The sequence below is a fragment of the Pseudopodoces humilis genome, chromosome 22 (assembly GCF_049639895.1).
Source record: "Pseudopodoces humilis isolate 2021_Gansu_Grassland_sample_001 chromosome 22, ASM4963989v1, whole genome shotgun sequence".
In the NCBI taxonomy this organism is placed as follows: Eukaryota; Metazoa; Chordata; class Aves; order Passeriformes; family Paridae; genus Pseudopodoces; species Pseudopodoces humilis.
Window position 1 is genome coordinate 3,018,968 of NC_142221.1, and position 219,010 is coordinate 3,237,977.

Sequence of the window (219,010 nt, forward strand, 5' to 3'; positions counted from 1 at the left end):
GTAGGAAATGTGGGATTGGGGGTGCTTGGCGACCTCTCCCTGCACCCCAACATCCCCAAAAGAGCCTGACCCAAATGAAACTCTGCATCCTGGAAGGAAATCCATGGATCTGATCCTCATCCCGTGCAGGGGTTGCACATCCAGCTGGGGAGGAGTCCAGGTCTTGCTCCATGGATTGCAGTCAAAAAGCATCTTCCTCCAATCCCCTATAAATCAGCTGCCCAGCCCCTGTAAATCTCAGCAGTCAATGGCAGCGATGCTCAATGATTTATTTTTACAGCCAGCTGAAAAATTTCCCTCAGAGCGTCTCTTTCAGGAGTAAATGGCTTTTTAGCAATAAGGACACCTGGCAAAGTTTCTCATTGGGAAAAGTTTCTCAACCAGAAAAATTTATGAAGATTTCTGGGATTTTGGGTGATGACAGAAACATTGATTTTTATTTTTTTTTCATAGGTTTTCTCCCTGGAGTAAAGGGACAAATGTATTTTAACACCATTTAGCTCCTCAGTGTTAGTTATGTTCAGGTTTTTCCCAGTTAGGGATGTGTTACAGGGCATTCCCAGCATTAACTGGCAGAGAAAAATCTCTGCCCCAACAAGCCAGGCTTGAAATAATAAATTAATTATGGGAAAAGAGAACAGGACTTGGAGAGGGTGACAGGTTGGGACCCAGTCATGCCTTTGGTCCCTTTATCCACCTAAAACTCCTCATGCCTTTGATTGGATCACTCAAAATTCCTTCCAGGAGCTGTTCCAGGCTCCTTCCTGTTCCTGGAGCTCCCGGCTCCCTCTCCCTGCCCCAATTTCCAGCCCAAAGCTGCTGCAATAAATGACCACAGTCACTCCATAACGAGATTCCCACTTCCCCTTGCTCTTCATTTGATTTTTCAGCCTCGATTCCTGAGCTCCTCTTTCCTCCAGCCCATTTACACCAACTCAGCTGCAACAAATGGACACTTTATTATCTGCAATTGGCCCTGCCAGAGGACTGGGGTCGTTCTTCTGCTGGCTCTGAGCTCTGGTGGGCTTTTTTTTTCCTCTGAATGATATTTCCAAGCCCTTCCCAGGGTGAGGAGAGAGAGAACATTTGTTATTGATAGAATTTCCATTTAAATTGAGGATGTTGCTCAGTGCAACACGTGTTCAACCAAACTCTTTCCCCCACAGCAAAAAGCAGTGAATTATATGACAGGGGGAAAAAAAAAAAAATGTTAGGAAGGGGAGGGGGTGAAAGGGAGAAATTACAAAAGCTGCTGTGAAATCCAGCTGGAAATACGCCTGTAATGAGACATCTCGATCTTAATAAGGCTGTGGGTAAAGCTTGGATTACACACCCAGCTTTGTGCTGCTCGGCAGCTGCTTCCCCTGACAGCTCCTTTCTGTGCTTGCCAATCCGATTAACTCTGCAAAATGAGAGACAAAACAACGTGAAATCTTGGGCTTTTAAAAAATAAACGGGAATTCAGCCGTGTGGAGGGTGCTGGATCGGCCCCAGCAAAGCCTTTTCAAGTGGGGAGAGTGGCACAGGCACTTCCAGGTGGGTTTCCTTTGAGCCACAAAGGGATGCTCGTACTGGAAATTCAAGGTAGGGATCCCCCAAACAATTGGAAATTCCATCCTGATGGAGCCTGGGAGTTCTCCCCAGCCCTGGGCAGCAGGAAGAAAGCTCTGGAGCAGGGAGAGATGAATTGAGTCTCCTCCATGATCTCACTCCAGCAGCTCTGGAGTGATGCTGGGGCTGATTTAGGGGGTCCTGCCCCCCTCACTCAGCTGGGGCCACCTGGGATCTGTCCCCAAGCTCCAAAGCAGTGCCACAAACCAGCCCCTGCCCCTGGGACCTGCAGTGTCCCCTCACTGCAGCCCCAGGATGGGTTTGGGCTAATCCAGGAATCACAGGATCATTAAGGCTGGGAAAATCCTCAAAATTCATCACATCCAGCCCTGAAGACAGCACTGCCGAGGCCACCGCTTCACCGTGTCCCCATGTGCCACACCTGCATCTTTTAAACCCTTCCAGCACCTCCCTGGGCAGCTTCTTCCAGCACTGACCAGCCCTTTCAGTGAAGAAACCTTTCCTGATTTCCAGTCTAACCCTCTCCTGGCATGACTCAAGGCCGTTTCCTCTCCCTGAGACACTTCATCTCAGCAAAGCCAGGAGGAACTGATGTCCCTGGAGAGCAGGGAGAGATTCTCCAGGTCATGGAGAGGGGAATCAAGAGGTGCAAGGATCTGGTGGGATGGTTCATCTCCAGCTGCTTTCAGATGTTTTTTCTATTTCTAATCAGACAAAAATAAATGTTTGCAGCGAGCCAGCCTTGCTGTCACATCTTCTGTGCTCCAGGAGGCTGGGGCAGGATCCAGAGGGCACATCCATGCCAGCCCAAATCCCATCATCCCATCAGGGAGGAATATCCATGGAAAACACGTTAATCTCTAAAAAAACCAGCTTTCATCTTCATCTGCTCCAGCAATGCCCCCAGCATGGACCAAGCTGTCCCCAGCTGGGGACAACAGAGGGACACCGGGCCCCTCTGCTGCTTTCTAGGATTACAGTGCTGAGCCATCCTCTGTTCCAGACTGGTTTCTTTCTCCCAGGAAGCCCAGGATCCATGGAAAAGGATTTTTTTTTTGCTGCTTACAGGGTCACCCCCGAGTGTAAATCCCAGGTGTGAAGGAATGGGCTCCATATTGCACGTTGGCGGTTGCTACGGGGGAAGAAATGATGAATTTATCACCCCTTGCAAGAGCTGGAGAAAGAAAGATAGAAAGGGAAAGAGAGAAGGAAAAGGAATAAGAAAAGGGGGGGGGGAAAAAACCAACCTCAGAATGATTCTGCCTGAGCTGCACAGGAACATTATTTATGGTCCAAAAAACCCCACAAGCATCTGAATGTAAAGCAGAATCACATCATCGATAATGCCCTGCCCTGATCAGAGGGAAAAGACATCTGAGGAGGGGAGGCAGGGAAATGGCACATTTTCAGCCAGCTGGAGAGATTGCAAAGAGGTTTTAATTCTGAGGATGCTGAAGAAAATTTAAATGAGGTTCTATGAGAATAAATAGTGTCTGGTCATAGATCAGCACAACTTGATTTTCTCCCCTTTAAGTGCCATGATATCAATCTTGGGAGGGGAGGGAAGGGAAAAATCAAGGTGGCAAATGAATTATTCCTCAAACCTTCCTTCTCATCCAGGAGGAAAAACAAACACTTGCACTCTTGCTGGACAAACTGGCTTTGCTGGAAGGAGCCCGAAATACAGATCAGGAGAGGAAATGGGGGAGGTGGGAAAGAAAATATTTATATACAATAAATATTTAATCCTGCTCAGTGTTTCCTCCTGAAGAAACTCATAGCAGGGATTAATTTGTACATTCCTCCCCGCTCTGCTGGCGCCCTTCAGCAAGGTTAATCTTTGCTTGATGCAAGTTGGGAAATCAAATCCATGGTGGTGGACAAACTTCCTGTGGGGTTGGATTTAATTTCTTGCTTTCCCCCCCCCCAAAAAATGATGGATGTGTGTGGAGCCACAAACGCTGCCTCGTGGAGCAGAGAATTCCTGAATGGATGCTCGCCTCTTTCCTTCTCCCCCTCTCTCCCTTGTGTGTCTTAATTAATGTTTCAAGTCTGGCAGGCTTTTGAATTCTGTTTCAACAGGGTCTTGGATCAACCTGCTTGAAGGGAAAATCCTAAAAAGGGACAATTTGGGGTTTTTTTTCAGTGGCTGCTGCTGTCTCCTGAAATTCAGCATGGTGCTGGTGGCAGTGAGGAGCAGCTGGGGTCCAACCTTCAGCTCCGGGGGAGATGGGGCTGAAGGGAGGCGCTTCCCCAGCCCAGTTTTCCATCTGGGAGCCCCCAGGAAACTTCTGGGTGTAAATTTGTGCCACAATCCTGAAGAGATCGGACTCTTCATCACACCTGGGATGTGTGAGCACCTTTGGCAGACCCCCAGCAGCTTCTGGTCCCTGCTCAGCTGAACAGGTGAAGTTTTAAACTTCATCAGGGCATTCTTTCCCTCTGGATCCCCAGGCAGCGGCACAACCACGGCCGTGGGGCAGCATCCACCTTCTGGAGGGCTTGGTCGTGGCATATTCCCAAATAATCAGCCCCCAGCATGATGCTCTCCTGACTTGCTACCCTCTTGGCACCTTGGAATGCTCAGGGAATCAGAGAATCCTGGAATGGTTTGGGTTGGAGGGACCTTAGAGCTCATCCAGTGCCCCCAAGGGACACCTGGACTATCCCAGCTCGCTCCAAACCCCTTCCAACCTGGCCTTGGACACTTCCAGGGATGTGGCAAAAAGATTCCTCAGGCTCTGCTCTGCCCCGAGCCAAGGAAACAGAGAAAACAAAACAAAAAAAAAAAAAAATCCAAGAGCGGCGCAGGAAATTTTCCACAAAGAACAACATCTCATTGTCAAATTAACATATTAATAATTAGGCAGGATGAGAACACGGAGTCCCAGGGCTGCCAGGCTGGCTGTGGCTGTTGAGCTGTGCAGCAGCAGTTCCAGGGGTGCCTGTGAGCGTGACAGCCGGAGCCTTACAAGATGTAATTTCAGCGCTTCACAGCTCCCCTCCTTCTGCATCTCTGAAGGAACAAGCTCCTTGGATCCTCTCTGAAGGAGGGGAACAGCTGCTTTCTGCAGGGTTTTGGTGTGTTTGATTTCTTTGGGGTATTTGTTTTTGCTCGGGGCTGTTTGAGGAAAGCCATTAGTACCAGCGGGAATTGGGAGGGTTTTGTTTGCTGCCGAGGTAGGAGCAGGCAGGGGCTGTGGGAAGAACCGGGTTTGTGCCTCTGGAGAAAATCACTTTGCTGCCACGATGCCCCAGGATGGGAAAAATCTGCAAGCAGAGAAGTTACAAGGAATAAATGAAGTGGCAGTAAGTGCCATTAATAAAAGTGCAGCGTGCTAAACTCCTCCTGCTCTCAGATCAAAAGCAAAATGGGTTTTCAGTGCAAGAGCCCCAAATCCAGCACTTCCAGAGAAGATGCTGAAGGTTCCCTTGATGTGGAAAGGGACTGGATTCCCCAGAGCTGGAAGTGCTGAGGGAAGGATGAATTAAAAGCCAATTATTTCCAAGGCTGTTTTTGGGTCACTGCACAATGGCAGGAGAGCAGCCCTGCCTGAACAGCCCCTGACAGATGTTGGGAACATCAGCCCAGCTTGGCCTCAAAGGTTGCTCCTGCCTTAAAGGAAAAACACGTGGGAAGAAAATAAAAATGAAGGGAAATCCAGATTATGCAGGGATACAATAATTGATGGATAATTATGATAAATCCTTGCTTCCCACCTGCTCATGGCAGAGGGACACCGGGCTCGTGGTGCCAAGTGACACACGCAGCACCGAGCAGTCCTGATAAAAAAATATAATAAAAAAACCATGGGAATTGTCTGGATGGAAAGCCAGAGCAGGGAATTTGCAGAGGCACAGCTCCTGGGCAAGGTGTGAAGAGAGGGGACACATTTGACTTGCACTGCATCAGCTTTTCTGGGCACTCTGGAGATTAATTTACAGGTGGTGCTGAACTGCCAGAGGCACCTCCAGCTCACTTGTTTTTTCTCACAGGAAGACATGAGAGAGATTTTGTGGGTTTTTGGGTTTTATTTTTGGGTTTTTTTTTTGTTTTTTGTTTTTTTTTTTCCCAGAGCTGTGGGTCAGATCAATTCTACTTTTTGCTTGAGACATTAATAAAAATAAACCCAAGTCAAATCCAGCCTGGCTGAGAGAAGACGCAGGACAAAAAGCAGCTGAAGGACAAGAATAGCTCCAGCTCCTTTGAATGCCATGAGAGCCTCACTCTACCCAACAATTTGCATATTTTCTCCATGCTAATTCATGCACAATCCTCTCCCCTCCTCATTCCAGCCTCCCACTTGCTCCTGCTGTTTCTGTCTCTCCAGGGGAGCTCTGTGGCACTACGGATGCTCAACCCTTTGTATAAAACACCCATTCACAGCTTCTCTTGTTTGCCAAAACTCACCTAGACACCGAGGGGACGCCCAGGATCTGCTCTCTAAATTTTATCAGTGCCAACGCTCCTTTTTTGGCTATTTTTCTTTTTACCAGTCTGTTGTAAACACAGGATTAAAGGAGATGGGGGAGGAACATCTCTTGGAGAGGCTACAGCAGCAAGAGCATCCCAATCCCACGTGACATCTTGTGGAGAGCAAAAGCTGTGACCCCAGAGTGGCTCAGGGAGTGGGACATGGCAGGGCTGTGATCCTGGTCCCTTTTCCCAGCTCCCAGGAGGAACTGGGGTGTGCTGGTCCCTGCTGGTGCAGCTCCAGGTCAAAGAGGGCTGGGGGAGCTGTGTTTGGTAAGAGCCCCTATCCCACTCTAACTAATCATGTAGGATGGGCTTTTTTAGGGACAGCCAGCTCTCCACCAGTTAGATCACAAAATTCTTTAGGCTGAAAAAGACCTTAAGATGATGGAGTGCAGCTGAAGCAAGCCAAGGGAATCCAAAAACCAGGGAGTCACGAGTCACAGAGCAGCACGAGGGGCTGGGCCTCTTCCTCCAGAGCAGGGCTGAAAACCAAACCGAAGAACAATTCCCATTTTACAGCAAATCCCACAGCAGCTCCTGTTTTACCCCTGGAAGCAGTGGGAAGCACACAGACACATCCTTGTGCCTGGGTCAGCTCAGGCAGCTGTGTGGGGAAAACGCTGCAGGTTTCACCTGCTTTCCTCACCTGCAGGGCAGGAATCCCAGCCCAGGCATTTCAAATAAAACCTCACACGCAGGGCACAGCAGAGCAGCAGCCCCAAGCTCTGCAGCCTCCCCTTCCCTGCTTTAAAAGCACTTTTTAACCCCACTGGGATCAGCTGGATAATTCCCACTCCCTGGGCTGGGTTCTGCTCTGCTCCCCCTGGGTGCTGAGCTTGGTGGTTTTCATCCTCTCTTTGCTGCATGCTGAGCTTTGGGCTCCTGGCCCTGCCCTTGTGGGATCCCTGAGGCAGCTGCTGCTGGAATTTGGGGTGAGCAGCCCCATCCTCACCCCATAACTGAGCAGGTTTGGGTGCTCACACTGTCTCAATAATCTGCTGCTCCTTCTGTGGCTCTTCTAAAAATTCCCCTCAGTATTTCACCTGCTGGAGTTACAGCTTTGGAGCTGGAGCACTAAATCATGGCCATGTTCTACAAAAAGAGGTGAAAGATGTGCCAGGGCTCCCGTGTCTGGCAGTGCCAGAAAGAGTCAGATCCCTCCTCAGATCTCTGTTTTTCCCTAATAGCAGATCAAAGCTTCCCTCAGCACAGAGGCGTTTGCTGCAAGCAGCAGCGATGGAGTGCAAATCACAGCTGGTGAGACGGGCTGGGGTCACCTTGAAGGATGAGCAAGGTCCAAGTGAGGTATTTCCAGCCGGGTTTAAGTAAATAAAGTTATTTTGCCCTCACTTCTCCCTGCAGCTGTGGTGCCTCCGCATTCCTGGGGTCCATCTGGATGAAGATTTGGCCATAATACCCCAAGATTTCCCAAAACTGCTCTTAGAAGTCAATGACAGACCCAATGACTAAAGATTGAATGATTTCAGGTCCAGGTTGGATGGGGTTTGCAGCTCCCTGGGCTGTGGAAGGTCCCTGCCCATGGAACTGGCCCAATCTGTGACTCTGGCCCCTTCTCTGGACACCTTTCAGCAAAGAGTGAAAATCTTCAAAGACCTGCAGCCAAAGAATGAAGGACACAAACTTTTGGGACACAGAGCTTGGCTTGGTCACCTCAGAGCCCCGTGCAGGGCTGAGCTTGCTGCACCTGACCCACCTGCAGTGCTCCAAACATCTCCTCCTGAGGGTCCAACATCTGCTGGAACTGCAGCACCAACCAGGGGCTGTTTGAAGAAGCCCCTGAGAACCAGAGTGACACGGATCCGGTGGCAGCCACTGGTGCAGGGAATTCCAGAGGATCCTGGAGTGAAACCTGCAGGAGAGGAGGAGGAGAGGATGAGCAAAGTGTCCCCCGTGGTGCTCCCCTCCACACAGCAGAGCCCTGGGGCCAAGAACGGGAATCCGGGGGTTGAGGAGCTCACCAAGAAGCTGGAAAAATGGGGATTTTTCCTGAATTTGTCTTGGGATGGGAAGATCAGGAAGAGAAAAACTCCTCTGGTGATGTTTCTGCTGCTGTGGAGAAGGTGAAGAGCTGGTGGCCACACAATCTTCTCCGTGTCCCAGCCACCAAAACCAGGTTGGATTTTTGCACTGGAATTTCTCACTGGGAAAGAAAAAAACCAAAAAAAACCAAAAAAAAAACAAAAAACAAACCCAAAGAAAAGATTCCAGGCATGGAATTTCTCCCCGTGATGGGTTTGGATTGTATTTTACAGTATTTCTTTACCTTTTAACCACTTCCACTGCTCCTCTGATGAACTTTCCAGGCTCCACAGGGCAGGGGGCTCCTGGGGAAATCCCGCTGCAATCAACTCCAACAAGAGATTCACATCACGGGGGTTTAGGTGGAAACAGTAAACTTGATTTATTGAAAAAAAAAAATCTATTACATTTATTCCTTTATTACACAGGTTTAAAATATTTTAAAATAGCTCTTATGGGCATTACACTTAAATTTTATGACATGTTTATTGGACTTTGAAGAAATGTACAATATGGCATTTGACACTATATTTTAAAAAGGGCCTTTATGTACTAAAAGTTGTTGTTTTTGTTTTTTTTTTTTTATAGGTTTTATTTTTCTTATCAACATTTGTTCAAGTCAATATATATTAAGGGGAGGAGGGAAATAAAATTACACAAAAAGAAGGTCTGCAAATACAAGTAGTAATTTTATTGCAATATACCGTAGCTAAGTGGTCTGGGGGGGATTGGAACAGTTTGGAGCTCAGTACAATTACAACACTGTGGAATTCAACACAGGAAATTTTTATTCTTTTTCTCTTTTTTTTTTTTTCTTCTTCTTCAAGCAGAGAAATCAAAGGAAAAAAAAAAAAAAAAAAAGCTCTCTTGATGAGAAAATTGAGAGCAGAATCCCATGACCTGGGCAGACACACAGGTGTGGACAAATATCAGGATATGGCTTTGCTGGGATGTGCAACCTTTCCCTCCCTTCCCGCTGTTGCCAAGGTGACTGGGAAGCTGAATTCCTTATTTATTATCCTAAATTCCTTTTCACTGCTCTGCTGCCGGAGTCTGCAGTTTTTAGGGTAGCACCTTTTGGGTTTTTTTGAATTCCCTTAAGTGGGAGAGAGCACAGGAGAAGAAGGGAGAGGGATGGACACGGCTCCTCCAGGACTCCAAAAGCACCGCTGGCACTGCCGCTCCTTCCAGCACGCCTTTGCCTCCCTTCCTCGGATGCTGCTGCTCTCAATTTGGGCAGGAGGGGAGAAAAGACATCATATATAGGCTTTTTTCACAGTAAATGTGATGTCTTTTCCTTCGTGGTGAAAAATCCCCCTTGAGCTGAGCGTTCCAGGCCAAAGAATAATAATTAAAAAAAATACAAAACCCACCTTGCAACAACTATTTTCCAGCTGAGAGACCTAAAGAAGGAAAACGGGCAAGGAGGAAAAATAAATGGTAAAAGAAGAGGGTGTCAGCACGTTGTGAGCCGTGGAAGGAATAAAAAAAAGTGAGAAGAGCAGGAAAATTGCAAATTCCCGGGATTGCTGGGCGGGCAGCACCCCCACGGCTTCAGGACACCCAACATAAATTAGCACCACAAACGTTCAGCCACTGAGGACAATCTGCTCTGCTTCCCACTGGGAAAAGACATGGATATCCTTGGGAAAACCAAATAATAACAACAACAATAATAATAATAATAATAAAAATAAAATAATAATAATTGTAAGAACATTTAATGCTTCTTACTACACGGGCCCATCCAAGGAAGGAGAGGAGCAGGATTTGGACAGAAGAGATAAGAAGGTGCCATGCATTTATCAGCAGCCAAAATCTGCCTGAAAGTGCCTAAAAATCCAAGTGGGAGATTGCCCAGTGGCAGGGTATCCCCAGTGTTGTGTTAAAGTTATCAGCACCACAGAGATATGTAAAAATAACTATAAAAAGCACCTTTTTTTTTTTTCTTCTTCATTTTTTTTTCCCCTGTTTTTTTTATTCTTGGTATTCAGAGAGGACAAATGGATTTCCCCTGCCACTGGAATCTGCCACTGGGAATGGATTCAGGTTTAATTCTTATTATTTTAAAGGAATGCTGAAATGGAAAAAAAAAAGGAAGAATGAATTTAAAATGCAGGTGTTAAGCAAGCGGATGAAAAGGCAGAGACTCAATGCAGATCCTGCTTTTAGATCAGGGAATTTGTAGGAAATTTGTTAAAAAGTGAATTTAATTTCCTCATTTTGAAAGGAATCATTGCAAAAGGCATCTGTGGCTCAGGGGGCTGGTTTCACCTCATCCTGGGGCTAATTCCAAGGCTCCAGATCCCAGTTTGGGGCAGGGAAGAGGCAGAAGTGGGGACAGGAGCTGCTGTCTTCATTCCCAGCTGGAAGCTTGGCTGGGATGGGGTGGCTTTAATACAGACAAGGTCACTTGCATGGTTTGAAGGCGGAAACATTCCAACATTTCAAATAAAATACGATACAAATATTTACTCACAAACATACAAAAATAGAAGCACCTTTAAGACACGGCAAAGAGATGCCCAGTGTGACCTTGAGTCAGCACTTTGGAAAATGTGGAATGAGGCAAACTCAGTGGAGGAAACATGGAAAATTCTGGAATTAGCCATGGCATCTCCTTGCTGGAGCTGATCCAAACAGAAGTGGAAGGCAACAAAACCCTTCCAAGAAGCTTCAGATCCAGGACTGCTGGGACTTCAACATCAAGCTGGACATGAGGAATTTCAAGTTTCTTCCTTTTTTTTTTTCCTTAGGAACAAACAAACGCTTCCTGGCAAGAAGGAGAAGAGGAGGAAGGAGGAGTTTGCTGGAGGTGGGCTCAGCTCGGTGGCCGCGGGGCAGCAGCGGTGGCAGCAGGGACAGGGCCAGGTCTCCGTGTGTGGCTGGTGGTCATGAGATTCCATATCCATCCTGGGAATGGCTGAGGGGGCACAGAGGGGCTGGGGCAAAACCAGGGACGCAACAAAATAGGTGGGGAGGGAAAAAAAAAAAATAATAACCCATCGCTGTCCAGTTTCAGACCGTGCACGTGACGAGGAATTCTTTTTTTTCTCCTTTTTTTTTTCTTTTTTCTCTTTTTTTGTTTTTAATTAAATGGCGCAATGAGGTTACGAGGTTGCTCATTTGGAGACTAGGTTCAGGTGGCTCTTTTAGCCCAGGAAGCAAGCTGGTCCCACCTCGAATCCAAATTTCTGTGCCGCTTCTCCGAAGTCATTGAACATGATGTCGACTATGGGGACCTGCTCCACTTTGGGCGTGTTGATTTCCAGGATGGTTTTCTGGTAGCCCTTCCTTGCCTGGAATGAGGGAAAGAGGAGCTCTGAGGATGTCTCCAAGCCAACACCAGCACATCTGAATAATCACTGGGATTAATTCACATCTGAATAACTCTGCTGGGAATACCGTGTTGATTTTTCACGGGAATTTTTGGACCCAAATCGGGGTCACCACCACCCAAACAAATTTATTTGTGCTTTTAACACATGTGCCCCAGATGACCGCTGCAAAACCCTTGAGAGATGCCCAGACCTTGGGGAAGAAGCAGATCATGACACTCTAACTCTGCTCCAGCACATTTCCAAGCTGGAATGGGAGCCTGGAAAAATTGTGGCTGTGGAAAGGTTGTTTCCTCTCCCCCAGGACATGCCTGGCTTGTTGAGCAAATGGGAGCGATTTAATTCGAATATATTAGTGAAAAGATCACATTTAAAGTTTGATGGAATTCACAAGGTGCTGCTGTCTTTTTATCATGCCTGGTGGCCACAGAGTTCTTTCCAAAATATAAATAATTATTAGAGAAGCAGAAGTGGCCCCCGAGGGCGTACAAAGCTGCACAAACAAGAGAATTTATGGAGCAGCTTTGGGCTCTACCTTTCCCTGTGATTTGTGTGGCTCAGAAGAACAGGCTGGAGCACAGCTATGAGAAAGGGCTGGAAGTTCAGGAAAAACAAATTATGGGAAGAACATCAGCCCTGGAGCTCCTTTGGATTCAGCAGCCTCCCCACTACAGCAGGACCTCTGTGGCAGCACCGTGCAGGGGAGCCCAACCCAGGGTAGGGCTCAATCCTGGCATCACTTAGGATGGAAAAGACTTTTGGGATGATTGAGGCCGACCATTAACCCAGCAGAGCCAAGCCCAGCAATTGGATGGGCTGTAGCACTCACTCCCAAAAAAGAAGCAAAAGCACCTCTAAACTCCTGGTGGAGTTCTCGAAGTTCCTAATGGCTTTTTTATGGGTCTAAGAGCCAGACTAAAATAATCTTTAATGTAGAGAATCTACTGTAAACCCCAAACTCCTTTAAGCAAATAGATAAATCTCAAATATCCTGCCCGCGCTTTGGGCAGCACCATCTGCCAGGGTAGCAGATTAATCCAATTTATCTGCACAAAAGGTAGAGGTTTTCAGGAGGCTGATGATCCACTTGAAAATGTGCAACACGTGATCCTCCAGCAGCTCTGAGATTCAGAAGGGGAAGGGACGAGAAGGCCCTTTTTCCCAAGGATGTTATGTCAGCAGGAAACATGAAAAACTTGAGGATAAACTTCTCCTGAGCGTTTCCAGAAAGGGGCTGGATGCCCTTTCCCTCTCCAGGAATGTGTTAAAAGTTCTAATCTGATTTTCCTCATTGCTCCATCAGTACAAAATCTGTTTGTGCCAGAACAGAAGCATTTCAATCTCAAATTACGTGAGGAGCTTTTTCTGTCAAACATCTCAATCTTTCTGTCCCGTGGGCTCCAAGTGCTGCAGTTCCAGAGGGTGGGAATTATGAATGTTTTTACACCAGCAAGCTGGGGCTCAAAATAAATGCAGGCAGCACCTGCTTTGCCAAATTTTTATCTCCTGAGGGCAGAATTTTCAGAGTTTAAACCCAAATCAAGTATCCAAGAGGAGTTAGAAGAAAAGGGAGGATGTGAGGCACCTTTGGAAATTGTGGCTCTGCTTGTGCACCCCATGAGCAGCACAGCCCAGAGCCTTCCTGGGGCTGCAAGAACTAAAAATTCCAACCAAACCCTGCCTGCTGTGCCTCCAAGAATTTCTGGAAGCAGTTAAAAAGATTCTTATCAAGCCCTGGAAATTTCCTGCTCAACTGGGTGCCATCTCTCTCCTCTCCCCGTGCGAGGAACCGGCTAAGAACGAAAACACAGGGGGGCTTTTGAAAGCAAGCAGCATTTTTAGGCAGATAAATTGGATTAATCAGATTAATTTGATTCCTGGAGGTGCTGCAGCTTCCCCTGACTTCGAGCAGGATCACGGATTCCCATGGAATCGTTTATTTCCAACGCAGGGAAGAGCAAGTTGATGTCTGCCATGTTAAAACCCTGAAGCACATTTGGGGGTGATCTGCTGTGGCCAAGATGGTGCTGGCCAAGCAGGGGAGGGGACAGAGGTGTCCCCAGGGTGTCCCCAAGGTGTCCCCAAGGTGTCCCCAAGGTGTCCCCAAGGCCAGGAGCACCCACGTACCGCGCAGCCGTCGAGGGCAGCCCGGATGTAGGGGTTGTTGTCGTAGGACATCTCCTCGTCGTTGGAGCCCAGGAAGCGGATGGCCTTGTCATAGCTGTTGGTGGTGGCATCGTGCCAGGCCACCGACTGGTAGCAGTTGTAGGTGATGTTCTGGCGGGCAGAGGCGCTCAGGAGACGCAGGAAGGTCATCTGCACCACCCCGATGGGGTTCCCGTCAGAGTCCACGTAGGAGAGCTGGGAGAGGTGGAGAAGGGACAACACTGGGCAGTGAGGGACAGGAAACACAGCTGGGGGCTCTGGGGGACACCAGTGCCACCAGTGTCACTGCTCCTGGTCTGGGGCTCTGGGGGACACCAGTGTCACTGCTTCTGGTCTGGGGGCTCTGAGGGACACCAGTGTCACTGCTTCTGGTCTGGGGGCTCTGAGGGACACCAGTGTCACTGCTCCTGGCCCGGGGCTCTGGGGGACACCAGTGTCACCACACACACTGCTCCTGCCACGCTGTGGCCATGGGGCTGCTCTGCTCACCCAGGAATTTTTCATTCTCCTGCTGGATGGGGTGAGGGTGTGAGCAAAAAAATTGAATCTAAAAGGAGGGCAGGAAAATAAAAGAGACCAAGCCCTGGTAGCAAGAGGGTGGAAATTTGGGGATGTGTCTCAAGTTTAAACCAATATTGAGTGTATTTCTCCAGATTTTGAAGAGGAGAGAAGGTGAATTTCTGTGAGGGCTCAGGGCTTTATTTTCCTGTCCTGTCTGACACAAATTTCTGACTGCTGGGGGTGTTTTGTTCTGCACACTCTGGGGTATTCCCCACTTGTTTTTCCTGGGCACCAGAGCCTGGGCTTTGAAGCGATCTTTGCACTCATCTGCAGCTATCCTGGCCCTGCTGGTGAGGACTGGGGGCTGCCCTGGTTGGAAAAGCTCTGCTCAGGGAAAGGAAAATGGATTTGCTGCCCTGTCGTGAACACAGATTGTGATTCCCAGTCTTGCACACTGGGGTTTGCTCCATTCTTCCCACCAGGCTCCTTTCTCTCCCTTGCAGGAGAATATATTCCTACAAAAAAGAAATTATTGAAAGCCAATCCCAGCACTTGGGGGATTCAGAACTTTGTGGGATTTTCACGGCCCACAGAATGAGTTTTTGCAGGTATGAACTGACTGGGCTTCAGGTGGCATCTCCAAACTACTGCCCTGGATGGGCTGTGGGTTTCTTTAGAAACAACCAGGAGAAAAAACACAGGCACCCAACCAGCGTGGATTTCCTCCAGGTACCACGAACCTTTGAGCCGTGGTGCAGGCTGCAAACAGTAGAAGAGATTTGTAACCACAATAAAACACTGAATTAAAAGAGAAAATCCAAATAAATCAAGATACCAACCGGTTTGTCAGGATGCTGCTGCACTGTCCTCCTGAGAGTTAAATGTGACTGACCAGGAGAGAGCCACGCATGCCAGGAGGAGCTACCAGAAAACCACCAGCACGTGGAAGGAAGGGGACAAAAAATGCCAAGAGCTTGTCACACAGCCAGTGTGGCAGTGCTGCTCTGCAGGACCTTCTCTTATTTGGTTTTATTTCAAACCAGTGCTTGCTTTGCAGCCTGGCTGCCTTTTAAGGGGTCTTTTGTTGTTCAGCCTGTGCAGATTTTGTGAAGCCCCGTCCCAGCTTTGCAACTGGAGCCACTTGGAGATGGTTTCATGCACAATGTTTGCTCAGTTTTGGAAAATCCAGTCCTTTCCTCTTTTCTCTGTGCTGGCAGGTGCTGGGAGGGACAACGGGATGGGATGGGATGGGATAGGATGGGATGGGATGCAGGCCTCATTAGAGCTGCTGGGAATTGTGTGCAACACACACAGAAGGGAAGCAGAGGAAACATCTGCAAGCCTCTTATCCCTCCAAACACAGCTCGGCTGCATCCTGAAGAAAGGTAAGGAATTGGCTCCAAGTGCTCTGTAGCACTGATGAATGATGGTGTGGGAGCATCAAACCCAGCTGGTTTGGTTGTATTTCATATTTACTGCATCCCTCTTACTCCAGGTGTCTCCAGAAGAAAGGCAGCATCTGCCCAGCTGTGCAATCCCAGGATTTATATGCAGCCCCTGGCAGCACTGGAAATCTTCCCCTCAGCTTTGGGGTTCCCCAAGGGTTCAGCCCCTCAAGACACCGGGACCTTCTCCATGGAGTAACAGGAGCAGAGTAGCACCCAGAGGGGAACTCAAACTCCTTTTGGTTCTGCCCATCCACACACAAATTTCAGCTGATTTTGGATCCACCAGGCAAATGTGGATTGGTTCCAAGTACTGACTGAGGCAAAGTCAGAGCTAATATTAAAATAAATAAAGAAATAAACCTTTTATGGTCTGTGTGTTGGACTGTTTTGTGGTTTGCTTAGGGAGGCCTTCCACATACTGGTGGCTTTTTTATTTTTCCAAATAGAAAAAAGCAGGACAGGTAAAAAAAAATAAATAAAAAAGAAGAAGCAAGAAAATGACAACACAAAAAGATGGAAAAAAGAGCTCCAAGTAGCACCAGAAATGTTTTTATCTAAAAAAGAATAAGCCCTAAGCTCTAGGCTGACAACTGAGCCTCTAACAGAGCTGGGAAAGAGAGAAGCAGGGGAGATGGAGAAGTGGAGGTATTTGGAACATTAACTGATGAAGTGCTCTGTAATTAAGCTATGAGTAGCTGCCTTCCAAGGAGCCACGAGGCTGAAGCCTTGGCTTTGCAGCCTGATTTGATGATGCAGAGAAGCCCCAGAAGCCGTGTCCTCCTCGAGGGCAGAATCAGAGCAAAACGTGTTTTAGTGGCGATGGAATGCGGCAAATGTGGGAAACAACGCAGGGGGTTGGGTTGTTTGCCCTTTAAGGTGGAAGTTGGGGCACTGCAGGAACCCCCTGCCCTGGGGAGGGGACGACTCAGTGGGACACAGCAGAACATCTCCTGCCCCTGGGCAGGTTGGTTTTATCCATGGAATATTTGCCTGTTCCCAAATCCTCCTGGTTTGGCTGAGCTCGTTATGTGCATCCCGCTAATTCCACAGGAATTGATGTACCAGGGGGACTTTTCTGTGGTTTAAGACACAAATCTGACATCCCTGCCCAGGCCTGGCTCTCTGCGGGACTGATCTCCCCACAATGTGGATGTCCTGTTACAAGACAAGAAACAGAGCTTTTCCTGGTTTATGCCTTGCTGACATCAAATGCTGTTTGACCTTAAACCAGCTCTTCCCTTGTGAAAAAAATCCTTAATTGTGACTCACTCAAATTCCTTTCCACTGGGCTTGGGCTGGAAATTTTCCTTTAAATAAATGACTTTGGTTCTCCCAAGCTCTGGGGTCAGCATGGGAGTCCCCAGTGTGGTTCATCTCCACGTGGGGAACAAAATCCATCCTCTGGGACAGAGCTGTCCTGGAGAGGCCGGAGATGTGCAGCTCCAGCCCCGGGGTGGCAGCACCTCGTCCTGCTCATGGCTCCAGCATCATTTCATGGAGCTCCCAGCTCTTGGGGTAAGGCTGCACTGCTGGGGGACAGCAACGAGGGGACAGCAACACGGGGACACCCAAAATAGGGTGAGACAGAAACAGCTCAGCCTGTGGGATGGAGCATTCCCTGTGGGATGCAGCACTCCCTGTGGGATGAGAGCATTCCCTGTGGGATGAGAGCATTCCCTGTGGGATGAGAGCATTCCCTGTGGGATGAGAGCATTCCCTGTGGGATGAGAGAATTCCCTGTGGGATGCAGCACTCCCTGTGGGATGAGAGCACTCCCTGTGGGATGAGAGCACTCCCTGTGGGATGAGAGCACTCCCTGTGGGATGAGAGCACTCCCTGTGGGATGCAGCACTCCCTGTGGGATGAGAGCACTCCCTGTGGGATTGCAGCACTCCCTGTGGGATTGCAGCACTCCCTGTGGGATTGCAGCACTCCCTGTGGGATGAGAGAATTCCCTGTGGGATTGCAGCACTCCCTGTGGGATTGCAGCACTCCCTGTGGGATGAGAGCACTCCCTGTGGGATGAGAGCACTCCCTGTGGGATTGCAGCACTCCCTGTGGGATGAGAGCACTCCCTGTGGGATGAGAGCACTCCCTGTGGGATGAGAGCACTCCCTGTGGGATGAGAGCACTCCCTGTGGGATGAGAGCACTCCCTGTGGGATGAGAGCACTCCCTGTGGGATTGCAGCACTCCCTGTGGGATGCAGCACTCCTGCAGGGCTCTATGAAGACAAACCTGCCCCAGGGTCCCCCAGGACACCCCCGTGTCCCATTCTAACCCCGGGCAAAGCTCAGTTCCCAAGGTCCCAGGGAGGCAGACTGGAAGAAAGCACCTGCAGTGAGTTTGGGGTCTCTCTCAGGATTCCACCTTAAACATTTCCATGTGCCTGGGAGGGGGGTTAGTCGGGCATGCAGAGGGCAGCAGTGTGGCCATACCAAAGCAGGTGACAAGCTCTGATCCAGGGCCAGGGTTAGCCACTTACCAAGGACCCCCGCTTGTATTGACTATACCATGTGGAAGGCTGTTCTTTGGGCCAACGAGCCATTTTACTCTGTAAAATATGACAGGGGGTTAAAGGAAACAGCAAGCACCAGGATGCATCTTACCAGTTTACCGCGCTTGAATTCACTGAACCACGAGCCTGGGTTTTCCTTGGGCCAGGAAGTAATTCTAGCCTAGTTTGTGGATGGCAAGGAGGGAAGAGAGAAAGAAAGAAAAAAAAAAATCAATCAAAATTAAAAAGGTTACTTTCATTCCAGAGTCTGCATGTCTTATTGAAACTGTCCAACTTGCTTTAAAATGTTTTGTTTTTTAAATCTTTATACATCAGTAATGAGAGCAGAAGGTGGCTCTGAAGCAGAGGAGATGGAGTGGTGCTGCTCTGGCAGCAGCCCCCTTTGCTAAGGGCTGTCTCTGCCTTCTAGGAACTTGGGATGCAATTCCAGCAGCGGCAGGAAAATTAAAAGGAAAGACAGAGAGGGAAAAAGGAAGCATGGCTGGGAAAAGGTGCATTGATCTTCATGTGGAGGGCAGCGCTGGTGCTGGAGAAGCCTGGTGCCTCTCTAATGCCAAATCCAGTGCTGTGGGGCTGGGAAAGGCAAAGGATGGATTAAGGAAAAGCCTCTGCCTGCCTGCCTGCTGTGTTTGAGGTGCTGGACACACAGGATGGAGCCCCAGGTACCCAGGGGTGACCTGGACAAGGAATCAGTCATCAGAGCGTCCTTAAGACAGCCCCAGCTCAGCAGCTGAAGCTTTTTTGAGTCAAAGCCCAAGGAAGGAGCGTGGCTGTTCCCTCAGCCTCCCACAATGCCCTCATTTGTGCTGGAAATCTCTCCAAAAACAACAGCCCAGCTCCAGGTGTGGGGATTGTCCTCCCCTTTGCAGGAGGTGATCTGCAGAGCAAATCTCAGTGTTTGTGCTGGGGGAGGGATGAGCTGAGAGGAGCCAGGGCTGAAACTCTGCTGTGGCTCATCACAAACCCACTCAGACACTGCCCAGGCCTGGGGTGGTGGCTGTCTGCATCCCTCTGGATGGGAGAAGCTTTTTCCTGTGGATCCCAGCATGGAATTTTTATCTGAGGAGTGCTGCAGCTCCACAGAGCCCCTCACTGAACCAGCACAGCAGGAGCTCAAGCCCCTGCAAGATCATGGCCAGACTCTGCTTTTTGAGCTGTCAAATTTTGAGGAAAAACACAGCACACTGATGCTAAGGAAGAGGAAATCCATCTCCTCTTTAAACAGCCCCAAGAAAAACTCAGGGAGGATTTATGTCGCGTGTGATTTGTCCTGTGCTGACACACATTTCTGGTGGATGAAATGCAGCAGGAGAACAGCTCAGCTTTGTCACAGCTGGAGCACAACTGTGACACTGGCACAGCTCCCCCAGGCTGAATTGTTGTGTTTCTGCTTGGCCAGTGCCACAGCTGGTCCCCGGGCAGCGGGAAGAGCAGCTCTGGAAAATAGAGTGCAGGGATACAGGACAAAAATGATGGGTATGGCTGAGCTAAGAGCATCATTACACAAATAACTTCATCAACCTTGTGCAGCAGTGCCAGGGAGAGCTCTGAGCCTGCCTGCAATCATTTAGGATCATTTACCCACAAGGAACAGCAGGAAAAATGACAGGAGGTAAACATTTATCTGCTGTGCCTGGAGACACAGGGAAGGGAGGGCAATCAGTGGTGCTTGGGCATGCAGGCAGTGGAGCAGGGCTGTGGGAAGGAAGGAGTTAAACAGAGCTCCCAATTCCTGCACCAACACACACCCCTGCCTTGGACAGCAAAGTTAAAAAAATGAAGGTTTTAGCTTTTATTGTGCCTGGGAAATCATCAGAGGTTTGTCCCAAATCACAGTTTAAGTCCGATTTTCTCTTTGTCAACATATTCCATAGTATTTTAGAAGGTAATGTTGTGCAACAAAAGAACATGCTGGATCTTTGATATTCCTTGCTGCTGCTCAATCCTCCTGAAATTTGCTGTCTATGAATATTCATATCAGGAAACCATCTATCACCAGGACAGAGGGGAAAGCAAAGGTGCTGTGGACTTACTCCTTCAGATTTCTTGTCAGGGAAGATGCAGGTCTCTCCACCAGCTGTGAAATTACAGTAAACTTTGAAAGAGTCCCTGGAGCACCCTTGGTTGGGATCAACCCAGTATTCACCTGGATGAGGGAAGGGAAGAAAGGATCAGGTCAGAGGGCACTTCAGCAACCTCCTACCCTGGGATGTTTCACCTCTCATGGGTTATTATTTATATGTAGTTTTTGAAAAGTGGTCATGTTCTGGTGCCAGCTGAAGACTTTTCAGCCCATATCCCCATTTTTAGATCAGACCATTTCAGCTGGAAGGGCTTTCCAATGATATCCATCCCAGCTCTACATATTCCTTCTCCACCACCCACATCCCCCATGGACTCCCCAAATCCCTCCTCTTCCAGCCCTCACTTCTGTGTGGAGCTGGAAAACCCCAGAGTTCCCTCCACTGCCTCTATCCCGGGACACACCATCTGGGAAATCAGGGTGGCAGAGCTGCAGGTCCTTGCAGGTGCGTGCTGGGTTGTGCTGGGTGCCCAAGGGATGCTTCATCTGCTCGATTTCCAGTTTCAAGGAATTCAGGGAGCCGAAGATCTCCTCCATGCCGTCGGCATAGTCCATGTAGTTGTCGGCGTTGCCGTCGTCCAGCAGCTGGCTGGCATCAATGTTCCTCCTGGTCCTCTTGGCAGCCTGGATGGGCAGGGGCTGGATGACTTCTCCAGGAGGACCCTGATTTTTGGGGGAAAAAAAAAGACACAACTTCTCATTCCACTGGGAAAAGGACACGAGAGATGGACAAAGCAGCAACATCGCCAAATACACACTGGACGTGGAAAACACCCATGGATGGTGCTGGTAAAACCTCTGGATTCAACATCTTCCACCTCCTTGTCCTCTTCCACCTTCCCACTAATAACTCCTCCCTTCCCACCCTGCTTTCTCCCCCAGTGTCTCCAGAAGATTCCAACCCTTTGCTAGGATTGGCAAGGAATCTTTGTCCAGAGATTTTTCTGCTCCCCAAATTCCAGCACCCATGAAGTCTGAACCTCATTTCATGCTTCACCTTATGGCTTCTACTTACAGGAGGCCCTGGGGGCCCAGGAAGACCTGATTCACCCTTTGGACCTGTGGGACCCTGAATGGAAAAACAAGGAAAAATCAGGAGTCACTCAGGAGAATTCACCTGGTATTTTTATCACATCATTTTAACAGTGCCTGAAACTTCATTTTTGTCCCTTCAGGCACACAAGAGGAGTCTCCCTGGACCCACATCCCAAGAAAATGGTATTTTTTGGTTATTTTTGGTGTTTAGGTAAAAGAAAAGATCAAACACCTGGAGTTCCAGTCAGATTTTTCTTATGCTTCCTACGGAATGCATAAAATGCATAAAATCTTTAACTCTCCGAACCAATCCAACAGTTTTGCAAGTCAAATAAAATCTTCAAATTAATAAAACATTGAATTCTGGATGGCGAGAAGACACTAAGAAGTTGCCCAAAAAGAGGAATTTTTAGCTGCTTGCACAGTGGGTCTGCACCACAAAGTTCCAGAGTTTCATTTCTCACAGAGTTCTTCACTTTCCAGCTTCCCACCTCCCGCTTTTCATGGAGTATTTTTAATCCCCTGCACTCTCCAGCAGCAGCTTTTCTCCTCAGGACTAATCTCTGGATTGCTCCTTGTGATCTCTGCTGCTCTGCTCTTCAGGAAAGTGCAGTTGTGGCACAGAAACCTTCCCCAGTTACCATTCTTGGGCTTAAGCAGCCTGGAACAGCCGAGTTTGATCAGTCCTGGCTGCTAATTGCAGTAATTTTACTGATGAGGGGAGTCCCAGTGTGTCCCACACTCAATAAAACCCCTCAGCCTCTTCCTTGAGCTGTGTCCATACTCACTGATGAGCCTTTAGCACCTTTGGGACCAGGTGGACCCTGAGGAGAGACAAATACAGAAAGGAGTCAGTTCATTTCCACGCAGAGAATTCAGAAAGGAAATTAAAAAAAAAAATTACTCCTTTTATATTTCCATTTTCCCCATCCACTTGAGCTGGGTGTTGCTTTTATTTGCCAACTGACAAAAAAGCTTTTGTGGCAGAGCTCCACACTCCTCCAGTGGGGACTGGGAAAACAGCTGGGTGATTCCTGGAATGTGGGGCTGATCCCAGCTCTGTGCTCAGGACACTCAGCTGGGCACCCCAGGGTGCAGCACGAGGCCTTTGGGCATCCAAAAAAGTGATAAAAATCAGCAAAAAGGGCAAGAAATCCCCATGGGATTGTGGCTATTCCAAAAGAAGGGGGCAGAGAAACAGGGTGGGACAATTTCCCGGCGCCTATCTCCCACATCACTTCCAGAGCTCCTGGCACTCATCCAAGTGTTTTTAAAGGGCTCAGCTGAAAAAACCAATTGTGACCAACACCCTCCTACAGTCAGGGCCGTGCTGGGCATTTCTGAGAGCACCAAAGTGGCTCCTGAGGGCCTGTGCAGCTCCCAAGGAATTCCAAGGCCATTGATTGTCACCTACCGGTAATCCTGGGGGCCCTGGAGGTCCGATGGGTCCAGAAGGACCTGTGATACCCTAAAAAACAACAGCAAAATAATACTGGTTTACAGTTCTGACCTAAAATTGCACATCCAACCCCTGCTCACAGGTGACCACCCAGTTTTGGAGGATCCCAGTCCAATCTGGAGCTTTTCCTGGTGTTTAGAGCATGGAAAAGGAAGCTCCTATCTCATTTAGGCTCACACTTTTTAAGAACCAGCCCTTTAGATGAATATTTAATGGCACCATCCCTTCAAGTCTATTCAACTCTTTCATACGACCCTTGAGAATCTGCTTCCCACTAAAATGGGTCATTTTGGAGCAGATCCATATTTCACACATTGAATAAACCACATTAATATCCCTCAAAAAATGCCAAGGATCTCCTGCCAGGGTTGCCCATCTCTGCTGTGCTGCACCTCCTCGAGGGTGCAATACTCCCTTGCACTTTCCATGAAGGTTTTATGGAATATTTACCTGCTCTCCTTTGGGTCCTGCTGAGCCCTGGGGGCCTGGGAGACCTCTGTCACCCTTTTCTCCCTGCTCTCCTGGAGGTCCAATAAGACCAATTAAACCTGGGTGACCCTGGGGGAAAATGGCAGATGTTAATTAGGATTTCTGACTGGAGACAGCAGAGACATTTCTAGACCCAATCCCAAATATCTGAGCGAGCTGAGAGGAGTTTGTAGCAATCCCTGACACGTGGAAGTAGCAGAGTGGAGCAAAATAGGAGATTTTTATAGCAGAAAATGCTACAAATATCAAAAGAACCTCTGCACTGGAGCAGCTGCTTATTCCCTGGGGTTATATAAATACATACATGTGCCAGAAATGTTTGTAGAGTGCAGAATCACCCCAGAAATGGGCCAGGGCTCTGCACCTCCACACTCACCCACAGCTCAGCTCCTGGGGGCACACTCAGAGTGCTCCAGCTCTCCTCTAAAGCTGTCACTGGGGCTGGTGACACTCCCCAGCCTCGTCCTGCCAGCTACAGGACCCCCCTGCAGTGCCATTTGTGTCCCCACACCCCAGCAGGGATCAGGCAATGGGATCCTGTGTGGATTCTCACCTTCTCCCCTTTAGGACCAGAGTCTCCTTTCAGACCAGGCAAGCCCGGAGGGCCCTTTGGGACACGGGGAAAACAAAAGAGGGAATGAATTCATGTCACACTCATTCATCCAGTTCAAAAACTCTTGGAATTGGATGCTCTGGACGTACCATTGGGCCTGGAGGACCATCTGGGCCAGGGGATCCTGGGAGACCTTGTTCACCCTGTAAAAAAGTGCAATTCCCTCATTCCCAGTGACAGCAGTGCTCCCAGCTGGGAATATTCTGATTATTCACCTGTGCCAGGGAACGTTTGTCCTGGCTTTTCACAGATGGCAAAAGCAAAAGGATTTATGTTCCTTCCATGCTCAAATCTCTGCTGGAAAAGGGACTTTGTAGGTCAAGGAAAATCACTCCTGCAGAGCGGCTGAAGACCCAAGACTCAAATGACACATGTGGGAGATGATATTCACCATCCCATTATCCCCATGAAATATGCTTTATCTGCTGTCAGGCATTCCAGCATGGACAGAACACTGGGAAGAGGCATCTCCCAAGCAGGTGGGATACAGGAACAAACCTGAGCTTTCTCCAAGTGGGAATACTCACAACTGGACCAGGAATCCCACGAAGGCCATCGGGGCCAGGCTTCCCTGGAGCACCTTGGGGACCAATGGGCCCAGTCTTCCCAGGAGGTCCTTCCAAACCAGCTTCCCCCTGGATGGGGAGGCAGGGTGTTGAATTTGTGTTGGGACATCAGCTGGTTTTGTGAGATGGTGCCAGGAGGGCACGGAGTGGATGCAGATCCATGCAAAGCACATGAAACTTTCTGCTCTTTGAGTTTCCTGCTGCTCCCTCCAGCTCAGGCACTCTCCAAACTCCTTCAGTTTCCAGCCTTGCCTGAGTTCCAGCAGGAGCTGTTCTTTGGCTCTGGGACACCCATCCATGAATCCTCCCTCCCCTGTGCTGCCACAACGGGATCTGTAATTTCCAATCCCATCTCCATTTCCCCAGCACTCCCACCCAAACAATCCCAGCCCATTAATGCCGTGTTCGCCCTGGGAAAGGACACGGGGCTGTGCACACCCCATTATTTACAACACATTAAATTGCCAAATATAGCACTTGGATGTTTCAAACGAAAGAAAACATTCCCATGACCTTACCAAGCCCTAATTATCTCCACAGAGCTTGTTAAGGGCTGAAACATAAGCTCAGATTTGAGGCCAGTGGCCCCAAATTCAGGCTAATTTGCTGTAACACGCAGCAAAATCAACTCCCTGCTTTGGCAGAGGGAGCTCCTCTTGGAGTATCAAGGACACAGCACAAATGGAATCCCATTCAGCTCTTACCTTGGCTCCTTTCTCTCCTTGCCTTCCTTCAGGACCAGCTGGACCAGGAGGGCCCTAAAGAAAGCCCAGAATAGATGGGAAACACAATCAGATCCTGCTGATCTGCAACGGTCCAGTGGAATTAGCAAAATGATGCTCCGGCCCGAGGGAAGGAGACAAAATGGAGACAAATATCCCTGAAAAGCTTTTTAAATTATCTCCTTGCTAAATGAATCCCTGGGTTCTGCCACAAGGCAGGAAGAACAGAGTACCTCATCCTTGGATTTTCTTTGGGCTGTTAATACCCTTAAAAAAAAAAATCCATGGGATTTGCCTGGCAGCTTCCCATCAATTTCCAACGGCTGTGGATGGCGCATCATTTTATTTTTTTTTTAATTATCACATATTTTACATGGTATTTACACAACATTTATTGTAGACTTAGTAACAACATGAGTTTTAAAAAATTAATAGAAATGCATTTGGGAAAATGTCCCTAAACAACCAACTCACCCTTTTTCCAGGGGGTCCGGAGGGGCCTGGCTCTCCTGTGGGCCCAGGGGAGCCCTGCAGGGAGAGAGGGGAGGGGAACAAGCTGTGAGTGCCCCATGGGATGTGGGAAAGAGCAGCCAGAGCTCAGCCAGGTTGTGCCGAGCCTGGGTGTGGGAGGTCAGAACTCCCAGCCAGCACCTCCTCAGGTGCAGGTGGGATCCTGGTTTAACCCTTCCCACCATGGAATGCCAGAAGGCTGGGAAAAAGGTACAATCAAAGGCTTGGATACTGTTTTTACAGGAGACAGTTTATACTTTCAGGATGTAGAGCTAAGACTGGATGGATGGATGGATGGATGATGGCTGGATGGATGATGGATGGATGGATGGATGATGGATGGATGATGGATGGATGGATAATGGATGGATGGATGGATGGATGATGGATGGATGGATGATGGATGGATGGATGATGGATGGATGGATGATGGATGGATGATGGATGGATGGATGGATGATGGATGGATGATGGATGGATGGATGATGGATGGATGATGGATGATGGATGGATGGATGATGGATGGATGGATGGATGATGGATGGATGGATGGATGGATGGATGATGGATGGATGATGGATGGATGATGGATGATGGATGGATGGATGATAGATGGATGGATGGATGATGGGTGGATGGATGGATGGATGATGGATGGATGATGGATGGATGGATGGATGATGGATGATGGATGAGGGATGGATGGATGATGGATGATGGATGATGGATGGATGGATGGATGATGGATGATGGATGGATGATGGATGATGGATGGATGGATGATGGATGGATGGATGGATAAGGGATGGATGGATGGACCATGGATGGACCATGGATGGACCATGGATGGATGACACAGCAGAGAATGAGATTTTCAGTACACAATTCCCAGTGGGAAATTCTGGTGGGAATGAGAGGCTCAGTGTCCCTGGAGCTGATACAGAGCCATGGGCACTGTGGGGAACAGCTCTCCTCTCTCCAGGTACTCACAGTCTGTCCAGGTTCACCATCATCACCTTTGTCACCGGGGGGACCATCTTGACCCTAAAGAGGGAGGGAAAAAGAAACAAGGAGGTTTTTTTAGGGTGTGAATGGAGCTGAGCAGAGGAAATGCCAGGGGAGCTGCTGGGAATGAGCAGCACAGTTGAGTTTCACCACACCAGGAGGAGAAAGCTCAGTGAGACCAACACTTACAGCTGGGCCAGGCTCTCCAGGAGGACCAGGGTCACCAGGGAAACCAACTGGACCCTGCAAAGAGAGAAGAATATTCCCAAGTCAGAGACGTTGCACCTGGAGAGCTCCAGTGACATGGGGAGCACCCAATGGAGTAAAACCCCAATCTCTGCAATCACGACCCATCTCAGCAGCTGCAGTGATTTCACCCTGTCCCAGCCAGTCCAGAGCTGCATCCTGACTACCAGAGCTCCAAAGGCAACACAGGGGCTTCCATCCCAGTTTTTCAGAAATCCTTTGGCTGGGTGACAGCAGAATCCTCCCAACTTTGGCAACGTGCAGATTGGAAGGTTTTGCTTCTGCAAATGTGTGACATTTTGCACAGGAGGAGCCTCTCAGAGCATTTATTGACTGAAACACTTCACCATTCTTCCCCATACAATGTCTGTCGGGTGCTTCACATGACTCCAGGAGCAGCCTGCTTCCCATCACAGATATCCCAAATCCCATCTGTTAGGAGGGATGACTAAACTCCCCTGCCTCCTCTGCTTCTTTGTGCCATCCTGCCTTATCTCATCAGAACTTTCAAGCATCAGAGAAGCCTGTAAGATAAACCCTGTACCATTGTCCCCTGGTAAAATCAGCAGAGCTCCACTGGCTTCACCAGAGCTGTGGAAATTAGCAGCAGCAGGGAGCTGGATGTGCAGGTAGTTCCCAAATCCAATAAATCTCCTTGATCCTATTTTGGAAGTTCTGCTCTGGTGCAGCAGACCTTGGAAAGCTAAAAACACAAAGTGATCCTACTGCAGCTCCTCTCCGTGGGGTGAGATTCCTGATAGCCTGCAAAAAGCAGTGATGATTCCAGTATTTCTGGGAAATATGGGGTCTTTCCCTCATCAGGACCCTAAAGAAAGGGGCTGAGATCATGGATCAGCAGAGGAACAATTCCATGGTTAGGAAACAATTTTAAATTTCCACAGATATCTCTGGGAACATCTTTTCATGCAGAAATCTCTGCTGGCAAGGCAAGGCAAGACTGAGGGGGTACTTACAGGGCTGCCTTTGGGGCCATCATCACCTGGAGGGCCTTTGGGGCCAGGTGGACCAGCAGCACCAGAGGGACCTGCTTCCCCCTTTTCACCTCTTTCACCTTTAGGACCCTTTAAAGAAAAAAACCAAAACTTTTATTATCCAGGAGAAAAAATCCCCTACTGATCTCTAATTATCCTTTAATCAGTTCTGAGCAAGAAGCTCTATTTGTGTCTCCAAACACAAGGACATGATTTAACAGTCCCTTCCCACAAGGACTGAGTGGTGTTCATGGTGTTCAGTCGTGGGTAGCCCAGATTTGGTGACTAAACGTGATCCTATAAATACCCAGGAACGTGGCAATGTGTCATCAATACCCAAATCCAGGACAGGCCTGGTTCAGTCCCTGCTGTCCCATCCACATCCACACTTCTCCAGCACATCCATGCCTCTCCCAGGGTGCACTTACCGGCAGGCCAACCTCTCCAGGGAGACCAGGCTCACCAGATTCCCCAGGTTCACCCTGCACAGGGAAAAAGAGGATGGAAATATTCACATTTCTGCAGGGGGATGAGCTTTCTGCTGGCACAGCAAGCTCCTGCCTCAGGCTCGTCTGGGTGCTTTACCTTCTCTCCTACTGCACCAGGATTTCCTATTCCTCCAGGAGGACCCTGTGGACCATCTGCTCCTGGTGGCCCAGATGGACCTCTGGGTCCTGGTGGGCCTGGTGGACCCTGAGAGAAAAGGAGGACCAAATTTCAGATGTGTTTCTCAGAGCATTGCCAGTGAGGAAAAAAGAAATATGGAAGACCCTTACCATCTGCCCAACGTCACCCGTTTCTCCCTTCTCCCCAGGTGGTCCAGGCAGGCCCTGTGGAGGTGCAGAGGATGAATTTTAGCTGTGAACATCTCAGGTGAGCCCCAGCTCTCACCACCCTAAACCCTCCCTGGATGCTGCAAATCACCTGCAAGCCCACGGGGCCGGGGGGACCGGGGAAACCTCGGGGTCCTTCGTCACCTTTCTGCCCAAAGAGGCCTTGCTGTCCTCGGGGCCCGGGCTCTCCATCAGCTCCCTACAAGGAAAGGCTCTGATCAGCCCAGGACACACGTGGGGCCACAAAAACCCCATCCCACCACCCCCTGCTCCTGTTGGCAGCAGCAGTGCCAGGCAGGAATCATTCCAGTGATTCCCAGGAAGCTTTTTGGGGAAAAAAAAGGGGACTTCTGCTAATAAGGAGCAATACTCACAGCTGGGCCAGGCTGACCAATTGGACCCTGAGGACCGGTGGGGCCTGGGGGACCCTGTCACACAAAATGAAATGTCAGTGTTAGGAGCAGAGTGACAAATTCACCTGGAAAAAGGTGAATTCCTTCAACACAATCTCCATTAAAACTGCATTAATTCCCAAAAGAGAGATGGAGAACAGGGTCAGGTCTCCCTGGACACCCCAGCACTCCTCAGCCCTGGTGCCAGTGGAGAGCAGACACATCCAAACACATTTTTGCTGCAGCGAAGCAATGTCAGCACTCAGCCCTAACTCCTGGGTAACTCATGTTCCTCAGGCTCTGGGCAGCACATACAGGGTGTGGAACTGGAATTACCACAGAATTACAGGATGGTTTGGGTTGGAAGAGACCTTTAAAAATCTCCTGGTCCACCCGTCTGTCAAAAGCAGAGACATCTTCAACTAAATCAGAAAGGGAACTTCAGCCAAAGACTCAACTTTGATGGCAGCACTGCCCATATTTCACAGATATTTCCATGCTAAGTGGGTGATGTGGAAATATCTCAGTGTTCCTGGGAGCTGGAGGCTCCCACTTGAGGCTCTCACTCTTTTTTTACATCATGTGGGTATTTGATGAAGCAGAGAAGATGAATCAACATTAGAAAATGATGTAAATTTAATTTCTATTTCCAGCAAGTCACACAACGAACCACAGTCAAGAGAAGCAGCTACAGCAGAGTCCCCTCCACTCACCTGCTCACCCTTGTCACCTTTGCTGCCCTTCTGCCCAGGCTCCCCGATCTCACCCTGCCAGGAACAAAGGGACAACATTAATCCCCCACCACTCAACGTCCCAACATCCCAGCCACAGCCCTGTGTGTCTGCATCCTCACCACAAATCCCACAGAGACACACCACAGTGGGCTGAATCATTCCAGAGATTTGGCCACCCCAGGTGCAACCAAACCCTTTTCCATCCCTCAATCCCTCGGCTGCCACGCGATGCAAGAAGCTGAACCTTGCAGAGCCTGTGAGCAGCCACGAGGGATTTATCCCAGCTGATGTTTCCTGGGAATTCTCCACTCCAGAGGGGCTTAATGACAGAGGGGGCAAAGGGAATAAATTTGGAGAGGCTGGGCATCTGTGGGCAGGCACCTGCTACAGGTTTGGGGGAGGCAAACTGGATTTCAGGGAATTTTGTGGGAATGTGTGAATCATCCCATGGGACTGCGAGTTCCATAAAAATCCTCCAGCAGCACATCCCACCCAACTGTGGGATGCACCACGGTGGAAACGTTGCCCAGTTCCTTGCCAGAGTGACCCCACGCAGCAGGAGCTGTCCCCACCTTGTCTCCATCCTCTCCAGGAGGTCCAACAGGACCTGCTGGGCCCGGCAGTCCCACGGGGCCCTGGATGCCATCCCGGCCAGCCGGTCCTTGGGGACCCTTCTCCCCCTGGAAGCAGAAAAACAGGCAGGTCACACCCAGAGCTCTCCAACCGAGCCATTACAGCTCATTCTGGTTTTATTCAGCTGCTAATGACTCCTGGCTGGATTGGAACAGAAAAGTCGGTTCCAGCTGATATTTCATCTGTGCTCCTTGTCTGAAACGAGACAAAACTTCTGTCTTGAGGGATAATGAAAAGAACAAACAAATGTAAGCAGTGAATACCCAGATCACAGCTGCAATTTCACTGCTACAGCAACATAATCTGATTTAATCTGAACCCTCTGCCATCTCTGTCTGGATGACAAACAAGACCCCAGGTAATTTTTACTCCCACAAGCCAATTTTTGCTGATTCTGGTCCTGGCTGCCCCAGCATTCACTGCTGCTCCCTCCCTGGCTGACCCCCAACTAAGGGGGGCTCTCAGGAGGCCCATCCTGAGATTCAGGACAAATAAAACCACCTGAAGTGAATAAAACAATCTTTGTGTCAACATCTACTTGTACTCCTTTGAGCAGGAGCCTTCAATCAAATTTGTTTGTTTACAGGAACTGAACAGTGAATATTTTCCAGTTTCTGCACCCATAATTGAATTGCATCTGAATCCTGGGTGCTCTCCTCTAAATAAATTAGATGCCATATAAATTGCCTATTCATCCCTGCCCTGACTGACACATCCTGTAGGTACTCAGCAGGACAGATGTTCCTCAGACTGATCCATCACGAAATTCTCACCTCTGGATTTGCTGCTGGAGTTCCTAACAAACCAGCAAGCGTGGCTGATAAACACTTCTGATATCAACCCACCAATATCAGTGCACCACCAGAGCAGCCTGACATCCCTCTGGCTCATTTTGCTGCTGGGGCTGGCTCAGTTCTCTGCCCACAGGCCTGGCCTCTGGCTGTTTGTCAGCAGGAGGTGACACAGGCTGTGTGTCACCTTTTCAGCCCCCAGGCCTTCTCGTTGCCCGAGGACAGTGGGTCCCAGGGGTCACAGCCAGGGGTGTCACCAACGGGGCACTTGAGCAGCTGGCATTCAGTGGTTTGATGTGCTCCAGATCAGAAAATTCCTCTCTAACTGAATTCCTTCCTAATTGAATTCCTTATTTTTTATGATTTAAATCTCCACAAGGACTTGTTCCACGCCCAGCTCCCCACTGTACACATCTCCAGCTGTCCCACAACTGGACATCTCCATACTGGTACTTACTGGAGCTCCCTTTTCACCTGCAGGTCCTGGAGGTCCCTGAGGGCCAGGTCTCCCTGGCAATCCTATGGGGCCAGCTGATCCTGCAGGGCCACGCTCCCCTGGAGAGCCCTGGTGGGAGGAGGAGGAGGAAAGGAGCATTAATTGCAGTATCAAGCTTCACCCATGCCCAGACAGAGAGAAATCCAAGCTCTTCATCCATGTTTGTGCACATTTGATGGGATAACTGCCACATGAAGAGTTGGTACCACCAGCCTAAGGGGCCCTGCAGATCGGTTTTTTGAATTAAAATGTCTGGAAGGGCTGGATTCTCCTCTGGATTGTGCAGACAGCTCAGTTCCTGGGGACACATAAACAGCCTGGAACAAGAGCATGAGCCACTTCACAGCCAGCAGGGAGGGTTGGATGATGAATGTTTCCTTGCAGGAGGGTGGCCCTGAGCAGGGATCTCAAGTGGAGACAACTTCCAGAGGGAAAGCAGGTGGATTAGAAACAAAATCCTGGATGTCCTGAACCCCTGCAGTTCCCTCAGCCTGTCACGTACGCCCACAGCTGACCCCACAAAATTACTGAGCTGTTACATGTAGGGCTTGTAAAGTAAAGGAACATCCAGGGAGTCGTCAGGAAAATGGGGATAAAGCCTGGAGCTGTGACTAACCCCGGCCTGGCCCTGCCAAGCTTGTAAATGGTGGTGCCTTGCAAGGACAGGGATACTCACGGCTGGGCCTGGAGGGCCTGGGGGACCTTCGTTGCCTTTCAGCCCTGGAGAACCCTGGAGGAAGGAAAACAAAGTTATTTGGGGAGGGGGACAACTGGGACAACTGGGAATTCTCCAGCTGGAGGGAGCCAGCATCCTCTACTCACAATGGGGCCGGGGAGGCCTCGTTCTCCAGGGAATCCTCTCAATCCTGGGGGACCATCCTTCCCTGGGAGGCCAGCAGGACCAGGATCCCCCTGCAAGGACAGGGATAAAGAGCTGAGCACCTGCACATTCCATGGAGGCCCAGCTCCTCTCCTCAGCCTCCAGCTGGGATGAGGCAGAAGCTCCATTTCTTTTCTGAATCATCCTCTCCATCTCCAGGGAGGGCAGCAAGGAGGGTGAATTCCAGTCCCTACCTTGGTCCCTTCTTTTCCAGTGAGGCCAGGAAGGCCTTGTTCACCCGGGGGGCCTGGAGGGCCTGGATGGCCCCGCTCACCCATGGGTCCAGTCTCACCAGTCGGACCCTGGAAAAAACCAGTCGGAGAAAATGGGGTGGGTATTGGCAGAACAACTGAGGAAGGAAAAAGTGCAGGGTATTAGTTTAGTCCTTTGGGCTGTAATGGCATGGAAAAGCTGCCTTTCAGTGCCACCAGCAATCCCGGGAGAGATTCCCCCTCTGGCATCGACAGGCACCACGTTCTGGAAGTGGCCAACATCACCCTCGGCAGACTGGGAACCTCTGGAGGAGAGCAAATTTCGCCCAAATGAGATGTTAACACTACAACTATTATGCTTAGCTTTTCCTTTTTAATTGAAAACTTCCTAAGCACTCTCCAACTCTGCTGATTCCTGCTCGGAAGGGGCATAAATAATGCATGAGGCTCGCAGTCCCTGGCAATTAGCGGCTGCCTCTGTGCCCTCCGAGGGCACTCAAGGTGACAAGTGTCACCCAGGGCTCCCCAAAGGCCAGCTTTTAGGATGACAAAAGCCACGTGCACAAAACCACCATGTCCCTGCCCTTGGGTGGCTTTGGGGACAGGGCTATAACTCATGTCCTGCTGCAGGGGGGCACTTGGGGCACGCAGGGCTCACTCAGCAGCCACAGATCACAGACACTACGCCCAGCAGAGCCCCAAGAAATTGCCACCGAACCTCATTTGCACTTGAGAAGACAGACAGAGCCGTCGGGGAATTGCCCCTAATCAGGGAATTTACAAATCAGGGACTTTACGCTGTCGTTAAAGAGGACAAATTAATTACTTTCTAATTAAAGAGCTGCTCCCCAGCAGTTCAGGGAAGAAGGCTCCAGCCGAAGCCCAGTCCAGCTCGGTGTCGGCTCACTGGAAGTTGTGCTTGTTCTCATTGCACAGAGCTCGTGATGACTGAGAGCAGAGCAGCCCAGCTCTGGCAGAGCCTGGCTCAGGTGTGAGCGGGATGATTTTCCTCACAGTGACATGGAAGAGTTTGTTACAAACTCTGTAAGCGAAGTTACCATGGAAGAGCACTCCGGCATCACGTTTGCTCTGCCCTGACCACCAGCAGCTGCACAGCCCATGGACATCTCATTTAACTCCCTGTCAGCTTCAGGTCTTTGAGCTGGGTTTGTGTTTTTGAGCTGGGTTTGTGTTTTTGAGCTGGGTTTGTGTTTTTGAGCTGGGTTTGTGTTCTTGAGCTGGGTTCCCACCCTACACCGGTTTTACAGCAGGGTGCTTGTGCTGAGTTCACAGGAACCACCTCATTCACCGTTGTCTAAACCCCATCCCAGCCGCTGAGCAAGGTGAGCTGGGGATGGGGGTGGATTTCACACCTGCCTCAGGAATTCCAAAGCCACCCGACAAGGCTTTGCCTTCCCTGGAAAAGGAGTCCCTGCTGCACAAGCAGCTCCAGTTGAACCAGTGAAGACCAGTTGCAGGGACGAGCATTTGCTTCTTACCTGAGGTCCTACAACACCAGGGGGGCCTGGAGGGCCAGTCTTGCCTTGGAAACCCTGTTGGAGAAAGGGAAAAGACAAAGAGGTGACACTTCTGCCAAGGACTCCTCCTGTGAGGGTCACACTGCCACCAGCTGTTCCTCCCCCAGTGAAACCGCTGACCAGGGTTGGCACCCGAAGGAAAAAGAAATAAGAAATCAAACAGAAAGTGGGAAAAATGTCTTTGTACATTTATAAAGGGTGAAGCAGAGGAAGAAGAAGGGATTCTCAAAGCTCAGCTCTGCTGTTTGGATGGAGCTGTTGTGGTTTGGCCATATATATTTTATATATATATAAAAATCTGTTATGCTTGTAAAACTATAGAGGAAATGGCAATTAAAAATGCCATTAATGACTATTAAATGGCTCTTAAAAATCAGTGTGAATTTCTTCATGCTGAGCAATTCTTAAAAGCTATTTCCTTTATCGTGCTCCCCATTCTGGTGCTGATTCAGGCTCAGTTCTGTCTCAGCTCAGCTCCCAGAAGCTCAGGGGCAGCACCACAACCCGTGGGGGCTGAGTGAAGCTTTATCTCCTCCATCAACATTTGCTGAAAGGAACCACAGCCGTGTTTGTCTCCAAAGGCTGATGAGCAGGGAAGCCTCCATGACAGCTCCTTCCAATGGCATTTTGAAGAGTGACAACGAGGAACTCTCACCACTGCAACTGTTTGGCTCTCCCAGGCTACTCCTTAAAAAGTACATTAATTATGGTTGTTACTCCAGCCTGCTGACAAGCTTGAGGAATGGCATTTAGGGCACAAGGGCTATTTTCTCATTGCCACAAAAGAGGATCAGATAAATCCCATGCCAACACTAGCCTGTCGTGCTTAAATAACTCCTCCATTCTATTCTGGCTGCCTGCAGATCAGAAAATATCCTGTCACTGATGGGAAAACAGCAAAATATCCTTGGGAAATGAAAGTGCAATTTAAACTCTTATCACAGACAAGTATTTAGAGCATTTCTGTGCAGGACTTTCCTTATTAACCTGAAGAAAGGGGTTTCCTTTTGTACTCTTTGAGCCTTGGGCACAGAGGTTTTAGAATCTGTCACGATTTTTTAAGAGCCAATCTTTGCAAATCTAATATGGCCAAATATCTCAGCGTGCCTGTTTGCTGCTGAGTGGGAACTTAAACAAGGGGAAGTGTTTGACACAGAGATTCCAATCTTGCACGAAGGTACACTGCACTCATCAGGCTACTGATGTAGAAAGAGCATTTCATTCATTTTTATGTTTCTTTCCTTGCTTTATTTGCACTGTGAGGGGAAAAGGGGGACAGAAAAGGGACTTCTGCTGCCTGGGTCTGCAGGGGAAAGTGATCTCTGCAAGGCTGATGGCACAGGTTAACAGAGATTCTGTTTCCTCAGAGAGGCAAATTGAGGAAAGCTATTAGGGAGAACTTTCAGACCTCATGATAATTAAAAGACCATTCTCCATTCCTTCCTGCAGACTTGGAGGTTGATGCTTTTGATTCCAGTCTCAGAGGCTGATGACAGCAGATGCTGTCAAACTTCTCATTTCAAAATTTCACCTTGGCTGGAGATGTCCTTGGATGTCTTGGAAAACTCAAGGAAGACTCAATGTCAGTCAGGCTCTGGCAGGTGAAAACCCTTCACCTTTAAGTTAATCCTGGCCTGAGGACTTGGCTCAAAAATACCTCAAACCCCTTGTTTTAAAATCAGTCTTATAGCGTGTAAATAAACATCTGCTGCTGGGTTGAGCAGTGTTTGCACTGCATTGCTTAGCAAATGCCAGGCAAGTTAATTAAATTGTGTGATAAGTTGAGGGGGAAAAATGCATAATGTGCAAAACCTTTTTAATGCTCATTTGCTGGGAAGTGAGGAGAAGTGGGCTGCCTCCCACAGACCACCCTGAGCAGCTGGAGAGACACAGACCCTCAGGGAATGCAAACAGTCCAAACGTGGGGCTGCATCTCCCCAGCAGCACAGGAGGGTTTAGAGGAACCAAAAGGAAGCTCTGGAGTAATGTCCAGTCCAAGATTATTTGGCTACTTACAGTTTCTCCTCTCTGTCCAGGGTGCCCAGGCAATCCATCCTTCCCAGGAGGACCCTGTGGCAGAAAAGCAGGGGGAGAAGCAGCATCACCAAGTGCTCGGTAACAAAACTGTGACAAACATTGAATCAGCCCTGCTCACCTCAGTTCCCAGCTTTTCACAGGGAACTGGAGGTGCAGAACCCTAAAAGCTGCACCCTTTTCCTTCCCACACATCTCCCAAAGGATTTATCTTACAGGAGCTGCTCACCACACTCAGGAAATCACTCCCAAACTATTTCTGAGGTCCCCCCCTCAGTGTACAACAACTGCAGAGACAGCAGTGCTGTGCTGTCCTCCGTGTCCACAGAGGGAAAATAAAGCACAGAACAACCATGAAAGATCCCAGAAATCCTGAGTCAGAAGGAAATGAACATTTATAATCAGCAGCAATTTACTTGGCTATTTAAAATTTGAAACCATCAGGTTGTTATAAGCGTGTCTCAGAAATGCCTTTCATTGGGAATGTCATCACTTGTCAGGAAATCAGCTCAGGCTGGGTGGGAAAGACTGGATTATTCCTTAGGATGTCCCAGGAATTGAGTTACTTACAGGGGGGCCTTTTGGTCCAGGAAATCCAGTTGGTCCCTGAGGCCCTGGTGGTCCCTGGGATGAAAGACAAGCCAGAGAACTTGGTTAAGGAACCTGGAACACTTGATATGAAATATTACCTCTGTGTGAGCAGCAGGTAAGCACAAAGATCTGGAAAGCCAAATGCTGGGTGATTGTGTAGAAAAAATTACAAAGAGAACAAAACCCAGTGGGAGGAAAAAAAAAAAAAAAAGAAAGCAGAAATTGAGGCTAAAATCATGAAAGTCCCATTGTTTCAGGATTTCCCACCTGACTGTGATCTGGGGAAAGCAGCAGGAGGTCCTGGAGAACCACATCCTCCAGAAAGTGCCTGAAATTCTGGCTGCCTGCAGTCACCCAGGGGTGACTTCTCCCTTCTCCCACGAGTGATGCTTCCACCAAACACTGACCTGGGCCTTCCCTGGAGAGCTCAGGCAGGACCTAAGGGCTGTAGGTGGCTTGGGGGCCCTCTCTCCACACCAGCACGTTTCACCTTGGAAACCTCTCAGCCCTGCAACCCCACCTGCTCTGCCACAGCACGGGACTGAGCACTGCTTAACCCTCAGCTCATCTTACCCTTTCTCCAGGAGGACCAGGGGGGCCATCACCACCAGAGTTGCCCTTTTAGGAAGAAATAAAACAAGAGAACATTTCAAAAACACCCAAATCAGAATCACAGCTTCTGTGTGCAAAGGCTTCAGATGGCACCAAGCCCATGGTGACACCCAGCCCAGCAACTCCCCCAGCCCTCTCTAATAATAATTCTGTGACAGGAGCAGCAGTCAGTGACAAATGAGCAGCTGCTTGTTCCCCCCACATCCCTTCATAAAAATCCTGGGGAGATTGGGATATTTCCACCACACAGTGACCTCCCTTGGAGAGATGAATGCCACCCCAAAGAGGAGGGATTTAACAAAAATTCATGCCAACACAAACAGATGTTTGTTTTCAGATCTGGCAGCACGGTGGTGACAATGTCTCACAGCAAAAGCTTTGCTTCCACCAGGCCTGGTGATCAATGCTCAGGTAATCTGTCAGTGCCTCTGGGCTGGCTGGGAGAAAAATCCCACATTTTTGCCTGGCTCAGCAGTGGGCTCGCTCTGGAGACCAACAGCACCACATCCCCTGACCCACAACACAGCCTAAGGACTCTGAGGGGGTTTAAACTCTGTTTAAATCCCAAAAATGAGGGGTTAGGGGAGGTTTAGGGGCTGTAGGGTTCCGCTGATGTCGGAGTTGTGATGGTCTGGGCATGCACTCGATGTCCTGTTGGCTCCTGGGCCATCTCCAGAACCTGGGCACGTGTTTTGCCTTTGGGAATGAACCTCAGGAGGGCTCAGCTTTCCAAATCCAATGGAAAAGGAAAGGAGGGTGATGAACAGATGCTCTCTACACCAACACTGGCTGGGACATGACCCCAAAGGCTGCCCCAAGCCTTACCTTTGGGCCAGGTTTTCCAGTGCTTCCCCTGGGGCCTCTTTCCCCACGTGGACCCTTGAAAAGACACAAAAGGTGACATTTGAGGCCGTTCTGCTGCCCCAAGCACCTGGGGTCAACAGATCATCCCAGCAGCAGCAAGGGGTGACAGGAAAGCCTTCAGAAAGATTTAAACCCCATTCACTGGTGAGACCCAGCCCCAAATCTGTGTCCCCGTGGCTGCAGCTGCTGAAGGTCAGATCCTCCCCAGTGAGGACAACAAAGCACATCCCAGTTTCCCTTTGGCCAGGACAAGGTTTGGAAAGGCACAAAGATGAAGGACTGGCTCATTACCGTCGGACCACGCTGTCCCCTCGGACCTGGTTTGCCAGGAGTGCCCTGGAATGGAAAAGGAGAAGGGATTAGGAAGCAGCACCACAGCAGAGGAACCCACGGCAGGGGAACCCACGGCAGAGCCTGCCACGCACAAACTGCCTCAGAACCTCTCTGTTTCTCATCTGCCATGAACAAGTCAGCAGCAGGTTCACTTCCATCTCCTGATTCTTGTACTTATTTGAATTTATAGCACTTGGGCAGGTCTGGACAGTGATCCCAACGCCCAGAGAACCAATGAGGGAATGAATCTCTTCAGGAGAAACATCCAAAGTCCTTTAAAACCCCAAAACGCTTTCAAAGATGAGGCCACCCCCTCAGACCATGCAGTATCCCAAAAACCCAGCCAAAAATGCTTCAGCTCCCCCACCCCAACACCTGTAATCCTTTTATCCCCACTGATCCCTGCTCCTGAGGCGGGGCAGGGTCCTCACCCCGCTGCTCCCACGTGTTGCTGTGGGATTTGGAAGGTGTGACAGCAGATTCCTGCTCGGAGCAGGTACACAGGCCAATCCAGCTGCCCCACACATTTCCACATCTTCCCTAACTCGGAGCTAAACAAGGAATTCCAGGCGTCATTTCTCAGTGAGATCTGACAGCTGCACTCAGCTCCCTGGGACTGGGATTAATCCTGCCATGGAAAAAGCACGGGCTGCTCTACCGAAATCTGGCAGCAGATTAAGCTGTGCCTAAAAGCAAAGGGATAGCCTAAAAGCCCAGCCTTGTGTCAAGTGGCCAAAAACCCCCAGAGAAGTTTGACTCTGCCCATGTGGACCTGCAGCCCGTTCATGGCACCAATCACCTGTGAAAGGGAAGGAGAGGAAGCCTCGATTCCCATGGAAGAAACACTGGGTGCTTAAAATATCCCTTTTCCGTTTTCTGCCCCAAATCCATCACCTTGCTGCGCTGCCTGCTTGGCTCTGACACTCATTAACCAGCAGAACATAAAACAGGAGCTGGAAAACTTTACCATCAACTTTCTTCCAGCTGCTAAAATTAGTCCTGCTGAATCTTCCTTGTTCTGCAGCTCCATTTATTAAAGCCTGCTGGCATTTTTTTTTTGTTAATTAATTACAAAATTCACTTTAAAGTACTCCAGCTGGTTTTCTTGGAGCTCTGGGAAGTTAAATTGGGAGCAGGTGGGGAGGAAGGGGTGCTGCCTCCCCTCAGGTAGCCCCACACTGCTCTTCTTCTCCCACAATTCTATTTTTAAGCTAAATTTCCCCCTGCTTATTGCTGTCATTAATCATGCATTCAGCCCCATGTACAGTTGCAAAGAATTTATATTCCCTGCAAATGTACACAGACCTATATTTTTCAAACAAGGATTTTGACGTGAAGGCAGCTAAATTCAGATTATTTTCGGGGCACACCAAGAAGTAGTTGGATTTAGGGACCTCCACGCTATTGCCCCCTGCAAATGGCAGAAAATAGCCCTTAAAATAAGATTTATTATTCATGTTAATTATTGATTTCATGAGCAAGGCTTGAAATGATCCTGAGCCCACCTGGAGCTGAGGTGATGGGCAGCTCTTAGGGGATTCAATGGGTCAGAATTCTCCAAAAGCACCAAACAGAGAATCAAAGGTTGCTCTGGCTTGGAAGGGACCCTAAAGCTCAGCTCATTCCAAACGTTCCCATGGGCAGAGACACCTTCCACGATCCCAGGTTGCTCCAAGCCCCATCCAAAATCACTCCAGGCTCCTTTAAATAGTTTTATTCCATCTTTCCTGCAGGTTCTCTTCAGGTTCTGGAAGGCCACAATCAGCTCACCCCAAAGTTTCTCTTCTCCACCAATCCCAATTCTCCCAATCTTTTCCCAGACTCATCCTTTAATCATCTTCATCCCTTTTTTCCTTCCCTATTTTTACCTTTCCAGCCCTTTTTTGTACAACTGAGCAGCCACGAGCTGAACTTTTGTGTTTGGGGATGTTCAGCACATCAGCACTAAAATTCAGCTGCCTGTGCAGGTCCTGCCCTTCCACCTTTGATTTTCACCTTTTGTTTTTTAATTATTTAAGACCTTGTGAAGACTCTTAGTGCTGCTGAAACAACAAGCTGGAAAGCTGAGTTCCATTTTGGGAGAGAAATGTGGAATTTACGCGATTTTGGCCACATAAACCGGGGAATTGAAGAGCAAAATGGGAATTTGTGATAAAGAAAAGACAAACAAATGATTTGGGGTTGTTGCAGCTGCAAATTGAGTTATTCCACAATGAACTGAAGGAGGAAATCTTGGAAATTCTCTTTCTTGACTCCATGTGAACACACTCACAAACCCAGCAAATTGAGTGGTCTTAGGAGAAGCAGAGGGGGATTTATCAAGTTGGACTCAACGAGGCTTAAATTAAGATGAGGACTGGAGCAGAGTGACCCCAGGTCAGACTATAATCCTGTACATAATTGCTTTTCTCTTCTTTCAAATGGGATACTTGGGAGAAAATAAAAAAAAAATAAAAATTGAGATGGATCACAAAGCTGTGACTGAAAATCAGTATTGCTGCTACTCTTAAATTTCCAAGCTGAGCTCCTGTTGCTAATGGAAAGATTTGTCCATGAAAATCTCTCTCTACACTGATAAAGTGAATGCAGGTTGATGAATTGTGTATTAAATGGTAGAAATGGTCTAATCACCCATTGAAAATTAAAAAAAAAAAAAAAATTAGAAATTGGAATTACCATGAAATAAATCAATGTTTGAAAGGTTAAAAAACTGTTTTTAAATTCCTGAACTGAAGAAATGTGTAGCATGCCAGGGTGTAACTAAATATCCTCACAACCTCTGTTAAAGGCACAAAGCTCACTTGGAATAAAAATGAGGAAAACGCTGAATTTTTGTCTTCTCATGGCTTGGTTCTGAAGCTGGGTCCTTTCCCATGGGGTCTGCTCCCTCCCCAGTCTCTTTCAGGCTGGATAATGCCAAAATTCAAGCCTAAACCCCCTCAGGGTTCATTCCAGCCTCAGAAATGCCCAGCTCCTGGTACCTTCTCCACTCCCTGGAAGGTTTCCCGTCCCAGATGGATTTGATTCCATCCCAGAATAAAATCATTCATGGATGCTCAGGGATTCAAAGCAGCACATCCCTCCCCTGCCGTTCTACACTCCCCAAAAATCCAGCCCAGGGGTTTTATTGCTGGATATTTGAGAAGGAGAAGAGTAATTCCAGGGAATTCCAGGCTGAATTTCCTGGCCTTCCTCCTCCTGCCCAGCCAGAGCAGAAGGAAGGATGAGGATGAGCATTTGTAGTTCCAAATGAAATGAAATAATAAAAAAGGGGGGTGGATAGAACCCAAATTGCAGTGGCAGGATATTAATGCAGTGCAAAGTGATTTATGTTTGCTGGGCTCCTCTCAAAGCCGTCTGTTAGAAGTCATTTCTATTTAAATGAGAGTAAAAAGGAAACTAATTCCACTTGCTGTCCTCACTCCCCCTTCTTGTCAGTGTGACCGGAGCTGGTGCAGAAAATGACTTTGTTTGTACTCTGAATCCTTTAATTTGAGCATGTTCTGCAGCAGATAAAAAATAAATCAGTATATTTAGACAATTCCTATTCTGAGAGAAGGCTGTGGAGGTGGGGTGAGAGGCAGAGACAAGGCTGGGGGATGAAACCCCCTGATTTTCAGGGTGTCTCTGAATTTTGAGCAGCTTATTAAAAGCACTGAGAGTGTTCTCAGCCATGCATTTAGAATTTCAAGTTAGGTGAAAGATGGTTTTGGCTGCTTCTGAACAGACTCAGCCATCTCTAATAATTACTGTTAATTAAAGAGCTCTTTGTGCCCTGAGCAAAGTCTGACAGCACGGGGAGGATTCAGGTTCAGAGGAGCCTCTTAAAATATCCTGAGGGGAAAATTTCCAGGGTTTAATTGGGAAGCTGCTGGCTGTGCTACCACCACCATCCTCCTGTCCTGCAGCAGGAACCTCGTCCTGGGATGAGCCTTTTTGGGCAATTCCTAAATGGAAAAGCCTCTGGAGCAGCAGCCCAGCAATGGAATGCTCCCCACATCTCTTTGGAGAGAAACCAATCAGTGAAGCAGCGGAAAAAGGAGCTCTTACCCGTGTGCCCTTCTCTCCGTTGGCTCCTGGAAATCCTGGGAAGCCGATGGAGCCCTTGGGAAGAGCAGACAGAGAGGGAGAGGCTCAGGACACAGCAGGGACAGCTCTGCCACCCCCAGCAGCCCCTGCCGGCCTGGAGTGACCCCAGAGCTCCCGGCCCTTGTCCCTTGAACCTCCCTCCAATAACAGCAAAACCACCAGCCCTGGGGTGACCTCAGAAACTCAATGTGCTCCAAAAACACCACCAAAAAATAAATAACCATGGCTCATTAGCAGTCACTGCAAAGACCCAAGCCCAGGGTTGTGATGGGAGCCCAGGAAGGATTCGGGATTTTAGCTCCTAAGTCACTCTGGTGCGCATGAAAATTTAACTCTGGTTTGTTCCTTTCTGATGTCAGTGCCTGGAGAATTGCTGCTGCTGCTTTTAAAATATGGATTAGTCCAAGAAAATGCAAAAAGACACCCCTCCAACCCTACTCCAGATATAAAATGCAAATGAAAAAATAAACCAGCCCCACCACGAGCAGGAAACAATCTCTTGCAGATAATTATGTCTCCAGAATTAAACAAGCCTGGGTTGGTTGTTTTTGGTTTTTTTTAAGCAGTGAACGTGAATAATAAAATACAATTCTTACAAAAAAGTTAACGAAGACAGAAGTTCCCAAAGCCTCCAGGGCATGCAAAAACTGGGCTGGAGCCTAAGTCTATGGAGTGGAATTCACAGTTTTAATTTAAAAAAATGCCTTGAAAACGGCCCAAACAGAGGTGGGCGTGGAGAGAATCTACAAAGGATGTTTGCAAATATGCAAATGGAAGCTTTATTTTCATTTCAGGGAGACCCTGAGTCATTAGCAATTCTCCTTAATTAATTAGATAGCGCTATCTTGGAGGATAAAAACCCTAATCCAAGGAGAAGGACTGTAATGCCTTTTAGCAGCAGGAAAGCTCCCAGGGAGCCTGCTTGGATCCGTCCCTGCACGTCCCAGCCCTTCTCCAGCTCTTCCCACCATTTTGGGACTGAAGCCATGAACAGCCAGCCCCTGAATTCCACCAGCTCAAACCCTATTTTTGTCCATCCCTATTTTTGTCCTGCACGAGTGGGAAGGAAGGAGCTCATCCCACAAGTGGGGGCTGAGCTGGGCTGTGTCCCTGGGCTTCCCATCCCATCCCATCCCATCCCATCCCATCCCATCCCATCCCATCCCATCCCATCCCATCCCATCCCATCCCATCCCATCCCATCCCATTCCAAATCCCATCCCATCCCAAATCCCATCCCATCCCATCCCATTCCAAATCCCATCCCATCCCAAATCCCATCCCAAATCCCATCCCAAATCCCAAATCCCATCCCAAATCCCATCCCATCCCAAATCCCATCCTATCCCAAATCCCATCCCAAATCCCATCCCATCCCATCCCAAATCCCATCCCATCCCAAATCCCATCCCAAATCCCATCCCAAATCCCATCCCATTCCAAATTCCATCCCATTCCAAATCCCATCCCATCCCAAATCCCATCCCATCCCATCCCAAATCCCATCCCATCCCAAATCCCATCCCAAATCCCATCCCATCCCATCCCATCCCATCCCAAATCCCATCCCAAATCCCATCCCATCCCATCCCAAATCCCATCCCATCCCAAATCCCATCCCATCCCAAATCCCACCCCATCCCATCCCAAATCCCATCCCATCCCATCCCAAATCCCATCCCATCCCATCCCATCCCATCCCATCCCAAATCCCACCCCATCCCATCCCAAATCCCATCCCATCCCAAATCCCAAATCCCATCCCATCCCATCCCGTTACCTTCGGGCCCTGCCTGCCCGGGTACCCAGGCAGTCCTGGCACGCCGAGTTTTCCCTGGAACACAAGGAACAGTGTGTTAGACCTTTGGAGCCTGCAGGAAGGGGGATGCCAAGCACAGGGAGGAGCAGATGGGACCGGGATTAACCTTTGGGGCACTGAGGGAATCCCAGTGGGAGATGCAGAGTGAGGGCTGTAACTGTGCTGGGAACCAGCTGGGAATGGTTGGGGTTTTATTTAAATTAGACTGGGGTTTTATTTAAATTCATTTAAGTTAAACTTTTCAATTTCTCCATTTATTCCCCTCTGATCTTTTTATCTGATCTTTTTTAGCTGTACCCAAACAAACCCCAAAAAGACCAAAACGTCGACATGGCTGCCCTAAACTCACCTCTCTCAGGCCTCCCTTCACACAAATCTCCCACAGCTCCTCTTCACCCCAAAACACCCCTGAGACAGCCAAAAATGGTGGGGTTTAGTGTAAAACATGGAATTCCCATCCTGGGCTCACCTTCTCTCCAGCAGGCCCAAGAGGACCTGGATCTCCATTGGGGCCGGAGCGACCTTTGGGACCTTCGGGCCCATCCTCACCCCGAGGGCCGGGGGGGCCAATTTCCCCCTGTTAATTACAAGAGAAATGTTAATTAGACAGGCAGGTCCCAGATCCTGTGTTTGCTGCCAGAGAGATTCCATGGAGCTGCTCTGGGAGAAAGCTGGCCTTCAGCAGGAGGCTCAGGGGAGATCAAACTGTGCAGCGTGACCAAAGCACCGGGGCTTCATTCCCACAAAATCCAGGTGTTATCCCACCCACACCCGGAATATCTCCACAAAACCAGGCTTCATTAGCTGGGACTGCAGCCCTTTTGCTCCCTCCCACTTCCCAAACTGCGGCTGGATGTGCAGAGCAAGCCCTGGGAAGTGTTGGGTTGAGGGCTGAGCTGGCAGCTGCAGGATAATGATGGGAATTACTGGGAAATCTGAGCTGCTGACATGGGCTGTGGCACTGCCAGCTCCAGCACAGGGGACAGCAGTGTCACTTTGTCACACAGGGGAGCAGGAGATGGTGCTGGGAACAGCCTTCTCTGAGCTGCTGGATTGATCCCAAGGGTCCCAGACTCTCACCCGATCTCCTTTGATGCCCATGTCACCTTTGAAGCCAGGGAAACCATCTTCACCCTGAAAATGGAGAAGGGAAAAAATCACCCAAGGTGTAGAGATGGGGGAGAAATGGGAAGTTAAAGTTTCTCAAGCCTCATTTGTCCAGGGAGGACAAGCTGAGGTCCACACATTGCCTTCTCCAGGTCCTTGGGGTGCACAAACAGGAATGGAAACCCACCCCAAGCCCCAAAGAACCCCCACAGTGTCCTCAAATGTGCCCTGCATCCCATCCTGGCTGCAAGCCTGCATCACAAACGGGCCCAACGTGAACAACAAGACCTTGGCAGCACCGGGAACCAATTATTTCTGAAGTAGAACTGGTTTTATTTTCACAGAGGAGGTTTTACACCCGGCTCCCAGGCAGCCTCCAGGACACTGCAATATTTCCTTCAGCCAAGAAGGTTTAATTGCAGATTAATCAATAATGCATCTCATCCCACAGCCAACCCCTGACAGGCAGTGAAAACACTTGCCAGAAAGTTTTAAAGTTTGGGAGATCCCAAGCAAAAACTGCTGCATTTGCTGCTGAATTGCTGGGAAGGGGCAGGAATGAAGGAAAGGTGCTCAATCCCAGTTTTTTCCCCCCCAAGAAAAACCCCTTGCACAGGAGAAAACTTCCCAGGGAAGATCCTGTGGGATCCACCTGCAAAAATGCTCAGAAACTGCAGAAACACAACCCAAACTGAACTCACCTTTTCCCCCTTGGTGCCTTTCAACCCACGAACTCCATCTGCTCCCTTGAGAGAGAAACCAAGATGTTACCAGGGTATGGGTAAAGTTTGGAGTGAATTGTGGTGATTTCTGCTTTCTTTGATGTTTAATTGTATCTCTGCAAACTGTGATGCTCCTAAACATGTTTTAATTAAATATCAGCTGCTGCCCTCTGGCTTTTGGCTCATCAGGGAGCATCTTATGGTCCCAAATCTCTGTTCTCTTGATTTGGTAGGTGGGGTTGGTGGTTTCTATCCAAAAGCTCTGTTTTCAGGGATAAAATTCACTATGAATTTTTTTTCTGTCTGTATTTTCCATAAGAACTGGGGAAAAAAAATCAGATATCCACACCAGCACAATAAAAACCACCACTTATTTTTTTTTAAAAGAAAGAGGAATAATACTTTGCATGGGTATTTTAATTCTTTTTTCCTTTTAGCATGTCAAGGAAAAGTATAATTAAAAATCCATCAAGATTTGTGCAGCAGAACAGGGCTCTGGTAAGGGAGGAAACATCTAAAAGTTATTTATGGCTAGAAACCCAACCAGACACTTTTTTTTTTCCCAAGCTGGGGGCTCGTGCAGTTCAAGTTCATTTGCTTGTGGGAAGCAAAACCTTGACTGTGGAGTTTGGTGCAAGACACAATTTCTTTAACTCCCTCTAATGTGGAGCAGTTCCACTTTAATGGGAAATCCAACATTCCCTAATGGATCACCCTGTCCTCTTCTGCAGCCTTGCAGGAAATGAGCTGGGATTGTGCTCTGGTGAAACACATCCCATGTCAAAGTTTGAAGGTGGAACAGCAAATGGGTTTGAGAGGGTTTAACCTCACCTGTCCCCCTCCCCAAGCTGTGTTTGTATTTGCCAGTGCAAATCCCTGTGGATTCATGGGATTTTTGGGATGCAGGATGCATCTGCAGCTGAATGAATACATCCTGATGGGTGTAAAACCAGAGGAAAATGGGGAAAAAATCCCCCTCTGCTTCATCAGCAGCCGGAATGAGGCAGGAGCTGGAATTGAATGCATGGAAAAGAACAGGGCTGAGACGGGCTCGGCCTGGCAAGGTTTGGGATCAGGAGTGTGAAAAGCCGGCTTTGTGCTGGGAAGAGGCTGCTCTGGTTTTTTATTAACCTTGTTAAACTGGGGCTGAGATTTCCTCTGCTTGTAAACTGGGAAGAATGGGGGAATTAGGAGGGAAATCCCTGCAAAGTGCTGAGCTGGGCTTATTGAGGAGCAGGGAATTCGTGATCCCCATGGATAAAACGCTGGAGCAAGAGTCGCTGGAGCAATAAGCACAGGTGGTCACTGAGGTGGCCCTGAGTGGACATCTGTGCCCCCAGCAGTGTCCAGCACAGGCTGGAGAATTCCAGTGACGTGGACAATCCTCCTGCATGTCCTTACCTTGACTCCACGTGGTCCTGGATAACCAATGGGGCCCTGGGGACCTGGGGGACCCTGAGGGGACGAGATGCAAACAAGAAAAACGCGTCAAGAACCAACCCAAAGGTGCAGTGATGAGGAGAGGGGATGGAAAACAAAACTCCTGTTTCCCACATGGGATAGGAGTAGCAGCAGCCACCTGAAAATAGCCCAAAATAGCCCCAAATAACCCAAAGTAGCCCAAAACAGCCCAGGGAGCTGCAGGAGCATCACCTCCAGCAGGTGTAGTGGGCTGAGCTGGTGGCAAAGATCCATCCAACAGGAAAGGGAGGATGAGGAGGGTCAGGATGGCAAAAACTTGTTAGAAAGGGGATTAATACACCTGCTATGATTTGTGTTTTGGGTTGAAGAAAACCATGGAGGAGGAGTGTGTTCTGCTGCCTCCCTGCTTCCAAACCACCCTGGTGATGATCACAGGGATCAGCCCCAAACCGTTTTGATTTCTCTAGAAGAAAGGTCGGAATTTTCAGCCTCCTGTGACACCAGTGGGACAAATCTGCCCGTGGGTTGTGTCCAGCAGCACCCAGCGCTCCTGGGTGTCCACCCAGCTGGGCTGAACTCTGAGCAGAGACTTCTGACAAGTGCAATGTTTTCTGAGAGCCTGGGCTGCAGCAGGAATGCAGCTGGCAAATCTCCTGGACAGACAGACCGGTGCATAATTCAAGGGTTTTGGCCTCTGGCAATAATCTCAAATATATCATTAAAGAGGGACTTGGAGGGGGAAGGGGGGGAAAAAAAATCTATTTTCTATGTTCCCTGTGCCACAAAGGATATTTATTTGTGTCTGTCAAGAGCAAGCTTCCCTTCCCAGGTTCAGTCTTGGCGTGGTCTGTGGAGCACTAGTGGCCAGGAGAGCTGGGAGGAGCTCAGAAGAGACACCCAGAGATCAAATCTGGGCTCAGCTTCCAAATTTCTGCTGGGTTTGCTTCTCAGCACCTGCCCTGGCCCACATCCCTGACCCCCTGGCCATCCCTCTGGAGATCCATCCCAGCTGCCCTGGTGCTGCTCTTGGCAGAGCTGAGGGTTTTGTGGGCACCTACCTGACTCCCTTTCTCCCCAGGAGGACCCTCCTTGCCAGGATGACCCTGTGGATAAAAGAGACAAAGAAAAGAGCATTTTGGAGTTTAGGGTGCATTTAATGCTTTGGTAGCTGGGATTTATTTGTCAGAGGGAGCTGCTCCCCAGGAAGCTCCTACTGACACAAGAGGCCCCCCTGAAGCCACCTTGTTTTTCCCGAAGGGAAGAGAGCAGCATTTGGATCCTTGGTGCTTTTCTACCTCATTATTTCTAATTTTCCCCTTCAGCACCTCCCAGCAGAGCAGCAGGAAGCATTCTGGAATATTCTCTGCCCTGCAGAGCACCTGGATGAGTTCAGCAGGAAAGCAGCACAGGGATTTTGCAGGTAGGAGAACAGATAAAACCCTGGTGGCAGGAACCTTGTGAAGGTCACAAGATTCCCAGCCTGGTCAGAGCTCCTCATTAAGTTCCTAATTCCTGGAGTCCAGCACCAGATCCCATGACAAGTGCTCAGCTCCCCTGCATCACTGCTAGACAGAGGCTGGCTGGAGGCTGGCCAGCATTCCTCTTGGGATTTGATGCTGAATAATTCAGCATCCCAGAGTTTCCAACATGTTCTCATCACCAGCCTTTAGAGCCTTTTGCAGGGGTAAAAAATCAAAGTGTGATTTGCCTCAGGTAGAGTTGGGAGGGTCAGTGAAAAATCCAGGAAAGTGGTTTTGAGTGGTTTCCCTACAGCTGGAGCCAAAACGGAGCTGGGATGGAAAATAAGTTTTGATTTGGCAATATCTACAATATCAATGACCCCTAAAGGGCACTCACTGCACATCCAGGCACCTTCGGTTTTTAAGGATGATGGAAGCACATCCAGCTGCTCTAAAGCCATCCTGACCTCACTGGTGTCTTCACTGAACTCTGTCCTTTAAATACACAGATTTCTACCAATACAGCAAAGAAAATGATGAGTGTTCTCCGTCATCAGTTTCAGAAGGGAACGTCAGACAAACCAGACTCCCTAAACCAGGATGGTTTAATAAAGGAACAAAATGACAGCTGCCATTCCTCCATCAGCAAATCATGGCAGAAAGCTCCAATCTCAGCTTGTCCTGTGATTTTAATGGCACAAAGGATCCATAAAACCACTCCTGCCTTCAGCTCCAGGATGAACCTGCAGCAGGATTTCAAAAGCTTTGGTCCATTTTGCACTAAATCATCCCCATTTTCACTGTGCCCGTCTCCCTGGCTGCTCCCGAGATCACAAATTGATGAGCAGCTCTCACAGCGAGGCCCTCAGGGATTTTCAGGGATTTTCCAAGACAGATTTCTATAAATAGAAATTGTCCTTAGAAAGAGCAACCCAAACCCTCAAACGCTGCCCACCTGTGGGGAAGGTCCCTGTGCATGCACAGACACACGTCCTGTCCTCTGCAGCTCCTCCACAGCCTCCAGGCTGCTCAAAAATAAGAGTTTCTGCAGCAGAACCTCCCAGGAGGCTGCTGCAGGAATTTCACATCAAAACCTACAGATTTAGAGATGTTCTGGGCTTTGCTGGAGCTGCTCTGTTGACTCAGCTAACAATTGTACGGATGTTCCAAGTGCCCTCTGTAGGAATGGTGATCCCAGGCTGGGAAATGTCATTTTTATTTTTTTCTTTCTTTCTTTCTCTTTTTTTTTTTCTCTCGGGCCATGCTCTGCATTTGCAGAATGAAACAATTTTGCTGGGTTTTTATTTCATTCTTAAATGAATGTCTCTCTGAGATGGGTAACAATGAGATGGGGTTGAAAGGCCGGGGATTTTTTTTGAGGCTGATTTCTGCAGCGAGGAGTAAATGATGTTTAAAGTGGGATTAGAGAGGGGGAAGGTTCTGGAATGGAACACTGACAGGTAATCTCCACCTGCTCCTATCACCTGTGTGCAGGGGTAGAGACAGGAGCGCCCCAGGCAGTGCTGGGATGGGAATAAACACACACAGGATCCAGCCCTGCCTCGGGAGCTGCCGGCATCCAGAGCACAGAGGAGGAGGAAGAGGAGGGGAAAGAGAGCCTGAAGAGATGCTGAGAAGCAGTCAGGGTGAGCAAAGCTGTGGTGGGGCTCCCCAAACCAATCCCAGCCTCCAAGGAGGCTGAGCTGACCTTGCAGCATGTTGGTTTTTCCATATTAAACTTTCCCCCCCCCCCACCCCCATGTTAAACTGTCTTTTCTTCCATATTAAACTCTCTTTATTTCCATCCTAAACTCTCTTTATTTCCATATTAAACCACCTTTATCCCAACCCGTGGCTTTTCTTGCTTTTACCCTTCCCATTCCCTCCTTTTGAGCTGTGAGGGGCTCAGATCACGACCTGGGCTCCCATTTCCAAGCCCAGGGGCCATTCCAGGGTGGGAGGATGCAGGAAAAGCCCCCCAGGGAATCAGGAGAGGAGCACTTACCGGAGGCCCATCAGCACCAGGCATGCCAGGGAGACCAGGTTTGCCCAGCGGGCCCTAAAACCAAACAGAAAATCAATCAGAGCCTCCAGAGCATCAGAAGATGGGGATTCCTGCTTTTCCCAGCTGTGAGAGGCTGCAGAGATGGAAAAGCTGGCACAGGTTGTAGGGAATCCATTTATTTCTGTGTTCTGGGGTGCTGGGTGAGGGCAGGGTGAGGATATCAAACTGTGGGGTCACAGAGCCAAGAAATGTCTGGTTTTTGGTGAAAAACGGCAAAAGAGAGGAGCTACCCCAGGTGAATGAGCTGGCTGCTGTAAGGCTTTTAACTAACTTTTAATTAACTGCTGATTTCCCACACATTGGGAGGTGCCACCTGTGTGACAGAGCTGTCAGTGTGCCCCTTCCCAGGGGGATTATTGATAATCCCACTCCAAACAAGCAGGAGGGGACACACAGGGACACACTCACAGGGTCCCTGCTCTGTGGGAGCTGAGAAAACCCTGAGTGACCCCTCAGAAGGGAAAAACTTCTCCTCTAAATCCTGCTGGTTCCAGAGCTCTTGGGGGAAGATTTTCCCCCTTTGAATCCTGCTGGTTCCAGAGCTCTTGGGAGGAACTTCTCCTCCTTTAATTCCTGCTGGTTCCAGAGCTCTTGGGAGGAATTCCTCCTCCTTTAATTCCTGCTGGTTCCAGAGCTCTTGGGAGGAACTTCTCCTCCTTTAATTCCTGCTGGTTCCAGAGCTCTTGGGAGAAACTTCTCCTCCTTTAATTCCTGCTGGATCCAGAGCTTTTGGGGGAAGCTTCTCCCCCTTTGAATCCTGCTGGTGCAAGGCCAGCACCAACCCCACATCGACAGCCAGGAAATCAGAGGCAGAGGGAAGGGGTCCACGGGCTCTTCCCATTATCATCCCACTCAGACTCTCAAAACCCACAGAAAAAGATGATTTTAAATCCTCTCCTCATGTTTTACCATAGGCTGCCTTCAAAATGTTTCTCCTCAGAGGGGAAATGAATGCAAATATGATGAATTAGAGGTAAATCGAGCTGGCTTGATCTCTCCTCTGTCTGGAATGAGAGGCATTAGACTTTCATGGCCACGGCTGCAAACAGATGTTGCATATGGGGCAAAGGAGCAGAATGCAAATCCATGGCTGAGGGAGGCCAGAGCTGAATTTCAACTCACTTTCTCTCCTGGGGGACCGATGGCACCTTGTGGACCTGGAAGACCCTGTGAAAAGCCAAAATAAAAATAAAAATCAAGGTTGTTAAGGAGCAGGTTATTCCTTCCAAACGTATCTTGGCTGTGCATTATTTTAGTGCCTGTGAGGGCTGGGGATTTCCCCAGCTCCATTCATTCCCAAAATATCTTGTGAGGGGCAGTAAGGTGTCTGGAGAGCTGCACGGGCTGTGGGCAGCCAGGCTGAGCCCAGGAGGGGAACAGGGATGCTCTGAGGAGCAGGATTCCCTGAGAGCCATGGGAAAAGCCTGGCTAGCTCTGTTGTCCACCTGGCTCTGGAGGAACTGGACAGAGAGGTGTTAAACATCTCAAGATGGGACTTGGCCAAAGAGACTTCCTGGAGCTGTTCTGGCTGTGCCTCAGCCAGGTGAGAGCTGGGGGATCACACAGTGGGGGCATTTCCAAGAAGATTTTGGACCAGAAATGTTTCCTGGAGCCTCAAGCTGGATCTCTCAAAATGCTGCTCCCATTTCTGGTGCTGAATTCTGTCCTCTTTTCCCAGCTGTGGAGAAGGAGATTTGTTCTTACCTGAGCCCCTGGGTTCCCCTGCTGTCCTGGGGGCCCTGGCTCGCCCTGGGGACCCTGTGAGGAGACAAGGGCAGGGGTGAAGGGAGGAAAGGTGAGAGGGAGCTGGAATTCCTGAGTCCCCCCAGCCATATCCCTGTACTCCCACTGCCTGGATACCCCTGAGCTGGAGCCACACCCTCCCACAGCTCCCTGAACCTGCTCCCAGTCACCAAGAGCTCCTGCAAACAGCTCTTCCCACTGGGAAAAGGAAGGGAGAAGTGACTTCAAGGTACACTGACTCCTCTCCAAGGATTTCCAGCCCAAAGGAGCTGAGCAGGGCTCTGACACCACCTGGCTCTGCATTTATTCTCCAGGGAATGCATCCCATCCCATCCCATCCCATCCCAAATCCCATCCCATCCCATCCCATCCCATCCCATCCCATCCCATCCCAAATCCCATCCCATCCCAGGCACAGAAAGGTTTTTTCCCTCTCAGTTAAATGTCTCTGTTTTGATATTCACTAGCCCAGCATGCATCTCGAGGTAAACGTTTCATCTTTCGTGTTTAATGTTTCATTATTTCGAAATAATGTGTAATTCCATCAGAAATCACAATAAATGAACATCCATTTGCTGCAGGAAGATATTCCTGGTGTTTTCCACAGGCTTTGATAGGAATCTAGACCAGGCTAAAAAGCAATTAGAAAATGTATTCTAACAGAATTTTGCATTTTGCCCTATAGAAAATCTGAACTGCCTGTAAAAAAATTGCAGGGAGAACTTACCACATTCCCTTTGGGACCTGTTTGTCCATCCATGCCAGCCACACCCTTTGAAAGGATTTAAAAACACAGCAGTAAGAAAATATCACATTATTTCACACCACAAAAGCAGGGAAATTGCCATAAAAATAATAAAAAATCAAGAAGCCCTTTGGACCACGTGGAAAGGAAATAATTTCCTAAAGGTGTTTGGTAAAGCAGCCAATTCCATGAACCCAGATGAATTTTTAGAAGACATTTCAGCGCTTTCCCCTTTGGTTTAACCTGCCTGGGAGGCACAATCAGCACCAGGCTGAGGAAATCCAGGCTGGATTGTATCCCACAGGGAGCAGGCAAAGGAAAAACAGGGGAAAATACCTGGCTGGTGAAGGTGCCAGAGCTGTGCTACTTGTGCAAAACAAAAATCAGCTGGGGTCAAACACTCCCTGAGCGCCTTCACGGAGAGGGGAACACGGAGATGTTCCCCTGCCACCATTTCAGGCTCATGGAATTGCTCAGGGTGGAAAATCCCTCTAAAATCATCAAATCCAGCATTAACCCGGCACTGTGTTCACCACTCAACCACATCCAGGTGGGTTTTGAACACTTCCAGGGATGGTGGCTCCCTGGACACTGCCTGACAACTCTTTCCAAGGAGAAATTTTTCCTAATACCCACCCTAAACCTCCCCTGAGGCCTTTTCCTTCTCGTCCTCTCGCTTGTTACTTGGGAAAAGAGACTGATCCCCCTCCCCACAACCTCCTGCCAGGGACTTGTAGAGAATGAGATTTCCCTGAGCCTCCTTTTCTCCAGGATAATCTTTTGCTGTGGGGTGGAACATCCCATCCGTGGGAGGTGGGACAGTTTGGGAGCAAATCCTGAATTCAATCCCTCCTCATTAAATTCCAGCAGCACCAGGAGCTCACAGCAAAGTTGTCTTTACATCCCAGGAGGGGTGAAAGGCCACAAAGTGCTCCCCATTAAACACTGACCCCTTTAGCTTTGGGGTTGGGCTTTAAGGTCTGGGATTCCAGGGAGCAGCAGTGATTCAGGGAGAGCCCCTGCATCAGCACTTCCAGGGATGAGCTCTCCTGAACAAAATCCCACATGCTCCAGCCTCAGCCCTGGCCTGGAATATGAAGGAGCTGCTTCAGAGCCCTGAGGCAGGAGTTAATAGCAAAGGCACTGTGTTAATAACTCTCATTCCTCCCTTCCAGCCTGAGCAAGGCATTAATATTTACTCAGGTGGGGCAAATCTGCCGCTGCCGTGCATGGACGTGACACCACTGAAAATGGGGGAGAGGCAGGCTCGGAGCCACGGCTCCTTTTTGGGATTCCACTGCTTTTCATTGCCCAGATGTGGCAAATTATGCAGCTGGATGGTCTGCTGGGCTGGCTGAGGGGCTTTTTGTCTGGCAGGCTCTGGGGAGGGCAGCAGGGAACTCACCGGTGGGCCTGGGGGTCCTGGGGGTCCCTTGGGGCCCAGCAGTCCTCGGGGTCCCTGTGGGGGGAGAAAACAGGGTGAGAATTCCCATCTGAGGATGAGCAGCACGCTGGACATGGACACAGCAGGATTTGGAAGGAGCTTGCAGGCGCTGCAGCAGCTTCCCTGAGTTACAAACTGAGAGAGAAATCCTGTGGGCACAGACCCATCAGTTATAAACCTAAATAATACAGTCACAGACATTTATTCCTTGGATTGGAACAAATTCCCCTGGAACCAACTTCTTTTAAAAATTGATTTAATCCTATTCCTGGATTACCCTGTAATCCACACTCTTTGCAGCCAAGTCATTCCAGCTGGGAAGTTATGAAGGATGACCTGATAACACCAAGGGAACATCCCAAAAATCCCTCCAGACTGAGGTTTTATCATGGACAATCCACACAACTCATCAAGGCTGGGAAAGGTTTCCATAAATGCACATTTTTAAAGGTATTGGGTCTCCAGCATTAACAGGTCAGGACTTCTGCTCTCCTGGTGTTTTCCTTCCATTCCTGCTTTTCTCACCAGATTTAACCTGGAATTGTCTTCAGGGAAATTGCTGGGGTTGGAGCATCACATCCAATAAGGGAAATATGGCAGGAGAATTTTTATTCCTGCAAAGGGAAGTTTTAGAAATCCCAGCCCAGCCCCTCCTGGAGCCTTCAGAGGGGTTTGGAGTGGAAGGAAAGGAATGGGGTCTGTGAGCTGAGAGCTCAGCTTGTAATCACAGCCCCTTCCTGAAATGAAAGGAACACTGGGAATTTGTATGGATGGAGCTCCTTCCCTGCCATGGAGAAAAGAAAATCCTTCTTGATTGATGGGCAGTTTTATCTGTCTGCCCAAATATTCCACAGCCTCCTCTTGACGACGCAGAGAAGGCTGAGGAATTAAAATGAAATGTTTCAGGGTGGAATAGGAGACATTAAGGAAATGTCTTGGAGGTCATGGGGATTCAGAAATACAAAAAAATTCCAGTTTCCAGCAAAAACTGGATGAATCCAAGGGTCTGTCCCAGCCACTGGAGACTTTCTGGGCTAAAGCCCTGGATGAATCCAGAGCAGAAACTCCACTGGTGGGGGCAACTGGAAAGAAATGGAGCAGGATGAAGGGAAACCCATTTTGAAGTCCCACCACTGGTTTCAGCCACATTTGGAATGACTTTCTTCTGGCTGAGGGCAGAGAAGACAAACCCCCAGCTTTAGAGTGGGTGTATTTATGATAAAATTCCCTGTAATGCAACTGAATCCTTTATCCTGACCATCTCAGAGATTTTTACTCGTGGTGCTGAAATAAAAATAAACTTCCCTGCTGTGTTACCCTCATTTAAGCTCCTCTTTTGTTGCTGTGTTACCTGAGCACATAAAGGCTTTTAAGAAGTTAATAAGCCATAAGTTATTGCTTGGACATGTGCTAAGGAGATAGCTGAGTTGATTAATCTTTCCCAGAAGTTAATCAGACATCTTGTCTATAATTTAGTTCCAGCGAGTCTGTAAATGCCAACCCTTCCCTCTCTCCCATGAACTGTGTCCAGCAGTTCCCATCAATTAATCTCAGGCCACCAGGCTGGGCCTTAGCACAAGAGAATCGGAGATTTTGAAAGAAATGATAGATAATGTTCATTTCATAACAAAGGAAATGCATTCAGGGTGAAATCAGCAGCCGACAACTGCACCACACAGAAATCTACAGCCGGCCACAGCAGAGTTTGCATTGCCAAGGAAGTGAGAAAAACTCAGTGTTAGGGGGAAAATGCTTTTTCAGAGTATTTAATTGACAGCCCACCTGTCTGGTTGTTGTTGTTTTCTTTTGTTTTTTTAGTGGGATTTTCCTTGAAAGCATTTCTTTGGCTTGGTCCAAGGAATTTGTCCAACATCCCTGAGATCTCCTCCACCCTTACTGACCCCAGGAGCTCCCAGCTCCTCCTTCAGCACGTGGGGTCCAAACATTGACAAAGTGCAGGTTTAGGGAGTTCTGTGGGCTGGGAGCAGGATACTGACCCCACTGGAGCCAGATAGAAAAGTGTCCTTGAGTTCAATCCTGCCAGGATCTCATCCCGAGCTTTACAAGGAGTCACTGACACTGCACAGGACAAAGTGTGTGGGAGCTGTGTGGTGAAGATGTCACTGCCCTGAGATAAAACCCTTTTCTCACTGGGATTTGCTATGAACACTCACAAAAACTGTATTTTGTATCTATTTACCACACCTACTTTATCCCAGCCCAATTACCTCAATCCCAAAGCAGAGAGAAGGATACAGGCAGGAAAAATATGACATTAATCTAAGTTTTAAGGATTTTTTTTATGAGCAAACAAAATAAATGATAATTTTTTTTTTCATTAAAAAAGAACCACAAAAACCCCAATCAAAGAAACAAACAAAAGAATTTTCACTTTTGTGGGAGTGAAAATAAGTGAAAATTATTAATGAAGATGAGCAAAGCAGAATTGTTCCAGCACAGCCACTCTCAAATTGTTCATGTGGAGCTTCAAGCTGGGTTCAATCCCTGCAGGATCTCAGGGCAAAGCTGCCCCATGAGAGCCCTAAAAATGCCTTTTCCATCCCAAATCCATGCCCCAAGCAGTGCTTCTGGCTGAGAAGCAGAGGAAGGGGATACTCACAGGTTCTCCAGGGAGACCTCTGGGTCCAACTTCTCCATCATCTCCCTGGGCAGAAGCAGAGGCATGGAGAGAAGCAGCAAGAGACAGAAAAAAAACACAACAGTTTTCATTCAGTTACCTCACAGGGGTTTTGTTCTTTTTTAATAATATTCACACAGAAAAGCAGCTTCCCTGGAAGACTGACAGGGTTTCCTTGCCTAAGGAAGACCTTGGAAGCCTGAGGACTGGAAGTGAATTTACCAGGCACTAGAAAGGCCTGAGGATAGTTCAGAATTCCTGCTGATGTTTAGAAAGATGGATTTTGCCACCAGACAAGGGGCTGTGGACACAACCCAGGGCAGGGGAGACAACAGCCACAAGATTTAACAGCAAACTGAACGGCAAGGCAGGGTGGGAAGGTGATTGAGCCAAATTAGAACTCCTCAGATAAAGCAGAAGCAGTAAAAGGATGATTCTTTATCCCTCCTCTCTCATATCCTGCTGGATACCCCCAAACCCCCAAAATTATCAAATGCTGCTTCCCCTGAGTTGCTTTGGAATCACCCCAGTCCTGAGGCTCCCTCCCAGGAAATCAAACCCAGCAGCCAGCCCTTGTGAATCTTCCTCCTGGGCTGGAACCTCCTCGCTCTTCTCCCAGTCCTGCCTTCCCAGCTCCCTGCACTCCTGGAATTGTTTCTTTTTTTCCCTTTGGGATTCCAGTTCTGACTCTCCTCCTTGCCCCTCCAGCCACTTTGCTCTGTTCAGCCTCAGGGCACTTCACAGCCACAATGAATTAACCCTCCCCAGGCTGTGGTGAGGAAGATGTGATTTTCTGAGCTTTACAGGGAAACAAACAGCCCAAAGTGGGAAGAAAACACCGTGGAAGGAGCCTGGGAAATCCTCAGTGGAACCACACACCCGTGGCTTCAGCACTTTCAAGCTCTGCCCTTAAACCAGAGCTGTGATCACTTAGTCTGGGCTTTGCTGAACACCTCCCAGTTCTGACTGAAAGAGAAGTGAACAATTTATTCCTTGATTCCCACCTCTGTCTGGAATTCCTGCTCCCCAAATCCTCTGGATTTCAGAAAATCAGAAGTGATAATTCGCTCACCGAGAGGAGGAACTTTTTATTGTGCTATTATTTTTGATTTTTTTTTTTTCTTTTAACCAAACCTGAGTTTCCTGACCAGATCTCTAAAGCCAAATTCTTCTTTCCACTTCAGCTCCCATCTCCTTTCCCTGCTTCCCTCTCAGGGGAGGCTCAGGGACTGGGAGCTCCCGCCATGCCTATGCCTGATTCTGCATCTGCTTCTTGTTTCCAGGGGTTCCTTAGGAATTCCGAATCCCCAGGCAGACTTACCCTCTCCCCATCCTCTCCAGGAGCCCCTGGGGGGCCGTGGGGGCCTGGCTCACCCTGCAAAAACAAGCCAGAAAATGCTTCAGAGAAGGTGCAAGCACCCTGGCAATGGAAACCACCAGGGAATGGTGCCGAAGCAAGGCATGGGTTTGTTTTTTCTGCCTGTGCTGGAGGTCCCTGTGCCCTCAGAGCTGCCTCTCCCTCTGCTCCAGGGAGGGGAGGGACACCCAGCCTGCCCAAATAACCACCTGCCCTCATTCTCCCCCCTCATTTTTAAATTATAAAGCAAAGAGTTTGGACTCACTGTAATTTCAAGCAATTTCCACCCCCAACTGCACCACCCAACAGCAGGTTTTGCCTCTTGCTGGGTTTTTTTAGGCTGCATTGTATTAAGTTAATTTTTTCCTGCCCGTTCTGATTTGGAGCAGCCCCAGAAGGATCTTGTGAGGGATTTTGCTGCTCCCTGGGATGATGGGAGGGTGCTGTGACATCCCACAGGCTCTCAGGGACACTCAGGCTTTGCTGTGCCTCATCCCAGTCCCTCCCAGCGCTTCTTCCTCCCGAGGTTTCATGCCAGGCAGGAGTGGGAGATAACTTACCCTGTTTCCCTTCTCACCAGGCAAACCAGCCAAGCCATCAAAGCCTCGGTCACCCTGAAAGCAAAACCAGTTCAAAACACATTTCCAGCTGTATTTGAGTACCCCTTCCTGCTTGTTTCCCTTCTGTGTCGAGCAGGGATCGATTTTCTCCCTCAGACATTCAGCCTTCCATCAGGCCAGGGATGATCTCAAAGTTAGGGATTAAAACAAGGAAAAGAAATAAAAACCACCCCCAGGTCATTTGGAGTGAAATTCTTCTCTTTCCCCAGTTTGAAATGCTTTTTCATGTGGATTTCAGAGTTTCTCTGAGTGATTTTTTCATCTCCCTTCCAGGAAGCTTCTCCCAATCCAATGATTTCTTCCTTTGTATTTCTGTGGAATTACGGACAGCATTGAGCAAACTGTGGTAACCCCACACCTGAGCTTCCCCACCATCCCATACATCCTTTGTAACCCTCCAAGGAATGAAATACAGATAAATAAATTCTGGGCATGAAGCTAGGGCAGGAAGGAGCTGTTTCCTAAATGCCACAGCTCCTTGGAGAAGGGAGAGGACATGGAGGGGGCTGCAAATCCTGGGTGACTCCCAATGCCCAGAGAGGGGCAGGGAGAAACACCCAGGAGAGAGAAAAGCCCCTTTTTCCCTGGAAAGGGGTGAACCTCGCGTATTTTCACATATTCATGGCAGGTGAATCACTAAAACAGCAGCAGCTCCTCCCTTTCCCAGCTCCCTTCTGTCTCAGTGAGCAGAGCAGCGAGGTTTAACCCCAGCCCTGTCCTTCTGGCAGATCCCAGAGCATCCCCTGCCTGATCTCACAGCCAATTCCCTTCTCCTTCCCAGCACTGCTCGTTTCTCCATCCCCTCCCTCCTCGGAGGGCACAGGCTCATTAAAGCACTTTGCTGGGTAAATGATTCCTGGTCTCCTGTCTCTGTCTCAAACTCCCCATCACTTCCAGCCTTAAGTATCTCCATAATAAAGTGCTTCAGCCTTCTAAAGCGTCATTCCCTGGGCAAACTTTCCCTGCATTCCATTTCCAGCAGAGCAGCTTCTTTCCTGCTTGATAATTCCAGCAGATCGCAGCAAAACGAAGGGATTTTGTGTCCAATGAAAAAAAATTACGGGGGATTAAAATTCCTCACCACGCCTCCATTTCCTCACCCGGTTAAGAGGTGTTTTTTTGGTGGTTCTGCTCTAGAGGCTTTCCAGGCACTCATTCCTGTTTGTTTTTTGTAATTGGGATTCTGAAGTATTTGTTCTACAACTGCAGCATATTTCATCCAGCAGTTTAAAAAAGTGGCATTAAAAAAAAACCAAAAAACCAAAAACAGGAAAAGAAAAGAAAAAATTGCTATTCTGCCTTCCAGGAGTGTGTTTAACTTCCCTCTCTTAACTTCCATGGCTTCACAGGAGCCTCTGGATCACCTCACAACCTCCTCTCAGCAAGCTGGGCTCCTTCTCCATGGGTCCCTCAGCTCCTTCCTGCTAAAAAGAAGGTGCAGATTCCCAAAATCCACAAAAACGTGACGCTACCTTTGGTCCTGTCTGGCCTGGCATTCCCCGGGCACCGTCACTGCCAGCTCGTCCCTGCAACAGAGAACACCAAAGTCAAATCCAAAGGGTAAGGCAGGAAGAGACAGGGTTTAGTTAAGCCAGAGTGAGGGTCTATTTAAGTCAGGCAGCTTCTCCTGGCGAGGGAAAAATCCCTGCTCTGTGTTTGAAGGAACATCCTGGGGCTAATGAGAGGTGGGAGACGAAGGGCAGCGGAGCCACTTCTCTGCAGGGGCCACGCTCGTTGGTTTTTATGTGGAAGAATGATCTCCCAGCACATTTTAAGTGATGCTAATGATGCTGGCCACAAATTGAAGTGAGAGTTTCTGTTTCAAGGCAGGCAGAAGAGGGTCACACACAAGACTTGCTCGTTCCTTCCTCTGGCATGAATCGTGGTGAGACAGAGGGTGGTGTGAAATAAAAATCAGAATTAGGGATGGAAACGGAGCAGGATTTACACCTGATCCATTCTAGGGACTGGATTCTCCTCACACACTTGCCTCACACACTTGGGGACTCCAAGCTAATTCAAAGCATTTGTGCAGCTACAACACCAGGGAGCCAAAAAAACCCAGGATAAAAGAGTGGGATGTGCAGCCTTGAATTCCCCCCACACTGTTCAGATTTTAACTCCCATCCTTCTTTGTGTCCTCCCAGATTTTAACTCCCACCCTGGTTTCTGTCCTCCCAGATTTTAGCTCTCCTCCTCATTTCTGTTCTCCCAGTTTTTAACTCCCATCCTCGTTTGTGTCCCAAATTTTATCTCCCATCCTTATGTCCTCCCAAATTTGAACTCCTATCCTTGTTTGTTTCCTCTCAGTTTTCAACTCTCATCCTCATTTTTGGCTTCCCAAATTTTAACTCCCCTCCTCATTTGTGTCCTCTCAGATTTCAACTCCCATCCTCATTTGTACCCTAAATTTTAACTCCCATTCTTGTGTCCTCCCAAATTTTATCTCCCAATTTTATGTCCTCCCAAATTTTAACTCCCAATTTTGTGTGCTCCCAGATCTTAACTCCCATCCTGATTTTGTCCTCCTGGATGGCCGGAGAGGGCCTGGCCAAGCCCAGCCTGGCTGCCAGCCAGCTCTTGTGCAACGCCCTCGGTGCTGAGGAATTGTTTGGCAGCAGGAGCAGTTTCCAGCAGGAATTGCAGCTCCTGCCTGGTCAGCACAGCTGCCAGGACACTCACCCTGCGGCCTGGCTTTCCTGCAGGACCGGGAGGACCTTGGATGCCTCGTGGACCCTGCGAGGAATCAAGGAGAGAGGAAGAAATGTCACCTCAAGGGAGCATGAGCAGGCCCAAAGATCAGTGCCCACATCAGGCACTGCTGGGACTCTCAGGGCCACCAGGGCTTCAAAATGAATCCCTGGAGCAGAGCCCGTGGTTCCAAACACACAGGGAAGGCTCAGGACTGAGCATCTCGAGCAGGAATTGTAGGTGTTTATCTGTGAGGAAGCTTTTGTAAGCACATGGTGGAGATGCATCCCATAAATCACTTCCCTTGCCATCAGAAAATGGGAACTTGTCCTTGATGCAGGATTTAAGGCTTGGAAGAACAATATCCTGAACATTAGGGAATTCTCCACACTTCAAATTATCTTTTATGTACAGGACTCCTCCATGGGTGATTTTCCAGGGAGGGACCTGCTGAGTGTTACACTGCTGGTTTAAAACCGTGCCCAGAGCCTGCATTCGGACACTTGGGGGGACATTTCCATGCCAAACACGTGTTCTCACACCTTCCTGCTTCCAGCTGGCCCAGGGTGACTGAATCCCTGCTTCCCAGCAGCCTCTCAGGCAGGACTGGCTGCTCCACCCTTGGTTTCTCCAGCTCCCCCAGTTCCACACTCACCTGAGGTCCCATTTCTCCAGCTTCTCCCTTCAGCCCTCCACTGCCCGGGGGTCCCTTTGGGCAGAGAAGAGGATTTATTGCATTTTTCCTCAAGAGGGAAGATTGATACCATGTTAAGGAAAAGCCTTTCATGGATCCAGAGCCCACAGGGAGCTGGATCTGCTGAGTTGGCTCCATCCTCACCATCTCCATCCCTCCCAAGTTCCATCCCCTCCAATTCCATCCCCCAGCTCCATCCCCTCCAATTCCATCCCCCAGTTCCATCCCCTCCAATTCCATCACTCCCCAGCTCCATCCCCTCCAATTCCATCACTCCCCAGCTCCATCCCCTCCAATTCCATCACTCCCCAGCTCCATCCCCTCCAATTCCATCACTCCCCAGCTCCATCCCCTCCAATTCCATCACTCCCCAGCTCCATCCCCTCCAATTCCATCACTCCCCAGCTCCATCCCCTCCAATTCCATCCCCCAGTTCCATCCCCTCCAATTCCATCCCCCAGCTCCATCCCCTCCAATTCCATCACTCCCCAGCTCCATCCCCTCCAATTCCATCACTCCCCAGCTCCATCCCCTCCAATTCCATCACTCCCCAGTTCCATCCCCCGTTCCACCACTCACCATCGGTCCCGGCCGCCCCGTCAGGCCCATGGGCCCCGCTGGTCCCCTCAGTGCCAGCTGCAACAGAAGGACAAACACGACTCACTGGGTGTCTCTTGGTGGCTGCAGTGGGACAAAGCCACTGCTGTGCCACCACCTCAGTTCTCTGCACACCCCGAGCCCACAAAGCCCTGGAGCAATGCCCATATCCCCAGGGAACTCCAGATCCTGTCCCACCCACAATGGGCAAACGGCTTCTCCATGCCCAAATTTTCCCTGGCTGCCCCTGGATCCCTGGAAATGTCCAAGGCCAGGCTGGACAGAGCTTGGAGCAAGCTGGGGTCATGGGAGGTGTCCCTGCCCATGGAAGTGCTTGGAATGAGGTGGGATTTAAGCTCCCTCCCAGCCCAAACCATTCCATGAAAGCCCCTGCACTGTCCATGAATCTGCTGAGAGGACAGAAATAATTATGACCCCACTTCAGATCAGGAGAAGATTTTTTTCTTTATTGTCCTGGTGGTTCAGTTTTAGAGGAATTCTTCCCTTTTATATTTTTGGTTCCTATTTAACATCCTCCCAACTGAACTCCAATTCAAACTGAACACAGGGGGCTTTTAGCTCCATAATTAAGGAGTCGTGTTAACCATGCATCAACCCAGTAATTTCCATGGTGGGAAATGGAGCCAGGCCATGCTTTAAAACATCCCTCAGACAATTTGTTCCCTCGTGACAATCCAACACTTCCAAAGAGTTGTAATTATCTGTGTACTCCAGTAATTAAAATCTACCCAGTGATTGCGCTTGGAATGGCAGAAATATTGCACAAATGCTGGGTTCTGTGGCATCTTTTTACAACACCCCATTAAAAAGGAGATGCTCAGAACCACTGCTGGCTGCAGCAACATTCGGTGCCTAATGAAAGCCAAATTTTAAGGGGATAAATCAACCTAATAATGCAATTAACAGCAGTGATAATGAGAAAAACAAAGCCAAAAAGGAAAAGGTTATCCTTGCTGCAGGATCCTGTTTTCCAATCCTGTCATATCCTGTAGTTCCTCACAAAAATGACATTTATTTCCCTTTCTGCATTGTGGTTTTCAGCCAAAATAATGAAGTTCACAAAAAAAAAATAAATTGATTTTTGTCCTTTCTAGAAATATTCAGCTTTTCATCCACAGTCCAACAGTTACCCAGGATTTATTTTGGTTTAAAATATTTTTCCCCAAACTTGAAAATTTAAATAAAAAGGAGACTTTGAATGAGGGGAAAGAGGTTTTTTGTTTTTTGGTAAATCACAATTTTCAGCAGGCAGAAGAAAAAAAGAACAAAAGCAGAGAGCTGGAAAAAGCAGATGCTTTTCATGAAATGTTTATCAGGTCAAACCCCCCATTTCCCAGGAAAATAAAATGCTGATGGGAAAATGCTGGGCAAGCTGGAAATTAAGACTGACAAGGTAACACCAGGAGCATAATCTAGGAAATTATTGGCAGCACAAGGTTAATGGACAGGAAAATTCAGTGGCTGGGGGGATCAGGAGTCTGCCTGAATCTGTAAAAAATCCAATTCCTTTGGAAAAGGGGAGCTGGGTGGAAAGCAGAAAATTCCCAGCTAAGGCAAAAACCTCATTAAAAACCCAACAGGGGCAGGTGCCACCCTGGGAGGAGATGGGGGGAGATCCCAGTGGTTTTTATCCCATCTAAGGGTGAAATAAATTGGGTTTTTAGCTTATTTGAGGCCCAAAAAAATCTCTGTGTTAAAGTCTGCAGACAGCTCTGAGTGACCAAGCAGCTCCCTCCACACATCCCAGCTGCAGCCAGATGTGGGCTCTGGACCTGTCCCCAGATAAAAAACTCTGTCCTTTTGGGAATTCCCACCCTAAAAAAATGTCTCCTTCATGGCAAGGGTGTGTTTGCAGCAGAATTTGGTCCCTTTGGGGTGAGATGGGAGCAAAGAGAGAGGTTTGGGAATTGTGGGGTTCCCCCAGCTCCTTCTGCAGCTCTGATTTTAACATCAGCTCAGGAAAGCTCCCACGAGCACCCAGGGAAGAACAATTTCAGAGCTCCACTGGCTGAAGACGAGGTTTTATTTTGAACAGATGAGTGCAAAGCCTTTTCCACTGAGGTGTCCATCCAGGCAGGAAACAGGAGTTGTACTGGGAATGTGCCAATCTTGTTTCACCAGTGAGCCAGGGATGATTTGGACATCAATCAATAAGGTCACCCGAGGAAAGAAATGTTCCAGGGGTAGTCACCGTGTATTCCCAAACAAATACACTAAATTACAAATCTGCCTGCTGAGTTTCTGGGAACAGCTTCCATCTGTGACACAGGTTTCGTTATTAGGATTCACTGTGGGGAAAACCATACTAAAATAGGAAAATGCTTTGAGCGCAGCCCCCGGCTGTTCATAGGGACCCTCAAAATACAAATATACTGAAGCCAGCGGGTCTGTGTGGCCACTGCCAGAGGAAAATTCAGGAAATTCAAACCAGCTTTCATCAGCTGGAGCCTTGCTGGTTGTCAATAAAAACCCAAATCACGCAGGTGCAAACCATGGCAGGTGAGAGGTTCCACCAGCAGCAGCAGGGAGGAGTGTGCAGAGATGTGAGAGGTTCATTCTGCTGTTGCAGGCACCTGCTGAGAGCCATCCCAGGCACTCCTGAGAGCTGCCAGCACTCACCCTGGCCTGCTGCAGGATGGCCTGGGCTTGTGCCTCCTGGGCTGACACCATGGGTCCTTTGGAGCCAGCGTCGCCTCCTCCGCTGAAGCGGAACTGGTGGGAACAAGGCAGACAAAGCGGGTCAGGGCTTCTGTCCCTCACCCTCAGCAGCCTGAGCCTGAACAGCTCCGTTCAGCACGGCTGCCCCAAAGCCACCCCAGCCCTCCCAGCCCACCCCATGAACCCCAGAGCCCTCGGCTCACCCAGCTCGGGGCCACCAAGCCAGCGCCTCCCAGGCGCTGCCAGCTCGGGGTGGCACACAATGAGGGGACTGTGGGCTCGGGGACCTCACACACCACGCTCAGCACCCACAGGGGCTCTCCCAGGCTGCCATTCCCTGGGCACCGGGGTTGCCTCAGGTTATTTGTGCAGCTCCAGACAAAGCTGAGCTGCTGGAGCGTGGCAGTTTGTCCAAACACCAGAGTTTGGGCTGCTGTTCAAGCCCGGAGCTTTCAGCATTCAAACCCCCCCCCAGAAATATTAATGTTTTATTTCCCCAAATTTGAAATAGAAGGAGTTTAAAATTTCCTTCCACCCTCAAAAGCCCCGCTTTCCTTGGCCTGCTCCTGCCTCAGCTGGGAGGTTTTACAAGAGGGACACTCCTGGTTGCAGAAACTCCTTGGACAGCCCTGTCACCTCTGTGTCACCTCTGTGTCACCTCAGCCAGCTTCAGGTGTGTGACCACACGAGCCTGGCAGGGAAATGGGAAGAAATGCAATTTCCAGGCCCATGGCTGGCTCCTGGAGTGGCCACCAAGGGTGGTGTGGTGGCCAGCAAAGCTCCACGTGAAGCTCCTGGCCCAGGCTCCACTGTTGGAGCTTGGACAATGTGCTGAGGTTTTTCCCTAAAAACTCCTTCCCTCTGGTACCCAAGTGCTCATTTACAGCAGCTGGTTGCCTCACACCAAAAAAGACATTTCTTTTGTGTCCCAGGACCAACAAGGCTGATTTGGGATTTGCTGGCTTTGTGGAGGAGGAGAACAACACAAAATCACCACTGGTCATTAAAAGAGGTGGATTAGTTCAGGTGATTGAAATTTTGGCACTTTGAAGAGGTGTTAGAGGTTCCTGAGCATGGGACAGAGGGTTCTGCCTGGAAATTTGGCTCTTGGAGGTGTCTTCAGTTGTTTCTTCATGGTTTTGTCTCTCTGTGTCCAGTCAGAAGCACTGCAGCTTATTCAGAATCCAGGAAATGTTTGGACAATGCTCTCAGGCACAGGCTGGGATTCTGGGCTTGTCCTGTGCAGTGCCAGGAGCTGGAATCAATAATCCCTGTGGGTCCCTTCCACCTTGGGATATTCCATGATTTTTATCATTATCCATCACTTCTGGAAATTTTAACCTGTCTGTGCTTTTGCCTAGTGAAGGAGCTCCAGTGCTTTACAAAAAGTCAATTTACAAGGGGAACCATCCAGATGCATCTTTTATCTCAAGGAAAATGTGTCCTTGGGGTAAAGAAGATGGGAGATTTCCACAAGAAGGGCCATTTAGCAGTAGCAAAACCAAGAAATCCGGTTTTTAATCCTCTTTTAGTTCTGTTTGTACTCACAGGCAACATAAGCATCGTCCCTGGTGGTCCTGGCAATCCATCTGCTCCTGGGAGACCTGGGCGCCCAGGAGGGCCCTGAAAGAAGACAAAATTAAAATAAACTTCTAAAATATCCTTTTGGTTCTGTCCATACATCAACAGCTGTGGTTATGTCACGATATTGTCACGACAGGGACTGAGCTTGTGGCCATCCCAATTTTTCTTAAATTTTCTGAATTCCCTCCTCTTCCATCCTGCCCCCTGTTTCCAGGGTCTGCCTGGTGCAGTTTTGGAGTGAGCAATCCAAGTCTCTGCAATGCTCCAAGTCCATGGAATCAATGTTTACTTGGATCTGCTAAAACCTATTAAAAAAAACTCCAAAAAAGAGATAAAACTTCCTAACTCAGGGTCAGCGAGAGGGAAATGGAGGAAGATAAATTCATTCCCACACGTGTTCAATCAGCTGGGTCATTTCACTTTTCTCTCTTCTGTCTTTTTTTTTTTTTTTTTTTTTAATTTTATTTCAGTCCTTTGAGGCTCCTTCCACCTGTAAATCAGCCCAAATCCATGGATCTCCACGGAGCTGTGCTGATTAACAGCAGTGGAGGAACTTTAGCTGGCACTAAAGCAACGAGTGGGCAGTAAAAGATCTATTGATGAAGCCATAAAGAATCAAATATAGCCAATTTTCCCTGGCATAAAGCTGAGGTTAACCCAGATTTCCTCCTCATTCCAGTGCTCCCATATGCAAATGAGGGTGACATCAATGTGTGTGGCTAATTGCAATTTTCACAGCAGTTCAAGGCAACAGGGATTTGACTACATCCCAGCAAGGTCAAGAAAAGCCCCAGTGCTCATTTTGTGGCCAATGGCTCGGGATTGAGGACTTGGCTACTCCTTTAGTTAGGAAACACCACTAATAAATCAATTTATAGAGAACTGACTCTCTTGGAAGGGAAAGCAATGAACATTTTTGTAGTTCTTGCTCTCCTCAACCTGCCTGCAGCCTGTTCAGACCCCAGAAAAAAATGTAAATACGAAATTCTGCCACAAATCTCTGGCACGGTGACACCAAAAAGCCAGGAAGTCATAAAGTCACCCTGCAAGGGAGGTGGGTAAAGGTGGGAAAGGCAGGAGGAAAAGACAAAGAGGTAACAAAGTGCCTAAAAATCAGAATATTTTAGTAAAACAACAGACCAAAATAGATTTGGTGCATTACCCTTGCCCCACACCCTTCCAGTGAGATCTTTCCACCCCACACCTCTCTGTTCCCTCTTCTTCCACATCCAACTTCACAATTCCCTCATTCCCTCCCCTTAAAAAAACAAACCCAAACTCTTCAGGGCGAAGTTTCCAGAGCTACATCAGGGCCCTGGAGGGGGTGAGGAGCTGTCCCTGCCCCAGCCTGGCCAGGGCTGTGGTGTCCCCAGCTGGGCTGTCCCTGTCCCCAGCCCCACAAGGACAGGGCACCACGACCAGCCTGGAATAACAGCGCTGTTCCCAGGGATGGAGCAGCAGAAAAACACCGGGAAAAATCCCAGCAGTGCCCAGGGAAGACTGCAGAATTCCAGCACATCCATTTTTCCAGGCAGGCTGGACATCCCCAGCTTGCTCAGCCTGGCTCAAACCAGAGCCACTCCACCGAGATCCCATCCCAGACCCATCTCTTGGAGAAGAAATGGCACAAATAATTTAGGCCAGGCTTGTTTTATATGATAAACTTTCTTTTCTCTCCCTCCTTTAACTCCAGCCCTGCCTATGGTGGAGCAGGGCTGAGCTTGTTTATCTCTCCTGACAAAGTGTTGATGCAGTGCTTTTATCCATAAATGCCTCTTTTTGTTTCAGGCTGGGTGTGGGAGGTCTTTTCCTGGTGGAATGGACCAGCAGGGGGTGGGGGAGCAGTGGAACGGAGGAAAATCAAACCCATAAAGCACTTTGGAAATTTAAATTCATGAATGCCTGGAAGAAATGCAGCCTGCCAGGGTCTGGGTGTAAATCTGTGTGGCTCTCGTTATGGAAATGGGGATTTGCTGATATACAGCAGCCAGGGACGGGGACTTCAGCTTGCATTTGGTGCAGTGCTCTGAAATGCCACGCTGAGAGCAAATCCTGGGGTAATATTTCCATGGAATGGTTAAACTGAAACCTGGGGGTGTTTGTGTGGGGGTTCCTTCAGTCACAGGCAGTGAGAGTGGGACCAGCAGCCCACGGTGCTGAGCCTTAAAATTCACCAAGTGTCTCTCTCTTCCTGGTTATCTTTCAGTCCTGGTCAGAAAATTACATAATAGGGGATGTTTCTTGCAGTTTTGGGGGTTTCCTAGTTAAGGCAGCACTTGGGAAAAGCAGCACCCTGGAAGTACTCAGAAGGCAAAAAAGGATTTTTAGGGATCCTGTTGCACTTCTGAGGTGCAAAACTGTCCTCAGGGCAGTAATTCCTTTGGGATTCAGTGGATTTGGAAGGTGAAGTTATTTTGTGATGAGCCTTTCCCCAAGGTGTGCTGAACCCCCCCCAGAGCACCCAGACACCCGAATATCCAAACAAACCCTGGGGAGGGTGAGGGAGCTGCAGTTTGCTCTAGTGCTGCAGCTCACCCCCTTCAAAACAACACATTTTCCCACTTCCTTCCTCCCAGTCTGGAGCCCCCACGGAACAGCTCTCTGCTCTCCTCAGTGCCATATTTCCTTCTTCCCACTGCTCCAGGAAAGCTGCCTAAGCCATCCCAAAGCATCCCGAGCCCTCTGGAACCTCCCACACCCAGGCTGCTCCTCAGCTCTGCTGCTGACACAAACTCCTCTGTGCCTCCTGAAATCACTGATCAAGGAAGAAGCTTTACATAAACAAAGCTCTCTTTTTTCTAAAGAGTAAACCAGAGTTAAATGAGTGTTGGCCAATATTAACAGAGCTGACTATTGTTGGGCTATTAATTCATTGCACCTGCCTGATAGCAGATTAAAAAATCTCTTTATCAGACGCAGGCAGAGGGAATGTTCCTCACTGTACACGGGGAAGGGTCATGTAAATTCATGAGCTGCACTCTCAGGGTTAATAATCAACAAATTAAAAGAGGAGCTGCTCTAATTGAAAAGGAGGGTTTTAATCCAGCTCCTGGCCCTGCGAGTTCATCACTTATCTGTGCACACTGTGTTACACTCTGTGCTGGACAGAGAGCTGGCTGTGCAGCCTGTGCTAGAATGCAAATTATTCCTTTTGTTGGAGGGCGTGGAGCAGCAGCATCGGGGACAGAGTGTCTGCTGCTGCTGCTTGGCGTTGCAGGGCTGCTCCAGAGGAGCTTGGCCAGCAAATATCTGCATCTGCCTGGGCAAAGGACAGAAGGAGAGTGCTGTGTCCCCAGGGCCAGCATCCAGCCTGCCAGGAATGCAGGAGGAAAGGGAGAGCTGGGCGGTCACGGTGGGGACAGGCAAGGAAGGGCTGAAGCCACAGGGAAAAACAGCACCCTGGAAATATTCAGAAGCCAAATTGGGATTTTTAGGGCTCACCCCGGGCCGCTGACAGGTGCAAACCACGCTCAGCTCACCCACCCTGTGTGAATTCGGGCTCCCTGTAGGGCAGGAGTGCAGTGCCACAAGGGTTAAGGCAGGCCCAGGAGCCCCCATGGCTGAGCCTGGATTGACTTTCTGAGCTGGCAGGCTCGGATCGATGGAGCACAGGCAGGGCCCCTCGTCCTCAGCCGTGTCACAGCCACCAGAAATGTTATTACTGCTCCATCAGGAAACACAACAGCAGAGCAGAGCAGGGCAGGGCCTTCCCAGCACTGCTCCAGGGGAAAAGTGGGAGTGCAGCAGCCACAGGGCTCCAGCCAAGGCCCCAAGGACCAGGGAGACAACAATGGACCTGACCCAAAACACAGCGCCCAGGCTGGGGACAGTGCCATGGGAATGCTCCAACGCCTCAGGAATCACCTCAAAGTCACCTTAAAACCTCAGCAGACACCTCCAGTGTGGGCCAGCGGTGATTTTCTCTCTCCCAAGGGCTGTATTTTGCAATGTGGGCACATCAGAAGGAAAAGGGGACACGGCCACGGGCACTGCAGAGGAAGCCACAGCAGATCTCTGGCAGCGTTTAAAACAAGGCCAAGGGGAGATCCTTGGGATCTGACAATGTTCTGATCTTCTGGAATGGGGTGAATTCTGCCTTCTACTCTTTCTGGGTCTTAGGTTGCTCAAAAAAACTGATCTAGGCCACAAACACCGAGCTGCATTTACAACAACAAGCAGCTGTGTGAGGACACATCTGCCACACCCCAGCCCTGATCCAGCCAGGCCTTCCCATCTGAACTTGGCCATTGCCTTTTTTCCCACCTTGTCCAAGCCAAAAAATCTGCCAGAAGAACGGGAAGCCCTACAAACACACAGAGTCTGTGTCTGGCAGCTCCAGTTTGTTCTTCCGGGCACCCAGGATGCAAATAGGATGTGGTTCCCCATTTGGGAATCAGCTGTTGGATCCAGGAAGGATCAGCAGCCTGCCACAGGAACACCCTTATCTGCCAGGAAAACTGCTCAGCACCTCGGGGATCAGATTAGGGAAGTGTTTGCTGATAAGAGCTCCCTTCCTCTAGAGGTGTTTGCATTTGCTGGGTGACAGCAGTGACAGCAGGGGGATGCTGTGTGTTCTGGAGCATATCCCGGGATCTGTGGCACTGCTGCTCCCTCCCTCCTGTGCTTTCCAGGGAAAACACACCTCAGACCGAGCCTGCCTGCACAAACACACCTGCAGGAACATCGTTTGGCCCTTTGGGTGGAGCCTGGATGGCCCAGCCGTGCTCAGAGGCCGTTCTGGACAGACCTGACACTCTCCACACCGCCGTGCACCAGGGCATCCAACTCCACTTGCTTTGCTCCCCGGCCAGGCTGAAATCCAGGGATTTACTGGAGACACTGCTGCTGGGAAATGTCCCCTGCAGCCTCCTGCACTCCTGCTGGCCCTGCCAGCTCTGCCCAGCTCTGGTGCTCCATCCCCAGACCCCAGCGTGGCTCAAGGACATGGGCACCCCTCTGCCCTCCGCCCAAACGGAGCTGTCCTGGCAGCCCAGGCTCTGTGCAAAGTCACGGCCCTGTCAGCGCTAGGGTGAGTTTTCCATGAGATGTCAGGCCAAGATTCCTGCTGGAGGAGGGCTGGGAGCAGTGGGCAGCGGGCTCCTCGCCCACCCAGGTCCCTGCTCACCTGGCTGCCTCTGCCAGGGGGAAGGAACAGGCTGAACAACAGGAGCAGTCCCAGGGTCATTTCAGAGGCTCAGCTCGGGGAGTGAGGACAGTGGGGTTGAATTTTTGGTGTTTCCAAGGACATGGATTGCTGCTGGAATGCTGCTCCTGCACTTACTGACCTGAGGTTTGAGTTCAGCAGCTCCCAAAACACAGACCACTGCTGATCCCAGGTATGTGACCCCAACAGAGCTGCAGTGCTCAGGGGTGGGATTTGGGGTCACCATGGCCAGAAACGCTTGGGAGCTGCTGCCTTTGGGGAGACATCCCAAAGCTGGAGGCTCTGCAGCAGCACTTCACAAAGCAGAGGGACAAAACTGATTTACAGCAACATCCAAACCTGAGTTATGGCACTGCTAAAGAACATGAATCAGTGCCTGGTGCTCGCTGGGACAGAGCAATAGCCCACCTAGGGAAAAGGTGAAGTGCTGCACAAGAGCTCCTTTCCCTCTGGGAGCAGCCTGGGACGTGGAAAGGCCATAGGGAAAGACCCTGGCATGACCCCAGGACCATCCTGGAGCAAAGCAAAGCCAAACCCTCTGCCAGGACTCACAGGAGCAGCTGGAATGAGGGGCAGAATCCCAGCTGAACTCCACTGCCCTGTGCTGGTGACTCTGGGTGTGTTTGCCACTCCTGTCTTCCCAGTGCCACACTGGAAGGAGCAGCCAAAGGGCACAGGCAGAGAGCAGGGGGTTTGCAGCCTTAATACTGGTTTTAACTTGGAAAATGGCTCTGTACATTTGAGTAATGAGCCTGTTTCCCAACCCTTTTTCCCCTGGATACAAAGCTTTGCCCTGGACCCCACCATCAAGTCCTTTGGGAATTGCTCTCACTCAGGATGAACAGGATTTTAACAGGATTTTAGCAGGATTTTAGGGCTCCAGGGATACCCCACAGCCCACACAAACCCACCCAAAACTCCAGCAAAGAGGAGAAAGCCACGGTCACTCACCCTCTCCCCTGGGTCTCCCATTAAGCCCACGGGTCCAGTTGGTCCTGGAGGTCCTGGAAGGCCCTGGCAGAGAAAATGGGGAAAAAACCTAAGCCACCAAAATGTGTTATTATTTGTAGCAGATTTCTACAAGCAGCAGGAAAAGATTTTGAGCTCTCTGTTTATTTTTGCACCAGAAAATCCACCCCAAAGCTCTCTCTGTGCACATGTGAGGCAGATGGGAGCAACAGAGCCCGGGGACAGCATCCCACACCCGGAGCAGGGGGAAAATGCCACTTACTGCTGGGCCTTCGGGACCAGGGGGGCCTTCCACCAGCATTCCCTGGGCAAGAGGAAAGGAAAAAAGTGATTAGACACATCCTCAAAGTAATTTTGACCACAGGGAAAAGCCCAGTGTTTGATTTGTTCTTAAATGCTTCAGCTCTTGCTGCTGCATGGAGACATACCAGAGCTGGAGGGTTTCCATTCCCTCTGGATGACTTCTCCCAGAGGTGCAGAGGATCATGGAAAAGCCAAATAATGTGTATTTAAATCCCACAGAACAGCCCTTACTCCCAGCATCAGCCCCAGCACAGCATCACCTTTCCCACCACAACCTTCTCCCTTTGCTCAGAGCCAGGGAAAATGCAAATCCTGGATTTTGTCCAACCTTGATGGTGCTGGAGCTTGAGGAAAAAGCTGTTCCTAGCCCTAAAGAGCTGAACAAGAAGTTAGCAATCAAATTGCAAGGTGGTTTTTAAATGATTTTTTCCAGCAGACTGCACTCTATGATTTCCTCTGTGAATGTAGGAAATCACGGTGTGGGAAAAACTCCGGGATATTGGTACTCCAGCCTCTTCAATCTAAATATTTTGTCATCACTTTAGATCAGATCTGTCATGCACTCAGGAAAATTAAGGTTTGGGTTTTTTTTTTTTCCCCCATGAGTATATAAGAGGCAGGAATGAAACCTTCCAATCCACCTGGAAAAAGCTTTCCAGAAGGCATCAGGGTAATGTTTTGGGAAGAGCTCTGTCCATTTTAGCTCTGGATCAGAGATGAAGCAGTGCCCAGCTTGAGTCAGCACTTCCCAGCTCACCTGTGGCAAACAGGGACATTTTCCCTTAGGGATGAAATCCTGTAAAAATCTGTGGATGAGCAGTTGGCTCCTGTGGGAGAAGCCGTGCAGGGGCTGATTTGGGGTCACCCTAAACTGTTCTCAGGCTCTGGTGCCAAAAGCCTCAGCTGACCCCACTCCAACCGAGCTGAACGAATCTGAAATGTCTGCAGGAAAATCCAGGCATTCCTGCCCCAAAAACCACACTACCTAAGCCCAGAGCAGCAAAAAAATAACCTAAAGCAGCCTGCCACAACCCAGCCCTGCTTCCATCAGGGTTTCTGCTCCAAAACACGCGTGGCCAGCTCTGTTTTCTGCCTTTCCTGGTGTCCACACTCATTAGCACGGCATTTAAAATCCCAGTGAAGGTCTGGCTCCCGCTGCAGCTGGATGTGTGAGGGGAAATTTGCTGCTGCCATCACGGAAGAGCCTCTGCAGCTCCTCACCAGGGAGGAATTCAGGTCATGGGCTTCACCCCCTGCCCATTTCAGCTTCAGCCATGGAAATGCTGCACTGGGTGGGAATTAGGGGTGAATTCCACATGCCTGTCCTCCAGCCTGCAGGGAAATCCCAGAGATCCCAGCACATGGACACCCCAAAACCCATCCCAGCACATGGACACCCCCAAATCCATCCTTACTGAGATCCCAGCATATGGACACCCCCAAATCCATCGTTTTTGGGACCAGTGATGGCACATTCTGGTGTGACAGGTTCTAAAACAGAAATGAATCAGAGTGCAGAGAGCCCCAGCCCACACAGGAGGTTTTTGGGGTGCTGCTGTGAGCACACACAGCATCAAGGCTCTGCTCCCCAGGACACTCCTCCCCAGGGGGAAAGGTCAGGGATAATTGGCCCATTTGGGATGCAAACATCCTTGGCATCTTCCCATATTTATCTGCTGGTTTATGTCGAGGTCTGGCCTTGGGGACATCTGGAGATTCTCCTTGGCATGAAACCTCCTGTGTTTCCATGGATGTTCATCAGTGGGAACACTGGAAATGTGGGAGGGTTTTAGGGACATCGAGGGGGCCAAGCCAGCCATGGATTTGGGATTGTCCCAGGGGAAAACAGGACAAGGCTTCTGCTTCAGACACCACCCACAAGTGAAGCCAAACATCCCAAAACCAGCCTGAAATCTTGTTGCAGTTCAGAGGTTCTGAGCAAACCCTCCCTAAAGGTGAGCACCAGGGTCCCCCCAAAAGGACAGAGGGCTCTGAGGAGGTGCCAGGAGCCTGATGACCCCACAGCTGGGATATTTGGGATCCCTGCATCCCTCCTCTCCATCCCTCCTGCCCCTGCCCTGCCCGGCTGCCTCCAGCAAGTGTCAGCACAGAGCAAGGATTGAAGGACAGCTGGGTTTGAAAGGGAAGGAGTCAAAATCCAGCAGAATCCAACTTTGTGCTTGGGCTTTATTTCCCTTCTCCTGCAGCTCCCATCAAAAACTAAAAACTAAAAAAAAAAAAAAGAGCTAAAGAGCGAAGCAAATCCGAATTTCCCTGCTCAAGAGGGGCTGCACGGAGAGGAACAAGGCAGCATTTGGTCTTGTTTACTTTTTGGCAAAAGCCATCCGTGCTCCAGTGTTTTGAAATAGCAAAGGCGGCCAAATTCTTTCTGGATGATTAATCTTAACTATTTTGTTCGCTTTGTAGCTTTTCAGGCTGGGTTTCTGCCATCATCTTCGTGGGGTTTGGCTGCCCCCTTCCCTTCCCACCCCTCTGATAAGGAAATCGCTGGCTCCTGCTTTTGTTTGCGGAGTGAGAGACCCAGAAAGGAAGAGAAGGAAGGAAAGGTCAGAAATGTTTTTACAAGAGACTTTAATTGGAGTTTTGAAGCCACGCTGCTGCACCCCAGCTCCTCCCTGGCTCCCCTCCCCACCACCTGCAGAAATTTCAGGTGAAAGAGGAAAAGGAGGAAACATGGAAAGGAAAAGAATGGTCTCGGAATGATGGGAAGTGCTGCTGCAGCACATGCTGGGTGCTGTGCTGGCCCTCTGCCAAGGAAAATGAGGTTAATTGAGCTGGAGCAGGAGCTCAGCCCTCGGGGACTGGGCTGGGGCAGGTGAGTGCAAGGAGCTGATCCCCGGTTCCAGCCTGGGGAGGAGCAGGAATGGGGCATCCTGGCCATCCTGGCACACAGAGAGGGGAAAAATGGGAATTAACCAAGAGCCCCTTGCTGGCTCACAGGAGCCCCTGAGCCAGCCCAGCCATCCTCACCATGAGGCTCCTTCCCCACCTCGGGGTGCTGGGCTGGGCACCCACAGCTTTTGCAGAATGCAGAGGGCACGGACAGCTTGGAATTGTTCTATAGAAGGAAAAACAACTTGGAAATCAGGCCAGAAATATAAAGGAAGAGGGTTCCACCCCGGGGAGGACACAAAGGAAAAGCTGGTGCAGGAGCAAACCTCTCCACAGCTGTGTGCAGGGATTTATTTTATATCCCTTTCATTCCCACAGGGATGAGCCCATCGGTGGCCCAGTAAAAGCCAGCCCCAAGCTGGGAGTTCAAGGCAGGAAACGACCTGGATGCTCCAGGGACACCCCCAAACTCCTGAGGGATGAGACCTGTCCCCTGCCCAACGCTTCAGCCCCAGGTTTTATTTTGCTAAATGAGGGATTTCATGGGAATTCTTTCACTTCCTTCACGATTTAGGCCTCTCCTTGAAGGTTTAAAAAAATTATATAATGGCATTGTTTCATATTATATGAACCAGGGAATTCTTTCCTCCCAGCTGTCCCACTAAGAACAAGATCTCTGCACCTTTTTCCATGGGGAAAAAATCAACAAAATCCCAAATTCAGGTGCTCCTTACCGGCTCAATAATGGCAGGTTCCCCCTTCTGCCCCTTCTCACCCCGAGGGCCACCGATCTGTGGGACACAGGGAAACACAAAGCCACACAGTCAGAGAGGACATTGCCATCATCACCAGCACCAACCCCACCAGGAACTGGAGATCTGGCACAATCCTGCTCAGGTTCCTGCAGGAGAGACCCAGGGCAGCTCCTCCTTGTTTAAATACGAGTTGCACATGGGTGAATCCTCGGCTTTTTGCTCTAATTCTGCTCTAAATTATGGAAGGAGCAACATTTTGAAGCAGGATTTTCCTGGATGGAGCAGAAAACCTCTCACCCCTTCGTAGATGGTGTCCTGGTTGGCCGGCATGCCGGGGCCGATGTCGGGAGAGGCTGTCCGGTCATAATAGCTGTCATAATAATTCCCATCATATTCCTTTATGGTTTCCTCAGTGAAATCTTTATCCAGGTCATCCCCTCCTTGAGCAGCCTGGAGAGGAAAGAGCAGCAATGGGTCAGGCTGGAATTCTCCCCTAGCTGGGCATGCTGGAATATTATTAATGTGTTCTCTATTAAGGGGGGTGATTTTTGCAAAATGAGGGTGCTTTATAATAATAGGGACAAGGGAAAAACCTGCTGAGAAGTTAAATTCTGGAATTTTTAAGTCTCCAGTGACTTCTCCAACAGCAGGAAGACAGATGGGAGAATCTTCATGTCAAATATACACCCTGGCTTTCCCTGGGATTTCTTCACTGATCCCCAGTAAGACACCGTGAGTAGAAAAGTTGGAGTGAGGAAAACAAAACACAGCACAAAGCTCTCATCAGGAGGATCCTGCAAACTCCAAATGCCTGAAGAAAGAGGTAATGGAAGTTTCAAGCTCCAAATCCTCCTCGTCTCTCATGGCCTCGGTGTTGGAGACTCAGGATTATCAAGCCCGAGGAGTCCCACATCCGTTCCCAGATCTCAGACACACACCAAACCCACGATGTGTCACTGTGAGTGTCCAGTTACAGCAGGAAATGTGGAAAAACCCCAGTTCACTCCTGTGAAAACCTCCTGTTTGTTTAGTCTGGGATCCAATCTGCGCCTGGGCTCATCCAAGGAGCAGAAGCTGTTACAAATCTGATGCCTCAGTCCCTGAATCCTGTCGGAATCCTCTCAGATGCCACGGAGCACAGCAAGGACATCCAGACAAGGCTCAGAATTTCCTTGCTGCTCTCCATCTCCCTGTGCTCCCAGCAGCCTGGCAGGCACAGGCCCTTGGCACCCCTCGCTCTGAGCAGCCCTGCAGAGAACAACATGTGCTGCTGAGATTTATTTGCTTTCTTTCCTATCCAGGTAATGACCAAAATAGTCCAGAAATTGAATTATTTCCAGGGCTTCCTGGAGAAATAGCTCCTCACTACTATGAATTCAAAGTCACTTCAGTGCCATCACAACTTCCAGATTTTTTTCTGTACCAGAACTGCTCAGAACTCATAAATTGAACATCTGGGTCTAAATTCAGGAGGTGTTTGCAGAGGTAAGAGAAGGTGGGATTTTAATTTTAATAATTTAAATGTATTCTTATATTATAATTATATTAAATTTAATAATTTTAGAATTATTTATTACATTATTATATTTTAATTCTAAAATTAAACTAAGACCAAGCCTAGAACTAAGGCAATCACCAGCCCACCCTCTCTTACCTCTGCAAACACCAACTGGCCTTGGCAGAAATTATAGTTTGGCAATGATTCAATTAGAAAACTTGGAAAAGTCAGGATTATTTTTCTTCTGGGCTGGTTCAAATGGATCTGTTGCTGTCACACCCCTCTCCCTTTTTATCCTGGCTGAAATATTTCACCAGGTTTTGTACTTTGAAACCTTAAAACCCTCAGCTAAAAAATCTCATCCAGCTCTAAGGGTTTGGGGATAACAGCAAATTGCATGAAATGAATATCAGAAATGTCTGGTTTGATATTCTAATTGAGGTCCCCAGGTTTATTTGCATGGAAAAATGATATTGGGAATAAATGGGCAGTTCCCTGCCTGAACTTTCCTCCTCTATTTCCTTTCCTCAAAACCTAAAGTGGCCCTTGAAGCCACCTCCTTCCTCTTCCACTTTTTCATTTAAGGCCCCTCTATCCAATCTTTAATTCCTCTCTCTTAGAAAGTCCAGGCTTGGCCAAAGGATTTTGGCTCTTGGTCAGGAAACAGAAAACTTTCCCATCCGTGGGGTCCCTCAGGTTGGCTCCCTCGACTCCTGGAGCATTCTCCTCTTCTCCCTGTGCATCACTTTGGGCTGTCCAACTTCCTCCACCACATTTTGGCTGGAGTGGATCCCCCCTGCCCTTGGAGTGGCTGGATCTGCACCTGCCTCACTCCAGCTGCTCAGATCTTTGCTTGGACACTTTCCCCGACACCTTTTCCCTCAAATTTCCATCTCCAGGGATCCTGGCCAACTTCTGCTGTCTCTTTTGCCAACCTTGAATTGTGACAGTTCCACAGCAAGTAATTCTCCGCTGGAGAAAGCACCCCGAAGCTCTTCCTGGGAATTAGGATGGGATTTGGAAGCATTATAGAAACTTGGAATGGTGTGGCTTGGAAGGACTTTAAAGCTCATCCAGTTCCAAAGCCTTGCCTGGGGAGAGACATCTTCCACTAGAGCAGGTTTCTCAGAGAATTCCTCGTTATCCCACCATAGATTCCCTTGCTGCTGCTCCTGGATAATGAAGGATTTGCTCATTTGATGTCATTATTTCCTTGCTCCCTGTGCTCCCAGCACCCAGCTCCCCTAAAATTCACCTCAGTCTCAGCAACATTCACATTTGAGCATCAACATAAAGAGCAAGGACTGGGCAAGACTTCAGCACAGGGGAGTCTCGAGTGCAGCATTTCAGCTGAAGGATATTGAAGCTTGGGGAGGTAAAAGTTAAATATTCCAACAGAAAAAGCTGTGGGGTCTGGGCTGATCCCAGCTCTGAGCAGATCCATGCACAGAATAGAGGGGCTCACACCAGGTGGACGCAGCAGTTTTGGAATCAAGGCTTTGTCCCAGTGTTGAAATGTTTAAAAAAACCTCAAAACCAGAAAAACTTAAAGATGCTTTTCAGTGCAAATGGCAAAATGAAAAATATTGATGTTCTCCAGCAAATCAACATTTTAAGGATTTGTATTAATAACTTTGGGATAAAAGGCTTTTACTGAGATTTTAACAGCAACCCTCGTTTCTCTTTTTGTCAGACAACCACTTCACCCGAGGAAATGCAGATGTCAATATGAGCAGCTTTTTTCCAGGAGAATAATCCTTAACCAGATTCTACATATCTGCATTCCCCACCCTGAAAAATCTGGAGTGAAAACATTTTACAAGAAACTTCCTCTCCTTGCAGCTGCCTGAACCAGTTACGGATTTACCATCTGGCCGCTCCCGTCTCCTTTACTTACAGGGCTATGAAACAGCAGATTTAATTAAAAATAAAAATAAATTAAAATTAATGAATCAAAATTACATCAGTCTCATTGTAGGTGACGACAGTGCTGGTGGGGAGTTCAGCTTCCACTGCATTTTCAGTGAGGCCACCCTGGGGATCAATTTCCTCATTGTAGTTGAGATCCTCGTAGGGCATTGGGGTAAAATACTCCTCGTTGATGGTCTCGTAGTTGTACTCATCAACCAGGGGATCATCCACTGCTCCGTCCTCCTTGGGCTGCTTCCCGGGGTTCCCTCTTTCAGGGGCTGCCGTGGGAGCTGGGTAATCCTGTCGGAAATAAAACGCCGCCGTCAGAGAAACAGAAACATTCTGCATCACCCTCCCCTTTAGAAAGGTGCATCACCTTCACCCCTGCCTCGTACCTGCTTGGTTTCGGGTCTCTCTCCAGCAGCCACTTCAGGAGGGCCTGGTTTGGTGGTGGGGGTTTCTGGTTTGACAGCTTCATCCACATCCTCATAGTAGGGGTACTCGTAGTAGTAAGTGTCACCTTCTCCCTCCCCATCTGTGTACTGCAAGCAGAGGAAGAGAAGCAGGAAATGAGGTGGGAGCACCCGGTGTGTCCTTGTCAGCTTCTTTGGACATCACAGCTTCACTCTGCAAGTTTAGATGGGATATTTGGGAGCAATTCTTCCCTGGGAAGGCCTTGGAATGGGTCACCCAGAGCAGCTGTGGCTGCGCCAACCCTGGAGGTGTCCAAAGCCAGGTTGGATGTGGAGCAACCTGGGATTGCGGAAGGCGTCCCTGCCCATGGCAAGGGGTTGGAATTTGATAAGCTTTAAGATCTTTCCAACCCAAACCAGTGTCTCTATGATATTTTTTTAACCTTGGGCTGCTGAAACCTCCCAGATCTGCTGCACCTGACCCCCTGAGAGAGGAGCAGAAAGCCCTTGAGCCCCGCAGCTGCTCTGGCGCCGTTCCTGCACTGACAGCATCCGTGTGGCTTCCCATCCACCCTCAGCCTGCAGGCAGGAGGGCTTGGAAAAGCAGCTCCTTGCAGCCTTTTCCACAAGGAGTCAGTCATTCTTCAGCAAGAAAGCCAAACAAAGGCGCTGGTTCCAGCCGGGCACGGCTCCGCTCCTCGCCAGCCCAGCTCTCGCTGGCAGCGGCCGCCGGCGCGTGGAGGAGTTATTCCTACATGGAGCAACACAGCCTCGGGACAAGCCAGCTCTTGTTGGACTGCTGGCTCCAAAAGAAGAGTTTTATTTTCTTGCTGCCACAGATTTCCACCAAAGTGCTGTTTTATTTGTCTTATTTATTGTTTCTCCAGAAGCGCTGGCGGAGCAGTCGCGGTGCTTCCCTGGGGCTGCGCCTCACCGTGAACATCCCAAAGCCCTGCTTAGGTGCTGGATTAATCTAATCCCAAAGATAAACTGGGAGGGCTGATGGCATTACTGGTTCATGGGGATTCCCTGACCCTGCAGGTCTGGGCTCAGCTGAAAGCAAATCAGCCCAAGAGAGTGGCTCAGGATGCCAGACAGCAACTGCCACGAGCTGAGGCCGCTTAAAAAAGGGCAAAATTAAAAAGGTGATGCTCATTAAAAATCACCCAGACATTTCTGACTGGGCAACAAAACATACAAATGCATCCTGCACCAGCCTTTTTTATTGTGCTTTCTTTTTTTAAAGAAAAGCCCTGGGGTTAACCCTTCAGACAAAAATTATTTGGCACAGCAGCTCCTAGGGATGACCTGGGAGCATTTCTGCCAAAATGAAATTCAAATCAAATCCAGGGGAAATATGGTTTTCCCTCCTTTAACACCTGTTGTTTCACACACAAATATTGAGAGAGAACTGTTTAATCCTTTTACAGGCCCAACAGTACAACTTGAAATTTAGAAACAGGTGCTGGTCTGGACAGGACTGGAACTGCCAGGGAAGGGCATTAATCCACACTTGGCTCACGTTGTCTCTCCTGTGTTTCTGAGCTCCAAGAGGATGCTCCTTTCATTCTTTGGAAATGGGAGGAGCTCAGAAAGAAGGGAACTCCCAAGAGCCAAACCCAAAACCTGCAAATCCTAAGAACAAGCTCAGTCTTGGATGTTGGAGATGAACCGCGGGGAAGCTGAGCGGGAGGAAGGAGCCACGTGTTTGCAAGGGTGATACAAACCCAAATATTGGTGATTCTGCCCCAAACCATCCCGAGAGACTCACGTATTCATCCTGGTTGGGGTCCTGGGACTGGGGGGAGTCGGGGATGGCGGTGTCACAGTCGGGGCTGTAGTGCTCACAGTACTCCAGGGCTGCCCGCGGGTCTGCCACGATCAGGAGCTGCTGGATGTCACCCTGCAGGGACGGGAGCACAGAGGGTCAGGGATGGCTGGGGACACCAGCCCGAGGCTGCAGTCAAAGCCAGAAACACAAAGAAATGAAAAGCAAAACACGTGGCAGGGCCACCTTCCTGACACGAGCCAGGGGAAAACCTCCATGTCCAGGGAGCAGCTGCTTTTCTTGAGCTGCTCCACGAGGTGTGAACCCATAGTGCTTCATCCCCAGCCCCAAATCCACCTCCCCAAAAGACAAATCACCCAGTACCACAGCACTGACAGCTCCAAGCAAGGTAGGTGCAGGAAAAATAAGAGATAAGAGTTTTGTAGCCCCTAAATCAGCAGTAAAACAATTCCTTTCCACCTGGCCCTGTGCAGGGCTGCAGAGTCACCCTGTCCAGTACCAAAATCTGCTTATTGGCCTCAAAACTTCTCTGCTTCTCCCAGCCCACCAGCTGGTCTCACATCATCTGTCACTCACATCACTTTTTTACATCTTGCCTCACCTCCATGTTCCACCCTCAGACACAGTGAGAGATTAGAAATGCCTCTGATAAACCCAGCAAAGAGCCAAAGAGAGTATTTTTGTACTAAAAACCAGGTGCAGAGGAAGCTCATTAGGCACCAGGGCTGGTTAATGGAGCAGCTGCTCCCTGCAGCCACAGCCCGAAGGTCAGAGCAGGAATTGCTCTTGAGTTCCTGAAGAGCCACCACGCTGCTCAACCACGATGCCAAAATCCAGTTCATTCAGCAGACAGTTACATAAGACTTTACTACTTGGATGCTTAGAGCTGATACTTTAATTAGGAGAGGGAAAAAAAAAATTCCTATTTAATAATAGACAAACATGTCTAAAGCATCAGGGAGAAAAGCAGGAGCATTACAGCAAAACTGGGAGGATGATTTGGGCAGTAATAGGAACCAGAAGCTCCAAAGGGAGCCTGGCCAGACTGGCAAACAGCCCTGTGGAAAAGGATATTTTTGAAATTATGGCCCAAATCTGCCTTGGTGTCGCTGGATCATGGACGTGTCCCACTGACTTCCACCCCCAAAAAAGGGAATGCTGTTCACATTTTAGGCAGAGATCCACTGGGAAGGGAAAGGAGCCCTGGACACACCAGCCCTGGGGGGAAGGAGCAGTTCAGAGCTGCCTGGAGCTCCCTCTTCCATTCCCAGGTTGTCACTTCCCTCCCTGCAGCAGCTCATGAACATCTGGGCACCTCTCAGACCTACCCCAGCCACCCTTCAAGGAGCATTCACTGGAGCTCATTAGTCATTGTTTCCAGTGAATAACCTTTACAAAATTAACAGAGACGTCTGCAAAGTGGGTTTCAATTTTCCATTTTTAAAACGAGAAACATCTTTCCTTCCCTTTCCTTTTTCTTTTAAATATAAATCCACTCCTGCCATTACTATTCCAGCTTTTTCTTTTGCAACGTAACCACCAAAACTGGGCTTAGAGTATTGGGAAAACACAAAATCCCAAGTTTTTTGCCTGGTAGAACATTTCCCTTTTCCAAGCAGCTCCGGCCACCACCTGCCCATGGCACCCAGGGGGAGCTGGGCCATGGTGGGACCTCCAGGACATCCCCCAGCCCCCAGTGGGGGCACTCAGGCCATAAATTACATAACCATCCCTGTCTCCAAAGGCACCCTAGGGCTCCAAACCTGCTCCTTTGGAATTCCCTCCAGCAGGGAATACCCAACCCAGCCAAGGAAATCTGTGGATTTCCTTGATGTGAAATTTCCTTGATGTGATGTGATGATGTGAAAACCCTCCCAGCTGCTATTTCTGCCCACAGGACCTTGGGCACCCCTCCCTGACACCTCAGCTAAGCCATTTGTGCCCTTCTCTCCCTCAGGTGCTTGAAGCTCCCGGTTTTCCATGGGAAGATGGGAAGTGCCTGGCATTGTTGGGATAAGCTGAAATAAACCAGCCCCAAAGCAGACCTGGGACTTGTCTCCAAGAGGCAGGAGAGGCTGAAAAAGCTTTTTCTCCCTGATAAGGTTGGATTTACACCTCACGGAGAGCTGATAGGCTGCATCCCATAAGTGACCAGGGCTGGAACTGCGTTTCCTCAAGGAACAGATAAAGCAAGGAAAGGCATCTCGGCTAAACACAGTGCCAAAGGTTAAGCAGAGGAGAATTTGCTAAAGCTGGGTTTGTTTTTAGTCTCAGCTGATGGCAGCTCCTGAGCTATGGGTGGGAAGAAAATCTTGATCCCACCCTGCTTCCCTGCAGGAGCTTGGGCATCCTCAGAGAGAGAGAGATCCTTGGAGAATATGGGAAAAAACCCACCTGGAAATCCCACAGCAGAGAACTGAACCTGAACACACCAAAGGACAGCGTGGGCCCCACGGTTTCTGCTGAGTGAGAGGGGGAGGCTGAGCAGGGGAAGCTTCCTGCTCATTCTGGGTCAAGAACTTGGGAAAATCAGGGCGTAACTGAATAAATTTGGGATGCGGGGAGCGCCGGGAAAAAGCATCAGACGGCTCCGTCAGAGCTCACCACGCTTCACCAGCATCGCTCCACAGGCTGCTATTTCCCCTTTCCTTTTCAAACCCAATCAATCACCAAAGCTCATCCTTGTCTTCTTCCAGCGTGCAAAATCCAGGAGGCTCCCGAATTTGGGAGGAATGAGAGCCCCGGGGAGCGCCCAAGCCCCAGCACAGAGCCAGGGGCTGAGCAGCTCAGGGCAGGGGGAAGGAGGAGAGCTCAGCCCATTCATCTTTGTTTTATTCCCAGCAAGCACCCAGCACTGGGGGATACCCCGTGCTAACACTTGTAAAAAGCAGACAGGAGTAAAAACCTTGTTAGCAAGATTCCCAGTCAATTGACCTCATCCCTCAGCGCCAAACAATAAAATGGGCTAATTTAGCCCGCAGTAAAAAGCCCCACTATCTGCACCTCACAAAAGCTGCACAAAGCTCTGCTGTCAAGAGCCCCATTTCTGTGATTTAAAAAGCCGACTTTAAATAGAGCGAGCCGCGCTGGGAGGTTCGGGAGCCTTTTGTGTCCTCTCGAGTGTGTTGCCGCTAATAAATTGTGCCCAGGGATGCAGGGATGCTGGCTGGCAGAGGGGAGCCAGCCCTGCTCCCATTCCTCCCTCAAGTGTCCGTTTGTTTCCCTGTTTTGGTCACAAACCACCCCAAAATCCCCTTCCCGGTTGGATTTTTGCAGCGCTAACGAAGATCCCGTTAATCCACACACACAGATCTGTGTGGGACAGGTTTTTCCGAGAGAGACAACTTAAAAATGTGCCAATAAAGGGCTTTAAAGACCTGACCAGCTAAATCAAAGACTTATTTTCAAGTAATGAGTTATTTTAGGCAGGGAGCAAGACAGAAACACTCTGGTGTTGCTTTGTAGAAGTCACCAGCAGCGTCCTCCAGCCACCCACACAGTGGGAAAAGTTCTTTTTTGGTCTGGCAATGAGTTGGACACAAGGTTCAAGGAAGTTCTCCAGTGACTGGAACACTTGGTAGCATCCAGAGGCTGAGCTCAGTTGTGTTTTGCTTGTTTAACAAAAAAAAAAAATGAAGCAGAGAATAAAAAATCTTGCCTTTTTTATTTTTTTTAATTTTTTTTTTTTAAATTTGCCTGCAAATAACCACAATTTCATCCATTAGTAGAGGCAGTGTTTAAAAAAGGGGATAAATCACATTTTGGCCTTTATTGCTAAAACTTCTGGTGAAGAGGAAGAGGCAGGACAGCACATTTCTGAACAGGACTGTGAGTTGTGACGGTTTCATTTGCTCCACCAGACAGATGGAAGTGCTAACTGTCAGGACCAGTAAGGATCTGCCTGACATTTATGGTAAAGCCATTTATGCCTGATGACTCATTTGCTTTATGGATTAATTTCCATCAAAGCCAGTTTAACTCAACTCCCCAGCCAGCTCCCAGACAAGGCTGGAAAAGCTCTTTCTGGAGCATTTTTTAACACTTATTCTATATGCGTGCAAAAAATGTCACATCACATCCAATGACATCAACTTCAGGAACTTGGAGGAATCGTTGTGGTTCAATGAGAAAAAAAAACAGCTGGGGAGGAGGATCAGAGTGACTTCATCTGGCATTGGCAGCAGCTCCCTAAATCCTGGGATTTTTCAGGGTTCCCATTGATTATTAACTGGACTTGGGTTAGGGCATCACCCCAAAAGTCTGAGATTCAGCATCCCTAAGAGCAAATCCTGCTGGACGTGCTTTTGGAAACTCCTGCATTTAAACTGGATAAACACAGGCCCAGGGTGAACAACAGTAATGTGAAATCTTCACAATTATTGGGATTTATCCTGACCATCTCCCTGGCTCCAGAACCCCAATCCCAGTCAGAGGCTGAAGAGGGGCCGGGGTTGAGTGCAGCTCCAGGATGAAGTGGAAGCTCAGCCTCCAAAACCCCTAATCCCTGTCCTGGAGCCAGCCTGGCAGCCCTCGGATGTTCCACTTGATAAATCCTGTCACCAGCACTTCCCAAGGGTTCTCACTGCTGTGAGCCCAGCCTAGAGTCAAAGTGCTGTTGGGGACATCAGCAAAGAGGAGCTCAGGAATCACCACAACCCCAGCTCTGCCACATGGAAACCCCAAAAATCAGCGGTGCTGGAGGTGCTCAGAGCATCCCAGAGCCCTTCCTTTAAACACAGCAGCTCCAGAAAAGCAGCAAAACTGCAGCAGCGGGGTCAAACAAAGCCTCAGCATCCCCCCCAGTCCCTGTCCCCCTGTCCTGAACCCTCTCCTGGCCATCCACAGACAGGAGTGACCTCACCAGACAGAGCAGCCGGTGCCTGAAGAGCCTCCTTTGGGCTCCCAGAGTGGCTGCACTACAAAATTGGAATGCAATTGTTGAAAGTTTGGCTAAATAATAATAAATTAAAAATAACAAAAAAAAAATATTAGAAGCTCACACACAGCTGTGACTCAGCTACAGATTCCTGGTGGTTTGGCTAAATCCAGCTGGATGTTTGTGTCCCCATCCTGCTCAGAGGGGCTGCAGGGTTGGATGGGGCTGCTCTGCTGTCCCAGCTCTGGGGTTACCACAAGAACAGCTCCTGCTGCTCTGGGCACTCGGAGAGGAGCCTCTGCCCAGCCCTCTTTGGAAAATACAGCTTCAATTAAGCAGAGCAGGGAGAGAAGTCTCACCAGAACTAAATGTGGCTCCAGACCCCCTTGAGGGCTGGGAAAAGTTTCTGGTTTTCACTGCATCTCTGTGTGGGGACTCAAGGAAACCCCTCAGCCCAGTCCTGCACCCCCAGCCCAGCCAGGAGCAACCCTGATGTTGGGCTTGCAGAACACAAACACAGCAATTATCACAGCCCACCAGCCTCTTCCCCTGACCACAGCAGCCCTCTGGCTCGATGGTAATTAACCTCTCTGGTAATTTCTCAACCTTTCTATTTTACAATCCCTGGGAGGAAGCCAATTTCCCATCATGTGAGGATCCATGAGCTCGCTGTTCCTCCTGGCTGCTGGATTTGAAGGAATAAGGCAGGGGAGTGTGGTCCCCTCCTTGTCCCCTTCCCTGAACCCTGGGACTTCTCCCTGCTGGCTCCAGCACCCAGCCCTGCCCCAACACAAGACCAAATCCTATTTCTTCCACCCATAACTGCTGGATCCTCGGGCCAGCAGCCTCGTGGCTGTTGTTTAAAATTAAATTAAGACTCATGCCTTAAAATTAAGGGGCTTTTTGGAGCAAAAGGCTGCTTGCAGAGCCCACAGAACACTTTAGGTCTGTCTGTGTGCTATCCCAAATCCAATTGTGAAGCAGTTTAGCAGGGACTCCTCACTGGAAGGGAAGGACAAGCCATTCCCTCAGAGGGGAACAAAAGCCAGATGGCTTTGCTAATTCTGGAAAGCTCTCCTGAAGAAGCTGTCACTCTGCCAACACCCAAATACCAGTCAAGGACTCCATGGCAGGGCAGGAGGCACCAACACAAGGTTCATTTCCATATCCAAGGTGGATACTTCCCATCCCAATACCAGAGTCAGTAACCCTGCCCTAAAGCAAACACTCCCCGGCAGGCACAACCCCGAGCGCCCTCTGAGCAGCTGTGGAGCCAGAGCTGATGCCAAAGTCCTTTTTTTGTGAACTCAGAGCTCATTCCCAGAGGCAGCACCCCCAGGATTCACCCCAGGATGGATTATTTACATGGCAGTGCTTTCCAGCACCCAGCCACCTTCCAGCTTCCCTCTCTCAATGGGGGGAAAAGATTTTCTTGCCTTCCCAAGTTTGTCAAACCCATTAATCACGGCTGGCTCTTTCCTGCCGCTTTCCCAGGAATCCTCACCAAATGCTGACAGCCCCAAACCCCTTTGCTCCCTGCAGTCCCCTGTGACAGCTCTGAACTCCCCCTTTCCTCAGCTGCCCCCTGCTCCCCTCAGTGTCACCTCCCGCCCCACAGCTTCTCCTCCAGGGACCAGGGGTGCCCTGGAGGGAACAGAAAAATGTAAAAGCCTGACCAGGCTCAAATGGACATTTCATGATGGGGCAAGAGCCCAGGCCAAGCTCCAGACTGCTCTTCCTACCCAGCACTGCTTCCAGCCCAGCCACTTCACCCGAGGCCTCCATCCTTTCAGAGAAACACCCAATAACGCCTTTGAAGATCCCCAAAAGCTCTGGTGCTGCTTCAGGCTTCATATTTCACCCTCCTCAGCCTTGCCCTGCCTGAGGGGCTGCAGTGCTGGGATGAAGCGTTGCCTGCACACCGTGTCCCAGAAATGAGCTTTGCTTCCACCACAGCAATCCAACTTCCCCAGCCCTCTGCCAGTGCCCAGACCTTGGAGATTGAGTCTTTGTCAAAAAATTGACCAAAAGAGTGGGGAAAAACTCCAGCCCAGGCAAATTAACAACGTGTCATTTAATTCAGATCCAGGAATTTTGGGGATACAGGGCAGAGAGCAAAACAATCCTTGAGGCAGAGGCAGCTCAGAAAACAGGGAGTATTGGCAGGAACACAGGAAAAAGCAAACCTACAAAGTATTTACTGCAAGACCATCCTAGCAGTGCATTTCTCCAGGGTTTTTTTTGGGTTTTCCAAGCTGGAAGAGGCACTGTGGGAAGGGCAGAGCATCCCTCAGCAGGGCTGTCCTACCCAGCCCTCCTCCATCCTGGCGTGGTGGGACAGAGCACAAGAGCCACAGCTGGGATTTCCTGTAGGAAATGGGAAGATTTAAGGTAGGGAACACAAGCAGGAAGAAGTGGAGTGAGGTTTGAGAGCCCTGTCCCTGCATCCCGGGCCAGGCAGGCCCCTCCCAGCCAGGGGACGTGTCCAGCTGTCCCCTGACTCATGTCTGGAGCTCCAAACCACCAGACGTGGGCTGTGGGCTCCCCTTCAGAGCACAAAAGTGGTTTTTCAGTGGTTGTTTAGTGTTTGCTGCAGGGGATTCCACCAGAGAGCAGGAGCCACCCTGAGGAAAAATGATCCCACAGCTTCTGGTTTTCCTCTTGCCTGACATCAGCCCTGGGAGCCTGGTGGCATCACCACTGCAGCCCTGCGGGACCAAATATTGGCAAGATTTGGGTTTTCACTTCCACTTCACTTTCCCTGCTCAGCCAGCTCCTTCTTAAAACAGGATTTGTCTGCATTTCTCCTCCCTGAGCCCACGAGCTCCTCGGTGGGATGGGGAGGTACAGCCAGAGAGCAGCAGCCAAGCACTGGGGACTGCAGGAAAGGGAAAAGGCGGCCAAGGTGCCTTAAAAAAATAATAAAGCTGCTAAAAACACCCAGAGAGAGATATCCTTAAATCAACAACCTGCTCAGCCGCTCTGCTTGGCTATTTTTATATATTTATGTCTGTTGAACAAACCACAATTTATCTCCTGGGGTTTTTGGGTGCAAAACAATCGGTGCTGGCCATGGAAAGCAGGATGGGGCTGAATGGTTTCTGCAGTCCCAGTCTGGAAGGGAGGGTGGACTGGGAGAGGGGCTGCAGGGACAAAAGGCTGCTTTATATTCCCTCCTTCTCTCCACCCTGGCCAAGCCCTGTGCTAGCACAGGCAAAAATCATATGAGAGGCAAAAATAATACCAGAGGTTTCTGCAGCTCTTTTGCAAAGAGGGGAAAAATAATGGCACAGTTCAGGTTTTTAAAGGGCAAAGAATAGAAAGAAAGGAAAGAAGAGCCCCCTGACAGTCCCACTTCTCTCCATCCCAATAAAGAGAGAACATCACTATAGGAAAATGAAACCTGAGAGCAAAGTCAGTCTTTATATTCGCAAAACGAGCATTTTTAAACTTTTCTTTTTTAATTGTGTGCTCTGAGCAGATGGTCTGAGCCCCCCCCCCAGCAGATCAGAAACACATGTGAAGAGCCAGGAACCTGAGCCACAGGTTTTTATTAAACTGTAGTTCAAATTTCATCCCATTGAAGTGAATATTTTCTCTCCAAAGCAGCAGCTGCATGGTGGGTCACCCCTCAGAGGTGGTTTATAAATGTCCACACATGCAGCTCCCCTGCCTGGGTGTTCCCTGGGTGCTGATAGCCCTGAGGGGTCTCAGTGATGCCACAACCAGGTGGCTGAGGCTGATTTTGGCTCTCTAAGCCTGGATATTTGTCCTTGGGACACTTTCAGATGACTTCAACCAGCTCCTCCACTGAGAGAGGAAAAAACACCCAGATTTGGGTAATTCTGGAAGATTTCTGTCCCTGCTGCAGGACAGGAGCTGGAGCTATCACCAGAGGATCTCACTGCCCTGGGTTGGGAACCTTGCACTGGATCTAATTTGGATCTAATTAACCCATGACAAACCAGGATTGTCTGGAAGAAATGACTCCTCTGCTGGCTTAGTTTGGAGCTGCTGGGCAGGGTGTCCCTTCGATTTCAGGGGGAGAAGGGGGAAAAAAATAGGTAGAAAACCTTCCTGCAGAACACCCTCCCAAAGTGTCTCAGTTTTCTTTGGCTGCTCCCAAGCTGCCACAAACACAGCAAAGAGTCTGACCTGCTGTTCCCCTGTCCAGTTTTGACTGAAAAGGAGGAAATTTGGTTCTGAGAAGAGCTGGAAGGAGAGGAAGGCAGGTTTGGGGTGTGCTTGGCACAGCCAAACCATGTCCCAGGGAAGGGGGGAGGTGAGGTCAGACCTGGGTCCTCAGCAAACCTCTCCTGTGTGGGGCATTGATGGGGCCTCCAGTCACAACCAGCTCATTTTTAACCCCCACAAGGAGCTCAGGCAGGGCTGGATCTCTCCCTACAAGGATCTTACTCAGAGGAAACACTTGGAGTAGAGCTGTTGTAGGCATTTCCTAGAGGGAAACACCTTCACCAAAGGAACAAGCACTCTGTGTTTACAACTGTTTGTCCCTAAATATTCACCTCATGGGCACCAGAAACCACGTGGAGTGATTTCATCTGAAGGTTTAAAGCCAGCCATGAGGAAACTCTCTCCTCTCATCAATTCATTAGGATAACACTGCATTTTTTTGGCTGCTTTCCCCCCAAAATCAAGCCCTGGGTGATCCCTCTGTGCCGCCGCAGGTGTGTCCGTCTATCCCAATAATTCTTCCATCTGATGGCTGATTTCAATCACTTGTGACAGGGAGAAGAGGCTTGGGATAATTAAACTGCCATAAATGTCATGGAAACAGACAGCTCAGGAAAAGAAATCATCCCTCTCATCTGATCAGACCCAGGCACGCACCAAACATCTCTTTAATGTCCCCACCACCCCTTTCATGTCCCTACCAGAAGCTGAGACAACCACGAGACACAAATTAGAAGGAATCCAGGCCTGACTAATCCCAGAGCATCTCTGAGCTTCCCAATTCCCACAGCTGCTGGAAAAAGATGAGCTGAGCCACCACAAAATGAGCAGTTTTCCTTGCCTTTGTGCCTATCCATGGAAAAAAAAAACCCGTTCTCCTCAATTTTCCAGCCCCAAGACAGATGGAGGAAGAAAGGGAGCATGTCCAGGTCTCAGCTAAGGCAGATTCCAGAGGGATTTCATGGGATACAGCAGATCCCAAGGGTCTGTGGATAGCTGTCAGCAGATCCAGGCTGGCACTGCCACCCAGGTGACCTCAGATGAGCCTTTCCAGTGGCTGCTCCATCTGTACAACACACTTGGAATCATTCCTGCCCCTCCTAACACTGCTTGGAGTTATTTTTCCCCTCTATAACCACACAGCAGCCTGGCACTCTGTGATTTCTGCCTCCAAACTCCTCATTTGGTGGCTCCAAATCAGCATTTATGTCATTCTACACACAAATTACAGCCCTAAGAATAGAGGCCCCACAATCACCATGTGCTCTCACTGCTTTTACATCCATTTTTATGGATGTGGTTCCTGAACAGCTGGTTTTTCCTTCCCCCCCTCCAGAGGATAAATTCCTTGTGGAAATCCAGAGGATAACTTTGAAAGGAATCCTTGAAAAGCTGCTCAAAAGTGAATTTTCAGGTATTTTTTAATCAAGGCACCCTCCATCTGTTTATAATATTAATCCCAGCCCCTGAGAGGGACTTCATGGCAAGAGATCCCTCAGACTCCTGAATCTATGCCTCAGATACCTCTCCAGAATTCAAACATGGTTTTTTTTTTTTTAACCTTCCTTTATGTTATTCTCTATTCCAGAGCTTTCACAAAACCACCAGTGTGAAAAACCCCCTCAGCAGCAGTTTTTCCAGCAGTTCCTTCCCATTATTTTCCAACAGGAGCTGATTTGGCTCAGGTACATTCACACGGAGTGGTTTTGTTCCCTAATTGAAGCATCAAGTCAGATTATGCTTCTGAAGCAGCAAATGAGACTATTCACCAAAAAAAAATCTCTTTATCCTTGCTCAAAGCATTTGCTTGCCTGGATATGCTTATGCAGAATAACTCAGGGAGCACCTAGAAATGGGATTTTGCAATTTTAGCCTCATCTTGACAGACAGGAAAAGAAATTTCCATGCAGGGACAAAGCAGTGGGTCAGGGTGACATGGTGGTGCTGTCCCTGAGAGGCACCCCGAGCGTCCCATGTGCCAAGCAAGGCTCAATCCCACGGACAGCATCCCAAAAACCTCATTTAGACCCTCTGGAATCACGGCCTGCACATTGTGGGAGGCATTTACATAAATGAGGAGAGGGTCAGCCTGACCTTCAGTGTCCAGCGTGGAAATTTCGAAAAAGAGAAAAGGAAAAGAAAAATCCCACAAAAGCCCAGGCCAGGCCTGTGCAAACTGAATGGGGCCAAATGAATGGCTGGCATTGTGTGCCCTGCCGTGCCAGCCCTGGAACTGGCACTGAACAATGCTGGGATGGGGAGAGGATGGGGTCAGAGGCAATTCTGAAAGAATCCCCTCGTTTTGTGTGCGGGGTACCCCGAGTAACGCTCAATGCCCTGCGCTCCACAGGCCAGGCTCAAAAAGAGGTTTTCTCCGTTTTCCTCACCCCATTCATTAGGGATCCCTGGAAGATTCCCAAGGCCCCGTTTCCCCTTGTCCTCCCCTGCTCTCTGAGCACCAGGTAGCCCAGGCCAGCACGAGCTGTGCCACCGCTCTCCAGCTCCTGCTGTCACCTCGCAAAGGTGACATCCCCAGCTCAGCAGGGCTCCAGCAGCCCCACAGCCTGGCTGCTGTCCCCATGCAGGGCCCAGGAGCTCAGCAGGGCCCTGTTATCCAGGCTCCCCGTGGGAAACTGCAGTTCTCCTTGGAGAGGAGGGGCTGTCTACAAAAACTCCAGGCAAGCCCAAGCTCGAGGCTGCCCAGCCTGCACTTTGCTCCTGGTTCCTGCAGATCCCAATTCCCGATTTCCTTCACCATTCTATTCAGTGCTGCCTCTCTCCCACTCCAAACTCCATCCCCTCATTGTCACCACCTCACCCAGGCCCTGCTCACACCTGTTCCAAGTTCCCTCTGTCCCTCCAAATCAAATAATCAGCCAATAACCTGGAGCTCCAGGGCTGGCTTTTTCCTGGAGGAGTTCTTTTTCCATGACATATGTGTGAACCATCAGGGGTGGTTTAAAAACAGATTCCCCCTCATTACAAGCACAGCACAAAGCTGCTCCTTTGTGTCTTCCCCCTCTGCACCCTTCCCTGGCTCTGGTTTCACATTGATTTATTTCCCTTTCATCTCTGGAAAATGAGGAATTCTGCTGCCCACAGGAGGATGGATACGCCAGTGGATTGTGAGGGGTTCTCTCACCGCGGAAAATACAGAGTAAAGCAAAGCTTTTGGATTGAGTTACTGATTTGAGAGCTCACTGAGCCAAAGTGGAGGCACTTGCTTGGGTTTTAGTGTTAATAAAGGGTGGCAGAGTCTGCCTGGGAGGTGTTGATCCCAAAGATCCAGAGGGTTTCATTCCCACCTCTGGCCACAGCAGAGGTCAGGGATGCAAAGGGAAGGAGAGGATTTGGGAAAGGCGGTGAACAAGAGAGGCTGGAGGAGCAGCTGCTCTTTGGACAGAAAGGGAAGGGGCAGGAAAGAAATCCTGAGATCCCAGAATGGATTGGGATGGAAGAGACCTTGAAAATGATCCAGTTCCACCTGGGCTCACTCCCAGTGCCAAAGGGTGGCTCTTGGATTCCAGAGCACATCAGGGCTTCCCACTCCCACCCCACAGCAGCTGGAGCCTCATGAAGTACCCAAAACTTGCTTTCACTCCATCTTTTCCCCTCAGAGCCAAATTATTCTGGAAGTGGAGCTGCCGTTTCCTCGGCCCCACAGACAGGATTTCCACCCCCAAGATCCACCCTGAGCTTTCCTCCACACCAAGGTGGCTCAGGATCAAGGGGGTTTTGTGTGCACAGAGGCTTTTAATCAGCACTTGGAACATTTTCTGTCCCAGGAGGTGAACACAGAATCCAGGTTTTATGGATTAAAGGTAATGGGGGGAAAATAGACCTGGCTGCCAAAGTTATCTCGGGATAGAAGTGGGATTACACCCCTCGGCTTGGGGAGATCTGCTGACACACTCAGAAAATTGAACTGAACACCAAATTTTGGTTGGAAAAGAATTTTCCTGCATCTGGCTGGCGACAATCACCCAACCATGGAACAGGGACCTGCTGGGACCACCCGAGGAGGAGGCTTTGTGCAGGTTCCTGTTGCTAATTCCCACCACTGCTGGAAATTTTGCTGCTCAGGAAAGAGCTGGGAATGGAAAGCTGAGCTGGTGTGCAAACATAGGTGTGACACCTCTCCTCCACACACCTTTCTCCCTCTTTTTCCAGGAAACTAAAATGTGCCCTTTGCTAATGTTCACACCCCAAAGTATTTTTTTTCAATTGGGTTTTTATTTTTTTGTCCATGAAAAATGATTTGGGTTTCATTTATTCCATGCAACATCTGCCACCTCAAATTCAGCATTTTAAAAAAAGTAAAATCTTCCCTTAGAGTTGGACTTGGATGATCTTTGGTGGGTCCCTTCCAGTTCAGGGTGTTCTGTGATTGCTTTTAAGCATTAAATCTGCATAGTTCCATGAAATAGTGCCCCAAATTTTCATCCCAAGTAAGGGAGCTGGGTTTGTGCCCCCTGGGGCCTGAAAATCAAGTACAAAGTTCATCCCAGAAATGAGGTTCTCCAAAGCAAACTCATGAATAACAGGATTGGAGGCAGTGGAGGCTGAGTATCCCCAGAGCTCGGATTTCACCCTTGGATTTTCCCATTCTGAGCATCCCCAGCTCGGATCTCACCGCCCTGAGCAGCAAGCTGGGAGAAGGGCACACAAAACCTGCAGATAAATTTGCTCCTGCGAGGCATCAAAGCCTCAGCAGAACCCTGCAGCGTTTGCAGCTGTTCCAGAGCAGAGAACAGTGCCCAAAAGTCACTTTCAGCACTGATTTTCCCCACACTTTCCCCTGCAGTGGCCAAAGCTCTGTTTGTTCAAGCAGGTCTGACCTCCTGAACCCCAGCCAGGGCTGGCTGTGTGTGCAGAACAACGAGCTCACGCTCAGGGACTTTTTTTCCATGTTCTTGCAGGGGATAGAAACCTCCCAGACACCCCAATCCCCATCCAATCTTCTGCATAAATCATTAGGAATCCCCTCTTCCAGCTCCCATCCCGGGGGGATGTGTTTATTGGGAACATTTCCATTTCAGCCCTCTCAACTCTGTCAGAGTGAGGACTACACCTGCACGCTGGGGATGTCTGGAGTGGGCTTGGATTTTCCTCTGGGTTTTGGCAGGCAGCCCAGACTGCCTCCAAAAAGAAAAAAAAAAAAGAATAGAAAGACCTCACCATGTGTGAGGAACATGTGTTTCATTTGTTCAGGCCTGAGTGACGAGGGAATGGGGTGAACATGGAGTCAGCCCAGAGGTTTTTAGGTTGGGAAGGAATTTTACTCTGTCCTGGTACGGGAAAACCTCCCTCAGAGAAGTGGCAAAAGGCAGGAAAACAGCAAAAAAAGATCAAAATTGTAGAGAAGCAGCAGCTTGAGCACCACCAGATTGACAACAAACCCTGACCAGCCTCATCATCCTCTTCCTCCAGCTTCTGGGGTTTGGCTCAGATGAGCCTTTACTTCCTACAGATTCACTGCAACAATCCAAACCCACCCACCCTTTTGTAAATAGAAAAGGATCTTTTCTTATTTACAGGCTTCTGCTGCAAAACATTAACTTTTATTCAAATAGGACAAATTGGTGAATAACCTCCCACGTAGAATGAGGTTCCCAAGTGAGCAGGGAAGGGGAACATGCCCTGGTTTGGGCCAGGGCGCCCTGTCACGCTCTGCTCCCTAAAATCCCTTTTCCATCTTGCTCAGGGATGCTGCCAAAAACGTTCAGCTGGAAACTTCTCCCCCAAAGCACAAGGATTTGGCTTTTCCCCGCTGCTCAAGCTGAGGAAAATCATCTTTCCCAAACACATCCATTTGCTGTTCCTTCCCAAATCCCTTTGTGGTGCTTTTCCTGCCCCTGAAACTCCATCCTCGTCCCTGCAGATCCCCCTGTCCACACCAGCCCTGCAAACCTTGGAATGATGTCACTGGAGAGAGGAGCAGCTTTCCAGCATTACATCAGCCTGTCTGGGCTCAGCAATCAGCCTCCTGCTCCTCAGACTTTCCATGGAAGAAATCCATCCCCCTCCTCCCTCCTCCCATCCAAGGAAGGGGGAAACAAACTCCAAAGGGAGCCAGTGCTGGAAGAGTAATGACCCCGCACCTCCGAGCATCCATCACCCCAAACGAGCCTGGGGCTGCTGCCTGCCAGCATTGAAACAGAGAACTCTGCCAGGGGGATGTCAGGAACAACCAGACACAGCTCCTCAAATCCCACAGAGTCCCTGGGGGGATGGAAATTGCTCCGAAGGATGAGTTTTGCTTCCCAGAGATCTCTCGGTTTTCCTCTGAATTTTCTGCCCCACTGTGCAGGAGGGACCCAGGCCAGGGGAAGGGGATACAAGCTGTCCCCTCCAGGCCAGCAGGGATGGAGAGCCCTGCAGCATCCCTGCCCATGGCAGATCCAAATTTCCCCTCAGAAATCCCTGCCCATTCCCTTTGGAAAATGCTCCTCCAAACCAACTCCGCTGCAGGAGCCCCTGGTACCCAACCATCAGGCTACAAACTGCTTATCTGAGGAGCAATAGCAAAAAAGGTGTTGATTTTCCACTGGCACATCCCAGCTGCAGTGACCAGGAGCAGCAGGAGGTCAGTGGTTCCTCAGACAGGGATGAAGTCCCACATCCTCCACCAGGAATTCCCAGAGTGCATTAATCCTGGATTCTCAGGCCTAAGTGCCCCATTTCCTCAGCATTTCCCACCCTTTGCCCACAAAGCCCTCAACAGTGCCATCCTGGCCCAAAAACTGCCCAAATCATGGAATTCCAGACTGCTTTGAGTTGGGAAGAACATTAAAAATTCATCTTTTCCACTCCTGGTGGTGATGGTGGCACCTCCTAAAACTGGGCCTTAAATCTGGACGAACTCTAAGACCACGCAGCTTCCTAAGGCTGATGTTTCACTTGGCACTCTGAAAAGATAAATGATAGACTGCAGGAGTGTTTGAAACATCAATAAAAGCACTTTTATGATCTGTTTGAACAATAAAGTGCTTTGTAAGCTATCAGAGGCCCGCAGGCATTCGATACCAGCAAACTGCACTAATTATCCACACATGCCAACACAGTTGCTTTGACAGTTTATGAAATGGAATTTACCACTGACCAAACCAAAAAAACAAACAATCCACAGAAAAACCGACCCAATAAAATAAAATAAAAAAAAAACCCTAAAAAAAAGCCAAAAGAAAAAGTGTATTTTGTAATCATGACTAACGAGGCTCCATCATTACAGGCAAGGCTGACCCAGTCACCAAGCTTGAGTGCAGGCCAGATGGCTGAACCTGCAATTACCCAGCGAATCGAAATGGAAAACAAGAGTTTCAGCAGAGTGTATGCAAACAATCCAGCTGATGTTTCCAGCCAGGCTCTCACTTTCCTCGCTGGCACCTGGCACAGAGGGGTCAGAGGAGCCAGCGCCAGTTTGGGGTGGAAATGAAAGCACAGAGTCACTTTTACAAGCCGGTTTGCAATTCTTATTCTGGCCCAGGTGCTGCCCCTCCCTCCCTGATAAAACCAGATGACGTCCCTGGGCACCTGTGTAAGGTGATGCTGTGGCTGAGGTGTTGCCAAACGGGGCCAAATTTCACATTTTTGATCAGATCGACTGCATCGCTTGGACTCCGGCCCCAAAAACCTCCCTGTTAATTGCAAACCCATCCAGAGGTATAATCCTCAATAATTGCAGACATTTTCTAGGCAGCACTGCTCTCCTGGAAGAGGCCAGAGCTGTGATTTAATCCATATGTCTCAAATGCACCGTTTTAAAGAGGATCCTTTGGAAAAAAAAAAATAAAATTAAAAAAGAAAAGGCAAAGCAGAAGGAATGACGAGAAAACCAGCAAGCAAACTGAGAATTATTAGGAGACTGGGGAAAGCTACAGACATCTTCAATAAAGATCCCTAAATGCTGGCTCAGGAGGTTTTATTTTCCATCCTCTCACACCGTGGTATATGGTGGTGGTGTAAAACATCCCCTCTTTGCACTCCCTGAAAGACTCTGCAGCAAAGGAGGTGAAATCAGATTTGGCAGGGCCAGCAGAGCAGGCAGCCAGCTCTGTAAATTACCTACTTTCAGCAGCTTGCCAAGGCAGGGAAAAAGAAATGGGAACATGGATCCATGGTGCATCCTGACAGACAAATCCAGGTTAGTAAAAAAATATTAATTTTTAAAAATGGTTTTTGAAGCTTAACAAAAATTTCATCAATTTGGGCCTTTCCTCTCTCCTTCCTGAGCCTCTGGGTTGAGCTCACATCTTGCAGGATGTGATGGGTCCAACCCTGAGCTCAGGGAAGCTGTGGGGATGCTCCTGCTGTGAAGATCACAAAATCCCAGGATTATTTAGGTGGGAAAAGGCTCCAAGATCGAGTCCAGCCTGTTCCTGATGCCCACCTTGTCACAAACCAGGGCCCTGAGTGCCACATCCAGGTGTTTCTTGGACACCTCCGGGGATGGGGGTTCCAAACCTCCCCGTGCAGCCCATTCCAATGCCTGACCACCCTTTCCATGAAGAAATTCCTCCTGAATCAGGGAATTTCTTTCTTCCCATCTAGCAAAAGTGTTCCCCAGCACCCTGGCACTGCTGTTGATGTTTGCACAGGACCCTCCTGCCACCAGGAACAGCCAAGACAGAGGTCCTGAGCCAAAATTTGGTCTATATGTGAATTAGATGTGAATTTAAGCCTGAGGCTCCCATGATTCGTCCCTGGGAGCTGGGAAAGTCTAACTTAAATTACCACCAATTTCTCCAAGTTTGCTGCACCCCAGCACATCAGCCCTGGGAGGAGAGAGAGAGAGTAAATCTCCTCCTGGAGTAGACAGAGTTGTTTGATGTGTTAACAGCAGATCTGCCTGCAAGAGGAGGCTCTGAAACTTCTGCATCCCCAAAACCAGCAAAAAACACCATAAAATGCACCCACATGTGCAAAAATGTGCTTTTATTTCTACTCCTTCCACTAAAGCAAAAGCTTTTGATCCAACCTTACAAGCTCAGAGCATAATAACCTAGAGGACATGGAAAATAAGAGCACTTCTCAGAGATGAAAACACCACAGCCAAGAGCATGGGGAGGGAAGGAGAAAGCCCTGACGAGAGTGAAATGAAATCTGGGATTATCAAGCTCAGGGATAATTGTTTTTTTAAGTGTAAACAAGGCCCAAGATGAAAAGAGAAGTGGCATTTCAACCCCAAGAGCACCTGAAGGGCCCCAATGTCTGGGCTGGGAGCATTGATGTGTCTGTCCTGCTTTGTCCTGCGCTGCCTTGGAACTCTCTGCAGCCCTAAGAGCACCTCTGGCACCCTGCCCGGCCTCTCTGGCTCATCCCAAATCGCTTTCCTCCATTTCTGATGGCTTGATTTCACTCGTGGTCTTCAGGAAAACAAAAAAAAAATCACAAAGGAGACGAGGAAATCAAAAGCAGCATCTTTGAGCACCCTCCAGGGTGCCATGTCCCATCCCAGGACAGGCTTTGGCACAATTTTTGTCAGCCCCTCCTGGCCACAGGTGCCGAGATCAGAGGAATCCACTTTTTTTTCTTGGGGTTTTGCAGCACCAACTACACCACTGAGACACAGTTATGGCACTCAGCTGCACAAAATTAACTCCTCTTGTCTTCTAAAGGAGCCAAAAGTGACCTTAAAAAGCAATATATTCATGCCCTGAGCTTTTCCACACATGGGAAAAGTCAGTTCAGCCACTCCAGGCACTGCTGCAAACCAAGAGGGTCAAAACCCCACTTAACGTGTGGGACAAGGCTGCAAAATTTTACACAGATGAACCAAAAATAATTGGCTGCAAAAGCAGCCACTCGTTCCTAGGCTGTCCTCAGCAATTCTGCCAAAACCTACTCAATTTTTTACCCATGTCCACACCACAATGTAGTGATGTCAACTCTAGCTCTGGAGCCAGGGGCTGTACAAGACTTTTATCAGCACACAGCAATTCCTGATGGGCAAAGCAGGAGACAAAATGGGAAATGCAGCAGGAAAATGAAACAGCAAAGTCTAAACAAAGCTCGTTTTGCTCATCAGGCCATCCATGGAGTAACACAGAGTAGAAAAGCAGGGCTGGGCCCCTGCCTGCTGCAGAACCCAAATTTCTCATTAAACTTCTTCCCAAACACCCCCACAAAGGGGTGAAATTCAGCCCATCCAGCCCAGGGCTGGAAACATTTCCCTGCCCCAGACTTTGGGGCAGCACTTTCCCCACACAGAGATCCCCCGGCTGTGGGATTACCCCGGTCCCTGCTGGGATCCAGGTGGCTCCTGTGACAGACCATGGGCAGAAAACGGCCATCACCAGGATGCTTTGGGAAGCCTCTCTGGGTTTCAGGCTGAAAACGAGGGTCTTTTTCCTGTGAAAAAGCCTTTCCCAAGCTTCTCCCCTCTCTCTATTCACACACTCAACCACCAGGACTTGGTTTCTAATTTATAGTTAAAGAAAAACACATTAAAAGGAGCAGTTCATCCCCCTAAAACTGAGACACATTCACTTGACTTCCCCAGTGCTGCTGCACTGCAGGAACACCTCAGAGAAAGTTTATCCCCCACCATGGGTTGGATTTTTGTCCTTCCCTCTCTGCCTTCAAAAAAAAAAAAACCCCTTTGCAGTCTCATCCCCTCAGGCACAGCTTGAAACCTCCCAACCCTGCAAGAGCTCCTCCTGCCATTTGTAAACTCCTGTTTTGGACAACAAACCCAGCACAAAACCCGGCTTGTACAACCTGGGCTCAGGCTTGGCCCCTTGTCAGCCCTCCCCAGAGCTCGTACAGAGACCCTCACAGCCTCCCAGCTAATTGAATTTTAATGAGAGGAAGTCATTTTTCCACTGGAAGAATGTTTAGCTAGAGAAATATTTTGGAATTCCTCTAACCTTTCCTGCCAGGCTTTTTTTGGGGTTTTTTTTGCAGCAGAACACGAGTGAGAAAGTTCCCATCCGGGCTCTTGAGCTGCTCCCCTCACAACCCTAGCCAGGCCCAGCCTTTCATTAATGACAGCTTTCAAAAACAAAACTCTTTGGGGTTGGTTTGGTTTCAGTCCTGACAAGGAGGATATGAGTTCCCACAGCTCTTGTGCTGAGACAGAGCCAACCCCAGTCCTGTCTCCACTCCCACCTCACTGGGTTATTTTCATTTCCAGCAGAAGTGGCAAACACAGCAGAGCCCGTGGATGCAGAAAACCTCCTTGGCTGGGCTTTGCAGGTTGGGTGCCCAGGGGACAGCAGCAGCAGCAGCATCTCCTGCATGTGCTGCAGAATTCCCAGCTTTCCAGGAATACAGAAACAGAACAGCTCACACCCCTTGCCCATCGTTCCGAGCCTGCAGTTTCTGCTTGGCCTTGCAGAAAGGAGAGAGGAGGGGCCAAAGGAAATGGAGTTGCTGAGATATGAAGGAAATTAAGTTCTAGTCCACTGCTTTCAGAAAAACTTCTTCCACCCCAGTTAAAGCTGCTGGTGGCTTCAGTGCTGGGTGAGGAGGTGACCAAAAAAAGGATAAATATCAGAACTAGAGGGGGCTTATATCCATCTTGTGTAATATCAGGACACATAAGACAAAGAAGGAAAAGTATTTTCTAATTATCCAGCTCTCATAAGTGCCAGCAAGATCATGTAGCTGCAGCTCACAGCCAGAACAGACAAGAGGCTCCTTTCTACCCCAAAACTGAGGAGGTCCCACAGCCCTGTGGGGTCAAAGTCTCTTCAGCAAGGGACCCATGGCCACGGAAAGGGCAAAAAGAGGAACAGGGAGAACCCATGGACACCTGGATTCAGTTCCCTCCCTGGCAGAGGAATCAGCTGTCCCAAAGTCAGGTGAGTCCTAAAAGCCACCTGGGAATCCCTCAACTTTCAGGGGCAGTTATGGAAATCTGTTTTTGTCATTTCACAAAATGCAAGTGCAGGTTTTTCATCCAGCCTGGATGTGACACCAAGTCCTTACAGTGGATCTACTGGACCTGGGCTGGAGAAGAACTCACCACTTTTATGTAACAAGTCAAAACACAGCATCCAGTGCTGAAATATTTGGCAGAACATCCAACACTTGCGAAAGACACTCCAGTGCCCATTAAACCCAGCTTTTACTTTCCATTTTAATTGTTCAACTTCCCAGGGAACATCTCTTAATTTAATACAATTTCGATATCCAGGCCTCACTCCGTGGCTGGGATTTTGGCAGATATATTCAGCCCAGGAATTCCTGCTCTGTTTACAGCAGACCAGCTCCCAGATGTTGGTAATATTAAACAGACTGGAACTTTCCCTCTGAGTGACAGCAAAATGCAGGCAAGAGCTGGCTTTGCTGTGTAATTAGCCAGGGATAGGAGATATTCCCCATCCCTTTGCTGGGGTGGGGAGGCCCAGGAGATCCAGCTCTTCCTCTAAATAAATTCCACAAAAATAAGGAGCTAGACATCAATAGGGCTTGGTTTACACCAAGCACTTGGTGCTGATTTTAGGAAGCAATTCCAGCTCACAAGAAAGATCAGGAATGGGATTCTCATCCCCAGGAAAGCCTCACAAGTGCAGCAGAGTGCAGAAGTTGATTTTGCCAGGGAAATGCAGACATTAAACAAGCTGCTGAACTATGGCAAAAAGCTTCTCCCATCTGTACCTTGTCTATAAATAATGCTCTGCCTCTCTGCTTCCATCACAGGAGCTCACGGGAACATCCCACCCCTCAGGAATTTGCTTTGCCTTTGGAAGCAGAGTGTGGGAGGTGACAACCAGGCCAACCAAGCTGTCAAGGAGAGTCCCCTCGTGTCACGGAGCAAAAGAACCAAGAATCCATGGCCAATCAGTGGAAAAAGAGCAAATTCCTACAGCCCCAGGGTGAACTGTGATTTGGGAGGGAGCTGCTTCCCTCAGTCTTCATTTGCTGCCCCTGCAGCTCTGAATCCCAGCACGGGCATGAATGAAAACCTTGTGAGCCCTTCCTGGTTTAAATGTGCCAACAGCTACAAAATCCCAGTGCAGAGATGGTCTAGAACCCCAGCAAGGGCTTGAAACCAGAGAACCAGAGGAGCTCACTCCACCAAGGTCACCTGGCCCCCCAGTTTTCATCATTACTACAAAAAGTCAAAATAAAAACTTAAAAATCACAAACAACAGCATCCTACTATGTAAAGGAAAAAAAAAAAACCCAAACAAAAATTTCAAAAAACGAGCTGGAAGTGTCTCATCATCCCTGTGGAACAATTCCAGAGCTGCTCCTTGCCATGGCTCACCTCAAAGACCTCCTCATCCAATATCCTGGTGCCGAACACGATGATGCCGTTGACGTCGATGATGGGATGCTCGCTCCGGTCCAGGAACTTGGTGATTTTCTTTTTACAGTCCAGAACCAAGGTGACATTTTTCTTCTGCACACTCAGAGCCACTCGGTGCCACCTGCGAGAACACAGCCCACAGACACGTCAGGCACAGCCCTGGGCTCTGCAGGACAAGGCAATTTGTATTTTGTATATAAAATGAACTTTCAGGAATTGATGTTCTGCGAGGCTTCTTGGAAATCCTCCCTGGGCAGAGCCTAAAGGGTTGGTTGGCAAGAGAAATGCTGATTGACAGCTTTCATCCCTCCAAAGCGGGCAGGAGAGGGCCAGCTCTGGCTTCAACAAGAAGCAGGGATAAAACCACTCTGATGCCTCCCTTTTCCACCCTCTTTTTAAGCCCTGCACAAGTCTCAGCATGGATTTTGCAAGACAAACTGATTTTTTTTAAGGCACTTCGCAGCAAAATCAATGTTCCTATCCCCACAAGTACCAGACAGCAGAGCTGACTGCTCATTTACAATTCTTACAGATGTCAAATTAATTCCCCAAAGACCAAAATGACAGACTGGAGCACCTGTCAGCAGCCAGGGGTGTGCAAATACATTTCTATAGGCACGATTCCTATTTTATACAATGTTCAACATGCTGGCATGGATACAAACAATGAACTGTTTTTTCCTTGGTGCACAAAATGTCACTTACTTGCCATCTGCTAGGTTAATGCCTCTAAAGAGAGGATAGTCTTCTGGGCCTGGCTTTCCTGTATGGTCTTCATACAGGAATACAGGAGATCTACCCAACTCCACACCAATTTGCTGGATCCCTTGCTCATTGTAAATTGAGATCAAGAAGGACTGACCTCCTTTCTTCGCTTTTACAGTGGTTAGAATGGAGAAGTCCTCTGGGAAGGGGGAAGCTGGAGTGGAAAAGCAAAGAGGTTAGTGAGATTTCCTCGGAAATAATCCCTGCATAAACAGTCCTGTTGTCTGAGAAGCCGTGGCTGGCTTGTCTCCAGATGTGTGCACATCAGCAGCCCTAAAATTTATACAGGGCCAGGTAAAGATGTGGCTTTTCCCCAAATACTCTGGGGTGAAACCCCTGTGCTGGGGAAACACAAGTTCTGCAAAAGTTGTTGCCTTAATTTTGTATTATTTGCACCCAACCCTTCCAAAGAAGCTCCCCTAAAGCTTTTTAGGACACAAGGCAAAAACTCTCATGGGGTGCTCCAGATGAATTTAAGTTCTTGAGGGGCCAGAGGAAATCAAGCATCAACATAATCTTCATGGGTTTTATTTAAGGGAGCAGAGGATTGCATCATGATTTGTTTATTCCAGATGAGAACAGATGATTTTGTGGTTTTGGCTTTCAGGGTTGCTGCAGACACACAAAAAAAATCTGAAAAAGGAAAGAAATCTGGCAATCAATAGAAAATGCTAATTTGTCTGTTTATTAAGTAACATCTCATTTCCTGGCTTTTTCTCCTCTCAGGAAAGAGCTGTGCCTGATCACAGGTGATTTCTGTCTTTATTTCTGCAAGGTTTGGGGGATTAAAGCCATTAAAGTCCGTCAGTACAGGGTCATTCTGCAAGGCCAGGCAAACACATTTAAAGTTGCAATCTGGGCATCACCCTCTTGCAGAAACCCAAATTCCTCCCCTGCCTTTGGGTTTCTCTGCCTTTCAGACCAAAAAAAATGAGCCTAAACTGAAAATCCTGGATGCACATCCCAAACAGGGCGGCTTGAAAACCACCAGGAGCATTCATAAAGAAGATTTCTTGATCAAATTATACACACCACCCCCGTGATGCTGCACTTCAAAGTGTGGGGCTTGCAGGGAACCTCCCTTTGGAGGTGCAGGCTTTCCAAAACAAGGATTGCTTTGTACCTCTGGAGAAATCTTCAACCACAGCAGGGCAGAGCAAAGTGGGGCAGCCCCCCATGGGGTTTGTGACACGTGTGGCACTGGTGGCACCCAGGGAACATGGGGATCCTGTTTAAACTGCGGATGTGCAGCCAAATAAACCACAAAAACCATCAAGCTTAGTGCCCAGAAGCTTCAAATAGATTTTCTTCACTACTTGAGGTTTTTCCTAGATGGTATCCCAGGGGGTTTTGACCCAGGGAGGGGATGAGGAACGTGGCAGTGGGGAGTTCTTGGCACCACAGCAAAGCTGGAGCTCAAACACAGAAGCCCTGAGCTCATCCTCTTCCTCTTCTGACTGGGAAGTGCTTTAATTTTTAGGAACAAAGTGTTTTTAACGTATTTATCTGCCTACAGCAGGGAAGGGGATGAGGCAGGAGCTGCATCTAAACCGGGATTGCTACAGAGCAAAGGCAGAATTCCAAGGGGGATAACTGGGGATAGCTATGGAGAAAGACTTTGTACCAAGTTAACCCCCATCACCTTGCATAAATAACATTTGGGAAGCAGCAGAAAGCAGCAGAGAGGCCTCCCAGTCGGGAATTAAATGCCATGCTAGCCTGATTTTTCCCCAGGACTCAGCCCCAGATATTTGGCAGAAGCAGCACCCAATTTTGGTGCCTCCCACAGGATGCCCGGAGCTTTATCTCCCTCCCCTGTGCACAAACCCTCCTGGAGGACTGAGTCAGGACCATACGCCTTCCTGGCTCCAATTACAGCCCACAGATTTGGGCCTTTTATGTAAAATAGTTCATGTCCAAAATTTCATTATGAACCCACAATACAGTACCTTTCAACTTGGACAAGCTGCCAACTCATTAAAAAGCTGCTTTTAATTTTTTTTTTCATTATTATCAAAATGTCTCCATGGTGATGCGAGTTTCTCAACCCAAATAATCATAATGGATGAATTATAGCTGACATTACTCTGTTACTGCTCCGCTGTCCTGGCAAAACAACAATGCCTGCACTGTCAGAGGCAGAAATGACCCGGGCTGCTGAACGAGGGATGAAAACATCCCCACACACACCAATACCGATAAATACATCGGCATAAATACACCAAGCACGGAGAAATTGACCCAAATCCCTCCAAAACAATGGAGACACCCCTCCAACAAAGGCTTTGGGGTGGAGTCCTCGTCCTTGACTCGCTCCTCAAACGAGCTCACGCTGGGAGATGCTGCGCATCCATCGCCGGCTCTGGTTCCGCATCCTCCTCCCACCCCGTGGCCAAAACCCCCCAAACTCCCCCCCTGGGACCTCCCACAGCACGGGGGGAGCCCCCAGTCCTGCTGAAGCTGAGGGAGCTCCAGGGTGGGCATGGCTGAATCCATGGGATGCTCCAATGGATGAGCATCTTCTTGCTTGAGCACGGTGATTAAAGGCTCTTGAACAACCTCGTGGTCTTCAAAGCAGGGCAAGTCTGGAGCTTCTTCCTAATCCAGGTGTAGCCAAGCACAGCCTAAAACAGAGTCCTGCTCCTGATCTGGGAAGGGCAGGAAAGCTTGAGCTGCTAAATAGCAAAAATCAGAGAAGCAGTGAGCTGATCCTGTTCCTGACACAAACACAAAGTGAGAAGGTGGCATTCCCTGAACCTTTACACTTTTCCTCTTGAAAGCAAAGCTGTTTTCCAATGGTCTCACCAATTTCTGGCCTTTTCCTTCATCTGAGGAGACTCAGCTGTGCAATGATTTGTTCTTCTCAGGGGTGACTGTTTGAGCTCTAACAGAGATTTCTGAGAAGGCAAATGACAATTGCAAACTTGATGGAAGCACACAAATGACATTTTGCTGGCTGCCACTGAAACCCTTGCCTTTCTTGCTTCTTTTTCTCTTGCTTTTCTTTCTGGAAAAGCACAGATTTTGTTGGAAAGCAGGACTTTCAGGGAGCCAGGACAAAAAGCATGTCAACAGATTTTTTTCACTCTTTTGAGCATAAAACCCCAAGTTTTATATATATACACACACACATACATCTTGCTTTGCTGGCTGTGGCAGCAGAATGCAAAGCCCATGAAATTACATCTTAGAAAAGCACCAGCTTCTAATTAGCACAAAATATTCTGTACAGAGCACGTTTGCCAAGGGTGCTATGGAGCAGAGAGGGAAAGCTCTGCTCCAACCCACCCTCCTGGTGACACAAAAGCCCTAAAACCACATTCCCCTGGGACACTGCCCTGCAATTACTTTGTTATCTTTATCCCCTCTCTCATTTGGGAGTGGGAGCTGAAGTCTTCTTAAAGAGATGAGGAAACATCCGTGGATCTGCTGGAAAACACTGGGAGATCTTCACTTGGCTCTTGCCCATTTCCTGAGCAAGCAGCAGAGAAGCCTCAAGGACTTTGGAAGGTTTCAGGGTGGGACTGAGCTGCTTCAAACACCCCATGGTCGTCCAGGTGATGAAATGATGGAAAAGTTACTCCTTAAATCCATCCAGATCTTCTCACACAAGGAAGATGGAAACCAAGAACTCAGTGAGGGTGAGGATATAAAAGTAAAAAGGTATAAAAGAGACAACCAAGAAAATCTGCTACAACACTTGAGTTCTTTCCTGGGACCAGGACTCAGTTCTCTCCTGGGACCAGGACTCAGTTCTCCCCTGGGACCAGGACTCAGTTCTCCCCTGGGACCAGGACTCAGTTCTCCGTGCTTGTGCTTCCTATGTCAGCACTGCTGTGATCCACCCCCCTTGTTAAACAATCAGCCAGAACATTCCAGCCTTGTTTTTACACCTTCAGTTCACCACTGTTTGCTGGTTTCTGTTACATAAAAGAGACCAGGCAAGACTTCACAGTGGCTACAGAAACTACTGGCAAGCTCTCAGATCCACTCCAGTTGGATATTCCAAACTGGAACATTTCCTTTCAACACTTTTCAGCTCGTAGACACCAGGTCTAAAACTTTAAATCATTTCAGGAGCATGACATGAAGGGACATTGTGGGCACTTGGGGCACACAATGACTTTATCTGTGATCAGAAAGAACTTTCCTGCCCTGGACAGCAATAAAGACAAATTTAGGGTCTGGTTTGTCCTTCTGCAGACATTTAAACCCAGCTTTAGGCCAGACTGAGCAGCTCCCTTGCTGAGGGTTGCCCATGTGATAATGTCCAGCTTGTCACATCTGTCCTCACATCAGGCTCAGTTTTTAGGTGGGACACAGCCTGAGCTCCTGCTCACCATGGATTAAATACAATTATTGTTCCAGCAGGATAAAAAAGGCTGGAAATAACCTCAGCAGCGAGGGAAGTACAGGAGGGGAGGGCTGGAAGCACATCCCCAGCCCAGCCTCAAAGTCTTCATTTGTGCCTCTGCCAGGCCGGGGCTGAGGGATGCCCTGGTTAATTAAGGAGCACTGATGGTGGCACAGCCCATTAGCTCTGATTTAGCCAATCCATTCATCCCCTCCCAAACACTGAGGGAGGACGTGTGTGCCTGCTCTGCTTAAATCCCCTCCTGCCTCCCACACCAGGCACAAGCAGCTTCCTTCTGCCTCCTGCCACAGCTGCCTCAGCAAAATCACTTTTCTCACCCAAGCCCTGCCATGAGCAATCCCAGCACCCCAGAGCTCCCCCAGGTGAAACAGGGATGCCTGGATGGCTTGGGAAGGAAGAATTCTGGTGGTGACTGCATCTCTCAGGCTGGGAGGAGTTTGGGTCCACACCTTACAAACACATCTGACTCTAGTGATTATGCCTTGGCCTGAAAAATTCAATTCAGGCAGCAATAAAATGCTCAGTGCTCTTCAAGGGTTTTGTGCCTTCCTCTAATGAGCCTCCCATCCCTTCAAACAACTTTTCTTGGGACATCTGTTCCTGTGGGCCAGCCTGTTATTTTTATCTGGTGATTATTTGTGTTAGGAGAGACACCACAGCCCCAGAACCAGACCCCACTGTGCTTGGGGGGGGCACAGAACAAAACACAGCCTGGGCTCCTCTGCCTCCTCCTCCTCTGTCCCCAGCTGGGTGTCACCCTGTGAGAATGAGGGACGGGGAATTTTCCAGTCTGGGAGGGAGCAGATGTGGCACTGGCCATCTCTTCTGCAGTGACAGCCAGCACCTCGTGAAGACACAGGGATAAAAGGATATTATTTGATGGCTGGAAATCTGCAGCTCCCTGAAACAGCAGAACCTCTGCAAACACACTGGGGAAATGAAGGAATTAGACATTTCCATGGGACAAATGAAAAGCTGGACTCACCAGGATACAGCTGCTTTGTCGGGGCACTGAGCTGAGCATCTTTTGTTACTCTGTAAGCAACATCTGCTTCTTTTGAAGACCTTCTGCTTGTGCAAAACCCCGTGGTTTTTGTGATACCATCAGGTAAATTATGAAAATCTAACACCTTCAAGAGGTCTGCAGGTTCAGCTGTAAAGAGAAAAGGAGAAAGAAGAATTAGGAGACGACAGGAGTGGCGCCCCTGGCTCCAAATCAGTCTTGCGTCGCACAAATCAATCATCACAACCTTAAACCCAGCTGAAATCTGCTTTCAGTCCAAGGTTAATGCCAGCTTCAGATCTGGGACATGGTCAAAGGCACTGATTGAGGGCAGAGAGGAGCAGCAGATCAGCTGTCTGCACCGGGGCACAGGGCAGAATGCCCTGCCCTGTTTGTCCCAGGAGATGGATTTTCCTGGATGTCTTCACCCAGCATCCATCACTCAAGTATATCCTGGAGATTAAGCACCAGGCAGGAAATTCTTGATCTGAGGGAAAGGTTTTAAATCAGGAATTTCCCACCACACCAATACAAACCTTCCCATTCTTTGGTTGAGGCAAAAAGTTATTTGGAAGCAAACACCTAAGCAAGCCTCCCTGAGGGAGAGAGGCCGTGCAAAATAATCACACACAAACAGAGTGGCTGTGATGACAGAAAACCCACAAGGAAAGTTTTGGGACATGAAGCAAGGTGAGGAGGCAAAGATGCTGCACAAACCCTCCTCAGGCAGCTCGAGTCCAGGCAATTCCCACCAAATCATCCCCCAGATATTCCATGATTTTACCAGGATTCCTGCACAACCACCAGTGCACCCAAAGGTGCAGCTGGATGGCCAAAAATCCACCCGTGCTTCACAGAAAAGGGGAAAAATCTGAATTTTAACTAATGGTACTGAGCAAAATGCTCCTTTCCTCCCTCACAACCCATCAGGCTTCGGTCCTGAGGCTCTGATTAATGAGGAGCCCTTGGTGACATCCCACAGCAGCACAGGCAGGGCAGCTTCACCTCCAGATGTCCAGGGCTCTGGGACATCAATTAAGTCATGCAAGTGATGCATCTCATTAAATTCCTAATCTGCATCTCATTGAATTCCTAATCTGCATCATATTAAATTCCTAATCTGCTCTTGCTCACGTCAGCAGAGGTGGAGGCTCCAGAAGTGCAACAGCCAGACCTGACTTTAAACTCTTGAATGAAATTATTCTGAATTTTGACTGTGCAGTTGGAGCCAAAGGGTGTCAGAAATATGAACCAGGGCAGCAGGGCCCAAGGGAAACTGGGCTGTGCTGGTTTTGACTGGGGGAGGGTTAAACCTCATCCTAGCAGCTGACACAGGGCTGCACTCGGGGTTTGGGCTGAACACAGGGCTGATAACTCCGGGATGTTTTCATCACTGCTGGGCAGGGCTTGCACAGACTCCGAGGATTTTCTGCTCCTCTGTCATCAGTGTGATGTGGAGATATTCCAAGGGATATTCCATGCTCTATGGAATCATGCCCAGCATGGTGGGAAGTGGGAAAAAGAAGGGCACACTTGAAGTGATGGTGTTTGTCTTCCCAAAAAAAAAAAAAGAATTCATTATTTGTGATAAAGCCCTGCTTTGCATGCCCATGGCGGGGGGGGAAGAATTCCTTGATTTATTTTCCTTGCTTTACCTATTAAACTGTCTTTATCTTGAGTCACAATTATTTTTTTAACACTTTTTCTGATTCTCTGCCCCATCCCACCTGGCTGTACCCCTGGGGAAGGGCCACATCGTGTCCATCACCACAAACAGCAGTGGGAAGAAAGAGCAAGGACAGGCCTTTTATAATATCAGAAATTTTGGTTACCAAGAAGCTCAGCCCAACATTTGCACGGAAAATCTCTGACTGTTGTTAGGCAGCTCTTGAAAGTTTCCACAATCCTAAAAAATTGGGCTCTGAATGAGAGATTACAAACATATGGCAAAGCCAAGGGGACAGTGCAGATAATAAAGGAGCAGAGGGAGCCTGGCCTGAGCAGCAAACAGCTGGAATATTTCCTCATCCCTCATCCTCATCAGGCACTGGATGCAGGACACGTTTCTCTAAGCTGTCCTTGCCACTTGGACCTTCCCCCTGCCTTCTACCACGTTTTATTCCACACAAAATATCTGCACATCTACAGCCCAAGCTGTGTTTAAACAACCAAAATGCAATAAAACTCCATCCCTGCTTCCAGTCACATCCCTGTGCTCCAAGAGCTTCAGAGCAGCCAGCTCCTAAGCTGCCTCCAACATTTCTTTAGTGAGGAGAGGTGGGGAAAAGGCACAAGCAAGGGGGAATGTGAATTCCAGACTCCTGACATCAGCTGGGTCCCTGTGCCAGGTGGGGGGGTTGGAGCTCTGTGTGCACATCAGCCAGCCAGAGGTGCTTGCAGGAACAGGAACATCTGCAGAGGAATCCATCCTCTGCATGGGTTGGAGACCAGTGCCTCTGCAGTGGTCACAGGGAGCTGGTGGAGCTTCAGGGGGGTTGGACCCTCTCCAGGAGCCACCAGCCACAGGTTTGGAGCTCCAGCCCCTGCCTGGAGCCCTGTGAGCAACCCCAACACATCCCCAGTGCCCTGGTGGGGTCCTTCTCATCCCTAGAGGATGATCCAAGCACCTTCAGCGCCTCCAAACACTGCAATCCATCTTCATTCCCCAGGACCATCCCCTGTGCCTCCAGAATGACGGTGAATTAGGTCAGGGCGAGATATTCAAATAGAAAACCAGTCTGGTGCTGCACAAACCGACTGGAAACCAGGCAGGAGAGGGAACCACCTCTGTTCCCAGCGTCCCACCTCTCCTGGAAATCAGAGAGGAGGTGAGGAGCCAGCCAAAGCCCCACGGCCCCCTCCTCATTGAGAGCATCCTTTGAGCAGGATCTCAGCAGCAGGAAAAGCCCAGCTCTGCCCACAGAGACGAGCTGCACACAGCAGCAGCTCTCATTCCTGCCCAGCCAAGCAGTTCAGTTATTTCCTCGGGGTTTTCCAGCCAAATCCAAGCTCAGTAATCTCCTGGAGGAGCTGTGAGGGAGGACAGAGACCTGACTGACCGAACTGCAGGGGATTTCTTACAGGTTTGCTCTGGGCCTGGCCTCCATCTGAGGGCTGAAGGAGCTGGTGCTTTATGAAAGCTTCCTTTTCACTCTCTGTGTGATGAATAACATCCCTGTGCAGCATCACACACAGGAGCATTCTCTGCTCGAGGTGCACAGGGCTCCCCAAAGGGACCAGCTCAGTCCCTGCCCAGCACACAGAGACACAAACCCCAAACACCCCAAATGAGGCCAAAATCAGACCAGAGGCTGCACCAAAAATCTGCAAAGCCCTGCAATAAAACCAAAAAAGGAGCTTGACTTCCCATTTTAACTCAGCAGAGCTGGCAGGGCCTAAACATTCTCTGCAATGCCCAGAGAAGAAATAACGGTGCAGAGCATCAGAAGAAGGGACAGAGAGATAAAAATCAGTGCCAGAAGTTTGGGGTTCTTTTTTCATTTCCAGGGAAATGTGGAACAAAGTGATTGTCCCATCCCTGGGAGTGTCCAAGGCCAGGTTGGACAGGGCTCGGAGCAGCCTGGGCTGCTGGAAGGTGTCCTGCCCATGGCACCATGATTCAGTCATTCTGTGAATGACTTGGTGATGAACCAACAGTGGCAAGAAGAGGATTAAATCCCCAATTCCTCCATCACCACAATTAACCACCATCTTTCTGTGACCACCTGTGACAACCTGTCTCCTAGTTCCTCAAACACTTGTTAGAAGTTGGATCAGAGGCTGCTGGTGTTAAGTTTACAACTACCCTCACCCAGCTGTGGCCAACAGAGATTTGTTTTCTTTCTCCCACTTCAATATGAGAGCAAACCAAGCAGGATTCTTTGGAACAAACCCCTGGCTCTGGGCTGGGCATCCACCTGCCACCACACCACAGCCAAACCACCCTCTTGGACTCAGCCAGGAGATGCAGGAGCACAAAAATCCCCCCAGAACTCCAAAGCAAACCAGAATTTTGCCACCATTAACATCCACTAGTGAATATCTGAGCCCACCAAACCCCCCTGGCCTAGGGGCAAACCCCATTCCCAACTCTCCTTCCCTTGACTGTTCTTTAAGACAATGTTTTAGAGGAAAAGATGCCTTAAACCCTGCTGATCCTTCAGGATATGTGCAATAACAAACAAGGATTTTATTTCAACCCATTACACCTGTCAGTCACAGAGCTCAGCACAACCAGCCCTGCTTTAGCTACTGCAGGCCAGGGAAACACTTTCTCCACTCCATCACCATCCAAAATTTCATTTCCCCAGCCTAATTTTTGGTTTCCCCTCCTAAATCCATCTTCCCTGGCCAAGGGAAAGTGAGGAAAATAATTAAATATTATTCTCCCCTCAAAAATCCCCAACAAAACAACATCAAACCAAACCAAACAACCCAAACAAAACAAACCAACCCTGCAACAAACCAAAACACCCAAAAATAAACCCTGACAGAAAACCCCAAGAACCCAATGGAAATGTTGCTCTGGAAATTGAGTGAAAGATGGGAGCTGCAGCTCCTGCAGAGCACACTGCAAATCCCAGCCTCAGCCAGAAGTCATTAATCTAAGCCATATTTATGCCTGTAATAATAATTTTTAACACCTTGAACAACCCCAAAGCACTCCCATAAGTCACTTATGTGCTCCTTGTGCATATCCATGTTCCCAGTGGCTAAAAAATTACAAATTGCAAGCAACAGACCTCAAAACAAATCTCATTTTTCAAGGTCTTTAATTAAATCCTGATCCCTGAGGAGAGCCACAGTGTTTAAACTTGTCACTGAGCTGAGGGCTGGAGCTGCTGAGGATCACCAGTGCTGGAACAGACATTCCCTGTGTTCTCCCAGTTCTCCCAGTGCAGGGACTGGGCAGCACTGGGCAAAAGGAAAAGCCAGGCCTTTAAACAGAGCACGTTCTGCATTCCAGGGAATTCTAAAGCTGAGCTCTGCCCAGCCTGGTCTAGGGAAGGTGCCCTGCCCATGGCAGGGGTGGAATGAGATGAGCTTTGAGGTCCCCCACAGCCCAAACCAGTCTGGGATTCTGTGACAAAATTCAGGGGATTTCTTGGAATCTTTCTTCAAGTTTTTGCCTTCCACCACCCTTCAAAGTGGAAAAAATTCATCTGGAGACACAGATTTACTGTGCACAGCTGCCCTGTTGTTGTTTTAACTGAGACGTTTGGGGTCTGCAGGAAGGATGGGCAGCCTGGAAAAGGAGAATTTTCTTCCATATTCGGATTTGGAACAGGCAAAGGACATCCCAAAGACCTCCAGGACTTTATGATGCAGCTCTTAGTCATACTGTGGTTTGTGTGCAATGGCTTGAGGCCACAAGGTCAAGAATGAAAAAGCATTCCCAGCTCATTCCAGGTGCCCTCTGCAACTTCCTCATCATTTACCACCAGTGCCACCAGGCTGGGGATTTGCATCCCAGCAGAAGGGATGCAGATTTGCTGGAAATAAAGCTTTCCTATATGAGCAACAACAGAAAATTGTCATTTATCTCCCAGCAAAGAGTGACAGCAAATAAAGCCAGTAAGGATCACTTCAGGAGTAGCATCCCCTTGAGAAGAATTTCAGGATGCCTTCCACTGTCCCAGGCTGCTCCAAGCACTGTCCAGCCTGGCCTTGGACAATTCCAGGAATGGGGAATCCACAATTTCTCTGCACAACCTGAGCCAGGGCCTCCTCACCCTCACACAGAAGCTTTTTTTAAGGGGAAAAGTGTTTTCCAGCAGAAACCCAAACCATGAGGGGTCAGAGCAGCTGAGGAGGGACAGGAGGAGCCACTGGAGACCCCAAAGATCCAATCCCAACCTGCAAAACCCATCCAAAGTCAGGGTCCCACCAGGAAGAAGCAGAGAATCCTCATGGCAGAGGGACTGGTGCTCCACTTCCAGCTTTAACCAGCCTTTTCCAAGATATTCTTAGCCCTAAATAAACACTCAATTATTGCCTTTGGTGGGCCCAGCCCAGGCAGGACAGAGCCCTTCCCCTGGGCTCTGGGTTTCTCACTCCCCAGAGGTTGCCTTGAATATCTGGGTTTAGATTTGGAATTAAAACCAAGAGGTATTTATACATTATATCCTAATTTAGGGATATTATATTATTCCTAGAGTTCCTGTGTCAGATCCAGAAGAAATAAAAGCAAGTGAGGACTGGAAGTTGCTTCCCCTTAGTGGTGCTTTTTTTATGGAGCTGAGAGTCTCCTTTTCAGCCTTCTGGGATTTCAACAATTTTGACTCCTTATCTAAACACTTTTCACCACAGCTGACCCTGCTGCAGCCCTGGGATAACTGACTAAAACAGGGTGGCAGAGGCTAAAATAAAACAGGGCCTAAAATAAGGATATCAAGCCCCAGCTGCTGTTGCTCCAGCATCCTTTGGATGGGTTTAACAGAGACTCTTAAATTCTTCAGCATCCCAGCAGCCCAATAAAACACAATTATTTATTTGGGCAAAGAGAAAAGGCATTTTAAGGAGGAGAATTGAAGAATGTGAGCTGCAGGATTGAAGGTATTAAGGGTTGCTCCTCAGGAAGGGGTAGAATAGAAGGAATGAAAAGAAAAAAAGGCAGCTACGGAAAGGGTCAGAACTGATCTGCTCCTCCCAAGAGCTGCCACAGAGCTGTGTCAATTCACACTGCTCCAGATTGCAGAATATTTCACCAATGACTCATGACATCCCCTTATTTATTTATTTTTTCTTTTAAAGAAGCCCAAATAGTCCCAACTGGGAACAAAGGAAACCATTATGCAGAGTCAGATTGGAAGGATCCTACATCTAATCCCAAAAGGAAAAGAAAGAAACCCAGAACTGACACTGGAGCAGGTCAGAGACTCATGAAATTCAAAGAATCAAATAATTCCTGTTCCTTTGAGCAGAAATGGGCAGAATTTTTTTATTTAATTTTTTTTTTTAAATAATCAATCATTTGTGTTTCTAACAAAGCTAATGGTGAGCAAAGAGCAAGGTTTTCCTTCATGGAATATTATTAAACAGACTGCTCCAAATTCTATGCAAAAACTTACAGGTACAAGGCCCAGAAATCAGGCAAATGTTGAGGATTTGAGGGGAAATCCCAGCCCTGCTCAAGGACAGCAAAAATCCTGCTTGTTTTAAGAGTTGAGGATTTGGGATTCTCCCTTGGGAGAAGGAAAAACAATCCAGCAGTAAAGGGATGGCTCTGAGGAGGAGGATGAGCTTTTCCAGGACAATCCCTGTCCCACGCCAGCCTGGGAGCCAGGACATGGCCAAGGGACAAATCCAGCCCTGGACATCTGGGGACAGCTGCTGCTCCAGGACACCAAGGAGCTGTTCCCCCCATCACCACAAATCCTGGGAAAAAGCAATGGAAACCCGCAGGACACAGGGATAGGGGGTGCTGGGGTCCCTAAAAGGGCAGGTCTGAGGGTACAAGGCACAGCATTTCCCTTTCCCTGCTCATGGGCAGCTCCACATCTCGGCAGGGATCGCTGGGATTCTCCCTGGCTGTCCCCAGGTGCCCCCAAGGCAGGTCCAGGGCACAGATTCTTCCTTGCTGAAGGAAAAATCTCATTTGTGGAGTAAAAAACACAAAGGCTTTTAGGGCAGAGCCTGAGTGAAGGCCTGTCACCCTCTGACCCACATCACTGACTGCTCAGTGTCAGAGATTTTTAGGAGCTCCTCCTGACAGTGGGATCAGAGGAATGAGGTGAATCAGCATCTCCAGGGGCTGTCCTTGCTGTCCTCACATCCCACCCTGCCACTCTTGTCCCATCCCAGGAGAGCTTCCCAAGCTCCCCCCTCGGCACGGAGCAGGAATTTCTGGGTCACTGTGACATTTTGGGAAGTGCTCCAGCCCCAGTTTCATTCCTGGCAGGAGCCTTGCCCTTTGAACGACTGAGGGTGAATGGAGGCCGCAATTCTGGGAGCTGGGAAAGCTCCAAACTCACGCCCTCAGCACATCCACAGATGGAAAAGCTGACGGGGCAGGACCCCGACTTGGGAATGACTCACTGAGAGCTGGGTTTAGGAGCAGCTCCTTAAAACCAGCCTTAAAGGGATGCAAGTTTTGCTCCCCTCACCCCCAGGCTCTGTTTTTTTAACACAAAATCCCATTTTAACATCATTGCAAGGCCCCTGGATTGGCTCAGCCCTCAGGGAGCACCTGGAGACAAACCAGCAAGAGCTGGAAATCCCATCCAAGGAATCTGCCATTCTTCCCAAGGAAACCTTGGCACTCCTCCACAGGTGGAGAATTGAGGCTTTCCAAGACTTTTGACGAGGGGTGGACGGCCTAGAGCCCTCAGAGGGCAGCTTTGGATGGATATTAGGAATTCATTCTTCCCTGGGAGCATGGTGAGGCCTTTCCCAGCTTCTCTCCACCACCACGGGACTCATTCCTAAGCACAGGGCCTCCTGCACCTCTCACACAGGTGCACTTGAAGGTGGAAGAGGAAATTTCAACCTTTTATCTTTGCTCTAAAGAGTCCCAGTGTTCCCAGACAATCTGGCACTGGGACAGCAGCTACATTTTCAAAGCAATTTGTAATAATTAACCACTTCAAGCCCTGCAAAGCTTAATTAAGGCCCGAGCTTGCAGCACATTAAAATCAACAAGAAGCTTTACAACCGGTTTTAATGGGGTGAGGAACAGTTATTCCTGCAAAGAAACATCCAGAGCTGGCAGAATCATCTGGAAAAGGGAAGGGAATAAAGGAGAGCTGGCCTAAGAGTCTTGTCAGAGTGTGAGAGTGGCCTCCTCCTCACAGCCTCTCTCAAAACCTCCCAAAAAGGAACAAAATTCCACAGCTAAACCGGGATTTTCCCTGTAAATCAATTTCCTGCAGCCCTCTGGATCATTTTCTGTGGGTGAAATGTCTCCCTGCATCCCAAGGGTGTCATTGGAATGGGAATTATTGTACCCGGCTGGAACCGTCCCACACTCACAGAGTGGTGTCCTCCACCCAGGAAATCCCAACCCATGCCTGTGGGATTTCTATGGGATTTCTATGGGATTTCTATGGGATTTCTAGGAGATTTCTATGGGATTTCTATGCAGCCAGCAGCCTCTGTGGGTGTCGGGGCACTTTGGGAAAAGAATGAGCAACAATTTGGGTTTTATTTTCCTCCCTCCTGAGCCAGTGGAAACACAGCAGGACGCTCCAGGACACACACGGCCTTATAGGATAACCTAAACCACATCTCTTGACACCTCAGGAGTATCAAAAAGGGCCATAAAGCCACATTTAAGTGGAATTTTGTGCCCAGGAACACACCACGGCAAAGGATTCTGTATCTTCCAGCAGCACTCAGGGAAAGTGGGAGATGCTGAAAAAATTGGATCAGGATATGTGCTGGAAGCCGTAAGGACACAGGAGACAAGAAGGACAAGGAGCATCTTTTCTCTAAATCAAGAAAAATCTGGAAAAAGCAGCCAAAATGGGCAAACCTGGGGGGAATTGGAGTTATTCCAGAATAACCCCCTCTCTCCGGCCTTCCCAGAGCCCTGCCCTTTGCTGAGTGAATGGGCCAGCCCTGAGCTTAATTAAGCACATTAACACAAGCACCTGCAGAATTAGCATCACTTCCAGCCCGCTAAACCCAGGCTGGGGCTCAGCCTCGAACAACACATCACCACTTCAAAGGCAGCAAATCCCCTGCCAGGCACTGCCCCCACGCCCAGGTAAACCTGGCTGGGATGCTCCCAAAAATACAGGAATTCAGGAGTTAAAGATTCATTTTTATGCGCTGTGGGTTTTTCAGTTGTCTGCAAAGTTAATGGGAGCAGGCAGAAGTAATTTCATTTTTAAATATTTCATTGGCTGATTTAAAAAGAAAGCCCAACACTGAATTATTTCCAGCCCTGCTCTACACTCCACTATTTCGACACGGGGAGAGAAATGTAAAACCAATTATTTCCCTCAGATGTTTAAACCAACCAACTCTGAGCATTTAGTTCATATCTGATTCTCCTCAAAAATACAGCCAGCAGGCAAATTTCAAATTAATACCTGCTTGACTTCATGAGAAGTGTTTCTGAAGCTTGTTTCCCAAAGTTTTCTCTGGAGCATTAATTCCTGAGTTTATATAACCCACACTGCACCACGCAGGTGCTGCTTTCACGGGAAGAGCAGAAGGAAAAAAAGCCCAGAATTAACTGAATTTCATTCCCTTCTCAGCCCCCAAGGAGCTGAGATGCCCTCAGGGGATATCTTTGAGAGCAGGGAGAAATTCACCACTTAAATTCCCAGTTCCCAGTGATTTTCTCACTTCTAATCCACATTTATCCAGCAGGTCTTGCTCCCAATTAGGTGTTTAGATGGATTTCCTTGTGAACATCGCCAGGGAATGTTATTTTACTGTAGGCCAGTGGCAGTTTTTTATGAAAATATAGAATCTGGTGATTCCAAACATGCGGCAGAGGCTCATCCAAGCACAACATCCAGCTCCTATTCCTTTCCTGTTTCCCATTATTAAAAAAACACGGGTACAGGGTGTATTTCCTCGCTGCCCAAGCTCAGAAATGGCACATTTTGAGTTATTTTTTGCATTAAAATCCCGGAATTCCTCCCCTTGGTTCTGGGAGAAGGTTTGTTCCCAGTAAATGAGCCCATCCAGAGGGATTAGGGCAGCACTGGGAAACTCCTGCTCAGCCTTGACAGAGCTTTGTGATCTCTGCTCCTCGGTCATTAGGGGAGAAAGGCAACCCCATTAACCACCCCGGCGGCATCTGCATTACAAACAGCCCTCAGGAGCCCAGTCACAGCTAATTACTGAGCTAATTAGCCAGCTCCTCCCTCCCCATCCCACCTGCGGTGAGATAGGAACCTCTCCACGGGAATAGAAACCTCTGCATGGGATACAAACCCCCAAAACAGGGATCCAAACCTCTCCATGGGGATAAAAAGCCTTCCATGAGGATCCAAACCCTTCCATGGGGATCCAAACCCCTCCCTGGGGATCCAAACCCTTCCATGGGGATAAAAACCCCTCCCTGGGGATCCAAACCCTTCCATGGGGATCCAAACCCCTCCCTGGGGATCCAAACCCTTCCATGGGGATAAAAACCCCTCCCTGGGGATCCAAACCCTTCCATGGGGATCCAAACCTCTCCATAGATCCCCTTTATGGGGGTCCAAACCTCTCCCAGGCTGCAAAGCCACCCCAAAACCCATCCCTCACTACCATTCCAAGAGCTGATGGATCTTTCCTCACCAATATTCCTATAAAATCCTGGCTTCATCTGCCTGGAACCCAGAGCTGTCACAATGGGGTTCCCAGGGGTGATTTTAGGGGATCTGGGTCAGAGCTGCATGTTCTTTCCCTTCCCTCCTTTCAGATATTCCCTATAAAGCTGGTTACAAGGTGACATTGGAAATGTCTGCTGCATTTAAGAGCTGAGATGTCATTTCAGGTCTTCCATTCTCCACACAGGAGGCCTCAGACCCAAAGATAGCATCTAAAAAATTGAAACATGCTCCTATAAAAGCCAACAAGAAATATCCAAGATCCTCATCCAAAAAGCTTTCCCAGGATTCAACCCAAGGCTGGCCCAGACAAATATTTACATAATTATTCACATGGGTTTGTTTGAAATAAAGAGCCTTTTATGATCATTACTTTGGCATCAAACATCTAATTAGGGGCCAATGACAGTTATAAAAATCACTGAGCTCTCCTTGTCAGTGCTGCTGGGAGAGTGGGACTGGAGTGAGGTCCCAGCCCTGCTGCTCCCCTGGGAAAATCCCGGGGGGACTGGGACAAGGGGATGGAGCAGAGATGGCTCTGCCTCCTCTGGGAATGGGCAGAGGGTCAGAAATGCCCACTCCTGGCTGCCTCAGGCTGTGGCCCTGGAAGTGGCGATTTTAGGCCCCTCTGCTTCACACAGCAGCTTTTGGGATGGGCCTTTCCTGGAGTTCCTGCAGGGCACCCAAAGCAGACCTCAACTCTCGAGTCCCACACAAAATGCGATGAAATTCACCAATCTGAGCAAATCTTCAACACTTCAATCCCTTCGTGCTGAGTCTCCAGAGGGGACTTTTCCTTCCTGACTTCTTCCAGGCAGTCCCTGCAAATGCAGCCTCCTAAAAAACCCATCACTGCTTCTGGTGCTGGTTCCTAAATCCCCTCCAATTTTCTCAAACCTATTAAAAAAGAGATAAAACTCAACATTGCCATCATTGCTTCAGGTGCTCATTCCTAAATCTCTCCCAATTTTTTGGGTTCTATTAAAAAATACTTAAAGTTCAATATTCCCATCACTGCTTCAAGTGCTGGTTCCTAAATCCCTTCCAATTTTGTGAAATGTATTTAAAAAGAGATAAAACTCAATATTCCCATCACTGCCTTGCAGGGACTGACCAGTGACCACATTTTGATTTTTCTTTGCTTTTTGAAGAGCCAGTTTGCCATCAGATAACTGAATTCTCAAAAGGGAAACAAACAAACCCCAGCTTTAGAAATAAATCTGCTTTTAGAGGGAGGTTTTGTGCAGAAGCCCAGCCCAGCCAGATGCTCCCCACGGAATTCTTCCAGACCCTAAATCCCACTGAGGAAGAATATATGGCTTTGCTTTCCAGCAATCCTCAATTGCTCTGTGGTAATTTCCTTAATGAGCCTGGCAGAACCTGGCCCTAAGAGATGGGCAATAAAAAAAACCAACACATTTCTCTAAGAACACAGCTCAAAAACGTTCATTTACAGGGTGCTGAGCAGTGAAATCACAGCACAGAGACACAAACGAGATCCAACACAATGACCTTGGGCATCTCCAGCAGCAAAATCAGTGCCCCACGCCCCAGGGCTGAGAGATTTTGCTCCTGCACTGAATTCTGCAGCCCCACAGGAGGTTTTTGGCTCCAAAGGATCAACCCCACATCGCTGGACTGAACAGATTGGGGTTGATTTGTTCTCTGCCCATGTCTTGCAGAACAAGCAGAGCCCACATCATTCTCACCCTTCCACAGGGTGCAAAAAAGCAGCAGGTTGAAAACAGGCCAGTAAAAAGCAGCAAAGAAATCAATACCTGACACATCAACCACTTCTTCAACTGCTCTCTGCACAGCACAGGGCATTTACCTTGGCATTATCCCTCTCATTGCTTCAGAGGCTCCCAAAATTTCCTGCTGAATTTATTTTCCTCTGTTCTGACGGCACAAAGGCCTCGAGCAGGGTTGCAGGAGCCAGGGAGAGTGAAGAGACAGTTCCTGAGCAGCTCTGAACATCAGCCCTGCTGACCTGAGCAACCAATAAAGCTCTCCTTCATCACCCACATTTGCCATTAAGACTTAATTAAACAGGTGCTTTATAAACCTGAAAATGGAAGTTTTCTCACCTCAAAAGCATCATCACTTTCCCTCAAGCACCAGAAGCTGCCTCAGCTTCCCAGCCTCCAGCAGAGCCCTGGGGTGATTCTGTCATTCCCTGGGGACGGCCACCAATGTCCCCATGGACCCGGGACAGTTTTTACCATGACCTCAGGTTTGTGGAGCAGACAAGGGGCAGGACCCTGCCCAAAAATCCACACAAAGCTGTTGTCACGTCCATCCCTGCCCTGCCCAGAGCTGCCTGTGCCAAACTCACCTCCAGGTTTTCTCCTTCAGCACCTCAGAGTGAGATTTGGCTCTGGAAACCACGGAGGTTAAACAGGATGCAGACACCACTGTTCTCCTGTGCCAAGCACAGCCTGGCACTCAAACAAACAAAATGTCACCCAGGGAATGGAAGCAGGATCAGAAAACCCTTCCCAGTGATGACAAGGATGCTCTGGAAGGACTTTGGGACATGGTTTAGTGCTGGGATTAAGAAGTTTTTTCCAGCCTAAACAGTTCTGTTCTATGGCAGCTGACTCCAAGATGATTCTGGAAATGCAGCCAGCCCAAAAACACCCCAGGACCGTCACAGGTATCAGCCCAAGGCAGCAGCACAGGCAGAGAGGGAGGAGAGGCTTTAATTTTGGCAGGGGTTGAAGCTGGGTGTGCAGAGATATCCCAAAGAATCCGGCTGACAGGACAAGCACGGTGTGGAATGGATGGCAAAGGTGGCCGAGGGATGCTGCCCCAGCCTGGCCACAGAAAACAGAGCTGGGAATGATTTCCACCCAAAGCTGTGCCTGGGAGAGTGCCAGGGCTCTGAGCAGGGGCATTTTCACTAATGAGATATTGATGAGGTGGGAAAAGAGCTCGGTTCATCAATCCTTGGAATCCCAGCAGGAGCAGAAATCATGGCAGGGAGAGATCTCTCACCTGGAGAAAGGTGTCAGACAGGGCAGGGGCTGCATGAGGAGATGTCCTGGGTTTGGAAAAGCAGCCAGGCAGGAGGAGGGAAGGTGCCACCAAAACGAACATTTATTAATATTTTTTGCATATTTATGAATACTCATAAATATTTTACTTTCAACAGGGAAACAGGGAACAGCAGAATCTACACATCCAGGGAGGCAAAAATTTGGAGGAAAGCACACAAAGAGCTGGAAAGACAACTTGGGACTCCAAGCGTGCAATCCCATGAACAGGAAATGTTTGTGAGAGTTTGGAGCCTTGGAATTGAAGTTCCTCCCAACCTGAAGTCCAGGTGTGCAAGCCCACAAATAGGGAATATTGAGAGAGTTTGGAGCCTGGAGATAAAATTCTTCTCAACCTGAACTCTGGGTGTGCAGTGCCACAAATGGGAAATATTTGTGAGAGCTTGGAGCCTTGGAATTGAAGTTCCTCCCAACCTAACCCTAGAAGAAGAGTTGTGTGATCCAGGTAGGAAAGCAGCTGCCAAACTCCTCCAAAACTTCCTCCCTGCAGGAAAAAAGCAGGGTCAGAGGGAAACAAAAATATAAGTCTAGTCGAATTAAAGGAATTTATAAAATAAATTAAATAGTGACAGCTACAAAAAGGCAGGGGCTCTTTTCCTCTGCAGAGCCCCAAAGCCCCCAAAGGCAGGAGAAAAAAGAAGAGAGGAGAAAAGAGGAGAGAGAAGGGGAAAAGAGGAGAGAGAAGGAGAAAAGAGTGTCTTTGTGAGAGGGATGGGAACCAGGGAGCCCTGGGGTGGTCAGAGGCATTTCTGTACTTAGCACAAAAGAGAGGAACAATAGAGGGCAGAAGGAGATGGGGCTGCTTATTTTTGTGGGGATGATAAAGCAAGGCAGGGCTGGGTTAAGGTTGGGATAATAACAAAAATGGCCATTGAGGAAGGGGAAGGATCAGCCCAGAGAATATCAGGGATGTGAGGTTAAAAATGGGGAATCCTAAATTAGGCACAAATTCTCTGCTGGCATTTCCTCGAGGTGAATGGCAAACTGGGGATGTCCCTAAATAATGCTGCAAGGTATCATCAGAAAAGAGGGAGAAGTGTGGCTGAGAAATGCAGGGGATGACTGGGAGGAATTGTCCAGGAAAGCTTTTCCAAGGACATGGAATGAGGCAAAAGGCAGGGTGCAAAATAAACACATTAAAGCACAGGCAGGGTTATTTCTCCTAGGAAGCCTCTCAGCTCTGCCTCTCACCCAGGGGCTGCACAAAATTCCAGGAAACTCCCTGGAGCTCTGCAGAATTCCCAGAACCAGGAGCAAAACAGCAGGAACCAGGAATTCACTGTGACTGCTTCCATTGCCACAGGAGACTCAGCCACCTGAATTCCAGGTGTGCCAAGAACTCAGAGCTTTCCCTCAGAGCTGTTTAAGCTGAAATTCAGTCCTCCTCTGCCCTGACCTGGGCACTCAAATCCAGCTTTTACCCCTGGAGTTTTGCCAGCTTCTGACCAGAGCAGCTTCCCTACAACCCTGCCCAACTTCTGCAATTATAGAATTATCATCACAGAGTTATGGAATATCAGCTTCAAGGATCATCAGGCCCAAGGCTTTCTTGGGTTTTTTTGGGTCCTTCCCCCAAAGAGCCTGAGGATTTATCATCAGTATAAATAAAAAGCCCCACAACAGCATTTCCTTACAGAAAAGGAAGGGCAGAGGGTTCAGGGTGGATTCAGAACTCCCTGGAGAGCAGTGGGATGTCAGGGAACAAGCAGGACAACTGCAAGGCCCTTCCCAGGGAAGCTGCTGCATCCCTGCCATGCACAGCTGGAAAGAAATCCAAGATAAAATTCATCTTTGGCTCCCCAGCGCACCTTTCCTGACAGACATTCCATCCCTTCCCAGCCCAATCCCATTTTCCCCCATGAGCAGCTGGTCCATCCTGCTGCAAATCTTTGGGGTCACATTTTCGGGGTTGCCTTTCAGCTCCTGCTCTGGTTGTGGTGAGGCTGAGACAAGAATCCCTCTGTCACTTCAGCTCTGGGAACCACCCATTCCACTGGGTTTGACAGCTGGGATAAAGGAGGGAAGGAACACAATTCCAGCAATCTGGAAAAGCACAGGATGACACTTCCAATCATCTGTGAACACAGAGAAGTCGTGGCTGGTGTTTTTACACCAATCCCCGTGGCCAAGGACAGCCCAGCACCACTCAGCACCCTGAGGAGTTAAAGGCACTGTGAGAGAAATGAGGGAAGGAAATATTCAGGAGCCTGGAGACAAGGCAGATGCTGAGTTATTGGTATATTTTATCCTGTATTTTAGGAAGATTGATTCCTACACGGAGCATTTTGATGTTCTCCTCATCACTGAGTAAGCAGTATATAAACAGCTTGGCACTGGGGTTAAAAGTGATCTGAGTACATTTTCTGGGCCCTCATTTCTAACCCAGAGGGAAAGGAGATTTTCCATAGCTACAGGAAAAGAAATGTTGTCCTTATAATGCAAAGAAGTCACTCAGAGTGATCCCTTCATAAGCATGCTGAGAGATTATTCCAGAGCAAGGAGAAGGGAGAAATCATCCTAAAAAATACATCAAACTGTGAGAGTTTGGAAAGGACTCTGCCCTTTTCCTTGTTCCTCCTGCCCAAACCCACCAGGACATGGATGCAGAGAAGATCCAGCTGTAAGCCCATCACTGCCATGCACAAGTAATTGAATAATTTAATATAAACCCCAGGATATTACAGGTCAAATTCAGCTCAAATCAGCTCCTGTCTCACGCCCATCCCTTCCCTCTACGCTGGGAGTCTTCACAGGTTATTTCACCTCCAGGGTTCCCCAATTATTATTCCCAACCAGGCCTGACTTCCCAGAAGAATTTTCCACATTTTCCTGCATCAAACGACACTGCACAGGCCTGGCTTACCTGTGTGCCCCAGCACTCCCTCCACTCTCATCCCTGCCTCAATAAAACGGGAAGAAAAATGTGGAAATTCCCCCAAAATGAATTTCTTGGGGCACTTTTGATACTCAGCATCAGAGAACCCAGCTCAGTTTCACAGAAGCTCCCTCCCATCTCCCACATCTATTTTTAGACTTTTCATTGACTAAAACTGAGTTTGCCACAATCAGAGAAATCACCAACCTGACCCAAACACAGCCCCAAACCCCACCCCGATTTCCTGAGCTGAAGCAAAGACCGGGGCAGATTTCACTCCCCCAAAAACCAGATGTTTCAGCTTAATCCATAAAAAGCTTCATCGCAGCCACAGGAATGGGGCAGCAGCAGCAGAGGCTCAGCTCTTTGCAGGCTGGCAGGGTTGGTGCCCCTTTTAGCAGCACGGCTGTTCAGGATTTGGGATCGGCGTCCCCAGGGCAAGGAGGGCCCCGGCTGGTCTGGCCAAGGCTTTGGAGCAGGGAGCTGCAGGCAGGGAAACCCTGCTGGGCTCTCAGTGCCCCTCAGAACATCTTTAACTCGGGCTCTGAGTGTCTCAGAGCATCCCGGGGTTTATTGGTGTGGATTTTGATGTCCCTTCGACTGAGGAACCCGAAGTTCTTTTTATGGGTATTTCCACACCCAAACCAAGCTCTGGTTCCTATTTCACAGGAAAAATCTGGATGAGTTTTGTGTTATCCCTGTTGCTCTAAGAAACAACACTGCATTTTCCTGCCCTGAATCCCACCCAGGACTGTAAAAAGCTGGAAAAACTCCCCAGAAGCTCCAGTGGGCAGCAAAGAGCAGCAGCAGGAAGAGATGAAGGGAAGTTTTGTAAGTCAGGAGCGATGCTGCCGTGTTCCTTCCATGCCCAAATTCCCAAAGTCAACAGAGGCTGCTCCCAGCCCTGGATCCACCCCCAGCTCCACGTAGACCAGGACAGAGCTGCAAGAGCCTGAGGCACAGCCAGGGAGCCAAAAAAATCCCATTTCTGCCCCACCATGGGGCCCTGGGCCAGGACAAAACTCAGCCTCAGTGTCAGAGGGTCAGAGCAGAAGCCTGGGATGATTTTTGGAGTCACTGAAGTTGGGAAATGAAGGATCAGCGAGTCCAAGCAGAATTCCCAGCACAGAGAGCACGGCTGCCTTTGGAATTTGGGGATGAGGGGCCACATCCAGCATCCTTAGGGATGGCTGACAAAGACTCTGGAGCCTCCCAAGATGTTTTTTGCTGTCCCATTTTAGGGGTGGGAGGCTGATCCTCCCCAGCCTTTGCCATCCCCCTGCTGTGGGAATGTCTGTGGTTGGAAAAGCGTGTGCCTGCTCCCTCCAGGCTCACAGCTTCCTGATCTAGCTCCTTAATGACCGAGCTCTGGGAAAAGATGGGTGTTTCCAGAGCAGATATGGCCCTCATTGTTTTGCTCTTCTGCTCATCCTGCAGGGATTCAGGACTGGAAGGGGAAAAAAAATATAAAAACCCAGAGCCAGTTCGGGTCTGTTGGCTCCTCCTCCCATCCCAGCTCCTGAGGTCAGCAGGGAAAACATCCAAGAGTTGCAGAAAAGCCAGATTGTTTTAATTTAAACATTTGAGAGAGGCAGAGTGAGGGACTTTCTCCCCCCAAGAGCACAGGACGTGATAATGTGCCTCTCCCGATGCCGGACAGCCCTGCTGAGAGAACATTCCTCGCAGTTTTCCGATCGGATCCCGAGTGCCAGAGGGATAAATCAGCTTCCATCTCCTGCCCTGGTGCCTCTCCTGGAGCACAGACACCGGGGGGACTCACAGGGACCTGCCCTCCCTGTCACACACGAGAGGGGAATGAGGAAAACATCAGGATGAGCGTTTGGAGCCCAGGGAGAGCAGAGCTGATCCTTCCAGGAATCCACAGCTTTCCACTGAGCAGCCCCCGGGCAGCAGATCCTGTGTTTGAGGCATGGACAGCCTCGTGTTTTCCAGGGAAAACCCTCCTAGGGGCATTTCCAGGGAGGCTTGTGCCCTGCTTCAGGGCTTCTCCCACGGAATCACATCCCAGCTCTGCTGCCACCATCTCCCTCTGCAGAAATCCTGCATTTCCATGGAATATCAGCACAAAGGTTCTAATCCCAAAGTTTCACCCCACAACCAGGCTCAGCCCCCCAAAATCAGCTCTGCTGTGCCACACCTCTCCCTCCCTGTCAACAGGAAAACTCCTCTCACCCCCTCATCCCTCTGCAGAAATCCTGCATTTCCATGGAATATCAGCACAAAGATTGCAATCCCAATGTTTCACCCCACAACCAGGCACAGCCTCCCAAAATCAGCTCCAGCCCTCGGTCAGCAGCACAGCCCTCACCCTCCCAGCCCAAACCATGATTCTATTGCATCACCAGCAAACCAGCCCCACTTCCCAGACATTTGATATCCACTGGAATTCCAGAGGAATTTTTGGCCACCTCGGATCAAAGCCGAACTGGCAAATTCATTTGCAAAGTTGTTTATGGAAATTAGCCCCAATTAGAGGGACGAGAAAAAGGCTTGGCTTTGGTTCCCTACTGAAGGTGTGTTTTGAATGTGCAGAATAAATCAGGATTCTGAAGCTTTCGCTCTTTTTCAGGGGAATATCTATTTTACACCAGCAGACTGACTTCAGAACTGAAAAATCCAATGGCTAGAAATCAAAAATTTCAATATTCCTCTGTACTTTCAGGGCTCAAGAGCTGCCAAAACCCAAAGGAGTGCTGGACAATGTGCAGGGGAGTCTGTGGCAGCACACCACGATCCCAAATGCACCGGGGCTGTTTCCTTGCCAGGTCTGGGAAAAGCAATGAGCCAAACTGATAAACCCAGCGGAGAGTGTAAAAAAGGAAACCCACAGGTACAGGAGCCCAGGATTTAAACTCCACCCCATTAAAAAAGCATTAACAAGCCCTGAACTCCTTCTGTGCCCTGGCCACTGCTGCTGTTCCAGTGCAATTCCAGCAGCAATTAAAGGGAAAAGCTCTGGCCGGGTCCCCAGCCCATCCCACCCACTTGGCACAGCCCCCCCAGCTCCTCAGCCCTTCCACACGTGCAGCCCACGAGCCACATTCCCCTTCCCAGGGCTCTGCCAGTGCTTTCCCAGCTGCCTGGGGGGTGTTGGATCAGGATTTGGGCAGGAAATCCAAAAAGCTTCATTTACAAATGGGCATTTGCAAAGGGCCGGGCAGGGCTCAGCTCCAGGTGCCCTCAGATCCAGGGAGTCGCTGCTCCAATCCTTCCCTGGGATGCTGCAGGGAGAGATGGGGACCCCACCACTCAAAATCCCACCGGAATTTCAGGGATAATCCTGGAATCACACAATGGTTAGGGTTGGGAGGGACCTTAAAGCTCATCCAGGGACACCTTCCCCTATCCTGGGTCATTCCAGCCTGGCCTTGGACACTTCCAGGGATCCAGGGGTAGCCACAGCTGCTCTGGGCAACCTGGGCCAGGGCCTCAACATCCTCACAGGGAACAATTCCTTCCCGTTATCCCATCCAATCCTGCCCTCTGGCAGTTTAAAGCCCTTCCTCCTTGTCCTTTCCCTGGGTCCTTGTCCCAAGTCCCTCTCCAAGAGCACCTTCACCCCACCCTGGCTCTAAAAGCTGAGGGAAGGTGATGCTGGCTGAGCATTAGGAATTTCCACATGGATCTGGAGGAATTGTTTCCCTGTGGGTACCAGTGGCTGTACAAGAGAAGAAGAGCTGCCAGCCTTGCCAGGCCAGCAGCACAGAGCCCAGCTTTTCCAGAGCATCGCCCGGGTTTTCCGAGCAGAGCCCACTGCAGCTCCGGCTGCCAAAGCCCAGCCCCAGCCCCTCGCTGCTGTTTTTAGGTGTTTGAACACTCCAGCAGATCCCAGCCAAGGTTTCCTCTCGTAACTCCCCGCTGGTCCAGCGAAGCAGAGCTGGCACCAGCTGAAACACCTCGCTTGGAAGCTCCTTTTTCGCGTTTCTCCTGAGCAGAATGACACTTGTGTTCACTGTGACTCATCTCCTTGACCTTTCTATTCACTTTTAATGGTGCAAGCTGGAAATAAGGGCACCCAAACAATGCTTGCATTATTCAGCTGGTGAACTGCAGCCCTCGCAGCAGATCTCTCCCTTGCAGCACACCAGAGCACACACAGTAGGTATCTCATTCCAGCACATCCAGCACGAAAAAAATTAAGTGAAATCCCACAAACTCGCTGCTTAATTCATATTTGAAAGCTGAATGAGCTGCACCAAAAAAATCCCTGTGTAAAGCGCTGCAGGAGGATGAGAGATCCTGGGAAACTGGCAGTGTCATCTCCAGGAATTCAGCTGCAGTGAATTCTTACTCCAGTATTGTCTTGGAAACAAAAAAGGGGGTGGAGGGAGGAAAAGCAGAGGAGGAGAGGCCAGCCAGGCTCATGAGCTCAGGCAGAGCGTGGCTCCTTCCTCAATTTCCTTACTCAGAACCAGCAGCTCCAGCTGACAGGCACAAGAAACACAAAATCAGGTCCCTAAATCTGAGCAGACCCCTCAGTGACCTCTCCTTTCCTAATCAGCTCCTCCCTGAGCGCTGCAAACTCCCCTCCTTTGCAAGCTGGAGCAGAAAGAGAAGAAGGGAGAAAAAAAAAAAAAAAAGGCCTTGAAGCAGTTTGCTGAAAAGCTGAGCTCAGGAAACACTTTTTGTTTTATTTATTCTGAAAGATTTCCCGTGGCCCTGGCTGCAGATGCACAGCTGGATCCAGGCAGGGATGGCACACGGGGTCACCCCCAGCTGACAGGGAGATTTAGACAAATATCTATTAATAATCTGTGTAATAAATACATTTAATAATAAATGTGCATCATATAAATTTAAAGTAAGATGATTCCTCTGTTCATTGAGGTGAAGGAGAACAAGAGGCCCCCAAACATCCATCCCATCCCTCTTTAGGAAAACAGCTCCAAATTCCCTTTAAGATCTAATTCAAAGGATTCTGGGAGTAGCCAATAGAACAGCACAGTGCTCCTGGTATAATCTGTAAAAAACTTGTCCCAAATCTAAAGAAAAAAATCCAATAACTCCTGGATTTGCTGGGTGAGGGGCACTGGTGTTGCCCAACAGGAAAACAAAGCAGTCCAAGGAGCAAAAGCATTTTTAAAGTAAAAAATCATTATTAAATCATTAAAGTAAAAAATCATTATTAAAGTAAAATATCATTATTAAAGATAAACTCCAGTTCATCAGCATCCAGCAGATCCCACTTCAATTTGCACCCCAAAAAGGGGTTTTTTTCCCAGTAAAATGAAGGATTTTTGTGGCTGCCCAAGGGATCTGCTCCAAGTTTCCTTTCTAGATCTAATTAAAGGATTCTGAGTAGCCAATAGAACAGCACAGTGCTTCTGGTATAATCTGTAAAAAACTTGTCCCAAATCTAAAGAAAAAAATCCAATAACTCCTGGATTTGCTGGGTGAGGGGCACTGGTGTTGCCCAACAGGAAAACAAAACAGTCCAAGGAGCAAAAGCATTTTTAAAGTAGAAAGGATCAATCACCAACACAAGCTGAGGTACAGGGATGGAAAGAGACTCCTGCAGCTGCCTGAAAACACAGATTTTATTGGCACATCAGGGCCAGGTTCCACACAGGGATGAGGATCAGCCCCCAGGACATGGCAAACCCAGGGGTTTGCCTGAGGGCTGGGAGAAAATCCACAGCAGAGTTTAGGAATGAGCCCTGATGCAGCTTTTCCACTCACTCAACCCCCAAACTCTCCTTTTTCTCTCAGGCTTGTTACACAAACTTGAAGAAAAACTTTGTTGTAAATACATTAATACAACTTTCCTCCCTTTAAAAAATGACATCTCATCATTGTGAAAGCTTCCAGATGATGTTAAGAATCCTCTTGGCTTCTGGAAAGACAAAAAAAACCACCAAAAAACAGCCCAGACTTGGAGCAACCGACCTCAAAAATGCCTTTTGTGTAGTTCCTTCATTTATTTATTTTAGTTCCACAGATTTTCCAGACACGTCCACAGAGAAACCACGACATCATTTGGATGCTTCAGTCAGTGCTAGGCTGAGTTTCAAGAGCCTTGGGACTTGCCAGCAGTAACCAGTGGTTAATTATACCACGTTGCCAACCCAATTTTTTCCATATAACATTAGATTTCAACAAAATGTTTCCATTCTTTCATGTCTCAACCTTTTTATTTTTTTTTTTGTTCCCCTGGTTTTGCTCATTCTTCCCATCCTCGGTGTTGCTTTGTTTCACACAAAGGTTTTATTGTGTTTTTAAGGACTGAAAATTCAGTCCCTATCATGTCAGATTTAGTAGGAAGAGTAAAATGTTTGACATAAAGTGAGGCTGGAAGTGAAGAAACTTCTCCCAAGGAAGAGGGGAGGGAAAAGGAAAGGGAATTCACTGTGGGAAGGGAAAAGGGAAAAAAAGGGATAAAGGAAAAGGGAAAAGGGAAAAGGGAAAAGGGAAAAGGGAAAAGGGAAAAGGGAAAAAAAGGGAAAAGGGAAAAGGGAAAAGGGAAAAGGGAAAAAAAGGGATAAAGGAAAAGGGAAAAGGGAAAAGGGAAAAGGGAAAAGGGAAAAGGGAAAAAAAGGGAAAAGGGAAAAGGGAAAAGGGAAAAGGGAAAAAAAGGGATAAAGGAAAAGGGAAAAGGGAAAAGGGAAAAGGGAAAAGGGAAAAGGGAAAAGGAGATGCTTTTGATGGCATCAGCTCCCCTCAGGCTGCTGATCCAAGGGGAATCCCCTTTTTTTGGGAACAGCATCTCCCACACCATGCCGGTGCTGCTTTTATCAACCAGCCTTGCCATATATCCAAGAGAATGGACACATTCCACCCAAAACAGAGGCTGAAATCCAAGAATTTACGCGGGAAGATCACCCTGAACTCCAGAAGCTCAGGTGTGCACATCCCCCAACGCTGATTTTCCTGTGGGACCAATCCTGCTGATCAAATCTGACCCAATTCCACCAGTTCAAGGCCTCAGCATTCCCAAAAATATCCTGAGCAGCAGCAGCATCAGAGACCCAGCAGAGTCCTAAATACATGATGGGAAGTCAGTGCTGGATAAAAGCACAGATTCTTCCCCCACATGAAAAACACCTCAGGTGTGCTTTGGGATCTATTCCTGGTTTATTTCCCAGAGAATTCTTCTCACTTGAACCAGCACTTCCCATTTACCAAACTCTGGGTATTACAAACTGACAACCACGATCCCCACAGGACCCAAATAATATTTTATACCCTTCTCTTCCAAATTATATTCCATTTTATAGAACAATGGCTGCACCTTGAGGATCAAACCCCAGCTGAACTCAGCAGGCAAAAGGAGAGGTGGGAGAGTGTGGACAGAGGGGATGAAATTCCAGATTTATCCTGGTATTCTGACTTCTCCTGTCCCAGGGGCTGCTCACTTTAAAGTTAATTCCCATGACAGCAGAGCACCAGTTCTAAATGGAGCTGCTCATCCCAAAGAGTCCAGAAAGGCCTCAGAGCCCCTTCAAGTGTTAACAGAATTTGTGAGGGGCTTTGGGTGAGGGGGAATGGCTTTAAACTGACAGAAAATAGGTTTAGAGTGGATATTGGGAAGAAATTCCTCTCTGTGAGGGTGGGCAGGCCCTGGCACAGGGTGCCCAGAGCAGCTGGGGCTGCCCCAGGATCCCTGGAAGTGTCCAAGGCCAGGCTGGACAGGGCCAGAAAGCCCCAAAATCCCTGTGAAAGCATTCCCAGCTCTTTGCTCCCTGCAGTTCTCCCAAGTGCAGATTTCCACATGGATGGCATCCATCCACCACCACTTCGGGAAGGGCAACCCCAGCACCCAGATCCAGCAGGTCCAGGGAGCAGGACACGACACAAAAAGCGATTACGGAGAGAATTAAAGGCCAATTTTAACTCCCCAGCAGATGAACCCTTTGGAGTGAGGAGCAGTTTCCTGGAAAGCACTCCCAGATCTTTCCTGAAGTCCAGACAAAACTCAAAACATCTCTAAATGACGCTTCACATGTTCCTCAGCAACTCCTCCTGCTCCTCTGTCTCATCTTAGAAATGAAATGTGACTCAAAGCAGGCGTGAGAATGCAGATCCTGGGGACAGGCTGGGACAGGAGGACTCAGAGGGACAGCCAGCACCAGGAGCTGAGCACAGCTCCAGGGCAGAGGAAAGGCAGCCAGGCACTGCCTGTGACATCTCTGTGCCACTCAGGGCCTCTGGGACAGGAGAACAAGAGAAAATCTCCCGCAGAACTCAAGCTGTGATTTGCTGGTGTTTCATTGCCAGGGTGGTGTTCAAAGGCTGAGCTCGGTGCCCTTGGGAGTCTTTTCCAACCCCAGGGATTCCGTGCTGAGCACTTGCTGCAGCCACAGCCAAAGGAACACAGATGAAGTCCCCAGGCACAGCAGGGCTGTCCCAGCTCCACACCTGGTATCTCCACTGCAGATATTTGAGTCCCCCCCAGTTGTGGGAGACATCAGCACAAGCCCTGCACTGCTGCCCTCAGCTCAGCAGAGATGGGTAGCCACCAGTTTGATTAAACTCTATTTCATAAAAGGAATCAACCTGAAAAATCCGTCTCCAATTCCAAATCCTAAAGGGCAGGGACAGCACCCATTTAAAATAAGGATTCACAACCCCTTTCCAGCCCCTCCTGATTTCTCCCAGGGTGCACAATAAGCACTAGGAACAACACCAAGGCAGCTTTTTTATTTAAACTTGCCATTAAAAACATGTTTTGGCCAGAGCCAGCTGAGTCCTCACTCTGTCCCTGTGTGCACACCAAAAATCAGCGACTGCCCAGCAGGTTTTGCCTTAGAGTTACCCCAAAGAGAAGAAATGGGATTTGAAATGGGATTCCTCCCATTCCCAAGTTTGGAGGAAGCTGACAGGATCAGCTCCTCAGCATTCCCTGAGATCAGGGGATGCTCAGCACGGAGTTTTCCTCCTGGCCCAGGAAGAACAAGACAAGCCCAGGAAGAACAAGACAAGCCCAGGAAGAACAAGACAAGCCCTCTGCTGTCCCCTGGCCAGGCCATGTCCCACAGCTGGGTGTTTTTAACTTCCAAATTCCCATTGCAGCCTGGCATTGACAGCATAATCCAGTTTTTACAGGGGAAATTGGAACTGCCATCCATTCCAGACTTACAAAGTCAGATTTCTCCTTGTAAAACAATATCAACACTTTTGATTGGCAAAATATTTTATAAAACCTCACTTTTAACTGGCTGGGTAAAGATTTTTTGGTTTAGGTGACTGGGGAAGAGCCAAGGGGAGAAGCTGGTAACAGGATACCACATAATTTCCAGCATTTTTATTTTAGTTTGGATCGTCATTACTCTTTGCCACTAAAGGAAATTGCTGCCTCCAAAAAGTTTCACCCAGAAACCCGATTTGGTTTTTACAGGGATTTGTAAAAGCAGAGACGGGTTCCAGCCTTGTCTGTGGGTTTGATTTTGGTGTGACATCATCTGTGCAAATATGGGAAAATCTGAGCTGGATGGGCAGTGGTGGGAGGCAGCTCTGACATTGTTATTTCCCTGTAATTTGCTGGAAATCCTCTGTGCCAGGTGCCATGCCACAGATTACAGGGGAGTTTCACCTCTCCACACAGAGAAACCAACCATCCTGAAACTCAAACACCCTCTGAGCTGAAACAAAACCAAAGACAACGTGGAAAAATTATTAAAAAAAAAAAAAAAAAAAAAAAAAAGCCATCAAGACCATTAGTCAACGCCATCAGCAGCCCCAGACTGGCTCCTCCCTCATCCAAATGATTTGATGTCCTATTAGGCGGCTCATTAGGAAAACTCAAAGCCTTTCACCACAAGAGTCATTCCTCAGAGCTGCACGCTGGCCCCACAAAAGCTCCCAGCCATCCTCTGCTCCGGCAGCTGCCCCCAAAAGCTGTTTCCAAAGTCACCTGGTAGCTCTAAAAAGCGGTGTGGGAGCTCTCTGAAGGATGAACACAGCCAGGGAAGTGCCTGAGGATGCTCTGGAAGCGTTAAAGCGTCAGCAAGGGCAAGAGTGAAAGGAGAAATTTGTTGTTTTCTCTTTGAAACAGAGTGGGTCTGGTGATAATTCAATTTTCAGCTGATACAAAGTACCCAAGCAGGCGGCCTGACAAGAGGAGCTGGTGTCATTCCAGTGCTCTGCCAGCTGGAAAACAGCTCCAACATCCCAATTCCTCTGCAGGACAAATTCTGGGATCTCCCACCGTCCCCAGCTCTCCCTGCAGGGATGTTCAGGACATTTTATTCATTGAGTTTTTCCACCCTGCTCAGCCTCCACAAGAAAAGCCTTAAGGGAAGCATTCCTCCAACGCCCACCTCTTCTTCCTTAAGGTCATTTGAAGAGCCCAGAAATGAAAATAATTTGCAGCCCCGCTGCTTTACACAGAGAATCGCAGCGGTGTTTGTGCTGGTACCACTCAAACAAACCCTGCACGCCCCACTGCCAGCTCCTCCCAGCGAAAAAACACCCCCAGAACACCAAAATCCGGGCAGGGAAGCTGAATCTCAGACAGCCCAGCTCTTCAGGCACTTCTCGGCTTCTCAAGTTACCCCGAAGAACTGGAGTTTAACTTTTCAGATTTCAAACCCAGGCTCGGCCAACAAACCCCGCTCCGCACTCGTTCCCCTGAAATCCAACACAGACAGAGCTCGGCAGCGCCGATGGCTCCGAGTGTCCTCTGCAAACCGGGAAAAGGCTCTGCAAACACCCAGCAAACTTTTCCAGCAGCCCCACAAAATCTCCCTGTGCTGTGGCATTTCCCAGCCCACCCGGGGAAGGCAGAAATTTGGGAAGCAGAGCTGTGGGAGCGAACTGCACGATCCCGAGTGGAAACAGGAGTGGGTTTAGTCTCTCTTCTGCACCATTAGGGAGAAAAAAAAAAAAAAAAAAAAAAAAGACATTCCAGTGGTTTTCTGTGCTGCTGCACATCTGGAAGTTCAGAGCTTCCTCCTGCTGCACTCAGCCCCAAGATTTAGGGAGAAACCCTGCGGGATTGGGGTTGGCGAGGGGGCAGCGAGCTTTGGGATCCCCGAGCAGCTCCAAAGCTTTTGTGTCCCGAGCTTTGATGTGAGGAGGGAGAGCAGATTCCTGCGGGACAAAAAAACTTTCAGCTCCTCAAGGAGGAGGAACTACGCAAGCCCGGAGGTTTCCAGGGGACTAAATATACATTCACATATATATCCACAGCGAGATAGAAAGAACCAGAGCCTCCAGAAACTCATCCCCGACCTTTCCTCCGGAAAAAGCAGCCCGGCAAGAGGCAGCTCTTGCTCTAAGAAAGGCGAATAAAGAATTGTTTTAAGTTTTTTCCCCTTTTACGGGCCCCCTGACAAATGGCATTCAGAGAGTCGGGCAGCTAAAGGAGGTTGGGTGGGTTTTGTTGGGTGGTTTTTCCTTCTTTTTTTTTTTTTTTTTTTTTTTTCTTTTTTTTTTCTGCTGGAATATACGGGAGGAAGGAAAGCCAAGAGTTTTTTTTGCCCCGCACCAAAGCCCCCCTCGCCCACTCCCCCACGACCCCGCAGCATCTCCCACGCGGTTTGGGGGGGCTCGGGGACCCCCCTTACCTGCCCGGCCGAGGGACAGGGCACCCAACAGCACCAGCGCAGCGGGCACCGAGCAGCTCCGTATCCAACTGCGCCTTTTCCAGCGCGTGTGCGTATCCATGCTCCCCCAAAAAACGGGGCACCAGCTCGGGACAGCTCGAGGGAGGGGGGGGGGGTAAAAAAAAAAACCTCAGAATAATAATAATAATAATAATAATAATAAAATAATAATTATAATATAAAAACCCCAAATCCAAGCTCTATCTAGAAGCGCAGAGCAGGCGCTCAGCCCCCCCGGCAGCCCCCCCACGGGAGCAGCCCTTTATAAAGCCATGGGGCGGGCGGAGGGTGCGGGGGCTCCGCCGCGCTCAGCTCCGGCCCTGCCTGCTCCCGGGCTGCCGAAAAAAAGTTTTCCCTTCTCTCCCCACACCGCCCTTTTTTCCCCCTTCTTTTAAACCCGAGGCAGGAGTTTGTCAATCTCGGAGCAGCGCAGCAAATCAGGGCCGGGCGGAGCAGCCCCCCCAGCCCGGGCCAGCCCCCGCCCCCGCCGCCGCTTCCAGCGCCGTGTCCCGGCCCCCAAAAGAGGTTTTTTTTTCCTCGCCTTTCCCCCCGCTGCAATAGCAGCAGACGGAGTTTTTCCGCCTCTTCCCCCTCCCGTCTCCTCTCTTTTCCCTGCGTTTTTCGGGCTCAGGAGGAGCTGATGTCCCCGCTGCCGGCGGGTGACAGGGAAGGGCTGGAGCTGTGACAGGAGCTTGGGGTGGGATATCAGGGTAAGATTTTACAGCCAGAAGGTGGCCGGGCACTGGAGAGGCTCCCCAGGGAACGGTCCCAGCTCCCAGACTCCTACACGGGCTGGGATTCTTGGGCTCGATCCTTGTGGGTCCCTTCCAGCTCAGGATATTCTGTGATTCCATCAGATGGGGCACGTGGAGGGTGGAAAACGCAAGGATTTGGCAATAAAGAGCACGCACAAAGGGTAAAAGTGCAAACGAGGAGTGGAAAGGGAAGGTGCTTCCCTTCCCAGGATAGTTGGGAGTTGTGGTGGCAAAACCCAGCTCTGGCTGGATGGAAGATCCAGCTTCTGGGATGGGAAGGATGGAGCTGCTGGTCCTGCTCTGCACACCTGACTGAGCCCAGCTCCTGGGGCTCTCTCCACTCAGTCCATCCTCCCCACACCAGTGACAACTGATAAATCACACTGCTGAAACCCAACTTGAAATGTTCTGGCACTGTGGGGCAGCAGTACCAGAGCAGTGCTCGGGGCTGGAACTGGATCATCCTTAAGGGTCCTTCCCACCCAAGCCTTTCTCTGATTCTATAGAAAAAACTCAAATCTCCTTTCCTACACCATCCCCAGCCCTCAGGTCCCAGGAGAGGACACATCACACTGCAGAACTGGGTGGCCCACAATGCTGCAGACCCCTCTGCAACACCAAAATCAGATTAAATGGAGACCAGAGAAAGAAAAAACAGCAAAATCCAGCCCTTTCCCTTAAAGAAATGCTTTGAAGACGCTGCTGGTGTCAACACTTTCTCTGTCAGTGCCACCAAAGACCTGAAGGGCGCTGCTGGCAGCACTGATGTCACAGCCAGGTGACAGTCCCAGCTCCCCGGGCCCACACCCCGGGCCACACCACAGTGTCCCAGCCCTCCCCACTCTCCCTGCACAGCAGCAGCCTCACCATCCACAGGGGAAAAAACACTTAATTCCCACCCTTTGGACTCCAATTTCTTTGTGGGTTTGGTCACCCAGCACTCCTGGGCAAGGTCCCTTACAAGGGTAGTGAAGGAGTTCTGCTCATTCTGTGCCTGATTTTTTGGCTGTCGGATGGACACGATGAGTTTTAGCCATAAATCTTTGACCTGGTGGAATGAGAGTTACTTGGATGGATAATCAATGCCAAACACATCAAAACCTTAAAGGACAGGAGGCCAAACCCCCCGGGTCAAGCAATGGGAAAGGGATGCTCCCAGTCCGCTCAGGGAAGGTTTTCTAAGGACTGAGCGGGGAAGAGCTGCAGGAAATCCCTCCTTTCCCTCTGAACCTGCTGAGATACCTTCCCCCAGCTCCCAGCAGCGCTGTGAAACTGGAAAAGCTGGAGTTTGAGCCTCACGCAGGAAGAGATTCCTGCTGAAAGAGCCTTTCAGCAGGCGGAGGTGAGAGGCAGAGAGGCGAGGAGCAGCTCAGCACGTGTGGGGACGGTGCCAGCGGCGCTCCCGAGCAAATCCCGCCGGTGAAAACCCCTTCCAGCTCCGCCTTTCCTGGGTTACCGGGTGACTGGAGGCTGGCAGGAAAATCACACCGTGCTCCATCTCCCGGAGGAGCCTGGAGGCGAAATCTTCCAGGGCAACACCTGCACAGCCCTGCGGCCACCTCTGCTGAGCACCCACGGGGTGGAGCCCGGGATTGACACTGTCCATCCTCCCTCCTGCTCCAAAATATCCAAATATCCCGGGACTGACACTGTCCATCCTCCCTCCTGCTCCAAAATATCCCGGGATTGACACTGTCCATCCTCCCTCCTGCTCCAAAATATCCAAATATCCTGGGACTGACACTGTCCATCCTCCCTCCTGCTCCAAAATATCCAAATATCCCGGGCCTGACACCGTCCATCCTCCCTCTGGCTCTAAAATATCCCAATATTCCCAGCTGGGTCTTCCCACAGGCTCCCAGCTGCCTCTGTGGAGCAGAAGCTGTTCCACACCACGATGGAGATCCTTTCTCTCCCCTCCATGTGTTCAGACTGTGAAGTATCCCAAGAATTTGGACTTGGAACCAGGGTGGTGAAAGCACCAGCAGAGCCTGTGGGTTGCAAATCCCCTCCCTTGTCCCTTGGGCTCGGAATTTGGTGATCTTTAAGGTCCCTTTCTACCCAACTCATTCTATAATCCTGTGATTCCAAATAATCCCTGATTATGGCACCAAAGTAATCGCTGAGTCCAGGATTTCCCTGGATGTCTGCTCACCCTGCCAGGTGTGGGGTCCCATTTCTGCCCCAAATGCCAGGATTTGAGATCTTCCCCTCCCAGATTTCTGGCCACACAAGCAGTGTTTGGGAATGAGTGTCTGGAATGCCTTCTCCAGCAGTGGGAGAAAATCCCAAACCCCTGGACACCAAGCCCAGCCATTCCCAGAGGCACTCAGCCTCAGGGGGTACCTAAAGCACCAAGAGCAGACAAGGAAATTAAAGTGAATTAAGCAGTGAATTCCCACACCTCCCTTTTTCCCTGCTCCAGACTGACCCCAGATCCAAACCTGGACCCTGATCAGATGCAAGGTAGAAAGCCTGGCCCAGGGTTTCCTGCTGAGCAGGAAGTCTGAGTTCCCAGTTGCTTCCCAGGTGATTTGGGAGCTTGCACAGACCTGTTTGCCTCTCCTCAACAGCAGCAGAAACACAGAAATCAGCTTGTGGTGGCCAACAGGAAAATTCCAGCAGCCACGTGCCGAGTTTGGGGAGCCAGCCCCGCAGTGGGAGAGGAGCAGATGATGTGCTGGGAGCTCCAGGAGGGGTCACAGCAGCTGGGGGGGCTGATGCCAACCCCAAATCCCTGCAGCAGCCAGCCAGGGGCACGTCTGACCAGCCAGAGGAACACAGCAGAGGCTGGAGGCCAAATTTCCTTAAGGAACAGCATTTTATGGAAGTGTTTTCATGCCTAGATGCATCTTGAGCCCAGCTGGCTGTTGTTTATAGGATGGAGGACAGGTTTGTGAGCTTCCAAAAGAAAGAAAAAGGCTTAAGGGATATAGGTAATGTAAAAAAACCTCATTTATGTGCTGTGAAATGCCATCACCAGCATTCAGCCAAAAGGCCACTGTTGTGTGCTTTGAAAGAATTGGGATAAATTTGAAATAATTATTGATAACCAGTTACACCCCATGGCCAGCTGAGGGGAAGAGGCTAAAATGAAAAATTAAAATGACCTGGGCTGTTGTATAAATAATTAGGACAGGCAGCTGCTCTCAGGAATGATTTCCAATATCATTTATGAGGAGAACACATCTATAAAGTACACATTTTCTCTCCACAATCTTAATGCCAGCCTTTACTCCTTCAAAATCTGTAAACACGATTGCATCTCTGCCATTAACTCCACTTTTATCAATTGTTCTGCTCCCAAATGAGATCCCAAATCCCAATCCTCATTTATAATCCCACACCTCCTGGCCTGGAAAGGATTGCTTCCAAATTCAGCTTTAAAAAAATCGAGGATTTAGCCCTGAAGAGACTTTTTGGAGGGAGAGACTTGGCAAATTAAACTCTCCATTTATCCACAGAGGAAACTTCACATCTGGAATCCCAGAGCTCAACACTGTCCCAAACTCAGAGCTCTGGGTGGTCTTTAATTTGAACAAGGAGTTCAGTGCATTATCCAGGACTGTTCACACCCATTCCTACCCTGCACAGTGGCAGCATTTTCCCCAAAACCTTCCTGAAAACTCTGGTTTGAATTCCAAACTCACATTTTTTGAGGGTGGTGATGGTGGGCGGCCCATCATCACTGATAGCAGAATACCCCAAGTTTTCAGGTAGAACATGTAATGAATGCTCTAATTAGAACCCAGGCATGATGAAAATATTCAACAGGTACCGCCCAAACACAAAAACCTCTTTGAAGAGTTACATTTTCCCCCCAGAGAAACAAATCACAACACACAGAAACACAAACTCCCACCCCTCTGAGCACTTGTTTGGGCTTTGCAGGCCAAAAAGCAGGAGCTGGGCAGGCAATTGTCCCAAATCCCAGCTGCTCCAGTGGGAATTCCAATGGGATTTTTTGCCATGAGGTGGCACCAGGAGCAGCCCCATCCGTGGAAAGAGCAGGCAGCACAAGGTGGGGTTTGTTTTTGTGCATGTTTGGATGTTTCACAGCTCTGTTTAAAAGAGGAAATAGCTTTATAAAGGGAACAGACTTTCCACTCCTCCTCTTTTTCCAGCCTTGTTGCCTCCTCTCCAGCTCCACGGTAATGAGGCCAAGCTTTGGATGTGTTTGAGCCATCCCAAGCCATGAAATTCAGGATAAATTGCTCCGTGCTGCCTGGTGAGGAGGCTGAACTCAGCTGCCCTTCCCCTCTGGGTGCCCAGTGCCAGGGAGGAGCTGCCATTCCCTGCTCACATCCTGGGGCTGAATTCCCCCTCTCCCTCTGATCTGCAGGCGCTGGCTCAGGCTAAACCCAGATAATCTGTCTGGACTCCAGGAGATAATCCCTGGGGATACACAAAGTGTTGTGTGAAACCAGGAGCTGCCCAGGAGCAGGGAGCACTTCCCTCTGATCTCCACAAGGGTCAAGCACTGAAGAAGTTCCTAAACTCCCCCTGACCCCACAAGGGCTCCTTTGGACACCACAAACTTCATTTTCCAGCTTGGGTTTGTCCATCATAATCATGACTGAAGATTAAAGGTCACAAATTTATGGAGCCAAATCACCCAGCAGCAGCTCCAGAGGTTCAGCCTGGGTGCCTGATCCCAAAATTTCCATCTACACCCCTGGGGTGTTCATTTTGATTGATAAGAGATGCCATCAGAGTAAGAAAAATGAGATAAGGAAGAGCAAGGCCTATCTGGAATTAAATCTGGTCAAGAACAGCAAAAAGAGCTTCTTCAAATACATCAATAACCAAAAAAACTAAGGAAAATGTTCATCCAAGCACACCCAAAATCACTGTCATTCCAGGATTATTCCCAGGTCTAGGAATGGATTAAAGCATCCCAAGACATTTTGGTTGAATCATCCTCTAGTAGCCCTTTAAAAGAAAGATAAACAAACTTAATGCCTACAGATTTCCCTTTAGCAAACAATTTTCATCCCCGTTTTCCCATCTCTAATATTTCTGTCAATTAGCCACGGCACACAACTTCAAAGCAGCTCTTTCCATTGCTAGATTTTGTGGCAAAAAGAAAAAAAAAATTAAAAAAAGTCCCATTCTGTAGGTTCCCCTTTGCTTCCCCAGGATTCCAGGTTCCAGGAGTGACAAACCCTTCCATTTGTTGGCTTTTCCTCCTCTGGCTGGAGCAGAAATGAGGAGAAATGAGAATTCAGGGAGCTGTGGGCACCACCCAGCTGTCCCAAAGCACTCCAGACAAGAGGCCACAGTCTTCCCGAGGCTGAGCTGCTCCCTAAATACAGAAAGGAAAAAAAATCCATCATTTTTGGGGATGAATCACTGGAGGAATCCAATCCAGCTCAGAGTGGGCTCTGCCCTGACTCATTTTCATTTCTCAGCCCAGTGTTTCCAGTCAGGCACCTTCAGACACATCACCTTTCCTCACATCCCCACTCCCTCCTCTCCCCACGGAGTTTTCCAGTTTGGGGAGCTCTGAAAAGAGCCAGAACCAGGTACCAAGTCAGGGGCATCTTTCCCTGGGCACACGGTGCCCATCCACCCACATTTACCCAAAGCAGCACCTCAGGACAGCCCTGAGCTCTGCCCCTGCCCTCAGCCCCTTAGTCCAGCGGGAATTTTGTCATCCAGCACCCAAAATCCATCATTTCAGATGGGATTTCATTATCCAGCACCCCATATCTGTTATTTCAGCAGGGATAGCCAAGATCAAGCACCACATGTCCATTATTTCAGCTGGAATTCCAGGATCCAGCACCACATGTCCATTGTTTCAGCTGGAATTCCAGGATCCAGAATTCCAGGATCCAGCACCACATGTCCATTGTTTCAGCTGGAATTCCAGGATCCAGAATTCCAGGATCCAGCACCACATATCCACTGAGGTCATTACCAGGTGAACCCACAGATGGGTTGCTCACCTCTTGCTGAATTATTTTTTAAATCTAGCCCGTGGTTTGTTCAGTTCCAGACCAGATCAGCACCTTGAAACCTCACCTTCATTTCTTTTAAAATTTATTTCTGCATTTCTCTGAGAAGTCCAAGGAGGTTTGGCTGCACATCTTCAAAAGCAGCAGTGCAAATTATCCACCAGCATTTCCCATCCCTTTGGGTCTCTGAACCAGCCCTAATCCTTCTTTCCTGAGGTAACAGCATCAGGGAACAGACAAACATTGATTTGCTTTTCTTTTTACCTGCAGCCCCCTCCTCAGAGGGTTGGAGAGCTCTAAAAACACTGAAGCTTCCCCTGGATGTTATAATTTCATTTTTTGGGGGGTTTGATTAACCCTGGGAAGCAGCACTGGTGTCATTTAGGGGTTTTAGAGATTTATAGAGAGATACCCAAGGCCTGCAGACAGCTCCTGAGCATTAAGGGATAGAGATCAGCAAATGAAGTTGGCACAAGGATGGATTCTCGTGCTCCTGACCAGGACCTGATGTGTGGGCTCGCTCTGCTGGTGATCCCAGCAACAGGAATTTTCCCTGGAGCTGCCCAGGAGGAATGGGACAGAGGCTGGGAGACCCTGCTGCCCCTTCCCCAGGACCCAAACTGGGAGAATTTCCCTCCCAGTGCCTTCCAAAGTCAAAGGAAGGAGCTTCTGCTGAGTCCCTCCCATCTCTGAACACCCCAAAACACCCTCAAAACACTGCTGGAGATTCATTCTCCTTCCAAGCCTATCCACATTCAGAGATAAATCCAAAGCCTGGGATTACCTTAGGCCTGTCCTAAATCCTCTGTTAAACTCCAGCCTGTCCCTTTCCACAGAAGCAAAGCCCCTGGGCCAGCAGAGCCTTTTCCAGCTCGTTCCACCTCCCATCCCCAGTTCTGGGTGCTTTTCCCCCTTTTCCTGCCTGTCCTTTACCTGTCCCCAGCTCCTTTTCCTCCAGCCAGGCTTCCCCGTGGCTCTGTGTTCATAAATCAGGAGGCCAGAGGGGTTCTTGTTTCACAGAGGCCACGGGGCTTCCACAAATTAAGTTTTGTTTGAACTGGAGGATCGTTTTAGTAAAGCAAACAAACTCCTTGACCTGACTTGTACTGCAGCAGAAGGAGCCCAGAAACAGCTCCTGGCTGCAGCAGGAAGGAGTTCTTTTAACTTCTTTGTTAAAAGAAGTCAAGTGAAACAGCTTCTTGTGGCACTGCTGAGGGAATGGAAGGTCTGAGGAGACACCCTCAGCTCAGATGTTCTCCTGGGTCCAAATCTGATCTCTGTGAGAGCTCTTTATACAATTCTGGCAGCCCTTAAATTGCCATTTTGCACTTTAAGATGCTTTTCTTGGTGTCATGTTTGGTCCCACTGAGCAGTTTTTCCTTTCCTTTGGGTCCCTGGCCCCAGCAGCAGAATTATATGGGTATTTTTTATTATATTTTAGCCAGCTAAGATGCTGAACTGATTTAATTTGGTTCCATCAAAGGCCGTGAGGCTTCAGCCGTTTCTGCTCACAGCTCCTCTGCCCCATCCCTTCCTTTAAAAAGTCAACTCTTAATCACCAAAGATGTCAGATTTCACTGCCAGGATGACCATAAATCCTATTGCTAACTGGACTTTCACTCTACAGCCTCCAAAACCCACAGAAAATCCAATCCCTTTCCAGGAACACTTTTCCATTCAATTCATTCCCAGCTCCTGCAGAGCCCTCAGCACGGGGGGCTGTGCCCAACCCAAGACCAGAAATTCTGGGCCTCTTTGCCCCAGTTCTGTGCTCAGCCCTTCACTCGAGGGATATTTTAGCACATATCCCACTTTTCTTTTCTTTTTTTTCTTTTCTTTTTTTTTTTAAAGGAGCTGTGTATTTTAAAAAGGCAGACGAGGAACTCCAGCTGAAGGATTCAATTGACAAAGGTCAGCAGCAAACATGACTAATCCATTATGCTGTTAAACAACTCAACATGCAGGGGTTAATCAATGCTAGCCCAAGGTCTAATCCCTCTTTCTGCTAAATAACTCACTGAAAACAAACTCTGCCTGCTAATGTCCTGCAAAGGAAGACAAATGCACACCAGGCCCGAGGAGGTTCAGTTTTCAGAGCTCTCAGCTCCTCCAAAGCCTGACTACTGTCAGCCTGGCCAGATGTTATTCCCATCCTTGCAAGGAGAGGGATTAGGGGAAGGTTTGGTGGCATCCTGCCAGCTTAAAAAAGAAATAATTCAGAGCACCGGGTTTCTCCCCAGGTTGGGTTAGCAGGGCTGCCCTGCACAAAGCCAGGCCCTGTTCCCAGGGGATATTCCCTGTTCCTGTGCATATTCCAGTCCCCTCCCTATTTATAGCCCTGATTTGGGCTTTTCCAGGATGGTAATTTCATGCTGCTCATAAATCTCCCCCTATTTGGTATTTGTGGGTCAGCAAGGAGAGGAAGCCAGCGGCCAAAACTGCTGAACTCGTGCAGAAACCCTGCACAGACCCTGAAATGCAATTAGGGGCAATCAAAGAGTTCCCTTGTGCTGTCTCTCCTGCTGGAAGGGTTTGTTCCGTAAGGATCAGCTGCAGGAGGTTTTTGGGGATCTGGGAAGAGGGTGACAGCATTTCCTTCCCCAGAGACAGAGCTCCTGGCACCACCAAGGCCTGGCAAATCCCATCACAGGCATTTATGGCACAGAGGCAGCACTGCCTCCTGATTTTCCTTGCCTTTCTCACACCTCTGGGATGGCATTTTCCCCTCCAAAGGGAGTCACAGCTTTCCTTTGATATTTAAAGAGGTTAGGAGGAGACTAATTCTAGTTTAGGCTCCACAGTATTGGAAATAATATTGAAAAAAAGTTGATTTGTCTTTAAATCCTTCCGTGTCCCACTGATTTTAGGGCCTCACAAACCTCTTTGGAATAAACGGCCTTACACAGAATTCCTGCAGGTGATTCCAGCTCTTTAACAAATCCCACAAGTAAGGATTGATTCTCTGGCTGCAGAGACTCAGCTGCCACATCTTCCCCTTTCCTGGCCATGCTTCCACCACCAATAACTCAGGAAAGCCTTTGGGCTGTGCCCATCCTCGGTTTGTTACAGCCAGCGCTGCATCACTGCAGTAAAACGGCTTTTACTCCAAATTCCTCCCTCTTACACATCAACAGCCTCTTTGTGCTTAGAAATTATGCTCAATTCCTAAGGAAAAACTGATTAAAACAAATCATTTTCTCGGCTGCTTCCACTGCAAGGGCTCCTCAACTTCCAAATAATTTCACTTTTCATCAGGACTCTTTCTCCTGCCTCTGTTCAGCACTGAGTACCCTGAAGGAGGGTGTTGCTGCTGGGTTAAGCACCCAAAAACCTCACTCTTTCTCTAACCTGATTTGGTTTTTTATACATATTTGGGAATTGCAGAGTCCACAGAATGGCTCCATGGGGAATTTGTGGATTTTTCCCCTCTGAGCTCTCCAGGACCAGCTCAATCTGATACACCGGAGACACCCGCGAGAAATTGTGATTCCAAAGCAGAGTAAGTCTAAAACAAACCCTTGAAACCCCCCCCAAAAAATAAAAACAATTCAAGTCTCCTCTGAAAGACCCCAGGATGGAGCAGGAGGCAGCAAATGTGGAAAGCAGATGTGAGAGGGGAGGAAATCAGGTTTGCAGGAGACAGGGAAAGGAAGCGCAGAGCCCGCGGGAGCAGCACCTGTCCTGCTGGATCCCGGGGTTTAATCCAAAATAAAAAGCCTCTGGAGCAGGGGCAGGCACTCCAAGCAAGCTGCCCTGTCCCACAGCTCTGCTGATTTGTCTCCCTGCAGCAGGAAGCAGTCTAGCCTGGGAGATACCAGGAGACAGCAGCGGGGACTGGGATGAGAACTTCCAGCAGCAAGGGGTGCAGGATTCCTGCCTGGAGTGGGAGCTGGCCATGGAAACCCAGGGAAAAAGGGTAAAAAGCATCTCCGTGAGTCACTGGCATGGGGAAGAGACTGAAAACATTTCCCAGCTCTTCCACTGACTCTCAGTGAATCAATCCCTGAAGCTGAACAGCAGTTCCTGCGCTGGCTCCAAAAGTTCTGTTGAGAAAAGCCCTGATTTTGGGTATTTTGAGCTGCAGAATCGATCCAGAGCACAGATTTAGACTGGCCTCCCCCTTCTCCCCACTGAAGAGGAATGAGAAGTTTCCACAAGGTTCAGTCCCAGAGAAGCAGAGCTTGCCAACCCCAAAGGAAGCAAACATGTCAAAATCATTCTCAGACAGCTCTGAAAAATATCCTGCAAATCTTCCACCTGTGGCTTTTCACTTGATCCAATCCAAGGCAGGATGGGGGGGAAAACTCAGAAGCAGCTTTTGTTTTCCAGGCATGGAGAGCTTTAATTCAGTGCTAATTTTGGGGTGCAGGATTTGGGTGTCTGGGCAGTGCTGAACTGAAGTTGCTCAGTCACATCATACAAATGTTCGGGATTTTTGGCATGTTTTGTGGTAGCTGAGCTGTGTTTTAGTGTGAGGAACATCCCAGATTTGCTGGCCCAACCCTTTCCCAACATGCTGGGCCTCTCCAGCACCTGCATTTTTGCATCTCCCAGTGAATGACTAAAAACCTCTGAATCTTTGTATTCCTCAAGCACAGCCTGAGCAAATTCCTCATCCAGGTTGGGAACAAATCCACCAAAACCTCAGCCCGTGGTCCCCTGGAAAATCATTCTCCCACAAATCCCCTGGGTGGGAATAAAGCCAGCCCAGCACTGCTCTGTGCTTTCCTTGCTACATCCCAAATCCTGACACTGCAGGAATTCCAGTCTCCCAGGGGAATCCCAGAGCAGCTCCCCCAGAATCCCAGCAATGACTCCTTTTGCTCATTTTTCCCTGGGATTCATTTCAGCACCCACATCCTGCCCTGGGATATGACAGGAAGGTGCCTGGGGCTGTTTTATCTGCTGTAGCCATATCTGTGTCTTCCTCATCATTTCCATTCACTGAAATCCCACCAATACAGCAGGAAAATGTTTTGTAATAAATTGTGGCCTTCAGAGTCACCGAGCACCTCAGCTCAGGGCAGAATTTCAGTTTTAAAAGCAGGGTTGAGACCAACATTTGCTGTTCAAAATGTCCATTCAGGGGGACTAAAGCTGGTTCACCTGCAGATCCTCCAAAGCATGAGGAAATTCATGCCCAAAATGAAACTTTGCTGGGAATTATGCAAACAACAGAGCAGAATCAGCCTCAAGGATAAAAATACATCCAAAATCAAACAATAATCAAGAGAAAGTTTGGGGTGAAGTTTGAGCCATTTGCACAAAGCCCCTGGGGCAGATTATTTCCAGGATTTGTGCCAGGAACTGTGGAAGAGTGGTGTGTGGTGAGAGCATGGGCACTAAAAGAAAGTCCTGAAGAGAAGAGGGATGAGCCCAGCATCCCACAAATGCTCTCTCCAGGGGTGCCACATGGATGTGGAGCTCTCCATGGCCATGGAGCTCCTCAGCAGCCCAGCAGAGCTTCTCTCAGTGATTTCCCACCTCTCTCCCCAGCTGGAATGGGGCTGCAAACCCTTCTGGAGCCGCCTCAACCCTCTCCTGGTGGCTCTGCTCCCAGGCAGGAGCTCTCCCCTTCCCTCCCATCCCTTCCTGCCCAGGAAAGGTCCCCCAAAGCAGGCAGAGCCTTCCCAGCACTGTGCTGAAGCCAAGTGGAAATTGCCAGGGTGAGTTCAGCCCTGGCAGCCCCTGCCATGGCAGGCAGTTAATGTTATTAACAGCAGCTCTGTTGTTCCCCAAATGCTCTGCTGGCACCAAAACCCTGGGGAGGAGGAAAAGAGCTGCTCTCCATAGCATGGCTCCCATTAAAGCTCAGGAATATGAGCAGGAGATAATCTGTGGCCTTTGTTAGCAGCAGGAGGGGCTGGAAACTCCAGATTTTGATAATTCCATCAGCATCCCTCCCCAGCAGCACTGTCAAACAGCCCGTCCTGGGCACTCAGCACTTGTTTGTTCCCAAAAAAACCCCAGGAATTTCTCCAGTGTCCCCCCTTTCCCAGCTGTCAGTGACTGCAGCAGCTTTTGGGGCCAAGCAGAAGTTTAGGAACACATCTGTGCCAGGGGAACAGCAGCAGCCCAACCCTTGCTGCCACAGATCCTGCAATAAATCACATTTGTCATGGCTTTGCCTCGTGGCACTGCCACCGTCTCTTCCCAGTGTTTTGGAAGTGTCTCCTCCCTGGATTTAGTCTGGAAAAATCCCCATATTCAGAGGTGAGAGACAAGACTCCTGCCACACTTCAGGGAAAGGTGGAAAGACGAGGCGAGTGCCATAAAAAATGTTTTTCTCTGGAGCTTGTTAAAATCCTGCACGAAAACTTGGAACTTCTGGAGGGCAGTCAGCATGAATATGGATTAAAAAAAAAAAAAATACAAATATTTCTGTTTTACATCCGTGGAAGAGCCAAACATGAGCATTTTCAGGATATTTAGGAAGGTTTAATTAAATATTTTCCAAGGAAAAAACAGCACAGCACATCAGCCTCCTCCAAGAGCTGAATTACTCCAGGCTTTACCATTTCCATCACTTCCAGAGGTTTGACAACAGCTCCAGCTGACAGCACACAACGGGAAGAGCCAGGGCCAGGCTCAATCCCACCCTGTGGAATACACCTCATCCTCTTCCCTGCCTTCCAAAACCATCCAAGATATTTGCATTTCTCACAGATTTTGACACAAGGAGAGAAAAAAGGGAATTTTTGCCTTGCCAAACAAAGCAGCTCCAAGACACCATAAGGAATCCACGAGCCCTCTGAGATATCCTATGGAAAAAGCTCCAGAGCTCCAGGCTCCTGGGCAAAGGTTCCTTTTTCCCCTTGTTAGAGCTGGGATGGACACAGGGAACAGCTGGGACCTTGTTTGGGTTCTTAACAAGAGCAATCCATTTAATGAAATGGGAAATTTATGAGCTGCTCAGCTTTAGGAATCGTTAAGTTCAGGGACTCTGGGATCCAGAGGAATCTCAGTAATGGAAAATTTGTCTTTTTTAGGAACTGTAAGCTGCAAGGAAGAAACCCTGAACCCCTCAGGGACTGATGTCCCACAAGTGGCACCAGTGACATCCTGGTTGTGACCTGGACTATCCCACTCCCAGCCTTCCCACCACACTCCACAGCTGGGATTTGCATTTCTTCTGGGCTTTTATTTCCCTTAACTGCCTCCAGCAACATGAGCTTGGAGTTCTGGGAATCAAAGCTGCAGCTCCAAGCCCAATTTCAGCTCAGAGATTGTAAATCCATGAGCGAAATTACTCCTACAAAGGGAAAAGCTGCCGTGCTTGGGATGCAGCACAGCTTTCCAAGGCCTTGGGAGTGGGGGATGAACTGTGCCTCCCTCCCTTCCCCCTCAAAATACAGGTCCCACAAACCTTGGAGAAATAAATGCCACGGTAATGTTGCAAAAATTTAATACCTGGCATTAGTAGGGAGCTGCCAAGACAGTGACTGTGAGACAGAAACCAGCCTGCTGAGAAATCCCAGGGCAGGAAATCCATCCCAGGAGGTAACAGACGGAGCTTTAGCTACTGTAAATAGACCTTTTCATTCTTCTGGAGCGTTTGGAGGCCAAGAGACTGTCCCAGCGTGCTGGAAAGTGTAAGTCAGTGTCTCACTTCTCTGCAGAAGAGGAACATTCAACAGGCAGGGCAGGACAGATGGATTCATTCTCCCAGGGAGCTGGCAGGGAGGGAGGACACACATCCCCAGATCCCCTTGCTCAGGGTGGAAAGAGCTGACACTGAGGGAACAGAGGTCCAGGACGTGCCTCTCTTGGCTGAACTCTACAAGGTGACACATTTTCTGGGATGGGGATTGGGAATGGTTTTTCAAACCCTGCTTATGCCTTTTTCCTTTAGTTCCGAAGCTGGGGGTCCGTGTGGCTCCTGCCTTGCAGCAGCGGGGTGGAGCAGGGTTTGTCCCGGGCAGGAAATTATTCTGGGGAGCTTTAGGAAAGAAAATGTTCCTTTTGCCTCCAGTCCCAGGCTGGGAGCCCTCCCCAGCTGCTGCAGCACACTCTGAATGAGGAGCAGATCCCAGAATTCTTCCCAAAAAACTTCCCAGAGGAGTTTCCTGAGGAAATCCCAGTTTTAGGAGAGGAAGGGAGCACCCATCATCCTACCAGGAAGCAGGGCCTGGCTGGACCAGCTGTGGACAGAAGCAAGGGGGATTCTCTCCTGTAAAATCATCCCTAACCCCTTCCAGTTGCTCTGGCAAGTGCTGAGGGCAGAATTTGCATTTTGGTACCGAGACCCTGCAGCCAGATGTGCTCATAAGCTGAGGTTTGTGCTTGTTTTGCTCTGCCGTGCTCGGAGCCAAACCCACCACGTCTCTGCAACACAATGCGTTATTAGTCATTTATTAATAAAAAAAAAGGGGGGGGGATAACTCTCCAAGGAGAGGTAGAAACTTTAATTTAGCAGTGCAAAGGCTTGGCTGCTCCAGCTGGAAATTCCTGGAGTTATGAACATGAGGCAATTCTGACGTAGGTGAGAGGTGAAGGTGGAGCTTGTCCTTGCAGAAGGGTTCAGGGCCTCCCTGGCACCTGAGGCTGCTGCTCTGGCTCTGCTGCAGCCACAGCAAACGCTGGGATGATCCCCCCTCTGCCCCTCCATCCCACCCCATCCCATCCCATCCCATCCCATCCCATCCCATCCCATCCCATCCCATCCCATCCCATCCCATCCCATCCCATCCCATCCCATCCCAAATCCCATCCCATCCCATCCCATCCCATCCCATCCCAAATCCCATCCCATCCCAAATCCCATCCCATCCCATCCCATCCATCCCATCCCATCCCAAATCCCATCCCATCCCAAATCCCATTCCATCCCATCCCATCCCAAATCCCATCCCATCCCAAATCCCATCCCATCCCATCCCATCCCAAATCCCATCCCATCCCAAATCCCATTCCATCCCATCCCATCCCAAATCCCATCCCATCCCATCCCATCCCATCCCATCCCATCCCATCCCGGTGTTTCCCTTTGCAGCTCACCTCTCAGGACATCAGGAGCCACCCTGGAAGAGGAGAACGAGCAGGGGAAGGCTCAGCCCTGCTGGGACACAGCTTTGGTGCCTCTCCCTGGATGAGGATTCGTGGGGGAGCAGCCTTTGGGACAAGGCTTTAGGTCTGGATTCCATCTCAGCTCTTCACGTGACCTTTGCAGACCCTTTTCACGTTTGGGCTGCACAGAAATGAGCAAATGGCTCTTTTCTACACCCCTTATCTCACCTGGGTAACTGCCCTCGAGGTCTGCTCTGGCAGCTCCCTCTGACTGTGCTGGGAGTCCACAAGGAATCCCCAAATTCCCCTTTTAACAGAGGACCTGCAGCTGCAGGTGAAGATTTGCCCTCTCTGGAGCAGCTCAGCCTCTTCAGCCCAGCAGGATTTTGTGTCTCTGGTGTGACAAAAAATAACAAATTCCCTAAAACCATCTCCCTCCCTGCAGCCTGTGCCCAGGTCAGGGCACTGCTGGAAGTGGAGGGAGCAGCCAGAGCTGGGGCTTGTCTGGTGCTTCCTCAGCAAAGACAGGATTTCCATTCCATGCTTTAGCAAGGAAATGCCATTCCTGCTCATTCCAATTCGGGAGCAGCTAAATAAGAAGTAACTCGAGTGAGGATAATTGCTGGCTGGTAAATAGAGGAGGCAGAGCTATTCCAGCAGACAGTGCCTTTACAAATTGAGCCCTTCATGGTTATTATATGATGATTTTATGGGAACTTCCCATTTTCAGCCAGGTTTTGTGCAAAACCTTGGTAAAACCTCCCCAGGAGAAGATCCAAGCACACTTTGACTTCAAAGCGGGGCTGAGCCCAGGGCTGGGAGGGTGTGAAATTCCTGCCAGGAGCTCCAGGGACAGAGACAGAGCCTGAGCAGCATCCTCAGGGCTGCTTCAGAAACCTCTGGTGCCACTGACTGCTCCTCTGGCTTTGCTGAGCCCTGCATCAGTCCTTGCTTGGGGAGGAGGATGCAGCTGGCCCCATCCAGGCTGGCACAGGGAGAGGAGCAACCAATTCTGAAGGAATAAATCTCAAACCCCAGCTTTGTGCCCAGGCTCGGGTTCTGTCTCCTGCTGGCAGCTCTGCACAACACCCAGCCTGGGAGAACGTGGCTCCCTCAGACACCCAGTGCCAGCTGAGAGCAGCATCTCCCCTGTGGCAGCTCTCAGGATGAGCAGGACAAATGCAAATCCCATCCCAGGCAGGGCTGGATCAGGACCCAGCATGGGAAAATTATTTTGGAAATTATTTTTGTGCTGCTTTACCCTCACTTGTTCATGACCAGCTGGAGGAGAAGCCTGGGATTTAATCTGACAAAGAAGCACAAGTTCCCCAGGTTTGGGGTGCTGGGGAAGGGTTTTCTTTTTAGCCTGGAGAGATGGAAATAGAGGGGCAGCTTGGGCTGGTGGGAGTCCCATCAGAAAATTGTGGGGTTGGAAAATAAATCCCTGCACAGGCTGTGCAGCAGTACAAAAAGTTTGGATGTAGCTGGGTCTCTCAGAGCAGGAATTCCTGCCTGAGGATTTGGGATTGATGGAGTCCAAACTGGGGTCATGGAGCATTTCCACGTGTCAATCAGTCCCAGTGAGATGCTGGCATGGGAGGAAAGATTCTCATTTCCTTTAGCAATTGGAATTGCATTTTCATCTTTCTCCAGGACACAGCATCCAGAGAGCTCCTCCTGGTGTTTTGTGCACCCAAAAATAAATTTTTAGAGGAACTCCCCGGTGTCAGGTCCCTGGGTGCCAGTCTGTGGCCATCCAGAATGGATTTAATGACCAAGCAGAGGAAGGGAAACCTGAGAAATCCCTACCCCAGGACAAACCCTGTGCGTGGAACTCGCTCCCAGGTCAGTGGAGGAGCCAGACTCTCCTTTAAGTGGATTTCTTGTTCCCGTGGGATTCCTCTTCTGTGTTAACCAACCTTGAAACACAATTGAAGCAGAAGGGGCTGTTCCAGCCAGCGACCCTAAAAAACTCAGTGGCATCTAATTCACTTCTCCAGGAAGGCTTTTGGAACCCTGGCATATGGAAGGGGCTGTAAAAATCCATCTCCTGCTCTATAACCCCTGTCAGTGCACGAGTTAATTGCCCATCAATATGCCAGGGTTTTATAGGGCAATTCCTTCTCCTGCACTCCAAGGAGTGGGCTGTGGAAGGAGAAAATATAAGAAAGTTTCTTTGTTGTTTTCTGGCTTATTTGAAGCCTTCCCTGAATTGGTGTTTGCTTGTTTTCCCTGTGTTTTTAAAGCCCCCCTTGGTCCAGGTGGCATCTTAGCACAATATTCAGCTTTGAAAGAGAAATGTGGCTGCTCTGGGGCTGAGCTGCTGAAGGAATCAGGGACAGATGAAAAAACTACAACTGTGCTTCTTCAGAGGAAAAAGAATTCTTTTATGTGCTCAAGTGTACAAGCAGGCAGTGCTAGATTCTGATTTTGATTAATAGTTGGCTGGAGATAATCTGCAACTATTGGGGATTAGGGAAACAGCCCTCTGACATGGAAATCTTGGAAGGGAAAATCTGCCTGTGAGCCAAAAAGCTCCAGCACCAGCCTAGGAGCAAAACAAGAAAGTGAAATTGCTGTGGACAGAGCCTCAGCAACACCGGGACTGTGGAGCCTTGTGGCATCCAGGAGCTTGGGAATTCTGAGGGCTGATGGAATTGGAAGTCGGGAAGATCAGGTGGTGTCTCCTCATGCTGTTCTAAGGGGATTGGAAATTATTTTATTCACATCAAAGGTTAAAATAAATCCACAGCAGTGCCCCCCACACCCCCTGTGCTGCTGGAGAGGAACCTGGGCTGCCTCAGGTATTCCCAGTCCCACACAGATGCCATTAAACACAGCAGGAAAAGCTGCAGGTGGGTCTGGTTACCTGCAGTCATGCTCAAATCTCACTGATTTAGCCCTGTAACAAAGGCTGTCACATTGGAAGCTGAACTGGGATCGCTGGAAGCTGAACTGGGCCAAACTTCTTGTCCAAAATCCCACTGAGAGCTGGTGCAGAGACCCCAGTCCCCACGGGGAATCCCTGTGGGGGAGAGCTGCTCCGAGCAAAGCATCTCCTCCCATCTGGATTTCAATTCTCCAAGAGCTGTGGGTGCTTTGTATCCCTGGGGAACCACTTCCAAAGCTAAACTACACTCCCTGCAAGGAAAGCATGGCCTATTTTCCCTTTTTATTTCCTGTGGATGTGTTTTGCAGGGAGGAGAAGGAGCTGGATCAGGTGCTGGGAAGATCATTAGGAATGTGCACACAGCCAGGGCCGATTTCTTCCCTTTGATACGAAAATAACTCCCTGAGGAATATTTAGGAGCTTTGCTCAGGTCTCTCAGAGCAGGGCTGACCTCAGCTGATTGCATTCTCAGACAAAAAAATCATCTGAAAACCGCGTGGTTCTTCTCCAGCAAGAATTTGGACAATAATTTCCTGGCTAGGAGAAAGGTGATGTTGGTGTCTCTGTAAATCAATCAGCCAGGGGATGCATTTCTGCACACATCCAGCCTGAGACAGCAGCAAGGGGATTTCCCAATTTTAGGAATATAATCACCAGGGATCAGGAGTGAGGCTGGCTTCCACAACTGCATGGTTTCTTGAGAAAGCCACCAGTTTGGCTACAAATCTCCTCAATGATGCACGGACACCTAAACACGTTTGCCTGCTGAAATCTCAAACCACTCTCAGGGAAATTCCTTTATATGTCTTTATTTCAGAATGATGTGTGTTACAAAGTTGCAAATGATGGTTTCTCTGTTTCATTAGTGTGTGTTTGATGACAAAAAATAATTGTCATCATGATTTCAGACATTCATGGGTTCAAGTTTAAGAAGAGATCCTTTATAGATTATTTTTTCTTCAGGCGTTAAAGACATCTGCTTTATGAATGTCTTATAATAAACCAAGGACTGGATTTAATAGAAGAGGTTTTATAGATTTTTTAAAAAATATTATCCAATTATTGAAACCATACCTGCTGAAATGCAGCAAATCTGTGAGGGGGCTGTACCTATAGCCCAGCAAATCCTCAATAAATACGTATTTATAAAAATAAATATTTATTTAATAACCTGGATTCATGGTCCAGCACCCACCTTTCCCAGGACAGGAGGCTTTCCAGTGCTTAGCAAAGATCTGTGCTCCCCTCTCAGATCTGCCTCCACATCCCAGTTTCAGAAATGAAGTTCCTTGTTCCACATCCCATCGAGAATTCAGGGACACACCCACCCCTCTGGAGCACGAGCATCCCTCCCAGACCTTCCTCTTGGACACCAGTTCAATTCTGGTGCCAAAATGGGCACTGGCTGCTCCTTCTCCTCCCCAGCATCAGCACCAGGGACCTCCCTCCCTGCAGATCCTTCATTCCCAAGTGCCATCCCAAGGGAATTCCTGGTCCTGGCTATCCCAAACTTTGTCCTGACCTGCACAAAGGGGAAAAGACAATAAAATAAACGAAGCAGCAGCACCAGTGCCAGGCAGAGGGGAACAAGAGCTGGATTTGCTGGGGGCTGGATCATCCCTCTCCTCTCCTGACCATCCCTGACAGCTCCGAGTCCAACACGTGTTCCTCAGCCTTTGCTGCTTCCCAGCAAAATATCCCACAAATCCAAGCTCCATTCCCGATTTTCCCCTCTCTGATGTCACAGCTGAGGTGAGTCCCTGGGAGAGGTGATTCCAAGCCTTTGGATGGGGCAGGATTGGCCATTGGGGTCAGAGCTGCTCAGACCCACAGAGCAGAGCCAGCCCGTGGATTTTGGGAGTCGTTCCCCACCCTGAGCCCATGGGAGAGGCTGTGCCCGGAATTCCTGTGGTGCACACAGGTTTGTCTTGGCCTGCTGCACGTGAGCTGCGAGGGCCAAGGCAAACAGAGGGGGAGAAGCGATTCCAATCATTGGATGCATTAAAGGCACTGCCACTTCCAGGAAAAACGCGGGAGGTGAGATGAGGATTTTTCCTTTTGTGTGGCAGAGCGTGGGGCTTTCAGATTTTTCCAGCTCTGGCACAAAGCATCACTTGTGAGCTCTGCTCAGGGATGCAGAGGATAAAAGGCAGCAGCAGCAGCAGCAGAGCTGAGGCACACGTGGGTGCAGCCTCCAGGAGAGGAGTGAGGGGTGAATTCATGGAAAATCCCCTGGATTGGCAGAGGAAACGCTGCTCCTGCTGCTGGGAGCTTTGCACAGCGCTGCTGCAGAGCTCAGCCAAACTGGGAATATCCCCAAGACATTTTTATCTGTCACAGCATCACCAGCCCCACAATGGGGTTCCAGACCTTTATTCTTTCCTTTCCTTGGGAATTTTAGCAGGCTTTAACTACACCAGGATGTTCAACCCAGTGATTCCAACTCTTGCCCAGAGAACTCTCCCTGACCCAGAGCCCCGATTCTCTGCAGAATTAACCTTGCAGCTCGAACCCTCCTGCACTCAACCTGTGACGTGTTTGCAGCACCAGTGGCAGGTGGGTGGCAGCTGCCAGGCCCTGCTGGCACCGGGGACAGGTGTGGGGAAGGAAAAGTCTCCAAATCCAGCAGGTTCCTGCCTGTCCTGCTCCTCCCAAGGCTGTCAGAAGGCATTAACAGCAACACTCAGCTCCTCCACTGCCTCGCAGCATCCTCCTCCTTCCAGCTCATTTGCATCTCCCAAGTGGATCTCACGCTGCAGCAATTACTTAGCAAAAAGGAGGACACTAATTAAAAGGCTCGTTAATGGGGTTACTGCAAGAACCACTTAGGCAGAGATGTCCCTGTGAGGCAGCAAGCGCAGAACAAACAGGGAAGTGGCCTGGGAGTATTGAGGGTGTCCCTGACCTTCCAGGAAGGAATCCCAGGCTGGGGCTTGCCTGGTGAGATTTGGGATCCCCTGTGAGTGCTGGTGACCCCAGGAACAAAGCTGAGGTTGCTGTGAAATTCAATTAAAGCTTTGTGCAGATCCTCAGTGCTGGAATTTGAAATATCAGCATAAAGTGCTTTAGGCTGGGGTAGATCACACTGGTTTGAGCTGGGACTGCTGCTGGGTCGATCTCCAGCCCAAGCTGGACCACAGCCAGCAATCCAGCCCCAGCTGCTGCCAGGGGAGGGACAAGGATCACCCCAAACCCTGTGCCAAAAACCGAGGAGATGGGTGAAAATGCCACTAAAACATCGAGCGGTTGTGGAGAGGGGAAGAAAAGGAGAAAGAAAAGTCCAACATGAAGTTGTGCTGCATTGAGGAGAATCCTGGTGGCTGCAGTGGGAAAGCTGGGCATGGGCCAGCTGGCCCCAGGTCCCAAAGGATGATCCCTCAGTGCAGGGATTGCACAGAGCCACTCGTGGCATGAGGGAGCAGCAGGAGGAGGCTGGGAAGCGCTGTCAGGGACACAGCTGGCAAAGTCCCCTGCAGGCTGACACATTTTCCATCCAGAAGGGCCAGGATCCACTGGCCAGACAGCGCTGCCTGCACGGAGCTGGGTGCAGAGCAGAAAAAAGCCCCAAAGTTCAGGAGAAGGTCAAGTTTCTGGAGCTCTCTCTGGCATGAGATGTCCAGTGGTGCCTCCAAGGGAGCCAGGAACATGTGCTGGAGCTTAAGTGTAGGAGACAAGCCCTAATCCTACCACAACCTGCGAAATCACACGGATATAAAAGCACATCCTTGCAAATGAGCTCTTTGCAGAGGTTGTTCCCTTCTCTTTAGGCCACCACGGGCCGACCCTTTCCTGAGATTTCAAAGTTTGGTAGCTGGAAAATGGAGAGGTAGGAAAGAAATGAAGCTTGCATGGGAAAAGAGAAAACAAGGATTTTCTGACCCTTCCCAGGCGTGATTTGTCCTGTTAGGTTTGGTTGGTGCTGCTATTTTTATTTGCATGGCTTCCAATTGCAATTCTCATTCATGAAAAACATGTGCTCCCTGCTCGGTTCAGGGAACAGGGGCAGTGGTGGGAGAAATCCATCAGCTCTGTGTGCTCCCATCCCTGCTGACAGCACAGCAGGGAAGATGAGGCTGGATCCCATGGGAATCAGACAAGGAGATGTAAAGAGAAAGAGGAAGTTTGGGATGGTGGAGTTGGAGGAGAAGAAGAAGCAGCGAGCAAACTCCCCTGAGACAGGAGGACGTTCAGGGACAGCCTGATGTGGAACAGAGGCTCTCAATTACAGAGGAATCCGAGCTCATTTGGTGTTAATTCAGCCCTGGGAGCAGGAAAAGCATGTCAGGAAAATGAAGGTGGCTTTTTGACACGTGCCCTGCAGGGAGGGCACAGCGTGGAGCGGTGGGTGGCCAGCGGGGACAGGCAGGATTTGCTCCGGGGTGGCAGCAGCCGGGAGGGTTCTGGATGTCCCTGGATCTGGGGTTTGGGGAGGATTTGCTTTTTGCATGATCAGGAAAGTCCTCCTTGAGACACTCCAATCCCCTTTGTAAAGATTGTGGTCTTTTCCCAGCCAGGCTTCCCCTGCACTTTGCACCTGCAGCTCTGGACGTGCCAAACATCTTTGTCTGTGGGGGGAAAAATCCAGATTAAAAAAAGAAGAGCTCACAAGAGCCCTTAGCAGGAGGGTGAGCTGCCTGAAGCCAGAGTTTCTGAACCCAGAGTTTTTGCCTTCATGGCTTCTAAAGCCAGCAGGAGTGAGGATGGGGTGGGATCATGGGATCCCAGACTGGTTTGGGATGGAAGGGACCTTAAAATTCATCCCATTTCACCCCCTGCCATGGGCATGGACACCTATCCCTGGTTGCTCCCAGCCCTGTCCAACCTTGGACACTTCCAGGGAAGAATTTCTTCCCAATCTCCAATTTAAACCAGACCAGATGTGAGACTCCCCACCTGGCCCAACTGGTTTAGGATAAACCTAAAGAAGGAGTGCAGGAAGGGCTGGCTCAGAGGTTTCCACCTCTGTGTGGACAGGAATTATTGAAGAACAGCTACCAAACCCTCAGCTGGTGGCACTCCATGGGTGACACCGAGTGCTGGGGACATCCTTTGCCTGAGCTGCAGCTCCTGCAGCATCTGCAGGGCAGAGTGCTGGGGGAAGCCCCACTGCAGCCCAGCCCCAGGACTTTGAGGGACTCTGGGTCATGCCCAAAGCAAACACTGGAAGCTGCACGAAGGAAATCAGCCCTGGAGGGTGGGACGTGGATTTCTAAAGTTGGATCTGTCAGGGCACTCGAAGAAAACAACACAAAGTTTGTGTTTCATTGCCTCTGCTTGACTCTTTCACCTCCACACTTTATTGATTCACCAGGACTTTCTAAATGCAGTTAATAGTGTTTTTAAATGTTTACATTTGCAGTGCTTGTGTTGATTAAGGAAAGGCTTCTTTTTAATATTGGCCTTTTCTTTCTCCTTCAGCTGGCAAGCAGCTCCCAGAAGCTTGTGCTGATTCTGATCAGATGCCTCAGACTTTCCACGTAGGATGCCAAATTAACATCCCTGCCTGCAGAAATGGCTGGGGATAAACACATGTATATCTAGGAAAAACAAATGCTAAGGAAAGGATACACAGAGCTGCGTGTGCAATAAAAATGCTCTCTCCTTCTCCGTTAGAGCCCTGCCAAAATGTGAGATGGGGAGCAGGAGGTGGGGGGGAAATGGGAGGGGAAGGATGCAGATCTTCCCTCAGTGCCCAGATCTGAGTGATGCCAAGAGGTTGGGAAAGGAGAAACTGTTGTGTAATGCGAGGGGAGGAGGAAAAAGTGAGATCAATAAAATGCATCTCCATGAAGGCTGATACCACACTCCTGCTTTCCCAAGGTAACAAACAGGGGGGAAGCTCCCAGAGCAGCGGTTAAACCAGAGAGAATTGGCAAACAGCATTCTCAACATCTGCTCCCTTTAAAAGCATATGTCTGTGAAACACAAGTGCTGCACGGGGCTCTCTGAAGGTCCCTGCTCAGGGAAGGGAGCTGGGAATTGCAGGGCAGGGTGGGATGGAGCCCACCCAGCTGCGCTGCACTCGCCTTTCCCTGGAAAAGGATGGAAAAGTCTCCAGGAGTTTGCCATGAGCTGCACCCAGGATAAAAGCTTGAACAGAGCAAATACAGCTTGCTGAAGTCTGTTTATTCCCCCTCTTGTGGCTTCTCCAGCAGCCTTTAGTGTCTCTCTTGGCTGACACTTGCATCTTATCATCCCCAAATCCTGCCTCTGCTCTGGGCACTCAGTGAGGGGCTCATTAAAGGTGTCCCTCTGTGCAGCCTTGTCCCCAGTTTGCCACTGAGTGCCAAGACAGACCCAGCAGACTCCAGGATGAAAATTAGGAATTAGGCATGAGTTTGGAGCCCTCCTTTCTCTTCACATGTTGGTTCCCTGGCTCACCAGGACGTGATAAAACTGGTGCACACGTGGGGAATGTTACTGATCCCCAGCCTGGCACCTGGAAGGGAATCTGTCACAGGAACGTGGAAGGCACCAAGGAGGCCTTGATTTCTACATTCAGAGCAGGAGCACATCAGGAAGGAGGCAAAACTCAGCTGCAGACTCCTAAGGGCTCTTGCTGAAGACGCTTGATCACCTTTAACATCCTGATGAAAGAAAAGATTTTAGGTAAGGGCTCATCCCATTCTCCCAGAGCTTTCTCCCTCTTCAAACTCCATCTACAAAGCACATCTGGCTCTGGTGACACCTCCATTTGTGTGACTGCCCATCCCATAATGGCACCAGAAATCCCAAAGGGTGTCCCTGGGACACTCCCTGCTTGCTCAGATGCTCTCCATGGCACTGAGCCTGTCCCTGCCATGTCACCAGGGTCGTGGCTCGGTCACATGCAGATGAGGAGCTCGCGGTGTCCATGTGGCACCCTCCTCCCACGGCTACAAAGCCAGCCCTGCATCCCCTTCCCTTCCCTTCCCTTTGGAGCAGCAGGGACAAATTCCAGACCCGAGGTTGCCATCTGGGTCCTGTCCATGTGCGCTGAGGCGCTTGAGCTGCAGCTGATGAAACGCGAGGGCTGGACTTGAATTTTCCAATATCTCATAAACGTTTCACTCAACTCTGCACTCGGTGCTGTGCATTTAATGAAGGGGGTTTTGGGTTATGTTCTGTATTCACAGCAATGCTCTGGGTTTCTAGAGGCCATTCCCCAGTTTCTGCTCGTGGAAGGAGGAGAAGATGGTCTGTCATTTTAACTGTTGTTTGAAATACACGTAAAGGAAAGTGGGTTTTCTGTTTGGTGGCTGTTTGCAGATGTTTCCAAAAGCCTCATTATAAACGCAAACAAAACCGAGTTTTTGCACTCAGAAATTTGCCAGGGGATGAAGGATAAAGCAGTAAAACCCTGCTAGGTGATTCACAGGGCAGCCTCCCAGGAGACTGAAAAAATACATATTTACCATCTGGTGCAATCAGACACCTTCCAAAATCATCCAAGCCTTCCCATTTTCCTCAGAAATATCTTCGTGATCAAGGGACAGAGGCATCCTTGGAGGCTGCCAGAGCAGGGCCAGATCAAGGACAAATTTGGAGGAACAAGTCTCTCCTTTCCCCTCCATTTTCTGTTTCTAATTTCCACTAATCATGTCCACGTTATTTTTAATTTCTCCTGTGTTGGGATTCAGACTGTCATGAGGAAAAGGGCTGGTCCTTTTCCTCGTGTGGTGAGGGTTCAGTCTGGGCTGTGTTTTAGAGCACACTGGTGACCTTTTGCCTTTTTGGGGAGAAATTTGGCACAGCAAAGTTCACAGAATCCCAGAATGGTTTGGGCTGGGAGAGACCTTAAAGATCATCCAGTTCCAACCAGTTCCATGGCAGGGACACCTTCCACTATCCTGGATTGCTCCAAACCCCGTCCAACCCGACCTTGGACACTCCCAGGGATCCAGGGGCTGCCACAGCTTCTCTGGGCACCTGTGCCAGGGCCTCCCCACCCTCCTAGGGAAGGATTTCTCCCCAACATCCCATTTAACCCAAATCTCAGTTTAAAGCCTTTAAGGGTTCCTTCAGACCACCTGATGCTCAGGCACTGCCGTTTCCCTCACTGCAGAACAGTGATAGCCTAAAAACAAAGGGAAATACCTCCCTTTTTAAGAGGCAAAGCCATTTTTGAGAGGTTCCTGGACACTTGGAGCTGTTGGGAGCGGGAAGGGGAGGGTGGCTCTGGCAGCAGCAGCTGGGTGTGCAGGAGCAGATGTTCTGTACAGGAACGTGTCAGGGCCATCCCAAGAGGAACATCTGCTTTGAGCTGGGCTGGGATGATCCTGATTCGTGTGGACAGCACCTCCTTCTCCGCAGGGAAAGCTTTGCTGCACCCAGCACCGCTGGAGCGGATCCAGGCCGGGAGCAGGTGTGGGCAGAGCTGCCTCCCAGGACGTGGATGAAGGAATGTTCCTGCCAAGAAGCTTTCAAGGAGCACATTGTCTTAACAGGGATTAGCTTGGAGAAGGCTGCTCACCTCGGAATATCCCAGCAGTGACGGGGAGCTGTGGTTTCCAACACCAGGCCCACACTGGATTTCCCTCTCCCCAGCTGTCACTGATCTCCCAGTCCCCCATTGTCCATTCCATCCCATCCCAGGCCCATCAGCACTCCAAGCAGCACAGCACCAGCTGTGTCTCCTGCTGAAAACCCCAGAGCAGAGCACCCCACTGCAATGGCAGGAGAGGTGAGGGCACCTGGTGACAACAGCTCCCTTCACACAGAGCCTCCTCCAAGCAGCCCCTGCACTTTCCAGAAAGCATTCCTCAGCCTTGTGGATGAAGGAACAGGCTTTTCCAGAGGCTGTCTGCAGCCCAGATGCATTCAAGGGACAACTGGGCTCTTCTTTCCAGGAGCTCCTTTGATCTCGGACAGAGCTTTATTATTATTTCTCTTTTTTTTTTTTCTTTTTTTTTTTTTCTCAGTCTGCCTTGCCATCTTGAGGAGATGCACAAGACGTGGGACATTTGGTTGTCATAAAATGATGGTTTCAATTAGCTGAGCCCTCCTGCCCCCTTTGCAGTCCCCTGGCCTGCCTGTCACAGATGTCGTGATGGCATCTGGGGGCTGAAGAGGTCCTTGGGAGCCTCCTCTTCCCTTTCTGTGCTGTCCATGGAAAACATGCTGGTTTAATACAACCCAAATGAAAGTGCCACTCACTCAAAAACATGATCCTTACCAGTGGATTTTTTTTGGAGGCCAAAGCCAGAGGAGGGTCACAGAAAATGGTGTTGCTTTGCTTTTTTTCCTCTTTTTCTTTTCTTTTCCCCTCACTATTGGTTCCATGTTATAAAGGAGCTGGGAGATGCTGCAAGGTGGCTCCAAAAATGGAAAAAATGTGAGGAATTGTAGCTGGCCGTGCCATGCCCGCATTCCCAAGGGCAGTGTGGAGCCCAGGGATGGAATGCAGGATGCCAGAACACCAGGACACTCTCCAGGACATCCCCATCCAGGGTGTCCATCCCTGCAAAGCAGCTGGCTGACTTGCTCCACTGGCTAATATTTCTTGCAGAATCCACTTTATTTTTCCCCTGTATTTTCCTTGGCATTCAGGAATTCCCCTTTGCACCCCTCTGAGCAAACATTGCTCTCAGTTATCCACAGGGCAGTTTCCTCTCCAGGGGCTGCTCCCTGCAAGTGATGGCTGAGCTGCCACCAGCCGACCTCCAGATGTTTCCCCTCTCCCTTCTCCCACATTCTCCTCCACTGCAGGAATAAGCTCAAGATCTGGAGCTCTTGGATCCCAGATCCTTTTGCTGCTGAGCCACAGTGGAAGCAGAGACTGCAGATTCCTGGAGATGCACTTCCAGTGTTTCCCAGTGCCTTGGAGGAGGAGGAAACTCGTGGTGGGAAGGAGTGTGGATGAGGAGAGGAGATTCCTGAATTTGTGGTCGCTTTGCAGCACCTACGTGATGCAACCACCGTTCCACAGGCACATTTTTAGACTGTGAGTCAGGTTCCATGGAAGTTTTGCAATCATCCCAGGAGCATGGTGGATTTACAGCTGCTTCCCACCAGAACACATGGAAGGACGCTCCAGCCCTGTTAAGAAGAGCTGGAAATTATGCAGAGGGATTCTCACCACAAATTAAACTGGAAGGACAATTTTCCTTGTCTGTAGAAACTGCATGTAGTTGTTTGGTTTTTTTTCCTTGTTCCCTCAATCAAAGAAGCCCCAGACTCAAATTAGCATTTAGAATAAAATTGGAGATATCTGGATCCAGCCCTAGATTTAACTCCAGGCTGCTCTGAATGCAAACTGGATTTAATGATTTTCCTTTCTGAACACAGACACGTGAGTCCTGCTCTTAATTCCATCGGTTCACTCTGGATTTCTGAGGGACATCATCCATTAAAAGAGAAGTGTCACACTTGTAACAGGACAGCAAAGCACAGCAGAAGCTGCTGGTCTCTGCTTGGATTTAAAGACTTTAATGGCATTTTAGGATAAAATAAAAACATGGTCCTAAATGATTGCCTTGTGACTCTAATTAAACACATCCTAATAAGTAATGGGCAGGGTTTGTGTAGTTCTTTGCTACCTGAAAAATGACTCTGTCCCCTCTGGGCCCTCATGATTTGGGGAGAAAGAACCACCTGAGAAACCTATGGGTGCTGCAGGGCAGGGAAATAGGGATTAAAACTCGCACACCTTCCAGCAGAGCTGAGCTCCAGGCTGCACGTCCCCTTCGAGAAACCCCAATCCCTCTGTCCATGTCCTCATTTATCCCCTCCTTTAGGGCAGCATCCACTCACCCTGAGCCTCAGGGGGGCAGAAAAAATGAATTCTGGAGATTTTGTGTTCATTAGAAAATCTTAATTAGGGTCTCCCTTTCTGCTCCTTGCAGGCAGACAAAGGTGCTGATTTGGCTCTAGAAATGGTGGGGAAACAACCAAACTTTGCTTGGAATATTCCTCCTCAGCTGGAACACATCTGGCTTGAAAAAAGGTTTGAGCCCAAGCTTTAATATTGGTCCTCTTTTAACTAAAAACCCCAACCTAATAGAACCAGAATTTTCAATTATTATATTTATTTATTTGCTGCCTCTATCAAAATACAAATCTAGAGCTTGTTCCTAACAATTTCCTATTCCTATCAACTTTGGGTGCTTATTTTTTCCCTAAAAGATGGAATTAGGATGAAAATTAGGAAAAAGGAATTAGGAAAAAGATGCCCATTTTTAAGGCACTCAGCTATTTTGGAACCAGGTTGGAAGGAGGAAATGCCGCCTTTCATGAGTGACAATTCCAGCAAATACAAGCAGAACCCCCAGTGCAATAGGTGTGCTGTGTTTAATCACATCCACACACAGGATGTCCTGGGAATGTTTGCATAGCTGGAGAAATCCAAGGCTTTTTCTAGGAAACCATCTCCTCAAGGCACCAGCGATATCAAAAAGCTCCAGAGGTTTTCTGACATGGACTGTGCTCAACCTGAAGGCTGGATAAAAATGCAAGATTGGGCTTTAACGGCACGGCAAAATCCAAAGTTACATCCACAGTGGGAGAGGGAAACACCACATCCTTCAGAGGTGGGAGAGCAGCGAGGGATGACGTGTTTAGAGAAACATCCCCGAGCCTGGCTCCTTTCCAGAACATTGCTCGCAGCACAGGAATGCCTTCAACAGCTTTAGGAAAATGTATGTTGGAACCCAGAGCTCCATATGTCCCGTGTCACCGCCTTTGGGATGCATGGCCGACATCCCAAAAGGCACAGCAGGACTGGCAATGCTCCTCCTGAGCACCCCAGGCCTCCTCCTGCCCCTCTGGGGTGTTTTATCCCAAAATTCCCAGTGCAATCCCAACTGCTCTGCCTGTTACTGCAGCGAGGCACGGATGGGAATTTGTGCCTGAGGAAAATCTGCAGGTCATCAATTCTGTCCTAATCCTTCTGCAACAGGGAAAAAAACAGGCTATTCCAACAAAACAGGGGAAGCAACACCTGAAATTAAGGATCACAAACCCTGAAGGGAGCTGTGGATGCAGCACAGGGACAGGGTTGGGTTCCTGCAGTCCCGGCATCGGGAGCTCCAGCACTGGCACCTCGGGGATCTCGGAGTGAGGGTCTAGATTCCCTTTTCCCTGCTGGTCAAACCTGTTAAATAACAACCCCTTTGCCTCCGTGGCTTCTCTGTTTTATTGCTTCCAGGTACTGGCGGGGTCAGCTCAGGCCAAGCAAGTGGTGCTGGTTAAGAACTGGCACGGTGCGAGCGGCCGGAGCGAGGGACAGCCAGACCCGAGTCTTGGTGGGAGTGTGTCTGTCTGGGTCCTGCTCACCCTTCCCTGCTCCAGGAAGCCTCAGCACAGAGTTATTCCTCTTTCTTCTCTTCTTTTATTCCTCTTTCTCTGTGCTGAGGTTCCCTGGAGTGCTGGGAAAATCCCGAGCCAGCGAAACAACCGGGTTTGCGTCTCTCCCAAATCCATCCCATGGGATGGATCTGTTCTGGGGAGAGGGGTTCCCCACCAGCCAGCCAGGTTTTCATCCCAAATCCTGGGGAGAATTTGGACCTGGGGATTTGGGCTCGGTGATCTCAGATGTCTTTTCCAACATGAATAGTTCTATGTTGTTTCCTGTTATTAAACAAGAGTCTCATGTCGAGAAATCCCGGATAAAGTCAAGGAGATGCTTATCCAGGCAGCGAGATAAAAGTCCCTTCCACACTTACAATTCCTGGAGTTATCTGGGGCTGCTGCAGAGCTCGAAACAACTTCAAATAGATAGAATTACAGTCGCCTTTACGAGTTATTTTTCTGTTTCTTCACTGCAGAAATAAATCTCTTTGTTCCGTCAGATAAAAATGTGCCAGAAGAGACAGTCCTTAATAGAAACTCAGCAGCTGATTATTCCTTAAAATAAACAAAAAAGAGATGTTAGGAAAAGAAATGGAGTTTTCTAAGGATAGATCTGAATCTCATGTGCATTTCAGGTGGCAGCTGGGGGTCGTGGCCCTTTAGGGCACAGTCTTTGCTTGGGGTGTCCAGTTCAGTGGGAATGGGGTGGGGTTGCTGACCCCCAGGACTGGATTTGGGCTCTGATTTCCCAGTCAAGGGTGGATTAATCCTGACCCAGTGCTCAGAGCACGGAGCTGGGAATAGGTCAGGCTGTCTGCAGGAGCCTTTTGGCTGACGTGGCCAAAGGTCAGAGGCTTTGACATTAAAGCTGCCAGGAATTCTTCATCAGGGACTTCTTTTAGTTCCTTATTTTTCAGCTCACAGTAAAAATTCTGGAAGAAATTTGCTCCCTTTCTCCTTTATCTTCCTTTATTTTTTCCCCCCTCATCACTGCAACAAAGAGCTCTTCCCGCAAGGAAAAGAACAATGGAAAAATTATGGTGAGAGAAAAATGAAGGAAATTTGGTTTCTCCCCAGTGCCATGTTGGATCTGTGGCAGCAATTAAAGTGGCAATTCCCAGGGAACCTGTGGCATTTCTTTCCAAGGAATTTCAGTGCCAAATTCTCTCCAATGCTCGAGGAAAGCACAGCCCAGGTGCCTGTGGAACAAGAAGTAACCCTGAGCTTTTCCCAGCTCTCCTGCCTTTCATGTCAGCTCAAGGGTTAAGGAGTCTTTAACTTCTCTCAGCCGGATTGAGCCTCAATTTTCCATTTCATCTCCATCCCCAGAACTCCTATTGATGGCAATATCCTGTTCGGGGCTTTTCCTTCCTTTTGATGTTTGATTTTCTCCTGCTGGCTGTGTGCTTGTACACAGAGGCTGATCAGAGGAGCTGACATTTATTTGAACAAGGGACGAGAGGGACTGGGATGTTTTGTCTCTCTCAACACGACCTGCTCGGCGATGGGAGGGAGCTGTCACCAGATTCCAGCGTGTCCCAGATGGAATAGGCAGCTCCTGGGCTGTAAATTGCAGGGAAGGGATCCTGCTGGGGCTGTGAGGGAGGGGAAGCCTGGGTGAAGGCAGGCTGAGGTGTGAGGGCAGGAGCTGGGGTGGGATGCCAGCCACGTTCCCACCCTGTGGCAATTCCTGGGCACTGAACACACTGTGGCCAGCTGGGGCTGCTCCCGTGGCAGGGCGGTGACAGCTGCAGACTGCCACGTTTCTTGGCTGCCTCCTGAAATCCTCCTTCCCTAAAAGCACCGGGATGGGCACTCCACATCCAGCTCGCAGCTGCTTCTGCTCCAAACGTTGTTTTGATGCCCCTTGGATGAGGATGAGAAATTGGATTTGCTACGTGTTCTTCCTGCAGATCATTCCTGAATAAATAATGCCCCTTTCCCCATGGCATAGGCACAGTAAAATGCCATAAAAATACCTCACAAAATCAGCATTGGTGTTGGAGCACCTGAATGCCATGAGCTGCATCCAGGCAGAAAAAATTTGCCGTGAAAATCTTCCCTAAATTTTCTCATAGCTCTTGATACAACTATCGGCAGCTCCAGGGTTTGGAATTCAAAATCTGCGTCCAGATTTCCTTTGGCAGTGACTTCTCCAACTAAGGATGGGCTGACACAACTGGGGAATGAAGGCATGGATTGAAGTCTGAGACAATTTGGCCTCTGCTCAGAATCCACAAGTTCAAGCCCTGTCTTTGTGAAGAACTCCTGCTGCCGAGGCTGCTCGGACTCCTTTCCCCTGAGGAAGGGTCGGGGTCTGGGGAAGGGCAGCTCCAGGAGCTCTGCACCCGCTGGGTGCTGCGTTTATTGCTGGAGGAGCTGACCCCACCTTCCCTGAGCTCAGAGTGATTCAACAAGCAGAAGCTGCTCTGCTTTTTGGGAATAACTCTGACCACAAGGAGCACGGCGGTTTTTCCGTGCCCTTCACCTCACCAGGAAAAAATGCAAACGCCACCGAGAACAACTGAGGTCTGCACTTTTCCCAATCCCTGGAGAATTTTGCCCGGTGGCTGGAATGTTTCTGATGTGGCATTTCCTACCGTGCTGCTGGGCTGGGAGCTGCAGGAACACGGCTCAGGAGCAGGGATGCTGGCACTGGGCAGGCTCTATCCATGAGGGAACTCCCCATCCAGTGCTTCACAGATGGGAAATTATCCATGGGACAGGAGTAGGGGACACAACTACAGTCTCGGGGGGCAGATCTGCCGCCTTCAGGCAGCCACTGATTGTTTTTTATGCATTTTTTAATACTTTTTTAATAAATTGCCAGGTTTGTCACTCAATCCTAAACCTTTTCCTTTCTAAGCTCACACCCTGCAATCAATAAGTCAGCAAATCTACAAGGATTTGTGATTCCCCAGTGGGAAACAGGGCAGATAAATAATAATTAGATCACTTTGAAGCCAATTACTTCTCTCTCTTGATCAACACAGAACACCCTGTCTGTCACAGCAGACATAAAAGAAAAGATGATGATAATGATTATTAATAATAATATTAATAACAATTGGTAAGATAATAAATTGCTATGCAAATCTGCCAGCAGCAGGAAAGCATTTCCCTGGTCTCTCTCCATATTATAGGGTTTAATTAATACAATCTATGGACAAACATGTATTTTATTTCCAGAATGGGAGTTGTAATTTCCTGAGGCTTGGAAACCCAGATGGTTTTGAGTTTAGAATATATCAGGATTTGTTTTTAGAGAGTATTTCAGTAAAGGTTGGACAGGGAGGGGGGAGTGGGGTGTCTTTTATTTAGTTCAAAGTTTAATTTGTGTGCCTTCAGCTGAAGTTCAGAGCTTCCAATAGGAGCAGGCATAGGGAAGGGCTCAAGTATGCAGACAGCCACAGGACAATAGCTGTGGGAAGCCTTGTCTGCCTTTGAAATGAGCTGTCATCCAAGGGACTGGGATGGTCCTGGGCTAGGAGAAGCCTGGGATGCTGACCAGGAAAGGGGGCAGGGATCATGGTCTTGGAAAGGCAGACACAGCTCCCAGAATAACACCGGCCCTGTGGCACTGGGAGGATCCCAGGCTGGCTCTGAATGATACCCTTGAGATGAAAGTTAGAGGGTGCCTGGGGTTACTCATCTATCCCCAGGCAGAATAAAGATCCATTTCTTCTTTTCCCTTCCTTTTACCTGGGTTTCTGTGCCTTGGAGGGGCTGGAATTGTGACTCACATCTAAAGCACATTAAACCCTTCTCCGTGGGCCCGTGGATGGAGGAATCATTAAGGGCTTGAAGATATCTCAGGCACAAAAGTCAGCACACACTGAGTCATTCCATGTTCCTGGGCTCTGGATGAAAACCACTTTGCTGTCTCCCTACCCCTCTTTCCCAGCCACTTTTGGAAAGCTTGGGATTCTCATTAATGTTTTGCAGTCCCACCACCTCCACAGAGCTCAGGAAGTTTTATTCCAGATGTGCAGTGCCAGCCCCTTCCTGCTGCTGATTCCACACTCATGGCATGGAGCATTTCTCAAAAAGAAAGAGCCACGAAGGACAACTGGATAGAGGAACTGAAAAAGCACAGATTTCTTCATTTTTCATCTTATCCTGTCATTTCTAATGCCACTGGTCAGGAGAGCAATTGTAAATCAGCTCTTCTACCAGGACCAAAAAGCTCTGATTTTCTCCTTCTAACCCTTTTAAGAATTAATATAAATTTAATTACATCTCAATTAGTGTCTAACTTTATTTCCCTCTGTTTAGTTCACCAGATCAGAGAGTCACCACTTTAAAAACTGTTTTTTGCAGTGCTGAGCAGCCCCCAGCAGCCCCTGCCTGGCCAAATCAGGCTCTTCTGCAGGAGAAATTGATTGTGGCAGAAGCAATTTTATACCCAAACACTCCAGACCCTGTTTTTCTCTACACCTACACACACACCACTGTTTTGTTCTTTGTGGAATCCAAAGTGTTTCAGCCAGATTAACCCTGGAGATTGACAGTGTGCTTGAGAGGCCAATAATTGTGGAGTTAGTAACCAAACCCAGGGCTGAGAGCAGCAGAACCACTCACCAGGATTGTCAGGGGATGGAAAATGCAGCCTCAACTCAGGCTCTGCTCAGCAACTTTAAATAATGGGGCAATTAAGTGACTTGATTTCCTAATCACAGTGAGTACCAGCAAGAATTGCACTGGAGATGTGGCCTCAGAGTCCCCAGATCAGGGGGTTTTGTGCTGTCACAGCCACCTGGAGCACAGCTGATTGGGATCCTGATGCTTTTCCACAGGCAGAGAAAATTGCTCTTATGCTGAGCCTGAAAAATGTGTCCTGCCAGCAGCAGTTCAAGGCCAGGCTTCAAACTGGGTTTATCCTTAGGATGGCTGGGATTGGGACAAGCTGAGTTCCAAGTGGAAAGGTTCAGCTGCCACATGGAGTCCCCTGGGGCATCAGCCCTGTGTGACAGCCTTTCCCTTCAGAGGGTTTGGTGGATGCTGGGGAAGAAATTCCACAGGCAGCTGCAAGTTCTGGGCTCAAGGAGTTTTAAACTACACAAATGGCCTGAAAGTTAACAGGGTCTTCTCTGTGGGAACAGCAACCCCCAGCCTTCAAAAGCCATGAGATGGTGCAAAACATCCCATTTAATATCAGTGTTGCCCAGCCTTAAAATCTTCCAGCTCCCAGCTCAACTCTTCTATGATTCCATGATTAAATTCCACCTCCACAGGTCCCATTTTCTCTGGGAGCCACAGGGGACCACCAGGAAAGCACCAAATATCCCAAGGCTTCTGATAAATTGAGGAGTAATCAGATTTTTGGGAAGTGATGGCAATCCCTCCATACCTTGGTCCTCTAAATTGGGACCTAAAAATAGAGGAGGCTGTTGCTGTCTAGACAGATTTTAATCAAGAGCTCATTCTTTTCTCTCCTGCTATTTAGCATGGAAGTGCCATGGCTGGAATCATCTTCCAAATACAGAGACCTCACAGAATTGCAGGGAGGAGGCACCACCATATCATTATCCTGCTTCAAAGAGCCTGGATAAAAATATCCCACAAATCCACGCAGGGTTCAGTGGCCAGGGGGGCAGCACCCACCAGCTTGAAAGGATTTTAATTTGGGATAAGCAATCAGCTGGAATACTGTGGTTTTCAATGTCTGTTGTGGATTCCTGGTTGAGATTCGGGCTCCCATCTTCTGGTCTGGGAAATCATCTCCAAGTCCATTGGATGGGGTGGGACATTCCAGGTGAAGGAGCTGATGTGGTTTTGGAGTGGGAATGAGCATCAGCCACAAAACCACATGGAGAACATTAACCAGGGAATTTGTGGCTGCCCCATCCCTGGAATTGTCCAAGGCCAGGTTGGAGCAACCTGGGATAGTGGAAGGTGTCTCTGCCCAGGGGGTGGGACTGGATGAGCTTTAAGGTTCTTCCCAACCCAAACCACTCCATGATTCCACAATTCTAGAGGTGATTTTGGTGGCTGTTGTGTGCATGTCTATGCCCTGAGGTTGTTTCCTGCTGTCTCCCAGTGCCAGAGGGAAGGAGGATGTCAAACAGCTCCATTCCCACTCCTCTTTCCAGCCAATGTCATCTTCCTCCTGCTCATGTCCAGCTTGGGAGCCTCAGACCATGAGCTCATTTGGCTTCTCAGAGCAGAGGCAGAAGCCAAAGAGAAAAAGGGGGAAAAAAAGGAAAAAAAAATACAGAGCAAACAAGCTCCCTGTGTTCCAAGGGCTGGGATGGCACCAGCTCCTCTTTCCATCCAATCCCTTTGGCATTGCAATCCTGTGTTTTCTGGGATCACTCCCTGCTCTGAGTTTTCTGTTTGTGGCTCACCACGCTCAGGACACCTTTCATGCAGTCCTGGTCCCCTCTGGAGAACACAAAACTCAGGAATGGGAATAATGCAGCTCTGGGAGGCCTCTCCTGCCTCTGTTGTCCAGAGGGACATGGCACTGGGTGAGGTGGGAGAGCCTGGCAATCTCCCCTGGCATTGCTTCCAGGATGTGTTTAAAGAAGACATAAAAGCCCCTCTCCAGTCCTTCCACTGCTTTTTTCCACCCACCTCATATCCAGGAGCTTCTCCCAAATGCTCCATCCCCCAAAAAATCCCATGGGAAAAGAGAAGCTCCTGGGAAAATTATGCAGAAATAGCGAAGCCCAGAAAGGAATTTTTTTTTAAATTTATTTTTATTTATTTTTTTGTGTGTGATTTTTTTGGGGTGACTTTTATTTACTAAATGCTGAATATACCAAATAGACATAGTAAAAAATATTTTCACCTTTCAGCATCAATCCCAACTCCACCTTTTTATTCCAAATGAAACAGGGGGATGGAGGAATCTCCCAGGACAGGAAAACTTGACTTTTTTCTCCTCCTTCTCCCAAAACCTGCTCAACACCTTAACATAAAGTCAATTTTCCAATGGAAAAATAAATCCTGGAAAAGCCATTGGGAGGGATGGCTCGAAGGTGTGTGTATAGATTTTGGGGAACTGATAAGGGAGGGTTTGGTTTTGCTGCAGGCTGCTAGAACATGAGAACTCCAGATTTGGAGCACACAGGATGTTTAATTCTCTCCTGGGACAGCTGTGCTAAAAATCGGGACTGAGAAAAATAATTAATGATGGTCCTGGTACCAGCCGTGCCAAGGGAAGCTCCCAGTGGATTCCTGGACTCACCAGTGCCCTGCCAGAGTTCTCTCTCTGCTGGTTCTAGGAGATGGACAAAATATGAAATTAATGTGGGTCAGGGAAAGAAAAATAATGAGAAACTCCAAAACCAAGGCTATTTTTGTACCCTGGGGAACACACACTAAAAATATCATTTATTTCTTTCCCCAAACCAGGGCACCTTCCCTCCTGTTTGCAAACCTCTCCAATGCTCCCATCTCCCCTCAGGAATTGAGCCTCTTGCCCAGAAGGGTTTCATTAACAAACAGCAGAATTTTCCTCAGCTCTGCAAAATTGAAGAGCTCTCAGTTCCCAGCACTGGGAAAACATCAGGCTTCCCATGGTTCTTTGTTGTAGGATCATTGGAGAGCTAATGGCCATTCATGAACTCCCAGTGTTGCAACACGATCCCTCTTTCTTTTTTTTTTTTTTTCCAGGGTGATTTAAGAAAAAGAGGAAAAGAAAAAAAGAAGAAAGGCTTTTAGCAGAGACATTTCAACAATTCCTTTAATGGCTACAGAAACAGGACCAAAATCAAGCAGTGACTAGCTGTAATTAGACTTTAGCCAAAAAAATCCCCTACATGTAGAATGATTTCAATGAGAATTTCTGGGCACACTTGGCTGGCACAATTTTTCTGTGTTCTTCAGGAGGGAGCAAATTCCTTCCCCTCCTGGTTGCTGGGTTTTCCTCCTCCCTGAAGAACTTCCATCCTCAGTGATGGCTTTTGCAGTGGCTGGAGCTGAGCAACCAGAGTGAGGATGGCTGAAATGAGTGAAAAAAAATCAGAAAAATAAAGAAAAAAACAGAAAAAAATATGAATTTTATTTTTTTATTTAAATTAAACACATTCTCTGTGTGCTCTTGGGAGTGGTGTTAATTGGAAGCTCAAGGTAGCAGAGCTGGGAAGTTTTTGCCACCTTCATGTTCACACTGAAGGTGTGTCAGGGCTGAGGCATCTGAAGGACATCGCATTTTTCCTGGGAATGCCACCTCAGCCATGATTACAACACGAATCCTCCCAGCAGCTGTGCCAAAATTCAGGATTTCCCACCATGCAGGGGAGGCCAGGGCTGACCAATCTTTCCTGCAGAGGCAGCAGCAGCGGCAGGAGAGGTGACAATTCCACTTGTCCCCATGGAAATGGATTCTGGAGTCAGGTCAGGGCCTGTGCTGGGGCTGTTTGGCCTCCAGAGCCCCCGAGCAGCCTCTGGCTGATTCCTATTCCAACCAGCACTGCTGCTTAATCTCGACTTATGGAGGAAACATATGGAATGGATTGAACAAAATATTGCTGTACTCTGTGCAGCTCCTCTCTCCCTTTCCTTGGAGCAGGAATATGAAACATCTGGGATGCTTTAGCACAGCCTGACTTGCTGGGCCCAGCTCTCACCCCGTGGGCCACTGCTCCATCCACCCTGCAGGTGCCTGGGGAGCATTTGGCTGGAATCAGCCCCTCCCCAGGGAATGGGATCTGCCTTCCTCAGCCACGGGGGCTTCAGGTGGAGGAAGTCATGTCCAAACCTTCCCAAGGCTCTCAGCTGCCAGGGCTGGCTGATCAAAGCCCACAGGTCACAGGATCCTGGATTGGTTTGGGTTGGAAGGGACCTTAAAGCTCTTCTTGTTCTAAATCCCCACCAGGAGCAGAGACACTTCCATTAGGAGTTCCTGCCATCCCACGCCATCCATCCCAGGATGGTGTCAAGGCCTCCAGTGATACCCACTTTTCTGAAGGCTTGGCTTTAATCAGTGCAATTGCATTTAAAAAATAACCAAACTGATTTTTTTTTTTTCTGTTGTGCAGTGACAACAACCCCCAGTTAGTGCAGCCTGTCCCCACAGTCCTAGTGCCTGATGGAATTAGATGGGATTTCGGGGCTGGTTAAGGCTTAGCTCTACTTAGCATGGAGCTGGAGGTTCCCTGGGGCTGTCAGCACCTCCACTGTGCCCTGGGAAGGGGCAGGAAATTGTTGGGTGCTCCATGCCCAGCCCAGCCACAGAGAATTCACACCTCTTGCAGCTACCATCCAGAGCCAACGGGCTCTGACTCGTCCCTCAGATCATCCAGGCTGCTGGAGGAGATCAGGAGCCAAGAGCTGGATCCACCCTTCCTCCATCCTTGCCTGTCAGAGGGAAAGGAGAGCAGAGTCAGGTCACATGAGGACACTGTGGTTTCCAAACACACCGAGAGCTGCAGCAGCTTCTCTGGGTCTCACCCCTGCCTTGGCCCTCAGCAGCAGCTGGGGCTCTCCCGCCTGGGACAAATATTCAGGCCCAAAGACCTTGGGTTTTGTTCTTCAGGATTTTTGTGAATCAGGGCTCAGCAGCACCAACTCAGCTCCTCAGGAACATCCAGGATCCCACGGGACCCTCTGCCAGAGGCCTTCCTGAGCTACAGAAGATGGAGAAAATCCACACTCCCCAGGAGCTGTGGTGGGGAAAAAGCCTCCCTGTCCATGGGGACACCAAACCTCCTCCAGTCGCTCCCAGCAAGGTGCAGAGCTCAGCTCTGACCCCTTTCCAGCCCAGAAGATTTATGACTCCAGCACCAAGTCTCCCATTCCTTGAACTCACCCACCAGATCTTATGTCAGCTGCACATTCCTTCAGTGCCTGCTGTGTTTATTCAGTCCAGGCACTGGTTTATTCTCCTGAAATATCTGTTTCAATCTGAGGCGAGCTCATTGCAGGTTCCTATTTCCCCACTGCTGAGCTTTAGGATAAAACCCCCACTCGACAGCTGAGTAAATGACACCAATAAAGAGCTGTGCTTGGCCTGTGGAACAGCTGAGGGAGCAGAAGTGAGCTAAAGATGTTCTGATTCATGTATTTGTTGGGCCTGCTCTGGGGTGGACCCTCTGTCTCTACTTTCCTGTGACCTGAACCAAGTGTCAGTCTGGGTATGGTGAAAAACCCCAACATTTCTCAATTGTAACGGGGATTGCTGCTGGGAAAAGTGGCTCATTTACTTCTGAGGGCTCAGCATGAGCTGCAAGACCCTTGGGATATTCCAAATGGAAAACATGTCTGTGCTGCCTCCCAAAAGGAGGAAGAACAAACTGCCAAGGCTGAAAGCACAGGCTGTTTCACGGGACCCAGAAGGTTCCTCTGTGTGTGATTGATTCTCCTGCACAGGCATTTCTCAATGTTTTTCTGGCTTTTAAGTTAAGGGAGAAAAAAGAGCCCAGGCTCAGTGTTGTGGAAGGATTTTCAGTCAGCTTTGTGGGGCTGCCTGAGAGGTAAAACCCTGTGGTCCATGGGCAGCAGCAAAAGGATGGCGAAACAGCCACAGAGCCTCCTGAAGACTTTGGGAGAGGTTTTGATTCCTGCTTGTGAGCTTCCATGAGGCCCTTTATTAGAGCTTTGTGGGTGTGGATGTGTGTTCTTTTGGGGTCTGAGCCAGCTGAACTCAGTGGGAGTCCTTTGAAAGTCCTCTCCTCTGCCCTGAGCAGGCCCTGGACTGAGCTCAGACTGGGAATGCTCCAGGGGCAGGATTTACTTGGAGGAATGTTCTGTGGAAGGAGCAGCTTTTCAGGGCCTGTTGATAGAAAGCCATTACTGAAGTCATAAATAAGAGCATTGGCACTGGCAGGGGTGAATGAAGTGAGGAGTGCATTAGGAGCAGGGGTCATCCAAAGCCAAACCCAGGCAGGAAAGGCTTTTAACTCCCAGAAAATGCTCACATGCTCTCAATCCTCCCAGAAACTTTGATTTACATTGCCTGGGCTGGCTGCTTGCTGTGTGATGTGGCAGAGGGGAGCAGAGGCTGTGTAAGCACCTCAGTGCTGGAGTTTTGGAGGTTTTTTTGCACAGAGGGGTAAATATTGAAGTGCTGGAGCAGTCAGGGATGTCCCCACTTGGTGTGGTGAGAGCACTTTGGGGACAGGGCCCTTCTCCTGTGCCGGGCTCTTCAGCTGCTCTCGCTGTTTGAGTGCTCTCCTGGCCTTCCCCTCACATCAGCCGTGCCAAACCTTGAGTGGAAACATCTGATAAAAGCTGGAAGGGTATCAAAGATGGGATTTGAGCACAGTAATTGGGGCCTCAGCTGCAGGCCAGAACCGCCATCTGCTCAACGTGTCCCGGCCTGGTCCTGCGCCACTAGGTGAAGGCCGTGCATAGCATCCCTGAGCATCCCAAAGGAGCCCAAAATCCTGATTTTTCCCCTACTCTGGGAAAAGATCCTGGGTTTTTATGGATGTCAGAAAGAGGAGAAGGAGCTCCCATGTTGCACAGCCCCTGGAAATAGCAGGACATGGTCAGGGTGCCAGAGGGATCTGTTTATAGCAGGGAATTAGAGCTTGGATCTCCAGCCTGGCTCAGGGAGGTGGAGGAATGGGCAGAAAAGCAGCCTGGAAGGATTTCAAGGGTGTGAGCACAGGGAACTGAGGTGGAATATGTGGAACTGGCCTCACAGGTGTGACTGGGAGCACAGGAAACACAGGGAAGGTGCAGCACAAAGTAAGGGAGATCAGCCTCTGGCCTAGTCTCATATTGTTGCCATGAAAAGCCAGAAAATAGAGATTTTTAATTGAGCTAACTGCTTTGTTTGTTTTGTTGAAGTGCCGTTAAACATCACCACTTTTTTTTTTCCAGCTGGTTTTGGAACTTCCAGAACAATCATACACTATTTTTGTTCAGCAGCCCTCTGCACAGCACCATGAATTGTGCAGTTTTAGGAGTAGAAGTAAATACAGGTATTAAACCAGAGGATCCGGGAAAATTACTGCTTTTTCCACAATAAATTGGCAAGAAAGCAGGATCTGTACTCTAAAAGATTTTAGTTTCCAACATGTGTGATTGTGGAATCTCATCTATTTTTCATCTTTGACTGCCCAAATCTCTGCTGGCATAAAAAAAAGAACTCTCTGTGAACAGCTACACTTTATCTTAGCCCAGAGTTATTCCTTAAAAACCTCTGTATATTCTTACATCATGCCCTGGGAAGCTGTCACTAATTAAGGACAGATGAATCAATCCTGATAAAATTAAATCCTGGTTCAACTTTTGCCCCAGTTTCTCCTTTCCTGCCGCCCACAGGAGCCTGGAGTGCCTGACTTGTTCTCACGTTTTTGGTTTTGGTTACTGGAATTCTTTGGGAATAGAGGAATGGGATGCTTTCTGTCCTATCTAGAAGAAAAACTGTGCTTGTTGCAGCAAAGAAACCTCAGACTCAACAAGCCTCAAGGGGAGGTGAATAGAAACCAAAGCTTTACTTTGCTGAAAAAAAAAAAAATCAATTTGCATTAATCAAAAACCTCTTCAGAGATTTCCAACGTGGTTTTTCCAGACTCAAGGAGCTTTGGAGGCAGAGGATTCCCAGTGGCTGGGTTGGAGTCTCTGCTGGCATCCATTTGGGGTGTCTAATCCAACAGATCTCCCACTGATATCCACCAAAGCTCCCCTCTTGGAGGTTCCTTCATCAAACCAAATCACCTGCGGTCCAAGGAGAGTGTGCCTGTGGAATGACATCCAAGGGGAAACTTGGCATGTCAGCAGAAGTACATTTAGAGCTGATTTATAGTGGGGTGTGCGAGTGGAAAATCGGCTTTGCAGTGTTGGGATGGACACCAGCAGCTTTTCCCTCAGCCAGGCTGAACCATGAGGCTTCCTGAAATTCATTTATCACCGCTCTCCCAATCTCCTTGGGAACAAGCTGAGAGTAATTCTGCATTCCACAAACTTTCTTCTCCCACTGCTGGATTCAGGGAAGGCTCCAATTACTTCCCTGACCAAGATTTGCTCCTGGACAAATCCCTCAATCAAATATCCACAGCAACCTTCCCTTTGGGACAGAAGGTCGAGGAGTTTTCCTGAACAGCCAGTACAGGTGACAGTCCCACAGCAAATCCCTTTTACAACCTGATTTCCAACACCTTCCTTTCTTAACAGGGAAAACTTGATATTTTTCCAATAAAACATATGTAAATCTCATTTTTGTGGATTTTTTTTTCTTTTGCTGCATCATCCCCCTCGGAGTGTTTGCAGGTTGGGACAGAGAGGTGGAGAGAAGGGTTCAGGAGAACTGAACTGTCCTGATGTACACGTGAGCCAAAGCTTGTGTGATGTTCACAACCAGGATGACTCAAACAATCAAAAAACAGATATTTCCTGTCCAGGCATCATCCCTGCCCCTGCTTAGTGGGACAGCATCTTAGGATGGGACTCTGGTCATTTTTGGGATCATTTTCCATTAAAATTTGAAGCTGAGAAAGGCATTAAATTCCCAATTTCCCCACTTTTGCCTCTGGGAAGAGGATCTGTTGAAGATGTGCAGGAGCCAGAGATGGTGTAGGGAACTTTTTACTTCTCATCTTGTTTACCATTTGGGTTCTGATTTTAGTGCTGGACCTCTCCCTCTACTCCAAACGGGCTCTGCTTTTTGTAGGGAAAGCAAGAAAGCTCCAGCCAAATCTCCAAACAAATCTGTTTGAAGGTTCATGGTCTGGAATTGATTAATGTAAGGTGGAGGAGGGGAGAGACAGAAAAAAAAAAGGGTAAAATCAAGATAAGAAAACCCTTCTTGCAGGGATATTGCAATTATTCCGGGTTTAATTTATGAACCCTCTGGCCTCTTTGCAGTGTGTTCATCTCGGGTTTGTCTGTGGTGAACAACGTGCCTTTCAACAAGGCCAGGAGAAATTGAAGCTTGGGTCAGGCTGTCACAAATATTTTCATTCTTGTGATGGCCTCAAAGAGCAGCAGAAAATACCCAGTCCCCAGGCACGGGGCTGCAGCCAGGAGGGAGCAAGACAATCTCCATGGGCCCAAGGCAACCAGGAATTAAACACCATCCTGGGGACAACTCCTGCAAATTCTGGCTATGAATTAAGTCAATTAAAGTGTTTTCAAAACACCCTCCACAAAATATCTTGGCTTCCTCGTTGGTGAGTCAAGTGAAGAGCACCAGGAGCCTGCAGGAACGTGGCCACCGCAATGGTGTTTAATTCATTCTGGGGATGCTTTTTTTTCATGGAAAGCCTTCCATAAAAAGCAGAGCAGCACCGAGATGCAGTCTCTGTCCTCACCGGGGCAGGGAACAGCTTTTCCATGGCTGGAGGGGAGGAATCCAAGCTCCACGTTCCAGCCCTGCAGCTGCAGCAGCCACAGCTCGTTACCTGCACCTCTGCTGGCACCAGGAATGTGGGAATCAGCACCAGGGATGTGGGAATCAGCACCAGGAATGTGGGAATCAGCACCAGGGATGTGGGGATCAGCACCAGGAATGTGGGGATCAGCACCAGGAATGTGGGAATCAGCACCAGGGATGTGGGAATCAGCACCAGGGGTGCAGGAATCGGCACCAGGAATGTGGGGATCCGCACCAGGGATGTGGGGATCAGCACCAGGGATGTGGGGATCAGCACCAGGGATGTGGGAATCGGCACCAGGGATGTGGGGATCAGCACCAGGAATGTGGGAATCAGCACCAGGGATGTGGGAATCAGCACCAGGGATGTGGGAATCAGCACCAGGGATGTGGGAATCGCGTCCCAGCTGCTGATAAAGCCATTGGAGGGGTAGGTTCAGCACTGGTGCGGTCAGCTGTTCCAGCCTTCTGTCTCAGATGCTCCTCATGCAGAGCTCAAATTTTCCATCCATCACTCCAAGCTCTGCTCTCTCTTTCAGGGTCTGATGCTCTGTCCCTGCTCTGAGCCAGATGTCAAACTTCTGTTTTATAGAATATTGAGAAAAGATCCAGCCAGATTTTCTCCCTGGGTAATTTTCTCAGTTTGGAAGGATTTTGTTGCCGTGTGTTTTGTCACCAAATCCTGGCATCCTGTGGTGATACCATGGGCAGGAAGCAGATTGTTCCCAGCCAAGGACAGAGGATACAGGGATGATCATCCTGTGCTCACACCCAGCCTGGCTCATTCCAGGGCTCATGAGTAGAGCCTAGAAGGTGAGTTTTGTCAGGATCCTTGCAAATAGAGCCAGGCTTCAGAAGAGGGAGGCTTTGGAGCCATCCCTACCACCCAGGGAGAATCTGTATGGAAAAGGAATAATTTATTTTTCCTCCATCACCCTTAAAGTGCTGGCAGCCCACAGGGTGGTCCAGAGAGATTGGAACACACAGGGTTAAAATCAGCCCTGGCTCCACTAAACCTGATTGCAAAACCCCCTTTGGCTCCAGTGAAGCAATTTCCCCACCACCCTCACCAGTTCTGCCTTCCCAGAAAGGTGAAGGACACGCTGGGGAGTTGCAGTCAGAGCCGTGCAAGGAATGCAGATGGTTTATTAGGAATCTGTGCCGGTGCTCCTGCAGCAGCCTCAGTCCTCCTGCGGCCCTGCCTTGCAGCTTTGTTCTTGAGAATCCTCTGGGGAGCTCATTTAAAAAGCAGGAATGCTCACCAAAATTCTGTCTCATGTGAGCTGGGAAATGGAAGGGAAAGTAGGAGACCTTTGAGAAAGGCAGAGACCCATCGAGTCAGGGCACAGGGATTGTTTGCTGCAGCAAAGCCAGGCTCTTACCTCTGGATTTGCTGCTGGCTCTACCCCAACGCTCTCCAGAGAGCTCCAGTTGTCCTATTTTTGGTTTAGGCTGCAAGCTCTCCCTGCAAACCTGGGCTCAATTATTTGGGTACAGCAGGCTGGAAGTTGACCTGCAGGTGCAAAGAAAAATGTTAATAAACCAATTGTGTCTCTCCAGCAGAGAAACAGAAACAAAACCTGAGTCAGGCACCCTTTGGCTGAGAAAAATTTTGCAGAGCAGAGGTGTTTGCAGAAGCACTGGGAGTAATGTGAATGATTAAGAAATTAGAGTTGTCTTTGCTGAGACAACTTAGAAATAAATGCATGAATTAATGGGAGTTTGATGAGAAGGTTTTAATCATTTTTATAGACAGCTGTGCACAGACAGCAGCTCCTTTTCCTGACTGGGAAAAAACTGTGTTAGTTCTGATGTTAAGATGCCACTGAAGGGGAATCAGGGTGTGAGGGGAAGTCTCTGGGAAGTGAACACGTTTATTCAGGATGAATGATCCCCCTGTGGTAAACAGATTTCTCTAATCCCCCTCTCTCGTGGGGTAACTCCTCCGATGGTATCAGATCTTTGCTAGAACCAGCAATTTTTCCTACCAATTACCCACCAGTTCCAGCCCATCTCCCTCTGAAATAACAGGCAGGGCATTCATGTCAGATTCCAATCGGATGATAAGGGAATTTATTGCTGAGATGATCACTGCAGCCACGCTGATGAATGGGTTCGGAAGGGTTTTAGGGCATTATTTCCCCACGCTCCTTTTTGTGCCTGTGCCTGCAGACCAGCTCCTCCACAGCCTTTTAGGGGGTTGTTTCTGCACGAGGATGGACATTTTTCTCCAGGTTTTATTCATCCTCCAGCTCTCCTCGCTCAGAAAACAAGAGAAGGACAATTAAATCCATCACAGGGACGGTGCTTTTGATGGGGTTTGTTGTACCTGGCACCCTGTCAGCAGTGGGGCCCGTGATGAAAAAGGTGCGCATTTAAGGGGCTTTAATCATTGCTGAAGAGCCGTGCAGGATGTTAAAAATGAGCTGCTCTGCTTCTGAAGCTGCTGAGGAGATGCAGTTTGAAGATGGGCTCCCCGCTGCTGCTCAGCTCCAAGATTTGAGTTGTTCCTTTTCCTTTCCTAGAAACAAGCTCCGTGGTTTTATCTGAAGCTGTTTAATAGCAAAGGTGGATCAAAGGGGAAGATTCTCAGCTGCAGCCCAATAAATTTGGCAGGTGGTAAAGCAGGCTGGCATCTGAAAGGCTGGTCCAGCTCATGGTTCAGGTCAGGCTTTTTAATAATCCCACGTGTAAGGAGCCACTTCCCTTCACCCAGCCCAATTTAGACCAGTGACAGCAGCAAGAAGCAAAGCAGAGCCAGGGAAATCCCCAAATTTCTGCTTCTGCTGGAGAGGAAAAACAATCTGATGGCTTTTCACAGCCCTACAAAGCCTGAACACCTTGAGACAGCCCCAGCTGATCTTCCCAGACAGTTTTTCTCTCCAAGCCAAACCCTTCCATGTCTTTTTCTCGTTAAGGATCATCTGTTGGATCACTCTGAGGGAGCAGTGGGATGTCCAGAGCTGTCACTGTCATCTCACACCAGCCACTGCCAGTGATGCTGTCATGCTCAAGGGAAGAAAACAGAGCTGAAAATGCAGATTTAGAGTTTATTTATTAAAAAAAACCCCTCATATTTTAAAAATCTGGGGTGGTACCCTGATGGTGTCCTAACAAGGAAGGGCAGAGGGCGTTTCCCAGGGTTTATAACCAGCTGGAAGTCTGAACCTGGCTGTTTTTCCCATTCCCAGAGATGCAGTGAGGGTTACCATGCCTTTATGTCATTAAAACCTAGGTGGATTTTTTGGGGGGCAGAGAAAGACAATTTCCCAATGGAAGTGCTGCCCCTTTTCTAAGCTCTGCATTTGGTTCAGCTGCCTGAAACTTGGGATACTGAAATTTAGGGATCATCTGTCTCCTCCAGCTGGGCCTCATCTCCAGTATCTCACTAAGAGAAAAGTCCAAGGTGTTTAAAAGCAAGATCCTTTGCTAAATTTATAGAGATGCAGATTTTACTGCACCTAAAACTGACCAGGGAGCAAAGTTTGATCTGGGCTCAGCCTTTCCCCCACTTTATTGGAAGACAGTCACATTTGGGGCTCTGTGCAGTCTGGATCTAATACACAGCACACCATTAATAGATGTTGGAAAGGGTTGCTACAAGCTATTATTGAGGCAAAGTAAAAGAAATCAGATGTTTATGTACAATTATGCTTTTGTGCAGAGACAGTAAAAAGGAAAAGTGCCTTTTTCCATTTGGGGACGGCGTCGAGATGGACGGATAAGGACAAGGAGAGAAGGCATCAGGGGCTCAGGTTTCCCTCACATCCCTCTGGCAGAGCTGTGCAGGGAACAAACAAATCCCAAATCTGCTGACTCTGCCTCAGCGAAGGCAAAAAGGGTTTTGCTGTGGTGCCTCTGCTGAGTTTTGAGTCAGGAGTGGAAGATCAAGCCCAAGCCTCACCATGCCCACGGTGACATCTGTGTCCTGCCCATGGCACAGGCAGCAGCCCCTGCTCTGCTCCCTGTTGGCTGCAGCAGCAATAAATCAATTTTCAGAGACTTTGTTCTACTGCTGCATCAACCCTCTGGCTCTATAACCCACCCTGCAGCCACTGAATCTCCAGCAAAGCAGAGAAAGTTCATCTCTACCCTGACCCTGTGGCCGGCAACATTTTCCTGTGCCCAAATTTCCCTGTGCACATCTGGAGCAGCTCCATCCAAACCCCCTAACAGAGGATCCCCAAGCAGTTGTGGTGCTGAGCCATATCCCATCAGGGTCCTGGCCATGCCCAGTGTCCCTCATGGAACACAAATATAGGGACAGAGCCACCCATGGCCCTTGGAAGCAGGACTGGTGTGTCACTGGGCAGAAAGGGACATGCCACCAGCAGAAAAGGACATTTCATGGCCTGCAGTTGCCCTCCCCACAGTCCCAGCTGTCGAAAAGCCCTGCCAGCATCCCCAGGAAAGTTCCCATCTCCAGCACCCCGGCCATCCACGCAATCCGTGGGAGGATAAAGGCAGGGAGAGGGAGAAGAGGGGAGAGATAAACAATTTCCTACACAGTTGTGGCTCAAGCCCGTCTTACAAGAAACACATGGTCCCTGACACAATATTTAGCTCTCCTGTAACATGGTCCATTTGGAGGCTGGTGGCTGTGTGGAGAGCTGTAGTAAAACATTCCTTGCTGGTAACACACACACACAGAGACAGAAAAACCCAACCTCAGGAGGAATGATTTGGGTTAACTCCATAAAGGCTGGAGGAGGTTCCTCTGGAGCAGGGATGTGCTTCAGCATCTCCTCAGGATGTGGAAAACCCAACTCTACTGGTTTGAAAAGCTTGTCCTGATGGGTGGTGACCCCTTGGCTGTGCCCCATTAGACCCAGAGGAGAGGAGTCTTTGGGGCTGGAATTTTTCCTTCACTGCGCTGTTCTCTGCTCAGAAAACAGTCTTGGGGAGGATCGCTGTGTTACGCCAAAAAAAAAAAAACAGCCCTTTTATTTTTATTATTTTTATTCAACTTTTGTGCTCATTAGCTCAGGAACTTACAGTTGGAGTTGTCACTGGGCTCCTCCTGCCAACATCTTGCAGGGCTTCACGGGAGTTACATCATTTGGCCTCGGAGGAGCAGCTAAGTGGAAACACATTTGGGTTCGCTTGTGTTGCTCCGGCTCCTTTTCCCTCTCTCCTGGATTCCCAGGGCAGAGCAGGAGGTCAGGCAGCTCTCAGTGCCCACGGAGCACAGGGATCCTTTGGGATATCACAGCCCATGGGCATTGCACTCCCCAAAACTATCCTAAATCCTCCTGCAATTGGTCCAGGTCTGCTCCAGCCCTGGGTGAAAGCACGAAAAGCTGGGTATGCTCATCCTGGCTCATCCCTTCTGCGTCCTTAGGTTTTCCCTCAGATTCCTCCTGGAGCTGTGTCCTTCCCCTCCTTGCTTGCTCTGAGCCAGCGTGTCCCCATGGCCAGCACTCTCTGCCCTTCCCACTCCTCTTTCTGCTCTGCAGCGTGGGGTTTGCTTGGCCCAGACATTTTTATTGAGGGATTGATCCCAACACCAGCCCAGCCCTGGCATAACCAAGGGCAAATCAGATCCCACAGCAGGAAATTTGCTGGTGATGTAGCCTGAATTTTTTCCTGACCATGGTAGGACTGTGCAGTGACAATTTTACCTACAATGGCTTCGTTTTCTCCTCAATTCATCCATTAACAAAATTCCAAGGGTGGCTGACACCCAGCCTTGCCCACCAGAACTCTGGATCTCGCGTGGTGCTGCCGCTTTTCTAACCCCAAAGCCAAGGAGGAAGGGGATGATAAAGCAAAATGAGGGTCCCAGTTGCAGGCTGGAGTGGGTTTTTAATCAGTTTCAGCCTGTGGGCTGGCAGCCACTCATGCTCTGCTGTGCCCAGCCTGCCCAGGGAAGGGGACTTGGGGACTTGCTGAGAACCAGGGCGGGTTTGGAGCTTCCCCACCAGTTTTGCGTGTCAGTGCAATCCCAGATGATCCTCTCCCTCGTGCCTTGACGAGCTGCTGAGGAATAGCTCATTATTTATAAAAATAAAGCCAAGAAGCTGTCCCAGCAGAGGCCACCCCAGCGAGCTCCCTGCCACTCAGGTCATCAGCTGGACACCGGGAGCTCGTGCAGAGGAGCTGCTTTGGAGCAGCCCTCACCAACACACCCAGACCCTCTCCCTGCATCTGCTTCACACCCACACCAGCCCTTCCTCTGTGCTGGGGACTCGCTGATGGGTTTGAATTAAATTCATGGTCATGGTTCATTTTTTTTCTGTCTGTTGATGTTTAGTCATGAGGAAGCAATTCCTTGTGAGAGTGCCCTGAGCGTGTCCTGCTCCTGTGTGGGTTTGTCCCGCAGGATGTGGTGCAGGGCCGGCTGCACTGACTCACGGCCCTGGGAGCCCCAGGGAGATGCAGGGGTCTGAGGAGAGGGGCTGATGCTTGCAAGGAGCAGCAAGATTCCATGAGCATCCCAGGGACACGTCCTGCAGCACCTCCACCCTGTCCCGCCCCCCCCCCTGACAGTCTGGGGACAAGCAGAGAGATGGGAAACATCTTCCTAATCCTCGTCATTAATGGCACCGGCTCCCAAGGCTCCGGCGACACCCAGGAGCCCCCTGAGCATCCCCGGGCGCGGCTCCGGCGCTCCGGGAGCTCGGGAAAAGGCAGGCGTGAGCACCATCTAGTGATGCCGGCGGCGGGCCCGGGGCTGTCCCCTCCGTGGGGACCCCGCCGGCCCCAAAAGCCCCGCACGGACCGGGCTGTGCTCGGTTTGGTACCACGGAGCCGCGCTTGGGTCCCGGGATGGGTTGGGTACCACTCTGCTGGGCGCTGGGTGCAGCGTTCCACCCCCAGGGAGGGATGAGGGGAGCGCTGGCACCAGGGAAATTCAGGAATCCTGTCCCTGGGTAAATCCTGGGTGGAAGCCCTCCAGATCCCACTGCAGCTCTTCATCCATCCCTTCCCACCCCTTCACATCGGCCTCTGGCCCTTGCCGAGAGCTCATCCCAGAGGATGAGGAATTCTGCTGGATGCTGGAAATCCCTGGCCTGGAAATGCAGAGGAGGTAAATGGCAGCAGGATCCTGCCCAGGCTCAGGGGACACAATGGCACTTCCTAGGAAGGGTCTTGGTGTCACAGGTACTTTTCTTAATGATCCATTTTCCACCATCACTTAAATGCACAGAAATCTCAGCTATTTTTTAACAGTATTCATTTGAATCTTGTGAAAGTATGAGCTAAGAGAGTGGCAGCATTCAGAAACTGGAAAAGCCAAGTGCAAGCTGTGCTGCAGGCACTGGATTTTAGGGATGAGTAGGAAAAGCACAGTTCCACTCCATGAAAATTTTCAGGGCACTGAGGGAAAATGTGGCCTGTTGCATATTGCAAGTAGAATGTTCACAAGTCAGGGGTTTTGCCTAAAAAATCAACCCTGCCTGAGACAAGGATTTCTGATCCTGGGGCTTCTCCAGGCCCCGTTTTGTAGAACCACATTTTGAGCAATGCAGAGACACCAAAAACCTGCTTTTCTCCCTCACAAGGATCTGGTTTATTTGGTTTTAAAGTCATGGCTTTAAAGATAAACCTCCTGCTTTCTGCTACCAGCCTGGAATCAGAAATGATGAATTTTGCTAACAAAGCCTCATTTGACAGGCTCAGAGCTCCTAACACGAAATATTCACCACATTCCTGGTTTTTTCCCCCAATTCCAGCTGAGGACATGCCACACACCTTGTCCCACATACCTAAAGCACACCAGCAGACAGGCAGGTAATTTGTGGATTGTGGCTGTATCATGGATCACTGGAGTTAAAATAACAGGAAGTATTTGGGATGGGATTTTCAGTCTCACTCTTCAGGGTTTAAGTGGATCTGCTTGTCCTAAAGACAGGGATGAGGCTCAATAGGGGCAGGAACAGCCAGCAGCAGAACCTGGCTGCTGCCACAGACCCAGATGGGTTTAAGATCTCATTTAACCTGGATTTCCTGGGCAAGATTTGGTGTCACTCAGCCCTGCTGCTGAACACAACCCCGTTTTCAGGGTGCATCACCTCTGTGAGAGGTGAGGGCTTTGAAAGGACAACTGCCAGACCCAGGGATTTCCACTTCCCAGAAGGTTTGGGGACAGTGGGGGTGGGCAATGGCTCTGTTCAAGCCTGTGAAGGTGAAGGGGATGTGCCAGGGAGACTCCCCCAGAGCAGGACTGCTGCCCACACCCCAAATCCTGAGCTGTGCTCCCTGCCAGCCCAGCTCCTTCTCTCCGTTTTTTTAAGGGATATGCAGCCTGTTCCCAGGCTGGGCTGAGGACCAGTTTTCCCTGCATCCAGAGGCTTGCTGGCCCTTTCCTAGGTGAGCTCAGCAAGCACAAATGTCCTCCCTAAACAACACCAGAGAGGAGACAGCTGGATCCGAACGCGCCCGCTCTAGCGCAGGCTCCCTTTCCAGTGAGTCATAAAAGTTCCTTGGCTGCTGCCTGTGTGTCTCTGACTGGGATCAGGTTAGGGGCAGCATGGAGAGCTGAAGATGGAAAATATGTGTTGAATTTACTCCTCTGTCCCACTGCTGATCCCAAGGCTTGGGAATGCTCCTGCTGGAGCCCTCTGCCACACGCCAGCTCTGCTTCGAGCTCTCTGGGCTTGTTGTGCCTCCATTCCCCTGTCCTTCCATCCTCTCCTATGTGTCCCTCTGCATTCCCACCTGGAATTCAAGGCAGGAGCATGTTGAGGGGGACAAAGGGGCAGCCAGAATTCCAGTGGAGACAGCAGGCAGCAGCCTCCAGGCACTCAGAACAACTCACATTGTCCAGGCCACAAAAAATATCCTGAGGACTGAGGCTTTTCCATCTTTATTTTTTGGTCTGAGCAGCAGCAACAGGCAAAAATTCCCATTCCCCGCCTGTAGCACCTTCCTGTCTCTCTGTCTAGGAGCTCTGACTGGTGCAAAGAGTGTAACACTCCCCCAGACCTGTCTCAGCCTGGCTGGGTGTTAGACCAGGTGATGCTCCCAGTGTGTCCTGACACTCCCCTGCTCCGTGGTTATGGAAATTGGAGCTGGATGTACACACCCCAGTGGGAAACAGCCAGAGGAAAATGCTCCCAGTCCTCTCAAGGCTTTGTTTTACCTCAGTAAAAGTGGCAGGGCCTGGAGGAAGCACCGTGTGGAGGCACAGCTTGGATGTGGTTCCAGCCCAGCAGTGTCAGTGCTCACCCCAAACACCCACAGCGAAGGGATCAGCACAAAGCTCTTGGAAAGAGATTCCCAGGAAATGGAGTTACTGAAATCCTGGAGGAAACGGAGTTCTTGGCATGGAGCAGAGCCATGCTTTTTCATAGATCTGTGTTTGGTTGGGAGGAAGAAAAGCCCCTCTAAGGAGCCTCTGCTCTCAGGGCAGAAAGCAGCACCCTGGTTTGAGCAGAGCCTGGAGTAAGGAGGGAAATCCTCCCAAAAACATGAGGAGAAGCTGCCAATTCCCCTCTGCAGCCCTTCCCTTGTCACGGCATCTGAGCCCTCAGTCCCACCAGCAGCTGTCAGGCACTGCTGGCCATGTTTGCCTCCTATCCCACTCCCACACACAAGCCAGGATAAAAGAAAGCTTGGGAAGCCCCCCCACAGCAGCAGAGCCACCAGGCAGATCCTCTCCAGGCCTGCAGCCAAAAAAGCTGCTGGTTCTTCTTTTCTCAGCCATTTCTCTGCCTGAAGTGGACACTGAGAAAGGAAAAAGTGAGAAATGAGCAGAGAGTGCTGGGCCTGCAGATGTGTGGGGCCTTCCTGCCAAAATCCCTGCTCTCTCCTTCCCCTGCATCCCAGCTTGAGGAAAACTTCCAGGGGCTCCTCGGGGTGTGAGGTCACATTTTCTACTTTTTCTGCTGCAAATGGGGAAGTGGCCAAGGCCAGGTTGGACCGGGCCTGGAGCAAGCTGGGATAGGGGAAGATGACCCTGCCCGTGGAATGGGATGAGTTCTGAGATCCCTCCCAACCCAAACCAGTCAGGGATCCCATGCTGTGTCCACATAAATCCCATTTCTTGTGGCCAAGACCACAGAAGGAGCAGGAAAGGGGCAGGAAAGGCTGATCCCAGCAGGGAGGATCCCTGTGGATGCTCGGTCTGGGGGATGTTTGCAGAGTCTCAAACATGTCTGCAGTCTCAACTCTTGAGTGTTATTTTTGTAAGCATCCTCCTCCTGGGGTGTGAAGCGATCACCAGAGGAACTCTGCCCTCTCTCAGCTCACACTTTTCCCTAAGAAAATAAGTTTGGCTCCCCACCAAAAAACTGAAAATTTGAAAAAAAAAAAACAAAACAACCAACCCTCATCTTTTAAAGTCAATTTTTTCACTGATTTTTGGCGTTCAGAGGAAAACTTCAAATCAAAAATATCTCTGCAGAAATCCTGAAGTCGTTATTTTGACAGAAAAGTTGTCGCTGCTAAAATTGCTCATGATAAAAAAAAAATAAAAATCAAAGAGCCATCCCAGCAGTGATGCTGATCCTGGAGCACCACAAGAGGCTGACAGGGCTTGATCAGCTCAGGATTTATTTGGAATGAGAGATTTTTTTCTTTCCAAGAAGATGGACTGAAACAAAAGCAGGCAGGAGCTGTGGTTCTCTAATTTTAAGATGCTTTCTCCAAGATGAGAACTTCCCCCAGGCAGTGGGAGCTCACTGCTGGGGTGGGATTTTGAGTAATGGGGACCACTGAGTTGATTTCAGATTTTCTCATCAATTTTACAAGCTCTAAATTCCTAAAATTACCTTTTCTACCCCAAAATTACCTTTCCTACCCCGAAACAACCCAAGGATGAGCCAGCCCTGGCACCACTCAGCAGCCACACTCTGTCAGGAGCCACAAGAGGGCATTAGATTTGTATTTTTCCCTATCCAAAGAAATCCAAGACATTTCCTTGATCCTACTCCATTTCCCAGTGCCCAGGTAGGACTGTGGGAACATTTAGTGAATCCTAAAGCCGTAATGAGGCAGCTTGGCTTCCTTTTCATTTCTGCAATTTGGCTTTTTGTTGCCTCCATGGAATAAGAGGAAATGCAGGGAGTGGGAAAAGCAGAACATTTTGAAAATAACAAAAAACACAAACAAACCCAAGCCACAACATTTCCATTGCCTGCAGGAATTGAATGGGCACGAAAGAAATTGAATTAATGTTAAATAAACTTCTGAAAATGGTAAAGGAAGAAGGTTCAGGGGGTTTGCTGGGATCCAGGGATTCCTCCTGTGCCTGGATTTCATGGAGGTATTTCCTACCCTGACAGCAGCCGTGCTCAGACCTGTCTGGTGTCACTCCAAAGTGTCCCCCTGTCCGCAGCTGAGGTCATTCCTCCAGTGAAATGACATTTATGGGACCAGGATCATGTCCTGGGAGAGCCCTGCAAGTGTGAAGGGACATTTTTCAACCCTAAAGTGCCATTAGGCCTCGACCCCTTAATTAAAAAATTATTCAAAGCAGCTGAAAGCCATCAGGCTGCAGCTGCAAAGAAATCAGCAGAGGCCCTAGGTCTTCAAAAATGAAGTTTGTTCAGGAATATCAACCCTGAAACAGGTAAAGAAATCAATGTAGACCAAGGTGTGTAAACATGAACCTGCCAGGCTGGTGGCTGGAAGAGGAAGGTGCTGTTCAAAATGTCACAGCTGCTCTGTGCATCCACAAAGGAGAGGGAACATTTGGTCTGCAAGGGCCTGGAAAAAAATAAATAAAAAAATTCAAAACTTGAAGCAATTTAAGGAAGATTTATTTCCTTTCTGTTCCATGCACTTCTGGGCTGCCTGATGTATTTGGGAGTCCAGGGAGATGCGTGGGCCAGAGAGAAACTTCCCAGGCCAGGAGGGAAATGCAGATGGAGTCAGCCCTGACTTTGCTTTCCCAGGTAAAACTGTGTCCTGGGGAAATGTGGCACCAAATCCAAGGCAGAACTGGCCTGGATTTGACTCGTGGTGGCCTCCCAGTGCCTGGTGGCAGACACAGCCCTGACCCAGTGTCCAAATCCCTCGTGGACTGGGGAAGCTTGGGAGCTGAGCGTTGTTCCACTGAGCAAATCTCTTCATCCTCAGCCCCAGGAAGGTGGAACAGGAGCCCTGTGGTGGGAGCTCAGCCCCAGGAAGGTGGAACAGCAGCCCTGTGGCCAACAATGTGCCTGGTTGTGTGTCTGCAGGTGTCTGGGAGAAGACCTGCTCCAAACCCTCTCCAGCACCAGCCCTGAAGTGCTGGGGGAGGGCTGGAGCTCTGTCTCTCTTCCTTGGAGGATTTGATGTTCTTCCAAGCCATCCTCAGGCTGCCAGGTTCTCCAGCTCAACAACAAAACTCGTTAATCAAACCAGCCTCGTGTTCCTGCTGCCAGCACGTGGCTGCCACACATCCACTTCCCCAGCTGACATCTGCCATCCCGGGGAAAAACAGGTGGATTCCAGCCCAGGAATACCTCCCACATCAAAAACATCTCCCACAACACACCCACCCCAGCCAGGCCTGCATGGAGCCAAGGGAACTTACCCAGGATGGAAAATAAACCCCAGCAAATCCCAGCGGGGAGGGAACACCCCTGCCCAGCCTCTTTCCCTGATCCTTTCCTTTCCCAAAGCCACCCTCATCCCTTAAAACACGTTAAGCACTGGCACCCCTGGTGTCTTCTGTGTTCCTCTCCTCTCTAATATGATTTATTTCACAGGCCAGATAATAAGGCCGTTAATTCTTTGGCTCCTGCTGTGAACGGTTTAATGGAACATGACAAGAAAACAGCATTTCTTTCGTGGGAGTAATTATTGGCTGACTTTAAGTCTTTACCTACAGCAATAGCTGTGAGAATAGTCCCATTAAGAGCAGGTGGAGACATTAAATCCTTGGAAATTGCAAGTGTTTTTTAAGCTGAAAGACAGCTTAAATGACCAGAGCTGGGACAGTCACCTTAGTGCCGATGAAATATTTTCCTGAGGGCAGAGTAGTTGCCCTGACTGTGGCAGAGGAACCATCCTGTGCTGAAGGAGAGGATCAAGGATATCCATTTATTCCAATTTTTCAAGGAGGAGCTTGCTCGTGGGATGCACCCACCCTGACCATTAGGAAAAAAAAAGAAGTCTTTCATGGAAAAAAATTAATGTGGGGAGAACAGGGGAAGACAATTAGGATGGAGGAGGTGTGAGAGCCGCAGGCAGACGCAGCCCTGACCTCGAGGCTGCCTCAGACAAATGGTTTCCCTCTGCTTTCCCTGCAGGACTGAGCTGGAAAATCCTCATCAGGCACGCTGAGTGGATGCAGCTTTGCTGTCGGGGCACTGCTCCACGGGTTTATTGTGGTGGGGTTGCTCCCATTGCTAGGAGACGCCGTGTTGCTGTTGGCACCGGGGGATGGATGTTGGCTGTGTCAGAGCCCACATGTGCAGGGGAGGTGACTCATGAGATCTGGATCCTGACTTTCAGGCTGCCTCGAAAATTCTGGAGAAGAACATTCCCTTCTGCTGACACATGGCCACGGCAGCTCCTGACAGACACCCCAGAACCCCACAGGGGGTTCTGTGCACCTGCAGGGCTCCCAGATCCATGGGGAAGGGCCCTGGGGGACTGTCCCATCCCTGGAAGTGTTCAAAGCCACAATGGATGGGTTTGGAGCAATCTGGTCTAGTGGAATTTGTCCCTGCCCATTAGAACGTGATCTTTAAGGTCCCTTCCAACCTAAATCCCCCACAGCTGCAAGATCTCATCACAGCCCCTTTCCAGCGCTCAAAAACCTTTGCAACACCAGTGGATTTCCCTTTTTCCCTGGGGATCTTGCACTAAATATTGCCTGGATCAGCTGCTCTGTGTGCCCAGGCTGAACACAGGCTTTGCCATCCTTGTTGGCTATTTGGATAAAGTCCCATTGTTGGTCGCCTCCCCCAGCTCTTGGCACCTGAAACTGTGAGGTCCAAGCCCTTGCATGGGTGAGAAAGCCACCCCTGAGGAGCCATGTCCCCGGTGTCCCCAAGGACAGGCTGTCCCCAGAGCCAGGGCCAGCCCAGGGCTGGGCTGCAGCTCTGGAAGCCTGGAGGAGTTCAGGAGTTCAGCCACAGCTGCATGGCTGTGAAACATCTCCAGGCTGCAAAATCAGCCTGGAAAAGCCACGTCCCAACCCCTGGCTGCTCTTGAAAGTCAAAATCCCAAGAGCAGATAAAAACCTCAGATCCAACCCCTCTCCAGGAGAGTTTGCACTGAGCTCTGCTCCGAGCTGGGATCCAGCACCCCACAGCTCCCACCTCTTCTGTTTTAGTGATGTTTTGCTCCAAAAATCAAAGAGGTGCAGAGATATTTACTATCACACATTGACCTGAAACATCCCACCTCCCTGCTTTGCTTCCCAGTTTTCCACAGCTCCTGGCAGCCTTTGGAGACACAGAGCAGCCACAAAAGTGCACAAAAGGTGCACAGAACCCTGGTCACTGCCTTACCTCTTGTCCCTGTCCTTAAAATGCCCTGGAATGTCTCTAATCAGCCCCTCATGTGCCTGCTGGATCCCTGGAGAGTAAAAAATCTGTCATTCCAGCTTGCACAGAAGTCAGAAAAGGAGGAAGGAAAAACTGTTCCTCAAAATTCACCCTTTGTGGGACAGAAATCCCAGTCTGTCCTGGTTTGTGGGGTGCCTTGCTGAGGGTGCTCTGACACGGTTTATGGGGTGCTGGTGATGCCTGGTGCATTTTGGGATGCAGTTCCCTCTGCTCTGGGGTGTGGGACCGGCTCTGATCCCTGGGGCTCTTTCCAGGTCGTGTTGAGCAGCTCAGAAGTGACACAGGGCACAGGGGTTATGAACACCCTAAATCCTAATTCCCCAATTCCCCAAATCTGCCTCATTCAGGCCATCCCTACATTTCTGCAAACCCAGTGTCGAGGCTGCCCTTTGTTGAAGAGTTGCCAAACCTCCACCCAAACCTCTTTGCCGACTCCTGCCAAAGCTGGCTGAGTCCCAGAGGCCCCAGGGGAAGAGTTTTGAAGAAGTTCCAGGCCAAGCTGCAGCTGGAGAAAGGCGGGAGCATCCCGAGAGCAGCCTGGCAGTGCCAACAGAGCCACCAGCGATGCCACACACACAGCCCTGCTCTGGGGCTGGGCACGGGGATGCTCACACGTGGCCTCAAGCTGCCATCTAGTGTTTTCCACATGGATCCTGCTGCCAGAGCCAGGGAAAAGCAGCCCGGAGCTGGGTTTGGCCGCAGCTCCAGCAGGACCCTGAGAGCAGCAGGGCAGGAGTGGGCTGCTGGCTCCCAGCGCCAGGAATTTCAGCCATCGAGGTTATGGAATTGTCCAGATTGGATTTTAGCTCTGCTGGTTTAGTGCCATATTCCAAGGAAGCAGAGCATCCAGAGCTTTGAAGTGTTTATAAAAATCAGCAATTTAAAAACTGGCAAGATTAAATCAGTCCAAACAAAAAAGGCCCACTCTAATCATGGCAGACCGAGCTGGGACGGTGTCACATAAACAGGGGAGGGGTGGCCACAGTGCTTGTTGGGAGTCAGATGGAGCTGCCAAAAACTACAGTAATGTTGTTTCTCTCTTGGAGAATTCCAGGGTTTGGCCCCAGAGAAGATGCAGGTGTCAACTCGGGATGTTCCCCCATGTCCTGCTGGAGCTGCCTCTGGGGTGGGACAAAGGATACTGGAGGCACTGGGGGGTCAGCAGCACATGGAATGGGATGCACAGAGCTGGGGTGGCACCAAATGTTCTGCTTGATGTCAGGGACAAGTTCTGGCCACCTTCAGCCTCATCTGGGCTTCACCAGCCTGGCCTAAAGGAGCTACAAAACACAACACTGCCCGTCTCTGAGCTTCCATTTGTTCAATTCCCTCTCGGAACGGAGGCGAGGTTGACATCAGGTGCTGAATTACCCCCGGCCCCTCCCGGGGAGCAGATTGCTCGTACTCAGAAGCCACAGTGGTTTGTTTGTTTTGTAAACCAGGGCCCCTCCCGGCGCTGCTCCAGCACGCCCTCCCTCCCTCCCGGAGCTGAAATCCAAGCCCTTCCCACCCAACAGAAGCTCCATTCATTCCCTGCTCATTCTCTGTCAGCTCAATCCCTTCCAGAATCCCCCTCAGCAGACCCTGAGGTTGGTGTGGACAGCGGCTCCCAGGTGAGGCTGGCACAGATCTTTTGGGATGGGATGTTTTGTCCACCCTGGAATGATGTGGGATCTTCTGTGGGCTCAGGTGCCACACCCTGCGCTCGGTGGGGACAGAAATGTCACAGCAGCCACCTCTGTGTCACCAAATGAACAAGCACCAGGACATGGATGGGAGCTTGGAGCAACCTGGTCCTGAAGAGCATCAATGTTTTATGAAAATCAGATTATTTACTTATCATTTCCTGCTCACACTTCAGCTTCCCATTGCCCTCATAAGAATTCCCTGCAGAAGGCAGCAGATTTGATGGAATTCTCCTCCTCCTGGCCCTTCCCACCCATCTCATCACCTCCTCCAGGCCTCGTGGCTCTCTGGGCCATGACCTGAGGGCTCAGCATGCAAGGCTGATCCCACTATCCAAATGCATCCCAGATGGTGGCAGAGTCCAGCAGGGTCCAGCCTTGTGGGACTGCTGGAGCAGCACCTCAGGATGAACCTTAACTGGGCAGAAAATTTGAATTTGGGGTATATTTCAATTTGAGGCCTCTCCACTGATTTTTTGGTTCCTCCTGCTCCTCAGGAAGGTGCAACACCACCTTCCACTAAACCAGACCGTTCCAAACCCCATCCAGCCTGGGCTTGAACAGTTCCAGGGATGGGGCAGCCACTGCTGGTGCCTGCAGCACCATCACCCAGACCAAGCCCAAACTCTCAGGGAGGCTCTTTGCAAAAATATAAAAATAAAAGAAGAGACTGGTTTAAATTAAATGGCTCATCTCACTGACAAATTCAACTGCAAGAACCATGTGAGTTCAGGGAAAAAAAAAAAAAAATCTGCTCCCTGCACAACACAAACACAAACAACCCCCGGAGCAGATGGGAGCAGCTGTCTGGGAAAATTGGTACTAATTGTTGCTTTGCTGGAGAATTCACAGCCTCGGCTCTGAGCAGCTCCTGGAGCAGGGAGAGCTCCCAGGAAGGAGGGGATCAGCTCTGGTTTGGGTTTGAGGAAGGAAAAGAGGCTGAGGGGGATGAGTTGAGCCCTAAAAGTGGCAATGCCAAGGCAAGAAGGCAGACGAGCCTGTAGTGAGCCAAGGGTGCCATCACCACCCAGGCACCTCTTGGAGGGAAGATTTGACCAATCTGATCCCAGTGACACTTGGAACCACGACACTTCTGGCAAATATTGGACAAATTGAAACCTTTCCTCTCCTGCCTTGCCCTGGCTGGAGAATGGAGACAGCCTCTTGGAATTCCATGGATCCCCCGGGAATGGTGACAGCACAAAGAGTGTCAGAACTGGAGGAGCTCTGAGGCACAGGATGGGATTGTTGGGCTGTCCCTTCCAGCTCAGGATACTCCTTGATGCTCTGACTCTCTGATTTAGCCTAGAGGAGCCCTCAGCACATGGTTTCATGTCCCAGATCATCTTTAAACAGGATTAAAAGGCATTTCCAAGGTTTCATAGTGAGTGCCAACCCCATCAGGCTGCAAATGCTGCAGCACAGCCGTGCCTGAGCTCTGCTCCTCCTGCACCAACCCCTGGCATTTACAGGGAGCCTCTGCCCAAACCTGCCCTTCCCAAAACTTCATTCAGTTCTTGACACCCAGAAATCTCTTCCCAATTTGTGCCATTATCACCCGTCCCAGATTCTGTGATGGGAAAGGTGAAATTTCCCAGCTTCTGTCACTCTCCAGGCTGAGCCAGGAGCTGAGAGCTGAAAAACCTGGAGAGGTTCAGCCTCTCCAGCAGCATTTTCATGCTCAAGTGGAGTCACTGGAGCTCGGGAGAGGGAGATATTACGGCCTAATGCAAACAGCACTGAGAAGACTGAACATAATTAAGGCCCTAACGACAAATGTTGGACTTGGATTTAAGCTGCCAAAAAAAATCTCCATCCTAACATCCCTGCAGAGGGATAAAACGCTGAGCAAACCTGGGGGAAAGAGGGAGAAGATAGTGCTTTTCATTTCCTGGACTGATTTATGCTCTCCAAACAGCATCACACGCTGTCGCTGACAATTTCATGCTGAGTTACTCCTGCTGCCTCCCTGCCAGAGCGATACCTACAGATGGGAGGGAGATTTGCTGTGCCTGGAAAAGAAGAGAGGGAATATTTCTAGCTGACAGCTTGTTTTCTTTGGTCAATGCATGGAAGGGTTTGAGTTCATTATTTCATGTCTAGGCTCAGTTCCCAGCCACCAAAGGCAGAGCTGGAGATGGGGGGTTAGACAGAAACCCAAATGCTTCTCCTAAATTTGCCCAAGCAAGTGAGCAAAATGTGCCTGGGGACATGGAAATGAGTTAATTGCTGTAATCCGAGTCCTGGAGAACATTTAAATTGGGTTGCAGAGGGGAATTCGGTGCTTTAAAGCACTTTTGGAGCCAAAAACCTTGAGGTACCAGGCACCCATGGGTGCTGTGCTGGGGCTGAGCCCCGAGGGAGGAGATTGAGGAGGGAGAGGAGGAGGAGGCACAGCAGCAGCACTTGGGATGTGGCTGATGGGCACCTCCAGCTCCCAGGCTTGGGGATGCAGTGCCTCCCATCCATCCATGATTTAGGATCAGTTTTGGCTGCAGCCAGGGACGCTGGAGCTGGAACCCAAGCTGCAATAGCACAGGGCAAGAGCCTGTGTCAAGAACAGCACCAAAGAAACAACATTTTCTTCGTGTGGTGATTCAGAAAGCAAAGGTGGGGGGTTGGAGGGGGTTGGAGGGGTTGGGTACCTCCTGTTCAACATCCAGCTGGTGGAAACTGCTGGGAATCAGGTCCTTAAATAAACTTTCAGTGCTGTCTGTGTGACACAAAGGATGAGTGGATGGGAGAATCCCTTGCCAGGAGGGGATGGAGAATATTTGAATTCTTATTTGCATTTCTGCCTCCTCCTGGGGGTCTGCAAAGGGCCAGTAAAGCCTTTCAGGATGCTGGGAGCAGCCTGGGCAGGGTGCTCAGGGTGCATTGTCCAAAGGCCTGACCTGCATCTCCACAGACATGTCAGGGGATGCTCTTTGCTGTCACCACTGAAAAATCTTGTAGTGGGTTCAGGACGTCGCTCCTGAGCAGTGTAAACAGCTTGGAAAGGTCAGGGCAGGGAAAACACACATTGCCAGGACAGCTGGGCTGGGAGTGACTGCGTGGATTGAATGCAGAAACGGGGAGCTCACAGAGCTCTGCCACCTCAACAGGACACAGCACAGCCAGGAGCCACAAGGTCTGAGAAATCTGATCCCAGTGACACTCAGAACCACGACTCTTCTGGCAAATATTGGATAAATTCCAACCTTTCCTCTCCTGCCTTGCCCTGGCTGGAGAATGGAGACAGCCTCTTTGAATTCCATGGGAATGGTGACAGCACAAAGAGTGTCAGAACTGGAGGAGCTCTGAGGCACAGGGTGGGACTGTCGTGCTCCAGGCACAGGTCAGTCCTGGCACTGCTGAGCTGAGCTCTCCTCCTGCTCCTGAGGGCTCTGCAAGGTGAGTCTGAGGTTCCACCATGACCAGACCCAGCTGCTGGGCTCATCCCTCTCCTCTGTACGAGTTCCTGATCCTCTTGTTCCCTCCCTCCCCGAGGCTTCTGTGTTTGCCTTTGCTGAAGCCCACAGCTGTCCCTGAGCCCACATTTGCAGCCCTGATGCTTTTGCTTTCCAGGAACGTTTTGTGTTTTGGTGTTTCCAGCGGGTATGGAAATCAGCCTTTGGCAAACCCTTCCCGTGCTGGAGCTGGGCTCTGGCTCTCCAACACCCCACTCCCCGTGGATTCAGCACATCCACACTCCCCAGAGTGCCCAGGGTCAGGCAGACAGGGCAGCTGGAAGTTGCCTGAACACAGGAATTCTCATGGTTGCTAAGCTGGGATCGACATCTCCTGCTCATCCCATTCACCAGCTTCCAAAAATTAATGGTCCCTGCTGAGCTTGAGCAAGAAGAGCCCAGCCTGGGATGTGTCTGAGCTGGGAGAAATCCATTCCCAGTCCGTGAGGATTTTGGAACTCGTGGCAGACACAGAAAGCAGCAGGATGGAGGAGGAGCTCATTTGGAGGGATCCAGGAGGCATTTCCCCTCTCCCAAGGGATCAGCAAGGCCCAACCAAGCCCAGGAAAGCAATAAAGAAAAAGCCCATCTGGACAACACCCTTCTTCTGATTCAGAATGGGAAATAAAATGCAAGAAAAGGAGACTTTTCTTTATTTTTTTCCTTTTTTCTTTCTTTTGAGCAGCCAGTAGGGCCTTCATATTTTCCCACTGACATCATCCAGCATGGTTTGAATCTACAGTGACTGGTAAAGCCTCAAAGGCATAATTGCAGTTGTCTTAGGAAAGTGAAATCATATGGTGCTCCCAAGATCCCCTCTTCTTTTCTTTTCTTTTCTTTTCTTTTCTTTTCTTTTCTTTTCTTTTCTTTTCTTTTCTTTTCTTTTCTTTTCTTTTTTCTTTTCTTTTCTTTTCTTTTCCTCTTCTCCCTTCCCTTCCCTTTTCCTCTCCCTTCCCTTTTCTCTTCCCCCCCATTTTAATGTTTCTCACTCAGCTCCCAGATGTTTCCTGATCAGAAAAAGCAGAACAAGCAGCAAAGCGAGGCCCAGAGTGGGATGCTGGAGTGGGAAAGGCCACGTGGCATTGGGAGCTTCCCAGCCAAAGGAGGGAAGTGCTGGGAGGTGCAGCCTGAGGCTGCTGGGACACAGATCTGGCTGGACACTCACCCCCATCCCATCCCAATCCCATCCCATCCCAATCCCATCCCAATCCCATCCCAATCCCATCCCCAATCCCATCCCAATCCCATCCCAATCCAAATCCCATCCCATCCCTCAATCCCATCCCAATCCCATCCCATCCCTCAATCCCATCCCAATCCCAATCCCAATCCCATCCCTCAATCCCATCCCAATCCCACTGGAAGCTGCCCCAGCCTCTCCGTGCTCTGGAAAGGAGCAGAGCACAGACACGCCCTGGGCACAGCCAGACTCCACTGCTGAGGAAATTCCAGAGCCGGGCAGGACCTTCTGCAACCCCGCGGGATTGGGAATGGGGGATCCAGGATGGGGGATGTGGGATGGGGGATGCAGGGTGCGGGATATGGGATGGGAGATGTGGGGTGGGGAGTGTGGGATGAGGATTCAGGATGTGAGATAGGGAATGCAGATGCTGGGTGCAGGATGTGGGATATAAGGGATGCAGGATATGAGATATGAGATATGAGATCAGGGATGCGGGATATGAGATCAGGGATAAGGGATATGAGATCAGGGATAAGGGATATGAGATATGAGATATGAGATATGGGATGCAGGATATGAGATCAGGGATGAGGGACGTGAGATCAGGGATGAGGGATATGAGATAAGTGATGAGGGATATGAAATAAGGGATGTGGGATATGAGATATGAGATGCAGGATATGAGATCAGGGAGGAGGGATATGAGATCAGGGATGAGGGATATGAGATCAGGGATGAGGGATATGAGATCAGGGATGAGGGATATGAGATCAGGGATGAGGGATATGAGATCAGGGATGAGGGATGTGAGATAAGGGATGAGGGATGTGAGATAAGGGATGCGGGATGTGAGATAAGGGATGAGGGATGTGGGATCAGGGATGTGGGATGTGAGATCAGGGATGAGGGATGTGAGATCAGGGATGAGGGATGTGAGATCAGGGATGAGGGATGTGAGATCAGGGATGAGGGATGTGAGATCAGGGATGAGGGATGTGAGATCAGGGATGCGGGATGTGAGATAAGGGATGAGGGATATGAGATCAGGGATGCGGAATGTGAGATCAGGGATGCGGGATGTGAGGTCAGGGATGCGGGTGCAGGGCCGGTACCCACGGCCGGCCGTTGCCATGGAGACGCCGGGGATGCGCGGGGTTCGGGCGCCACCCGGTGGGGGCGCGGGGACATCGCAGCCCCCAAAATCCCGATTCCCCCGGGAATGGATCCGCGGGATCCGCACAAAATCCCGAGGGGTTCCCGCACAATCCCAGACCCCGCCGTTTCCAAGCTGGGCTTTCAGGGCAGCCGCTTCCTCACCCAGCGCAAGAGCAGAGCACCAGAACTGAGGAATTCTTTCATCTCCTTGACCTTGCTGGAGCCAGTGGGAACCTGCAGAGGCAGTTTAAACTCTTCCTTCCTCGTGTGATCCCGCTTAACAAGCCACAGCCTTCCTCTCCCCGCCCCAAAATCGCTTTAATAGGGCCAAGCTGGGACTTGCTGGCACAAGGAAGTGAAGGTGGTCAATGGGAACTTCCCGAGGCTTCCTGAGAAACCCGTCCATCCCACTGCCTGCTGATCCCAGCGCTGCTTCCATCAGCTTATCCCTTTCAGATCATGCAAATCCCGTGAACGCAGCGGGCCCAGGGAGACTCCCAAGTTGATGTGCTGGATTTTCCTTTCAGGTTGGATTTTTCCCATGGGAAAAAGGAAAATTATCTTTATTCAACATAGAAGCTCTGCACACACTCCTGGTATCAAGGATACTGGAACCAAAAGCGTGGGAGAGGGACTCTCCACAGCCCCAGGCACTGAAATGAAGTCTCTCAGCAGAGCAGAGAGAATTTGGGCAGTTCAGAGCTGTTGTAGGCAAAAATCCACAGCTGGAATTGTGAAATCTCACTGGTGGGAAAGAACTGAATGTGTATTCATAGGAGAGGAATGGCAAATTTTGGAGCTCTCAAGCAGAAGCCAATCTGCAAACAGAGCAGGGGAGTTCTGTATTTTGATAAAATAAAGTGGAATATCCCAAGTGATGCAACTAAAAAAGAGCCAAGAGACAGAGCCACAGACTAGGAGACTGCTCATACACTGCTCCTGCAACACAGATTGTTCTGAGCAGGAAAAATGAGGTTTTACCTTTCTGGAGACCAGAAGAAATGATTCTCGAGCTGAAGATTTTTGGGTTGGAGAGTAGGAGGGGGGTCTGGGAAAAGAGGAATTTCCTCACGGCTGGAGGAAACCTGCTGGGGTCGGGAAGGTCCTGGAGATGAGCGGAGGAGCAGGGGATGCTCCGGGAGCCGGGTGAGCGCACTGGGGGGAGCAAGAGAGCAGGAGCGAGGGAAGGAGCCGGGAACAGCTCAGGTGTGTGACAAACCCTGCTCCAGAGCCGCTCCGGGCTGCCCTTTGCTCCGAGACAAGGGACATGTCACACCCCTGGGGCTCTCCCGTGCGCTCAGCTCCGGCCTCCAGAGCCCTCGTGCTGTTTTCTGCTCGCACAGGGAGGTGAAAGGCTCCTCTCTCTGCCCTGCTCCTCCTCAGCCAGCTCTGGCTCCCAGCTCCCCACTTTGTCCCGGCTCTCTGCTCAGCCCCTCACCCCCAGGTGGCTGCCCGGGTGTCCTGCCTGTCCCCAGGGTCCCCAGGCTGAGCTCAGGGATGGAGAATTGCTCCAGTGGGACACACCTGCCCTGCCAGATGTGAGCTGTGACTGAGTTCATCTCTAGCCAGGCCTTGCTGTGCTGATGCTCGGGCAGAAGGAGTCCCCAGCCTCTTGGTTATCTCCTTAGGACCCAGATCTGGCTCTTCAGAAACCACTTTTCTAAAACTCTATAAATAAATCCCATTCTGCGTGCTTGAGTTAACATTAGCCTAAAAACCACCCTCCTTACAGCTCATGTCAGGCAAACAAGACAGGCTTGATAAGTGGAGAGAGTGATTTATAAAGGCACCATATGGGAGCTTGTCTAAGAATCATAATTGATTAGTGAGCTGCAGAAATATTCGGTGGTGCAGACACCAAATCCCTCACAGGTTCAGCTCCTCCTGAGGCCTGGCACCCATTCCAACACGAAAATCACCCTGAGCCAAATTCCCTGAGGGGCTGCTCAGCCCTGTCCCACCTTTCAGTGGTTCTGGAAGCATCCTGAGAGCTGGAGGACGCGATGCATCCGCGGGTGGGTGTGAGTGCTGCCATCCATCTGCCAAGTCCTGTGATTTTCTCTGTGCTCCAGGAAGAACTTCTGGCCTGGGATGTGTCTGGACCCTGCAGGCAGGTCCCAGGCCATGGGGATTCTCATGGCAAGAGCTCCCAGTGCTGACAGACAAGCAGGGAAACACCCTGGGTTCCCTCTTCACCAGGGATTTGGGGCTCAGCGAGAGCCAAGAGGATCCCTCAGCACACAGAGCACTCAGGACACATTGGGTTTGTTCCACACCAGTCTGCCCAGGGCTGCCCTGAGTCCCAGCATGGAGCTCTGGGGACTCTCAGTGCTCTCTGTGCATAAAAAGGGTCCTTACAGGCTCATGGCCTCTCTGTGTCACTGGGCATGAAGGGAGACATAAAATACTCAATTTAGAGCCTGAGCCAGAAATCCCTATTTCTAGCAGCAGGCAGCATCCAGTGCCCATTAGCCAAGAGCTGTTGAGTTAATTAGAAATGTATATTTGATACCGGGGCTCCGCACGCCGCTAAGGTTTAATAATTGATTTGTAATTTATTTGCCCATTAATTCTTCCTCTTTCAGAGCCAAGCCAGGAGCTGGTGCAGGCTCGTCCATCATCCCAGGCAGCAGCAGCAGCAGCGCAGCCCCTGCTCCCCCTGAGCTGTCGGGGGTGACAGACTGGAGCTCGTGCAGGCTGTAATTAGTTACTGACTTCAGAAGCTTTTTATAGGAGCTGCGTGTGCCTCTCGAGGAAGATTAACAAAGGGTTCCTTTCCCACGGACTCGGGCCGCGTGTCAGCACGAGCCAGGCTCCAGAAATTATTGATTCCCTTTCCATAAGGTTTGCATTTCCAAGGTAAGTGATTTGGCTCTCACAGGCGGCAGGTCCCAGGGCTCCATCCATCACGGCACAGCAACGGGGCTGAGCCAAGCACCGGCAGCAGGTTCAGCCTTAAACAGAGCCTGCAACACTTCCCCTCACTGCCACCATTTATTATGACAGGGAGAAGGGTTTCTGAGATGCTCATTCCCAGTTAATCAGAGGGAAAACATAATTACAATCCCTGAGACCCCCTCTCATTTCTCCTGTCACGGGATCAGGGGTTCATTCCTGTCTGCTCATTCCTTTTATTTGCCGTGTGTTTTCTGAAATCTCACGGTTGTGTCTGACTTGGAGTTTTCAAAGCCCACAGAGGAAAACAGAGTTTCCCAAACTCCTGGAACATCCCAAGGTCCTGGAAACCAGGAACAGCCTGGATGGACCAGAGGACACCGAGACACCCACGAGCAGCAGGGCAAGCAGGCAAAATCCCAGCAGGATGGGAAAGGACCCTGACAACAACAGCTGGAAAGCAGGAAAATATTATGAGTAGTCAAGAAGAGCATTTCACAGAGTTGAAAACCCCATTTTTAATCAAGAAAATCCAGCCCACACTCTTGCTAGGAAGGAGAGGCCTGTGCCTGCCCAGTGCTGACTCCCCTCTCATCTCAGCAATCCTCATCCTCTTCTGGAAACCTCTAGCTGTCAGAACATGCCCTGAGAGAGGAATAAGGATGGGAAAAGTGGGTTGGGATGAGGCAGGAATGCCAGCTCCCCACTTGGGCAGGGCAGAGACAAGACAAAAGGCTCCAGGAAGGTTGGGAGGCCCAGGGATGAGTTTGGCAGGAGGGAGGCCACAGAACAAGCCAATCTTCATGTGTGAAATCCCACATGGAGCTGCTGCTATAAATAAGGCTGACAGATTGATTGCCATAAATCATAACCCTGCTGACACCCCGGAGCTCTGGCAAGCAGCAGGGATGCTCGTGGGGCTGGTCCTGGTCCCTTGGCAGAGGCAGGAGAGAGATTAGTCATTCCTGTGTTTCCTGAATCCACCTCCTCCCTCCCCCACTGGACGAGGGCTGGAACAGAAGGATGGATTGAATTTCCTTGGGAAGGAGTCGGTGACATCTCTTCATCATGGGGGTCCCCAGATTTGCAGGATCAAGTCCTTGTAGTCCCAGGGACAGTGATGCTTTCAGCACAGTCACAGCTTGTTTGGGGCAGAAAAAAACTAAGAATCCAAATCCTCTTCCTTTGAAGTTAAACCCCTGATTTACACGGAGCTGTGTGGGAGCCCTGAGCTCTGGAGCAGATCAGCTCTCACCACAGCCAGGTTTGCCCTCAGCCTCAGGCTGGCCTGCTCCAGAAATGCTCCAGAATGAAAGCCAAGGAGCAGGACCAGCCCAGGACCAGCTCACACATTCCTGCATGGGAATGATCCTCTGGGAGCACAGAGCACACCCAGGGCTCTCCCTAGAACTGGTCTAGGGGTGCCAACCTGGGGGCAGCACAAAACCACCTGGTTCCTTTGTCTGATCTGCCTGCAACTTCCCTGGCTCCAGCAGAATTCCTGATTTACATCCCTGGGAAGATACCAGAGTTTCCCCTGGATAAAGTCCCCCAGCAAAACCCGACACCCACAGTGACACCCCCGGGCAGCACCAGAGTCTGGAGCTTGCCATTCTCATTCAACCCCTTCAAAACCTTTTCCACGAACACGCTTCCCTTAAAGTTCACAATGTTCTGGGCATAAATCCTTCCCCTCCCTTCCATGCTGCTGGAAGTTTGCTACCAGCTATATATTTTTAGATTTTAAAAATGTCACCCTCAAGTGCTCCGAGCGCACGTAACTACCGTAAGAAACAAACCCATATAGACTTGCTGTCAATAACCCGGCCTCAGATGGACTCCCTGCAGCCCTGGCACAGTAAATTACAGCCTTCCCCCCCCCTCAAATGATGGCTGGCTGCTTATTATTGGCTTTCATCTTTATTGCCTCGTCAGGTGGAATGGTTGGAGTGATAACAGCAAATAGCCAGCCACAAATTGTGTCTGCTGCCAGCCTTGCTGCTGCTTGTCTGCAGGCTGGGAGCCTCCAGAATCCTGCTGGGATGGGCTGGTCACACAATATCAAGCAGTCCAGGTGGAATTCCTAAATCCCAGCATGAGGATGCCCTGGGCAGCTGGCCCTAATTCACCCTCTCATTTACCCCACTACAAATTTTTCTTCTCTGGGAACATCCCATATCAGACCCCAGTGAATCCACAGCTGGCTGGATGAACCAATGGCTCTGGAATTGGAGAATATTTCCTGGGGCTGATCCTTTCACTGCCACAAATTGGCCCCCTAGTGTCTCTGCTGTCACCAGAAGAGTCTGATTTGTGCCTGGAGACGTGGGGCTGCGTCAGGCCAGAGTTAAAACTGGCTGAACTGAGCTGTTGTGGCTTTGAAACTCGTGGGAGCACTTCCATGGCCTGGCAGGACTCTCCTGTCAATGCTCCTCTTCCACAGGGGCCAGGCAGAGAGTTGGGAAGGCAGAGAAGGGGTGGGAATTGCCAGCAGAACAAGGTGGCTCGGGCAGGTGGTCCCCCAAAAAGAAAGAAAGAAATCTATCAGCACATAAAGACCAGAGCCTTCCAGGCAGGGGTTAATCCGGGGGGGGCTTTGGGAAGCCACCCCCACCCTGCAGACAGCAGGAAATTCTGTTCTTTGCCATAAGGAAGGGAACAATCCTGGAGCAGGAACAGACAGGCCAGAGCAAGCTTTTCTCAGCAGACCGGAGGCTGACAGGAGGATCCAGTTTCGGGATCAGGCAACGCCCCGGGAGCGCCCAGGAACCCTCGGCCCGAGGGGTCTGCTCGGGAGGGGAGCCCGAGGGTGATGGAGACCGGGAACAGCGGGAACAGCGCTCCACCCTGCCCGGCCACCGCCCGATGGCCCGGAGGGGACGGGATGGGGATGGGATGGGGATGGGACAGGGATGGGGCAGGGATGGGACAGGGATGGGACAGGGATGGGACAAGGATGGGACAGGGATGGGACAGGGACAGGACAGGGATGGGACAAGGATGGGACAGGGATGGGACAGGGACAGGACAGGGATGGGACAGGGACAGGACAGGGATGGGACAAGGATGGGACAGGAGTCAGGCAGTGCCGGAACAGAACTGGGGATGAATCAGGCTCGGAGCAGGGATGGAATGAGGATGGGCCAGGGCTGGAACAGGGATGGTGGACTCTGTCTGGTGGCTGACGGGGGCCAAGACCCCTGGGGCAGCAGGACAGGGCCGTTCCTCTCTGCTCATCCTATGGCATTTGGGATCAGAATTCATCTCAGCCCAGGGCTGAGGAAAGGCGTTTCCCTCGCTCTGGGCTGGTGGGACATTGCAGGGACAAAGGTTTCCTCTATCTGCAGCGTGGTTTAACCCCTTCCCAGGCTCTTCCAGGGCACTGGAACCACTTCCCTGCCATGGAGATGAAGCTGCAGCTCCTCCAGCCCCTCCTGGTGACACAGAGCCCTGAGGGCCACACCACTCTCCAGTGATGTGCTGTATCCCTTCCCCGCTCCCTGGAAAGCAGGAAAATATTTAGAATAGTCAAGAAGAGCATTTCACAGAGGTGAAATTCCCATTTTCAATAAAGAAAATCCAGCCCACACTCTCGCTAGGAAGGAGAGAGCCTTGTGCCTGCCCAGTGATGTCTCCCCTCATCCTCTTCCACCTCTGGAAACCTCTGGCTGTCAGAGCATGCCCTGAGAGAGGAATAAGGATGGGAAAAGTGGGTTGGGATGGGGCAGGAATGGCAATCCCCCTCCCATCACAACCAGGACGAGTGGAAAGCAGCCCCTGAGTGGGCAGGAGGGAGCTGGGAGCCCCAAGAAGAGGCTCCAGCCTGCAAAGCTCACCAGCAGCAAAGCAGGAGCACACTCAGAGTCTCAGAATCAGCCAGAATCAGCCAGGCTGGAAAAGAACTTTGAGATCATGGAGTCCAACCCTTCCCAGCCTGCTCCTGACTCCATGGCCAGCCTTGAGCCAGGAAATTCCCCCTCCATCTCTCATCTCTCTCCAGTGAACTCACACAAGGATGGGGCTGCTCTTCTTACAAGCAGGCTGCTTTTATGTTATAAATTAAAAGATCCAGACAAAAGGAACCCCGAGAGCTGAGTCCTCAGGAGTCACAATGACTCAAACACCAGCTTTTCACAAGAAAATAAATTCAATGTCCTGGCTGCTTTAATCATCAGGCTTTTCTACCTTTACCAGCACCCCAGCAAACACTTGTGCCTTCATTTAATGCTCTTCAGCCTAATACCCACCACAAAAGAAATCCAGCAGAAAGCCTGGCTGATAATTCCAGCAAATTTCCATTAGACCCTCCCCTTGGGTTTTGGGGTGAGTGTTGAGTGAATGAGCTTTAAAAGCATCTTTTCATTTAGCAGAGGCTCACCGAGCCAAGAATCATACCTCACTCTGACAGAAGAAAAACAAGATGTGGGCTTAGAGCAATCGAGCAGCGCTGGAGCCCGGGATGGAAAATCTTGCCTCCAAAGCCAAACAAGGTTTCACTGCCAGTGTTGTAAGGCAGAGAGATGCAAAATTTTTGTGGCTGATATTTCTCGCCCGTGCCTTGGGATCTGGGGCTCTTTTGGAAATGAAAGGTTTAGGCGATGCTTTAAATGAGAATTTGTTAACCCTTGTTCAGGCTGCGAGGGAAGAGCAGGCACGGGCATCCCCTGAAGGGAAAATGAATTAAAATGTGTCAAGATTCAGTGCTTGGGCTGTTGGTCTGTGCAACTCACCTCAGCAGGAAATTTCAGAGTCAGGACAGGAATTTTAGGGTCAGGACAGGAATTCCAGAGCCGGGGCGAGGAGGAGGGAAGGAGAGAGAATTGATTGAGAGCCAGGCATCTTTAAGGGGAAGAAGACTGCTCAGGAGCTGATTTGGGGCACTGTGGAGTGAGAGAGGCAGACTTCGCTTCCTCCTCTCTGCAGTCTTGCAGGGTGAGGGCAAAAGAGAATAAACAAACAAACAAAAAACCCTAAAACCCCCCAAAACAAACCCCGCTCTTTTTTTGTTGTTGTTTTGTTTTTTGGGTGTTTTTGTTTTTGTTTTTGTTTTTTGTTTTTTTTTCCTACAGATTATTTTATTCCAGCCCCAAGGCTGCTCTGGGAGCTGGGTAGGGGAGGAGAGAGTCGGGCGTGGTAGTGGGCATCCCGGGAAAGGGAGCGGGATCCCGGGAAAGGGAACGGGATCCCGGGAAAGGGAGCGGGATCCCGGGAAAGGGAGCGGGATCCCGGGAAAGGGAGCGGGATCCCGGGAAAGGGAACAGGATCCCGGGAAAGGGAACGGGATCCCGGGAAAGGGAACAGGATCCCGGGAAAGGGAACAGGATCCCGGGAAAGGGAGCGGGATCCCGGGAAAGGGAGGGGGATCCCGGGAAAGGGAACAGGATCCCGGGAAAGGGAACGGGATCCCGGGAAAGGGAGCGGGATCCCGGGAAAGGGAACGGGATCCCGGGAAAGGGAACAGGATCCCGGGAAAGGGAACAGGATCCCGGGAAAGGGAGCGGGATCCCGGGAAAGGGAACGGGATCCCGGGAAAGGGAACAGGATCCCGGGAAAGGGAGCGGGATCCCGGGAAAGGGAACGGGATCCCGGGAAAGGGAGCGGGATCCCGGGAAAGGGAGCGGGATCCCGGGAAAGGGAGCGGGATCCCGGGCAGGGCTCGCTGCGGTCGGGAGATGGCAGCAGCACTTTGCTCTTTGCTCGGCCGGGCCGGGCCGGCCCCCGGGGGCTCCCGAGGCGCTGTTCCCGATCCCGGTGGGATCAGCCCCGCTCCGGGAGCCTCTTGGCCCGCAGCCCCGGCCCTGCTCAGGAGCGCTCACCCACGCTCGCTCCCTGGAAAAATCCGCCCAAAGTCCCACCTGGAAACGCCTGGAGCGCAGTTCCCACCCCGCCCCGGGGAGCTGGGGACGGGAGAGCATCGGCTGAACTCCCGAATTTTATCTGAAACTGTGTGAACCTGAAATCCAGGTCCGCGGAGCTCTCCCATCTGCTCCCGGCTGCAGGCACTCGGGGGCGAGCCCGGGGTGGGTGTTTGTGGCTGCCTGGAGCCAGGGGACATCCATGGAAATGTCACTCGGACAATGCCCTGCACAAGGCCAAGGTGCCCTCGGTGGCCCCGGGCCGGGGGGAGGCGGCCCCGAGAGGCCACGGCGGGACCCCGAGCCCGGCCCCGGGGCCAGCTGGGGTGAAAAGGCTGCTTGGGAGAGGTCAGGAGGAGAAAACCAACCTGCTTTTCTTCGGCAATTATGAAGTGACAAATTACCAGTGAAAGAGCTCGTCTGTCTGGATTTGTTTGGAGAGTCCCCTCCTCGCCGCAAACCTGAGGCATGGAGAGGGCCGGGATCACAACCTTTCTCTTAAGGATTTCCAAACGTTCTGCTGACACCCCACTCCATCTCTGTCAGCACTGGGAACGCTCAGAAATTTAAGCCGTGCCTTTCCGAGAGCCAGCCCCGCAGCCCCAGCTCAGCATCTCCCCCTCTCCATTCCCCTCCGGAGCACAGGGAAAAGCGTTTTGAGGGGAAGCTGGAGTCCCCCTCCCGATCCCACCTCTCCAAGGGCTCAGGATTTGAGCAACAGCGGTGTTCCTGATAAAGAAGCGAACCCGGAGCTCTGTGTGTGCCGCCGCTGAGCTCCGATGTCTCCACGCCGCTCCCAGGGCAAGGGTGAATCCCCAGCCCGGAGACACAACAAAAGCCACGGCATGGCTGAGAGGTTTAATTGCATTACAATCATCTGCTGGTATCAAGGAATCGGGAGGAGAGTCAAAACAGGCACTTTGATCCCTGCAGAAGCTGGAAAAACAGCAAGGACTTGGCCAAGGTGCAAACCTCCTCCTCCTCCTCCTCCCTCGCCGGCAGCAGAGGAGGGAGAGCAGAGCCCTCCCCCAGGTTTGGGGGTCTGGGAGTGCCCCCCAAGCAGAAAACACAGCAGGAACCAAACACAAGATTTAAAAAAAACCCCAAAAAACCACCAAAAATCAGTGGCCAGCTCAGCTCGGCTTTGCTTTCTGTTATTAGCATGGTTAAAAATAGAGGCAAACCCGATTTTCAAAGCGAAATGCGGTTTCCCAGCCAGCTGGCAGCCCACGGAGCATCCCGGCGCTGCCCCACAGATCCCAGCCCTCTCCACCCGCGAGAAGGGGGACAAAAACCCTCGGGAGGGAGGTAAATATTTACTCTCCAAACAGCAAGTGCTGCCCGGAGGTTAACGAGGCACACAAGCGCCCTGCGCAGCTGGAGATGCGAGCGTGGCTCCGGCTCCCTGGGGCTCTCGAAGCGGGGCAGGGAGTGGGAATGGGCAGCCTGGGGAAGCAGCAGGTAAATGATCCCCTGTGTCCTCCACAAACCTCCCGCCGGCGCTTCCCGAATGGAAAAACCTCGTTTTTCCCCAAACGAGAAAACACGGATCGGCGCTAACCGAATTGAGCCTCTGATTTTCCATCTCCATCCGCCCGCCGGGGGAAGATTTATCCCTCCTGTAAAGCCGAGAGCGAGATCAATCTCGTTTGTACCTGGCAACAAATCCAGGTTAAGCGCAGGCTGGAGGCTCCCGTTCTCCCACCCTCTGCTCCCAGCGCCGCTCCTGCTCCGGGGCCACTCCAGGAGGGATCGGGGCTGGAGAACATCGCCCTCATCCCATGCTGGAGGTGCTGGCAGCCCCCAAACCCCGCTGTGCCCCCGCAGCGCAGCCCGGGGATGAGCGCAGGTCACCGCGGTGCCACCCGGGCAGGACAGGCTGGCACGGCTCTGTCACCGCGGTGCCACCCGGGCAGGACAGGCTGGCACGGCTCTGTCACCACCCGGGCAGGACAGGCTGGCACGGCTCTGTCACCACCGGGGCAGGACAGGCTGGCACGGCTCTGTCACCACCCGGGCAGGACAGGCTGGCACGGCTCTGTCACCTCGGTGCCACCCGGGCAGGACAGGCTGGCACGGCTCTGTCACCTCGGTGCCACCCGGGC

At 49.6% G+C, this 219,010-nt stretch overlaps 1 protein-coding gene, 1 long non-coding RNA gene and 1 pseudogene across 4 annotated transcripts; 2 read left to right on the forward strand and 1 right to left on the reverse strand.

Annotated features, from left to right (window-relative positions):
• Window positions 1-8,752: 8,752 nt before the first annotated feature.
• COL5A1 (collagen type V alpha 1 chain) lies at window positions 8,753-141,179 on the reverse strand. 3 transcript variants are annotated; one of them, XM_014258008.2, is made up of 66 exons: window positions 141,051-141,179; window positions 112,307-112,474; window positions 106,887-107,100; window positions 106,140-106,302; window positions 83,836-83,967; window positions 82,047-82,193; window positions 81,703-81,951; window positions 78,540-78,692; window positions 78,222-78,278; window positions 74,594-74,635; window positions 74,314-74,376; window positions 68,163-68,237; window positions 66,576-66,668; window positions 63,918-63,974; window positions 63,300-63,353; window positions 62,636-62,689; window positions 61,426-61,479; window positions 59,894-59,947; window positions 59,298-59,351; window positions 57,959-58,003; window positions 55,300-55,353; window positions 53,877-53,921; window positions 53,111-53,164; window positions 52,529-52,573; window positions 51,347-51,400; window positions 48,940-48,984; window positions 47,861-47,914; window positions 46,439-46,483; window positions 45,711-45,764; window positions 45,100-45,207; window positions 44,592-44,645; window positions 42,773-42,826; window positions 38,681-38,725; window positions 38,351-38,404; window positions 37,487-37,531; window positions 36,893-36,946; window positions 36,305-36,358; window positions 34,250-34,303; window positions 32,733-32,840; window positions 32,481-32,570; window positions 32,335-32,388; window positions 31,620-31,727; window positions 30,311-30,418; window positions 29,718-29,771; window positions 28,987-29,040; window positions 28,704-28,811; window positions 28,556-28,609; window positions 28,365-28,472; window positions 28,208-28,261; window positions 27,762-27,869; window positions 26,731-26,784; window positions 26,527-26,580; window positions 25,501-25,554; window positions 25,009-25,062; window positions 24,266-24,373; window positions 23,828-23,881; window positions 23,679-23,732; window positions 23,087-23,194; window positions 22,592-22,645; window positions 21,966-22,001; window positions 21,158-21,211; window positions 20,547-20,805; window positions 20,093-20,205; window positions 18,027-18,095; window positions 13,555-13,788; window positions 8,753-11,388 (listed from the first exon to the last, which is right to left on the reverse strand). In XM_014258008.2, exons 1-66 carry the CDS (start codon window positions 141,148-141,150, stop codon window positions 11,242-11,244), a joined length of 5,514 nt encoding a protein of 1,837 aa, XP_014113483.2. In that variant the 5' UTR covers window positions 141,151-141,179; the 3' UTR covers window positions 8,753-11,241. The 3 variants fall into 3 exon arrangements, with proteins under 3 accessions (XP_014113483.2, XP_005529268.2, XP_087921748.1); XM_005529211.3 differs by lacking the exon at window positions 18,027-18,095 and adding an exon at window positions 18,151-18,219; XM_088065622.1 differs by lacking the exons at window positions 8,753-11,388; window positions 13,555-13,788; window positions 18,027-18,095; ... (6 more) ...; window positions 23,679-23,732; window positions 23,828-23,881 and adding an exon at window positions 23,890-24,032.
• Window positions 141,180-208,522: 67,343 nt separating this feature from the next.
• Window positions 208,523-214,540, forward strand: LOC148182657 (uncharacterized). The gene is made up of 3 exons (XR_015774377.1): window positions 208,523-208,682; window positions 210,889-211,014; window positions 211,345-214,540. It is a non-coding gene; the product is annotated as an uncharacterized LOC148182657 (long non-coding RNA).
• A 969-nt stretch (window positions 214,541-215,509) lies between these two features.
• Window positions 215,510-216,991, forward strand: LOC148182658 (uncharacterized; annotated as a pseudogene).
• The last annotated feature ends 2,019 nt before the right edge of the window (window positions 216,992-219,010 follow it).

Excerpts from the sequence above, each read along its gene's own strand:
- COL5A1 (XM_014258008.2), bottom strand. The coding sequence starts at position 141,150 with ATGGATACGCACACGCGCTGGAAAAGGCGCAGTTGGATACGGAGCTGC. Across the intron at positions 25,555-26,526 it reads ATGGTGAACCTGGACAGACT|GGCTCCCCTGGGCCCACAGG; the intron begins GTGAGTACCTGG and ends CTCTCCCTGCAG. Across the intron at positions 22,002-22,591 it reads CAGGGCCCCCAGGATTACCG|GGTCCACCTGGTCCCAAAGG; the intron begins GTAGGTGACAAT and ends GTCTCTCCTCAG.